The sequence below is a fragment of the Bubalus kerabau genome, chromosome 3, assembly GCF_029407905.1.
Source record: "Bubalus kerabau isolate K-KA32 ecotype Philippines breed swamp buffalo chromosome 3, PCC_UOA_SB_1v2, whole genome shotgun sequence".
Classification (NCBI taxonomy): domain Eukaryota; kingdom Metazoa; phylum Chordata; class Mammalia; order Artiodactyla; family Bovidae; genus Bubalus; species Bubalus kerabau.
Genome location: NC_073626.1, coordinates 142,956,434 through 143,226,533, shown reverse-complemented (window position 1 = coordinate 143,226,533; position 270,100 = coordinate 142,956,434). Strand labels below are relative to the sequence as shown.

General features: G+C 42.0%; 4 protein-coding genes and 1 pseudogene across 8 annotated transcripts; 2 read left to right on the top strand and 3 right to left on the bottom strand.

The window, feature by feature from the left end:
• Nucleotides 1–13,561: 13,561 nt before the first annotated feature.
• On the top strand, nucleotides 13,562–14,255 carry LOC129647801 (60S ribosomal protein L9-like; annotated as a pseudogene).
• An 81,780-nt stretch (nucleotides 14,256–96,035) lies between these two features.
• LOC129646617 (aldehyde oxidase 1-like) lies at nucleotides 96,036–165,984 on the bottom strand. 3 transcript variants are annotated; one of them, XM_055573055.1, is made up of 34 exons: nucleotides 165,530–165,984; nucleotides 160,538–160,595; nucleotides 158,261–158,357; nucleotides 156,401–156,509; nucleotides 154,663–154,789; nucleotides 152,438–152,499; nucleotides 151,194–151,283; nucleotides 150,511–150,591; nucleotides 149,808–149,952; nucleotides 149,013–149,105; nucleotides 147,784–147,935; nucleotides 147,488–147,581; nucleotides 145,723–145,832; nucleotides 143,374–143,558; nucleotides 141,875–142,037; nucleotides 139,603–139,695; nucleotides 135,415–135,584; nucleotides 134,939–135,068; nucleotides 132,356–132,478; nucleotides 128,877–128,973; nucleotides 125,374–125,495; nucleotides 123,001–123,137; nucleotides 120,996–121,083; nucleotides 116,196–116,387; nucleotides 114,225–114,452; nucleotides 109,261–109,356; nucleotides 107,262–107,390; nucleotides 106,494–106,568; nucleotides 104,549–104,601; nucleotides 101,319–101,433; nucleotides 100,487–100,552; nucleotides 98,150–98,338; nucleotides 97,476–97,643; nucleotides 96,036–96,588 (listed from the first exon to the last, which is right to left on the bottom strand). In XM_055573055.1, the coding sequence occupies exons 2-34, from the start codon at nucleotides 160,563–160,565 to the stop codon at nucleotides 96,538–96,540; spliced, it is 3,858 nt and encodes a 1,285-aa protein (XP_055429030.1). In that variant the 5' UTR covers nucleotides 160,566–160,595; nucleotides 165,530–165,984; the 3' UTR covers nucleotides 96,036–96,537. The 3 variants fall into 3 exon arrangements, with proteins under 3 accessions (XP_055429030.1, XP_055429031.1, XP_055429032.1); XM_055573056.1 differs by lacking the exons at nucleotides 152,438–152,499; nucleotides 158,261–158,357; nucleotides 160,538–160,595; nucleotides 165,530–165,984; XM_055573057.1 differs by lacking the exons at nucleotides 152,438–152,499; nucleotides 154,663–154,789; nucleotides 156,401–156,509; ... (1 more) ...; nucleotides 160,538–160,595; nucleotides 165,530–165,984 and having other exon boundaries at nucleotides 150,412–150,591; nucleotides 151,194–151,212.
• A 681-nt stretch (nucleotides 165,985–166,665) lies between these two features.
• On the bottom strand, nucleotides 166,666–236,573 carry AOX1 (aldehyde oxidase 1). Of its 2 annotated transcripts, XM_055573053.1 has the most exons (35): nucleotides 236,336–236,573; nucleotides 229,032–229,089; nucleotides 226,759–226,855; nucleotides 224,911–225,019; nucleotides 223,173–223,299; nucleotides 220,930–220,991; nucleotides 219,686–219,775; nucleotides 218,994–219,074; nucleotides 218,291–218,435; nucleotides 217,496–217,588; nucleotides 216,267–216,418; nucleotides 215,970–216,063; nucleotides 214,205–214,314; nucleotides 211,854–212,038; nucleotides 210,367–210,529; nucleotides 208,095–208,187; nucleotides 203,890–204,059; nucleotides 203,414–203,543; nucleotides 200,904–201,026; nucleotides 197,427–197,523; nucleotides 193,920–194,044; nucleotides 191,508–191,641; nucleotides 189,503–189,590; nucleotides 185,705–185,791; nucleotides 184,704–184,895; nucleotides 182,733–182,960; nucleotides 177,764–177,859; nucleotides 175,765–175,893; nucleotides 174,997–175,071; nucleotides 173,054–173,106; nucleotides 171,956–172,070; nucleotides 171,123–171,188; nucleotides 168,785–168,973; nucleotides 168,106–168,273; nucleotides 166,666–167,218 (listed from the first exon to the last, which is right to left on the bottom strand). In XM_055573053.1, the coding sequence occupies exons 1-35, from the start codon at nucleotides 236,378–236,380 to the stop codon at nucleotides 167,168–167,170; spliced, it is 4,020 nt and encodes a 1,339-aa protein (XP_055429028.1). In that variant the 5' UTR covers nucleotides 236,381–236,573; the 3' UTR covers nucleotides 166,666–167,167. The 2 variants fall into 2 exon arrangements, with proteins under 2 accessions (XP_055429028.1, XP_055429029.1); XM_055573054.1 differs by lacking the exon at nucleotides 185,705–185,791.
• On the top strand, nucleotides 233,580–233,990 carry LOC129646618 (cytochrome c oxidase subunit 7B, mitochondrial-like). The gene has a single exon (XM_055573058.1). It carries the CDS (start codon nucleotides 233,650–233,652, stop codon nucleotides 233,905–233,907), a length of 258 nt encoding a protein of 85 aa, XP_055429033.1. The 5' UTR covers nucleotides 233,580–233,649; the 3' UTR covers nucleotides 233,908–233,990.
• Nucleotides 236,574–240,914: 4,341 nt separating the features above from the next.
• SGO2 (shugoshin 2) lies at nucleotides 240,915–269,545 on the bottom strand. Of its 2 annotated transcripts, none has more exons than XM_055573052.1 (9): nucleotides 269,388–269,545; nucleotides 259,752–259,886; nucleotides 257,348–257,523; nucleotides 256,256–256,333; nucleotides 255,171–255,256; nucleotides 251,533–251,759; nucleotides 247,144–250,281; nucleotides 244,802–244,952; nucleotides 240,915–241,256 (listed from the first exon to the last, which is right to left on the bottom strand). In XM_055573052.1, the coding sequence occupies exons 2-9, from the start codon at nucleotides 259,882–259,884 to the stop codon at nucleotides 241,241–241,243; spliced, it is 4,005 nt and encodes a 1,334-aa protein (XP_055429027.1). In that variant the 5' UTR covers nucleotides 259,885–259,886; nucleotides 269,388–269,545; the 3' UTR covers nucleotides 240,915–241,240. The 2 variants fall into 2 exon arrangements, with proteins under 2 accessions (XP_055429027.1, XP_055429026.1); XM_055573051.1 differs by lacking the exon at nucleotides 240,915–241,256 and adding an exon at nucleotides 243,477–243,642.
• Between the last annotated feature and the right edge of the window lie 555 nt (nucleotides 269,546–270,100).

Here is a 270,100-nt window from a genome sequence, read left to right as displayed (position 1 = left end):
ATCCTACTGTGATTTATGTCGGAGAGTGTTTTGCCTATGTTCTCCTCTAGGAGTTTTATAGTTTCTGGTCTTATGTTTAAACCTTTAATCTATTTTGAGTTTATTTTTGTGTATGGTGTTAGAAAGTGTTCTAGTTTCATTCTTTTACAAGTGGTTGACCAGTTTTCCCAGCACCACTTGTTAAAGAGATTGTCTTTTCTCCATTGTATATTCTTGCCTCTGTTGTCAAAGATAAGTTGTCCATAGGTGCGTGGATTTATCTCTGGGCTTTCTATTTTGTTCCATTGGTCTATATTTCTGTCTTTGTGCCAGTACCATACTGTCTTGATGACTGTGGCTTTGTAGTAGAGCCTGAAGTCAGGCAGGTTGATTCCTCCAGTTCCATTCTTCTTTCTCAAGATTGCTTTGGCTATTCAAGGTTTTTTTGTATTTCCATACAAATTGTGAAATTATTTATTCTAACTCTGTGAAAAATACCGTTGGTAGCTTGATAGGGATTGCATTGAATCTATAGATTGCTTTGGGTAGTATACTTATTTTCACTATATTGATTCTTCCGATCCATGAACATGGTATATTTCTCCATCTATTAGTGTCCTCTTTGATTTCTTTCACCAGTGTTTTATAGTTTTGTATATATAGGTCTTTAGTCTCTTTAGGTAGATATATTTCTAAGTATTTTATTCTTTTCGTTGCAATGGTGAATGGGATTGTTTCCTTAATTTCTCTTTCTGTTTTCTCATTATTATTGTATAGGAATGCAAGGGATTTCTGTGTGTTGATTTTATATCCTGCAACTTTACTATATTCATTGATTAGCTCTAGTAATTTTCTGGTGGAGTCTTCAGGGTTTTCTATGTAGAGGATCATGTCATCTGCAAACAGTGAGAGTTTACTTCTTCTTTTCCAATTTGGATTCCTTTTATTTCTTTTTCTGCTCTGATTTCTGTGGCCAAAACTGCCAAAACTATGCTGAATAGTAGCGGTGAAAGTGGGCACCCTTGTCTTGTTCCTGACTTTAGGGGAAACGCTTTCAATTTTTCACCATTGAGGATAATGTTTGCTGTGGGTTTGTCATATATAGCTTTGATTATGTTGAGGTATGTTCCTTCTATTCCTGCTTTCTGGAGAGTTTTTATCATAAATGGATGTTGGATTTTGTCAAAGGCTTTCTCTGCATCTATTGAGATAATCATATGGCTTTTATTTTTCAATTTGTTAATGTGGTATATTACATTGATTGATTTGTGGATATTGAAGAATCCTTGCATCCCTGGGATAAAGCCCACTTGGTCATGGTGTATGATCTTTTTAATGTGTTGTTGGATTCTGATTGCTAGAATTTTGTTAAGGATATTTGCATCTATGTTCATCAGTGATATTGGCCTGTAGTTTTCTTTTTTTGTGGCATCTTTTTCAGGTTTTGGTATTAGGGTGATGGTGGCCTCATAGGATAAGTTTGGAGGTTTACCTTCCTCTGCAATTTTCTGGAAGAGTTTGAGTAGGATAGGTGTTAGCTCTTCTCTAAATTTTTGGTAGAATTCAGTTGTGAAGCCATCTGGACCTGGGCTTTTGTTTGCTGGAAGATTTTTGATTACAGTTTCAATTTCTGTGCTTGTGATGGGTCTGTTAAGATTTTATCTTCTTCCTGGTTCAGTTTTGGAAAGTTGTACTTTTCTAAGAATTTGTCCATTTCTTCCACGTTGTCCATTTTATTGGCATGTAATTGCTGATAGTAGTCTCTTATGATCCTTTGTATTTCTGTGTTGTCTGTTGTGATCTCTCCATTTTCATTTCTAATTTTATTGATTTGATTTTTCTCCCTTTGTTTTTTGATGAGTCTAGCTAATGGTTTGTCAATTTTATTTATCCTTTCAAAGAACCAGCTTTTGGTTTTGTTGATTTTTGCTATGGTCTCCTTTGTTTCTTTTGCATTCATTTCTGCCTTAATTTTAAAGATGTCTTTCCTTCTACTAACCCTGGGGTTCTTCATTTCTTCCTTCTCTAGTTGCTTTAGGTGTAGAGTTAGGTTATTTATTTGACTTTTTACTTGTTTCTTGAGGTATGCCTGTATTGCTATGAACTTTCCCCTTAGCACTGCTTTTATAGTGTTCCATAGGTTTTGGGTTGTTGTGTTTTCATTTTCATTCGTTTCTATGCATAGTTTGATTTCTTCTGTGGTTTGTTGGTTATTCAGCAGCATGTTGTTCAGCCTCCATATGTTGGAATTTTTAATAGTTTTTCTCCTGTAATTGAGATCTAATCTTACTGCATTATGGTCAGAAAAGGTTCTTGGAATGATTTCAATTTTTTTTGAATTTTCAAAGGCTAGATTTATGGCCCAGGATGTGATCTATCCTGGAGAAGGTTCTGTGTGCACTTGAGAAAAAGGTGAAATTCATTGTTTTGGGGTGAAATGTCCTATAGATATCAATTAGGTCTAACTGGTCTATTGTATCATTTAAAGTTTGTGTTTCTTTGTTAATTTTCTGTTTAGTTGATCTATCCATAGGTGTGAGTGGGGTATTAAAGTCTCCCACTATTATTGTGTTATTGTTAATTTCCCCTTTCATACGTGTTAGCATTTGTCTTACATATTGCGGTGCTCCCATGTTGGGTGCAAATATATTTATAATTGTTATATCTTCTTCTTGGATTGATCCTTTGATCATTATGTAGTGTCCTTCTTTGTCTTGTTTCACAGCCTTTGTTTTAAAGTCTATTTTATCTGATATGAGTATTGCTACTCCTGCTTTCTTTTGATCTCTATTTGTATGGAATATCTTTTTCCAGCCCTTCACTTTCAGTCTGTATGTGTCCCCTGTTTTGAGGTGGGTCTCTTGTAGACAGCGTATATAGGGGTCTTGTTTTTGTATCCATTCAGCCAGTCTTTGTCTTTTGGTTGGGGCACTCAAACCATTTACGTTTAAGGTAATTATTGATAAGTATGATCCCTTTGCCATTTGCTTTATTGTTTTGGGTTCGAGTTTATACACTGTTTTTGTGTCTCCTGTCTAGAGAATATCCTTTAGCATTTGTTGGAGAGCTACTTTAGTGGTGCTGAATTCTCTCAGCTTTTGCTTGTCTGTAAAGCTTTTGATTTCTGTTTCATATTTGAATGAGATCCTTGCTGGGTACAGTAATCTGGGCTGTAGGTTATTTTCTTTCATCACTTTAAGTATGTCTTGCCATTCCCTCCTGGCCTGAAGAGTTTCTATTGAAAGATCAGCTGTTATCCTTATGGGAATCCCCTTGTGTGTTATTTGTTGTTTTTTCCTTGCTGCTTTTAATATTTGTTCTTTGTGTTTGAACTTTGTTAATTTGATTAATATGTGTCTTGGGGTGTTTTGCCTTTGGGACTCTCTGGGTTTCTTGGACTTGGGTGATTATTTCCTTCCTCATTTTAGAGAAGTTTTCAACTATTATCTCTTTAAGTATTTTCTCATGGTCTTTCTTTTTGTCTTCTTTTTCTGGGACTCCTATGATTCGAATGTTAGAGCATTTAATATTGTCCTGGAGGTTTCTGAGATTGCCCTCATTTCTTTTAATTTATTTTTATTTTTTCCTCTCTGATTCATTTATTTCTACCGTTCTATCTTCTACTTTACTAATCCTATCTTCTGCCCCCACTATTCTACTATTTGTTGCCTCCGGAGTGTTTTTGATCTCATTTATTGCATTATTCATTATATATTGACTCTTTTTTTATTTATTCTAGGTCCTTGTTAAACCTTTCTTGCATTTTCTCAGTCTTTGTCTCCAGGCTATTTATTTGTGATTCTATTTTTATTTCAAGATTTTGGATCATTTTCACTATCATTATATGGAATTCTTTATCAGGTGGATTCCCTATCTCTTCCTCTTTTGTTTAGTTTGGTGGGCATTTATCCTGTTCCTTTACCTGCTGGGTATTCCTCTGTCTCTTCATATTGTTTATATTGCTGAATTTGGGGTGGCCTTTCTGTATTCTGGCAGTTGGTGCAGTTCTCTTTATTATGGAGTTTCCTCACTGTGGGTGTGGTTGTATCAGTGGCTTGTCAAGGTTTCTTGGTTAAGGAAGCTTGTGTTGATGTTCTGGTGGATGGAGCTGGATTTCTTCTCTCTGGAGTGCAATGAAGTGTCTAGTAATGAGTTATGAGATGTCAATGGTTTTGGAGTAACTTTGGGCAGCCTGTATATTGAAGCTCAGGGCTGTGTTCCTGTGTTGCTGGAGAATTTGCGTGTTATGTCTTGCTCTGGAACTTGTTGGCCCTTGGGTGGTGCTTGGTTTCAGTGTAGATATGAGCTCCTATCAATTAATGTTCCCTGGAATCAGGAGTTCTCTGATGTTCTCAGGACTTGGACTTAAGCCTCCTGCTTCTGGTTTTCAGTTTTATTTTTGCAGTAGTCTCAAGACTTCTCCTTCTATACAGCACCTTTGATAAAACATCTAGGTTAAAGATGAAAAGTTCCTCCACAGTGAGGGATACCCAGAGAGGTTCACAGAGTTACAGGGAGAAGAGAAGAGGGAGGGGGCAGTTAGAGGTGACCCAAATGAGATGAGGTGGAATCAAAAGAGGAGAGAGCAAGCTAGCCAGTAATCACTTCCTTATGTGCGCTCCACAGTCTGGACTGCTCAGAGATGTTCATGGAGTTATACAGAGAAGAGAAGAGGGAGGATGGAGACAGAGGTGGCCAGGAGGATAAAAGGGGGGAATCAAAAGGAGAGAGACAGATCCAGCCAGTAATCAGTTCCCTAAGTGTTCTCCACTGTCTGGAACACACAGAGATTCAGAGAGTTGGGTAGAGAAGAGAATGGGGAGGGAGGAGACAGAGGCGACCTGGTGGAGAAAAAGGAGAGTCCAAAGGGGGAGAGAGCAGTCAAGCCAGTAATCTCGCTCCCAAGTAAAAATGGGCACTGAAGATTGGGTTCTTAAAGGTACAAAATTGATAACAAATACCAAAAAGCAAAGATTGAAATTCTAGAGTAGAGGTTGGAGTTTCAAAAATACAATATTAAAGAAAAAAACAAAGTCACAAAAATTATTTAAAAATATATATATATGAAGTTTGCTTTTAAAAAATCTTCTTTTTTTGGAAAAGTAGTAGTAGGTTATAAAAATGAAAATTAAAGGAGTAATAGAGAACTTAAAAATTAAAAAAGTTAAAGAAAAAAAAAGAATGATTGTAAAAATAGTAAAAATATATCTAGGACTTTCTCTGGTGTTGTTGTGGGCAGTGTGGGGTCAGTTCATTTTCAGATAGTTCCTTGGTCCAGCTTATATTTCTCAAGATCTATATGCCCCCTTCCTATGTAGTTGGTACTAACTACAGGGTTTTAATCTATTGCACCTGTCACTTCCAAGGCGGTTCCCTCAGTTTTAGCTTCTTATGTTTGCTGGTCTCTTCAGTGTCTGATTTCCACCCTGACACAAGGGGGGCGGTGGTGAACACTATTTTTGGGGGGTGGTGCTCACTTGTTCAGTCACACTGTGGGGAGGGAGGGACGCTGCAAACAAATAACACTGGCATGTGCTTGCAGTGTCTCAGCCACACTGGGCCTGCCCCCACTCACGGCGCGTACACCCTCCCTGCCCACATAGCTCAGGCTCTAGGTTGCTCCGCCGGGAACCATCCAAGGCTGGCCCTTGGCTGCATGCACCTCCCAGGTCTAAGCAGCTCAGGTTCAGGCACTCGGGCAGTCTTTAGAGGCACAGACTCTGTTGGGCCTGCGTTTTGTGCCCATCCCAGCTCTGAGCAGCTTGGGTGATGAGGTGTTTGGTGAGCACAGTCACTGAGACTTATTGCCTCTCCTGTCCCTGCCACTTGGTTTTCCGGGTGTACAACCAGCGCACCTTCTCAGGCGGATGATGACTGTCCAGAACCCCAAGAAGTCTTAGTTAGCAAAGAAGCCTGCTTGCAGTTAGGTAGATAATGTCTCTCTGGGGCTGCGATTGCCCCCTTCCAGCTCTGGCTGCCTGTCACTGGAGAGGGATGGTCTGAAGCCGGCTAGTTCTGTTCAGCCCTTTGTTCTGTGTGAGGGCCTGGCGGTGTCTTAGGGCTTTTCGCGTGGTAGCTATCCCACAGTCTGGTTTGCTAGGCCAAATTAGTTTGCTCTGATTACCCTCGGGGCATTCAGGCCCGATCCTTACTCTAAGCAATTGCAGCCCACGCCTCCCTGCCCAGCCTCCACTTACTAGTGGCGGGTGCAGGTGTCTGCGTTGCTTCTCCGCTGGGGGAGTTATGGTTGGGCTCATATTCTGTGGGTTTTAGTTATTTACTTATTTTTCTCCCTATTATGTTGCTCTCTGTGCTTCCAAGGCTTGCCACAGCCTCGGCAGTGAGAGTGTTTCCTGGTGTTTGGAAACTTCTCTCTTTTTAAGACTCCTTTCCCGGGATGGAGCTCTGTCCCTACCTCTTTTGTCTCTTTTTTTGTCTTTTATATTTTTCCTACCTCCTTTCGAAGACAATGGGCTGCTTTTCTGGGTGCCTGATGTCCTCTGCCAGCATTCAGAAGTTGTTTTGTGGAATTTACTCAGCGTTTAAATGTTCTTTTGATGAATTTGTGGGGGAGAAAGTGGTCTCCCTGTCCTAGTCCTCTGCCATCTTAGGACCACCTACCAGGGTCTAGGTTTTAAAAAGGTTGCTAGGCTGTTTGCAGAGAATGAAGGGTCGGGACAAGGGGAGAGAGAAGAGAGATAATTATAAGTTATGATAGTGGCTCCGCCAAGGGATGATGATGCTTGGTCTAGGGTGCCAGTGGGGGGCTGGGGGGGCAGCGCTAAGAAGGGCCCAGATGTGCTGACAAATTGGATGTGAGGTGTATGTGTGTGTGTGTGTGTGTGTGTGTGTTGTATGTGTGGGGGGTGGAGTCAAAAATTTCTCTGCAGCTTTTAGGCTGAGCAGGTGACTGGGGCTATCTTACATGTCAAGTTCTATTTGGATAGTAAAAGTTTGGGAACCTAAAAAAACACACAAATGGAGATGGTGAGTAGGCTGTTGAATATTCAAAGTCCCCCACCCCCTTGCTTCCTGTCTTGAGAAAAGGGAAGGCTCCAGGTTTGGGGCAGAATTTCCCTACAGAGACTCCAGTCTTCCTTCAAGCCCCAAGTTCTTACCTCACCAACTGGCAGCAGGCTACTTACTTCCCTGCCTCATCACCTCCATGGTTCCTATTCGCATCCCTCTGCATGCTGCTTATCAAACAGGGATTTGAAGGATGAATAGAAGAACAAATAAAGGACATTTCAGCAGAGGGAACCACTGTGTAAAGTCAAGGAAGTTTGAAATTATTATGTTTCAGAGATTTACAAGTAGTTTATTTTATTCTTGTGTATGAATTGCATGAGATTGAGTGAGAAGAACATGAGTATCAAATAAGATGATTCATTTATTAAAAAATATTTGTGTGCCTGACAAGATCATTGTTCTCCTGGGTCTCAAATGTGTGTGTGAACTGTAAAGTACTGGATAAAATGCCATGTATTTCTAATATGATGGGATAACAAACAACTAGAGAAATAAGTTAACTTCAAGAAATGAATGGTAAGCAATATGATAAAGACGGGAGGGGTGGCGATACAAACATACTTAAAAGACTAACTTAGTTTTGGGTAGTTAGCACTAGGGTGCCTTCTTGAATTGAGTCCAAAAAGCCAACCCACTGAGAGAAGGCACAAGAAAAAGAGTCCCATGTGACCTCAAGGAAGAAATGAACTTGTCATGTTGAAAAGCAGAAAGAAGGCCAGCATGGGTGTGTGCAGAGAGCAGGAGGAAGATGGCATAAGAGAAGGTCAGAAAGATGACATGGCCAGGGGGAGAAGTTTGTACATTTCTATGTGGGAAGGGATACCATTGAGAGTTTTGAGCTGGGATATAATACAGTTTATATTAGATCATTCCACTGTATAGAGAAATGAGTTATTACTGCTAAGAGGGCAGCATGGAGACCAGGTCTAAAGCTATTGATGGGGCTGATGGAGGATCAGACTAGGGTGTAGGGTGGTGGCATCAGAGATGGACAGACAAGGACAGAATTGGTATGAATTCTGGAGGCAGAATCTACTGGATAGATGAGATATGGGTGGGGGTAAAGGAAAGAGAGGTCTCAAAGATCAGTCCTAGGTTTCTGGCTTGAGCAGCTGGGTGAACCATGGGGCCATTTGCTGAGATAGCAAGACTGGGTTTGTAACACTGGGGAGGAGGGCAAGGGAGCCAAGAGTCTTTTCTTGGGTCTGTTCAATGTGAGCTGCTTATTTGACTTGCAAGTGCACATGTCCATTGGGTACAGAAATCTAGAAGTCAGAGGACTCATCCAGACTGGAGACTATCAGCTCATAGATGATAAACACAAGCTACATGGGAACTGTAGAGTATTTCTATTGCAGCAGGAAATATTAGCTGACATGCTTCCCCCTTGCCACTCCTTTTCCCGCTTTCAGGTGTTGGGGAGGCCATGCCACACTCCCAGGCTTCCGAGTGGGGTTCTCACATCAGGAAGCAAAGACAAATGCAGAAATGCCAGGAACAAAGACAGGGATGTCAAGGAAAGTGTCCTTTCCTAATGCCACTGGCCCAAATCTTCTACAGGGACTTTGTACTGCTGGGTTTCCTCTCTGTGGGACCGAGTTTTTGCTGCCAGCTGGAACAGTGCTTGAGATAGAATTTAAATATATATACATATGTATTTTTTGAGTAAGTGAGTATATAAAATATATTACAGTTGTGTAATAGCTAACCTTTGTTCAGTATTCGAGTATATGCTGAATGAAAAGCTTCCCTGTATTAGTTCATTTAATCTTTGTGATAAACTTTAAGGCAGGAATAGAGTCTCCATTTTACAAATGAGGATCTGAGGCACCCAAAGAAAGATAGTTAACATGCTTTGTACAAGTGAGTCTGTGCCCTATAAAATTCCTACTTATAATTTCACATGCTTGTTTTCTCAGCTTTCTGTGAGACACAGAATAAGTTTTGGTTTCCCTGGGAGGCTGGTACCACTTTACCCTAACAAAGTAATAAAGTTTTCACTGCCTGTGAAATAGAAACCACTGGAGTTTTTAAATGCCAGGGCAATTTACCCCCTAGCTTTTATTCATCAAAATTTTAAGAACTGTAGGGGCTTCTGACTGCAGGTGCATTCCAGCCCCTGGCTGGGTTGGCTTAGTTTCACCACTGATGGAGCATGGTAGGAAGACCCAGACTCAGCCTCCTGAGATGTATTGGGAAGTCTAGGTCCAGGCTATTCTGCCATCTTTTTCAAGCAAACGGAGCTGCAGTGTCTGCCTGGTGAGTAGAAATTTGCATATATAGAATACCAACTATTCTTAAAGATTTAATAGCACAGAATCACTCCCAGAGCCTACTTAAGCTTGTAATAATACAGAGATGTGGTTTCTCCCATCATGTGAAAACAGGCAGTTACACCTTGGAGTAAATTATTTCTTAAGCTCTTGCCTTATCAGTAGGCGTGGATCTTGTTTAGTCAAAGATGTAAGACTAATGGCCTACTTATCCTCCCTGGAAATGCAGGTCATGTTGGGAGCTGGGCTGCATCACAGGCCTGGAAACTTCATCATGGAACCCCTCTCTGGAGTTTGAAAGCACCAGCTGTTGAAACACATGTGCCACTTGTCCAAGTGTAACAACTCAAACACCCAGACAGAAACCGATAAGCCAGACTAGGGTCAGATAGGTGGGTTTGCTGTAAGGGCAGTCAGTTGCAGGGCTTGACAGAATTAGGAAGGAACGGTCTTTCTGGATGTGTTGTGATGAGTTACAGATTTTAATTAACATTCTCCAAGAGACACAAAGACTGGAAAACACATTATTTTTGGCTACTAGACTATTTTTATTTCTTGGCCACACAGCACATGACATGTAGAATCTTAGCTCCTCTTCAGTTCAGTTCAGTCGCTCAGTTGTGTCCGACTCTTTGCAACCCCATGAACTGCAGCATGCCAAGCCTCCCTGTCCATCACCAACACCCAGAGTCTATCCAAACCCATGTCCATCGAGTCAGTGATGCCATCCAGCCATCTCATCCTCTGTCGTCCCCTTCTCCTCCTGCCCTCAATCCTTCCCAGCATCAGGGTCTTTTCAAATGAGTCAAATCTTCGCATGAGGTGACCAAAGTATTGGAGTTTCAGCTTCAGCATCAGTCCTTCCAGTGAACACCCAGAACTGATCTCCTTTAGGATGGACTGGTTGGATCTTCTTGCAGTCCAAGGGACTCTCAAGAGTCTTCTCCAACACCACAGTTCAAAAGCATCAATTCTTCGGCACTCAGCTTTCTTCACCATCCAACTCTCACATCCATACATGACCACTGGAAAAACCATAGCCTTGACTAGATGGACCTTTGTTGGCAAAGTAATGTCTCTGCTCTACCAGGGATCAAACTCATGCCCCCTGCATTGGAAGTGTGGTCTTAACGACTGGACTGCTAGGGAAGTCCCAAGACTGTATTTAATGCCACTTGGTACGTGGAACTGAGGGAACCAGAATCTGCTGGTACACAAATTTGGTCATCCAGGACCAGAACATGTCTTTGGATCCTAGTGTAGTTTATTGGCGGGACAACCAGTCGTGTTCCATGGGCAGATCCCATGAAGGTTAGCACTGTCCATCATGGGCACTTTCAGCTTAAGTCCCCTTTCCTGCATCTCAGGACCAATGTACCTGCAACACCAGGATTCTGCCCTGTGCTGGGCTGATGCATCCCGGTTTAGAGGGCCACAAAAAAAGTTTTTTTCTTTTAAAATCAGAAGAGAAAGTGAATATAAATCACCCTGGCTTATAGTTCTGTACCAATGCAGCTGTAAAATATAATTTCTAATGTTTGCTTATGGAAGGAGCCCACAAAAGGCAAAAGTTCCCCAAACAGGCTCTATCCTGCACCTCCTTCCTCAGTTACAGGGCACACTCTGAGAGGCAGAGTGTGAATTTAAAAGTGAAATTTTTGCAACATGGCTTGCCCATAGACCTAAGCCAAATTCTTCAACTCTGCTTTTAATAAAACTGGTGGAGTAATTTGATCTGTCTAATTTCATCTGTCTAATTTCTCTTGTTTTTCAGCTGGGCCTGTTCAAAACCCCAGTATGTTGGCTAATCATTTCAGTCTCACATTCCCAGCTACTTATTTTGCTGGGTCAAGCCCATTATTTTCATGAACTTCTATATGGCTAAGTGTTATTCTTGACACTTTCTGATTCATCTAAATTTACCCAAATAACAGTTTCACTGTGGTCACCTGGACTCTTACAGTTTGGGTGTCTCTCCAGCACATGGAGCATCCATTCAGGTATGAGCCTTTTGGGATCTGATTCAGTAAAGGGGTCTTTGTGTTTGGTTGTGCTCACCATAATCTTGGTTCTAATGCCAGGTTGAAAGTCTCCCAAAATGGACTTCTCTTTTCCATTTTAGTCCCTCAAACTCCTTTCCACACTGCAGTTGGAAGGATCCATTGAAAACACAAATCTAAATATGTCACCATCAACTGTGTGTGCCTAAACCCTTCAATGACCTGCCCTGTATTTGGAAGAAAGCAAAGATGCTAACCTGGCCCTGCCTGGCAGGCTCTCTATCCTGCTGACATGCTCCCTGCACAAGCCTTCTTCCAGTTGCTGGCCCACAGCCAGAGCCCCACCCCAGAGCCTTCAAGCACACTGTCTATTCCCTGGCACCATCTGCTACAGTTCTTGCCCAGACAGTGCCCCCTTATCCTGAGGGTGTGGCAATGCTGTTGCTGTCTCAGAAAACTGTCGGACCCCCAAGTCTCAAAGTCCCAGATATTACCTTCATTGACTACTTTATATTTCTTCTGGGCACTTATCAAGGCCTGCAATGACATTTGTGTGATTACTTGGTCAATGTCAGTCTCTCCTATTGAATCATAAACTCATGTGGGTCTGTCTTGTTCACCATGTGTTTCCAATGTCTAGCACAAAGCCCAGCTCATCTATGACTTTATAAAGACAAAGGATACTTTTGTAAAAAGAAGGACTAAATCCATACTGTGGTGAGCTTTATGATAAAGATTTTAGAGTGGACTACTATCCTGTTCTTTCTTACTAAAGAACTGATAATAAGCCTATGCAGTGTGGCTCAAAGAATAATCTAAGTTCTTTCTGGACCTTTTTCTGGATGATCTAAGGTGTTCTTGTCCTGCTAGAAGTCTTTTTTCAGGGCTCTCAGTGCTCATCACAGACAGGTCCTAAGTTGCCCAAAGAAAAGTCTTTAAGTATAAAATCCCTTTCAGTGATGTCTGCTGAAGTCTTGGCTTCTCTCCAGTTTGCTTCACAACTTTCTGGACGGCTGTTTAATTCTTTACTGAAAAGGCCTGCATGGTGCTGTGGCTTTGTTTAACTTCAGCATCCTTTTATCTGTGTTCTCTTTGGTAGCTTCATTCTCTCTGCAGGACTGGCAATGCCTTCATGACTGTGCACTGGTGAGGGTACCTGCATTCTGGGATAACAATAAGAGTTCATTTTATTGAGTGCTCACTATGTGCCAGACACTGTTCTAAAGCATTAGCTCATTTAATTCTCAAAACAATTAGGTAAGGATTATTACAATCCCCACTTACGGGTCTGAAAAATTGAGGCAGGAGTATTCACCACCAATTCCTCCCTAACGACTTGTGGATACCATGACATTTCTGGGCAGCTTCATTATTTCTTCACTGAAAGAAATAATTAGGGAGTGGCTTGGGGAATCTGTCTCCTCTCCCGCTCCCCCAGTGACTGGGTCTTGCAGGTAGATAGTGGGTATATGGAATTTTCTTTTGGCTGTGAAATAACTGCAACCTTGGCCAATCACTCTTTCTCAAGTAGGAGCAGCTTCTCTTTGCTTGGCAAAAAGAGAACCGGAATGCATACATGGGCTGTAAATGTTAGATGTTTAGAAGTGGATAACCCTTTACAGTACTGGTCATAATAGGAACTGAAAAATGACTATTGGATGAAGAAAATAGTATGAGTGGGATGGGTTCCTCAGTTTTCTATATTGAAATCCTCCAATTTAGTGGAAGATAAAGAAATAGTAAGTCTACCCAAGAAGCTAATATGTCAAGGGATGATGGCAGAAAAAGATTATCATCAGAGCAGATCAAGTAAGGCATTTCTTGCTAGTCTTCAAAGAACCTTCACAACCAAAGAGTAGCTGGGTTTCTGGCAGGACTGTGTTGCCTGTGCATTTACTCTCCCTCTCTATGTCATTCTGTTCTCCAAACACTGACTTGAATCATGTACCCTGTTCAACAATCCAAACCTCCTGCCAAGGTAGTAACTGACAGACTCAGTCCTCTAATCTGTCCAGTCATTTGGGCCCTTTTACTTCTCTTCCTATTTGTGCTTTGTTCTCATTATTTTTCTTTACTCTTTAATGCTATGTCTCATGCATATGCTCCTCATCCCCCCATTTCAGTTTGTTTCTTATTTCCTTTTCTATTTATTTTCCCTGTCAACAGTCATTAGTGATCACAATGAATCAAATTGGAAATTAATGATAAAAAGACAAAAGCCATCTAACCACAGATAAATTTTAAAATTAAATTCTTAATACTTAGGTTCAAAGAAGGACTAAAGCTCTTTGCCGCATCTACTGCGAGAATGAAGACCATTCTCAGCAACCAGACTGTCGACATCCCAGAAAATGTCGACATTAACTTGAAGGGACGGACAGTTATTGTGAAGGGCCCCAGAGGCACCCTGCGGAGGGACTTCAATCACATCAATGTAGAACTCAGTCTCCTTGGAAAGAAAAAGAAGAGGCTCCGTGTTGACAAATGGTGGGGAAACAGAAAGGAACTGGCCACTGTTCGCACAATCTGTAGTCACGTACAGAACATGATCAAGGGTGTTACACTGGGTTTCCGTTACAAGATGAGGTCGGTGTATGCCCACTTCCCCATCAACGTTGTTATTCAGGAGAATGGTTCTCTTGTGGAAATCCGAAATTTTTTGGGTGAAAAATATATATGCAGGGTTTGAATGAGGCCAGGGGTTGCCTGTTCAGTATCTCAAGCCCAGCAAGATGAGTTGATTCTTGAAGGAAATGACATTGAACTTGTGTCAAATTCAGCTGCTTTGATTCAGCAAGCCACCACAGTTAAAAACAAGGATATCAGAAAATTTTTGGATGGTATCTATGTTTCTGAAAAAGGAACAGTTCAGCAGGCTGATGAATAAGATCTCAGTGATCCTGCTGCAGAAACAACAAGATAGCAGATGGTTCTATGGACTCAGTTGTGATGTTTTAAAGAGACAATAAAAACTCTTGATTTGAAAAAACAACAACAAAAAAAAAAACAAAAAAACAAAGGACTAAAAACAGAAAATAAAGACATAACAATAAATGACAATGAAAAAGTTATATGTCAAAACCAATGAGATGTGACTAAAACTGTATTGGAGGGAAATTCTATAACTTGAAATGTTTTATTTTTAACCTAGAATGATTGAAAATAAAAGCACTAATCTTTCAACTCAAGAAGGTAGAAAAATAAACATAAATCCAAAAAAAGAGAGATATAACAAAGATAAATGCAGAACAAATATTTAGAAAATGTGAAAAGTGTTGAAATGATAAATGAAAAACTTTTTGTGAAAACCTAGTAATTAAATAGTTAACAAGTCTGCTCAAGGGAAAAAATGAGATGATTGAAATAAACAGAATTAGGAATAAGAACTAGGATATAACCATTATATTCAGTTTCATGCCTAAAAATCTGCATTGTTTATGTTATAAAAAATTTAGTACACATGTTCCTCAGTGTAGTAGGACAAATGCACTTCAATGGAAAAAATAGTTGATTATGAAGTATAGATATTATGGAAAACAATTTAGCCATTAAAAATAATGAAGGACTTTGGTCCAGGATTAATCTTTCCAAGGAGAATTCCTGGAGTCTTCTCTCCTGTTCCTGGCCTCCCTGTGTCCAATCTCCTTGCTTTGGCCCACTCACCACAGATTTTCCTATAGTTAGTTCTCTCTGATGATGTCACTCGTGTCCTTAACACCCTTTCATCACAAAATCCAGCAAATCTTCCACATGAAGCTCTTAAGCACTTGCTTAGAGTGTTTAAGAGCTTAAGGTGTTCTTAAGCACCTTAAGAACATATATTTTCAGAGGGTGTGTGTGTATTTTCATGAAATATAAGACATAGTCATTTCCCACAAAGTGACAGCTGGATATAATGAATGATTCAGTAAAAATTACAAAGTGAGTCTTATTAAGTACCCAGAGGCAAACTATAAGGCTTAACGTGGGTGAGACATGTGAAAACACTCTCTAAATTTGACAGTAACATGCAAATATTGGCTATAATTATTGTAGTTATTATTTTCTTTGCTACAGTTTCAACAAAACTCCTGACTACCTGCACTGTATATAAATTGCCTCCCTAATTTCAAACTCATGCTTAGCCTGCCACCCTCTTCACTCTTCACATGACCCTCAGATGGCAGCTCTAATTTTTGAAAATGGATGCAAAACAGTGAATCTCAAAAGAAAAAAGTGAAAGGAAATGAGTGAGAATTCAAAGAGGATTTATTGAGCTGAATGGATTTATGGTGATGCCATGAGGAAAATCAGCTTGTTTGTGTAAATTACAAAAATTTTACAGAATAATGTTTGATACTAGGCATTATTCAGTATTTGAACATTTAGGTTAGAATACTACAGGCTGCAGAATTTTTAAATATGCTTTGTTTATTAAAAATATTGAGTGTTTATGCCTTTTGAACAGAACCTATAAGAATACTGGCTGGAAGTATTTTGGTCACTCTCATATTAACACAGTAGATCTGTTTTAGTAGTGAATACAATCAATATTCATTTTTGAGCACACACACAGGGGAAAAAGAGTCAATGAATAGAATTACTTTGTTGAAGTTATGGTGGCAAATATTTCCACAGATTTTATGGAATTATTTCTATAGTTCTCTTAAATTCCTGTTAGGTAGGTAGAATAGGGAAAAGGAGTCCAAAATGGCAGTGGCTAAAAGACAAGAAAGGGAAAAGCCCGCGAAAATAGAACAAAGGAAGGTCCGAGGACCTGAGTGAAGACTTCAGGTAAAACAAACAACACTCCTGGATGGCCCAATTTACATAGGACAGGCCCAGGGAAAAATAAACATATAAATAGAGGAGCCAAAGCTAGCTCTCTCTCTCCCGCGTGCTCTCTCCCGCGTGCTGGGGTGCTCCTCTTGTGTCTTTGGATCGATGTGCCCTCATGCCTCGAAGATGGATTTTCCTGTTATCGTCTAAATAAAATAGAGCTGTAACACTGAGCTTTAACACTGATTTGTCTAAGAGCTATAACATGGTCCATTCAAGACCTGAGAGCTATAACACGGTCTATCCAAGACCTGAGAGCTGTGACACGCTGAGGCTTTAATGTCTGTCACTCCGAATCTTTGTTGTGAAGAGACAAAGAGCCAAGGAACATACACTCGCGTGTATGTTCATTTTAGAAGGTGACTCTGCTTTACCTCACATTTTATTGAGTGAATTATTAATTCTTTGATAACTGAGAGCCTTAGAAAGTCAAGCAAGCTGCCAACAAACTTGTGCATTAAAATAAATGAGTATTTGCTTTCACAATCATTATGGACTATCATTTATCATACTGTCATGTTTAATATAGACTGACAAAAGCTCAATAAAAATAACTTTTAGGCATAGCATCTTGTACATGAACCAAGAACTTCCAGATGTTCAAGCTGGATTTAGAAAAGGCAGAGGAACCAGAGATCAAATTGCCAACATCTGTTGGGTCACTGAAAAAGCAAGAGAGTTCCGGAAAAACATCCACTTCTGCTTTTGTGAATATGCCAAAGCCTTTGACTGTGTGGAACACAACAAACTGGAGAATTCTTCAAGAGATGGGAATACCAGATCACCTGACCTGCCTGCTGAGAAATCTGTATGCAGGTCAAGAAGCAACAGTTAGAACCAGACATGTAGCAACAGACTGGTTCCAAATTGGGAAGGGAGTATGTCAAGGTTGTATACTGTCACCCTGCTTATTTAACTTATATGCAGAGTATCATGTGAAATGCCAGACTATGAAGCACAAGCTGGAATCAAGATTGCTGGGAGAAATATCAATAACCTCAGATATGCAGATGACACCACCCTTAGGGCAGAAAGTGAAGAGGAACTAAAAAGCCTCTTGATGAAAGTGAAAGAGGAAAGGGAAAAAACTAAGATCACGGCATTCAGTTCCATCACTTTATGGCAAATAGATGGAGAAACACTGGGAACAGTGGCTGACTTTATTTTTCTGGGTTCCAAAATCACTGCAGATGGTGACTACAGACATGAAATTAAAAGATGCTTGCTCCTTGGAAGAAAGGCTATGACCACCCTAAACAGCATATTAAAAAGCAGAGACATTACTTTGCCGACAAAGGTCTGTCTAGTCAAAGCTATGGTTTTTCCAGTAGTCATGTATGGATGTGAGAGTTGGACTATAAAGAAAGCTGAGCACTGAAGAATTGATGCTTTTGAACTGTGGTGTTGGAGAAGACTCTTGAGAGTCCCTTGGACTGCAAGGAGATCAAACCATTCAATTCTAAAAGAAATCAGTTTTGAATATTCATTGAAAGGGCTGATGCTAAAGCTGAAACTCCAATACTCTGGCCACTTGATGCAAAGAACTGACCCATTGGAAAAGATCCTGATGCTGGGAAAGACTAAAGGCAGGAGGAAAAGGGGACGACAGAGGATGAGATGGTTGGATGGCATCACCGACTCGATGGACATGAGTTTAAGTGAACTCTGGGAGTTGGTGATGGACAGGGAGGCCTGGCGTGCTGCAGTCCATGGGGTTGCAAAGAGTTGGATATGACTGGGCGATTGAACTGAACTGACAGCATCTTATGTATTTTAGATGAAGAGGTGTATGCTAATGACCTGCCAAGTCTTTAAATCATTCAGAAAATCAACTTGCGTTCTCAAGCCCCACACTTTAGGTAACAGCATTTAGAATCAGTAAATGGAATCTAAAAGGAGAATTCAGCAGACAAGGAATATGATTTAAAAACAGTAAGAAAATTTAAAACTACTAACTATAATTTGCTGCAAAATAGTTTCTTTTTTGAACATTTAATTTATTAAGAATTTTTTAACTTGTATAAACTTGTTTTCTCTCTTTCATTATTTTTGTGGATAAACTGAAAGGATCCCTAATTCTTTCACATACCAGAGCAGAGACTAAACGTACACAATTTTTACTCTAGCTAAAAATAAAAAAAACTTTTTCGATAGAGCAGTAACATAGGGAATCAACATATCAAATAATGACAAATGTTCTTATTTAAAATATTCTTCTAGAACATATATAGATGGATAACAGGCACATGAAAAGATGCTCAACATCGCTAATTATTAGAGAAATGAGAATCAAAACCACAATGAGGTATCACATCTGTCAGATGGTTATCATCAAAAAAATCTACCAAGAACAAATGTTGGAGAATGTGGAGAAAAGGAAACCTTCATACACTGTTGGTGGGAATGTAAAATAGTGTAGCCACTATGGAAAACAGTATGGAGGTTCCTTAAAAAACTACAAATAAGAACTACCATATGATTTAGCAATTTTACTCCTGGACATATATCCAGGAAAAATGAAAGCACTAATTTGAAAAGATATACGTACCCCAGTGAGAGTCCCTTGGACTGCAAGGAGATCCAACCAGTCCATTCTAAAGATCAGCCCTGGGTGTTCTTTGGAAGGAATGATGGTAAAGCTGAAACTCCAGTACTTTGGCCACCTCATGCGAAGAGTTGACTCATTGGAAAAGACTCTGATGCTGGCAGGGATTGGGGGCAGGAGGAGAAGGGGACGACAGAGGATGAGGTGGCTGGATGGCATCACCGACTTAACGGACATGAGTTTGGGTAAACTCCAGGAGTTGGTGATGGACAGGGAGGCCTGGCGTGCTGCGATTCATGGGGTCGCAAAGAGTCGGACATGACTGAGCGACTGAACTAACTAATGTTCACAACAGAACTATTTACAATAGTCAAGATACAGAAGCAACCCAAATGCCCACCAACAGATGACTGGATTGAGGAGATGTGGTGTATATACATACAATAAAACATTACTCGGTCATAAAAAGAATGAAATGCCATCTAAAGCTAAAATAAAAAGTCAAACAAGCATAAAACTATCTTAAATTGATAAAAAAGTTAAAATGTTTACAAAAACCCAAGTAATTATGTAATTTTTAAAAACAAGAACCTACTGGAGGGATATGGAAAACTGAGGAGATTCAGTATGTAGTAAGAACAAAAGGCTAAACTCACCAAGTAAAACAGACTTTATATTTAGACTATAAAATTCTTTCTTTAACAATGTTTTATCTAAATAAGAGAACATTTACATAAAGATAACTAGAATTCACTAATATTTGGTAGGGTCAAAATTTATCTAAAATGAAAATTTGTATAGTATTTATTGCACAGTATAGTATTTCCCAAATTCTTCAGTACCTGTTTGTTAATGATAAACCAAAAGCACAAGATACCATCTTTATAACACAATTACTTTAAAAGACATTTTCTTGGATTTAAATCTTTTCTCTTTACATATGCAAAGGAGCATGATAAAGAGAAGACATTCAAAGATAACTTTTTCACTATTAGTAACTTCAGCTTAATTAGTTCAGTGAGGTCCTTAAAATATAAAGGAGGCAAAACAAATTTGTAAATTTCCAGCTGATGAGACTCCGCTTTCTGTATTTTGTAGCTGACAATCATATGCAGTTTTCTCTTCTGGTGACTTATACATACAGGAAGTTATAGTGGACACACAAAGATCAGAATTTTGCTAAGTTCAATACCCGCTGCTATGGAAAAAGAGTCAATATAATCTGAATGTTGCTTCTTCAGGGCGGTAAGCACACAGATCTATCAAATGGCTCATCAGTGTCTCCAGCTAGAACAATAATGCTAACAATTTAGGTAACAAATTGGGTCAATCAGTGTACACCAGTTATACTCACCATCCTGGGCCTCCCACATCTCAGGCTATTCCCTCCATGTTCTTTACCGATTTCCCAGGTCCAGCCCACTACGGTGGTTCTTTCCAGAGCATAGTAAGCCCACTCTGAAAAAGAGGACAACTCTCCTGCAATAGTGAAATACTTTGCCTAGTATTCTCAGGGAGGCCATTATACTGGTGATAAAATCCTCAAATAAATGCTGGCACGTTTTTGTCCTTGCTGTTTTAAGGAAGGAAATTTATCTTCCCTACACTCGGGAAACTAGGTGTCTGCTTCAATTAAACTCTTTTCCCTGCATGCAGAAGGCACTAGGTGAACAAAAATCCACTTGAAAAAAGAATATACATCCATTTGTACTTGGGTTGATACAACAGAGATGAATCGTCTGGTGAGATTTACTCCTAGTTTTTGCAAAGCTTGACAAGTGGGTTTCAGAAGCATCAAGGTATCTGCAGCTATTAATATTTGAAGCACTTCTCTTTCCAAAACGGTTTTCCTTCGGCTCTTGTCAAGTATGGTTTTCAGTCTGTTTCCTACCAAAGTATTTCCCAAGAACCACTGAATCTACTGCAGAAAACAGCCAAACTGTTCTGCCTAAAATTCTCTTTGCTCCAGAGCACGACGATAAAAGCCACCACTGTCGCCTTGTGGTCATGGGTCCTCAAGACACCGGGTGTGCTTTTTACAAGGATGTCCTGGATGTACAATTGAGGATGGCTGGAGCCTGGTGGGCGGCCGTCTGTGGGGTTGCACAGAGTTGGACACGGCTGAAGCGACTTAGCAGCAGCAGCAGCTGCTGGATTAGTCACTGTTTCTAGGTCCCTGCGAGTGGGGTTCTGGTGGTGCTCACTGGCTTGTCTGGGTCCTGGTCCTTCCCGCACCTGGGGGTCAATGGCTCAACCGCTGCACTGGCCCCATGTCCCCCAGGACAGACGTTGAAGACGCCCGGCCTCCGTGCATGTGGGTCGAGACCCCACCCAGCTCCGCCCCCGCAGGGGTCTCCGCATCCCAGAAGCTCGGCAGCACGGGGCCTGATGGGAGGGTAGGATCATGCTCTCCATTGACATTTATCTGGAAAAGCAAAGCATTCGTGATGGTGGGAAGCGGGAAAGTGTCGGTTGAATTGATAACTTTCATTCAGCACTCCCTCATCACCAGGCGCTTCGCATTTTGGCGGGGCCCTTGCCACGCCTGTAGGCTTCCCTAGTGGCTCAGACAGTAAATAATCTGCCTGTAATGAGAGAGGCCTGGGTTGGATTCCTGGGTTGGGAAGATCCCCTGGAGAAGGGAACGGCTACCCACTCCAGTATTCTTGCCTGGAGAATTCCATGGACAGAGGAGCCTGGAGGGCTACAGTCTATGGGTTCTCAAAGAGTTGGACACAACTGAACAACTTTCAAGGTAAGGTACCCGGGCCTTTGAGGGCTCAGATTCATGGAAACATGGGTATTTGGGCACTGGGAGAGGCTAGTCAGAATGGCCAGTGAATTCAGACCCAGGCTGGGTTAGCTGCACATCACCAAATGCCTCCTAGGCCGTAAATGGTCTGAGTCTGTGCACATTTTCCCTGCAAATCACCAGACGTTCCCATGGGTCATTTCCTGTGACCTCCCCTTCCTCCTGTCCCATAAAGACCTTGCCCTGCAGTCTCTGTCACACTTTGGCACGAGGTCCCACGTGGGTGGCCTCATCCATGCCACTGCCAGATGTTATTTTCCCAGAAGCCTGCAGACCAGACTCCATGGCTCTTTACCCGAGTCTTGAGAACTTCACAGCCCACCCCCTGGATTTAGGGACACATTAATCGAGGCTTTCTGGGGTTTAGGCTGCCTTCATCCATGTCAGGGTTATGAGCTTGTGCTTTTCAGACCAGTGGAGAATACTCTGTTTTAAGTAGGTGTGTTCAGTTCAGTTCAGTTGCTCAGTCATGTCCAACTCTTTGCGACCCCATGAACTACAGCACGCCAGGCCTCCCTGTCCATCACCAACTCCTTGAGTCCACCAAAATCCATGTCCATCGAGTCGGTGATGCCATCCAGCCATCTCATCCTCTGTCATCCTCTTCTGCTCCTGCCCTCAATCCTTCCCAGCATCAGGGTCTTTTCAAATGAGTCAGCTCTTCGCATCAGGTGCCCAAAGTATTGGAGTTTCAGCTTCAACATCAGTCCTTCCAATGAACACCCAGGACTGATCTCCTTTAGCATGGAGTGGTTGGATGTCTTTGCAGTCCAAGGGACTCTCAAGAGTCTTCTCCAACACCACAGTTCAAAAGCATCAATTCTTCGGTGCTCAGCTTTCTTCACAGTCCAACTCTCACATCCATACGTGACCACTGGAAAAACCATAGCCTTGACTGGACGGACCTTTGTGGACAAAGTAATGTCTCTGCTTTTTAATATGCTGTCTAGGTTGGTCATAACTTTCCTTCCAAGGAGTAACTGTCTTTTAATTTCATGGCTGTGATCACCATCTGCAGTGATTTTGGAGCCCCAAAAAAGAAAGTCAGCCACTGTTTCCCCATCTATTTGCCATGAAGTGATGGGACTGGATGCTATGATCCTAGTTTTCTGAATGTTGAGCTTGAAGCAAACTTTTTCACTCTCCACTTTCACTTTCATCAAGAGGCTCTTTAGTTCTACTTCACTTTCTGCCAAAAGGGTGGTGTCATCTGCATATCTGAGGTTATTGATCTTTCTCCCGGCAATCTTGATTCCAGCTTGTGCTTCCTCCAGCCCAGCATTTCTCATGATGTACTCTGCATATAAGTTAAATAAGCAGGGTGACAATATACAGCCTTGACGTACTCCTTTTCCTGTTTGGAACCAGTCTGTTGTTCCATGTCCAGTTCTAACTGTTGTTTCCTGACCTGAATACAGGTTTCTCAAGAGGCAGGTCAGGTGGTCTGGTATTCCCATCTCTTTCAGAATTTTTCACAGTTTATTGTGATGTGTAGGTGTGTAGGGGGCATAAAATGGGGGACTTTCAGGGCCTCTAAAATCTTGCTGTCTGGTGGTCACCTCCTCCCCTGGGCAGGTGGCAGGCACTGGCTCTATCCAAGGGTATGCTCCTGCTTCTATAACAGAGCAGGATGAGCACAGCCTTTAGCAGGTGGCCAACTGGTCTTGCTCAGCCATTGCTCAGGTGCCTCAGTGGGCCCTGCCCACAAGCATTTAACTGTCAATGAGCCACCTTTCATTGTCCTGCTTAGCTATTGGTCAGCACCACAGTGTGCCCTGCCCACAAGTAACTGTCAATGAGGGACCATTAGGGAAGTGTCAGTGATGTGATGGTCATCAGGTGGAAAGTGAGGTAAGAGGCAGATTCAAGCCTTCTCCTGGAGACCCTCCAGCTCACCCAGCCTTGGGCCAGCAGGTAAGATAGAGGGCCCTGGGAACAGACTGGGGACTATGTCCTACAGGATTCCTGAGCCCTCACTAAGGCCCTACATTAGCCTTGGCCCTGTCCTTGAAGCAGTGGTGAACCTCTCCCTCCTCCCTATCTCTGAATCCTATTAGCAGTGGCCATCTGCCTGGGTCGCAGCCTGTGAGATCTGGTCTACCCCATTTTTATGGCCTGAGAACACAGTTGGGTTGAAGTGCCTGGCTCTTTCAGAGATGACAGCTGGGCAGGGTGTTGGAACCTGGGCCTGAAACAGCTGCCAACCAAAATCTGCCTCCACTGGGCCAAGACTGGGACCTTGAAGGGTAAAAATTGTGCCTTGGGACCTTGTCCTTTCTTGTCAAGACAGAATAACATTTGTATGGTAGAGATTTATAGAAACATTGCTACCTGATCATGACCTGACCTTAAGAACAGAGGATCTGACACTAAGAAGTTTGTAACAACTAACCACGCCCCTCCCTCACCTTTTGCTTTAAAGAGGCTTTGCTGAAAGCTTTCAGTAATTTTAGGGTTCTTAGGGCATGAGCCACCCTTCTCCTTTTATGAATCTGTAATAAACCTTTCTCTGTTCCAAACTCTGATGTTTTAGTATTGATTGGCCTCATTGTGTGTCAGGCACACAGAGTTGTGATTTGCTAACACTCCCAGTGTGTGCCCAGACTCCAGCATGCCCCACTTCTTTCAAGAGGTTCAGCACTTCCTGCCCTCTACTTCTGCCTCTTAGATCTACCTTTCCCATGTGAGCCATCCTTGGTTTATCCTTTCTTCTCTTTCTCCTTCAGTTTTACTTCTTTTTCCCTCTCTCTCCTCCTCTTCTACATTTTCTTCTTTCTTCCGCATCTGCAGTTTCACCTTCCAGTGAGTTTTGTGCTGTTTCCTGGATCTGTTTACGGAAAGCACACTGATTGAAACCACCCACCCTGGCCAGGCACCATAGTAACCATTTGCATGAGTTGTTTTACGACAGGAGGTACTGCTAAGGAGCATGGAACTAAGAAGCCACCACCAACCCGAAGAGTTTGGGAAAGGTCAAAAGGAGACACCACATATCCGACCACCTCCCAGAATCCTCTCTGGCATCCATCTTGGCTGAACAAGGCCTGCTCCACCAGGAAAGACTCTAAGTCAGAATGATTGGTCAAAGACCACCCAGAAACTAATCCCATCACCATAAAACCCGAGACTGCAAGCCACGTGGCAGAGCAGTTCTCCTGGGTTCCCTTACCCTACTGCTCTCCACCCGGGTGCCCTTTCCCAATAAAATCTCTTGCTTTGTCAGCACATGTGTCTCCTCGGACAATTCATTTCCAAGTGTTAGACAAGAGCCCAGTTTCGGGCCCTGGAAGGGGTTCGCCTTCCTGCAACAGTTTCAGGCCCTGGAATGGGTCCCCTTTCCTGCAACAGATCCAGGTTCTAATTGCACTGACTCATAAATCTGTCTGCAGCCCAGCCCAGACCTCTTGCCAATCCTGAATTAACTGCCTGTTAGATAAATCCCTTGGCTAACTTGTTCAGTCGCTAAGTCATGTCCAACTCTCTGCAACTCCATGAACTGCAATACCCCAGGCTTCCCTGTCCTTCACTATCTCTCTAAGTTGGCTCAAACTTATGTGCATTGAGTCAGTGATGACTCAATGCGATCAAACAATCTCATCTTCTGTCACCCCCTTCTCCTCTTGCCTTCAATCTTTCCCAGCATCAGCGTCTTTGTCGTAGCATTCTAGCTATTGTCTTCCAGGCTAATTAATATTACACAATCTGTCAGAGCAAACCTGCCTTATACCATTCTTTCATAAAACCTTCAAAGGTCTGCACTATTGACATAATAAAATCTGAACATTTAGCCTATATTTAGAATCTCTGTGATTTGTTCTAGACTGGTTTTCTAAGTTTATCTCCAGATTTCCCTCCAGTCAAACCAATTTTTATGTATCCTGATATGTACCTGATACTTTTCTGACCCTCATGTTTTTGCTTTTGCATTTTTCTCCAGCTAGAATTCCTTTTCTTTTAAGGCCACTTGTCTAGATCTTACCAACAATAGCTTCATATCATTCCTCTTCCCTTTCCATGCAACTTCATTTGGGTCATATTTGGCATAATATTTTCTACTCTTTTGTTAATTTCATCATAGACTCACATGTAGTTAAGTTATAAACTCCAAGAGGTCAGATCTCTGATTTATTTTCTCCATTCTGGACATGCTTGGCTATGAGTTTTTAGGGCCTTCATAAAAATTTGTTGAAAAGTAAAAAGAATGGTAATGTATCTCAGCCTGCTCTCTGCTCCCTCTTTTGCTTTAGCTCCTGAAGAGGAGTGAGCCTAACAATTTCAACCACAAATACTGCAATACAATTATTGACTGGTTGCTGGATGCCTTTTTCATGCAGAAATTGAAAGGTTGTTACTGAACCATGAAAGGATGCCAGGATTCTTGGCCTCCGGAAGAGAAGAATTGAATCCTGGTCTAGCGATGAGGCTTGATTGCTCAGAGCTTTTGTGTAGTAAAGTTTTATTAAAGTATAATGGAGATAGAGAAAGCTTCTGACATAGACATCAGAAGGGGGCAGAAAGAATACCCTCTGCTAGTGAGAGAGTCAGTTCCTAGGCAGGTTGATAGGGAGTATAGGGGTCCCCAAGGAGAGAGGGGTCTGGAATTCTCAAGGAGGAAGAAAGGACAAACTTTTTTTCTTTCTCCACATTCCTTAGGATTATATAACAATAATGTATCCTGCCTAAGGACAGTCTTTGGATTCAACCTTCTGTTATCTTAAAATGTTAATTATGGGAGTAGACCTGGTCTTTACAAGGGTGTATCTTGCCTGAGGACAGTGTTACCTTAAAATGTAAATTATGGGAGTAGGTCTGATGAGGTCTTTACAACCTCCAGATATTCTTTGGATTATATAACTTCATTGTTAACCCTAGCAAGCGGGTACTCTTTTTGCCCCCTTCTGATGCCTATGTCAGAAGCTTTCTCTATCTCCTTTATACTTTAATAAAACTTTATTACACAAAAGCTCTGAGCCATCAAGCCTTGTCTCTGGCCCCAGATTGAATTCTTCTCCTCCAGGGGCCAAGAATCCTGGTGTATTCGCGTGATTCAACAACAACCTTTCACTAGTTTTTAGCTGGATGTTATAATAGTCACTCAGTCAGTCAGTTCAGTTGCTCAGTCATGTCCAACTCTTTGCGACTCCGTGAATCGCAGCACGCCAGGCCTCCCTGTCCATCACCAACTCCCGAAGTTCACTCAGACTCATGTCCATCGAGTCAGTGATGCCATCCAACCTTCTCATCCTCTGTCGTCCCCTTCTCCTCCTGCCCCCAATCCCTCCCAGCATCAGAGTCTTTTCCAATGAGTCAACTCTTCGCATGAGGTGGCCAAAGTACTGGAGTTTCAGCTTTAGCGTCGTTCCTTCCAAAGAAATCCCAGGGCTGATCTCCTTCAGAATGGACTGGTTGGATCTCCTTGCAGTCCAAGGGACTCTCAAGAGTCTTCTCCAACACCACAGTTCAAAAGCATCAATTTTTCGGTGCTCAGCTTTCTTCACAGTCCAACTCTCTCATCCATACATGACCACAGGAAAAATCATAGCCTTGACTAGACAAACCTTTGTTGGCAAAGTAATGTCTCTGCTTTTGAATATGCTCTCTAGGTTGGTCATAACTTTCCTTCCAAGGAGTAAGCATCTTTTAATTTCATGGCTGTGATCACCATCTGCAGTGATTTTGGGGCCCCCCAAAATAAAGTCTGACTCTGTTTCCACTGTTTCCTCATCTATTTCCCATGAAGTGATGGGACCAGATGCCATGATCTTAGTTTTCTGAATGTTGAGTTTTAAGCCAACTTTTTCACCCTCCACTTTCACTTTCACCAAGAGGCTTTTTAGTTCCTCTTCACTTTCTGCCATAAGGGTGGTGTCATCTGCATATCTGAGGTTATTGATCTTTCTCCCGGCAATCTTGATTCCAGCTTGTGCTTCTTCTAGCCCAGCGTTTCTCATGATGTACTCTGCATATAAGTTTAATAAGCAGGGTGACAATATACAGCCTTGACGTACTCCTTTTCCTGTTTGGAACCAGTCTGTTGTTCCATGTCCAGTTCTAACTGTTGCTTCCTGACCTGCATACAGGTTTCTCAAGAGGCAGGGCAGGCCAGGTATTACTACTACTACTACTAAGTCGCTTCAGTCGTGTCCGACTCTGTGCGACCCCACAGACGGCAGCCCACCAGGCTCCACTGTCCCTGGGATTCTCCAGGCAAGAACACTGGAGTGGGTTGCTATTTTCTTCTCCAATGCATGAAAGTGAAAAATGAAAGTGAAGTCGCTCAGTCGTGTCCGACTCTTCGCGACCCCATGGACTGCAGCCTACCAGGCTCCTCTGTTCATGGAATTTTCCAGGCAAGAGTACTTGAGTGGGTTGCCATTGCCTTCTCCAATATAGTCACTAGCAGTCTGTTAATGAAAGAAAGGAATGTCTTAAAACTCAGAGAATGGCACCAGGCCCCTCAACCATAAGATGTATTTTGGGATAATCTTGGCACCAGACAAGTCATCCTGGGCCATAAAATGATTGACTCAAATCTTGTAGAAGGGCACATTACCATACAAATAGTTTCATTTACATAGATTAGGGGAACAATGTCTGAGTATAACATACTGGTTTGTTAAGTCCGTTCTGAGCCATTAGGCAGAACCGACTTGAAGACAGAGTCTGGGGTAAATGCATAGTACATTAACATAGCTTAAGACAAACATTTCCATAAGAAAAATGCATTGGTTAACTCAAGGTTTGAGAATAGTTAACTTCAGGTGAAACCAGGTGTCATTACGCAACACAGTATTTTAAGAGAAACCTCCTTTTAAGTTTGTATAGAGAAGGGGAAACAATATATATCACTAGTTTGTTTCCTCCTGCCTCTTAGAGAGATTAAAAAATGTCTGACACTTGCAGCCTATTTCCTCTGTTTGGAGACCCCTGGCCTTCCTGCCTGTTACCCTCTCAAAATATACTACATTTTTTTTCACAGGCATTTAAAAAATGTATTGTTGTTTAATCAGGTCAGGTTTGGATATGCCCTGGTGCCTAAAGGAAATTTCAGCTGACACTAAGTTGGAATAATGGGTTAGTGTTTATAGCACTCCTGCCAAACCTCAGATATCAATATTCTTCCCCTTCTGTGACCTAGTCAAAAAAACCTTTCTTTGCTCACATCTCCATTGTGATGTTTTGGGCTAGAGAAATCAGAAAACATAAGGCTGGAAACAAAGGACTGGTTGGGTAGGAGTTATAATCATCATGATAATATCCATCGCTAGCACTTACTAAGCTGTTAATAGGTGTCAGACTCTGTTAAACACTTTTACAGCTCAGCTCATTTCATGCAGGGCCTCTCCTGGGTAGCCACCATTTTTTCTCTATATAACAAATTTGGAAGCAGAGGCATCGATAAGTCAAAAGCCCGCCCAAGGCTAACAAACACTTACAGTTAGTTTAAGTGGCAGAGCTGGAATTTGATCCCAGTTGTCTGATTTTAATGGAGAAGGAAGTGGCAACCCACTCCAGTATTCTTGCCTGGAAAACCCCATGGACAGAGGAGCCTGGCAGTCTACAGCCCATGGGGTCACAAAGAATTGGACATGACTTAAGCGACTGAACAACAAAAATCTGATTTTAAAGCCACTATATCATGCAACCTTTTCTAGTAAGTCAGCATGGCTTTCAGTGACACTCCCACTAAGGCCCATGTAAAGATTTATGCTTTGTATTTTGAATTCAGAAAATAAGAAGTTTTTAAAAGCTTTCCTCAAAGAATAAACTTGGAATACTATGATAACGAGTCAGTGTTTTTATGAAGTAAGTATGCCCCTTCTTGGGGATTCTAGTGTGTCCTCTTGTTGGACAGTGCCTGCCATTGAGGGTTTCTGGGATTAGGTATCCCCGGGCATTTATTCTAATTTTGATGGTGTATGTTTCTGTGTCCTTTCCAATTGCCAGTTGCCACTGACACCCCCACTCTGTCCTTCCTTCCTCCTACTAGTGGTCCTCCTCTTTGATGTATTTCTCTCATCCTTTAGTCTACCCCCACTAAGCCCCTCCTGCTGCCTGAATCCCAACTCCCTTCCCACACACAACCCTAAATCCTGCTCCCTCACCTCCAAGTTCCTCATCTCTTTTTCTCAAGTTGTAACTAAGCATCCCAGAACATGCACCCTGTTCAACTGTGTCAGGGACACTCATTCATCCTATCTTCTCATGCAGGCACTGTCTTCCATTCTGCCTGGCTGCATGGTTTGAATCCTGCATAGGGGCTTTCAGGCAATGGAAGCCCAGTTTGCTCCCCAGGCCCTGACCAGTGAGGGGCACAGCCACCTGAAGGAAGGGAGACTTTTTGAAGGTACCTGACAAAGCTGTATGGGCTAGAGCAGCCTTCAGTGGCGACCAGAACCTACGTAGCCTTACCCTAATGGAGCTAGGATCAGGTGGGGAGATACAGTGAGGAAATAAGCAGACTCAAAGGTATACTTAGAACTGGATCAGGGCAACAGAGGACTAAAGTGGAAAGTGTTAAGAGACAGAACAACTGTGACATATGGTGATGGGAAGAATTGGTTTCCTGAAGAAGTGATACTTACATTGACACCAGGAGGCAAGAAGGTGCCCGTCAGGTGAGGGAGGGAGGTGAAATCCCATACAGAGGGGCAGTGTGATGGGTGCGTGTGTGTATCAGCTCGGCGAGGTGATGGCGCCCATTGCTCAGTCCAACACCAGCCTAGGTGTTGCTGTGAAGATATTTTGTACATATGGTTAACATCAGCTGAATTCAAGGAAAGGAGAGAGCCTTTGACACTGTGTGAGCCTCAAAATCAGCTGAAGGCTTTAAGAGCAGAAACTGAGGTTTCCTAAAGAGGAAGAAATTATTCTGTCTCAAAACTGTAACAGAAATCCTGTTTTCTAGGTTGCTCCCCTACAGAGTTTGGACTTTTCACAGCCTGCGCAACTGAATGAGCCAGTCTCTTAAAATAATTTTTTTGTGCACATATGTGTGTATGTTTGTATGTATGAATATGTGTATATAGGTATTTGTGTATATGTATATGCTGCTGCTGCTAAGTCACTTCAGTCATGTCCAACTCTGTGTGAACCCATGGACAGCAGCCCACCAGGCTCCTCTGTCCATGGAATTCTCTAGGCAAGAGTACTGGAGTGGGTTGCCATTTCCTTCTCCAATATATGTATATAATCATATCTATATAGGTATGTGGAGAAGGCAATGGCACCCCACTCCGGTACTCTTGCCTGGAAAATCCCATGGATGGAGGAGCCTGGTGGGCTGCAGTCCATGGGGTCGCTAGGTGTCGGACACGACTGAGTGACTTCACTTTCACTTTTCACTTTCATGCATTGGAGAGGGAAATGGCAACCCACTCCAGTGTTCTTGCCAGGAGAATCCCAGAGACGGGAGAGCCTGGTGGGCTGCCGTCTATGGGGTCGCAGAGTCAGACATGACTGAAGCAACTTAGCAGTAGCAGTAGTAGCAGTATATAGGTATATGTATGCATGTTTATGTATGTATGTGTATGCATACCTACACATACACATGTAGGCTCCCCATGTGGTGCAGTGGTAAAGAATCCACCTACAATGCAGGAGACCTGGCTTCAATCTGTGGGTTGGGAAGATCCCCTGGAGAAGGAAATGGCAACCCACTCCAGTATTCTTGTCTGGAGAATCCCATGGACGGAGAAGCCTGGCGGGCTACAGTCCATAGGGTCGCAAAGAGTCGGACATGACTGAAGTGACTTAGCACAGCACGCACATGTGTAAGCACCCTGAATGACGCTGGTGGCATGTGCAAAGGCTTTGAGGGAGGAAAAACTGGGTCCATTCAACGAGTTGAAGGCCATGTGGTCCTAGTGCAGTAATTGTGGCACAAAGATCCTTGAGAAAGGTTGGCAGGACAGACCATGCAAGGCTTTGGAAATCACATTAAGAATTGTGTAATTGATTATCAATAGAAACCATCAAAGGATTTCCACTGTGAATTACACGGCTTTCTCTCTATTCATGTATTCTATAGCTAATCTGTGGCCTAACAGATCAGTTATATCTTAATTCATATAATACACCTAAGATATCCCTCAAGTAGTGAGTGACTAACCCTGGGAATTAACAGGCAGGTGAGGGAGTTCTTTTGGCTCAAGAAAGCTTCATGGGCCTTCATATGACATCAACAGGTGGCTCACTACTCCACCTGTACTGCTTCATTCGGGTCCTGCAGCAATGACCATGGAGCAGCTCTGTCCTCACCAGTGGTCAGCTCTTCCCTGGAGCTGGAGGGACTCAGGTCTCCCCTCCCTCAGCCTGGGTAAGCCAGAGTGCTCCAGGGAGGTGGCAGGGATCCCATGGTTGTGATTCTTCCACTTGCCTTCTGTATGACGCCACCAGTGCCTTTTCACATACATTCTACTATCGAATCCTGTCAACTGCCCTGCGGAATGAGGTCCCTGCATCTGAGTGCCCTGCCCAGAGTCAGGCAGCTAGGTGTGGTGGAGTTGGGGCTCAGTTGGAGTTCCTCAGGGCTTCCCTGGTGGCTCAGATGGTAAAGAATCTGCCTGCAATGCAAGAGACCCCAGTTCAGTTCCTGGGTCAGGAAGATCCCCTGAAGAAGAGATAGGCTACCCACTTCAGTATTCTTGGGCTTCCCTGTTGGCTCAGATGGTAAAGAATCTGCCTGCAATGAGGGAGACCGTGGTTCAATTCCTGGGTTGGGAAAATCCCCTGGAGAAGGGAAAAGCTACCCACTCCAGTATTCTTGCCTGGAGAATTCCATGGAGAGAGAGGAGCCTGGCAGACTACAGTCCATGGGGTTGCAAAGAGATGGACATGACTGAGTGACTTTCAGAGTCCAAGCTTAGGGCTTTAGTGGCCCCATGTCTCAGCTGTCTGCACATGAAAACAGGCAGATGCCAGCTCACTGGGCAGAATGTCCAGGGCTGGGAGGTTTCATCCAGTGAAAAGGCATGGGGGGAAACAGGACCCTGGAGGGTGGCATTCAGTATAATCGACCAGACACCTAACTGAATCAGAGCTCCAGACTGTTGGTTGACCCCTAGAAGTAAGCTCAGACTCCCCAGGGATTGCTTTAGAATGCAGATTCATTACACTAATTTACAAGGAGAAACCATTCTGTACAGACAGTGTTGGACCAGTGTACTCTTCCTGCAGGCAAATGTACAGGGGAAGTCAAACTTGGATCAAAACAGCTTTGAGTGGACTTAACATGGGGAAGAAATATTTGAGTGGTATTTCACTCTAGCTATTGAGAAGCTTGATGAACAATGCACCATCTCAGTCAAAAACAGGGACCATGCAGGTCATGTTTGTGACCTGAACTCCCATATAACAGGTGCTTGATATAAATATTTATTGAATGAATAAATATGATTAAACACCTGTGTAGGACAAGTGGATTATTAGCATTAACAATAACATAAGTAACTTGCAGCTAACTCTTATTGTCAGTTGACCTTTTGCAGTCACCTGCCCAGCACTTTGCATGGGTTGCAGCCCTTCATGCTCACAACAGTTCTGTGGGGGCAGGCACTGCCATCGTTCCCATTTTAGATGAGGAAACTGGGACTCAGAGCAGTTAGGTAACTAACTGCCCAAGGCTCCAGAGCTAGGAAGTGAGGGAGCCAGGACTGGATTCAATTCAGTCGCACTTCAGAACCTTTGCTATATAGTGCTGTGATCTAGCCTCACTCTCCCCTCAACAAGGCTGTGTCTACAGTCTTTCCTTCGAGAGACTCTTTTGCCCTAGTTGATCATGACTCGCCTCTTCTATGGACACATTCTTCTTTGATATGGGAATACTGTTTCATCTGCAGTGTGGTCATGTTTGCTGATAGGCCTGAGTTTTCCAGGTTACGTGGGGATTTCCTCTATCTCGTTTTCTGGCACTCTGCATCAAATGATATTACAGATGCCCACTGCCCTTATTGCACAGAGCTTTCCTTATTTCCTTAGAGGGCTTTCCCATTCCTCCTGATTGTCATGTGGCAGCTATATAATGTAGTTGTTTATCCCTGTGGGTGCTGGACTAGGGGAGAAACTCAACACCTAACACAGGTAATGAAGCCTAGTCTACCTGCACCTCTGAATGAAAAGTTGCAAGGGGTCAAGCTCTCTCAGGGAAGAGATGCACATGCTCCCCAGGGCAGGAGGCAAGGTCTTCACAACAGGTTGATAGTCCCAGCTCTCCAGTGCCTTTCCCTACTGTCTGACATATGGCCTAGATGGGTATGATGTTGAGCGGAGGGGGAAACTGGGAGACAACAGTGTTTGTTGTGTTGGGTCAAGAGGCTTCTCATAACCTTTATGTCATGGTTGAAAAAGCACACTGAAAGAGAACTGTGATGCATCATTATGGCCTTTTCCATTTGTGGTTCTGAAACTGCGCAAGGTGACATGGTCCCAATGTACCAGATATATCTATTCCAGGACTTCAGATGATCATCACCATTGGAAAGGAGATTCTTCTCCACTTTTATTTTTAAGACCTGGAATATATTCTTAGTTTTTTCTCTCATAAACCCTCTGGAGGAGGTAGAAGTTGAGAATCATGGGTCATATTCACAGGCCTGAAGAGTGACTGAGGATATAGATGAGTGACATAGATCTTGGCCTTAAGATGCCTAGCTACTGACTAGTGGATAAGGCAGTCTAGGGAACACCCATAGAGTGAAACTGAAGAGGCCCAGGATGGAGTCCTGAGGAACATCAACATTGACAGGATGGGCAGAGAAATGGGAATGTGCAAAAACAGACAAAAAGTGAACAGAGAAGGAAGAGCCTGAGAAGGAACAGGAACACCAGGAGGGTGAAGCATCATAGGAACCAAGGCAGGAGAGTGTTTTAAGAAGGAGGGAGTGGGAGGGGCCAACCATGATGAATCTGCTAAGAGGTCAAGATTAAGGGCTAAAGTAGCATAGAGGATATTGGGGAATTTGGGGAAAGCTATTTTAGTAGTGTGGTGAGAGTGGAGGCCAAATTATAGGGTTGAAAAGTGGGTCTCTCAGTCGTGTCCAACTCTTTGTGAACCCATACAGTCCATGGAATTCTCCAGGCCAGAATACTGGTGTGGGTAGCCTTTCCCTTCTCCAGGGAATCTTCCCAACCCAGAGATCAAACCCAGGTCTCGCACACTACAGGTGGATTCTTTACCAGTTGAGCCACAAGGGAAGCCCATAAATCAGTTTTAGTGAAATGCTACTCAGAGGTGATGACTGTTGAAATGATAAGCTCTGAGAAACATCACCTTGGCTCTATCAAATTTTCTATTTCAACACCCCATGTATGCGCTGATGTCACATCACAAACAATGATCAATTCTTTGATTGAAAGGTGTTGTTATTAAAAGGGTGATAAACCTAGCTTCTTTGGGCTAATTACATCCAGGGCCATAACTGAGATCAGGATAAGGATGTTGATCTTGCCATGTCAGTCTTTAAAACTTAGAAAAAAATGAAAAATCAAGTGGAAGACTACATTCTCCAAGGGCTGGAAGCCCCTAAGCTCCATGCATATTAAAAAGGGGCCCCAGGTCTTAATCCCCTCCTTTCCTGGGAAGGTGTGCTCTCTTTTCCTCTCTGGTTCTTCTTTGCACCCATGACTTTTCCTCTCATTAGGTAAAGGAATGAGAACTGGGGGCATTGCCCTTGAGGGAGCTCTCCAAATGCCAGAAGGCCTGGGGTGGGGATTAAACTCTAGATTTTATGGAGAAACTTTTACCTCCAGTTAGTGCAAAGGAATTTCCTTGTGTATGCCAACGTAGCTCCCAGCATTCTACATCAGGGCTTGGGAATAAAGATTGAAAGGAAAATGAACTTATGTGTACATCAGTGTCTTGGACTTTAAAGGCAGGGGTCAGGGAGTTTAGGATTCCGTGTCATCACTATTTACAAATATTTGTCAGCCACCCCACTGTGGAACATCAGCATTGACAGGATGGGTAGGGAATGATTAGTCTGTCTCTCCACTGTTTCTTTGTCCTCCTGTTTCTGTTTACCTTTGAAGTTGGTGGTTTTCTATGATGATTTGCTCAGTCTCCTTTTTAGAAAATATTTCATGTCTCTACTCTAGATTTTTGTTTTGTAGTTATCATGAGGTTTACAGAAAACATCTCATAGTAGTCCTTTTCTTCTGATAGAATTTTGCTTTCATGCTCCTATTAAAGTTTCATCCTTTAACTTTTCCCTTTTTATATCTTGATATCACAAATTGTCTCTTTTTAGGCTGTATTTTCACTACCAAAATGTAGTAGCTATAAGTTGTCTTTAGTGATTTTTAACTTTTGTGCTATAGGTAACAGTCTAATATAGTATTCTAAAAACAAGTTACAGTGCTCTAATTCTATTTATCACCTTAATCAGAGTTCTGTGTACTTCTTGTTTCAGCTTGAATAGCTCCTTTCAACATTTCTTGGCAGGTTCAGTGGTGTGACCTCTCTTAGCTTTTGTTTGTGTGGGAAAGATTTTACTTTTCCTTCATATCTGGAGGATATCTGCCAAAAAGTATTCTTGGCTGATCATTTTTGTCTTTCACTAGGCTTTTTTTTGGCTGGGCTGGGTCTTTGTTGCGGCACTTGGGTTCCTTGTTGCGGCAGGCAGGCATCTAGTTGCAGCACACAGGGGCTTCTCCACTTGTGGCACACAGGCTTCTCTTGTGGAGCACGGACACTAGGGTGCTCGGGCTCAATTATTGTGACCCTGGGCCTTAGTTGCCCTGCAGCACATATGATCTTAGTTCCCTGACCAGGGATTGAACTCACATCCCCTGCATTGGAAGGCAGATTCTTAACCACTGGACCACCAGAGATGTCCCTATATTTCATTGTTTAAAATATTTAATTCCTTTCTCTCTGGCCTATAGAATTTCTACTGAGAAATCTGCTGATAGCTTAATCAAGATACATTTATAGGTTAATGCATTTTTCCCCTGTCTGCCTTTGAAAGTCATTGAGTTTTGACAATTTTAATATAATGTCTCTTGGGGAAAGTCTTTTGGGTTGCAATAATAAGGTGTTCTGTTAGCTTTGTAGATTTGTATTCGATTCCTTCCCCTGGTTTGAGAAGCTGTCAGCTATTATTACTTTAAATAGGTTTTTTGCTCCTTTGTCTCTTTCTTCTCCTTCTTGGAGGCCAATTATTCTTATGTTGGTTTTTCTAATGTCGTCAGATTGTTCTCATAAGGTTTCTCCACTTTTAAAAAATCTTAGTTCTCTCTCCTCTTCCACTTGAGTCATTTCTATATTCCTGTCTTGAGATCACTAATCTTTTCTTCCATATGATCTGCTCTATCTCCAGCATATTATAATGCATTCTTCAACTTATTTATTGGGTTCCCAAATTTTTGTTTGGTTCTTTTTCAGATTTACAACTTCTTTGGTAAAGTAGTTCTTCTGTTCACTAATCTTATTCCCGAGATCATCATATTATCTTCCTGAATTTTCTTGTAGCTCATTGAATTTCTTCATAATAGCTACTTAAAATTATCAGTTAGATCACAGTATTCCATGTCTTTGGTTCACTTGCTAGAAAATTGCCTTTTTCTTTTTGTGATACCATATTACCCTGATTTTTCATGCTGTTTGATGAAAGGTGCCTCTGTCGCTGCATTTGAAGTAGTAAATTTCTCATTTAGGCAAGGATTTGATTATTTTGACTTTAACCATCTGATAGACAGATAGTTAAGAGCCTTCCTTCTGTTTTCCAGAAGTGGTGGTATAGCACAAGTTTTTGGTTTCTTTTACCAGAACTAATTAACTGCTGAGATTGAGAAGTATATTTAAAAAAAAAAAAAAAGCAAAGGTGATAGCAGAGCCTAGCATGTGGGGCTTTGGGTATCTCCATGCCCAATAGGCAGGTCCTCCAGTAGACAAGTCCCAGGGGTCCTTGGACAGAATCCTCTTGCCTCCTGGGGCAGCGAACAGAAGACATTTTTCTTTGGTTCTCTTTGCCCACTTCCCTTTCCTCTTCTTTTCCGCAGTCACTGTGGTGTCTCCCGAGAGAGAACATCTGGTCCCTCCAGCTCAGTGTATGGCCCAGCTCACTACCTTTACCTTCCACTCCCTCTGCTAGAAAAGTCATGCTGGCTCACAGCCTTTTCCTTCTTATTGGGAATATCATTTTGCTGAGTGAACAGAAAATAGAACAAGGAGACACTGAGTCAGTGAGTGAGGAGACAGAGTCACTGTTTCAGTGAACTGACTGAAAAACAATTGTTAAAGTGCTGAAGGTCAAAGTCTCCAGTGGATGTTTAAATGCAGGAACCCCAAGCAAAATTGTCCTGTCCTCATTTTTGGGCCTAGGGTGGAGCTATAATTCTGGGCTATAGTTAGAAATATACATAGTGTAATTCTAAATTCAAAGGATCAAAGTGATAAAAAGGGGTAACTTCGGAAGATCACTTGTGTCGTTGCCAGTGTGTCTGTCCATCCCTGCTCCCTGAGGGCCTCACATGAAGCATCAGAGTCACTTTGAAACAGCGCTAATTAAGCACTCATGTGGCTTTGCAGAACCTCGGCCTCCCTCAAATTTCAAATCTGGGTCATTTTGGAATTTGAAAATTTTATTCCTGAAAGAAGAGCAAGAACTACCACCCAGGGAATACCTATCCAGTTTTCCCATGAAAGTGTAAAACGTGCGTGTGGAAAGTAACTTAATTAGTCAAAGATGTTTTTCAAAACATGATCCAACTTAGTAGCTTCTCTATGCAAGAATTTTCTGTATCCTCCAATTAAAGAATAAATTAAAAAAAAAAAAGAATCTACAGGGAAAAGTATTGCTTTTCCTGATAGGGGAATACATGGGGCTACATGGGGCCCCATGAGCAGGGATGGACGGACACACTGGCAACGACACAAGTGATCTTCTGAAGTTACCCCTTTTTATCACTTTGATCCTTTGAATTTAGAATTACACTATGTATATTTCTAACTATAGCCCAGAATTATAGCTCCACCCTAGGCCCAAAAATGAGGACAGGACAATTTTGCTTGGGGTTCCTGCATTTAAACATCCACTGGAGACTTTGACCTTCAGCACTTTAACAATTGTTTTTCAGTCAGTTCACTGAAACAGTGACTCTGTCTCCTCACTCACTGACTCAGTGTCTCCTTGTTCTATTTTCTGTTCACTCAGCAAAATGATATTCCCAATAAGAAGGAAAAGGCTGTGAGCCAGCATGACTTTTCTAGCAGAGGGAGTGGAAGGTAAAGGTAGTGAGCTGGGCCATACACTGAGCTGGAGGGACCAGATGTTCTCTCTCGGGAGACACCACAGTGACTGCGGAAAAGAAGAGGAAAGGGAAGTGGGCAAAGAGCATACTAATAGGGGCTACATGGGGGCTTATGGCTGAAATGGCTCATTATGTGGACCTCGCAAACAAAGAATAAAATCACAGTAACCCTTGAGACTGACCAAATTGCCCAAACAACATTCTCTTTTCTCACTGGTGCCTACCTTCTCAAAGCTATGAGACCACCAGATTCCAGACCTCTGGCTACGTACCACAGGACTCAACTACAGGCTAAAAATTAACCATCCCTTCAGAGAATTTTTCATTGTCAGGGTATAAGAAAGATCCCATCAGAAAGGAAGGACACTGGTTCTCCTTAAGGGCCAGTTACCTCTCATTTCCCTCTATTAAACTTCCCTTTTGCCTGACTGCCCAGCTTGCTCTCTTTTTCTCTGCACTCGCCTTACACCCACTAAGGTACATTTCAATGAGAACAGCATTTAACACCTCTGAACTGCTTCTCCAGGTGTGAAAAGGTATCAGATGAATCAGATATTTCTGTTCTGTAAAAGCTGGCCGCGAGGTGTGTTGCTGATCTGTATCTGATATGGTTATAGGTATGCTGCTTCCGCTCTTGCTACTTAGAATGCAGTCCAGTGCCATAGGCATTCAGTTCAGTTCAGTCGTTCAGTCCTGTCCAACTCTTTGTGACCCCATGGACTGCAGCACGCCAGACCTCCCTGTCCATCACCAACTCCCTGAGCTTGCTCAAACTCATGTCCATTGAGTCAGTGAAGCCATCCAACCATCTCATCCTCTCTTTGTACATGCTGTATTTAGTTGTAACACATTTAAAAAAATGTTTTTCCTTTTTTGTTTTGCTATATTTGGGGAGGGGAGAATGTTGCCTCCTCCAGCACCACTCCCTCAAGGTAACCAATGCTAATAGTCTTGTGTCCATCTTTCCATTTCTTTCTCCATGTTCATATAATAAGTAAACATTTATACACACATATGGAGTTGGAGAAGACTCTTGAGAGTACCTTGGACTGCAAGGAGATACAACCAGTCCATTCTGAAGAAGATCAGCCCTGGGATTTCTTTGGAAGGAATGATGCTAAAGCTGAAACTCCAGTACTTTGGCCACCTCATGCAAAGAGTTGGCTTATTGGAAAAGACTCTGATGCTGGGAGGGATTGGGGGCAGGAGGAGAAGGGGACGACAGAGGATGAGATGGCTGCATGGCATCACCGACTCGATGGACATGAGTTTGAGTGAACTCCGGGAGTTGGTAATGGACAGGGAGGTCTGGCGTGCTGCAATTCATGGGGTTGCAAAGAGTCAGACACGACTGAGCGACTGAACTGAACTGAACTGATGGAGTTTGAGGTGTAGCTACAAGGGAACTACAATGAGGTGAGGGGTGGGGTTGGCGTGCTAAAGACTCTCTGCCTCCCTTGGATTCTATTTAGTACATTGCCTCTCTAGTCATCTCAATCTTTTCTGAATCAAGAAAGTTCCCTTGTGGCTACTACTTTTTCATTCAGGTGAACACTAAATTTCAACTTATTCTCTAGGGGAGGAGAAATGATAGTAAATGGGAGATGAGAGGAACATTTTCATGTAAAGACATTAAGATGTTGCACCCCAAACTCCATATGTGTGTATAAATGTTTACTTATTATATGAACATGGAGAAAGAAATGGAAGGATGGACACAAGACTATATTAGCATTGGTTACTAACAAAGGTTCATCTAGTCAAGGCTATGGTTTTTCCTGTGGTCACGTATAAATATGAGAGTTGGACTGTGAAGAAGGCTGAGTGCTGAAGAATTGATGCTTTTGAACTGTGGTGTTGGAGAAGACTCTTAAGAGCCCCTTAGATTGCAAGGAGATCCAACCAGTCCATTCTGAAGGAGATCAGCCCTGGGATTTCTTTGGAAGGAATGATGCTAAAGCTGAAACTCCAGTACTTTGGCTACCTCATGCAAAGAGTTGACTCATTGGAAAAGACTCTGATGCTGGGAGGGATTGGGGGCAGGAGGAGAAGGGGATGACAGAGGATGAGATGGCTGGATGGCATCACTGACTCAATGGACGTGAGTCTGAGTGAACTCCTGGAGTTGGTGATGGACAGGGAGGCCTGGCGTGCTGCGATTCATGGGGTCAAAAAGAGTCGGACACGACTGAGCGACTGAACTGAACTGAACTGAATCTGGGGGAAGTGGTGCTGGAGGAGGCAACATTCCCACCCCCCAACCAAATATAGCAAAACAAAAAAGGAAAAACATTTTTAAAATGTGTTACAACTAAATACAGCATGTACAAAGTGATCCCAAGGGTATATAGACATGTAAATATGCATAAAGAAATGTAGGAGAGGACATTACTGTTTATTAAAATGTTTTATAATAATAATAATAAGCACATATTATATAATTACAAATAAATGCAATAAAAGTTATTTTCATTAGGAAAAAATTTTGGCCACTAAAATGTATGTGTGTGTGTGTGCTAAGTTGCTTCAGTCGTGTCCGACTCTGTGTGACCCTATGGACTGTAGACCTCCAGGCTGTTCTGTCATGGGGATTCTCTAGGTAGGAATGCTGGAGTGGGTTGCCATGTCCACCTCCAGGGAATCTTCCGAACCCAGGGATTGAACCCGCGTCTCTTCTGTCACCTGCATTGGCAGGCAGGTTCTTCTTTACCACTCGTGGTACTTAGGAATCCCCACAAAATATATATATGTTAACAATTTTCCTTTGAAGAAGGGATGCTCAGCACCCATTTGTGTGGTTGGGTGTGAAAGATACTTGACATCCTCTCTTCAAGCATTTTTCAATGGGGTCACAGGCCCCTAAACTGAGGGAAACATGGAGATTTAGGTAGGCACTACTCTAGAAACCCCTCATTAAAATACAGATTTTAGCAGGTGAGTGTAATATTTAAATCTATAATCTTAGGTTATTTTCTCTCAAGCAAGCAGAATCCTGGTCAGGTGGATTGTGTGAGGGGTAAATAAAGTTCTGGGAGACCAGGTGTGATTAGAAAGCAGATCAGACTTAGGCAGCATCTGGGCATGTTAATAAATATACATATACATTAATTGAGAAAAAAGCCAATTAACCTAGTCATTGTCTTCCCTGGTGACCTACAACCACAAGATTTCTGGAAGAAGTCTCTGTTTACAAAGTAGAGATTATGTTTCCAAATCATCCAGTGCAAAATAGAATTGCTGAAATAAACACATGACCCAGTTTGGGGTGATACAACTTATCAGAGTTGCTCCCTTTCCCAGGGTCAGCTGTGGGAAAGCCGTTGCTGGAAGCATGGTAAGCGTCTCATAGAGTCTTACCTATTAAACTGGGAGCCCATAGGCATTCCCTGTAGAAATGTTTATATATCCTTATCTTTTCCCCAATAATTTAGTGCAATACTATAAATCTGAAAATGGTTCTAAAATCCCACTGGTAACATTGCCTTTCAGGGATCTGTCTTACCTAGATTTCAATGGCACTGATTTTAAAAGGTTTATTATTAGCTTCAACTTCCACACTGACAAGATGGGATATATTCTTTGGGAAATCTACAGACAACAGGAACAAATTTTTGACCGAAATGCTGGTATCTTCTCTGTAGTTTTCTAATTATTCCACTGTGTCTTTGTAAGATGGACTGTACAATCAATCTTATTTTTCTAGAACTAGTAGAGTAATTTCAAAAAAATTACAAAAGAAGACCTAATACCCACAGTGTTTCATCTTATTTATGTAACAATGCATTTAACCATCCATCATCCATTCATCCAACCATCTATATAGTTCTATTCAGACAATAATAATGCCTTGTGCTAAGCAAAGGGATAAAGAGATGACTAAGATAAGGGCTGAGCTTATAAGCCTGGAGAGAGAAACCCTAAAGGGAACATAATAATTTTGACATTGTGCGACTGTAATCAGGTAAGAATCAAAAGTGTGTGGTGCAGGACAGGTACTACAGGTTAGAGAAGACTTTGAGAAGTAATGGTTAGTTCAGTTCAGTCGCTCAGTCGTGTCTGACCTTTGCGATCCCATGAACTGGAGCACGCCAGGCCTCCCTGTCCATCACCAACTCCTGGAGTTTACCCAAACTCATGTCCATTGAGTCGGTGATGCCATGTAACCATTTCATCCTCTGTCGTCCCCTTCTCCTTCTGTCTTCAATCTTTCCCAACATCAGGGTCTTTTCAAATGAGTCAGCTCTTCTCATCAGGTGCCCAAAGTATTGGAGCTTCAGCTTCAACATCAGTCCTTCCAATGAACACCCAGGACTGATCTCCTTTAGGATAGACTGGTTGGATCTCCTTGCAGTCCAAGGTACTCTCAACAAGGGACTCTTCTCCAACACCACAGTTCAAAAGCATCAATTCTTCAGCACTCGGCTTTCTTTATAGTCCAACTCTCACATCCATACATGACCACTGGAAAAACCATAGCCTTGACTAGACGGACTGTTGTTGACAAAGTAATGTCTCTGCTTTTGAATATGCTATCTAGGTTGGTCATAACTTTCCTTCCAAGGAGTAAGCGTCTTTTAATTTCATGGCTGTGATCACCATCTGCAGTGATTTTGGAGCCCCCCAAAATAAAGTCAGCCACTGTTTCCCCATCTATTTGCCATGAAGTGATGGGACTGGATGCCATGATCTTAGTTTTCTGAATGTTGAGTTTTAAGCCAACTTTTCCACTCTCCTCTTTCATTTTCATCAAGAGGCTCTTTAGTTCTTCTTCACTTTCTGCCAAAAGGGTGGTGTCATTTGCATATCTGAGGTTATTGATATTTCTCCCAGCCATCTTGATTCCATCTTGTGCTTCATCCAGTCCAGCGTTTCTCATGATGTGCTCTGCATATAAGTTAAATAAGCAGGGTGACAATATACAGCCTTGATGTACTCCTTTTCCTATTTGGAACAAGTCTGTTGTTCCATGACCAGTTCTAACTGTTGCTTCCTGACCTGCATACAGGTTTCTCAAGAGGCAGGTCAGGTGGTCTGGTATTCCTATCTCTTCCAGAATTTTCCATAGTTTATTGTGATCCACACAGTCAAAGGCTCTGGTATAGTCAATAAAGCAGAAATAGATGTTTTTCTGGAACTCTCTTGCTTTTTCAATGATCCAGCGGATGTTGGCCATTTGATCTCTGGTTCCTCTGCCTTTTCTAAAACCAGCTTGAACATCTGGAAGTTCACAGTTCACATATTGCTGAAGCCTGGCTTGGAGAATTTTGAGCATTACTTTACTAGCGTGTGAGATGAGTTCAATTGTGCGGTAGTTTGAGCATTCTTTGGCATTGCCTTTCTTTGGGATTGGCATGAAAACTGACCTTTTCCAGTCCTGCGGCCACTGCCGAGTTTTCCAAATTTGCTGACATATGGAGTGCAGCACTTTCACAGCATCATCTTTCAGGATTTGAAATAGCTCAACTGGAATTCCATCACCTCCACTAGCTTTGTTTGTAATGATGTTTCCTAAGGCCCACTTGACTTCACGTTCCAGGATGTCTGGCTCTAGGTGAAGTTAAGTCCAAATACCTTGTGTTTTGCCAAAAGTTTTACTTTTGTTTCAGATTCGAAAGATTCATTTACAAAACAAATCACTAGTTACACAGTTTCAATATTTAATAGAGAATTAACTTAGTTCAATATTCAATCATTAAAAGAAAAGAAATAAAAACAATAAAGGAGTCACAACACATACATCACCAAATTGGACCAACCGAGATCCAGACTTAAACAACATTCTGTAAAGTCCCTTTTTAACAGCAATCTGAATTTCCAGTTGGGAAAAAGTCCTGAAAGGTGTGTCCAAATATGGGTGAGACCTCAGATTGCAGTTTCAGGGTTTCCCACTTGTAATCCTAGTCCACAAACTGATATCATCATCAGTTGCATGCAGAAATTCAGCTCTCGTTTTCCTTTAACCTTTTTACAATGCTGTTTGTTTTATCTTGTGAATCATAGGATTTCATTATACCCCGAATGGTTGACCAGACCTCCAGGGACTCAAGAATTCTGAGACTCACTTCCTTTCTTATCTAAAGTGCCACCTGACCCACTGAACTAGCAGGCAGGCATGGAATCTCTACAGTATCCAGGCAGATCAGAGGCAAGGTCAGAAGCCTGCTCTCCTGTTTCTGAAATCTGAACAAGACTTCCTCCATTTTAATTTCCCTAACACCTTGTTAGTGAAATATCAACAACTGAAGCACTATATACAGCCATTAATATTCATGAGGATGTTTCATATAATAAAAATTACATAAATGGAGATGGGGAAAATTCTCTAAAATTGAATATATAAGCCGAAGCAAATACTTTAACTGTATGTAGACCTGATACTATTACCACAAAACATTAATCCAAGTAGATTTTGAACTTGATTTTCAGGCTATACATTCTCACCGGGGTCAATTGTTAGGATAAAAAGAAAGCTTCAACTTAGTGAGTTTGTGGTTTGTAGTGTTGAGTGTAGTGGTTTTGAATCTATTTGGTGTGGGTGTTTGCAGGACTGAGCAAATGAATACATACATGTATATTTTTGGGAACCAGAGTTCTCACTGTGGATGAGGGGTACAAAAATATGGAATGGGAGAAAGTCAGGAGGAATTCTGCAGTGCCGGATTGAAAATTTATTTTCAAATACATATTTTCTTCATAAAGTGTGTTTTTCCTAGCTGAAAAATTTGTGTTTTCCACTCAAAGAGTCCAAGAATAAAGACATCCCAGTAGCAACAAACATACCTAACAGCAGATCTGGTTTCTAAATACCATTTCCCACTAAAGGTGACCAGGGTTCCTTGGAGAAAGGTCAATTCCAGATTTGGGGCTAAGAAAGCATTCAATCTTGTTGAGTTAGAAAGTAAGAATGTACTAAACAACGGATGGATTTATGTCAAAAGTCTACCAAAAGCAGCTTGTACTTGCCAAATCTGGGACAGTTTGAGTATCAGAAAACATATGATTGAAATGAATTTTCACATATTAATTTTTTTAAGTCCATATTGATATAAAAAATACATTTCTCTAATATGTAATAAAGGTAAATGACCAGGCAAGAGACGTCAGTGATATTAGACGAATGGGTGAAAGATTTGAGGGGAATGAAATATTCACTCAGTCTTGAACTGTCACTCCACAAATAGCTTATTCATTACAAAGTGGAAACATTACTTTTCCTAGGTCAATCTGGAAGTACCACTTTAATGAAATGATAAAATTTAACATCACTGGTAATGGACCACATTATGGTCTTATGACTCCAGATAAGTTGTGCTCAAAAGACATACTTGATGTTCCTCCCAAAAATGTTTACCCTGAATCCAGTCAGGAGGGAACAACCATCAAATCCAAACAAAGGGATCTTCTGCTGAAAAACCCTCCTGGCTCTTCACAAATATCCATGCCATTAAAAAAAAAAAAAGTGAGATTGTCTTAGAATAAAAGATATAAAAAAGACATGCAATGTATGATGCTGGATTCAATCCTAGACTGGAAAAAACAAACAAACAAAATCCCAGGACATTATTGAGTCAACTGGAGAAATTTGATCATGAATTATATATGAGAGAAATGGGCTTCTCTTGTGGCTCAGCTGATAAGAATCTGCCTGCAATGCAGGAGACCTAGGTTCAATCCCTGGGTTAGGAAGATCATTTGGAGAAGGGAAAGGCTACCCACTCCAGCATTCTGGCCTGGAGAATTCCATGGACTGTATAGTCCATGGGGTCGAAAAGAGTCGGACATGAATGAGTGACTTTCATTTTCATGAGAGAAATAGTATTTATATAATGTTAAATTTCCCACAAATGATTGTGTTGTAATTATGAAGGAAAATACCATAGGAATATATGTGTGTATTTAACATTTTATTTTCTTCTAATGTTTTACTATTAATTTTTTAGTTTGAAAATCCTCAACCATTCAGAAGAATAAACACTGATAGAATAGGGTGGAGGGAGGGGAGGGGAGCGAGAGAGAGAGCAAATCCCAATACAGCTAAATAATAATAATAAATCATTGGTGAATCTAGGAAAGAACATACAGGTGTTCATTTTCCCAAATGATTGAAATTTTTAAAAAAAATTTAGTCAAACTTAATAGAAGCATGTTGCTGCTGCTAAGTCACTTCAGTTGTGTCCGACTCTGTGCGACCCCATAGACAGCAGACCACCAGGCTTCCCCGTCCCTGGGATTCTCCAGGCAAGAACACTGGAGTGGGTTGCCATTTCCTTCTCCAATGCATGAAAGTGAAAAGTGAAAGTGAAGTTGCTCAGTCATGTCTGACCCTGAGCGACCCATGGACTGCAGCCTACCAGGCTCCTCTGTCCATGGGATTTTCCAGGCAACCAGTACTGGAGTGGGGTGCCATTGCCTTCTCCAAGAAGCATGTTAAATAGTCTTAAAAGAACATGTAAGAGGTTATTGGGAGGATTTTCTGCAGGAAGTGAAGGTGAGAGTTTGAGAATGCCATTTAGCTTCCTGCCTTAGGTGAGTAGGTAAATGATAAGGTCATTCTTTAAGGTCAAAACAGAATAAGAGATTGGTTTAAACAGGAAGATGATTAGTTGACTTTTGATCTTGTTGATTTTAAAGTGTCCATGACCCAACCAAATGAAATATGTTGGAGACAGAAGTCAGATCTTCATGTGAAGGCTCAGCTGAAGTGGTTAATTACTAGCATGGAGAGGGTAGAGAAATGATGAGAGATAATGAGCGCATCAGTGAGACCTTAAAGAATGAGAAGAGCAATGAGCTGTGGGATCCAGAGGAATCCTAACATTTAAAGCAGTTCTGTAGTGTTTGCCAGTATCCAGTCTGCATCATTTCTATGTGTATGCATGCATGCTAAGTTGCTTCAGTCGTGTCTGACTCTATGCGACCCTATGAACTGTAGACTGCTAGGCTCCTCTGTCCATGGGATTCTCCAGGCAAGAGTACTGGAGTGGGTTGCTATGTCCTCCTCCAGGGGATCTTCCAGACTCGGGGATCGAACCTGCATCTCTTGCATCTGTTGCATCGGCAGGCAGATTCTTTAGCACTAGCACCATTATGGAGGCCCCTTCTATATGTATAGCTAGCTACTTTTCTCAGGTTCTCCTGGAATGGAGGCAGGCAGCTTCCCCTGCCTAGAAGCACCTAGCTTCTAGGTGACATCATGTGACCCAGCTCTGATCAATGGAATGGGGGCAGAATCATATGCATCTTTCACTTGTCCTGACTTCCCATCTGTGCAACTAGAAGCTGAAGACTCCAAGATGGCTGAGCCACATAAAGTTGGAGGGTGGATCCTTGAATCACACTTGGAGGAGAGCTGCCTAGGAGAACATTCATATTGATTTGCCCAAATCAAGAAATCAACCTTGGTTGTGCTAATCCATGAAGATTTGGGGTTTTTCGAAATTGGTTCAGTTCAGTTCAGTTCAGTCGCTCAGTCATGTCTGAATCTGTGACCCCATGGACTGCAGCACACCAGGCCTCCCTGTTTATTACCAACTCCTGGAGTTTACTCAAACTCATGTCCATTTAGTTGGCGATGGCATCCAACCATCTCATCCTCTGTCATCCCCTTCTCCTCCCATCTTCAAACTTATATAGGACATAGTTTGTCTGGGAGAAAGGTCTATACCTTTATACTCTAAGGGGTCTGGGTTTCCAGAAGGATAGTAGGATTAGGCAGAAGTGTAAGAGCCTGAGAAGGAGCAATGAGGCATAAGGAGAAACTTGAGAGATTAATGTCAGAGAAGCCAGGAGAGTAGATTTTCAAGGACCAAATGGTCCACAGTGTAGAAGGCAGCAGGAATGCCCAGAAAGAGCTGAAGAGTCTCAGATTGGAGAACTAGTAAGCCACTCGTGGCCTTGGCAGAGCAGTGAGGTAAGGAAGTAGAGAATGTAGGAAACTGCTGTAAAAACTGGTTTTTGAAGGGAAGGAGAAAGAAGCAATAGCTAGAGGAGGAAGCAGAATCAAGAGAGGGTTGCTTTTAAGGATGGGACAGACCTGAGATTATCAGAATGAGATAGTAAAGAGAAGAGAAGTTAAAGATATGGAACGTTGAAGGGATAATTGTGGAGAGTGAGTGGGACAAGGAGCCAGTGTCAACACCGACCCTGGAAAGGAGGGAGGACCCCTCACCATCTAAGACCATGTGCGTGGTGGGGCTTGGGGTGGGGAGACGGGGTTGGGGCAGTTCTTACCTGATGACCTCAATTATTATTATTATCACTTTTTTTTTTTTTTAAAGAAGTAAGAGGCAGCTAGGGAAGAAGGGGAGGAGGACTTTTCGAGGAGACTAGAAGAGATGAGTACAAATTGAGACTGGGCTTTGCCTTTATTTTGATGTTTAACATTTGACTAACCACTAGCTCTTATACCTGGGTTCCACAGCTATAAATCAAGAAAATGACAATACCTCATTTAGAAATGCATTGTGACCTCAAAGTCATGACTAGCAAGGTACTCACCTGTGTAAATGCTGCATGCTGGCTTGACAGATGTATGTCCACTTCTTTATCCTCTGCTTCAGCACCATGTAAAAATGTTTCCATCTTCCAAAGTGTGTTTCCCTTGCTAAACACAGCAAGCAGATAAGAGTCTTACTTTTAAATTAAAAACAGTCTTTTAATTTTGGCCATGCCATGGGGCGTGAGGGATCTTAGTTTCCCAAACAAAGGATCCAACTCTGGCCCTTGGCAGTGAGAGCGCAGAGTCCTAACCACTGGATGGCCAGGCAATTCCCAGAGGGTCTTATTTTTAGAAACAGTTAATTTAAATATATTCAAAACTGAATATAGTGCATTTTTCATGCTAAGTCGCATCAGCCGTGTCCAACTCTGTGACCCTATGGACTGTTGCCCACCAGGCTCCGCTTGTCCAAGGGATTCTCCAGGCAAGAACACTGGAGTGGGTTGCTGTGCCCTTCTCCAGGGGATCTTCCTGACCCAGGGATCGAACCCGTGTCTCTTACATCTCCTGTATTGGCAGGTGGATTCTTTACCACTAGCACCACCTGGGAAGCCCTAAGTGTTAATATTGTTTTCTTCTAGGTCATGGGAGAAACATTTGGTTTCCTGTTTTGATCACAAAGAGTCATTTTAATTTGATGAAGTTCTCACAGGTGGCTATTGTTATACACGTGACAACTGAGCAATTATGTGCAGTTGAAAAAACACCCACACATTTGGCTCCATTTCCCTACCTGGTTTCATTGGTGTGTTCTCAAGAACTAGATAACTAGTCATTAGATAAGAATAATTCTCACCTAATAATAATTCTTGCCTAAGCATGAATCCACTTCTACAATGAAACCACCAGGGAGGCACATGTGGCTTTACCCAGCCCATAAAAACTTGCACTTCAGCAGTCACACCTACCGGTTGTTCATCTTCCATCCATTTACTAGAAAGATTAAACCCACCCCAAACCACAACCAGCTCCCATTGAAAGGGTGTGGCCTTTTAGGTGTGGAGGAAAGGGAACCCTCCTACACTGTTGGTGAGAGTGTAAGTTGATATAGCCACTGTGGAAAACAGTATGGAGGTTCCTTAGAAAACTAAAACTAGAATTACCACATGATCCAGCAATTCTACCCCCAGGCCTATATCCCAGACAAAACTATAATTCAAAAAGATACATGTAACCCTGTGTTCATCAGATCAGATCAGATCAGATCAGTCGCTCAGTCGTGTCCAACTCCTTGCGACCCCATGAATCGCAGCACGCCAGGCCTCCCTGTCCATCACCAACGCAACTCTGTTCACAATAGCCAAGATATGGAAGCAACCTGAATGTCCATTGACAGATGAGTGAATAAAGAAGATGTGGTGCATATACACAATGGAACACTACTCAGCTTTAGAAAATAATGAAATAATATCATGTGCAACAACACAGATGGACCTAGAGATTATCATACTAAGTGTAGTCAGAGAAAGACAAATACCATACGATATCACTTATATATGGAATCTAAAATATGACACAAATGGACCTATTTATGAAACAGAAATAGAAGCAGGGACACAGAAAATAGACTAGTGGCTGCCAAGTGGGGGTGGTGGGAAAGGGTTAGATTGGGAATTTGGTGTCAGCAGATGCAAACTGGTATATACAGAATGGATAAACAACAAGGTCCTACTTTATACCACAGGGAATTATATTCAATACCCTGTGATAAACCATAGTGGAAAGAATATGAAAAAGAATGTGTATGTATACCTGAGTCACTTTTCTGTACAGCAGTAATTAATGCAACATTGTAATTCAACTATACTTCAATGAAAATTAAAAAAAATTAATAAAGAAAAACTATTTTAAAATAAGAAAGAGGCCTCTTTAAAATGCACAGGGGCCTCAGCTCTGAGAATAGATGTGGTATGTGAAGGGAGGGGAGAGGGAAGGAGTGGAGGATAAAATCTTTTTTTTCTAAATTTCACTGAAGTGGAAAGTAAAAACTTCAGGAATCTATAATTAATCACAGGTATTAGAAATTAAAAATTTTTTGGCTTCAAGAAGGTGGAGATGGTGCAGAGAAGTATCAGGGCAATAGGAGAATCATTTAGTGATCAATCCATCAACATGATCTTTAAACTGACCTGGTATCAGAAATATTTATAAATGGGCAGCTTTTGAATTTGTACCCCAGAATGTCTATGATGGGTATCCTGGGATTATCATTATTGTTGTTTTAGTCGTTCAGTGGTGTCCAACTCTTCTGTGACCCTATGGACTGTAGCCCACCAGGCTCTTCTGTCCATGGGGTTTCCCAGGTAAGAATACCGGAGTAAGGCGCCATTTCCTTCTCCAGGGTATCTTCCAGACCCAGGGACTGAATTTGTGTCTCCTGCATTAGGAAGCAGATTCTTTACCACTGATCCACCAGGGAAGCCCTAAAATTATTAGGTTCTCCAATTTTAGTTCTTTCTGTGATAGAAGACTGTGACTTTAACAGTAACTCCAATGAAAAGTGGTGCCAAAGATTCTGTCTTCAGGCCTCTCATTCTCTCTCTTTCTCCATCTCATCTCCATGAGTTTGATGGCTATAATTTTCATTAATCATCACAGAATCAATTCCCTTTCTCTCCACACCTCTACTTCAGATTCTGGTCTTGAAGTATTTGTCTTTTTACTTGAAAGTTTCTGAGGGAGGTGAGATATATTTATTTTTTTATTTTTTAAACTTTACATAATTGTATTAGTTTTGCCAAATATCAAAATGAATCCGCCACAGGTATACATGTGTTCCCCATCCTGAACCCTCCTCCCTCCTCCCTCCCCATTCCATCCCTCTGGGTCGTCCCAGTGCACCAGCCCCAAGCATCCAGTATCGTGCATCGAACCTGGACTGGCAACTCGTTTCATACATGATATTTTACATGTTTCAATGCCATTCTCCCAAATCTTCCCACCCTCTCCCTCTCTCTCAGAGTCCATAAGACTGTTCTATACATCAGTGTCTCTTTTGCTGTCTCGTACACAGGGTTATTGTTACCATCTTTCTAAATTCCATATATATGCGTTAGTATACTGTATTGGTGTTTTTCTTTCTGGCTTACTTCACTCTGTATAATAGGCTCCAGTTTCATCCACCTCATTAGAACTGATTCAAATGTATTCTTTTTAATGGCTGAGTAATACTCCATTGTGTATATGTACCACAGCTTTCTTATCCATTCATCTGCTGATGGACATCTAGGTTGCTTCCATGTCCTGGCTATTATAAACAGTGCTGCGATGAACATTGGGGTACATGTGTCTCTTTCCCTTCTGGTTTACCTCAGTGTGTATGCCCAGCAGTGGGATTGCTGGATCATAAGGCAGTTCTATTTCCAGTTTTTTAAGGAATCTCCACACTGTTCTCCATAGTGGCTGTACTAGTTTGCATTCCCACCAACAGTGTAAGAGGGTTCCCTTTTCTCCACACCCTCTCCAGCATTTATTACTTGTAGACTTTTGGATCGCAGCCATTCTGACTGTTGTGAAATGGTACCTCATAGTGGTTTTGATTTGCATTTCTCTGATAATGAGTGATGTTGAGCATCTTTTCATGTGTTTGTTAGCCATCTGTATGTCTTCTTTGGAGAAATGTCTATTTAGTTCTTTGGCCCATTTTTTGATTGGGTCATTTATTTTTCTGGAGTTGAGCTGTAGGAGTTGCTTGTATATTCTCGAGATTAGTTGTTTGTCAGTTGCTTCATTTGCTATTATCTTCTCCCATTCTGAAGGCTGTCTTTTCACCTTGCTAATAGTTTCCTTTGATGTGCAGAAGCTTTTAAGGTTAATTAGGTCCCATTTGTTTATTTTTGCTTTTATTTTCAATATTCTGGGAGGTGGGTCATAGAGGATCCTGCTGTGATGTATGTCAGAGAGTGTTTTGCCTATGTTCTCCTCTAGGAGTTTTATAGTTTCTGGTCTTACGTTTAGATCTCTAATCCATTTTGAGTTTATTTTTGTGTATGGTGTTAGAAAGTGTTCTAGTTTCATTCTTTTACAAGTGGTTGACCAGTTTTCCCAGCACCACTTGTTAAAGAGATTGTCTTTAATCCATTGTATATTCTTGCCTCCTTTGTCAAAGATAAGGTGTCCATATGTGCGTGGATTAATCTCTGGGCTTTCTATTTTTTTCCATTGATCTATATTTCTGTCTTTGTGCCAGTACCATACTGTCTTGATAACTGTGGTTTTGTAGTAGAGCCTGAAGTCAGGTAGGTTGATTCCTCCAGTTCCATTCTTCTTTCTCAAGATCGCTTTGGCTATTCGAGGTTTTTTGTATTTCCATACAAATTGTGAAATTATTTGTTCTAGCTCTGTGAAGAATACTGTTGGTAGCTTGATATATGTTTTAAAAATTGATTTTCAGATATTAGTCTCTCCTTTGGTGACATCATTCACTCAACATGGCTTCTCCAAAAACCACATCTCCACCCTTAGCATTTCTCAGAGTGAAACAGAGCAGGACTCTATGGTCCTTGACCCCACTCCCCCCACGTCCTTTGCCTGCTTTTTGTCTATGGAAAACTTTAGTTGAAAAATAAGTTTAATCAGAGAAATGAGAAATGCATAAAAAAGGAAAATAGTCCAAATAAAGAAGACCAAATAATATCAATGCACTCATTAAGCATAGTCAAGGACGTTTATTTCTCAAGAGCTACAGATAATGTTCTGAGCCATATGCTGTGAGCTCTCTTATAGATACTAAAACATCAGGTGGAGAAGTTAACTATGTGATGATCAGACTGTATCCATGACATAAGCTGCTACAATTCCAAGAACTGGCCTCAAAGAAATGGAAACAAACGGGTCCTGGAACTGAAGATTAACTGTACCTAAAACAACCAAGATGACGCTGGTCAGACCACTGATGACCACTTTGAAGATGACTTTCAGAGATGACTGTGCTGTTTCTGCATATAGTCCCCACCCCACCAGTTGCCAACATTTGAAATAAAGCAAGCTTTCCTTTCCATGAACTTGGCATATTTATTGGCTTTTGAGCATGGAGCGCCCAGACCCCACACCTTTCGGTAACAAAAGCACCAGAATTTCCTTCTAACTGACTTCTAATTTTGGGGGACAGTACCCCAAATACCTTACTGGCCCCTTGAACCCTCATCTCTTGCCAACCTCTAATTTCAAGGTTTTCTTTGATTCTTGTTTACTCTTTGTTAGTGACTTGTACCTGTATTCTCCTCTCTACTCCAAGGTACCAGCCACCATCTCTCACTTGGCATATTATAAGGACTTTTGACCTTGTTTCTAGTGGACACTTAATCCAAACTGCGCTGCCTGGTTCACTAAAGGGAAATTTTGATCCTATCACCTTCCTATTCAGACTCTCAAATGTCTACCATGGCCTATGGAACCAGTAGTATTTTTGACCAAGGACTCAAGGTCCTTCATAAAACTCCACACTCCTCTCTGAGTCTGATGTTCTGGGTAGTCCATCTCTTTACTAACTTGCATGAGAAGAATTAAGATGTTGATTGTACCCAAGCTCTATAGAAGTGGCATCATCAATTAAAATAGCATCAGTATCTTCAAAACTTTCATGATGAAGAGGGACTTAAGAACTGATCTTCAATGACTTGATCAATGACTGAAGTGCCTCCTGCATGCTTCCTTGTTCTCTTGGTTTTTTTTTTTTTCAGTCCTGATGAATGACCTGTGTTGTATTATATCCTGTGGAAGGGATATATGTATCCCCAGTGTTGGTAAGGGGTGATGAAATAAATGTAATCATACTCAGTTGCTGAAAGTGTAAGTGGAAATAATCTTTCTAAAGACAATAAGTATTAAGGACCTAAAAGGTGGACAGAAACTTCACTTCTAGGAACTAATTGGAATTGGACATAAGTGGGAATGAATGCAAGGATTTGTGTACTAGAATATTCATTAAAATACTACTTGTTCTCAACAGTAAGGGATTGGTTATATAAATTGCAGCACATCTGAATAAAAAAACATAGCCATTAAAATTGTTTTTGAAAAATATTTAGTGACATGGAAAAATGTTCATGATACACTGTAAAGTGAGAATAAGAAACAGGTATGATTATATACACAACATCATTACTTGGAAAAAATGTGTTTTATTTATTCACATATTTATATACACTCTAAAAACTCTTTTAAAACTAGAGGAAATCTGTTAAAATCATAATTATGTATTAAGAAAAACTATGCAAAACTTGGAAAAAAGCAGGACTGTATGTCCTTTCCATGTTATCAGAACAGTCTAGCAGATTTGCCCAATGATTATCTGATTCTCTAGGGAAATATTCCTATGTTTAAGTTAATATAGTTGTTCTCTCTCATCTGAAGGGAATATGTTCCAAGATACCCCAGCGGTTGCCTGAAACTGTGGATAGTACTGAATAATAGCATATTGTCTTCTTCCAATACTTACGTACTTATGAAAAAGCTAGTAAGTAACTAACAGGAAGGAAATGCTGAGCTGAGGGCTAACTCCTGTCCCTGCCAGGATGGAGTGGGACTCCAAGATATTTCATCATGCTCCTCAAATTGGTGCACTTTAAAACTTAAAAATTGCTTATTTCTGGAAACTTCCATGTAATATTTCCCTAGTGCGGGTGAGCAGGGGTAACTGGAAAAGTGAAACTGCAGATAAGCAGAACAACTGTATTTACTACTGATTAGAGCCTGAACCCTGAAGTTACATGACAACATGTGGATTTTTTCCCCCAGTAGCTAATCGAGTTATATCTGCTCTTAAAGATTACGATTTTATTCTCTGCAAGATATGAACCATCTTTGTATCTAGCAGTCTTCCCTCCTTGTTACCTCAGTGCCTGTATACATGGTCTCTCAAATTCACTTTCATTCAGTTTTATCATTTTGCTGGTTCCCTCAGTAACAAGTTAAATACATTTTTCCTGTGTGCTCAGTTTAGATTTGTAAGACAATTAAGAGTTTAATATTTTCAAAATACTTTGACTGTGGCTGTATATAGGTGGTAGGTTTACAGGAGATTTCAGTATTCTTCCTTATGTCCTTTCATATTTGTCAAATGTGAAAGGGCATGTCTTACTTTTATAAAAAGAAAGCACACAAAATGCATGTGCATATGCAGACACATACATTCTAAGTTGATTTTTCAGTCCATAGTTTTCCTGGTCCTATACCCAGGGAAGGGCCTACCTCCCTGAGGATTTTTAAAGTGGTTTTGCATCTAAAAGTGAAGGTGTTAGTTGCTCAGTCGTGTCCGACTCTTTGCGACCCCATGGACTGTAGCCCACCAGGCTTCTCTGTCCACGGAATTCTCCAGGCAAGAATACTGGAGTGGGTTGCCATTCCCTTCTCCAGGGGATCTTCCTGACCCAGGGATCGAACCTGGGTCTCCTGCACTGCAGGCAGTTTCTTTACAGTTTGAGCCACTGACACAGCAGCTTCTGACTCCAGGGGATGGATAAGAAAAGGTATTATTATGCCCCTAAAGGGGCTTCCTGCGTGGCTGAGTGGTAAAAGACTCTGCCTGCAATGCAGGAGATGTGGGTTCGATCCCTGGGTCAGGAAGCTCCCCTGGAGAAGGAAATGGCAACCCACTCCAGTATTCTTGCCATGGGAAATTCCACGGACAGAGGAGCCTGGTGGGCTACAGTTCATGGGGTCTCAAAAGAGTTGGACTTGACTTGAAATGCCATGTGTACAGGCACTGAGATAAACAACAATGCTCCCAGAAAACTAATCTGTGTTGCTGAGGAAGCACAGGTAGGTTAATAAAATCTGTCTCCACTGTCAGCTGAGTTGGTTGTAGGACTAACTTCTTTAGTGGGAGCTGAGGACAAGTGTCTGAAATGGCACATGTACAGTCCCCCCACCTTCCAGTCCCCTCACCCCGCTACTTCACTGATGGAAGCTGGAGTCTGAGTCCTGAGTGAGGGACTGGGAAGCACATGAAGGTCTGAAATGGAGACCCAGGGGAGGGCAGAGAGGACACGAGGAGGAAAGGCAGCCAGTATGGGAAAGAACTGGAGGCAGCTGACTGGAGGGGGAGCTGGTGGAGACCCTGGAAGCTGGGAAGGGAGCTGATTCAGCCTAGTCCTTTACATCTACCCTCTGAATTTATCTTTTATCTTCCCCTCCAAGTCTCACCTCATTCCAACCCCATAAATCATGCAGCTGATGTAGCTCTAATTGCTGGTATTTGCTTGAAAGTGTTAGTCGCTCAGTGATATCCGACTCTTTGTGACCCCATGGACTATAGCCCGCCAGGCTCCTCTGTCCATGGAATTCTCCAGGCAAGAATAGTGGAATGGGTTGCCATTTCCTACTCTAGGGGATCTTCCTGACCAAGGGATCAAACCCAGGTCTCCTGCATTGCTGGCAGATTCTTTACGGTGAGAGCCACCAGGGAGGCCCCGGTATTTGCTTAGAAAATGCAAATAAGAATTTCGGGCAGTTTCTTAGTTTCATTGCTCTCCTTTGCTCTAATTTATTGACTATTGAAAAGAATTCTTAGTGAGAAACTCCAGATTCAAGCACCAGTGCTTTAAATGCTGTCTTCCTGCTTAGACGGCTGCCCGCCTCAACAACAACCTAGGAGCTAAGGTGCTGTCATCCGCTGATGGGTAGAACACATTCTGACTTGGAGACAGCATCTGGCCAGCCACCATCTGATTCCTCATTGTCACTAAGGCAGGGACTGACAACATATCTGCCACTTTGGTTCTGTCACCACAGAAGTCACATTGGAGAAAAAGCCACTTTTCTCAAACTAGAGCATAAAATTCACAGAGGTGGGAGAGAGGGTCTCTGCTGCCCTCTGTTGGTGGGCTTCTGCTAACCCCAAACATTTTATTTCAAACATTTAAGAATATGCTACTCGGTTTCAATATTTTTATTATTTGAGAATTTTGGTCTTGGCTCTGCCACCCATTCACTATGAGAACTTGTTGAAATAATTACATTTCTTTGGACCTTAACTCTCTTCACCTATATCATAGGCTTATTAGTCTCTTTCAATAATGTGATTTGTGATGCTAAGACTTCTACGTTTTTGGAACTTTGAAAGAAGACGTATAAGAAAATAGTGCAATGATCTGGAACTCTCGAATGATGTAGATCTAATCTGTTATTGTTTTCACCTAAGTATGTATAAAATATCTACTGCAAACACTATTTTTATTACGTTGAATCCAGTTCAAGATAAAGCAACCAAGACAGATGAAAATGGATAAACCTAATAATCTCACACCTTGTAAAAGACAGGAATGAAAACAGAACTAGATTCGACCTGGCTTAAGGCTTGCATGTATTGCTCTAGCAAGAAAATGATTATTTAAAGGAATTTGCTGTGTTCCTTCCATGGTGGGGTTGAGGGAGAAGCATTCATTTAAAGGCACCGTATACTATTGAAAGGCCTTCCCTGGTGGCTCAGACGGTAAAGAATCTGCCTGCAATCCAAGAGACCCAGGTTCCATCCCTGGGTTGGGAAGATCCCCTGGAGAAGGAAATGGCAACCCACTTCAGTATTTTTGCCTGGAGAATCCCATGGACAGAGGAGTCTACTACTGAAACAGCTTTACACCTTACTAATCAGTGGTAATCTTAGGATAAAAAGGCATTCTGAAGTGAAAATGGAATTGAAAATGACCACACCTAGCATGCTGGCTCTCCACTGATGCAGTTGCCACCAGAGGTATCCTGGGACCCTGCCTTGGAGAAGCAGCCTTCCACCTGTGCTAACAGAGCAGGACTTAGCCAGCTTCTGGGAAGCACTCTGCTGAGGCACAGGGGCTGAGTTAGCAGGCAGAACAGTCTGAGTCACAAAGGCAATGTGACCCTTGCAGACAGATGGTACGTTGAGGGCAAGAGCATGTGGGTGAGCTGGAAGAATTGAAATATCTCAAAAGGGTCGGTGGTAAACACAGGTATGTTACTTATGAGAGCAGTGATGAGAACAAAGGAAATACAATAATGATGATAAATAGCATCAATCAGAGAAAGACAGTTATGAAGGCAAGTGATTATTTTCAGCCCAAATCCTGAACCACAGACGGGCTACTAAATGTTAGGTTCCCTGAAGTAGTCTCCACGCAGAGACCACCCATTTATCTCAACAGTGCTATCCTCCTCAAGACATTTGGGGAGACCTTGGTGGGGATGTTCTTTCAAAACCTGTGGCTTTTGTGGCAGTAAATTTTTATCCTTCAAAGGGGGTTTGATCTATGGTAAGAGGTAAAAGACATTCAAAAGCCAGCTTGATGGATAAGATTGGCGAAAACATTTTTTGGTTAAAAGTCAAGTAAAAAGAGACCAATTTTGCTGCTGTAGTTTATAACAAGATGTGCTATGTTTTGCCTTCAGTTTCATCACAGGCTGGTTCTGTGGGAACTTTCTTTTCCAATTAATTTACCTGACAAGGTTGGTATAAAACTAGGTATTTTATATTCAATAGGCTCTTAACTCCTGCAAATCTGGAAAATTCAGCAGTGGCCACAGGAGTGGAAGAGCTCATTTTTCATTCCAATCTTAAGGAAGGGCAATGCCAAAGAATGTTCAGACTACCATACAATAGTGCTCATTTCTCAGCTAGCAAAGTAATGCTCAAAATCCTTTAAGCTAGACTTCAGCAGTAAGTGACCCGAGAACTTCCAGATGTGCAAGCTGGGTTTCAAAGAGGCAGAGGAACCAGAGACCAAATTGCCAGCATTTGTTGGATCATCGAGAAAGCTGGGGAGTTTCAGAAAAACATCTGCTTTGATGACCACACTAAAGCCTTTGACTGTGTGGATCACAACAAACTGTGGAAAATTCTTCAAGAGATGGGAGTACCAGACCACCTCACCTGTCTCCTGAGAAACCTGATGTGGGCCAAGAAGCAACAGTTAGAACCGGACATGGAACAACTGACTGGTTCAAGATTGGGAAAGGAGTACTTCAAGCCTATATATTGTCACCCTGCTTACTTAACTTACATGCAGAGTACCTCATGTGAAATGCCAGGCTGGATGAATCACAAGGTGGAATAAAGATTGCCAGGAAAAGTATTAACAACCTCAGATATGCAGATGATACCACTTTAATGGCAGAAAGTGAAGAGGAATGGAAGAGCCTCTTGATGAGGGTGAAAGAGGAGAGTGACAAAGCTGGCTTGAAACTTAACATTAAACGAACTAAGCTCGTGGCATCTAGTCCCATCACTTCATGGCAAACAGATGGGGAAAAAGTTAAAGCAATGACAGATTCTATTTTCTTGGGCTCCAAAATAACTGCACACAGTTACTGCAGTCATGAAATTAAAAGATAGCTGCTCCTTGTAAGGAAAGCTATGACAAACCTAGACAGTGTATTAAAAAGCAGAGACATCACTTTGTTGACAAAGGTCCATATTGCCAAAGCTATGGTTTTTCCGGTAGTCAAGTACAGATGTGAAAGTTGGACTGTAAAGAAGGCTGAGCGCTGAAGAATGCTTTCGAATTATGGTGCTGGAGAAGACTCTTGAGAATCCCTTGGACTGCAAGATCAAAATGGCTAATCCTAAAAAAAAAAAGAAAAACAAATAAAACCCCTGAATTTTCACTGGAAGGACTGATGCTGAATCTGAAGCTCTTAATACTTTGGCCACCTGTTGTGAAGAGATGACTCATTGGAAAAGACGCTGGTGACGGGAAAGAGTGAAGACAAAAGGAGAAAGAAGGCAGAGAATGAGATGGTTAGAGAGCATCACTGACTCCGTGGACATAGATCTGAGCACACTGAGGGAGACAGTGGAGGACAGAGGAGCCTGGTATGCTGCAGTCCATGGATTTGCAGAGTCGGACACAACTTAGCGAATGAACAACAACAACAAGGCTCTTGACACCAGGTAAGATGTCTTGTGATCCTCATGAATCCTTTTCTGGGGATTCCATAGTAAAACTTTTCCCAGCAAGGCACTGTGAACCCTCCCTGCGGCTGCAGTGCAGATGCAGGCAGCACAGAGCTGATAACAACTAAGGGTTTCCACTAAGGGGGTGGAAAAACATGGCCTGTGAGCAACACACAGTCACAACTTTCCTTCTGGGGAAGCTGTCCCCTAGGGGAGGCCAGGGGTGAGGATTCCATCTTTGAGGAATTCACTTTAAACAGTGGATTGCAGATAGACTGAGATTACTATCAGCGGTTAAAGGCCCTCACAGAGACAGACGGTCTAACTCAGGCAGGTAGAATGTGAACAGAACAGGCTCCAGAGGGAGCCTACAGGAATGTGAAGCCCCGGTATTCAAAGAGGAAGGTTTAGAATGGGCTGCAGACATAACCCAACAATTCTTTCATACAGAGGCATGGAGGGGTAACAAGGGTAATTCTGCAGTACATTATTCACAGGTAGCTTATATTTCATAGTTAATATTTTATAGCTATATATGATATACTGTAGTTACTAAAGTCTAGAATTACCCTAAAAGTTTGAATGAATTATGTCATTCTCATTGATATTCATTACCAGATCTCAATAATCCGTCTAGTTGTCCTTTTAAGGCAACAAGTTAAAAGATCCTCTTTGTGTGCTCAGTCACTCACTCACGTCTGACTCTTTGCTACCCCATGGACTGCAGCCCACCAGGCTCCTCTGTCCCTGGGGATTCTCCAGGCAAGAATACTGGAGTGGGTTGCCATGCCCTCCTCCAGGGGATCTTCCCAATCCCCTTTGGGGGCTGTTGATATTGACTTTCAGAACAGGATAGACGTCCCCCCCAGCCAGACAATGGCAGATGAAGATTTGGAGCCTGCATGGGGGGACCATGAAGGTCGTGCCCCCCTCCCCCTTTAAAACCTGGTCATTTAAGTGACTTATGCCACAAAGTTCAGAAATTAAGAAGCCTGGCCACATGGAAAGTGCAGATGGATGTAGTGGGAAAAGCAGCAATACTGAATGAAACAACCTTTCCTCACTAAGGTACCCACACTTGGAAGGGAGGCCAAGAGAGCACAGAGCCATTATCTTCTGTGCAGTCCAGGTTCTTAAGTGGATCGCACCTGCATCTCCACCCTCCCCACCTCCCACGCCGGGAACTGTGTGGTGGCCCCTGGCAGGCTCTCCTGCCTGACAGCGAGATCTCTTCATCAGCTGCTGTGGGCCTGGAGAGGAAGAAGGCAAATTGCAAAAGAAGGCTCCAATGATATTTTCTCTTTCATAAATGTCCCTTTTTTAAAAAATTAAAGTAACACATACTTGTTGTGATGTGTGTGTGTATGTGCTCAGTTGTGTACAATTCTTTGCAGTTCCACGGACTGTAACCTGCCAGACTCCTCTATCCATGGGATTTTCCAGGCAAGAATACAGGAGTAGGTTGCCATTTCCTTCAACAGGGGATCTTCCAGACCCAGGGATGGAACCCACATTTCTTCTGTCTCCCGCATTGGCATCGGATTCTTTACCACTGAGTCACCTGGGAAGCCCACTTGTTGTGTAAATAAAGTAAGAAAAAGAAAGTCATAATAGCTTAGAATCCCTGAAAAACTATGGAAGCCATTAGAGCCCTTCCTTCTCTCTGGACAAAGAGGGCCCTTCCTCCTCGGTGCTGTGTCCCTCTCTAGCTTCTCCCCTCGTGGTCCTTCAGTGGCACTGTTTTCCATCTCCACCCCTTGAAATGTATTGGCACTAGGTGGTGCCAGTGGTAAGGAACCGCCTGCCAATGCAGGAGATGCAGTTTAGATCCCTGAATCAGAAAGATCCTCTGGAGAAGGAAATGACAACCCACTCCAGTATTCTTGCCTGGAGAATTCCATGGACAGAATAGCCTGGTGGGCTACTGTCCATGGGGTCGCAAAGAGTAGGACATGACTGAAGCAACTTAGCAAACACAGCACATCTTCATTTCCTGATTATCCCCACTTAGCCTTTGATTGGGCTTTCCAGGTGGTGCTAGTGGTAAAGAACCCATCTGCCAATATAGGAGAGAAGCAGGTTCAATCCCTGGGTTGGAAAGATCCCCTGGAGGAGGGCATGGCAACCCACTCCAGTATCCTTGCTTGGAGACTCCCACGGACAGAGGATCCTGGTGGGCTACGGTCCATGGGGTCACAGAGTTGGACACAGCTGAAGCAATTTGGCATGCATGCACACAGCCTTCGATTCAGCTGGGAAAAGCCTTCCCGAACTCCCCTATAAAACTGACCATCCTCTAGCTGCTGTGCACCTCTGCTTTGGAGCACTTGTCCAGTTGAAATTTTAGTTTGTGTGATTATTTGTTTTACATCTGTCTTCACTTTTAGACTGTAGACTTCCTTAGGGTGGGGCCTATGTGTTTTTGTAAAGACTATCGCATCCCAGTGCTTTGCACAGTGCTTGTTTCCTTGTCTAACTTGACCAAACCCTCCCCATCTTTAAGGTGGAGCTTGAGATCTACCCCACTTCGCTATGCCTTCAGTGATTCTCTCTTTCTCTCATTTCCTACTAATTTGTGTCCAGTCCTGCATGACTGGCACTGAATTGTCCGCTAATGGAATCATATTCCTAGGGGACACTTTCAGCAAATGCTGACCTGACTCCCTGCCTCTCTTACTTCCTCCACCCAGTAAACAAATATTCCTACTGTGGGCACTTACTGTGTGTCTGGCACTGTTCTAGGGGCTGAGCACAGACAAGGTCTTCTCTAATAGGAAGCCAACATTTTAGCAGGGACAGACAGTCATCACCAGATCAATGAATAAATAAGTACAATAAAATCAGATATGATCAGTGCTATGAAAGATCAAAGCCAGGTAATAGGGTAGGTGTATATACACTTCCTGGTGCCCCCATCAGTGGTGGTTACAAAGTGTCATGCAGAAGTCAGGCATAGGAGTAAAATCTCAACTAATGAAAAATCTAACTAATCTTGTAAATGAGTCTCCTCTACCTTTCCATTCTACCCCGTATTATAGTCATGGATTTTAAAAAGTAAAATATTTTTTACATTTCATAATTGCTTATGTTTCTAAGAAGTTACTGGCATCACAGGCATGGCACAAAAGTTTTAGATTCTGTCTCATACATTCATTCACTCAGCAGAGGGAGCTCGTGCTTTAATTTTAGGAAACTGGCAAGTTTCTTTAAAAAGAAGTAAACGCTGCAACTCTCATTTAAAATAACGTTTTCTTTGAGTACTTCTTGGAGCTAAGACCATCTGATTACATATGTAAATAGATGTGACTGATGAATTTATTTCTTTAATAAGGTTCTATCTTACAGGTCAAATAGGCTAACTTGGAACAGGTCTCCCAGGTCAGCAGACCAAGGATTCATCTAGAAAGAAGACAGTGTTCCACTAGTCCACCTTTGTGCTAAACTACACTCTGAAGAGCATGGGCTTATTTGACTTGCTCTAACATGACTGTGGGGTAGCTCCTCTCGGCTGCCGCCCCTGACCTCAGACGTGGGATAGTTTCTCTCGGCTGCTCCTGCGCCGTTGCAGCCTGGCACTCTCGGTGGGCCTTAGAAAGCATCACTATGAACAAAGCTAGTGGAGGTGATGGAATTCCAGCTGAGCTATTTCAAATCCTGGAAGATGATGCTGTGAAAGTGCTGCACTCAATATGCCAGCAAATTTGGAAAACTCAGCAGTGGCCACAGGACTGGAAAAGGTCAGTTTTCATTCCAATCCCAAACAAAGGCAAAGACAAAGAATGCTCAAACTATCACACAATTGCACTCATCTCACACGCCAGTAAAGTAATGTTCAAAATTCTCCAAGCCAGGCTTCAGCAATACATGAACCGTGAACTTCCAGATGTTCGAGCTGGTTTTAGAAAAGGTAGAGGAACCAGAGATCAAATTGTCAACATCCGCTGAATCATTGAAAAAGCAAGAGAGTTCCAGAAAAACATCTATTTCTGCTTTATTGACTATGCCAAAGCCTTTGACTGTGTGGATCACAAGAAACTGTGGAAAATTCTGGAAGAGATGGAATACCAGACCACCTGATCTACCTCTTGAGAAACCTACATACAGGTCAGGAAGCAACAGTTAGAACTGGACATGGAACAACAGACTGGTTCCAAATAGGAAAAGGAATACGTCAAGGCTGTATATGGTCACCCTGCTTATTTAACTTATATGCAGAGTACATCATGAGAAACGCTGGGCTGGAAGAAGCACAAGCTGGAATCAAGATTGCCAGGAGAAATATCAATAACCTCAGATATACAGATGATACCACCCTTATGGCAGAAAGTGAAGAGGAACTAAAAAGCCTCTTGATGAAAGTGAAAGAGGAGAGTGAAAAAGTTGGCTTAAAGCTCAACATTCAGAAAACTAAGATCATGGCATCAAGTCCCATCATTTCATGGCAAATAGATGGGGAAACAGTGGAAACATGTCAGACTTTATTTTTCTGGGCTCCAAAATCACTGCAGATGGTGATCACAGCCATGAAATTAAAAGATGCTTTTCCTTGGAAGGAGAGTTATGACCAACCTAGATAGCATATTGAAAAGCAGAGACATTACTTTGCCAACAAAGGTCCGTCTAGTCAAGGCTATGGTTTTTCCAGTGGTCATGTATGGATGTGAGAGTTGGACTGTGAAGACAGCAGAGCACTGAAGAATTGATGCTTTTGAACTGTGATGTTAGAGAAGACTCTTGAGAGTCCCTTGGACAGCAAGGAGATCCAACCAGTCTATCCTAAAGGAGATCAGTCCTGGGTGTTCATTGAAAGGACTGATGCTGAATACTTTGGCCACCTCATGCGAAGAGTTGACTCATTGGAAAAGACCCTGATGCTGGGAGGGATTGGGGGCAGGAGGAGAAGGGGACAACAGAGGATGAGATGGCTGGATGGCATTACCGACTTGGTGGACCTAAGTTTGGGTAAACTTCGGGTGTTGGTGATAGACAGGGAGGCCTGGCGTGCTGTGATTCATGGGGTTGCAAAGAGTCAGACATGACTGAGCAACTGAACTGAACTGGACTGAACATGACTGTGATTTGGCTCTGAATGCATGCTTGTTGAGGTCTCTGCCCTTTGAAATTATGAAACAGATATTTATTTAGACTTCAAAGAATGTTTACTACCACATGAGCCAAGGTCAAAAGCAGAATAAAAAAAGGTTGAGAGAATGAACTAATCTCTTAGATGAAGAACCAGAACCATGAAGGTGACTCAGCAGTTCTGAAGCCATAGGTGAAACCAGCAACACTAACAGATGGGGTTTTGTGCATGTGATCTACAATTTTCTGTTTTCCAGAAGACTATAATAATGACTGAAAAGGCATATGAGGCAGAAATTTCCTTATCATACATGTCTGATTAGTAATTCTGCATTCTAATCTCATTTCTACAAGATTGAAAACAACACTTAAAAACATTCTATTTTTTCATTAGCAAAGTCAAACAGATTTGTTAATAGGAAATTGAGAGAAAAATGTTTAGAACATAAAAAACACAAGCTGTTTATTTTAAACTAGTGCTTGCAACTCTGTATCTAGCTTTAAAATTAATGTATATGATGCTTTTTTTTTCCTGTTTTTTAAAGATTGACATGTAGTTGATTTACAGTGTTGTGTTAATTTCTTCTGTACAGCAATGATTGATTCAGTTATACATATACATGGGCTTCCCTGGTGGTTCAGATGGTAAAGAATCTGCCTGGAATGCGGGAGACCCAGGTTCCATCTCTGGGGAGGGAAGATCCCCTGGAGAAGGGAATGGCAACCCACTCCAGTATTCTCACTTGGAGAATTCCAGGGACAGAGGAGCCTGGTGGGCTACAGCCCATGGGGTCACAAAGAGTCAGACACGACCGAGCAACTTTCACTCATACATACACATACAATGAATATATATATATTCTTTTCCATTGTGGTTTATCACAGGATACTTTATATAGCTCTCTGTGCTGTACAGTAGGACCTTGTTGTTTATCCATTCCAAACATAATAGCTTACATTTGCTAACCTTGACTTCCCACTCCATCCCATCTCCACCCCACTCCCCCTTGGCAACTACAGTCTGTTCTCTATGTCCTTGGGTCTGTTTCTGTTTCATATGCATGCAGTGTTTTAAATGATATTTATTCTTCTCTTTTTCTTACTTAAAAATCCCCAAATTCTCCTTGACTAAAATTTAAAAATCATCGTAACTGGGCTAATCCAGAAACATAACAATTTTCAAAGCACTTCTTAGATTGTAGAGGAAGATTCCACTGATGAAAAAGAAAATATTGGGAGTTCCCTGGTAGTTCAGTGATTAGGATTCTGCACTTTCACTGCCTAGAGCTCAAGTTCAATCCCTGGTTGAGGATCTAAGATCCCACAAGTTATGTGGTGCAGCCAAAGGGTATCATACTTACTACATCACTGTGTAATTACTTTTTTCTCTGTCTATCTTTCCCACCGTATGATGAATCCTAGAGAAGAAATCGTGTCTTTTTCAGTAGACTTGATTTACCAGCATATAGCCCAATGCCTGACAGACGCTAAGTGCTTAATAACTATAAAATTGATAGACTAATGAATGTTTTAAATGATTTTATTTACCTGTACTTTTTACAGAGTAATATCAGTCTAAAGAATTGAGTCCTAAAAAAAAAAAAAAGAATTGAGTTCTGTTTTGTGCTCAGGTGTGTCCAACTCTTTGCGACCCCATGGACTGTAGCCCACCAGGCTCCTCTGTCCATGGGATTCTCCAGGCAAGAATACTGGAGTGGGTTGCCATTTCCTTCTCCAGGGATCTTCCTGACCTAGGGATCGAACCTGCATCTCTTGTGTCTCCTGCATTGGCTGGCAGATTCTTTTTTTTTTTTTTTAACTTATTTTTTAATTGAAAGATACTTGCTTTACAGAATTGTGTTAGTTTCTGCCACACGTCATGGCTGGGAGATTCTTTATTGCTCTGTCACTTAAAAAAAGAACTGAGTTCTAAATAGTAATAATAGTAATAAAATGCCTCTCCTTGTTGGATACCTTTGGGACAGGCTGCTTGGAGAAAGGAAAACTGAGGACTCGCCTGGTGACTATTGTGGTCTGTGAAAACGCCATGGGCTGTTTAGCAGAGAATGTCATGGCTGCTCTCATCTGCTGCTGGAGGGAAGAAACCACCGACAGAGCACTCCTTGAATAATGAAAGTAGTTAGGACAGCCGGATGAATTTCTGGGTGAATCAACAGATGTCTATTGAGCCACGGCTCTGTGCAGAAAGTTGAGTCTCTAGAGATGAGGTACAGTCTTTAGCAGGATTTTCTGAATTTTTGAAAGATCAGATGTGGTTGAGCATTACACTACAAAATATAATTTCTCCCGTCTTCATGATCCTGTGATTTGGTTAGTGGCAAGTAGCCTCAGCTTTCTTTAGCAGAACCATCTGTAACATAAGGACCTTGTTATAATAAAAAGAGAGCACATCTTTTGTGTTAGTCTCTATAAATAATTCCAAAATCCTTTCAAGAGAGATAATAATTGGGTGGAAAACTTTTTTAAGCTTTGTATCAGGCCCTAACAGGTAGGAGAATTATCATTAGTGGGAAAGAAGCCAGCAAGATGTCGTGTCACAAATAACACCGTGACCTAGAAGCAATTATTATAGACCTAACAAGTGAAATGAAATAACACTGAAAAATGAGACTTGCTTTCAACCACATTCTAGAGGCAAAATTGCACTTTTTAGAGATTTTAATTATGTAACAAGCTATCAGATGGGCAAAAGAGTGAGTTTGAATCACCAAATATTTTGATTTGTGGATAGATGCCAGGACACATCTTCTTTCACCAGGATGGAACGTGAAGTCACTCAGTCGTGTCCAACTCTTTGAGACCCCATAAACTGTAGCCTCAGAGAAGGCAATGGCACCCCACTCCAGTACTCTTGCCTGGAAAATCCCATGGACGGAGGAGCCTGGTAGGCTGCAGTCCATGGGGTCGCGAAGAGTCGAACACAACTGAGCGACTTCCCTTTCACTTTTCACTTTCATGCATTAGAGAAGGAAATGGCAACCCACTCCAGTGTTCTTGCCTGGAGAACCCCAGGGACGGGGGAGCCTGGTGGGGGTCACACAGAGTCGGACATGACTGAAGTGACTTAGCAAAACTGTAGCCTGCCAGGTTCCTCCATCCATGGGATTTTCCAGGCAAGAATAGTGGAGTGGGTTGCCATTTCCTTCTCTGGGGGATCTTCCCGGCCCAGGTGTGGAACCCAGGTCTCCCACGCTGCAGGCAGACTCTTTACCATCTGAGCCACCAGGGAAGCCCTCTTCCTACCAGGGAAACATCTTCTTTCATTAATTTGTACTTATTTATTTTTGGGAATCCCCTGGTGATCCAGTGGCTAGGACTCTATGCTTTCCACTCTTGAGGGTGCAGGTTCAACCCCTGGTCAGGGAGCTAAGAGCCCACAAACTGATAATTATGTGACAACCTGGCTATTAGTTGAACAAAAGAGTGAATTTGAATCACCAGGTATGTATTTTGATTTGTGAGTAGATGCCAATGGCAACCCACTCCAGTACTCTTGCCTGGAAAATCCCATGGACAAAGGAGCCTGGTAGGCTGCAGTCCATGGGGTCATGAAGAGTCGGACATAACTGAGCGACTTCACTTTCGCTTTTCACTTTCACACATTGGAGAAGGCAGTGGCACCCCACTCCAGTACTCTTGCCTGGAAAATCCCATGGATGGGGGAACCTGGTGGGCTGCAGTCCATGGGGTCGCGAAGAGTCGGACATGGCTGAGCAACTTCCCTTTCACTTTTCACTTTCATGCATTGGAGAAGGAAATGGCAACCCACTCCAGTGTTCTTGCCTGGAGAATCCCAGGGACGGGGGAGCCTGGTGGGCTGCCGTCTATGGGGTTGCACAGAGTCGGACATGACTGAAGCAACTTAGCAGCAGCAGCCATGACAGATCTTCTTTCATTAATTTTAATTTATTTTCTAATTTTTGGCTGCACTGTGTCTTCGTTGCTCTGCGCGGGCTTTCTCTCGTTGAGGAGAGTGAGGGGCCACTCTCTGGGTGCACTGCACTGGCTTCTCACTTTGGTGGCTTTCTTGTTGCAGAGCACAGGCTCTGGGTGTGTGGGCTTCAGCAGTTGCAGCACACAGGCTCAGTAGTTGTGACTTGCAGGCTCCAGAGCTTGAGGGCTTTAGAAGTTGTGCACGGGCTTAGTTGCTCTGTGGCATGTGGGATCTTCCCAGACCAGGGATTGAACCCATGTCCCCTGCATTGACAGGCAGATTCCCGTCCACTGTGCCACCAGGGAAGTCCCTAATTTTGCTTTTCAATCAAAGTGGTAACTAGGGCGTCATTGCTGTCACCATCACAAGTGTCCCCATCACAAGGGGACCTTTGGGTTCTTTATTTTCAGTCCCAGAAGGTCATTTACGGTTCTGTGAGTCCAGGGAAAGTCAGACATTTCCTTCTGGGCTGTTTCACCATTCTCTGCAACAGCCTAATGCAGCCTAATGCAGATTTGAAAGCTGGTGTCAGCGACAAACACACGGACTTCATTAGAGCTTATAAACTGAGGAAGATTGAATGGAACCCATCGTGGATAACAAAACAAAGATACTCACAAAACAGTGGCCTCATCAATTTACAATTAAATTCACTGCTTTGCATATTTATTTTTCCATTTCTTCTGGTTTATAAAAAAACGAATTGGATTTTAATTAGATCTTAACTTATAAACAAGCAAGAATCTTATGTGCCAAGGATGAGTTCTCTAACATCAAGTTCTCAATGGAAGAAATAATTGTTGGCTAAGTTATATGTGGTGATGGAACATCAACAGAGGATTAACTGTATGTGCACTGGGAGTGTGTGTGCTATTTATTATCAGGCAAGCTTGCAAAGTGCAAAAACACCAAGTCCCCCTGGAAACAGGAGACCCAGGTTCTAAGCCCTGGCCACTAGCAAGCCAGGTGAATTTAGGAAAAACCTCAGGAGCTGAAGCTCCAATACCTTGGGCACCTGATGCAAAGAACTGACTCGTTGGAAAGGCCCCTGATGCTGGGAAAGATTGTAGGCAAGAGGAGAAGGGGTGACAGAGGACAAGATGGTTAGATGGCATCACTGACTCAATGGACATGAGTTTGTGCAAACTCTGGGAGGTGGCAAAGGACAGGGAAGCCTAGTGTGCTGCAGGTCATGGGGCTCACAAAGAGTCAGACACAACAACAACAACAACAGCACCTCTCTAGGCCTGACTTTATCTGCAAGTTAGGGATGGGACTAGAAGCTCTTTTGGGTCTCATAGGCCATACTTCTGTGACGTAAGGCTGGCTGTTGGTTGAAATATGATAAAAAACATAGAATGTTAGATTTTTTAAAGCCAATAGGAACCTTCCTTTCACTGACCATCATTGTTTCCCAAGCAAGATTGGGGGGAGTTTATAGCTACGGTTGAAAGTTGTACTTTTCTCAATTAGCAGAAGTAGTTAATGGTCAGAATTTTGTTCAAGTTTTCCTCCCATTTTGTTCTTGAAAACCTACAGCTCTGCACGTAATAGGTGACAATAAGATGGAATGAACAAGTGAATATTTATGAGGGTGGTTTGCAAATAGACTGTGCTTAATTGGGTGACATTTTCTTTTTTTTCCTCTTCTTTTTAATGGGCTTCTGTGTTCCCCATTTTGTCTTGGTGCAGGGACCACCAGGTGGTCCCTGGTGGTTCAGCTGGTAAAGACTCTGTCTGCAATGTGGGAGACCTGGGTTCGATCCCTGGGTTGGGAAGATCCCCTGGAGAAGGGAATGGCTGCCCACTTCAGTATTATGGCCTGGAGAATTCCGTGGATTGTAGTCCTTGGGGTCGCAAAGAGTCGGACACGACTGAGTGACTTTCACTTTCAGGGACCATATAATACAGTCATATTTTCTAAGTCTAAAATTGTTCCTGTTCTACTCAGCCTAACTAAATTTGCCACTATTTTATGATGTTCAGTAAAGAATATGATATTCAAGGAAAAGCCCTTGACTTCTGATTGCTCCTTCACAGAAGTAAATCTGAGATCCATTGGCCTAGATTTATAGAAGGAAATAACAATGAGGCTGAAAGAGGGGACGTGACTTGGTTGAGGCGACACAGATGGTTGATGTGAACTGGACCATGAACCCAAGGGCGGGAACCAGGCTCCCTGCCCAGAGTCTTCTAAGCTGAAATGGTTCCACACATCTGGAAAAACAGGTTTAAACAGCTTCCTCTAGTTAAAAAAATAAGGAAACCATTTCTCCAGGGAATTGAATTAATTTGTTTGAAATTAAATTTGATGATAACCTTATTAAAAATATTTTATGAAAACTTATTTTGCTCTTTGTGGGAGCCACCAAAGGGCAGATCTTCAGGTGGAGTTTCTGTGCTTCCATAAATCATTTCAACACGGAACAAAAATTATGGTGCAAGTTGCTTACTTGATAAAAGTGATGGGGATTGAACAATAAAGGCAGATTGGCTAAATGAGAATTTCTTTTTCAGAAGAATTCTGTAAATCTTGCCTTAAGTTAAGTGTTTTGTTGGAAATAATGACAGAGAGTTGGAAGTTTCTGGGAACTGAATGAAAGTTTCAGTTAATGAAACTATCTGAATGTTTGTCTCATCAGGTTGGCTAGCAATTCTTAGAGTATAGTCCATGGATTCCTTTCAGGGTTCTGAGGTCAAACCTGTCATATTTTCCCTCTTCCTTCTCATTCTCTCAAAAGTTGCACTGGAGCTTTCCAAAGGTTGCATCATGCCTGGTACCGTGACAGGCTGAATATGCAAATCTGTGTTCTTTCAAGCCAGTACTAAAGAGGTTTGCAAAAATGGTAAAACAGCACCACTCTTCTCATTGATTTTCTCTTTGTAAAAACAGAGTTATTCTTCACCAACCACGTGTTATTCATGTTCATGTGTAATGAGTTCACCCATGGTATTTTCAAATAAATAAATAAATATGTAAAATATTTCCCGGTTTTCATTTCAAATACTATGAAAGTTAATAGCTCTACCTCACATGAACTAATTCCCTTGTAGCTAAGTCGGTAAAGAATCTGCCTGCAACGCAGGAGACCCAGGTTCAATTCCTGGGTTGGAAAGATCCCCTGGAGAAGAAAATGGCAACCCAATCCAGTATTCTTGCCTGGAGAATCCCATGGACAGAGGAACCTGGAGGGCTACAGTCCATGGGGTTGCAAGAGTCGGACACGACTGAGGGACTAAACCAACCACCACCACATGAACTAAAGCTTTTTAGGGTCCTTAATCATTTTTTTAAGGGCATAATCAGTCTGGAGACCAAAAAATTGAGACTCATCCTGCAGGGCGATGGTGACACAGGGGTGAACACCACGGGGGTGAACACTGCGGGCGTGAGCACCACACTCCTCTTACAGATGGCTGGTGCTCACAACCTAGCGAGTATGGAGGGGATCCCAGCCCCACAGAAAACACTCTAGAGGGGAAGGACAGAGCTCTAGGAAGCGCAGGGGGAATTCCTCCTCAGACTTGAGAAGACTGTTTTAGTGAAAGATTTCAGAAAGAAATAGAGAAGGTGTCCCTCAGTCGGTGCTTTAGAGCTACCCCTTCTGTCTGTGAAGTTTTCAACTTCTCCCTTCCACTTGTATTCTTCCCATCAACGTTCAAGCTTCTTCCACTAATAAATAAAACAGGGCTTCCCCGGTGGCTCAGTGGTAAAGAATCTGCCTCCCAACACAGGAGACACAGGTTCGATCCCTGGTCTAGAAGGATCCCACATGTTGGGGAGCACCTAAGCCTGTGCGTCACAACTACTAAGCCAGTGCTCTAGAGCCCAGGAGCCACAACTTCTGAAGCCCAAGTGCCCTAGAGCCCGACCTCTGCAACGAGAGGCCACTGCACTGAGAAGCCCGTGCCCTGCAACTAGAGTAGCCCCCACTCTCTGCAACTAGAGAGAAAGACCACACAGCAATGCAGACCCAGCACAGCCAAAAATACATGAATAAAAATAAAGAAGACAAAAATCAAACTTTTCAATCCCAGTCCTCCACCACATCCTATTGATTTTGCCTCTTAGGCATCTCTCCCATCTGCCCTCTCGCTCTGTCTCCACCACCAGCACCCTAATCCTCAATCCCATTGTCCCTTTCCTGGGCTGTGTGATACACACCTGTCACCCTGCATTCACCTGTGACCCTTCCAATCTCTACTTTGTACACAAGGCGGGGTAATATTTTAAAATGGTAAACGTTCTTATCAGAATACCTTTCATAACACTCCATTACCTGCGCAAACAGTTTATATGCTTTAGATATGCACTGAAGTCCTGTTGGGACCTGCCCTCCTCTGCCCTTTCCAGTCCCACACTTTGGGTAGGAGCAGGGGTTACAGTGAACCCTCCAACATGCCATGCCCTCCTCATCTAAAACTGCTTTTTCTGAAAATTCTTCATTCTGCAAGGCCACAAGCCAATGCATGTGATTTTTACTTAAGCTAGAATTCCCTTGCCTTGTTCCATGCATTTCCCCTGCCTACTTCTTGATAACTTCTATTTATAATTCATGTTTTAGTTCAATCTTGGCTCTTTGGCAAAGTCTCTCTGGATGTCCACCCTCTCCACCTCTTGCTCTCTGCTCCACTCCCAGACACTGGTTCCCAGGTTTCCTGTACAACCCTCACCTTCTTTTGTTAATTGTGATGGGCCCATCTATCCCACCCCTCCATCTGACTGTGAGCTCCTGAGATAGCTCCTGGATCATTTCTGTATCCAAGGGCCTTGCTCTGCTCCAGCATTTGAAGTCTCCCCACACAAGTCTGTGAAACAATTCCAGCAGACACTTGACGAGACAGGTTTTTAAAAAGAAAAGGAAAGGAGGCAGTTAAATGCTTTAAACCTATGCCAAGCTGTCAGGTAAGTGACATAGGGAGCTCTCCTGCTTATAATTTGTACCCTTGGTTTTCTTTGGATTTTAATAAAGATCCTACATGCCAAAACAGACTCTGACGGTCCTGCTTTGGACATAAGGAAATGAGTTGTACTAGATAAAAAAGGTCATGGACAAGATATGTTCACCCAAGTGTAGGGCAGGAGGGCGGGAGCCTTGCATAGGTTCCTGCAAAGGTACCCATGGGGCAAATGGATATTAAGTCAATATTTTGAATAAGTAAAATTTGCTTTGATACTAGATTCTTTTTCACTCTGGCTCTATTTTTAGTGAGAGGAAAACTAAAGAATGAGTTATAAGGAAGAGAGTGCTTTGCTTTGAAGATGTTTTACTCCCTTTTGATATTCAGGTTAAGACATCAAGTTAAAGATACTAGAAAGTATCACCTGAGGATGAGCTGATGGACTGTTTATTCCCTTATAGTTGACATAAAAAGCGAAAGAAATCAGGAAAAAAGAACATAGCATTAGTTTAGGTGGAAATATAGGTTCCTGGGTTGGGTCCAGGGGCTGCAATCCTTCTTCTGAATACAATTTGGTGCAAACTTTAAGAAAAAAAATTGTGTTTTAGTCTTTTGGTTAAAAAAAAAAATGTTGGAGTTTGATAAGCACTATGATCATTAACAGGCTTCCCAGTGGCTCAGTGGTAAAGAATTCATCTGCAATGCAGAAGCTGCAGGAGAAGTATGTTCCATCCCTGGGTCAGAAAGATCCCCTGGAGAAGGAAATGGCAACCCACTCCAGTATTCTTGCCTGGGAAATCCCATAGACAGAGGAGCCTGGTGGGCTATAGTCCATGGGGTCACAAAGAGTTAGACACAACTGAAGCAACAGCACGTGGTCATTAACAGCCCAGGATTGAGTGTCTCATGTTTGAAAGGCCCTGGGCTGGGCTCTGGGGACATAAGGTGGTGAGGACAGACCAGCCCCTTAGTTTTCCTCTGGCAGGAAGGCAGCGGGAACAGCTGTCAAGCAGTTGTTCCGTGCCACACATGGGGCCCCAGCTGGAGCAAGATGAACTGCAATTAGGGCCAGCAGAAGCCACAATTCAGAAGTGGGGTCCAGATGGCAAGGCTTCCCAGGAGGTTAGGGAGCAAGTGGTTGCAGAGGCTTCCTGGAAGAGGAGGCGATAGAGCCAATACAGATTCAGATAGGAGGCTGTTCACGACATCCTCGGAAAAAAACAAATGGATGGCCTTGACCACAGAGGAGCGATTAGAAGAAGGTGGTGTTAAGAGTCAGCTCAGAGGGACTTCCCTGGCAGTCCAGTGGTTAAGAATCTGCACTTTCACCGTAGGGGTTGTGGGTTTGGTACCTGGTTGGGGAATTAGAATCCCAAATGCCATGCCGTGTGGCCAAATAAATAAGTAAACAAATAAATAAAAGATTTTTTTAAATAAAAAAGCATGCATCTTTAAAAAAAAAAAAAAGAGAGAGAGAGAGAGTCAGGTCAGAGCAGGCAAACTGCAGAAAGTCTTCAAAGGCAGGCTTCAGTTTCAAGATGGCATCAGGGGCCAGTGAAAGACATTTGGCATCTCTGAGCAGATATTTCTGGAAGACTTCTTTGACTTACAGTTTGCAGTGGTTCCTGATTCCAGACCTGCAGATGGGTTGCATTTGTCCCCTGGTGAGTTTTGTAAAAAATTCATTTAAAGTGATAGCAAAATTGTAAAAAAAAAAAAAAAAAAATTCAGAGCTATTCCTAAGCCCCACAGCCTGAGGTGCCAGTCTAGTAAAACTGAGGAAAATAGCCCATCACATTTTAAAAAGCTTCCTAAGGAATTCTGGAAAATTTGGGGACCCTGCCATGAGTAGGGTCGTACTGGGGAGATGTTGGAAGGAAGGTGACCAGGTGCAGAACTTGTAATGATCTTGGTGTAAATGAAGAAGGGCTAGATCAGCGTAACATGAGTGCAAAGGAAAAGCAGGAGGTGAGCTTAAAGGCTAATGTGTATTAAAATCATCAGGCCTTGGTTCTGTGTGAGAAAAAGCAAAATATTGTGGTACCATTTTCCATAAGTATGGAAGGCAGGAGAAAGACCAGTTTAGCAGAAGGAGAGTGGTGGTCACAATGAACTCAAGGTTACGTATGTGAGGGAGCAGAAGTAGGAAGGGATTTAGGAATCATTTATGGAGGTGTTACCTGGAATCCTGGAATGAATGAGACATTAAGTGAGGAAATGCAAGAAAATAACTCAGCTAGAAAGGAGATGAGGAGGTAACAGGATGGGGGATGGAGAAAAAAAGAAGAAAAAAAAAGAACGGGGGCAAGGAGGGTGAGTGCAAAAGGAGAGTGAAGATGAGAGCTGACTGCCCCTATGGGAGAGGCTATCTCATAAATGAGGCACAGACTTGCCCACATGGTCCCATATGTGGACATTGTAGGAAATCGGGTCTCGGACGAAATTGGAAATGGCTGTCTAAATCAGAGCTGGCCTAGGGAACCACTGAATCCAGTTCTATCTGTTGGCTATTATAGTTCCAGGGATGTTTACAACAGAGAAGTTTACCAATTCTAACAGGGATTAAACATGGTTCAGTTCAGTTCAGTTCAGTCGCTCAGTCATGTCCGACTCTTTGCAACCCCATGAACTGCAGCACGCCAGGCCTCCCTGTCCATCACCAACTCCCAGAGTTCACTCAGACTCACGTGCATTGAGTCGGTGATGCCATCCAGCCATCTCATCCTCTGTCGTCCCCTTCTCCTCCTGCCCCCAATCCCTCCCAGCATCAAGGTCTTTTCCAATGAGTCAACTCTTCACATGAGTTAGTTGACACTTTGCAGGGAGGTGATATACGGAAAATTATAGCTGAAGAAAGAGGGGTGGTTAGATTCAGTACTATTATTAGATTTTTCTGTAACATTATTTTTTATGAATATGAATTATCATCCCCAAGCCCCTTCTTCTTTATATTTCTGTTAAGGCTGGAAGCATCAAATGTGGCTTAAGGAGTCCATTCCCAACCTCATCCTTAGGCTCAGATCGCTGGGAGTCCATTCTGGGTCTCAATTCTGGCTTCTGTTTGCCACACCCTTCCCCAAGGGGCAGGCATCCTTGGGATCAAAGGGACATTTCACTCCCAGCCAGTACCCTGCCTTCTAGCTGCAAGCCGTGGGCATGCACAACCTCAGAATTCCCTGCTGCAAAGCTCCATGTGGGTCCCTGCTCTAGTCCCTCCTTTCACAGACTGCAAGGGTACAGCCAGGAGCTCACCCCTGGGCTTGGGCGGTAGCTAACAGCTGCTCTTTGGGGGTTGGGAGGAGCTTGGACACATGAGTTCCCAGTCTATGATGACATCAGTGAAGGACTTGAATCCACTCTTTAATCTTTCCTTTAGATGTATTTCCTCACATGTCCCCTTTTTTGGCATCATAGTAACTCTCTCACTTTTCCACATTCCTCTGGAAATCCGAACATCCCCGAATATATAAACTTCTGAAGTTTATATCTTTGTAGGAAAAAGATTATGTTTTTAAAATTAATAATACTATATAGTCTTTCTTAGTTACTTGTCGTAGGTTTTTTAGGGGAAGTGATGTGGAAGAAGTGGGCAGAGGAGGGTCTGAAATGGAAGCTCTATGGATGTTATATATGCTTAGTGGCTATTGATTCCCTGCAGCATGAGAAATGGAAACAGCTTTTCCTCTCTTCCCCGTAAACCATTAGTACTCATCAGAGATGGACTTATATTCAGAGAGAACTAAGGCATTTATTTCGGAAAAATGTTTCACTATGGCTATGACTCCACAAAATGTGCTGCTGAAATGACAGTGTGAGGAATAGATTCTCCTCTATATCTCCCTTGCACAGACCTAGATGTGTGGAAGATGGCCTAATCTGTTTTCACTTAGAATATGCTATTTTATAACCTCCACCTTCAAAAAAGCTACTAAGGTGCTACCTGTCTGTATTTCTGAGAAAAAATATCCAGCTACCCTCACTGAGCAGGGCCAAATGGTGAACCTCTGAGTCTCTAATATACAATAGTGTACTTTTCTTGAAAGCCAGTTCCACATGATGGGTGTAATGCTTTGCCATTTAATCTAGAAATGCTGGCTCTGCAGCTCTCGGTGGTTTCATCCTCACCCGACTGAAACTTTTCTGACTCTCCATGATGGGTCTGTAGCCAGTAGAACGGCATAAATTACCTGGGTTGGAGGAAATGCACAAAGTTTCTACCCAAAGGTTACTCTTCTGCCCTTGGCCTGTCTCCCTCATTCATAACGAGGACTCTTCTCCCCCCCAAAAGGATCATATACACAATCCCAATAGTTTTTCTAAATTGAACTAGTGTCCTCAGAAGACATTTAGGACACATTTCCAGACTGCACTCTGTGGAAGAGAGCAGAGCAGGGAATCCATGAAGAGAAAGGGCAGAAGGACTGAGCAAACCTCAAGCACACAAGTCACATGCTGGACATGTGCCCATCTCACCAGCGGAGGCTCTGCCTGCTTTTGTTCCAGTCTCGCTTTCTTCGTTATTATTCTTTTTTCTTTTGCTCTTATTTTTTTAATGATGATATTTAGTTTTTATTTATATACAGTAAAATTCACTCTTTTTTGTGTCCAGTTCTGCAAGTTTTGACAAACTCATACAACTGTGTATCCATTACTGCAAACAAGCGGTGAGCCAGTTCCATCTCCCCCACAAATTCCCCATTCCTATTTTGTAATCAACACTCCAGCAACTCCCTATCCCTAGAGATCACTGATCTGTTTTCTGGTTTCAGAGCTCCTTTTCAAGGATGGTAGTAGAATGGACAGTATTGGAAGATAGAGACAGTGTCTCCCTGTGGAGGAATTACCAGAAATGCTCCCTGTCCAGTGTAATAAATATGTCACCTTCTGGGAGGTTTACAACCCATTATAAAAGATTGGAGTTTCATAATGTCAGAGTTCCTCTTGTGTAATGCAACCCTTGTACATCAACATGTCAACTGGCCCTCCTCACATTGCCTTAGGAGTTGGGGGTAGGATGTGGGCAGAAATTCTAATAATCTAGCTTTGCTATTTATGTGAAGGATAAAGTCCCTTGTCTCTGATCCAGGGGTCTTGTGTCTTCTGCTAGCATCTATCAAACTCTGTCAGGCTAACTTATTAATTTGTATTCAATAAGTAGGGTAAAATCTCAGACCTTTACAGTTCTTTGATGTCGCTAGGTGGTATAAAAACATCTCTTAACATTGGAAGGACTGTCCCAGACAGAGGAAGAGCATTTCTTGCAAAGTTTGGAAAAGCATGTTTGGGGGATGGCTCTTAGATCTGATCAAGATGTCTCTGTATTATAATTATTTCTGTGTCTCTCTTGACCAGTGGAAAGGGGTCATAGACTCTTTGAGAATCTGATGCTAGTTCTGTGAATATATTTGCAAAATCATGTGTGAATATACAAACATTTTGCACATTCATGGACCCCCTAAAGACATTAACTGGCCCCAAATCAGAACCTCTGATCTGGACTGATTCTCACTCAGTTTAAGAGCCATAGAGATACAGCTCAGAACACAGTACATGCTGAAGCTTGGAGAAAGGAGCTTGGATAAATGTGAGAAAGAATTAAGTAAATTATAAGACTAAAAATCGTATCTAGATGATACCTAAAAATATGAAACCAAAGAGGATACTAGATATAGAAGGAGGAAAAAGTAATAATAATAAAGGAGATCCTGGTAATTCTCCAGAAAAAATAATGGTCTCAGGAAAATTAACAGATTTAGATGAGATGGTTAAGAAGATGGATTCTACAATAGATTACCTGGGTTCCAACCCTGACTCTTTCACTTGCTAGCGAAGTGACCTCAGGTAGTGACTTAAGCACTCTGTACCTCACTTTCATCATCTACACAATTGGCATATAGTACCTACCTTAGAGGACTTCCCATTACGACTTGGCACTAGTGGTAAAGAACCACCTGCCACTGAAGGAGACATAAAAGATGCAGGTTTGATCCCTGGTTTGGGAAGATCCCCTGGTGGAGGGCATGGCAACCCACTCCAGTATTCTTGCTTGGAGAATCCCATGGCGAGAGGAGCCTGGCGGGCTACAGGCCAGAGGTTCACAAAGAGTCAGACATGACTGAAGAGACTTAGCACACACGCATGCTCCTACCTTAGAATAGTGCCCAGTACATAGAAAGTTCTCAGTAAAGGTTAGCTGTTATGGTGGTGTTTAAATATTAAAGCAAAGACTAGGGGTGATAAAGAAAGAAGACTTGCAATCTTGGTGCAATGATGCTGCTGTTGTCTAAATAGACACCACCAAAACCTAGAGGGATTAGACCCACAGGTGATATCTGGCAATGTTAAAAACCAGAAAACTAACAAAGGAGGTAGGACTGTATGATCATAAGATGTAAGCTTGAGTGAAAATCCAGGAACCTCACAGGAGGGAAGGGAGTAGAGACCACCTGGGTAAGAGTGCAAATAGAAACACAGAAATGTGCCCATGACTCTCATGCATCACGGTATGGGTCATGGCACTTGCTGAGGGTAACTGTCCAGAGTCACTGCTTCTTCTTGCCCAACTTACTGTTCTACACCTGACCATCTGTTCCTTGGCTTTTATATTGGCCTCTGGCCCCTCAGTCCGGGGCTGAGACTCCTATTCTGGCTTACTGGATCGAGCTGTCTTTATCTGAACATGTAGTTTCAGGATCCTCTGCAGCCCCAACGTAAGACGGCTGTGCACCTCCAACACCCTTGTACTCGCTGAACCAAAGCTTGCTCCCAGAGGGGTCTGACAACACAAGTTGCTTGGTCCAGCAAAAAGTATGGATGGGGCCTCCCCAAAGCCAATCACAAAACTGGAACAGAGGCAGAATATAGCTGAGAAGAGATCCTTTGATTATCCGAGTTTGAAAAACTCAACCTCTTTTAAAGAAGAAAGTCTAAAAAATTTCTTCCATGGCTCAAAAATGAGAAGAATAAATGAGGGAAACAGCTGTTAAGCTAACCACAAGTCTCTGATAGGAAAGTGACAGAATTTTTAGGGAGAACGTCTTTGGGTTCACAGCATGAGAAAGATAAGAGTGCCAGGTGTTGTTATTCAGGGCCGTGGGCTTTTCATAAGTCCATTTCAGAAAGTACCGAGCAGTGATGGCTCTTCTCCCATTTACCAAAGACTGAAAAGGAGATACAGCATAAAATGCCCAGGAAGCACTCAGAAATGAAATTTGGAGGAGGTAGGTAATTGTAAATGTAAATGGGGCTTCCCTTGTGCCTCGGTTGGTAAAGAATCTGCCTGCAATGCAAGAGACCTGAGTTCTACCTCTGGGTTGAGAAGACCCCCTGGAGAAGGGAATGGCTACCCACTCCAGTATTCTTGCCTGGAGAATTCCAGGGACAGAGGTGCCTGGCAGACTATAGTTCTTGGGGTTGCAAAGTGTGGGAGGTGACTGAGTGATTCACACTTTCATTTTTTCAATTGGAAACGAGAAAGAAGAAGTGGAGGGGGGGGGTGCTATAACCAGATTGCTCTCTGCTCAGCAAAGACAAAGAAAAGGTGTGAACAAATTATGGAATAATGGGGCAAACTGATGCCAAAGGCAGAAATGTGAATTTGGAGTGCCAAATGCCAGACAGAACTTCTGGAAAATACTCTCAACCATGAGACGTACGGATCAAAGAGCAAACATACTACCCAGTGAAGATCAAGTGATATTAACACATGCTAGGGAGAAGGCACACTGTTTAATTTCTAGTTTTGCTTCCCTATTTCTCCCTAAAGGAACACGTGATAAACCAACAACATCGGATAAGTATTCTTGAGAGATGTGATTTGCCCCACACGTAGAGGTTTTAAGAGAGCATTTATTTTCTTTAAATTTGTTCAAATGGTCAGATCCAACAAGGTGATTTTTGTCCCATGACCTTGAGTTTGTAGATGGGCTTGTGAAACCAAGATCAGTAATCTTTGGAGACATCACAGGAAACCAGAGCAGAACTCATGACAGGCAATCATTGATCCTCGTTCTTGAAAAAAATGTATTTTTTCAAGACAAGGTTGACTTTGCTCTCTGGCATCTTCCTGCATCTGTTCTGGAATAGGTTATTGATGAGAGGGCCTTGAGCAGTGGTCCCTAAGAGGAGAGGAAATACTCAAGAAAACTACCCTCTTTGCCTTTTGAGAGAAGACTTCTAGACTGAGAAACTGGTCCGTGCCATAGACACAGTGCATGAGGGTTTCATGAGGTATTTGACATGATTGTGCTCCCTCAGTGGAACGGATGGAGAGACGTAAGTGCATGACACCCCAGAAGGGTTTGTACTTGACTGAACAACGGTCCAGTGTCAACAGTGTTGATTAATTTTCTCATAGTTCTCTGCTTGGCTTATTCAGTTCAATATTTTAATCAGTGACGTACACACAGACAGAAGGCAATGTTGATCTGATTTGCAAATAATAGAATAAAATTTAAAAAATAACATGACAGGATAGAAGGCATATGGGCTGCATAATAAGAATTTAAAATTTTCCAAAATGACAGAAAGGGGAAATACCAGTTTAAAAAATCTTAAGGCTTTTTTTCAATTGAGTATAAGTTTAAGAGTCATAAGTGATTTTTTCTAATGTCTAAGAGGCTATGATTTCATAAGCACTAACAATACTTAAATAACAACTGTAGCAGCAACAGCCACAGCAAAACAGAAAAACAAACCAAAAGGTCATTGCTGCTTTTGGCTGGCTCTAAATACACAATCAAAAAATTTTTAAAGTCCTAATATTTCCAAACACCATTCCAGGAACATTGCAACGGCATCAAAAATCACCCATGCAAAGACTATTTCTATAAGCACATGCTAGTTGCAAACATACATTACGTGAAAGTGAGCAGAAGTAATTGATATGATGCCAAGAATGTAACAATCATGTGGAAAATACACTTTACTTCTTGGCTGGATGATTCAGTTTCTCCTCCTGCTAAATAGGGATGAAGAATACTGGCCAACACAGCTTGAGTGGCATGGGTCAATGAGATCAATGAGTCAATTTTTGATGTGTCCTTTGGTCTAATTTGTTCCAGCATCCTGCTCACCTTGTCAAGGACAGTACTCCTTCTACTGTGTAAGAGGTTCGGGACTCACCACTGACAAGTTTCCCATTGACTGCTCTGTAGCAGGGCTCCTAAGGCTTCCCCTTTAGGAGGGTGAAGATGCTCATCACCATTCCTGAGCAGGCTCCCAGGTGGTGCTAGTGGTAAAGAATCCACCTGCCAATGAAGGGGTGCAAGAGATGAGGGTTCTATCCCTGGGTCAGGAAGATCCAGAGAAGGAAATGGCAGCCGACTCCAGTATTCTTGCCTGGGAAATCCCATGGACAAAGGAGCCTGGCCAGCTACAATCCATGAGGTCACAAAGAGTCAGACATGAATGAAGTGACTTAGAGCACGCAGGCAAAACCTGCAGTGCAGAACTCACGCTGGGTGCCGTGGCCTTTAGCAATCCTCTTCTAAAGCAGAGAACGCAGAGGATACAGCCTGAAAGCTGAGGGATCGGAAGCTCTCAGAAATGAGGCAGAGGCTCTGACTGGTACAGCTAAAGGCCAGCACAGGCCCAGCAGGTATGGGCTGGAAGTGTTGTGGTTATTCACAGGTAAGATGCCAGAAGATGCTTTCTGAGGAGAGAGCCCACTGAGGTCACTGGGGAGGAAGTCTTCAAAGTTAACCCAGGGCGTGACTTCAGAGCACAGTTTGGATTCAACCAAGACCAAAGACCTCGAGACTATTTATTAAAAATCACTGCAGATGGTGACTGCAGCCATGAAATTAAAAGACGCTTACTCCTTGGAAGGAAAGTTTTGACCAACCTAGATAGCATACTCAAAAGCAGAGACATTACTTTGGCAACAAAGGTTCGTCTAGTCAAAGCTATGATTTTTCCTGTGGTCATGTATGGATGTGAGAGTTGGACTGTGAAGACAGCTGAGCACCAAAGAATTGATGCTTTTGAACTGTGGTGTTGGAGAAGACTCTTGAGAGTCCCTTGGACTGCAAGGAGATCCAACCAGTCCATTCTGAAGGAGATCAGCCCTGGGATTTCTTTGGAAGGAATGATGCTAAAGCTGAAACTCCAGTACTTTGGCCCCCTCATGCAAAGAGTTGACTCATTGGAAAAGACCCTGATGCTGGGAGGGATTGGGGGCAGGAGGAGAAGGGGACGACAGAGGATGAGATGGCTGGATGGCATCACTGACTTGATGGACGTGAGTCTGGGTGAACTCCGGGAGTTGGTGATGGACAGGGAGGCCTGGCATGCTGCGATTCATGGGGTCGAAAAGAGTTGGACATGACTGAGCGACTGATCTGATCTGATTTTGTTCTCCTTCTTATTCTGCTCCCACTTGGGGGAAAAAAAACTGAATTGGAGAGATTTGTTGTAAAGTCTTCTGTCCATATAGACAGCTCCAGCTTTTCTATACCTCATTTCCTGTTCTGACATTGGAGGGTCATCTGGTGTTTCATTCACTTTTGGACATTTTTATAATGCAGCTCAGTATTTGAGTTTAAAACTCCCATACAAACTCGACTTTGAGACTGACATGCCGAACTGTGTGCCTCTGATGGTGTGGGGGGCTTTGGAGGAAGAAGGACAAGTAGGTGACGTTCCTGCCCCCAGCCTCTGGCTCAGCGGTCTGCCAGTGAACTTTACAGCACATGAGTTTCTTATGGTGTGGGAAGGTATTTCTAGCATGAGACATATCTTTGCCCCCAAAGGGTTTATTATTAATACTGACTCAACATAGTCTCGACTAATGACTATTACATAGCATGCCAAATTCAAATATCTAAATCAAAAAAGCATTTTTTTTTTCCTGGCTAGAATTAGCAGGTTGGCTGTTTACACAGAACAAGTACAGAATAGGTAACCTTGTCTTTTTCATTACACTATAGGAAACGAGATCAATGTGCATTTCCATGTCTTGGTACACAGGACTCAGATCTTTCCTGGAGGAAGGATTCCTCTGTGAGGCAATTAGATGGTCTGAAGTGACTCAGACAGGGCATCACTGCTCTGGACCATCTTCCCTCACATTTTTATGGAAGTGTAATAAGTTCCAAATAGTAATGAAGAAAGCCACAGAAGAAAAAAGAAATTAACAAAATACTAACATTTCTTTCTATGAAAGGTATTTTGACCTGCCATATTTGTCCTCTAAAACTCTAAGCCATGGCCCAGACAGCTAAGGGAGGCACCTAAGTCCATATTTATTCCATTTATTCATTAACATTCGCTCTTACCTGAACTAGATCAATCCTGGCTTTGGTGCTTCCTGCGACTTTTAAGGTGGTGGCCACAGCCCCATCAAGAGAGCAGATGGATACCATGTGGGTGGTGGTGGAGAAGGGACTTGAGAGTTTGCACGGTGAGGCTGTGAAGAATTGACACAGTGAAAGCAGTAGTTTCCAAAAGAGAAGAGGGAAAATGTGTTTGGCTGATTATAATAGTCATTACTTTAATATATTCATATAATTAGTTCAGTATGTATGAAAGTTGGGACATCATATAAGTCATTCTGAACTTGACTATAATGACCTAAATATTCTATTACTTGGAACTAAAAAAGCCATTTCCCCCTCCAAACTATCTTGCTGAAAAATATTTCTGGAGTTGAAATGACCTCTATTTATTCCCAAGTTCTTTTCAGTTTGTCAGCTGCTACAACTGGTCAAATAAACTCATTACCCTTCAAATAATCTCTGGTTATCTGTGATCTTATAAAGACCCAGAGGATATGAAGATGTTAAAAAGAGACCACCTTGGAGCCAAGTTATTCAATAACTTCAGCAGGCTATAAACTCTATGAGTGCAGTGCCTAGGATGGGGGAAGCTTGATAGATATTGGTTGGATGAATAATGAGGATAACTGCGCATTCCTCTAAATGTTCAATCTGCTGAATTCACATGAACTTCATTGTCCCTATCAAGAGGAGAAGGAGAGAACTTGAGTTTGACCCTGACCATGGTCACCTGTCTGCCAGAGGGTTATTAAGAAGAAGGAAGAGAAGCTTTACGACCTCTCCTGGTGTCTCTCTTTTACTTTAATTCACACAAAGTCAGGAAAGGGTGAAGTATCTAAAAGACACACAAATCACAGAAAATGGAGATTTTCAAATACAACTGGAGCCTCCCAAGACCACTTCTTTTAAACAAGGAAACATATGATGACTGGAAAAGAATAAGACAACTTTGGGTGCCTGACTGACAAAAAAAAAAAAAAGAAAAAAGAAAGAAAGAAATCTATAGCTATTCCTTACCAAATGCCTGAACTTCCACTTCATTCATAAACTGATGATGGAATAAGCAGAAAGGATGTAGTGAGCTGGTTTTTCTGGGTAGATGTGGGACACACCCCAATGCTGTCATGACACTTTTATCCAGTTATATGAATGCAAAAATGTCAAAGTGGCAAGAATGCACACAAACAAGGTACTACTGCCCATTAAGTTTCCAAAGGCACTTTTCACATTTTTAATTTTTTTTGTATTAAAACAGAGCCCTATGTCTTCCAGGTCCTTCTCTGGATGCTGTCTTTCATTTCTTGCCTGGTTGCAGGCATAGATGTGTTTTTTTTGGTCTCCAAATCTGCCCCAGAACCAGTCTACAGGGGGCGCCTGTCTGTACATTGTGATTGAAGTGTAGGAATCAGAACCTCCAGGAGGCTGACTGTCAGCCACAATTTGGGGCTCTACTTTGGTGAATTGAGGCTATCTCTGGCTCTCCAGAGCTCCCTTCGGTCAACTCTCAGTTTCAAAGAGGGCCTGTGTAGGCAGTGATCATGTGCTCACAGTTGGCCAGGAGGCTGGCCATGGAGACCCAGGTATGACCCTCAGCTACATGTGATACTGACCAAGAGGCTGAGGGTCCCTATAAACATAAGTTTCTCAGAGTGAATCAGGTGTCCTGGAGTGGAGTTCAAAAATTCCATGTTTTAAACAGTATCTCCAGGTCATTATCCTTGCTCAAATTTAGGAACCATTGTCTTATACCATTCCATTTGTTAGACAAGCCACTTACCTTTATACTATCTATGATGTAAATGTTTTGTAACGAGACCTGATAGGAAGAAACATAAATGTTAATGCAAGTTTGTACACCCAACACACAGTGAAGTTAAACAGAACCATCAGAATCTGCCTGCAATGCTGGAGACTGCCTGAAAGGCAGGAGATCCAGGTTCGATCCCTGGATTAGGAAAATCCCTTGGACAAGGAAATGGCCACCCATTTCAGACAGAGGATGAGATGGTTGGATGGCATCACTGACTCAACCGACATGAGTTTGAGCAAGCTCCTGGAGATGGTGAAGGACAGGGAAACCTGGCGTGCTGCAGTCCATGGGGTCGCAAACAGTTGGACGTGACTGAGCAACTAAACCACCATCATCATGTAAGGAAATGCCCTGAAAAGACTTGAGCCTCCTCAAAGGGCTTCAGCAAAGCATTTTTAAAGGCAGGTGAGGGGGCAGTCACAAGGTCTCTGATCAGTGTGGGCACAGTTCTCTGATTGGCCGACAGTGGGGCAGCAGGGTGGTGTCACTGGGGTTAACATGATCAGTTCTTAGGCACCAGGAAGCCTGGGGCTATGAGCTCATGGCTATCAAGTAGTTCTTTCATTTGTTGGGGGGGGGGGTGGTGGTAGTTTCACATCTGCAAAATAACTCAGAAAATTTGCATTAAATACTATTATCTATCTTCAGAGAGGAGCTAAAGCAGAGACTATGGGGGAAGGCCTGTCCCCGGAAGGCCCCATAGGATCTTGTTCCGTTACATAAATGCAAGAGAGACTGCAGAGTTTTCACTTTCTTATTTGCTTTGATTTCTCAAAAAAACAAAATGATTTGTTTTTTTCCCCCCTCAGGTAGAATAATGTATTTGCTTCAGGGTCTGAAGTACTTTGAGTGACCACGGCAGAGGAAATGATTCTAAAGATTGAGGCAGTTTCCCTGTAGCTGATTGTTTCTGAATAATAAGAATATGTTTGTGAATCTTGTTTGCCTGAGTTGATCAAACATCACTGTTGGCAATTATGAAATTACGTAACACTGTATTGCATTTGGCTTTATTTTGGCAAGACACTTATTTGCTTTTGTTTCAGAGGCTAACCAAGAAGGATTTGCATTTGAAAACAACCCTGGTTTCAGGAAAATAATAAAAGATTATGAAATATGGAATATACACTTTTAAAATTCTTGAGTTCACAGAGTCGAATAAAAGGGTTTTAAGGTCATATATGAGTGCAAGAGTTGGACTGAAGAAAGCTGAGCGCTGAAGAATTGATGCTTTTGAACTGTGGTGTTGGAGAAGACTCTTGAGAGTCCCTTGGACTGCAAGGAGATCCAACCAGTCCATTCTGAAGGAGATCAGCCCTGGGATTTCTTTGGAAGGAATGATGCTAAAGCTGAAACTCCAGTACTTTGGCCACCTCATGCGAAGAGTTGACTCATTGGAAAAGACTCTGATGCTGGGAGGGATTGGGGGCAGGAGGAGAAGGGGACGACAGAGGATGAGATGGCTGGATGGCATCACTGACTCGATGGATGTGAGTTTGAGTGAACTCCAGGAGTTGGTGATGGACAGGGAGGCCTGGCGTGTTGCAATTCATGGGGTTGCAAAAAGTCGGACACGACTGAGTGACTGAACTGAACTGAACTCTCATCACTACCTACAAACCATATTCTTTCTTTGTTCTTCACTCATATTTGAAAAGTTCAAGAAAATAAGACCTTGGCAGCAGGGGACATACAGGATTATTTCAGCACCTACAGGAAAACCTTTGCACAACTCCTACCACTTCCCATTGGTCAAGAGATTCTAGAAGGCTTGCCACCACCTTAGGAGAAGGAACATGGCTGTAGATGTAAAAAATATTCACAGCCTAAAAGTTAAGTTATTGTTGTGTAGTCGCTAAGTTGTGTCTGATCCTTTTGCAATCCAGTGGACTATAGTCCTCTGAGAATTATGCTTTATTTGGAGCAAATTTTTAGGACTTCAAGCCCGGGAGAGAGTATCTCAAATAACCTGAGGGAACTACTCCAAAGAGGTGAGGGGAGGAGCCAGGTTATGTAGAAGTTTTGCAACAGAGGACAGGTAGTCTGAACATCAAGAGATTATTAATGAAAGAAAACCAGATATTCCAGAGGCTACTGGTGGCTCAACATAAAGAACAGATATCCCAAGATAAGGGGATATTGCCAACATCTGTTGGATCATCGAAAAAGTAAGAGAGTTCCAGAAAAAGATCTACTTCTGCTTTATTGACTACACCAAAGCCTTTGACTGTGTGGATCACAGCAAACTGTGGAAAATTCTTAAAGAGATGGGACTATCAGACCACCTGACCTGCCTCCTGAGAAATCTGTATGCAGGTCAAGAAGCAACAGTTAAAACTGGACATGGAACAACAGATTGATTCCAAATTGGGAAAGGAGAACGCCAAGGTTGTATATGGTCACCCTGCTTGTTTAACTTATATGCAGAGTACATAGTGCAAAATGCTGGACTATGAAACACGAGCTGGAATCAAGATGGCTGGGAGAAATATCAATAACCTCAGATATGCAGATGACACCACCCTTACAGCAGAAAGCAAAGAGGAACTAAAGAGCCTCTTGATGAAAGTGAAAGAGGAGAATGAAAGATCTGGCTTAAAACTCAACATTCAGAAAACTAAGATCATGCCATCTGGTCCAATCATTTCATGGCAAATAGATGGAGAAACAGTGGAAACAGTGTAAGACTTTATTTTTTGGGGGGCTCTAAAATCTCTGCAGATGTTGACTGCAGCCATGAAATTAAAAGACACTTGCTCCTTGGAAGAAAACCTATGACCAACCTAGGCAGCATATTAAAAAGCAGAGACGTTACTTTGCCAACAAAGGTCCGTCTAGTCAAAGCTATGGTTTTTCCAGTAGTCATGTATGGATGTGAGAGCTGGACCATAAAGAAAGCTGAGGGCTGAAGAATCAATGCTTTTGAACTGTGGTGTTGGAGAAGACTCTTGAGAGTCCCTTGGACTGCAAGGAGATCCAGCCAGTCCATCCTAACAGAGATCAGTCCTGAATATTCATTGGAGGGACTGATGCTGAAGCTGAAACTCCAATACTTTGGCCACCTCATGCGAAGAGCTGACTCATTGGAAAAGACCCTGATTCTGGGAGGGATTGGGGGCAGGAGGAGAAGGGGACGATAGAGGATGAGATGGCTGGATGGCATCACTGACTCGATGGATGTGAGTTTGAGTGAACTCCAGGAGTTGGTGAGGGACAGGGAAGCCTGGCGTGCTGAGATTCATGGGGTTGCAAAGAATTGGACACGACTGAGCGACTGAACTGAACTGATGAAATATATGTACATACATGAATCTAGAAAGTGAAATAAAATTATTCATATTATTTCAACATTTGCTTTTTTCCAAGTTATGTAGGTGTTCTATGCCTCAGCTGCCTCACCTATAAAATGGGCAAAATAGTAGCAGTATCTCTCTGGGGATTTCGACAAAGATTTGAGCAGCTAATACATGTAAAGTACTTAGGATAGCACCTGGCACCTAGTAAGTTCTCAATAAATGTTAACTTGTAAAGCTTATTGCCATGATTTATTAAAATGTCCTATTAGTTTGCATTATTTTCCTCTTTTGACTATTACAAATAATGCTGCAATAAAAAACCTTGTGATCTGTCTTTGCACATTTGAGTAAGTATTTTTGTTGCATTAAGTCTAAGAACTGGAATTTTTGGGTTAAAGGAGATGCATGCTTCTAGGTCCAACTTACTTGGCTTCCAAAAAGTGCAGTAATAAAATGAATCATATGTGAGAGGGTGTCAGTTTCCCCATATCCTTCCTCAGCAGTGAGTATTATCCACACTCACCATTTTTCAAATATCTGGGGGAAATTTCAGTCCATAAGAGGCATTTCTTCTGTTATGAGATTTTTTTGTCTTGCTATACATTTAGTATTGTATTTATTCTTCTGTCCTTTGACTATTTTCTCCTATTAGGTTTTTGATTCTATCAATTTGAAGAGCATTATTATATATAATGGCCTCCCAGGTGGCTCTAGAGGTAAAGAACCCACCTGCCAATGCAGGAAATGCTGGAGATGAGGGTTCGATCCCTAGGTTGGGAAGATCCCTTGGAGGAGGAGGAAATGGCTACCCACTCCAATATTCTCGCCTGGAAAATTCCATGGACAGAGAAGCCTGGCAGGCTACAGTCCATGGGGTCACAAAAAGTTGGACATGACTGTGCACGCATGCATGCAAGATTATAAACGATGGGCATATAATATGCTATAAATGTCCAGGTATTTTATGTCAGTTTGTTAATTGTTCACTGGGGACATCATATATAGCCCTTTAATTTCAAGTATGCTGCATCCACGAGGATGCTGCTCTAACCTCACAAGCCTCCCAGTTGGCGTTTCACTTGGACCTTCTCTAGGAAGTTCTATTGTCCTGTTAGACCAGCCACTTCTGAGTGGTTCGGATGCGATACAAACAGTGGATCCCGTGTTACATGCTTTGATGAGAGGAACACACAGAGAGCAGACCGGAATCACCCCTCAGGGCTGCTCTCTGTCTGCTGGTCATCCTCCATGGGATCAGTTTGGCTGCTCTTTCACGCAGACACAGTAAAGGTATGCTTTGTGTACAACTCCACAACATTCAGCCAATTATTTCTGGTGTAATGTCTCATCCTAAGGAGTCAGATGAACTTGTTTTGTTTGTGAATGGAAGAAAGGTTACGTTCTCTACACTGTTATTTTTAGATTTCTTTAGAAGACAGTTCGTGTTTTGAACATGTGATATGAAAACCTCCACACGCTGCACCCATTCCCTTCTACCCCTTCATAAGCCTCTCATCCCTAGTCCTCCAATCTTTCTCCTTTCATGTTCTACCCAGCTGGCCAAACAATTCCCTACTACCCACGAGCCCCTGTAGCCCCGCTGCTCTCCCCACCAAGTGGATGCTCAAGTGCACCACCGAGCTCTTCCCCCACCGTGTCTGATGCAGGCTGTAGTGAAAACAGCACCATACCTACTTCGGAGGCACAGCCCGAGCCCACCCACTCATGAACCAAGCTCAGACTCTCCCTTTTCTGTCCGTTTGTCATAAGGAGTCTCTCACTTCACCACGTAGCCACAGGGATTTCTGGGAGACATGCTGACGCAACAGTAGTGGGTTAGGTGGTCTGGGTTCCCTGCAGCTGGCTTGTTCCTGCCATTCCTGCTTGTGCTTGATTCTGGATGTACTACTCTCAGCTTACCTGATTGCTTCTGGGCTTGCTGGATTGCATTTGAACAAGATCCTTAAGTTATTGGTGTGCATTTTAAAATTAGAGAAGCACTGCTTAGTAGCAGACAGACCAAAGGATGGGTGATAGCACCTTCCAGGCAGAGGTCACGGACAGTCTCCCAAGCGCGAAAGAGAACAGGAAATGCTCGTAGCAAAAGAGAGGAGTCATGAGATACTGCTGGAGAGATAGGCAGGGAACAACAGGTCACCAAGGGCAGGCTTGCCACCTTAGGGATCTGGAGCCGTGGTGGCAGCCATGGCAGAGTTTCAGGCAAGGATGTAACATGATCATAGTGTGCGTATGTGTCTGTGTATCCAAACTCTTACATATAACTTTTGACTTTGGCTTTACTCTGCAGAATGGTTTGGAAGGGAAGCAAAACGAATGCAGGGCAAAGCTAAGGACACTACTGCAATAGTCAGCTTGAAAGTGACGGTGACTTGGAACAACATAGTTGCCATGGGAGTGAAGAGAGTGAGGGGAAGTTGTAAGGTATTTCTCCCAGGTGGGCTTGACGGACTCTTGCACGGAGGGAACAGAGAGTCTTGCATCACCCCCACCCCCTACCCCGACCCCATCCCTGCCTCTGGCTTAGCATCTTGTGGATGGCTGCGATGAAGAGATCTGTTTGGGAACCATTAAGTTGGAGGTGATTGTGTGACTTGCAAATGGCAGGGACAGGCAAGTTGGGTTTTCAGAGCTGGACCCTGAGTGAGAGAAACCACAGGAGCGAAGGCGCCAGCAAGGGAGAGGGCGTGAGAGACGAGGCTCCCTGGGGAACCCCAGTGTCTACAGATGGACTGGAGGAGGGGTTGGTGGAGGTACAACAGGAGAAGAGGAGAAAGAAGAAAGAGAAAACTCGGGGAAGACTGAGAAGCTGTGAGTCATAAGAATGCGCCCTCATATGATCTGTGTCATGATATTATCCAGGACGAGCCTTTAAATGTGTCAGTTTAGGTTACTTCTCTTCATTCAGATGAAAAGCCCATGTCCTCACAATGGTCTCAAGGCTCTGCATGTCTGCCCCTCCCCAGGTCTGTTCCAGGCTCGCAGGAGCCATGGTGGTCCACAGGTAGGCAGGCACCCTCCCCCCGCCACTTCCCATGCGGGTGGAACTTTGCCCACAAATGTTGATATTCGCTTCCTCCAGGTACCTGCTTGGCTCAGCCCCTCGCCAGTCTCACCTCCGGATGCATCCAGCTCAGCCTGCTCCAGGCCACCCTCACCATCCGTCAGCCTTAACCTGCTCTACTTTCAGTACGCCCTCCGCACTTGTCTCCATCACTCACACACCATAATTTAATGATATGCGCTGTTTTCTGTTCGTCTCCCTTCACTAGATTATCATCTTCACAAGGGCAAGGATCTCTGTTGACTACACTTACTGCTGTGTTCTAAGTGACTAGAACAGTGCCTGGCACATAATTGGTGCTCCATAATCATTTGTGGTACAAATGAGAAAATCTGCTCTTTAAAGGGATATAATGTAACCAAGTGCCACCATAGCAAGAATGACCTTAGTCTTTAGTCTGAGGCCACTGAAGAAGCTGTGCCATCTTACCTGCCCTGAGACAAGAGTCAAGAGTTGAGAGTGTGACAGGGAGAAGGTATTCCACTCCAGCCTCTAGTCCACACGTCACTGCAGATGCTTCTGTCTGCCGTTAATGGAAACGGGGTTTTTCAATGATAATGTCTTGCTGCTGCTCAGCCCCCTTTGAGGTTTCCTGTCACTAAAGGCCATTGGGATACGTTTCTTGTGATTCTCACAACTTCTCCATCCTTTCCACATTTTTCTCTTTCCCTTCATATGTGCTTTTTTTTGAGATGCAATTCACATACCATAAAATTCACTCTTCACTGCCCCATCCCCCATGTCCCCTTAGGGCCTGGCAACTATTTCTTGTCTCTATGAATTTGCCTGTTCTGGACATTTCATATAGGTGGAATCATACAATATGTGGCCTTTCGTGTCTGGCTACTTTCGCTTAGACAATGTTTTCAAGGTTCATCCATATTGTAGCATGTATCAGAATTTCATTCTTTTGTATGGCTCAGTAACATTCCCTGTGTGGCTATTTTGTTTATCACATTTTGTTATCAGTTAATAGAGTTAGATTGTTTCCACGTTGATTATTATGAATAATGCTCTGAATATTTGTGCACAAGATTTTTTCTGAACATATGTTTTCAATGCTCCTGGGTATATATATAAGAGTGGTCATATGACAACTACATGTTTAACTTTTTGAGGAAATGCCAAACTATTTTCCAGAGGATCTCTACATTTTCATTCTTCCTGCCAATGGGTAAGAGTTCCAGTTGCTTCACATCCTTGCCAACACGTACTATTATCTATCATGTTGGTTATAGCCATCCTAGTGGGTGTAAAATGATACCTCATTGTGATTTTTACTTCCTTTTTCTTCATGACTGATGAGTTTGAGCATCTTTTCATGTGCTTATTGGCCATTTAGATATCTTTAGAGAAATGTCTATTTAATTCCTTTGCTCGTTTAAAATTTGAGTTATTTATCTTTTTATTGTTGTGTTGCAAGTGTTTTAAAATATATTCTGATATTCCACACACTAGATCTTTATCAGACATATTATTTGCAAATATTTCCCCATATTCTGTGGTTCGTCTTTTCGGTTTCTCAAAGTGTCTTCCGAAGCACCAAAGCTTTTAGTTTTGATGAAGTTCAATTTATCTGTTTTTATTTTTGGTTCCGTATAGTACCTGCTATCCATTCTGACAACAGATGGGGAAAGCAAATGGGGACAAGAAAATGACAACTTTACATTTCACACTAATAAAATCATTTAGAAAATTGCCTTTTACTAGACAGTATAATTTCTGTGGGTGGATGCAAGGCAACTATGAATCACATACAAATCATCATCTTCCATTCTATTTAGCTGGATGGGTCTAAGTAAGGGACAGAATAATAAAGAATATCATTGTAGAGGAAATCAGTTAGCATTTATGCCGTTTAAAATATGGTTTCTAAATTGCTTAAGCATATCTATCAGATTCTAACTAGAACATTTAAAATCAGCATCCTATAAAAGCAATACTCTGTGAAATGATATCTGAACTGTGAAAATTTGTCTTTCAGACCTATCACCCTAGAGCACTGAGACTGGATAGACTGCTTTGTTGGAAGAATCACCGCATCTTCACCAGAGGTTTGTATTTGATTCATATGGGTACACTCCAAGGAACATACGATCCAGGTTCATCTCTTGGAATCTGGAATAAAAAGACAAATTTGGATGTTGGCAACTTGGAAGATGTTTATGACATGTGAAAAAGAGCAGATTATAAAACAGGATAAAAACCACCCAGAGGGTGACCAGGACAATGAGAGAGCCAACCATGACAGCATGAGAAACATGGAGGAGTCAAGGAGAGGACCAAGGGTCAGACTGGGCAGGGCAGCCAGGAGAGTCATCTCAGGCTTGAAGCGGAAAAGAGGACAGGAGGAGTCAGCGTCTGTGCTTCTCCACAGTGAAGAGGTGATTCCCGGGGCTTTGGAAGAGCTTTAAGGGGTACCGTGAAGAGCCACCACGAGAGGTTGTATAGAACAGGGCTCTCCCCTCAATTTAAGGAATAACGTGTTTATAGTCAGAGGGGTCACTCTGAATGGCATGACCTTCTCCCACAGTTAAAAATCCCATCACTGAAAATGCCCACGGAGAGTGGAGATGTTTGCTTGACCCAGGTGTTGCAGGAGGCATTCTTGCTACTGGTGGGAGGGAAAGGATCCCTCCCTCTCTGGGGTTCTCATCAGGAACTGCACAGACTCCCATGGCTTGGGTAGAGGAAGTTACGAATGTTGGGGTGGCCCATATTCTTGGCCTGGGTTTCTTGGGATCAGAGCATAGTTCCTGAACTTCTGACTAATGTGTCCTGGGAAGGGAACAAAACTAAGGAGGAGCATACAATTGCTGAATGAAGACTGAACTTTTCTTTTTAAATGGTGTAGAGATGACCCCACTGCAGGCAGGCTGCTGTCTCACTCAATTGTCTTCAGATTCCTGTCAACTTTTCTTCCATGGAAAACCACCATGGTGGGCTAACGAAACTTAGTTACAAGGACAGGGGAAACAAATCAGACTTGTTGGAGCAGAACGTACCATTTTTGTGAACTTGTCTTCACAGGCCATTCTAATCTTCTCTGGAGTCAGTGGACTGTTGAGCCTCAGTGGTCCAGGCAGGCCTCTCTCCTGTCGTGCTGCCCTTATTGCATCGTGGATGGCGAAAAACACTGAGCACCCCAGGAATATCCCAGACTCTCCCAGACCCTGGTAGGGAAACAAGTCAACTAGATTATGACTCTCTCTCTTTCTCTGTATGTGTGTATATATATATATGAATGGATGTATCTCATGTATGTGCCCATCTATGAGTACACATGTGCATGTATGCATACATTAAATATTATATATGCAACTTTTTCCTTTAAAAAACTAATCCATTCTCTTAGCTCAGTATTTCTATTCTGAGGATTCCAGTGGAAGGAAATGACCCCAAAGGGAGAGAGCAGATAGAGGCATGATGCTGATTACTGGCACGAAGATGAAAAATCAGATGCAACCTGATGATAATAGTAGCTTGTGTCCACAATTTGAAGTATTTTTAAAGAAATTTATAATGTTTAATTACTTTAAAGTTAAAATGTTTAATCGGGCTTTTCCCCCTATACTCCCAGAAAAAAAAAAAGAAACAATCAACCAAGAGATTAATGTAGCCCCTCCCTCCCGGCACAGATATCACATAAACACTCATTTATTCATGGAGCACAGCTTACCTTAGACGAATATAGGGTATTCGAGTTTTCAGAGGGAGGCAAAAAAGAAATGTGCAGCTCCATGGGGATGTCACAGATGGCAGGGATTTTATACTGGTTCGGGCCCCGGGTGTACAGGACACCCTGAGGAGAATAATTCAGTTCCTCTATTGTATAAAGTCCCATGCCTTGAATAAATGCACCTTCAATCTGAGGCAAAAAAGAAAAATTCCATACATGAGAAAATACAGCCAATAGCAGCATCTCAACTTCATGCTGTTTGCCTGAATTTTAAAAATGTAGTTTAAGAGGGTTCTTTGCATATTTTGGAGCCTGTCTCTGAAAGTTTCCTTACAAGTTCACTTTAGAGCATGTCTGAACATCTCTCTGAGTGCTAAGTTCAGTCAAAGAATGTGAGTTTGAATCTCAGCCTGGCATTAAAGCTGCAGCTCCAGAAGAGCCCTCAGAGAACCCGTAGCCCAAACATCTTGATTTTTTTCTGCCTATGAGGCAGGTGAAACCCTCTCTGACAGTTTGCCCATAGACCTCAGCACCCCAGGAGAGATTCTCAAAGCTCTGGAACCCTGGCGGCTCACCCCCTACCCCTCGCTCATCAGCTGGCTGGCCTCACGTCTCTGGACTGTCTCCTCCATCGTAACATGAAGGGTTTGAACTGTGTGCTCCCTGAGCTTCCTTTACAGCTTTAAAAGGCTCCAGTTCTTAGATGTCAGCACATGCATGAAATTACCATTCCATGTAGGTTTCTGATTTCTGGGTCTTCTCTTCCCTTCCTTCCTTCCTGCAGCCACATTTTCTCCATCCTCACTTCTGTCTACTAACAGAGATGTTCTTCTCTACCACAACGTTAGAACAGTCTTCCTAACACTCCAGACTGCTCCCCGGGCCAAGTCCCTTCCACCTGCTAAGTGAAATGCCTGTCTCGGGAGGTTTCTACCAACACAATCCTCTTTCACTCCCTGCCTCCAGCCTCGCATCCAGTCCCTGTGACACAGGAGACTGCTGCCATCAGCTTATCCTCACTGCCAGCCCTGAACAGAAGGTGTGCAGAATCTCAGCTCTTTCTTTAGGTTAATTCCCTCCATTTTCCTCCTACCCAGAACACCTCTTCCTGCTCATTCTTTGCCTGCTTTGACTCCTCCAATCCATAAGTTCTTCCCACTTTCCTGTCAAGGTCCTAACCAGAGGGTCCCTCAGACTACATTCTCTATTGGAAATAGGAAGCTGAACAGCACCCTGGTGCCAAGGCAGGTAGATAAAGTGAGAGAAGCTTCCAGAGAGCATGTGACTCTCTAAAGAGGCAGCCAATAGACTTTTCCTCATGGAAAGATAGCTCCCTGATGGCAAATTTTCTGTGTATCCAAGAGATGCTAGACATGTGAAAATTCATGTAAAACAGCTTGTAATTTTTCAATCTTGTTAATTATTTAAAATTTAAATTATAAAATATCTGTGGGCAAAATAGGCTACCCATCAGCAGCTGTGCTGTAACTCTCTGATGTTTGCTATCTCAACCCTGAAGCCAGAGCCCATCACCTTCCCCGGACTCAGCACTAAGTCCTGGATCCTACTTCTAGCCCACAGGCGTGGGGTTCATGCTGCTGCCTCTAGGCTCAGTCCTGCTCTTTCAAGGTCCCCAGTCATAAAGTGCACAGTTTTTCAAAAACTACCTACAACACCTTTGTTCCCTTCCTTTTTTTAAACAATAAGAGGTTTGAGTGCTATGGCTGTCCTGAACAGAAAGATTCTGACTAAACGGAGAGAAGAAGAAAATGATGGGCGGGCTTTCCTAGTGGCTCAGTTGATAAAGAATCCATGTGCAATGCAGGAGACCACCTGTAGTCCAGGAGACCCGGGTTTGCTCCCTGGGTCAGAAAGATCCCCTGGAGAGGGAAATGCACCCCACTCCACTATTCTTGCCTGGGAAATCCCATGGACAGAGGAGCCTGGTGGACTACAGTCCATGGGGTTGCAAAGAGCAGACATTACTGAGTGATTCACACACACACACACCAAACACAAGAAGATGATGAATCGGGGACTTCTAGGTTGGGCCAGTAGCTGAGACTCCACCCTCCCAATGCAGGGGACCCAGGTTTGTTCCCTGGCCAGGGAACTAGACCCTGCATGCTGCAACTAAAGATCCCACATGCTACAACTAAGGCCTGGAACAGCCAAATAAGAAATATTAAAAAATAAACACACACAAAAATATTGAAAACAAATAAATATATATTTTTTAAAAAGAAGATGAGTAAGCCAGTGGAATGTTTTCCTGGCAGACCCCCCAGCAGTGTTGACTTTTACAAACAAGGAGAGAGGAACATTAGTTCCACATACCTGGCCTGCATCAAGGGCTGGATTTATACTGTAGCCAATATCCATGACAATGTCTGTTCTGATGTTCTAGTAATTAAAAACAAGTCAAAATGTTTAGTTTCATGAATACAACTTGGGAAGACAAAGTTGAGACACATTATATTTCAGGAAAAAGAAGCAACAAAGTTTATTATGTATAACTTCAAAGTTATATAAAGACTCATGCAGCTTAAGTAGTTTTTTTTTTTTTTTTTTTTTCCTTGCAAACAACAGGAGAGGAAAATATTTACTTGGCTTTGATTCCAGCTGAGGGATGTAATGTATTCGGTTGAATCCACTACAACAAATAGAACACACGCCACAGAAAACAGGAAATGTTTATGGCCCTCCTGATCCTTGTTGCAAAACTTCCTGGCCACCACCACACTCTGCCCTCAAGAGTCCAGCTGGCCGGGTGATAGTTTCTGAATCAAGAACTCAGGGTTCATCAGCAAAAATTGCCATTTTAGATTATGAATTTTTAGAGCAGAGGAGAGACTAAATCTAACATTACAGCTTGGTAACCAAAAGTTCTCTGATAACCTACAGAGGAGGAAGAGGATAGCAGGCCCAGCCAGGCTGGCGGGGACACCTGTGCCCATTTAGGAGGCCAGGGACAGAAAGAAGAGAGGCTGCCAGTTGCTTTCTAACCATTGCACCAAGGTGATTGCTGAGCTCCTATTTCCTTTGGTAATATAGAGAAACTATCCTTCGCCAATTACGTGGTGCCTCTCTAGTGCTCAGACAGATGGAATATGTGGAAAATAAATGGATCTAGAGTTCAGCTCAAAGACCTTCCCAAATTGGTACTGACCTTATGAGCACCTGTCAGGCAGTCTACCTCAACCTCGGAACAGGCTGCTCCATAAACAAAGTATTCGAAAGGGTGGCCTTCGCCTGTCTCCCAGTTCATGTTCGCCTCATAACCCCTGGAGGAAACAGAATTTTTGAGGAGTGTTGTTAAACGATCAAGCCCCTTCATTGCAGACCACAATAAGTAAACAGACCCATAAGGAGCTGTGCCCAATTTGCACGCCCAGCAAAAACGAGAGGAGCACACTTGTGATTCAAAGATGTGCAGCACATAATATAAGGAGTAAAGCTGTGGAATGAATAAATATTTCTTTCTTTCTTATTAAACTTGTTTTGTCTGATAAAAACAGGAAACCACTCCCTGCCACTAACGCCCTAGGTTTGGAGGTTAACTGCTGATCGTTTGGATATTCATTCTATTGTTTTTGGTTTATATGGGGTCATGTAATCCTGTTGTAATCAGGCTTGGGGAATTCCAACTGGATTTAGCACCAAATACTACATCAAAGGTGCACCCTTGTCGGTTTCTCTTTCTGGCCCCAGGATTCAGCTTTCTGTAGGTGGGGTCAGGCCCCCTGGCTCTCATTCTTTGCCAGCACTCTGCATCAGGCTCCAAGGACTGCTCTGTTCCCAAATCTTCTTAAGGACACCAAATGAATATCATGGTAGAAGAGAAGCATAGGCCAGCAGCTGACCAATACTTTCTATCCTTCTTTCCTCCTCTCCTCTTAGCCTGGAGGGGCTTACCCGGCCAGTGCCCTCAGACTCCCACAAGAACTGGCAAAGAGAGACAATCAGGTGCGACTCTCTATATCTCTCTGCCTCCTGATGGCTTTCACTCTCCATTAAGTAATTTGATAGATTGCTTTCAAAGTTTCTGAGCTCTAGTTGTTCCGCATCTTGACAACAAACACATAGATGCTGTTAAATTTCTTATTTTTTTGTCAATCTAGACAACGGTATTTATCTTACTATAGATTGCATTTGCATCTCTTTTCCTTCATTTCTTAAGGGACAAAGTGAGTTTTCAACACAATGTCAACCACTCCTTCCTTGGTAACCCCCAGGGAACTCTTCATACTTCCCACTATGAAGAAAAGAAATGCAAAAAAGTAAAATGGCTGTCTGAGGAGGCATAAGGCCTATTTGTAAGAAAGAGCTGTGAAAAGAAGAGAGGCGAAAGGCAAAAAAGAAAAGGAAAGATATACCCTTTTGAATGCAGAGTTCCAAAGAATAGCAAGGAGAGATAAGAAAGCCTTCCTCAGTGTTCAGTGCAAAGAATTATAGGAAAACAACAGAATGGGAAAGACTAGAGATCTCTTCAAGAAAATCAGAGATACCAAGGGAACATTTCGTGCAAAGATGGGCTCAATAAAGGACAGAAATGGTATGGACCTAACAGAAGCAGAAGATATTAAGAAGAGGGGGCAAGAATACACAGAAGAACTGTACAAAAAAGATCTTCACGACCCAGATAATCATGAAGGTGTAATCACTCGCACTCACCTAGAGCTGGACATCTTGGAATGTGAAGTCAGATGGGCCTTAGGAAGCATCACTATGAACAACGCTAGTGGAAGTGATGAAATTCCAGTTGAGCTATTTCAAATCCTAAAAGATGATGCTGTGAAAGTGCTGCACTCCATATGTCAGCAAATTTGGAAAACTCAGCAGTGGCCACAGGACTGGAAAAGGTCAATTTTCATTCCAATCCCAAAGAAAGGCAATGCCAAAGAACGCTCAAACTACCACACAATTGCACTCATCTCACACGCTAGATAAGTAATGCTCAAAATTCTCCAAGCTAGGGTTCAGCAATACATGAACTATGAACTTCCAGATATTCAAGCTGGTTTTAGAAAAGGCAGAGGAACCAGAGATCAAATTGCCAACATCTGCTGAATCATTGAAAAAGCAGGAAAGTTCCAAAAAACATCTATTTCTGCTTTATTGACTATGCCAAAGCCTTTGGCTGTGTGGATTACAATAAACTGTGGAAAATTCTTCAAGAGATGGGAATTCCTGACCACCTGACCTGCCTCTTGAGAAACCTATATGCAGGTAAGGAAGCAACAGTTAGAACTGGACATGGAACAACAGACTGGTTCCAAGTAGGAAAAGGAGTACATCAAGGCTGTATATCGTCACCCTGCTTATTTAACTTCTATGCAGAGTACATCATGAGAAACGCTGGGCTGGAAGAAACACAAGCTGGAATCAAGATTGCTGGGAGAAGTATCAATAACCTCAGATATGCAGATGACACCACCCTTATGGCAGAAAGTGAAGAAGAACTATAAAGCCTCTTGATGAAAGTGAATGAGGAGAGTAAAAAAGTTGGCTTTCCCAACATTCAGAAAACTAAGATCATGGCATCTGGTCCCATCACTTCATGGCAAATAGATGGGGAAACAGTGGCTGACTTTATTTCCCTGGGCTCCAAAATCACTGTGGATGGTGACTGCAGCCATGAAATTAAAAGATGCTTGCTCCTTGAAGGAAAGTTATGACCAACCTAGACAACATCTTAAAAAGCAGAGACATCACTTTGCCAACAAAGGTCCATCTAGTCAAGGCTATGGTTTTTCCAGTGGTCATGTATGGATGTAAGAGTTGGACCATAAAGAAAGCTAAGCACCAAAGAATTGATGCTTCTGAACTGTGGTGTTGGAGAAGACTCTTGAGAGTCCCTTGGACTTCAAGGAGATCTAGCCAGTCCATCCTAAAGGAGATCAGTCCTGGGTGTTCATTGGAGGGACTGATGTTGAAGCTGAAACTCCAAAACTTTGGCCACCTGATGCGGAGAGCTGACTCATTCGAAAAGACCCTGGGAGAGATTGAGGGCAGGAGCAGAAGGGGACGACAGAGGATGAGATGGTTGGATGGCATCACTGACACAATGGACATGGGTTTGGGTGGACTCTGGGAGTTAGTGATGGACAGGGAGGCCTGGCATGGTGCGGTTCACGGGGTTGCAAAGAGTCGGACACGACTGAACGACTGAACTGAACTGAATGATTTGAATAATCGATTCAACTGTATTTTATTTGTATGTCTATTTTCCCCCAGGCTTTCTGACATCTGGATTAAGTAGCAGCTAAAAGTTCTTTATGACAGTGGGTTAACAGAAAGTACAAAATCATTTTTTGCCGGAAGTACAAACAGAAATGAAACTCTACTTTCAAATACTACTGCTGTTTTCCATAGCATATGATCAAAAGGACTATTTACCTGAAGTATCCAGTAGCTGAGAGACTAATGCTTTCATTAAAGGCAGCCTGTGCCTGGGAAAAAAAAAGAGTACAATGTGATGCAATAAAGAGTAAAGTAAGAGTCTTACTTGTTTAAAGTAAGAGTCACTCAAGACTCACATTTTAATTTTACTTTGTGTTAAATAAAGCGATCAGGAGTAAAAACACAGAAGGACCAACATTAATTTATTCCTTTCAGCATTTTCCACCTTCTGTGGGTAATTTGTGGTTCAGTGCTTACAGGAATGGCATTTGTTCAATGCATATCACCATAATAAATGACTCGCACAGTATTTTACACTTATAGACTGGACGACTGCTGCCCACACATGTTCTGGTTGTGAAGGATTTCATCCAGTCACCTGGAAAGACTTAGCTTATTAACACGGAATATTTCAGGAAACCAAAGGTGGTCAGATGTTTAATTTTAATATCAAGTATCCATTTGGGCTTCTCTGGTGGCTCAGCTGGTAAAGAATCTGCCTGCAATGCAGGAGACCTGGGTTCAACCCCTCGGTTGGGACGATCCCCTGGAGAAGGAACACTTACGCCCTCCAGTATTCTGGCCTGCAGAATTCCATGGATGGTATAGTCAATGGGGTCTCAAAGAGTCAGAAGCAATGGAGTGACTGTCACTTTCACTGTCCGTAGTAGGCTTAGAGATGGGTACAATCTTGCTAAATTGTACCATTTACACTAAAAGTTCTCCTGACTCTGCAGTGTACACAGCTGACTAAGATAAAAAATGATGCAATTTAGGTCTGAGAAAGAAAAAGGTGAGAAGTGTAACCATCACAGAAGAAAATGGGATGGAGGGCAGCATTCCATTATGGTGGAAGAGCGACTTGCTTGCACTCCATCTTTCTCCAGTCAGACTCTCTCAGGCAGCACTGGGCAGAGGGCAGAAATAAAGATGCCCAGAAAGGATTGAGAGCGCTCATTAATATGAATTACAGAATGAGTCCTAACTCGATGGAATAGCAGGACCATTTCTAAGTAGGATTTCCCAATGTTATTTCCTCCAGACCAGTGCTTTAATGTGACTTAACATCCTAGAACTGTAGGTATGACAAATACACCCAGTCTTCAGTGGGTATCCATTCCACACCATCTGGTACTTTAAAACCCATGATTCTGAATAGTTTCCTAGTTGATCTTAGGATGTGTCTTCCTGTCCAACTAGATTGTAAGTAGATCAAAGGGAGCAGTTGAATATATACCCAAATGGCTTGGCTTTCTCTTTCTAAATGAGTGCTTATGTGACTTTTACTTTTACAGAGTGACCGTGGTATTATCTTCCAATTTTAGGAACAATAGAACCCCCCCCAAAGAAAACGGCGGAGAAGGTGATGGCACCCCACTCCAGTACTCTTGCCTGGAAAATTCCATGGACGGAGGAGCCTGGTAGGCTGCAGTCCATGGGGTCACAAAGAGTCGGACACGACTGAGCGACTTGACTTTCACTTTTCACTTTCATGCATTGGAGAAGGAAATGGCAACCCACTCCAGTGTTCTTGCCTGGAGAATCCCAGGGATGGGGGAGCCTGGTGGGCTGCCGGCTATGGGGTCGCACAGAGTCAGACACAACTGAAGCGACTTAGCAGCAGAAGCAGCAAAAGAGAACAGATAGATTGATAGCTATTATCAAGAAAATACCTAGATTCCTTAGGAAGAAATATTAATTCTCGCTTAAAACAAAAGGAACTTTCTGTTCTCTAACAGAGAATTGTCTCAGAAGCAGGAGTTCTGCCATCATCCTATGATAAGATTTCCACATGCTGTGAGCCAAAAGCCAAAGGCCTCGATCATAATATAAGTGTAATACCTTTTAATGTGCCCTTTCCACTGATATTTGACTCACATATTTCTCTCTCACTCTCTCTACTTTTTTTTCTAACATTACACACAGAAACAATAATTCTTACCCAATCCTTCCAAGTGCCTCTGGGATTCTTGCTGATGATGGGTTCAAGGCGTTTCAGAAGAGTCTGACAAGCATCCTAGAGATATTTTTCAGTTAAAATTATGATCATAAACACCAACTTCAAAACCACATGATAAGTGACCTTACATAGGCTTATTTAAGAGGCCCATGGAACATGGAGAAGGAAGAGACCAACCTGTAAGAGGTGATGAGAAAAGTCTCATGGGGGTAGGGGTGAAGCACGAGCTAGTCTTAAAGACAGACCACCTAGGATGGGAGCCTTGTACAGCCCTGTTGAGAGCTCAGAACTTAATAGAAAAACTGTTGGCAAACTACTGGCCACCATTTGTAAGCACAGCGTGGACAGATTTATTTTGTGGGGAAGCTTTCTCTGGCTGCGGGAAGAGAGAGTGAAAGGCAATGAAACTGAGGTAGACAGGCAGAGCCTTGCTATGGCCCTGGCAAGAGGCATGAGTTTGAACCAAAGCAGCCATGATACTGTTACCTGGAACCAGAAAGGGAGATTTCTAAGCAGAATGGATTAGGACGTGGGGATCAGTGAGTTGTCAGGAGTGAGGGGGAAAGGGGATGGCATCTTCCACTCGGGAGAGTGGCCAGTGCTGAACACTGATTGAGCCCCCAACCTGGGGGAAGGCTGTTTTCCCCAAGAGCGGGTGGGAAGGAGACAAGAACTGGATGGATTCTCAACATCTCCTGAGCTCCAGCCTTGACGGAGTTCATGATCTAGGCCCCACTGAATGATTTTTACCTTTAGTGCCAACCCGTTGAAATCAGCCACTAGGGAAGCTCCAGAGGGATTTGTATTAGGGATGGTTTCTGTGCTTGTTCCCCGGAGGTGGATACTGGACAGTGGCATCCTTAACTCACGACTCACCACCTGGATTTTGGAAGAGATCTTTCACTTTTCTTTGGTTAGGCATAGACCTGTGCATATACCCCATGGTAGCATGTATGTGGAGCCCTCCACACCCAGCAGAGACCAGTGACAGGACTATGAGTCCCTCCAGCCACAAGAAGTCCCTCTTGTCTAAAACCCTGCAGCTGGTCTGGCCCCTGCAGCCCTGAACACACTTTATTCTTCGTTGACTTTCTTTAGCACAAAAGCACCCTAGAGAGGAGGTGAGCCCTCCAAAGTTAAGGCAGGAGGAAATGCTTTATAACTCCATCATCATGAAATCAACACCTTTGAGGCCTCTCTTACACCTCTGCACGCTGCGCAGTTCTAGCAAAGCTGACTTCATCAGAGAGGAGATGCTTTATCCAGATTTCTGGAGATGCTCCAGAAAGAGAAAGGACAACGGCCTTGTTAAAGCAACAGTGCCCCCTCGAGATCCCAGAAGTAAATGGTGCCAGTGCCATTGGCCAACATAAGGACTTTGCTGGCTGTTCCATTCTTCCTTTGTGCTCAGTGATGGAGCGAAAATCATACTACTAGTCTCAGCTGCTCCCAGATTCTCTTTCCCACTAGCAGTATGGCTTAGTAGAGTTGGCAACGGCATAAGTATACAGAGGCCTCCCCGCCACTGGCTCTCAGAAGGCTGTCTGCACAAAGTGTATAGGCTTAGGACAGACAGGTTTCTGGTGGCTCAATACGGAAAACACTTAAGTCTCACCTCAGAGAGGGAAAAAGCAATGACCAGAAAATTCTCAAGCAAGTGATAACATGAAAGAAAATATATAATCAGCACCCCTATAATCAGAAAAGTGCAAATTAGCAATAATGAGGTAATTTCATCTATCACATTACCTAGGATTTTTTTTTTTTTAACAGTCCATAACATAGAATGTTGGCTAGTGGTGTAATATGATGGATACTTACTGGAAAACGATTTGGTAATAAGTGCCAAATGATTTAAGGCTTATTCTGTGACCCAGTAATTCCACTCCTGAGAACTTATTTTAAAAAAACCGCCATTGATTTGATCACAGGCTTATGGACAGAAGTGTCCACTAGAGTGTTTAACAGTTGGGGATGGTTAAGGGAATTATACATACATCCACATGCAACAAATAAATTCTTAATGACAGGAAGAAATGCTCGTTCTGTATCAAGATAGGTGGAAAAAACCAAGATACAAAATTATGCAAACAGAGTGCTTGTGGTTTTTTGACAAAGAAACGTCAAAGTCATTGAAAAAGAAAAAAAGTCTTGAAAAACCACAAAACAGTGATTACTGCTAAGTGGTAAAAGTGTGCAGGGTTTAAAAAAAAAGTTTGCTTTTCAAATGTTTTATAATCTGTAATATTATAAGGATTATCAAAATAGAAACAGCTAAAACTTATTCTAAAATAATTGAGCCAAAAGAAAAGTGATAGTTTGGTTAGAATTATCAACTGTGCTTTATATCACCAGTTGTTCAGAGTCCTACTATAAAAATGGCGAAAAATAATGCAATGCATCAGAATTTACACATCTTTTTATTTCTCAGCAAAGTCTCAAAAAGAAAAGAAAAGAAAAGAAACCCCAGCACATTTGTTAATACATTCAAAGGAAAGCAGCAAATGATCTACAACCTTCTTTAGCAATAAGACAACCACTGCCTATTCTGCCACATTCTTTTAGGAGGGTCAGTTACAGAACTGGCTTGCTTACCCAGTTTCTGTGAAGAGCTTAGTCGTTGAAGCAGTCAAAGTTAAAGACTCCTATCCTTTTTATTTTGGAACAGAAAATGTACAACCCTCGTTTCTCCCTTATACACATATCCACAAGCACACATCTAGCTTCATCCAATGACTTGCTTTCTTACCTGAATCATTTTAGTGTGGACCCCCTGCCCCATTTCAATTCCACTATGAGTCACCAGCACAGACCCATCCAGATAAATGTGAACCAGGGCAGCAGCCTAAGCAAAAAAAAAAAAAGAAAACAATTGCCAAGATCTTTTTGATTGATATTATCATATATCTTATCAAACAGAAGATATTTCCCCTGGGAAGTAACCCCTCCTTTCCATCTCTGCCGCAATACACACAGGCACCTCCCCCATCGCGCTGAGCAGAGCCAGGGCAAGCCTTGCAGGGCAGGGCCAGCCCGTCACTGGATGGCTGCGACTCGGGCAGGTTTATGCTGCTTACGATACTATTTCCTCTGGAGGGCAATTGAGGCCCTGGTACCTTCAAAGATCCCTCTGAGCCAAGGTGGAACAATAATCTAAGTTTGGGGGTTTTGAGGGAGAGGCCATCTGTTTTAAACGCAAAATCATGTATAGATTGTTTGGGGGAGAAGGGAAAGACTTGTTTACGTGAACACATATCCCTACAGTTGTAGGTGTGTAATAGAGAAGCAAAAATAAAAATCCAAATAAGATGAGGCAGATAGATATTACTTTTTTTGCTACAAAATGTGCTGAGCCTGCCTGCAATCATCTTGGCTCAGAATTACAGGGCTTTAGAGTTGGAAAAGAACTTGGAAGCTGCCCACAGGGAGACAGAAGGAAACCAACAGCTTACCACAGAATCAGAACACCCAGGCTCTAAGCTAAACATATTTTACAATCAATAGGAATGTGCCTTCTTGCCAAGTCTGCTTGTGCTACACTAGGGGCTATGGAGATGGCTTGGGAGACTGAGAAATCCCAAGAGACTGCAAAAAAATGTGAAAGGCTTCTTTTCTCTGAGTCTCCAGTGTAACAGCAATACTAACAGCCGCCGGTCCTAGAGAAAATGCTTCTTGTGGTTCCATTGTGGTTCAGGAGGCCTACAAGGCACGCCTTTGCAGCTGCTTCCAGGGTCAGCTGGGGAGGCGGGGGACGGCGGGGGGTGGGGGGCTGGAGGTGTCACTAAAAGCTACCAGCTAGATTTCTTAATATCTAAGCTTCTAAGCAGAGTGGTATAACGATCTGGGATTTGTAAAGGCAAGTCTTCAGAAAATTCTGGTAACAAGCTAATTTCCATTTAATGAAGCTAAAATTTTAGTAAACCTTGCATTACTCATGGGTGTGTGCTAATTCGCTTCAGTCATGTCCAACTCTTTGCGACCCCATGGACTGTAGCCCACCAGGCTCCTCTGTTCATGGGGATTCTCCAGGCAAGAATACTGGAGTGGGTTGCCATGCCCTCTTCCAGGGAATCTTCCTGACCCAGGGATTGAACCCGCATCTCTTATGTCTCCTGCATTGGCAGGTGGGTCCTCTACCACTCTAAACAACCCTGGTCAAAAGTGAAAGTTGACAAATTGCATGTCAATCACCAGATATGCCCAAGGAAAGGACTGTATTCCTAGATGGATTCTTTGCCCACCAGAAGGACTTTTATAGCCAACTGTGGGCCATGGGCCACCTGGAGAACTGCCTCTTTGTTGGCATCTGAAGGTTCACACTACTCCAGTGAACAACGCTCAGAAGCCACCATCATTCCAAGTCAGGCACTTTGACGGTGAACGTGTGCTCTGTCCACCTGGTCAGCCCCCGAGGGATGTACACAGGAAATGGGGACACAGGAGCACTTTCTCTGAGGACAAAGGCACATACACTCACTGCCCAAGGGAGAAACTTAGAACCTTAGGAAAGGCATCGTTGTCATAATAATCATGGGGAGACCCAACAGAGCAGGTTTTACTGTCTGTTGACGGGTCAGTCCTGGAAACACTGTCTTGGGCTCCTGGCCATTTTTTCTCAAAACAATAAAGATAAGGAATGATATCCTCTATAGAGTGGCCAGCGCAGGCTTCCCTGGGGGGTTGAGCACTAGACAGGGTTCCAGCTGCAGTGGCTGCTCCTGGACTCCACTCGGGGACACTTCTCTGTACTCGGACGGAATGTAAAAACCCCTGGAAGGAAAGCCCCGTGTCCTAAGGCACCCGTGCAGAGTAACATAGAACCTCCATTAAAGTCTGATGAATGAATTGGCAACGGTATGGCCATTCAAGCTGTTCCTCAAGCTTGTAAATTCTCTATTTGGCCTCCTTGGCTCTGCAAGCGATTCAGAAGTTGCTTGTGGGTGACATTTGTAGCTGGTACGCGGGACTGAGCAACACTTACAGAGGACTCTGCATCTCTTCCCTGTGTGACCCCGTGGGCAGGGCAGCCTTTCTAGCTGAGATGCTGAGTAATTTGCCCCAGGTGCTGCTGCAGTCTTCCTGGGCCACTTAAAATATCAAATTTGGTTCAGCTGAGCAGCACCACCAGCTGGTTCATTGTGAGTGCCACAGAGATAATTCCACCAAGCCACGTCTATGAAATCAGCACAACTGGCGTGTGGGAACAGATGGCTCTTCCATATCAGCCAGGAACCTAGTCTGTGAAATTTAAGCCATCTACCAAGGACGGCTCGTGCTGGTAAAACGTGTACTCTGGTAATCCCACAGGTTCCCAAAGTGTCTCAGCCTTTCAAATGTTTGAGTTCTGCCTCTGTGCCAGGTGGGCTTCCCTGGTGGCTCAGTGGGAAAGAATCTGCCAGGAGATGCAGGAGACCTGGGCTTGATCCCTGGCTTGGGAAGATCTCCTGGAGGAGGGAATGGCAACCCACTCCAGTATTCTTGCCTGGAGAATGCCATGGGCAGAGAAGCCTGGCGGGCTACAGTCCATGGGGTCGCAAAGAGTCAGACACGACTGAGCGAACAAAAAGTTCCCGTTTCTGTGCCAGGTGCCATATATAGGCATTGGGAATACAGAGGTCCATTAGATACTGTGTGTGCTTCAGCGCCCCCATCTAGGAAATAAATAAATGTAGGTGAGGGGTGTTGGATGCCCTCAGCTGTCGGGAGCACAGTCCTGAGGTCAAGTCCTGGTTCTACCAGGACAACATCGCTAGTTGGATGTCCTTGGGCAAGATGGTGAACCTCGTGGGCTTCAGCTCTGCCTTCTATGAAACAGAACCACACCAGCCAACAGAAAGGAGACAGCGGTTAAATCGAGTGGGAAATTGCAAATCGCTCCACCAAGGGCCGCAAATACAGAAGGGGCTCTAGTTCCCTCCTCTCTTCGGTTTTCTTCGGAACAGAGGCTTTCAGTGTACGGCTTCCGGGAAGCAGCCTGTCTGATCCCAAACTCCTCAGTTCACCTCCATGATTCAGCTGATTTAATGTTTTAAGCACATTAGCCGGTTTTCATGGAAGGATGGGAGGGGATGGGGGAGGCCAGCGGAGCTTCTCAGCAGCCTTTGAGGTCGCAACTGTGCTGCTGGCAGTTGTCTGATTTTTTCCCAACTGAGCTGAATCCCACTTCAGTTCCCATCAGAAGGTGCTATGGGAATGTGGATGGGAGAGGGTGGATGCCTGACGGTGGAGAGCTTGATGTAGCTGACAAAGCACAGCTTATGGGGCCTCTGAGACCTGAGTTCTAGCCCAGATTCCACCTTTCTCATCAGCTGTGGGACTTTGGGTAAGTTATTGAAGCTCTCGGAGCCTCAGCTTCTCATCAGTAAAGTAAAACTACAAATCTTATAGGTTGCTCTTAAGGCTGAATGAAATAAAAATCTAAAAACTTACAACATAGTAGGTGCTCAGTAATTACTGTTATTTTTTAAATCTTTTTTTTTTTTTTTTAGAAATTTCTGATAAGGGAAATGAGACAGACCTAACCTCCTATGGGGGCAGATATTAAGTAATGGCAGCCAAAATCACTGCTGATTGTGACTACAGTCACGAAATTAAAAGACACTTGCGCCTTGGAAGGAAAGCTATGACAAATGTAGGCAGTGTGTTAAAAAGCAGAGACATCACTTTGCCGACAAGGGTCCATCTATCAAAGCTATGGTTTTTCCAGTAGTCATGTACAGATGTGAGAGTTGGAAGGCTGAGTGCCAAAGAATTGGTGCTTTCGAACCGTGGTGATGGAGAAGACTGAGAGTCCCTTGGAAAACAAGGAGATCAAACCAGTCAATCCTAAAGGAAATCAACCCTGAATATTCATTGGAAGGACTGATGCTGAAGCTGAAACTCCAACATTTTGGCCACCTGATGGGAAGAGTTGACTCACTGGAAAAGACCCTGATGCTGGGAAAGATTAAGGGCAAGAGGAGAAGGTGGCGACAGAGGATGAGATGGTTGGATGGCATCACCATCATCAATGGACATGAATTTGAACAAACTCCAGGAGATAGGGAGTTTGCTCAAACAGGGAAGCCTGGTGTGCTGCAGTCCATGGGGTTGCAAAGAGTCAGTCATGACTTAGCGACTGAGCACCACCAAAAAGGGGAGGGGCACTGAGTGCCCTGCAGTTTCCTGTTTTTACTTCACTTCCCGTTTCTACCTCACAGAATCAGAGTAGCTGAAGGGGAGTCTGAGGGGTTACTGGTGTCCAACTCTTGGTGACCCTATGGACTCCAGCCCATCAGGCTCCCCTGTCCGTGGGATTCTTCAGGCAAGACTACCAGAGTGTGTTGCTGTGCCCTTCTCCAGGGGATCTTCCTGACCCAGGGGTCAAACCGGAGTCTCCTGCAGCTCCTCCACTGGCAGGTGGATTCTTTACCACTAGTGCCACCTAGGAAGTGGGTGCTCCCTATGCTTGTTTTATATTAAGTGATCTGGAGTGAGCTGATTCAGCTGTTTAAAGCCAGGGCCTAGAGTAGATGCCAGGTCTTCCAATTTCCTAGCAAGAATGCTTGTCACCATCCTGGTGCAGTAGGCAAAGCAGCTCTTGTCTCCTCTAGAGAAAAACCTATTGGACAGAGTACCACTCTGGAGAAGTTTAACAACTAGAGAGTACAACCATATCCACCTTCATGGAAAGCTTCCTCAATGCTTTTGGATTTGTCTGTTTGAAGAACTGACCTGACCAAAAGCAACTGCTCCAAGGCCAACAGGATACTTCAGGGGGATCATTACCAGCCCCTTCTTCTTCCAGTAATTCTCCGAGTTGAATTTCTCCACCGCTGCTTTCCTTAGGGTGTAGGAAGACGTGGCCATGCATTCTTTCCAACACTGGATCAGGTTCTTGGTATTGATCTCCTGTTTGTAGGGTGTTTGATCAATTTCCTTGTACATGTTTATCATTCGGACCTACAAAAGAGAAGGGAATTAAAAGGGTTGAGGAGGCACTCAGCCGACATAGTCTCTTCCACCCATTGTCCTTCTAATCAAATTCTGCTCATTCTAGAAAACCCAAACTGAGCTCAAAATTCCCTTCTTCCTCTATTCAGACCTTCTACCTAATGCGTAGGCACTTCAATGCTTTGGAAGCTGCTTTTGTGTAAATTCAAAGGAAGGACTCCTTTCTTTATGCTTCTTATATAGCTCAATACAGTCTAGATATGCTGTAGACTCTTTAATTCTAGGTGTACGTGTGAGTATCTGTTGAAAGGCAATGCTGAGTTTAATTTACAGCCTACATGATCTACATGATTTATATCTTCCAGATGCTTTGGCAAGAGAAGACCATACACTTTCAAACATGAACATATTAAAGTTTGTTTAACTAAAACTTATAATTAGGATGAAAATCCAATAAAAAAAAAAATTCTATCTCAGGACGTCTGAAGCACCGAGTAGAATTCTTTCTGAATTCCCAGATCTGAAGTGGCAACGAAGGCTGTTCGTCACCAGTTTTTGAGAACAAAAGGTCAAGTGCCTCACATTCCCCGCTGACAACATTCTCAGCAATTAGGGCTGGCCACTCTCCAAGCTGACAGGAGCCATTACAGACCTACCTTCTTCCCATCTTCCCCTCCCCAAATTCCCAGATCATTATAAAAGGAGAACTGGATGTTAGTGAGCTGTTGAGAGAAGGTGATGTTTTCAAGGATGGCTCCTCTCCCCTCTATATTCCCTGGGGATGAAGGGAGGGCATTTGCTGATCCTCCTCCGAGGGCTACCAATGTGCCAGAATATCTGGCAAAGAGGCTGTGGTGAGATGGCCAGGAAGGGAGGGTCAAGGGCCCCCCACAAGTTCAAAACAGAAAGATGGCTCCTGCCTATGGACCCAGACTCTAGTGCTGGGCCGGGGGAGGGTAGGAGGAGATGGATGCACTGGGGACCTGGGCTTTCCATGCAGCAGCGGGCAAGGAGGCAGGGGCTTCAGGGATGAGGTGAGGTGCCAGCTGAGGATCAGTTGGAAATTTAATCCTCACAGGGAACTGTCCATTTCTAAGAGAGCTGGCAGAAAGGGAGCCCAGAGATGGGCTCAAAGATATACTCAAAGAGTGGCTTCAACTAACCAAGAAGAGGACCGAGAGCTTACTAGGAGAAGCCAGTGGCAGAAATGCTGTCTGTTTGCCCTGGTTCTCCTCCTCCTCCCTGCCCAACACCTGAGCAGAAGGCACAGGGGAGGTGAAGGGGGCAGAGAGCGCACCATCTTCCCACCCTAACACCACGCCAGGATCCTGGGAACGGAACTGAGCTTGCGCATGAATGAATATTGGCCCAAGACTTACAGAACCTAAAGAAGACCATTGAAGTCATTGAAATGACGCAAATGACAGCTGCCTGGGATGTTAAGGAAGTGAGGAAAGAAGGCTTTGACAGAACTTGTCGGTAGCAATTATACCCCCAACCAATAGAGACTTCTCACTCCCAATGAATCCAGTGCTCATGCCTCAGTACCTTCTCCCATGACTTCTGAGGAGGAATCTGAGTAAGACAAGGACCCCTGAACTCTAGAGTCCTGCTCTGTATTAACCAGTCAGCTGGGTTAACTCCAGCAAATCATGTAGCCCCCGTGGACCTCAAATTCCTCAACATGAAGACCTCCAATGGCCCTCCCTCCTCTAAAATTCACTATCCTTTGTGAGACAAATTCAGCATTACCTTCTCAGGGGGCAACCCACATTTGGCTGCCACTTCTGTGATACAGGCTTCGGTGATCAGCCCTGCCTGGGGAAAGCCAAACCCTCGCAAAGCCGTGTTGGATGGAAGGTTGGTTCTGCACACCCACCCCCGGCAGCGCAGGTTGGGAAACTTGTAGGTATTTTCCAGTTTCTGAAGTCCCGTCTCTATTACCTGTGGAAATCCAGAGTTGACATGATGGGCCTGTTTTACCATCCTGAGACCTCAGACCAAAACCAAGCCAGAAATGAACGACCTTCTCTCTATCATATCAAACACGCTAACCTTGACCCATGTCTCAAGTGCATTTTTGCTGTAAAATGATTTTTAAGGATTTGAATAATTTTTCTTTTAAAGATATTTTAAAATTTTCATATTAGAGCTAATGCATCTCCCTCACCGGCCAGGTTTTAAAACTTTCCAAAGCCTTTGAAGCATTCATTGACTCAGTCTACAGAATGTAGTGAATAAGATACCTTGAAAAACAGAAAAAAAAATGATATTTGATCTAACGCATTGGTTCTCAACCGGGGGCAATTTCTCCGTCTTCCTCCCTGGGACATTCGCCAATGTTCGGAATATTTCTGGTTGTTAAGTCTGGAGGGTAGCTGAGCCACTGACAAGTACTGGGTGGAGGTCAATGATATTGCTAGATATCTTCTAATGCACAGGGCAGCCCCTACTACAAAGAATTATCCAGTTTATCAATATCAATAGGGTCAAGGTTAAGGTCTAACACTTGCAGTTGGGAAAAGAGCTCTAAAATTTGGGAAACACAGACATAACACACAGATACAGATTTAGCTAATATCTCTGGGGTCACAGTGGGGGCACCAGTAAGTAACATGTGGCTACTTGCTCCCGGCAATGAGAATACTTAGGCTTTTATAATTAAACATCATTTAACCATTGAACATTTTTCTTATTTAAATCATTTTACGTAAAACTTTCCAGAATGTGCATTTGCTCATTAAAACACTTATATATAATGACTCATCCAGGAAGGCACCTCCATTGCTATAATGCTCCACATCCAGGGCCAAGATTCTGCCATCATTCATGAATCCAGCCCGGGGAAAGAGAATGGACCTTTGATCCTGGTGCTGGGTGCAAAGTCTCTCTCAAGTGTACTTTGTCACTGGTGAACCCTCTGCATATCGACGAACATTTTTTATGACATTGGATTTGACATTTTCTTGGATAAGACACCAAAAGTGTATAGGCAACAAAAGAAAAAGAGATACATTGGACTACATCAAAATTCAACACTTCCACATATCAAAGGACACAGTCAACAGAGTGAAAAGGCAATCCAGAGAATGGAAGAAAATATTTGCAAGCCATGTATATGATAAGGGGTTAATATCTGGGCTGTATAAAGAACTCTTAAAACTCAACAACAAGAAACCCCAAACAACCTGTTTAAAAAGTAGACAAAGAACTTGAATAGACATTTCTCCAAAGAATATATACAAACTGTGTAATAAGCACATGGAAACATGTTCAGCATCACAAATAACTAGGGAAATGCAAATAAAAACCACATAAAAATGGTTAAGACAGCAAAAAGTAAAAATAATAATAATAATAAATAATAATAAAAAGAAAGGGTAGAGAAAGATATAAAAGCAAAAGAAAAACCCCTCGTTTAACCCATCACTACCGTTCAGTCTTCTCCAAATCAACTGCATATTTCTTGACCTCTCATTTTTGCCATTAGTTCTTGGAATTCTAGCTTCCATCCTCATATTTCCACCAAAACCTTCTCCCCCAAAGTCAGTGATCTTGTAATCTCCAAATGTGGTGTCCTGCACATAATGTTTTAATACTCCACACATTTTTCTCATACAGGGCCCAATTTCATCACAACTCTCAGCAGCATTTGGTGCTGCTAGAGGTCTTTTAAACAAATATCTTCCTTGCTTTTAAAATGTATGCAATGTTTCTGAACTTAGTAAAGTTCATTTTAATGATTTTTGTTGAATGGGACCAAATTCAAACCAAAGTCAAGGGCATGAACTATGAATTTAGCAGTTTAAGCTTGAGTCCTGGTTCTGCCACAACACCCACTCTATGATCTCAAGCAAGTTATATAACCTCTCTGACTATCTGTGACATGGCAGTAAATAAGGTAATGCAGAAACCCACAGGTAAGTGACTGAAATCTAGCAAGTTTCCTGAATATGCTGCTGCTGCTAAGTCACTTCAGTCGTGTCCGACTCTGTGCGACCCCAGAGACGGCAGCCCATTAGGCCCCTCTGTCCCTGGGATTCTCCAAGCAAGAATACTGGAGTGGGTTGCCATTGCCTTCTCCAATGCCTGAAAGCGAAAAGTGAAAGTGAAGTCGCTCAGTCGTGCCCGACTCCTAGCGACCCCATGGACTGCAGCCTACCAGGCTCCTCCATCCATGGGATTTTCCAGGCAAGAGTACTGGAGTGGGGTGCCATGGCCTTCTCCGTTCCTAAATACAAATGACTACTAATATTATTATAAATACTATTAATATCATCTCCTATCCTCACACCACCCTCCATTAGACCATTTTCTCATGGTCTTAATCACCACTATGCTGACAGTTTCTGTAATTATAATCCAGTCTTTTCAATAGAGTCCCATATCGATGAAGGACATTCCCACAACAATATCCCATGGTCATTTCTTTCTGAAATACACAAATAAACTCATCACTGTCCCTCTAGACTGTTTCCTCCTCCAACTTGGCTCTTTCTCCTAGAAACCTCTGAGTCATGCTTGTGGTGGTTTTTCTCCATTATATTTTGCTAAGTCTGTCACCAAATTCTATTGTATTTTACACCATAATAGCTCTGGGACCCATCTCTTTCCACATCTTACTGTCACAGCTCAGACCCCAACTGCTTCATGTCTGAACACATCAGTTGCCTCCTGGTGGTCTGCCTGCCTTCATCCTCTTGCCTCCCTAAGCCATCCTGCCCAGTGCCATCATATTTCCCCCCCAAAACGCTCATGTTTGGCTATGACACTTGACTGGTCAAGGATCTACTCAGTCTCAGTCTTTATGAGATCAAGTTTAAACCTGCATCCTGGTATTCTCAGGTCACTCTGAAACTGTTATCACCTAACCCAACTCATCTTACTTTCTACTACTTTTCAGTAAGCACTCTGGGGTTCTGATTCCCCTTCTCCCCTTACTCCTGTTCCTAATCATCATGCCACATGTAATTCACCTCTGCCTTTATGCTGCTACTGTCCCACCACCTGGTATGATTTCTTTCTGCCCACCCATTCTTCAAGGTCATTTACATTTCACCTTCTCTAAGAAGTATCCTGTATACACTCCAGCCCATACTCATCTCTCCCCATAGTTTTAACATGAGATTATTACGCTTTCATAATGATTTCATATGTCGAAGTCTTATTTCTCCCTCAACTACTAAAATGATATCTCCTTTAGGACACAGTTTTCCTCAATTAATTTCAATTGAACTACACCAAATTCAAAATATAGCTTAGGGTGAATATAAGTTGAAAAGATTCATTCACTACCTTCTAACAGGTACTAGTTGTGATAGAAATGATGCCATGTGTTTAACAAATCCTGCTGTCTTTCATCCTGGGCACATTGGAAGACTACATTTCCCATCCTCCCTTGCAGGTAGGTGGCAAAGTTCTGGCCATTAATGTGTTGATTAAGGAAAGGACCAACTCTTCCAGGCCTGGTGCTTAAAACATCTCCCATATGACACTTCTGTTCCCCCTCTCTGCCTTTCCCTTGTCTTCCGTCCTTTGCCAAAGAGCCAGGGGAAGACAAAGAGTACTTAGAGCAGTGCTATCTGATGGAACTTCCTGTGACGATGGCAGTGTTCTCTATCTACGTGTCCAATATGGCGGCCACTAGCCACAGGTGGTTTCTGAGCACTTGAAATACAGTTAATGCAACTGTGGAACTGAATTTTAAATTTTATTTAATTTAGTAGATTTAAATCTGAGGGGATGATGGTGGTGGTGTTAGATAAAAAATAGTTGAGTCTGTGAATGAGCAGCAGAGTTCTCTCTTCTCCCCTCACTCCCACCCTCCAGGGATTGCCCTGGGCTGTTACTTGAGCAATAATTAACACAAAAAAGGTCTAAGTCCCTAGGAGTTTTCAGTTAGCCCACTCTGACAAGTAAACTTATTTTTATGAAGCAAAAGAATACTTATTTTCTGCTATGGAAATTTTTCTAAGAATTAGGAATTTCTGGGACAGAGTTTAACCAAAATGAAAAGTGTGTTAGTCGCTCAGTTGGGTTCGACTCATTAAGAACCCATGGACTGTAGCCTGCCAGGCTCCTCTGTCCATGGAATTCTCCAGACAAGAATACGGGAGTGCGTAGCCATTCCCTTCTCCAAGCGATTGAACCCGGGTCTCCTGCATTGCAGGCAGAATCTTTACCATTCTTTACCATAACATTACTGTTATGGAAATTACTCTATATTTACCTCCCACATATAAAAATGTGGGAATAGTGTGATTATCAGATCTACTTTCATGGAAGTATGTACATACTCCTATGTTTCCAGTTTTGCACTCTGTAGCAATCAATTACCAGCTAGTAATTTTTTTACAAACGGACATCTTTGGGCAAAGCAGAAAAGCTTCACTGAACCAGCCAGTAATAGTGAGCACCAGGAAGAGAAAGTTGAAGCACAGTTTGTTTATTTGCTCCTTGTTAATCCCCAGTAGAGAGTAGCCAGATGCTGCCCTCTGCCTTTCTGCAATGCTATATTTCAACAGAAAGCCCCCCACCCCCACCTCAACTCACTTTATACTTTCCAAGGTAAGGGTGGCGGCCTCCAGTTATTAACATGTCTTCTCCTCGTTCTAGAATGCAGCGGACTGGACGACCATGCCTAACACAGAAGAAAAAGAATCAGGAGAAGCAAACTCTTTTACCAAATTGGAATTATCCAGTGTTTATGGAACTCCTAACGGGAGCCTGAGTGCAAGCCACACACATCACAGAACAACAGAGTGACCCCCCTGAGCCCGGCTGTGCGATTCTCAGGCAGACACCGTGGCTTCCCCTCCTCTGGGTCAGGGAACAGTGCCTGGCAATCACTACTCATGGGAGGAGCTCTAGGGTATTGCTTTGGAGTGGTTTCCCACCGGGACGACAACCTCCGTGATGGGCAAACAGTCCCAGGGCCACATTAGAGATGGTTACAAATGGAGGCATGGCATCTGGGTCCCATCACTTCTTGGCAAATAGATGGGGAAACAATGGAAACAGTGACAGACTATTTTTGGGGGCTCCAAAATCACAGCAGATGGTGACTGCAGCCATGAAATTGAAAGATGCTTGCTCCTTGGAAGAAAAACTATGACCAACCTAGACAGCATATTAAAATGCAGAAATATTACTTTGCCAACAAAGTCCGTCTAGTCAAAGCTATGGTTTTTCCAGTAATCATGTATGGTTGTGAGAATTGGACTATAAAGAAAGCTGAGCACCAAAGACTTGATGCTTCTGAACCATGGTGTTGGCGAAGACTCTTGAGAGTTCCTTGGACTGCAAGGAGATCCAACCAGTCCATCCTAAAGGAGATCAGTCCTGAATATTTACTGGAAGGACTGATGCTGAAGCTGAAACTTCAGTACTTTGGTCACCTGATGCAAAGAACTGACTCAGTGGAAAAGACCCTGATGCTGGGAAGGATTGAAGGCAGGAGGGGAAGGGGACGACAGAGGATAAGATGGTTGGATGGCATCACCGACACAATGGACATGAGTTTGAGTAGGCTCCGGGATTTGGTGATGGACAGGGAAGCCTCGTGTGGTGCAGTCCATAGAGTCGCAGAGTCGGACACAACTGAGTGACTGAACTGAACTGAACAAATGGAGGAATTCAGGGGGTGTGACTGCAAAGTACTCCCTGACAGGGCAGGTCTGGAATCAAGGTCTTCGTGTGTCATGGGACAGAAGACTTGACCTATATGACTTAGCAAAGAAATTCAGCCTTCTACACGTGCCTGCTCCAAAGACAATTTTCTCTGGTTACGTGTTGACACCCTTAAGGGAAAACAGTACTATAAATAAATGTAAGCATAACAAAGGGGCTTCCTTGGTGGCTCAGCAGTCAAGAATCTGCCTGCAATGCAGGAGCCAAGGGAGATGAGGCTTCCATCCCTGGGTGGGGAAGATCCCACTCCAGTATTCTTGCCTGGAGAATGCCATGGACAGAGGAGCCTGGAGAGCTACAGTCCATGGGGTCGCAAAGAGCTGGACACGACTGAAGTGACTGAGCAAACATGAAAGCATAAAAAAAGCAAAACACCCATTTAAATTAGGGGAATATATATACACACATTTTGAGATGCATTTTATATCTAATTATATGTGTATATGAACCTTTTGAGATATATCTATATATCAATACATATAGATACACAGATCAATACAAATATCTATTGCAAAAGGTTGAACTGACCTGCATAAGTATATATACATTTATATATATATACAGGTGCTAGGAGAAGTCATCTCATTTTTTCAGGATCTGCTTCTGTCTACTCTCCAGGTACATTTTTTAACTGTGGTTTTTATTCTTTTCAGTAACTCATCCTCATTTTTGTTTTTATACTATGTATCTTGAGAATATAAAATCAAGAAGTCCTAATAAGCCAGCGATTTGTGCATTCGTATATTATATGGTATTTTAAATAACCTGGACTCAGATTCTTCCTCAGTGTTGAGATTCCACAATGTTGAGAATATTCAACGTGACCTCATTTGATTTTTAGTCTATCGAACAGATTCTCTCCACTTACTTGTTTGCAGCAAATGCGGTGATGGCTGCAAGGACGCCAGTTTTTGTCACCTTTCCCCCAAAGGCTCCACCAATACGCTTTACATGACACATGACTTTGTTAGCTGAGACCTTCAAGACTAAAGCAGTTATGTCCTGTGAATGATAACAGTTTTCATTAATCTAACCCCTATGCAGCAAGGGAGTGGGTCCGGCTTACACGTTTTGATTGCTTAATGTATGTGATACACAAACTCTGTGGCTACACTAAATAATGGGATGATTTCCAAAAACCTAAGCAGGCATCCAGGCTGATCTCAGTAGTATTTGGCTGTAATGACAGTGCCAAAACTATCATTTATATTACATGGTCCTTTCAACGGAATTCTCAGAGGGCACAGCAGTAAAGAGACTGCCTGCCAAATGTAGGAATTGCAAAAGATGCTGGTTCGACCCCTGGGCCCTGTAGATCCCCTGGAGTAGGAAATGGCAACCCACTCCGGTATTCTTGCCTGGAAAATCCCTCGGACAGAGGAGCCTAGGGGACTAGAGTCCAAGGGGTCACAGGTCACAGAGTCAGACACAACTGAGCATGCACTCAGCAAAGAAAAAAAAAGTGCTTTCAATATCAATGAGATATTTTTGTGATGATAAAAGTAAAAAAAAAATTTTTTTTCCTTCATGAACTACACGTAAGGTATCCTTTTCAGACTGACTCCTAGAGATATGTTTCCTGCAGCAGTGAGATTTTATGGTCTTCCAAGCCTTTCTCAGACTGGGTCTTTTCCTTGCACATCAGTGTGTCTACTGGAGAATGAGCATCCCTCACTTCCCATTTGGATGAAGTTGGCTAGCAGGTCTTCCCTGGATCGAGGTCTTGTTCTTCCTTGCCATGCTAATGTCTGAGGTCATTAAGTCTTTTTCATTTTACTTTTTTTTTAAATGGGAGGATAATCGCTTTACAATATTGTGTAGGTTTTTGCCATACAGTGCAAGTTGGTCATACATATAAATATATATAAAATATAAATATATATCCCCTCCCTCCTGAGCCTCCTTCCCACCACCTCCCCATCCCAGCCCTCTTGGTAGTCACAGAGGGCCAGGCCGGTTAGGTGGGGAGCCCAAGAAGAGTGAGGTGATAAGCCCAAGGTCACTCAAGGAGTGAGGAGCAGAACGGGACTGAAATGGAATTCACCCAGCCCTTCTCAGAGGCCTCATTCTCCACAGTCCCACTTGCTCTGGTAATGACACTGGCTCCTTGTGACCTACTGAATCAAGACCCAGTGTCAATTCCCCTTACTTTCACCCTGATGCTTAAACTAGCCACCCTAGGTGCATCTTCCATTCCAGCATAGGCAGTCTCTACTATTCCTCCCTCTTTGCCAAAGGGATGAATGAATGGATGAATGAACGAATGAGTGGCATTTGATCTTGGTGTGGAACTGTCTGGAAATGGCCTCTTTCCTCACCATCTATAGACAAACTTCATTTTCACTGTAAATCCAGACTTAAGACTTCATCTTCATGGAATTTCCCAGATGATTCTAAGGCCTCACAAACCTCCATTCTCTTAATTCTCCCTCCTCTGTAAATTCTGACTTAGGTGATTTAGTACTTGGCTGTATTCTGCTCAATACTCTTTCCTCATTGCTTCATGTGAATTAGGTGACTACAGGTTTTGGAGGGCAGACTTTTCTTTGTCAAATTTTTTTTTTTTAGTTTTATTAAGCAAGATTGAGGGCAGGAGGAGAAGGGGACGACAGAGGATGAGATGGCTGGATGGCATCACTGACTTAATGGACATGAGTTTGGGTAAACTCCGGGAGTTGGTGATGGACAGGGAGGCCTGGCGTGCTGTGGTTCATGGGGTCACAAAGAGTTGGACACAACTGAGCGACTGAACTGAACTGAATTGATATACATCACTGTATAAGTTTAAGGTGTACAGCATGATGGCTCGATTTACATACATTGATCACCATGGGAGGTTTAGATAAAATCCATCATCTCATATAGATACAGTTCAAAGAAAAAAACTTCTCATTGTGACAAGAGCTGTTAGGATCTATTGCTTAACAACTTTCACGTATATAATACAGCAGGGCTGACTAGTGCCATCATTTCTTTTGTAGTCTTAACAGTGCCACCAAGAGTACAGCAAAAGAGACCTGCTGGTTGTAAGGTTACAGGTCCACAAAGAGAAGACCACTGCTTTCAGAGTACCTTAAAAGTTGTAAAGGTGTATGGATCTTAACACCAAAAGGATACGGCTATTAGTACGCCAAACTCCTTTAGTTTCTAAAATGACATTTTAACCTCTAATTGATCTTGTTGTATCTTGTTGGCAGAAACCACTTAGCCACATCCCCTCCATGTGGCCCCACCTTATCTGGATGTATTTAGGAAACTGAGTAGACACGTAGACATCGATTTCTTTATCTTCTCCTTTGGGAACAACCAGCATGCTTTGGGTTTCCATATAAAAGTGTTCTTGACCTCCCATGTGTATTTCACCTGTTAGAGGAAAATACACCAGAATCAGCCAATACAGTAAGTCACAAAGTCCTAGGGATGAATGTGTGACTTTCCAGAGTAAAATACTATGGCAAGGAGAAATCCAAGACAAGATGGAGTGGATGTACTTCTCTCTGTTCTTTCTTGTAAGTGCAGCTAACTATCCTGGACATTATACATAGGAAAAGAAACAGCAGACGACTCTGGAAGGCACAAGTCAGACACAATTGAAGTGACTTAGCATGTATGCATATTATAAATATGGGAGAGTAAAGGGATAAAGGGAGGTAGGGTTTTTACAATTTAATCAAACTTATGAAATGTCACTATCAAATATACTATAAATTTAACATCTAGAACTACCACTAAAAAAAATTCACAAAGAGATACACTCAAACCACTATACATAAATAAAAATAGAATTCTAAAAAGTGTAATCCATTGGAAAAGAGGGCAAAAAATAAAAAACAGAAGTAAAAAAAAAGAACAAAACAATACAACTGTGTCAGTCATCATGTTAGGCGGAAAGCAGAACTTTTACAAATTAAAAATGTATGGAATAAGAGTGATTTGTAAATTATTTGAGAGGGATTCCCAAGAAAATCTTTTATATGAGAATCTGGACTTCCTATCTTATCCGAAATCTGAGTAAAGAGAGTACAGAAGAATAAGTAGATTCTACTTCTTTAACAACATATAAAGATGACAAGGTCGAGAACCCGGATCTCAGTTTCAACTGAAGTTTTTATCAAAAGTGTACATCAAAAACCCATTTGTCAGTAGGATCAAATCCATGATACACAATGTTAGTGATTCCACCTATCCACACAGAATGAATGTGGTTAAGTTTAAAAAGTACAGAGCTAAAAAATATTAAACAGAGTTGTTTCTGCTTAAACCCATCAGGTGGGCAATATTCTAAGACCCTGTTAGTGCTGCCCACCCCACAGCCCTGGACCCACGGTGCCCTCTCCTCACTCTACAGTGTGGCTCACAACTCTCTAGGCTGAAAACCAGTTTGTTCAACTAATCCCTGAGATAAAATGTTATCCCAGGATGGCCTTAGGAGTGATTCCTTCAGGCGTATTTACATTTTAATGAGTTCCTTAAAGACGAAAAGCCTAGATACCAGGGAGTCTCTCCGTACTCTGCCCAATAGGACAGGGTATGGGGAAGATCATTTTAGCTTCAGAGTTCTCCTGCAAATCCTGCTATGGAGATTGCTATCCACTCTCTCAGTGTAAAGCCCAACCCAGCTAATGGGGTTTCACAGAGATGAGTGAGAAGCAGCATAACATAGAGGGGAGAACGCTAACTTCAGAGGTGAGAAACTTAGATAGATTTGATTCCTGGTCAACATCATGTCTCTCCAGCCTTAGTGGGCTCATTGGTAAACCAAATTCTTTAAAGTCCCTCTAAGATGTGGGTTTGATTCCTGGGTTGTGAAGATCCTCTGGAGAAGGAAATGGCAACCCACTTCAGCATTCTTGCCTGGGAAATCCCACGGACAGAGGAGCCTGGAGGGCTACAGTCCATGGGGTCACCAAGAGTCGGACACGACTGAGCCACTGAACAACAACAACGGCTATGACACAGCCAGTATGTAAGGCTGAGGTATCTATCTTCACAGTTGGTACAAGTCAGCAAGGGTATCATTCCCTTCAAGAACACAGTTCAAGACTTGATGTGATGCTCAACATATTTAATCTTTTAAATATTCTTTTTTCTGGGGGCATCTGTTTTCCTAAGGGGCAGATTAAGTACCATCATGATTAGTATCTCTAGTTATCTCTCATTGAAACAAGTAGTCACAAATTCTTCATCAAAACGACAAGTGGAGAGGAAGAATAAAATCCCTTTGAGTCAAGAGAATGAACTCTTAAGTCCATTTTACAGCTTCCTGTTCACTTTTATACTCATCAATAGGGTATTGTGCTGTTGTTCAGTCGCTAAGTCATGTCCGACTCTTTGTGACCCTATAGTCTGTGGCCTGCCAGGCTCCTCTGTCCATGGGATTTCCCAGGCAACAACACTGGAGTGGGTTGCCATTTCCTCCTCTAGGGGATCTTTTCGACCCAAGGGTCAAACCCACGTCTCCTGCATTAAGGTGGATTCTTTACTGCTGGGCTCTATAGGGTATGGGCAACTTAAAATTCAAGAGAGAGATAGATTGAACAACTTACCTAACTAAATGAAATAATTAAATAATATGTCAAGGACAAACACAATAATCGAATTCTCACACAGAAACATATAATGGAACAAAGAGTGCATGGACATATTATGGAGCAAGTGGAGGAACTGCTGTCCATATCGGTATTTCTAAGATACTCTCACCATGGCCTCTCTGTGCAGAAATGCTCCTTCCTTCTCTCCCACAAAATAAACTCACCATTGAGTGTTTGCCAGATTTTACTAATCCTAAGAATCACCTAGAGCCCTGTTAACATTGGTGAAAAACAGATTCCTAGGCTGCCCTGGATCTTCCAACTCCAGAATTCCAAGGGGCACAGGAATATACATACATACAGAGACAGACAGGCAGAGACAGAGGCAGAGAGATATACACACACATACAGAACAATAAAGCAGGTGTAGTGAAATGTTTATTGGGGAATCTGAGTAAAGGATAATTAGGAGTTTCTCTAATGTTTCTGCACCTTTCCTGAAATTTAAAACGATTTCAAAACAAAAAGTTACAAGAATTTTGTTGGAAAGCTCAAGTCAACTATTTTCCAAGAGGGAATGGCACCCCACTTCAGTACTCTTGCCTGGAAAATCCCATGGACAGAGGAGCCTGGTAGGCTGCAGTCTATGAGGTTGCTAAGAGTTGGACACGACTGAGCGACTTCACTTTCACTTTTCACTTTCATGCATTGGAGAAGGAAATGGCAACCCACTCCAGTGTTCTTGCCTGGAGAATCCCAGGGACGGCAGAGCCTGGTGGGAGGCCGTCTATGGGGTCGCACAGAGTCGGACACGACTGAAGCGACTTAGCAGCAGCGTATGTAATGAAAGGAAGTTTGCAAGGAAGTAGGGGAAGGGGACAAGGAGGGAGAGAGGAAAGGAAGGAGAAAGCAGAGATGGAGAGGGGTGAAGGAGAAATCCGAAAGGATGACAGAGAAAGAAACATGGACTTTGGAAATCCTTGCGAAAGCTATCAATCCACAGCGCTTCATGGTGCCTGCTGTCTAACGTGCCTAGTAGCAGCAGCAGTGGCTGCTGTCTAACACGACTGTGGTCCTGCTCCTTAACCACTCTGAGCCTCAGTTTCCTGACCTGTGGGAAAACAGACACCATCTGTATAACTAACTCCTGGAGCCGTGGCAAGGGAGACCCACGACTGCTTCCTCTCTCATCATTTGTTAAAGATAGTTTTACCTTCAAGAATTTGGTCCACCATTTTAAATGCTTCATCCACATTTCCAGTCTCCAGTTTCCTCTCTCGCTCAAAGAAGGACTTGTTTTGTATAGCTTCCTAGAAGGAGAACAGAAAAGTGAGCCCCCCATCAGCCCCACAGCAGCAGCCACATGTGGTGCTGGATCATCTGAGTCTGGGCAGTGCTTCTCTTGCTCTGGCATCACAGGCACCCTCATCATGCACCCGCATCAGGACCCCATGGGCTGGGTTAAGAACCATGCTGCAGAGAGACTCTCCATGGAGCAAATGCAAATGTCCTCATTGAGTCAAAAACAAACAAACAAACAAACAAAAAACAAAAAATACTGCTTAGAAAACACCTAGCACCAAGTGGTGGAACTGTTTCCAGGCCAATTATTCTCTTCATTCCACAGCCCATGTTATGCAGCCAGGGTAACAAGGCACAGGGACTCAGATCTTGGGCTCTGGACCCAGTTGGAGTTGTGTCCATCTTCTGATGTACTAGCTATTTGACTGTGGGTCTATCACTTCACCTCTTTGAGCCTCATTGGTAAAATGAAGGTAGAGCTGTACACACAGTTCCAATAGGGTTGTGAAAAGAATAAAATGAAATGAGGCATGAATGAGCTTACATGGTATATAACGAATGTTCTGTTAATGCTACCTGAAGACACTCTAGTGATAAGGACATGATGGCCTTGACTGCCGGTCCCAAGCTTCTCCTTTGGGGGAATGAGTCCAGCATTTGCACTTTGGACTTCCAGCCCTGGAAGTAAGATTCCAAGTCTAGAGTGGGTACCACAAATCCACTTATATACTGGTTCCTAATGGCTTCCCTTGAGTACCTAGTGAAGGACTGTAAGAGTAAGTACACATTATCAGGGATGCAGCTAAAAAATCTAGGTTGGTTTTCCTACCTATCCTTGGGAATTCATCTTGCTGTAATCCCTTGGTCCTTGGCAAATGTGACATGTCAGCTCCTGGGAGTATTTCTACAATAGATGATTGTCCATCTATGAAATGCCAGCCTGGTGGCAGCTAGGGATTCTCCCAACTTTGGTTCCCTTGGGCCAACAGTACGTGTCTAGACCTATTGATACCTTATGGATATGCTGTTGTAATCCTGCCATTTCCTCCATTCAAAAAGTGGGTTGGTTTGTTTCTACTACCACGAGGCCCAGGGTCTTTGATCGAGTGTTTGTTGATTGCTTCTATTGTTGATTAACTGTGTGACTTTGGGTAACTCAGCCTTTCAGTTTCTGCATCAGAATGGGGAGAATACCAGCTTTTACCTCATAGGATTGTTGTGAGTGTTTAGTGACTTAGGTAGGAAACCTGTTTGGAACCAGGTAGTCACACAGAGAGCTCTGGGTGTTAGCTATGGTCACGTTGTTGACTGTGACGACTGATAAGAGATTCTGGTTGGCAGCACAGCTTTCTCACCATGGTTATCAGCCTGACTCTTGGGGCCAAGAGTTTTGATAGCATTTCCCCATCAAGCTATTAAAAATTTAAAAAAGCATAAGCTAGGTTAAACATGAGTGATAGTGATGGAGATCCATTTATTTTTATCCTATTTTAATTGATAACATATTTCCTACTGGAATCAATTCATATGATTTTCTTTTTTTTCATTGGAGTATAATTGCTTTACAACGTTGTATTAGTGTCTGCTGTATAACAAAGCCTATGATCTTTTATTAATCTAAGACTCAGATATTCCAGGTTCAAAACAGAAGTTAAGTTTCATACATCCAGTTTTCTTTTTTTATTTTTTTCCTTGGAGTTTAGCCTTTTGCTGCTCGCTCTTTGAGTAACTCAGAGACAATTTCCTGAATATTTCTTGGTCAGGAAAGTGATCAAAAGAACTTTAATATGCAAGGAACAAGGCATATTTCCTTGCTATACACTTGGATTAACTCTTCTTGATCTAGTTGATTGATCTTGGAGAGCTTAACCTTTGATAGAAACATGAGGTATTTCTTCTCCGCGATGTCAAAGCTTGGTATTTGATATTGGGATTCTTTGGCAGACAATTCAAGCTATGCTGGGCCAAGTTAGGGGTGGAGGTGGAGGTGGGGGTGGGAAGAGAGTGGTGTCTGTTTGCTTTTGGAATTTTATTTGGCTGGAAAGCAGAGTGTGGGGCAGGGAAAATACTTAGTCACTGGAATTTGGCAAAGAATTACAAACAAAATTTTTGATAAAATATTACGCAAATAAATTCTTACGAAGAATTCAAACTCTAAAACAAAATGTTGGGGAAGGAATGTATAAAGTCAGCAAGTATATGAGGCAATGTATGAATGAAAATTGCTTAAGATGGAAACAGAATGAATTTGAAACTAGCCAGGAAAATTTGGAAAGCCTAATCACTCTTTGACTCCAACTAAACTTTTTTATTTTTGTTTCCTTGACATGATTCTTTTTAAATTTCAAAACACTGAGGACACTGTCCAGAAACAAACTCTATGTTCCTTGGCATAAAGCAGCAGGAAATATACCCAAGGCCAAGTTCTCCTGGAGACACTAATCTTGCCCAACTCATTTCCTTATTTTCTGCCTCAGAGCATGCTAGTCACCTAGAGAACAATTTATTCATTATGTCCTGGAGATAATATTGTATTCCCAGATGACATCCGGTCTCTGTGTGCTGAATCTAATCTACTCATGCTGTTTTCCCAACTTTCATGCTTTTATTACTTTGTAAATGACAAGAACCAATGAAATACATGCAGAAGAATACTCATATTATTTCATGGAGATGAGTCTGAAAACCTTTATATAGTTCAAAATTTTTTTTAAGAAACAGGATAGGAAATGCAGTTCCCCAATTTGTTCAAGTTGCCAAAATAGCTGTAGGCATCACAGGGTCTGTTTCTCATACTTACTTTAGATATGCATTAAAAGATCTAAAGCTAGGGTCACAGTATATGCTTCATGGAGCTTCTTGTTGGTTTTCACTATGTACCTAAAAGAGTCCCGGTGAAGGTGGATATGGAGCCCTGGGTGTGCCCCCTCTCCTGGACATTGCTGGGTGCCCATGTGGCATTCTTTCCACCTGCCCCTTCCAAACAGTGCTCAGATTTCTGTTGAGGTCTCCATCACTCCCCATACAGCTCATGAACCTCAAAGAAATCTGACCCTCCAGCAGTAACCAACAGCTCTTGCCTGTCATGAATCCAGAGAGGGACATGTGACCTAAATGCCTGATGACGCTGGGTCCCAGGACTCGTGGGGTGCTGAGTCGGTGGTGTTCTCTCTGCCATCCTATGACCACAGGAGATAAAGCCTGGACCATGGGGAGCAAGGAGGAGATTCAGAAGACCAGCTTCCTTGCTAATAGTGATAGAGTTGGAGGAAAAACAAAGCCCCTGTGTTTTGGAAGCCACTTTGAGTCAGATTTTTTTTCCTGTTTCTGGCATTTTAAGTGATACACCACTTGAATATGCTCTTCTGGCCCCACCCTTGAACTCATTACCTCAATGGTTAGGATCAGCGGCTCCAAATCTTGGTAGACAATCTTCACTCGCTGAGGAGCTCGCTTTGCCTGGACCTCAGAATCAGCTATCACGGCGCAGACAAGCTGACCCACACAAAACACCTGCAATACAGAAGAGACTTCTAGTTCCAAGGAGGGCAGGCAGCAGGTCCTTTCCTTCTGTTCATCTTCCTCCTCCTGCCAGCACAGAGCTAGACACACAGTGGACTTCACCGCAGTGCCGTGGTTAAGGAAGGCTTCTGCAGAGAAGTCAATTTGTCCGAGTTGGCCTGCTGACCTCTGGGAAGTCTCTGCACTGGGAGAGTGAGGACTTCTTGCTCCATCATTGGCAGCGGCGGCTGAAGAGGGACTGGTGTGATGCTGCCTCACGTAGAGCAGACTCAGGCTTTGAGGATCTGAGGATCTGGCCTAGGAGAGTCAGGCCCACGGCTTGACCTGGGGCTGCCACACTGCGAACGGGGCCATTCTGAGAGGAGACTTCTGCCTTCATGACAGGAAGGACCAGAAGGTCAAGACCATCTCAGCCAGAGAGGAAGGAGGAAGGGGACAGTGGTCTCTGCCCTGAACTGAGGAGCACGGGCTTTTTCAGGGAGAGACATGATTGTAGGAGCCACGAGTGAGTTGGGAGCAGTCACCACTTCACCTACAGGTGGGGTACACAGATGGCCTACGGAGTTCACCCAGGGACCAGGGCAGAAAGTGGATGGGGAAACACAAAACCAAGGCTCTAGAAAAGCGAAATAGTCAGGACTGGAAGAAGTCATGGGACCACTGGACTCTCTTTCCCACCTTTTATTGTGATCCAAATCAAAACATAATCACTCATTTTTCAGATTGACATTAGATTATTAGGGCTTTTCTACAGTAAGCATATAGTAGTTTTATCACCAGATAAAAATGGTAGTAAAAAAGAGTTAAATCCAGGCACAGGCGCGCACGCGCGCGCGCGCACACACACACACACACACACATGTATTTGTTGGGTGTAGGTGGGTGGGGTCAGTGGGTAGATGAATGAAACAAGAATTGCAGATGTTAATCATTGTTGAAGCTGGATGATGGTTTTATGGGGATTCATTGTAGTCTATTTTTGTGTGTGTTTAACATTTCTGCCATGAAATGATTTTTTAAAGATATAGCATGATAAGGACAAATGTTAAAATCGGGATGAAACCAACAGAGACAATCATTCACAATGGCTCTGCTCTCTGCTCTCCACACACATGGGGTTTGCCACATGACCTGGTACACAAGCACGGCCCTGAGATGCTCAAAGTCAATGTCCCCACACCTCAGGGAGTTGTGCTATCGTGTGGCCCAAGATGGCTTTGCTTGTCTAGTTAACATTTATGCAAAGCCAGAGTTCTCATCGTCTTCCAGGACCATACAGCCCTGCCTTGGGAGAGTGCAACCTTGACTTCAGACACTCAGTCACCAAACTCATTTTTATCAACTAAGCCTCCTAGCGAGAGCCAGCGGCAGAGACTCTTCCAAATGATGAAGCTCTTTTGGGTGAACACTGAATGGAAGTTAAGCAGAAAACCTTCTGGACACTGCCCTGGCTGCATTTCCTCATGACTTCAGATACAGTAGTCAACGTTTTTTATCATTTGACACTTTCAGGTGGCAATAGTGCTATCGCTGTTCTTCTGCTTATTCACCCTGCTTTGCAGGAAGCAGCGTGAAATCTACAGATGAATCAGACATGGGCTCTCACTCCAGACATTTTACCAGGTAGGGGAAATAGATAAGACATTGAAATAAATAAGCTCAGTACAGGGTAGAAAGTGTAAATATAGGTTCACTTTGCCTTCTCCTTAAGTTCTGCGAGGACAAGGACCACACGGGTCTTGCTCACCTCCATCAGGTGCTCACTTAAAAGATGCCTGTTGAATACACAGTGTATGAATGAATTAGTCAGGGTGAGTTCAGACAGGGAGAGAACTCCTGGGTTAAAGGATAGGAAAGGCTTCATAGTGGGGATATCACTTGAACTTGGACGTTGGACACACCGAGACTGGAACCATAGCAAGGATTCTCAGGGAAAGGATCAGCAAATAAAAGTTCTCATTATTCTCCTCTCATTTATCCTTTCCTAAGTATGAAAGCAGCACATGATCTTACCACCATTAGGAAAAAAGATGAAACACTCAAGTGTCTTTTATATAACTAGCCAACTTCCTTACTTATGTGGAATATGAACGTTTTTGAACTAATTCACTATTAAAGTATATTTGGCAAAACTAATACAGTTATGTAAAGTTTAAAAATAAAATAAAATTAAAAAAAAAAGTATAGTGATTTATAATAAGCATTCAAAGAATATTGGAATCCTTTACGATGTGCCAAATTCAATGCTATCTTTAAGAAAATATGAAGTGCCGATAACTGAGGAAGTTACTTTTTTTTTTTGGCCACACCGAGAGGCAAGTGGAATCTTAGGTTCCAGGTAAGGGGCTGAACTCACACGCCCTACAATGGAGACTTGGAGTTTTAATCACCGGACCACTAGGGAAGTCCCTGAGGAAGTTACCTTTAAAACAGAAAGCAAAAATGCAGTACCTCATCTGTTGACAGAAGTTGATCAGCGTCAGTTAAAAAGCCACAGGTGGTGGTGATGCGTGGAAGATGTTCCCCAGTCAGGATGTCTACCACCCCAGGCAGGCTGAGAGCTGCAGAGACATCCATAGACCTAGACAAGAACACACAGAACAGAGCTACTCAGAGGAGCCCCACAGCCTGCAGGCCATGGGAGAATGTGCCATCAGAGAATAAGATACAAGAGAGGGAAGATATGCCCCCAAACCTTAACATAGTTCTATGCCACACAATCGAGAAAGAATTTCTGGGACAATGACGTTTTTCTATGGAGAGACAAATTGTAGTAAATCCTACACTTCAACCCCATTTCACTTCAAATCTACATTGGACATTGCCAACAAATAGCTTATCCTCTTCAGACAATTACTTTTCACTAACATGACTTATCCCCCAAAAGCAATCTTTATTGTTTGTTGGATAAAAACTTGATCACTTACACAATCTTAGCGTGAGCTCTTGAACTTGTTACAAAAGTCAAGAACAGTTCCCGGTCCACCACAGGCATGTCATCACAGTAGATGGCTTCGCCTGTGGCATGCTTAATACCAGACAGGTGCATGATGGGATGGCCAACTGGGTCTTGAGAAAGCTGCTTTAGGTCTGCCTTCTGTTTAATCGATAACCAATATATCATTTTTATAATCATATTATGCACAACTCTACATAATTTACATTCAAGCCAGAACACTTATGAAAATAAAAACATCACTATTAATAACACCAGGACAGTAAACTTATTTCAGTCATTCAGTAGGCAAACTGGGATGTGTAGCCATGGTGTTATTTTTCCCCCCACTTATTTTTTTCCCCCACTATTTTGAATATAGACCACAAATATCTTTAACACAGGATCTATTTGTGTAAGTAAATGAATATAAATCTTTCTTCTTGGTTATATAAAATTACATCTTTTTACAAACGCTCATGTATATCCTTAACTTTCGTTATCAAAATTATCCGACTCTTGTAGCTAGGCATGTCACGTGTACTATTTGCAGAAAAGCCTAATTATCATGGTTGCAGAAAATATCAAGCGCATTCAATCACAAGAGTTTTTCTTATTTTCTATTTTGAGTGAGGAAGTCTTACCAATGGTAAGACTCATCACTTAGACAATCCTGATAAAGAATGAAGACACAGAAAGCTGCATTTTGAGTAATGATTCATTCATGTTACTATTTCTTAGAGACCCATGGAGTAAAATGTCTTGCCACTGTCTTTATAAATACCTTGTGCTACCATAAATACCTTACATGTGTTTCATTAACCAAAATGAAATTAAGAAATACAACATCTCCTCCAGTATTCCAAATATGAGAGAATTGTTAGCTTTCTTGGTTGCTTATTGGAAGAAGAAGATGGGAGGTATGAAGAAAGAAGAATTAAGAGACATTCCCTAGTGGCTCAGTGGTAAAGAATCCACCTGCATTGCAGGAGACCTAGGTTCGATCCCTGGGTAGGGAAGATGCCCTGGAAAAGAAAAGGGCAATTCACTCCAGGATTCTTGCCTGGGAAATCCCATGGACAGAAGAAGCCTGGAGTGCTACAGTTCATGGGATCAGAAAAGAGTCAGACACAACTGAGCAACTAAACAACAGCTACAAGAGAACAAGTTCAGATACTAGGGGCAAGGCTAAAGTTGCCACAGGTGCTGCTGATGGAACGGTGGGAGGTGGAAATTCCAGGAAAATGGCCAGTCAAGCAGCCACCATCTAAAGGCTACTCTCTGAAAGGAGAAGGCAGCTCTGAGGCCTGGAGTTCTGCCCTGTGATGCAGTGCTGAGCCATCCCATCCACACTTCACTGGATCAGTCTTTCATCCGGCACCAGGGCTGAGGCCAGATGCCCAGAGCCTTTGCTCGAGAAGACTTGGGCCCAAGGTTGGTCAGCCAAGGTGAGGCCCAGAGAGAGCTAAAGGAGCTAAAGGCCTCTCTTGCCCATCCCACCTGCTGCCCTACACTGCTGTTCACGGGGTCAGCCCAAGCCTGGTTGGGGCAGGGACTCTCTCTGAGATGAGGCTCACAGTGATTGCAGCACATGGCAGGAGGGAAGACAGAACAGTCACCAACAGAACACCTACTGGTCAAGACCTTTCCTGGGGGGAAAAGAAGCCATGGAAGCTGTTTCTAAATCAGTATCATTTAAGGCAGATGGCACTAGTGGTAGACAGCCTGCCTGCCAATGCAGGAGACGGAAGGGATGAGGGTTCAGTCCCTGGGTTGGGAAGATCCCCTGGAGAAGGGCATGGCAACCCATTCCAGTATGCTTGCCTGGAGAATCCCATGGACAGAGGAGTCTGGCGGGCTATAGTCTGTAGGGTCCAAAGAGGCAGACACGACAGAAGCAACTCGCATGCACGCATGGGAAATTTTCTACAAGTACATACTTTCGTATTTGAGTCCCAGAATGTGCAGTTGAGAAAGCTTACACGTTGCATATTGACAATAAATGAGATGTTCGCTACCACCTAGAGTGGTGTGTGTGTGCTCAGTCTTGTCTGACTCTTGGCGACCCCAGGGATGGTAGCCCTCCAAGCTCTTCTGTCCATGGGATTTTCCAGGCAAGAATCCTGGAGTAGGTTGCTATTCCCTTCTCCAGGGGATCTTCCCCACCCAGGGATTGAAACTCACATTTCCTGAGTCTCCTTCAGTGGCAGGTGGATTCTTTACCACTAGTGCCACCTGGGAAGCCCTGGATGCTCTGAACTCGTTCCTATTTCATATAAAATGTACTGTTTTGCAGCAAAATATACGTTTACTGATTAACATTTATTGTTTTAAAGTCCATATTTGTTTCACTTAAATGTAAACTTCAATTTCGTAGTTACTACAATACAAGGCACAAAAAATTAGTATTAGCTGAGCTTTTGTGTGTGTGTGTGTTCATTCTGACTTTATATAAACTAGAAAGCAGAAGATTATGAATAAAAATAATTTAGAACTTGGCCTAAGTACCATTAACTAAAGGTGGCTGCTAAGTCACTTCAGTCGTGTCCGACTCGTGTGCAACCCCATAGACGGCAGCCCACGAGGCTCCCCCATCCCTGGGATTCTCCAGGCAAGAACACTGGAGTGGGTTGCCATTTCCTTCTCCAATGCATGAAAGTGAAAAGTGAAAGTGAAGACGCTCAGTCGTATCCGACTCTAGTAGGTCACAAATGTAGAGGAAGGGGGAAAATGAGAGAACATTTTACATATTCAGTCAATATGAACATATTATATAAATATGAAATTGATTAAGATGTAACACTTCTTTAAAAGCCAGTTGTAATGACTCTACTAATGAAAGAGTGTGTATTTGATTCCTTGCTTGTGCTTGTTATACAGCTAAAGACACCACGGAGGAAAGAACGCTGTCACCTCTAACAGGTGATCTCTGATTTGGAGAAAAAAAAAATGCTGGTCATCAGTGCTGAAGTTCCTCTAGAAAAGTGGGTATTTGTGTGTGTGAAAACCCAGAAAAAAAACAAAAACAAAATCAAAACATCTGTGTGAGAAATACACTACTTCCAAAACTTGGTCTTGCAATCTATAATAACAAGCTATGTGATGATTATCACTTTTCTCCGAATGATTTTAAAAGCCCATTCATTTGTTGTTTTTCCTGTGGTTGTTGAAGTTTATTCCATGGTCAAGGCAATGTTAAGGTGTTTATAAGCCAAACATTGCAGTAACTGTATTTTACACTGGGGAAAAGGGAAGCTATTTTTGACTTTCAAAATGATCACTTTCAACACTTTCAATGGAGTTTGGTGTATTTGACTTTTGAACATATTGAACCTAAAAACTGAAGAGGTATACATCAACTTCATTGTTCATTACAACATACTGCAAGGTTTTATAACTAAGTCCAACGATAGATCCAATGAACTGAATCTATTGAAAAAGAATCTTTTAAAAGCCTTTTCATGTTCTTCACTTAATAAAACCTTCAAGGTAAAGTTTCTTGCTAATTATTTCAAGGAAAAGCACAGTGATCTTATCCAGTTGACCAATAGGATGACTTCAGGTGATACTCTTACGACATTGTAGCTGAAAATTCCATTTGAAGGTTATGAGAAATTCTGTTCTAAAAGCGTTCATTAGGAGAGCCTGAAATTAACTCTTAGAACTCATGCTTGATTCAGCTCTAAAACTCTAATTCACAGAGAAAACACTTAGAGAAGGGAGACTGGGAGAACAAAGGATCACCACATTCAAACAAAATAACCCAGCAGCTCGTTCAAAAAGCATTACTGCATTTTCATCAGCCTCCAAGGGCTCTGTGAATAAAATCAAAGCAGCCCACAGCCCTGATACAGGGCCAAGGGCAAGGGCAAGGGCATGTGGAAGACTAGGCAGCTTGTTCATATCAGTGGTACAAAGCCACAGAACAAAAACACATTTGAACTCTTCAAGTTCAAAACAGACATTTAAAAAAATAACCATTGCTAGCTTAATTATTAATCACAATCCTTCACTGATTTTGAAGTTCTAATCAACACTAAGTAGGCTGTAGTTTCACCAGAAGGGGAGTTCAGGCTAAAAAGTCATGAGAATCACTGAGAGGTAAGTGGGATGTCCACGTAAAGAAGCTTTAGCCTGGGTCTTTTGAATTTAAAAAAAAAAGAAAAAGAAAATCACTAACCTGGTACTTTAATGTACTCCAGTAATGTCTGGAATGAAGATCTTCTAAAGCACTCTCATACTTGCTTGCAAGGCTAGGATAGTGAACAGGGTCCTGAAAAGTAGAACCATTGTAGATATTTAAAATATGCCAGAATGGTGTTGGGAGAGAGGCTAGCATGGTTCTTAGCTCTGCTGTGAAGTTTAACCTTTCTTAAGCACTTGCTTAATTCAGAATCCTGGAAGTACAAGCAGGGTTCTCCCTGACCTCCAGGACACACCTCTGGAAGATCCATTCATAGGACAATGTTTTATGAAGAGCTAAGTGAGTACAGTAGATTACTGACTCCCAATATCTTTATGTTTCTTAGGATTCTTTCACATGCCTTCCTAAACGATTTGAGGACTTACGAACCAATAAAACAGGAAGGTAGAAGCTAAGTAAATAGTTGGAAAGGAAGAGAGGATTTAAACCAGGAAAAGGTCAGAGCAAAGGTGCACCATTGCTAACAAGTATCAAACTCTGTTCTGTATCCCCTGGGCAACCAGGAAGGAGGGAAGATGCTGGGGCTGCCTCTCTGCCACAGTCTCCCACAGGAAGCATTCTAGGGCCCTAGGAGGAACACTTCCTAGAGTTGAGTAAACCTGGGTCATTTGATCCTTACACAAGATTTTAAACAGTGCACCTAATGGTTCTTTTTTCTTTTATTTTTTAAATTAATTTTTTGGGAGTATACTTCTTTATAATGTTGTGTTAGTTTCTATTGTACAGCAAAGTGAATCATCCATACATATTCAGAAATCTCGTCTTTTTTGGTTTTCCTTCCCTTACAGGTCATCACAGAGCACTGAGTAGAGTTTTCTATGCTATACAGTAGGTTCTCATTAGTTATCCATTTTATACATAGTATTGTGTATATGTCAATCCCAATCTCCCAGTTCATCCCATTTTCCCTTCCCCTCTTTGTACCCATAAGTTTGTGTATCTCCATTTCTGTTTTGCAAGTAAGTTCATCTGTACCACCTAATGGCTATTTTTTACAATATAAAATTTTTAAGAGAAAATTAAAGCCAACAAAGCCTATTCTTTTGAATAGTAGAGCAATATTAATAGAGGAAATTGAATTGAAGGTAAAAGACTATAAGATGGAAGTTGTAATTTATATCATTGGATTCATTCAATAAATTATATTGCTTTACTATTAATTGAAGGAGTTGGCTTTATTTTCTCTCTTTGGATAACCTGGTGACAATAAGTCACTTATATATGATTTCAAGCTTCTATTCTGAAAACTTTGATACGACTGTTCTGGGTTTTTGTTCTACTCATGTATAATGAGAAGATACCTACAGAAGCAATGCTAAGAGAGAACTCCATGTCTCTAATTTAAAGTGATCATACTCTTTTATGATCACACATACTTATTTTTTTATCATACATACTAATTTCTATACCACATGAGGATTGTTCATGGCTTCTGATCTAGTTTGGTCTTGCCACCAGACCAAACTAGATCAGAAGCCATGAACAATGCTAATAATTTCAAGGAAAATAAAAAGTGATCTTATCTTTCATTAAACTGTCACTCTTTGTCTTACCTGTTAGCTGGGCTTGTTTAGGATTAATGTGATCAACATGGTTCAAGTTCCCTTTGGGTACAGTAAATTTATTCTGAGATAAATATTTTTTTGTTGTGTCCTTCCTAGTCAACAGTCTTGTAAACTTTAATTGTTTGTCATAAGGGAGACCAGGTGCAAGAATGCCCGGATGATTACGACTATGATTATTAGGCAGTCTTCACCATGGTTCTCTGAAGTATTAGGGACCATAGGAAGCCTTTTCCTATGATAATCCATTTCTCAGTAACCTTATGGAGAGGCTTCCATCACCATCTTACAAGTGAGAGAAACAAAGTTGAACCCAGAGAAGAAAGCCAAACATACAAAGGTAAACCTCAGCAAGTGGAAGAAACGCTTTTCTGAGGGAAAATATGTTCAAACCAGTAACAAGTTCTCTGAACACCATCGAGACACACAACAGGTCAGAAAAATAAGTGAGTGGTGCTAAATCAGATCCCACACAACTCTGTGCTTGACTTGCAATTTTTCCCCAAGCACACACCCCATCAACAGATGGCCTGCCATATGCCCTGCAAGCCCGTGAGTTTCTGATGTGGGTTGTCTTTTCTACTCTATTCGATAGCTTTTTGGCAGGAGTTGTTGCCTTTCCTGCTTTGGGCATTCTCAGAGGCCCCCAGGCCTGGGAAAGTGAACATGTGGTCAGTTCCACTTACCATCCCCTTCAAAATCTGTGACACTTCCAGGTAGAACTTGAACAGGAAGCTGACGATGAGGGTCCTCTTGAACTCCACCCTCCCACCTGGGGCTGAGCCTGGGAGGGAGACTTCGTCCAGAATCAGCCTGCAAGCTGCATCCAGCATCTCTTCATCCCAGGGCCTGTGAGGTTCAAAAGAGGATTCCTAGCCCAACAGGACTCACTACCCCACAAGCTCAGCTAACAGGTAAGACAAAGAGTGACAATTTAATGGAAAAAAAAAAAACAGTACAAGCTCCAGAGTCAGGCAATCCAAGTTCAAATCACAGTCCACCATTCTCAGGGTGTCTGACCTGGGCACACCACTTCATCACCTGTAAAAGGGCAATCATGGTAGAATTTACCTCCTGGAATGGTCATGAGAAAGAAATGACAACTTGTGTTAAGTCCTCAACCCAGGAGTAACTGCCCTTTATATCACTAGAATGTTGACTGCATGCTAGGTTGTTTTAATTCTGTTTTCTGGGGCTTACTGCTGGCTCAGTCTGTAGAAAGTCTGCCTGCAATGCAGAAGACTTGGGTTCGATGCCTCGGTTGGGAAGATCCCCTAGAGACAGGAATGGCAACTTACTCCAGTATCCTTGCCTGGAGAATTCAATCAACATAGAAGCCTATACACTCCGTGGAGTCACAAAGAGTCAGACATGACTGAGTGACTAACACTTACTTACTTAGGCACCTTACATGTATTGATTCTGGGAGACATGTATTCATATATATGTATTCATATCTGGAGAGAGTGAAGGACTGGACAGGGAAGCCTGGCGTGCTGCAGTCCATGGGGTCCTAGAGTCAGAGGTACTGAACAACAACAACGTATTCACCCACTTAATCCTCTCAAATGCCCTATGAGGCATGAGATATGATTATTCCCTTTTGATAGATAAGGAAACTGTGGTACTGTAAGATTAAGTAAGCTGACTGAGATCACATAATTTATAGGAGTTGAAATGAGATTCTAACCCAGGCAGTGTGGCTTGACCAAGATCATGGTTTTAATCATTAGTTTATTACTTCTGAAATGGTAATCAATACCTAGTGAAGGCTTAAGAAATAATGGCTATATCTATAGTCAAGTTATTACCTGTAGAAATAAACAGCCAGGTATGCAATACACTTAGCAAGTTATTGAAAAACAAACTCCCATAATGAATCTTTCATAATGATAAATTATTCTCTCACAATAAAGAATGCAGATTTACTCATTTTGTTTACTGTGTCTCTATATCAATACTATTGGGAGATGGGTACACACACACACACACACACACACACACACACACACACTATATGGTGCCCACTTCAGGATTCACTAAGACACATGGAAATAATCATGAAATCTTGTTAGAATTCCAAGTCATTAAACAGAAAGGTGGTAAATATTTTTCTTCTTGTAATTACATGTCACCATAGAAAGAGCCACTTGGTTCCCTGGAATCTCAGGACGTGATTCCATACCTTCCAATGAGTTTCTGGCAGGAATTCTTTGCGAGGATGGTGGTTGGACCAACGCCTCCGTATGCAATGGATAACTCTCTGATGATGCCATCTCCTTTTCCAAAACACACTCTCATTCCCGCATTAACTATTGCGAGCGCATTCTGCTGCCGCTGGGCTTGTCGGAAGGCTGACACGAACTCCCACTAAAAGCAAAAGTGATGGAGAACATAGGCAAAACACTCTCCGACATACATCACAGCAGGATCCTCTATGACCCACCTCCCAGAATATTGGAAATAAAGGCAAAAATAAACAAATGGGACCTAATTAAACTTAAAAGCTTCTGCACAACAAAGGAAACTATAAGCAAGGTGAAAAGACAGCCTTCAGAATGGGAGAAAATAGTAGCAAATGAAGCAACTGACAAACAACTAATCTCAAAACTATACAAGCAACTCCTACACCTCAATTCCAGAAAAATAAATGACCCAATCAAAAAATGGGCCAAAGAACTAAATAGACATTTCTCCAAAAAAAGACATACAGATGGCTAACAAACACATGAAAAGATGCTCAACATCACTCATTATCAGAGAAATGCAAATCAAAACCGCTATGAGGTACCATTTCACACCAGTCAGAATGGCTGCGATCCAAAAGTCTATAAGCAATAAATGCTGGAGAGGGTGTGGAGAAAAGGGAACCCTCTTACACTGTTGGTGGGAATGAAAACTAGTACAGCCACTACGGAGAACAGTGTGGAGATTCCTTAAAAAACTGGAAATAGAACAGCCTTATGATCCAGCAATCCCACTGCTGGGCATACACACTGAGGAAACCAGAAGGGAAAGAGACACGTGTACCCCAATGTTCATCGCAGCACTGTTTATAATAGCCAGGACATGGAAGCAACCTAGATGTCCATCAGCACATGAATGGATAAGAAAGCTGTAGTTCATATACACAATGGAGTATTACTCAGCCATTAAAAAGAATACATTTGAATCAGTTCTAATGAGGTGGATGAAACTGGAGCCTATTATACAGAGTGAAGTAAGCAGTATACTAACACATATATATGGAATTTAGAAAGATGGTAACAATAACCCTGTATACGACAGCAAAAGAGACACTGATGTATAGAACAGTCTTTTGGACTCTGTGGGAGAGGGAGAGGGTGGGCTGATTTGGGAGAATAGCATTGAAATATGTATAATATCTTATATGAAACGAGTTGCCGGTCCAGGTTCGATGCATGATACTGAATGCTTGGGGCTGGTGCACTGGGACGATCCAGAGGGATGGTATGGGGAGGGAGGAGGGAGGAGGGTTCAGGATGGGGAACACATGTACACCTGTGGCGGATTCATTTTGATATATGGCAAAACCAATACAATATTGTAAAGTTAAATAAAATAAAATTAAAAAAAAAGCAAAAGTGAAGTGGCACTGGTAGAAACACACTGAGCGACAACTATGCACTAGGCAGCTTGAATGCATTGCCTCACCGGATGCTCGCCACACTCTCTTGAGCTGAACCGTGTCCCCTCAAAAGTGACATCTTGAAGTCTTAGTTCCCAGTAGTTCCTCAGGATGTGACTGTATTAGGAGTTAGGGTCTTTAAAGAGGCAATTAAGTTAAAAATGAGATAAATGAGGTGTCGTCATAAGAAGAGGAAATTTGGACATAGACACAGAGGGAAAGCCATGTGGAGACACAGAGAGAAGATAGTTATCTACTTGCCAAGGAGAGAAGCTTCAGAGAAAATCAACACTGCCAACACCTTGATATCAGACTTCTGGCCTCCAGAAGGAAGAGTGTAGTTATGCCACTGAGGCTGTGGTTCTTTGCAGCCTTAGCCAGCAAAATCATACACTTTCCAAGGCAGGCTCAATCATTCCCATTTACAGATGAGAATCCAAGGCTCAGACTGATTCAGTAGGTCTGAACTAGGATTCACTCTTGAGTCTGACTCCAAAGCCCTTCTTCCTACCACTAAGTTCTATTGTAAATTTATAGCTTCTTCAAAACCTCAAGGTATAAGTAGAGGTATAGTTTCCAGTCTTACTTGTGACAAAGCCTCACAGTACAAAGAATTTTTAAAAATCTGTAGGAAGGTAACTTTAGAGCTTGGTTTCAGCGAGGGGAGGCAGGGAGGGAGAGAGAGAAGGATGGAGAGAGAAGCAGAGTCGAAGGTCTCCTGATTCTAGGAATGATGGAGAGTACTTAATACAAGTGAAAAATATTCGCAGATCCTCATATTCTCCACTACCCCACTCAACACCTTTTTTAAAACTCTCTTATATGTTGGAATTAACAAGCTGTATGCTCAAAGGTAAAATGAAGAAATTGAAAGGACAGTCTCACCTTCCTTGAATAGGGGATGTTTACCGAGATCAAGATTTCTTCAGGCTTAAGATCGGCACTTGGGCACTTTCTGAGAAACTGCTCATTTAAAGGAATCTGTCGTTTTCCTTCTGTGGAAAGAAAGAACACTTTCCCTGGCATCTGTTCTTTATTAAACAAATCCCCAGAATTTGGGAAATAATTCTACCAAATACAGGAAACTGATCGGGAAAAGAAGTGCTCTTCCTGTTTAAAAAAATCTTTCACCATGTAATAGCGTCTTGCAGTGCTTCATCCCATCTAGGGTCCATCTTTTTTATTTTTATTTTGCCTTTTTTCTTGATTACAAATAAAAATATCTAGGTGAGTAGCCCAGAGGTCAGGCAGAGAAGGACCTTAGGAAGCACTTGCTGAACAATACGATTCATTCTGAGATTTGTGAGAAGAAAGAAGATATTAATATCTTTTGATATTCTAAGCAAGTCATTCAACAAACATTTATTGTGTATACTCAAGAACTCAGTACAATAGTGAATAAATTGCCTTTAATGACTTTTTATACTAGGGAGATGTCGTCTTAATTGTTTCTATCTTTTCTCAGCACCTAAAGAGTTTCTGTTCTTTAATCAATATATCAGAGGGAGGAACTATTTAAAGCAATAATGAAATAGGACTTTGGGATAAAAACTAAGACTCTTTTAATCTTTATATTTAGATCAAAAAACCTAATTCTCCATGAATGATTTTTTAAAGGATGTTACTTAAATTGATAACTGAACATACATCTTTTTTAGAACTTTATTTTTTAATGGGTGGAAAATTTTGTTTTGGTTTCTGCCGTACAACAACATGGATCAGTCATAATTATATACATATCCCTTTCCTCCTGAGCCTCCCTCCCCTCCCCCAATCCTACCCCTCTAGGTCATCGCAGAGCACCAGGCTGGTCTCCCTGTGTTATTTAGCAACTTCCCACTAACTGTTTTACACATGATAGTGTATATATGTCCCCTGACAGATGAATGGATAAAGAAGTTGTGGTACATCTATATAACGGAATATTACTCAGCCATAAAAAGGAACAAACTTGAGTCAACTGTAGTGAGGTAAAAAGTAAGTCAGAAAGAGAAAAACAAGTTTCATATATTAATACATTTATGTGGAATTGAGAAATATGGACTGATGAACCTAGTACAGAATATACAGCTTCTTCATTAAGACAATTTTGTGGTTTAGATGCTCTGAAGAGTTGGCATTGAACGATGCAGGTAAGAGAAAGTTAGTATATATTTTTAAATAAAAAAATACAGATTTATGGAGGACCAATTGAATCTTTCTAATAATTTTTGACTAAATTGAAATAAAAGAAATAAATGAAAAAATCTTAGGCTTGGTTTTCAAAAACAAAACTCAAAAAAGTATAGGCTGAAGCTCAACCACTGTTCAATAGAAAAAGACTTGCAGGCTTCCATCAATGACAGCTCAAGTATGAGCCTAGAGGTCTCTTCACTCTTCAGATTACAGCAGGACAATCACCAACACTGGTCAGGCAGCCAGCATAGGAAAATATCTACCAGAAGTCTTCCAAAGGAAGGAGATGAAGACGCTAGGTGCATGCACAATTAGGACCAGACTGACTAACTTTCCAAGCATCTGAAAAGGAAGGTGGAATTATTAATATTAGAAAGAATGCTAATTGTCAAATCTGGACTTCCTATAACCCTGGAGAGGCAAAAGGAGAGGAGGAACAGGGTTTAATAAGCCCCAGGAAGGAGGTGTCACTTACCTTTTGACAGCAGGTTGAGGGTACAGTTGCCCACAGCCAGGAGAGGGTTCAGATCTGAATCTGGATGCCTGCTCACTATGTGGCCCCCTAAAGACTTTTAAAAGAATGGGTTATTTTCACTCCAGTTGTGAAATTATAAAGACACAAGTGGTAAAATAAGAATCAAGCTTATTACAAGAATCAAAGCTTTGGAAAACTATTCTTTTTGTCTGTTCTCAAAGAATAAATATGTCACGATTTGATGGGAATGGCCATTCAAGGGGCACACACTAGCATTACTGTCATCAAATACATACAGCCATATTCCTGATCTGGGGCCCAGCCAGAGTTTCCAAATGTTTCAGGAGAGCGTGGTACATCTGTGTCTTCTCCTCAGGGAGTTTCCGGGTCACATTAGCCAGGAAGTCTTTCACCTCAGCCAGGCTGACAGCGGCACCTAAGGTCAGCCCTGAAATGAAATCATTTGCAGAGAACACAGTGTGATCACTGCTGACCTGGAAATGCCCATTAGATGTTAGACTGCAGATATGGGATCTTTATGCTGGATACATGTTGCCCTGCTATTGGTGGTCATGGTGGTGATGGCAGGAATAGTGCTTGGGAATGGAGGTGGGCTTCCCAAGCGGTGCAGTGGTAAAGAATCCATCTGCCAATGCAGGAGATGCTAGTTTGATCCCTGGGTTGGGAAGATTCCTTGGAGGAGGAAATGGCAACCTATTCCAGTATTCTTGCCCAGAAAATCCCATGGATAGAGGAGCCTGGTGGGCTACAGTCTGACAGGTCGCAAACAGTGGGATACCACTGATCCACTGAACACACACAGAGGAGGAGTTAACAGTGGTTGTAATGGTGGTGGTGAAGGAGGTGATGGTGTTGGCGACAGTGGGGGTGATAGTGCTGCGGGTGATAGAGGCTCAATTTTCTGAATACTCACTGTGTCAAGCACTATGCTGAATACTTTCCAGAATCTTCTTGAATTCTAACACAGCTTTGAAATAGTAATAGCCCCATACAAACTGAGGTTCAGTTAAGTATCTTGACTAAGGTCTTTCAGTTAAATTATGACATAGTCAGGACCTGGACTCCAGAGGCAGACTTCAAACTCACATTTCATTGCCTCTCATCATTGTCATTACATCAGTTTCCTTTATTGAAATGGAAAAGCCAGTTTGGAAGCTGCATAATACATAAACTTGCTTTGGTTCTCTACTGTGCCTTTGGAGAGCAAAGACTCTCATCTTTATTGTTTATCCAGCACTTGGCATGGTACCCTTCACTGAATAATTGTTACAGTTCCCTGAATGGCAGACATAAAAGTTCTTCAGTGAAAATCTAACTATTCAGACAGGATCTCCTCTAATCATAGAGGATTCTTCCCTGAGCCTCCTCCAGGATGTGATCACCTTACAAGGGAATCTCTCTGTATATTATAATTATGAATGATTTCTTCTGCGTGTCTACTAAGCAAAGCAAATAAACTGATTAATGCAGTTTAACTAAGAAAGTAGGGACCCTGAGGACTCACCGTTATCTGTGTAGTTTACAACACTCAGTTCTTCAATTCTATCGGGAGAAATTATAACTGGGTGAAAGATGCCTTTAAATTTCATGTCAGGGCCTGAGGATTAGAAAAAAAAATAAGCAAACTAGGATGAAGGGGGGCCTAACTGCCTTTTAGTTTTTGAAATTGTGATTAAAACTGATGTCCTTAGAACATACAAAAATGACATATCTTTCTATAGCTCTGTTCATTGCTAAATCACACACACAGAAAAAGGACAGACAGAATTTCACTAAACTTGTGGAGCCGTCTGGACTTGTCAGCGTGAAAACTTGGCGGACACATCCAAGTCCTCTTGGGGCATATTCAGAATTCTCCTTGGGAAGAGTTCTGGGAGACTCCTCCAAGAAGCAGGTAGTCAAACTGAGTTTACAATGGACACAACAGAAAGAGTCTGTCACTGCAATTTAAGAAAACCTACTATATCCATTGAGACACCACTAAGAGAGGAAACAGAGTAATTGCAAACCCCAGCCCCAGATCAGACTGCACATGGAAAGACAGGACAGCTGTGCTGACTTCTTACAGAGCAGGACTCTGGGGTTCAGCTCCGTGTACTGCTCCAGTTAGAGCGACAGGAACTCACTTATGTAATGCAAGCTGTCAAAGTCTCTTGAGCAATCCTCAAGGGAAGTCAAGCACAGATGATTTAAAATGTTATTTCAGACTGCTTTTCCCGAGAACATGCATATATGAGGTTTTACTCCCTGAAGCCCTTTTCCTCAGTTTTCTTCTAGGAAGTCCCTGGTTTCTACGTACCCACAGAGGTGTTCCCCACGACAACAGGGGCCTGGGGATACTTGACTTTGGCTTCTAGAAGTTCCTTCAGGGTCACTGGGGAAATCCACGTCATTCTATCACTACCAAAAATCCTGGTCTTTTGTGTTTTTTTCTCAGCCATTGTCTATTGAAAAAGCAAGAAAGATTCAAGATCATCTCATGATAACATTTCCACCTGCTTCTGCTGTCTTTATAGGAACAAGGAAAGGAAAGAGAGATCTCTTTAAAAAATAAAATAACAGTGACCTAAAAGTAGTGTTTACTAGAAATCAGAGTATGGGACAAAAATGTGACAATATTGTACTCCTTCTGGAGACTATATCTCCTGTTGGTTCTTTTATATCTTAAAAGAATCTATTTCAAAGTTTAAAAATACTTTGCATGTTTCATTTCATCAAAACACTTGATGGAAGAACAAAACTCAGCAAAACTGGAAGAAGAAAACATGTCTAAACCTCCAGATGCTGTGATGTCATTTTAGGGCATTTTGTAATAGATACTATCTGCTGATTATTACAATCAAGTGTTCCTCCCTCGATCCCACACTCTTTAGACTGGACTGAGAATGGCAGAGGGATATTACCTGTTTGCCAATCAACTTTCAAGAGGATCCATAGCAAATATCCTTCTTCACATTTCACCATGAAGTCCTCTGGCATGAGTTCAACTTTGCCTTACTTACCATTAGCTCAGGAGGAAATATCAGCTCTTGAGTTGGATCCAATGGCAGAAACTCCTCTTCTGAGAAGAGTTTCAGGCTTGTCTTAAAAAGAGAAAGTACCAGAAGTTATTGTCATCAGGCAGCTCTCCCTATTTTAAATCCTTTGTGGAATGAGGTCAGATGAAGATAGACACAGAACAGACAGACAGAAAAGCCCACTGACCAACCATGGTACCCGGGCTCTAAGCCAAGGGCTCTCACACAGACCAGGTTGCTAGCGACTGAGTGCAGCTGCCGGTGGGCCCCCAGCCCTGCACCTGCTCCTTGGGGTCTGGGGGAAGCAGAGGAGGCCAGACACAACTGAGAACCAGAACCTTCCCCTGAACGTCCCGCCACCTCTCTTAGCACTCCCTGCCCTTCCCTTTTCCCTAACATCTCCACTGGAGAAAAGACTTGAAGCACACTTTTTTAAACTGAGAGACACTAAGAGATCAATGTGTTTTCCCTCCTACAGATAGTGGTAAGTGACTGAGAGTAACGTCTGGAGTGAGGGATGAAGTTGTTAAGATGGATGATGGAGTGTGAATTGGGGGAGAGGACGTGCTGACACACCCCAAAAGCTTGCACAGCCATTTTTCTTCCTAAAAGTAAGCTGGTCTCTACTGATGTCCTGGGAAAATCTTAAAAATGTACGTTTCACTGACCTCATTTCCTTCCTCACATTCTGGTAATCCATTTATTCCTTGATCCAAACAGCAAACCCCATTTTCTTTACTTTGACAGCAGCCAGAAGTCTAGTGGGTGAGAAAAACAAATAACCAAGAATTTATTGTTGATTCTACTAAATATTTTTTCAGCTTTATTGAGCTATAATTAACAAATAAAATTATATCTATTTAAAGTGTACAATGTGACTATTTGACATTACATTATAAGTATACTTTGTTAAATGAGAATCACAACCAGGTTAATTAACACATCCATCACCTCACATAGCTAAAATTTGTGTGTGTGTGTATCTGTCTATTTTCTTCACAACTTTCAGGTACACAACACAGTATTTTTACTATAGCCACCATGCTGTAAAGATCTTATAACAAAACCTGGCACGTAACAACCATGGTTGATTTAATATTTTATTAACAACAAATAATTTATTATTAACAACTTATCAATAACTTGGTATTCATAATCTATTTGTTGGTAAAATATTTTATCAATAATAACAAGTATTATTACTATCATTCTGTTCTTATGATGCACTATTTCATCATTTAAATTCCAAAAGCTAATCTTATGTGCCTCATCTCAATGTTGTTTATTCATCTGTTCATTCAACAAGCGTTGAAGTGCCTACTCAACTGACACATTGGGGAAGCACCAAGCAGACCACCTCCTGGTGAAAAGACGAAAGAGTAAATGGGCAATTACACCACCATATGACAAGGCTGCTGTAGGGTGTGCTCAGAGGGCTACAGGAGCACCAGGATGGGGCACCTGACCCAGACAAACAGGTCAGGAGAGACCCCTCAGAACAAGGAACAGTGACCAATGACCAGTGACCAATGGCCAATGTCTAAGTGCTCAGGTGCTTATCGTGTGGTTACCAGGGCAAGTTCAATGAACCAGGGTAGGCGCCCTGCCCAACATCAAGTAACAAACAGCAGTTACAGACCTTGAGATAAGAAGTCCTCCTGCATTAGTAACAATGGGCTATTCTTCCAATCACATCTGCTGCTGCTGCTGCTGCTACTAAGTCATTTCTGTCGTGTCCGACTCTGTGCGACCCCATAGACGGCAGCCCACCAGGCTCCCCCGTCCCTGGGATTCTCCAGGCAAGAACACTGGAGTGGGTTGCCATTTCCTTCTCCAATCACATCTGCTACCCCCTACCATTTTTTTTAACCAGGGAAAAAATATACTCAATAATGAGTTCCTTTCTACTCACTTTACAGAAAGTCTTGCATGCATTGATTATGGGCCTGTATCCAGTGCAACGACACAGGTTACCTGAAGGGGAAAAACCCAGCAATGTTAATCAAGGAATCTGGAGACAGGCACAGTTGGCCAAGAGATTGATGGAAATAAGGACCCCACCCAAGAAAGAAGTGCTGTTTGACATTTTGGTCCACCAAATTCACAAAGTCAAATTTTTTATTTTTGTCAACAACTTGGGATATTTGGCTGATAGTCCTGTGGCAGGGTCTAACAATTCAAATATTTGTATTTTCTCTCTGCAGTTATTATATGCTCTGGTTGTGATAGCTGTTCAAAGAACACAATGATTTCAAGCCAAAAACTCTTGGTCTACAGCAATATTTGGGAGTTAATTTTCACATCCCAAATGGTCATCAACAGATAATTAGATTAAGAAGATGTGGTGTTAAAAAGAAGATGTGGTGTGTGTGTGTGTGTGTGTTGGAATATTACTGAGTCATAAAAAGAATGAAACACTGCCATTTGTAGCAATGTGGATGGACCCAGAGAATAATATGCTTAGTGAAATAAATCAAAGACAAATACTATACAATATAACTTATATGTGGAATAATAGAAAATAATACAAAGGAATGTATCTACAAAGCAGAGACAGACTCATGGACATAGAAAACAAACGTGATTACAATAGGGAGAGGGAAGTGGGAGGGATAAATGACAAGTATGGGATTAACAAAGACAAACAATAATATATAAAATACAGAAGCAATAAAGACTTACAGTATAACATAAGGAATTTTATCCATTTTCTTATAATAACCTATGAGAGAATATAGTCTGCAAAAATACTCAATCACTATGCTGTACACCCGAAACTAACACAATATTGTAAATCGACTGTATTTCAATATCAGTAAAAGACAATGTAAAAAAACTAAATTTTGATATTAAAAAAGAGAGAGAGAGCTAAGCTTCAGTTGCTAGACAGGTCAAAGGTATTGTATAGAAGCAAAGGCAATTTTTAAGCTTTAGAAGCAACGGGTACACAATTTATTTACAATAAAACATTAGGCCAGCATTTCTCTACTGTGGTCCATTTCCCATGTTCTCCTCCAACCCCTAAATCTGGCATCCATTCAAAAAACAAAGCCACTGAAGCAACCTCTCTGGGACTGGATGCCAGGAATCTTCATTCTTAACAAATTTCCGTGTAAGTCTCAAGCATCCTAAAACTTGAGAACCTCTTGTCACTTGTTTACACCATAAATGGCCATGAGATCAAATGCATAATAAGACCTAATAAGGCCAAAGACCAAAGGACAAATAAGTCCAGTTTGTGTCTTATGCACCATCTCCCCCTTTTACTTCTGTTTAGTCCTGTCTTCCTGGAACACTTCGGCAGAGGAATTGAGCACATGAGCTTTAGGCCCCTGTAATACAGCAAAGAAATAAAGTCCCTGGGAGACGGGAGACAAAGAGCCATGGAGGATATCACCTGAAATAGCATTTGGAAGGCTCTTCGTCTTTATAATTGTTCAGTCAGTTCAGTTGTTCAGTCGGGTCTGACTCTTTAAGACCCCATGGACTGCAGTACACCAGGCTTCCCTGAATTGTTCAGAAGCTTGATAAAGAAGACTCCTCCAAGACCCAGCACCAGCTCCACACACACACACTGAGTTCCTGAATTTGATAAACTAGCTCCAGATAAAGGCAGTTCTTTGAAATAAGTATCACCAGAAGATGACAGTCTCTTTGATTTCATGTTGCATTCATTAGAAGCCCTCTGATAATACTGTCCTGAGAGTACCCACCCCAGTAGGAGAGAACTGGAGATAACTGAATTCCTTGGAGGGTAAATGAATAAACTGGTGTTGTAATTATTATAAAATAAGCAAACAATAAACAAGGAGGAGATCCTTAGAGATTAAGAGACTTGAGAAATGTGTCAGCCAAGTGCAGTATGTGGGTCTTGTCTGAAACCTGATTGGAACAAACAAACTCCTCCACTTATAGGTGGTATAATTTTTAGTAAATTATTCTCTAAACCTCAGTTTCTCCATCTATGAAATGGGAGATAATAATAGTGCCTACCTTATAAAGTTATGATAAAGAGTAAATGAAGTTCTGTTTATACAGCATTTAATGCAGTGTGTGGCACTTGGTAAGTGTTTAATAGCTATTATCAGCATCATCATTTAGAAACTAGAAATTAAAGCACACACACATATAACCTACCACCAAGAGCATCATTTAGCTGACTCAGGGTGGGCTCCGGATGGTTCCTCAGCAGCGTGTACATGGACATCACCATCCCGGGGGTGCAGAAGCCACACTGTGTGCCATGACACTTGGCAATCCTCTCCTGCAAGCACAGAAACATTAAAATGTAGAATCCTGGGCCCGACCCCGGACCTACTGAATCAGAACCTGCATTCAAACAAGATCCCTGGGTGGTTCACAGGCACATTAAAGTTGGAGAAGAGGCCCCAGAAAACCCTCGTCAGCCTTGGTATGTCTCCCTTTCTTGGACTGGGGTAGCCATGATGACTGATCCTCACCAGCTTTTGAAGCTTCATTTAAAAGTTCTCAGCCTTCAGAATTGCAGAGGAAAGCTTTAAAATCTCCAAGGTCCAAGCAGCACCCCAAACTATCTGACAGAATCTCTGGGGGTGGGTCAATGACACATATTTTTAAAAGATTCCTGAGTATTTCAACCTGTAGTCCAGAAGGGGAATTTCTGAGACCAAGGAAGTCCTTCAGATAAATGAACTCAATTATCTTCAAGTTGAAAAAACTTCAAGCATTTCCTGAGTGCCTTTATCTGCCCAGTAAAGCCCTAACTGGAGAAGGAATGGCAACCCACTCCAGTACTCTTGCCGGGATAATCCCATGGAGAGAGAAGCCTGGCAGGCTACAGTCCATGGGGTTGCAAAGAGTCAGACACGACCGAGCGACTGAGCATACAGCCCTAATTATTTAGCATGCAGGAATTTGTTTACAAAGTGCCATCATTAATCCAAACAACAATCAAGAAGGAAAGAATGCCTTGATTTTTCTTCCAAATCTCCCTGCCTCCCACCCCAGCCTGTTCTCTTTCGAGTCTAACTTCAATGGTTCAAGCCCGTTTTGGAAGCCTTTGTTTGGCAGGTACTAAGTGACAGAGTGTTTTCATGCCTCCGAACAGCCAAGTCTCACAAGCATATTCAGGCAGAATCTGCCTGGTAACAGAATCCCTCTAGGTAACAAGGTTTCATGGAAAAGAAACCGAAGCCAAGTAAACTGAAGCCAAGATTGCCTGAAGAATATGAAGCTTGTCCATCTTCTGCGCTGTGACTATCTTTCCCCTCTCCTCTCCTCTTAAGTGGTACTCATATAGACAAAGAGAAGTAGCAACAGCATCTTTCTCGGCAGCATATAAATAATGGAAAGAGTCAGGCATCTGAGGTGTCCTTTCACTTCAGGCAAAGTTCTAACAAGGAGCCTTCTTAGGAGAAAAGCCTTACAATTCATCGACAGCTACCATTACATAGCTTCCAAATAAACTAAATTCAACAAATCTTTTTGGTAGCTGAGATTTTCATTCAATTTTAAAATCATGTTACACTTCCCTTTATAGAAAAAAAATAACAAGATTTTATCCCCCAATGCATAGATGGCTCTCTTTTCTATATAAGTTTGGAAGATATAAAATGGATAGGTCTCATTTAATTAGAATATAGAAAACAATCCAGTGATGTCAAGTGTTTTTTTTTTTTTTGGTCTTTTTAGGAAAGAGTTCTCTAGTCTTAAAAAGTATTTTTCTAACAAGTCAGTCACATGTCCCAAGTTCCACTCCTGCCCCCACTTTGTGTCATCTGTGGACTATGCCCAGGCAGCAGGGCCCACTGCTCTACTGTGTTAATTTCAGGAACTCATCGTGTGACTAATGATTTTCGAAGCCCAGAAACCCTACGAAGAAGAGCCCTTCTCTCACCTGAACAGGATGAATCCTGGTCTTGGTGCTTCCTATGCCTTCTACTGTGGTGACAGCAGCCCCATACAGAGAACAGACGGGCGTCAGACAGGCGTTGGCTGCATAATGTCTTCACATGAAAAAGAGAAGCACAAACTGCATTGTATCTAGTGGGAAAGCAGCACCTCCAATATGGCAGGTTTTATAAGATATTCCAAGTTTTGCATAGACATTTTGCCCTTAGCTCATGGCCATTTTGTAGAAGAAGACTCTGAGGGTCAGAGTAAGTTGCTCAGGATCACAGCTGGAGTGTCACATGGGATTCAAATTAGGCCTCCAATTCTAACTCCAGAATAGTTTCCACTAACGGGTTTTTTTTTTTGTTTGTTTGTTTGTTTATTTGTTTCTGTTGACAGAGGGGCTGACATTCGTTTCTCTAGTCACATGTGACAATCACCTGGAGCATATTCTGTCTTCCAAGCAGATGCCAGGCCAGGGGTTGCTTGGGCAATAAAGTTAATCTGATATTTTGCCTCAGAAGAAGAAACAGAGAGTGGAACCAGAACTCCTCGGTCCCACAAATGTACTGCTAGAAAATATCTAAGTCAAAAGGACTCCTAAAATGTTCTAATTTTACCAAACAAAATTACAGATGGCCAACAAATATGTGAAACAAAGGTTCAACCTCAATAACAATCAAGAGAGTTTCAAATTAAGCAATGAGAAACCATTTTTATCAAAGAAAATGACCAAGATTTCTAAAAATTGTAATGCGCTAAGAATGCTAAGCTTTGGGAAAATGGAATTCATAGACTGCTGAAAAGGATGTAAATTGATAGAACTGTTCTGAGAAGAATCTTGCTGGAAGCCATAAAAATTTAAAGATGCACTCATCCTTTTACCCTTCGATTCCACCTCTATGGATCTATCATCAAGAAATCATCACAAACATAAATATAAATATATATAGGCATATGAGTGCTCACTGATCCACTCCTTTATAATAGTGAAAACCAGACAATAATCTAAGTCAGCACCTTTTGGTGTTGGTGATATATATGAGAGCACATATACAGCCATTAAAATTATATTTATTATTTTGAAAAGATATTCATAAGAAGTGTAGCAACGGAAGTTTCTAAACTGTACATGCAGTATGCTTCCATAAATATATACACAAAAGAAAGACTGGAAGGATATTAGTAGTGGCAGTGTTAGTCACTCAGTCATGTCCGACTCTGTGCGACCCCGCGGACTGTAGCCCACCAGGCTCCTCTGTCCACGGGATTCTCCAGGCAAGAATACTGGAGTGTATTCCCATTCCCTTCTCCAGAGGATCTTCCTGACCCAGGGATCAAAACTAGGTCTCCTGCACTGCAGGCAGATTCTTTACCGAAGTTTGAGCTACAGGGAAGACTTTAGAAGGCTATTATTCACTTATAAATAAATGCAAACATTGAGTGCCTACTGTATGCTAGGCAGAGTGACCAGGCAGTGGGATTGATTCATGGACAAGACAGATTAAAATCCCTGCCAAATAGAGTATATCTTCTCACTGAGGGACGATGGACAATACATATGTACTTGGACAATACATACCCACAGCACACACATGATGAGAAGTACCATGAATACATTAAGAAGGGAGCAGGGAGCTGCAGAGGTGAGATGGGGCATGGGTATGGGGGAGGTGATCAGGGAGGGCTGAGAAAGCAACATTTTTGCTGGAACCTGAATGGTTTGATGCCCATCATTGCATTCCCAGTGTTTACCACAGTTCCTGTCACGGCAGGTGCTCAACGCATATTTACCAAAGGAAGGAAAACAACAAAGCTGAAAGCTACAAAAATTCAACCATATGTGGACTATGCAGCAAGGTACCTTATCTTCTTGGTAGTGGGGTTATATCGTGATATCATCACTGTGCAGGCACCACAGCCTCCCCCTCCACAGCCATATTTAGTTCCTGTGAGTCGGACTGGAAAAGCATAGTTAAAGATAACGTGTCTTCCATAATTTTCTTCGTAAAATAGCTCTGACCTTAAGAGACAACATCAAACACTCTTAAATGTACACTTAAGTTCGATACTTAGTAATCAAATGATGTAAGTATATCTTAGCTGCTATTATTTATAATCTTATAAATTCTTGATTTTCATTTGTGTGTATGTGATTTTTTTTTTTTTGTTTGTTTGTTTTCTGCTGACTACAGGGCACATGGATCTCAGTTCCCCAACCAGGGACTGAACCTGTGCCCTCGGCAGTGGAAGTGTGGAGTCGTAACCACTGGACTGGCAGGAGAGTCCCCCACTTGTGTGTTATGTCTAGTCTCCTCCTCTTTAAAACACCTGGACCTCAGGTTGCTAAAAAGAGGGCCAAACTTAAAAGAAGGAAGAGTCTAGACGTAGCAATGGCCTTGAGGATTTGTAGGTATGAGTACCTCGCATATCTGTTCTTTCCTTATGTGTGTCTTTGATGACATACAAAGTAAAATGTCAGAGTGTAATTAATTCTTAGAATATTTGTGTCATGTCATCCACATTTGCTATATTTCTCTTTTCTCAGTGGCAGAAACTGCTAGTTGTTTCCCCATATCTTTTCTCTTATTCTTTCTTGGTAATAGAAATGCTAAATTTTGAGCTATACATGTGGTTGCTTGGAATAAAAAAGGTACATTTTCCCATCCTCTTCTGATGCTTGGTGGGGTCATTAACAATGTTGACCACAAAGATAGAGGCATAAATGCTCTGTATAACTTCCAGGAAGGAAACGCCCTCAAAGGGAGAGGGTTGCCCCTCCCTCATCCCTTACTTCTTCCTTTGTGCTGGAATTCAGATATGACGGCTGGACCTCAGTTAGTCATCTATGACTATGAGGAGAAAGCTTCACGCTGAGGAGGGTGAAGTAGCAAGACAGAAAGACCTTAGCCCCAGATAATGCTGTGACATTGTTTTGTTAGCCTGGATTGACCTACCTTCAGGATTCCTTTGTGTAAGTATCCCAGCCCTGAGAATGTGCCTCATCATAGAGACTTCCTCCAACATAGAGGAAAACTGACCAAGAGACCCAGCTGCTGCACTTTGATATCTATCACCCCACTTTTCATCAAGGTCATGACTCCCATGGGCTGCTTCCCAAGAGTGGCTCTGAGCTATGGAGATGCGTGGGAGTCCTTGTCAACCACCCTCAGTGGCTTTGATGAATCGGCCTTGGATTGCATGCAGTCTGAGACTCCCCCACTCAGCCTTCTCTCTCTTTGTTCCAGGTCTAAATCTTCTCTAACTGCCCCTCTATTTCACTCAGGCATTTTCCCTAATAAAACTCTTGCATATATAATCTAATTTTTTGGTGTCTGCTTCCCAGAGAACCTGAAATAACATAATGAGAAAGAAATAAACTTCTACCTTATTTACTGCTATTGGGATTTTCTGTCACTCACAAATGAAACAAATCTTAAACATTACCCTGGTACCATGGATAACCGGGAAATTAGTATTCATTACTTTTATGCCCAAAAACCTTGAATGACTTCCAGGAAATTGTTACTATGTTTTTGTTTGAGTTTTGTGCTGTTTGGGGACTTTCACTTTCTCTGGGGAAAAATGTACAAATTCCCATTGTCTCACAAGTTTGCATACAATGTAGTAGGGGCCACAGACTGCTGGAAGCCCACTGGACTTCATGAACAGCAGAATAAAGAATCCATTCCTTAGATTATTTACTTAGGAAGTTTTTTCAAGGTAACATTTTCAGGTTTAATTTCTCCATTGTTCTTTCACTTCCATTTTAGGAGATTTCTGTGCTCTCTTTTTCTAATGGGCATGATGATTAGTCCTTGAAGTTAGAAGAGCAATATTGTGACTCTTAATTCTAATGGATGCTAAATTAAGCTATGTCAGCATCTGTTGCTTTAATTCCTATTGCTATTCTCCATTTCACCCAATACATTTAATGCCAAAACAGAGATCAGAAAGAACTTGATTCTCTGATAAGTGCAACCGTTCGGTGTCTACAAAACTCAGGTGTAGGACTTTCTCAAAGTAGGGGATATGACTCAGTGTGGCTCTAAAAAGATACTTAAAATATCACTTGATGAAGATATCGGTGTTATACACAGATACACATACACACACATACACAACTCAAAGCAAAGGATACGCTTCTTCCTCAGATATGGCAATAGCATTGTTTCAGGATCAACATTTTTTTCTGTCACCTGTACCCAAAGCAAATAAGAGATTAACACACAAAGTTAGGAGAGTTCGAATATTTACATGGGTGGCTCATGCTAATTTCATGAAGATTCATATTAACTAACTCTTATGTTCTCAACTTGACATAATGTTTGTGGAACACCTGTGATACACAAGTCATCTCTCTTAAGTGTATGGTATAAATCTTGAGCCCCACCACTACATTGCTACTGTCTGTGGTCCTGAACTATCACTGTTCTCTAAGGCAGTGGTTGTTTCTAGTAACAAACACTAGTGACTTCTCTCCAACTTCTACAAAGTCTGAAGCAAGTGAGGGAAAAGATAACAGCAGAACTGAAAATAGCAGACAGAGAGGTAGGGGAGGTCTTCTGGACCTCTGAGAAGTTGATACAGGTTTTTTCTTTTTTAAAGACTTGTTTGTTTATCATATTCAAAGAATTACAGTTTCCAGAAAGAGATCATAACCATCCATTCCTCCCAAATCTAAGAGACAAAAGAGAAGATAAAATGCATATGCCAATTGATACAAATATGTGCAAGCAAAGACACACTTGAGGAGCAAGTTTGTGTGGGCAGTCTAGCGGCATGGCAGTTAAAACAGCAGCATCTAATGGATGGCATGATTGAAATGTCATGAGTGGTTACGTTTTCCAAAGTGATCGTGTTTTCCCTTTCTTAATTGTAAGCTTGGATTTCTTTTAAATTCATAAACAGAAGCATGGTTTTCTTCACAATTTCAGAACTAGAGTTCATCCTTTACCCATGTTATACCAATTTTCCCTACTGGAAAGTAGGTGAAGAGGGTACATATGCTTATTCTATAGATGCATCCTAACCCTCAATTCTAAGTGGCCATAGGCTGGGCAAAGTGAAGTGAAGTGAAGTGAAGCTCGCTCAGTCGTGTCTGACTCTTTGCGACCCCATGGACAGTAGCCTACCATGCTCCTCCATCCGTGGGATTCTCCAGGCATAAATACTGGAGTGGGTTGCCATTTCCTTCTCCAGGAGATCTTCCCAACCCAGGGATCACACCCGGGTCTCCCGCATTGCAGGCAGGCGCTTTACCATCTGAGCCACCGGAGAAGCTCACTGGGCAAGGTAAGGCAGGTGCCAATTACCAAGGTTGGATCTGTACCCTAGAAGAAACTGCAATATAATATGGATGAAATGATTTGTGTGTGTGTGTGTGTGTGTGTGTGTGTGTACACATACTGCAATACAAGAAAACTGTGAAGTGCCCTCAGGTATCCCCAACTTAATTGGCCCTCAGATGGAATTCTATATTTTATATCCCAAACTTACTTCTTCCCTACCTTTCCTGAACTTGTTTAATAGACTCACCATCTCCTAGGTCAGCCAAGCTTAAAAAGCCTGTGCTGTTTTCTATGTTTCCCTTCCTTCAATCCACCACAATCAGCATCACCAAGTCCTGGCCATTTACACTTCCAGAACAATTCTCTAAATACCCTTCACTTCTCCTGTCACTCCCTGAAATCCACTCTTATTACCTCCAGCCTGAACAATGATAACAGCTGCCTAACAGGTCTCCTGTCCGCATTCTTGGCACCCAAGATGCCACCCTCTATACCACTACCAGAGTGACTTCTCTAAAATCCAAATCTGTTCATCTCCTGTGTCTGCCTAAATCCAATATTGACTCCTGGCCACCACGCTGCTGTGCTGGGAATTCCTGAATCATTCAGGGTGCTTGCTAAATTGAAACCTTTATCAGATCAGGATTTCTAGGAGAGAGAACCAGAAGACGTGCATATTTAAGAAATACATTGAGTAGGTGAATTTCTACCAGCTTCTGGAATAGGAGACGAAATTCAAACTCTTTCCCATAGCTATAAGACTTCTTTGATAAACTTTCCATCATCTGCCACTCAACCCATGAACTCTGGTCACATGAACTGTAACCAGAAGTGGCTGGTCCTAGTAGCACAGGGACTTTTATCTTTTGCTTATCGGATTCCCACTGCCCTGAAAGTCCTTCCTCTCTTCTCTACTTGTAAGAATCTTGGATGCCGTTTGAAGCCCTGCTCAGATGTTCTCTCAGATGGCTGTGCAACCATCTAATATTTGCCTTCCACTCTCTGCTCCAAGCAACCATCCTCCTCTGTGCTCCCATGGTCAGTGTCCACACATCTTTCACAGAACCTGTTACCCTACATCACAATTATTTGTGTATGCATCAGCCTCTCTTGATCCTGAGAGAAATCACCATCCACTATTCTTCATGTCTAACGCTGAACTAGGTGCTGGGGGCATATGATAAGGATGTAACACATGTTAATTAATTTAAATGAATAACTTGATATGTATAATTTGCTATGAGGACATTAAGGAGGGAGGGATGATATCTCGCAGGCTGGGACATAATAACATGGAGAAGAGCCAATAATGGTGGCAGAAACTTTTAGTTGTCTCTCCTAGCAGGCTTTCTTTCTTCCTCATGCCTGGAATAAAGATGAAATGGATAGAATGCCAGCAGCTACTTTAGACCCTAAGGCAACATATTAATGGCAACAGGGAAAAAAGAAGAAACTTGGATCTCAGATGGCACTGTGAAGCTTCTGAACCAGCCCAGAATGCAATGTCTCTCTCCAGATATCCTTTATGTAAAAGTAAAAATGATTGGTACTTTATCTGAACTACTTAGTTTTGAGTTTGAGTTATTTTCAGCTGAAACTAATCTTAATTCACACATATGATGGTGAATCCACAGAGGCCCAATTTTAAGGGAGAGATAGGATCTGTGTAACAAGGAAGAGCATTTTAGGCTTGAGAGATATTTGTGTTTTCATGAGGAATTAACGGAAAAGCAGCTTCTGCTTGTTTGGGTTATTTGTTCCAAGAGATGTCTCAAGAGATTGGAGTCTGGCTCAAAGGACTACGGATTTGAAATGTGTTTATTTTTCTTGATTTGGTGATTGGTACATTTGGAGGAGGCAAGTGGGGCAGGGATCTGGCATGCACCCTGTCTTGGAAGGTCTTGGAGTGAAACAGGGAGGTCAGGATTCTGATGGTGGCTGGGGAGTGGGAGGCAATGAGGAAAGGAGTTTTCCTTACTGACTCTGGTTGGGAGAGCTGATACCAGCTCTCAAGTCAGGGTCATTGCAGGTTCTCGTCTCAGCAAAACCTTGCATGTTACGAGGTGAGCATGTGTCCCTGTGTATCTCCACTGGCCCTTTGGGAGATGTCAAGTTCACATTACACAAAGTTGAGAAATGGCCTTCCTCTGTGCAGGGCTCATGACTTGTGAAGGGGGCGCCTTGCCAGACACAAGACAGAGGCAGAAAGAGGAAGGAAAAAGGAGATCAGGAGGACAGAGAAAAGGGGGAAAAGAACAGAACATAAAAGCCAAGAGGAGGAAAATGGGCAGAAACGGTGTATGTTGTGGGCTAGCTTAGCCTTGGAATTGGGGAAGAGGTGGGAGGGGACGACCAGTGAGGACATTTGCTCGAGGCCACAAAACTGCTGAGTGTCAGAGCAGAGAGTACAGGATTCAAATCCATGCTCGTAGCAAAAGAGAGGAGTCATGAGATACTGCTGGAGAGATAGGCAGGGAACAACAGGTCACCAAGGGCAGGCTTGCCACCCTAGGGATCTGGAGCCGTGGTGGCAGCCATGGCAGAGTTTCAGGCAAGGATGTAACATGATCATAGTGTGCGTATGTGTCTGTGTATCCAAACTCTTACATATAACTTTTGACTTTGGCTTTAGTCTGCAGAATGGTTTGGAAGGGAAGCAAAACGAATGCAGGGCAAAGCTAAGGAGACTACTGCAATAGTCAGCTTGAAAATGACGGTGACTTGGAACAACATAGTTGCCATGGGAGTGAAGAGAGTGAGGGGAAGATGTAAGGTATTTCTCCCAGGTGGGCTTGACGGACTCTTGCACGGAGGGAACAGAGAGTCTTGCGTCACCCCCACCCCCTACCCCGACCCCATCCCTGCCTCTGGCTTAGCATCTTGTGGATGGCTGCGATGAAGAGATCTGTTTGGGAACCATTAAGTTGGAGGTGATTGTGTGACTTGCAAATGGCAGGGACAGGCAAGTTGGGTTTTCAGAGCTGGACCCTGAGTGAGAGAAACCACAGGAGCGAAGGCGCCAGCAAGGGAGAGGGCGTGAGAGACGAGACTCCCTGGGGAACCCCAGTGTCTACAGATGGGCTGGAGGAGGGGTTGGTGGAGGTACAACAGGAGAAGAGGAGAAAGAAGAAAGAGAAAACTCGGGGAAGACTGAGAAGCTGTGAGTCATAAGAATGCGCCCTCATATGATCTGTGTCATGATATTATCCAGGACGAGCCTTTAAATGTGTCAGTTTAGGTTACTTCTCTTCATTCAGATGAAAAGCCCATGTCCTCACAATGGTCTCAAGGCTCTGCATGTCTGCCCCTCCCCAGGCCTGTTCCAGGCTCACAGGAGCCATGGTGGTCCACAGGTAGGCAGGTACCCTCCCCCCGCCACTTCCCAAGCGGGTGGAACTTTGCCCACAAATGCTGATATTCGCTTCCTCCAGGTACCTGCTTGGCTCAGCCCCTCGCCAGTCTCACCTCCGGATGCATCCAGCTCAGCCTGCTCCAGGCCACCCTCACCATCCGTCAGCCTTAACCTGCTCTACTTTCAGTACGCCCTCCGCACTTGTCTCCATCACTCACACACCATAATTTAATGATATGCGCTGTTTTCTGTTCGTCTCCCTTCACTAGATTATCATCTTCACAAGGGCAAGGATCTCTGTTGACTACACTTACTGCTGTGTTCTAAGTGACTAGAACAGTGCCTGGCACATAATTGGTGCTCCATAATCATTTGTGGTACAAATGAGAAAATCCGCTCTTTAAAGGGATATAATGTAACCAAGTGCCACCATAGCAAGAATGACCTTAGTCTTTAGTCTGAGGCCACTGAAGAAGCTGTGCCATCTTACCTGCCCTGAGACAAGAGTCAAGAGTTGAGAGTGTGACAGGGAGAAGGTATTCCACTCCAGCCTCTAGTCCATACGTCACTGCAGATGCTTCTGTCTGCCGTTAACGGAAACAGGGTTTTTCAATGATCATGTCTTGCTGCTGCTCAGCCCCCTTTGAGGTTTCCTGTCACTAAAGGCCATTGGGATAAGTTTCTTGTGATTCTCACAACTTCTCCATCCTTTCCACATTTTTCTCTTTCCCTTCATATGTGCTTTTTTTTGAGATGCAATTCACATACCATAAAATTCACTCTTCACTGCCCCATCCCCCATGTCCCCTTAGGGCCTGGCAACTATTTCTTGTCTCTTTGAATTTGCCTGTTCTGGACATTTCATATAGGTGGAATCATACAATATGTGGCCTTTCGTGTCTGGCTACTTTCGCTTAGACAATGTTTTCAAGGTTCATCCATATTGTAGCATGTATCAGAATTTCATTCTTTTGTATGGCTCAGTAACATTCCCTGTGTGGCTATTTTGTTTATCACATTTTGTTATCAGTTAATAGAGTTAGATTGTTTGCACGTTGATTATTATGAATAATGCTCTGAATATTTGTGCACAAGATTTTTTCTGAACATATGTTTTCAATGCTCCTGGGTATATATATAAGAGTGGTCATATGACAACTACATGTTTAACTTTTTGAGGAAATGCCAAACTATTTTCCAGAGGATCTCTACATTTTCATTCTTCCTGCCAATGGGTAAGAGTTCCAGTTGCTTCACATCCTTGCCAACACGTACTATTATCCATCATGTTGGTTATAGCCATCCTAGTGGGTGTAAAATGATACCTCATTGTGATTTTTACTTCCTTTTTCTTCATGACTGATGAGTTTGAGCATCTTTTCATGTGCTTATTGGCCATTTAGATATCTTTAGAGAAATGTCTATTTAATTCCTTTGCTCGTTTAAAATTTGAGTTATTTATCTTTTTATTGTTGTGTTGCAAGTGTTTTAAAATATATTCTGATATTCCACACACTAGATCTTTATCAGACATATTATTTGCAAATATTTCCCCATATTCTGTGGTTCGTCTTTTCGGTTTCTCAAAGTGTCTTCCGAAGCACCAAAGCTTTTAGTTTTGATGAAGTTCAATTTATCTGTTTTTATTTTTGGTTCCGTATAGTACCTGCTATCCATTCTGACAACAGATGGGGAAAGCAAATGGGGACAAGAAAATGACAACTTTACATTTCACACTAATAAAATCATTTAGAAAATTGCCTTTTACTAGACAGTATAATTTCTGTGGGTGGATGCAAGGCAACTATGAATCACATACAAATCATCATCTTCCATTCTATTTAGCTGGATGGGTCTAAGTAAGGGACAGAATAATAAAGAATATCATTGTAGAGGAAATCAGTTAGCATTTATGCCGTTTAAAATATGGTTTCTAAATTGCTTAAGCATATCTATCAGATTCTAACTAGAACATTTAAAATCAGCATCCTATAAAAGCAATACTCTGTGAAATGATATCTGAACTGTGAAAATTTGTCTTTCAGACCTATCACCCTAGAGCACTGAGACTGGATAGACTGCTTTGTTGGAAGAATCACCGCATCTTCACCAGAGGTTTGTATTTGATTCATATGGGTACACTCCAAGGAACATACGATCCAGGTTCATCTCTTGGAATCTGGAATAAAAAGACAAATTTGGATGTTGGCAACTTGGAAGATGTTTATGACATGTGAAAAAGAGCAGATTATAAAACAGGATAAAAACCACCCAGAGGGTGACCAGGACAATGAGAGAGCCAACCATGACAGCATGAGAAACATGGAGGAGTCAAGGAGAGGACCAAGGGTCAGACTGGGCAGGGCAGCCAGGAGAGTCATCTCAGGCTTGAAGCGGAAAAGAGGACAGGAGGAGTCAGCGTCTGTGCTTCTCCACAGTGAAGAGGTGATTCCCGGGGCTTTGGAAGAGCTTTAAGGGGTACCGTGAAGAGCCACCACGAGAGGTTGTATAGAACAGGGCTCTCCCCTCAATTTAAGGAATAACGTGTTTATAGTCAGAGGGGTCACTCTGAATGGCATGACCTTCTCCCACAGTTAAAAATCCCATCACTGAAAATGCCCACGGAGAGTGGAGATGTTTGCTTGACCCAGGTGTTGCAGGAGGCATTCTTGCTACTGGTGGGAGGGAAAGGATCCCTCCCTCTCTGGGGTTCTCATCAGGAACCGCACAGACTCCCATGGCTTGGGTAGAGGAAGTTACGAATGTTGGGGTGGCCCATATTCTTGGCCTGGGTTTCTTGGGATCAGAGCATAGTTCCTGAACTTCTGACTAATGTGTCCTGGGAAGGGAACAAAACTAAGGAGGAGCATACAATTGCTGAATGAAGACTGAACTTTTCTTTTTAAATGGTGTAGAGATGACCCCACTGCAGGCAGGCTGCTGTCTCACTCAATTGTCTTCAGATTCCTGTCAACTTTTCTTCCATGGAAAACCACCATGGTGGGCTAACGAAACTTAGTTACAAGGACAGGGGAAACAAATCAGACTTGTTGGAGCAGAACGTACCATTTTTGTGAACTTGTCTTCACAGGCCATTCTAATCTTCTCTGGAGTCAGTGGACTGTTGAGCCTCAGTGGTCCAGGCAGGCCTCTCTCCTGTCGTGCTGCCCTTATTGCATCGTGGATGGCGAAAAACACTGAGCACCCCAGGAATACCCCAGACTCTCCCAGACCCTGGTAGGGAAACAAGTCAACTAGATTATGACTCTCTCTCTTTCTCTGTATGTGTGTATATATATATATATGAATGGATGTATCTCATGTATGTGCCCATCTATGAGTACACATGTGCATGTATGCATACATTAAATATTATATATGCAACTTTTTCCTTTAATAAACTAATCCATTCTTTTAGCTCAGTATTTCTATTCTGAGGATTCCAGTGGAAGGAAATGACCCCAAAGGGAGAGAGCAGATAGAGGCATGATGCTGATTACTGGCACGAAGATGAAAAATCAGATGCAACCTGATGATAATAGTAGCTTGTGTCCACAATTTGAAGTATTTTTAAAGAAATTTATAATGTTTAATTACTTTAAAGTTAAAATGTTTAATCGGGCTTTTCCCCCTATACTCCCAGAAAAAAAAAACAAAAAACCAATCAACCAAGAGATTAATGTAGCCCCTCCCTCCCGGCACAGATATCACATAAACACTCATTTATTCATGGAGCACAGCTTACCTTAGACGAATATAGGGTATTCGAGTTTTCAGAGGGAGGCAAAAAAGAAATGTGCAGCTCCATGGGGATGTCACAGATGGCAGGGATTTTATACTGGTTCGGGCCCCGGGTGTACAGGACACCCTGAGGAGAATAATTCAGTTCCTCTATTGTATAAAGTCCCATGCCTTGAATAAATGCACCTTCAATCTGAGGCAAAAAAGAAAAATTCCATACATGAGAAAATACAGCCAATAGGAGCATCTCAACTTCATGCTGTTTGCCTGAATTTTAAAAATGTAGTTTAAGAGGGTTCTTTGCATATTTTGGAGCCTGTCTCTGAAAGTTTCCTTACAAGTTCACTTTAGAGCATGTCTGAACATCTCTCTGAGTGCTAAGTTCAGTCAAAGAATGTGAGTTTGAATCTCAGCCTGGCATTAAAGCTGCAGCTCCAGAAGAGCCCTCAGAGAACCCGTAGCCCAAACATCTTGATTTTTTTCTGCCTATGAGGCAGGTGAAACCCTCTCTGACAGTTTGCCCATAGACCTCAGCACCCCAGGAGAGATTCTCAAAGCTCTGGAACCCTGGCGGCTCACCCCCTACCCCTCGCTCATCAGCTGGCTGGCCTCACGTCTCTGGACTGTCTCCTCCATCGTAACATGAAGGGTTTGAACTGTGTGCTCCCTGAGCTTCCTTTACAGCTTTAAAAGGCTCCAGTTCTTAGATGTCAGCACATGCATGAAATTACCATTCCATGTAGGTTTCTGATTTCTGGGTCTTCTCTTCCCTTCCTTCCTTCCTGCAGCCACATTTTCTCCATCCTCACTTCTGTCTACTAACAGAGATGTTCTTCTCTACCACAACGTTAGAACAGTCTTCCTAACACTCCAGACTGCTCCCCGGGCCAAGTCCCTTCCACCTGCTAAGTGAAATGCCTGTCTCGGGAGGTTTCTACCAACACAATCCTCTTTCACTCCCTGCCTCCAGCCTCGCATCCAGTCCCTGTGACACAGGAGACTGCTGCCATCAGCTTATCCTCACTGCCAGCCCTGAACAGAAGGTGTGCGGAATCTCAGCTCTTTCTTTAGGTTAATTCCCTCCATTTTCCTCCTACCCAGAACACCTCTTCCTGCTCATTCTTTGCCTGCTTTGACTCCTCCAATCCATAAGTTCTTCCCACTTTCCTGTCAAGGTCCTAACCAGAGGGTCCCTCAGACTACATTCTCTATTGGAAATAGGAAGCTGAACAGCACCCTGGTGCCAAGGCAGGTAGATAAAGTGAGAGAAGCTTCCAGAGAGCATGTGACTCTCTAAAGAGGCAGCCAATAGACTTTTCCTCATGGAAAGATAGCTCCCTGATGGCAAATTTTCTGTGTATCCAAGAGATGCTAGACATGTGAAAATTCATGTAAAACAGCTTGTAATTTTTCAATCTTGTTAATTATTTAAAATTTAAATTATAAAATATCTGTGGGCAAAATAGGCTACCCATCAGCAGCTGTGCTGTAACTCTCTGATGTTTGCTATCTCAACCCTGAAGCCAGAGCCCATCACCTTCCCCGGACTCAGCACTAAGTCCTGGATCCTACTTCTAGCCCACAGGCGTGGGGTTCATGCTGCTGCCTCTAGGCTCAGTCCTGCTCTTTCAAGGTCCCCAGTCATAAAGTGCACAGTTTTTCAAAAACTACCTACAACACCTTTGTTCCCTTCCTTTTTTTAAACAATAAGAGGTTTGAGTGCTATGGCTGTCCTGAACAGAAAGATTCTGACTAAACGGAGAGAAGAAGAAAATGATGGGCGGGCTTTCCTAGTGGCTCAGTTGATAAAGAATCCATGTGCAATGCAGGAGACCACCTGTAGTCCAGGAGACCCGGGTTTGCTCCCTGGGTCAGAAAGATCCCCTGGAGAGGGAAATGCACCCCACTCCACTATTCTTGCCTGGGAAATCCCATGGACAGAGGAGCCTGGTGGACTACAGTCCATGGGGTTGCAAAGAGTCAGACATTACTGAGTGATTCACACACACACACACCAAACACAAGAAGATGATGAATCGGGGACTTCTAGGTTGGGCCAGTAGCTGAGACTCCACCCTCCCAATGCAGGGGACCCAGGTTTGTTCCCTGGCCAGGGAACTAGACCCTGCATGCTGCAACTAAAGATCCCACATGCTACAACTAAGGCCTGGAACAGCCAAATAAGAAATATTAAAAAATAAACACACACAAAAATATTGAAAACAAATAAATATATATTTTTTAAAAAGAAGATGAGTAAGCCAGTGGAATGTTTTCCTGGCAGACCCCCCAGCAGTGTTGACTTTTACAAACAAGGAGAGAGGAACATTAGTTCCACATACCTGGCCTGCATCAAGGGCTGGATTTATACTGTAGCCAATATCCATGACAATGTCTGTTCTGATGTTCTAGTAATTAAAAACAAGTCAAAATGTTTAGTTTCATGAATACAACTTGGGAAGACAAAGTTGAGACACATTATATTTCAGGAAAAAGAAGCAACAAAGTTTATTATGTATAACTTCAAAGTTATATAAAGACTCATGCAGTTTAAGTAGTTTTTTTTTTTTTTTTTTTTTTCTTGCAAACAACAGGAGAGGAAAATATTTACTTGGCTTTGATTCCAGCTGAGGGATGTAATGTATTCGGTTGAATCCACTACAACAAATAGAACACACGCCACAGAAAACAGGAAATGTTTATGGCCCTCCTGATCCTTGTTGCAAAACTTCCTGGCCACCACCACACTCTGCCCTCAAGAGTCCAGCTGGCCGGGTGATAGTTTCTGAATCAAGAACTCAGGGTTCATCAGCAAAAAATTGCCATTTTAGATTATGAATTTTTAGAGCAGAGGAGAGACTAAATCTAACATTACAGCTTGGTAACCAAAAGTTCTCTGATAACCTACAGAGGAGGAAGAGGATAGCAGGCCCAGCCAGGCTGGCGGGGACACCTGTGCCCATTTAGGAGGCCAGGGACAGAAAGAAGAGAGGCTGCCAGTTGCTTTCTAACCATTGCACCAAGGTGATTGCTGAGCTCCTATTTCCTTTGGTAATATAGAGAAACTATCCTTCGCCAATTACGTGGTGCCTCTCTAGTGCTCAGACAGATGGAATATGTGGAAAATAAATGGATCTAGAGTTCAGCTCAAAGACCTTCCCAAATTGGTACTGACCTTATGAGCACCTGTCAGGCAGTCTACCTCAACCTCGGAACAGGCTGCTCCATAAACAAAGTATTCGAAAGGGTGGCCTTCGCCTGTCTCCCAGTTCATGTTCGCCTCATAACCCCTGGAGGAAACAGAATTTTTGAGGAGTGTTGTTAAACGATCAAGCCCCTTCATTGCAGACCACAATAAGTAAACAGACCCATAAGGAGCTGTGCCCAATTTGCACGCCCAGCAAAAACGAGAGGAGCACACTTGTGATTCAAAGATGTGCAGCACATAATATAAGGAGTAAAGCTGTGGAATGAATAAATATTTCTTTCTTTCTTATTAAACTTGTTTTGTCTGATAAAAACAGGAAACCACTCCCTGCCACTAACGCCCTAGGCTTGGAGGTTAACTGCTGATCGTTTGGATATTCATCCTATTGTTTTTGGTTTATATGGGGTCATGTAATCCTGTTGTAATCAGGCTTGGGGAATTCCAACTGGATTTAGCACCAAATACTACATCAAAGGTGCACCCTTGTCGGTTTCTCTTTCTGGCCCCAGGATTCAGCTTTCTGTAGGTGGGGTCAGGCCCCCTGGCTCTCATTCTTTGCCAGCACTCTGCATCAGGCTCCAAGGACTGCTCTGTTCCCAGCTCTTCTTAAGGACACCAAATGAATATCATGGTAGAAGAGAAGCATAGGCCAGCAGCTGACCAATACTTTCTATCCTTCTTTCCTCCTCTCCTCCTAGCCTGGAGGGGCTTACCCTGCCAGTGCCCTCAGACTCCCACAAGAACTGGCAAAGAGAGACAATCAGGTGCGACTCTCTATATCTCTCTGCCTCCTGATGGCTTTCACTCTCCATTAAATAATTTGATAGATTGCTTTCCAAAGTTTCTGAGCTCTAGTTGTTCCGCATCTTGACAACAAACACATAGATACTGTTAAATTTCTTATTTTTTTGTCAATCTAGACAATGGTATTTATCTTACTATAGATTGCACGGGGTTAACAGAAAGTACAAAATCATTTTTTGCCGGAAGTACAAACAGAAATGAAACTCTACTTTCAAATACTACTGCTGTTTTCCATAGCATATGATCAAAAGGACTATTTACCTGAAGTATCCAGTAGCTGAGAGACTAATGCTTTCATTAAAGGCAGCCTGTGCCTGGGAAAAAAAAAGAGTACAATGTGATGCAATAAAGAGTAAAGTAAGAGTCTTACTTGTTTAAAGTAAGAGTCACTCAAGACTCACATTTTAATTTTACTTTGTGTTAAATAAAGCGATCAGGAGTAAAAACACGGAAGGATCAACATTAATTTATTCCTTTCAGCATTTTCCACCTTCTGTGGGTAATTTGTGGTTCAGTGCTTACAGGAATGGCATTTGTTCAATGCATATCACCATAATAAATGACTCGCACAGTATTTTACACTTATAGACTGGACGACTGCTGCCCACACATGTTCTGGTTGTGAAGGATTTCATCCAGTCACCTGGAAAGACTTAGCTTATTAACACGGAATATTTCAGGAAACCAAAGGTGGTCAGATGTTTAATTTTAATATCAAGTATCCATTTGGGCTTCTCTGGTGGCTCAGCTGGTAAAGAATCTGCCTGCAATGCAGGAGACCTGGGTTCAACCCCTCGGTTGGGACGATCCCCTGGAGAAGGAACACTTACGCCCTCCAGTATTCTGGCCTGCAGAATTCCATGGATGGTATAGTCAATGGGGTCTCAAAGAGTCAGAAGCAACGGAGTGACTGTCACTTTCACTGTCCGTAGTAGGCTTAGAGATGGGTACAATCTTGCTAAATTGTACCATTTACACTAAAAGTTCTCCTGACTGCAGTGTACACAGCTGACTAGGATAAAAAATGATGCAATTTAGGTCTGAGAAAGAAAAAGGTGAGAAGTGTAACCATCACAGAAGAAAATGGGATGGAGGGCAGCATTCCATTATGGTGGAAGAGCGACTTGCTTGCACTCCATCTTTCTCCAGTCAGACTCTCTCAGGCAGCACTGGGCAGAGGGCAGAAATAAAGATGCCCAGAAAGGATTGAGAGCGCTCATTAATATGAATTACAGAATGAGTCCTAACTCGATGGAATAGCAGGACCATTTCTAAGTAGGATTTCCCAATGTTATTTCCTCCAGACCAGTGCTTTAATGTGACTTAACATCCTAGAACTGTAGGTATGACAAATACACCCAGTCTTCAGTGGGTATCCATTCCACACCATCTGGTACTTTAAAACCCATGATTCTGAATAGTTTCCTAGTTGATCTTAGGATGTGTCTTCCTGTCCAACTAGATTGTAAGTAGATCAAAGGGAGCAGTTGAATATATACCCAAATGGCTTGGCTTTCTCTTTCTAAATGAGTGCTTATGTGACTTTTACTTTTACAGAGTGACCGTGGTATTATCTTCCAATTTTAGGAACAATAGAACCCCCCGCAAAGAAAACGGCGGAGAAGGTGATGGCACCCCACTCCAGTACTCTTGCCTGGAAAATTCCATGGACGGAGGAGCCTGGTAGGCTGCAGTCCATGGGGTCACAAAGAGTCGGACACGACTGAGCGACTTGACTTTCACTTTTCACTTTCATGCATTGGAGAAGGAAATGGCAACCCACTCCAGTGTTCTTGCCTGGAGAATCCCAGGGACGGGGGAGCCTGGTGGGCTGCCGGCTATGGGGTCGCACAGAGTCAGACACGACTGAAGCGACTTAGCAGCAGAAGCAGCAAAAGAGAACAGATAGATTGATAGCTATTATCAAGAAAATACCTAGATTCCTTAGGAAGAAATATTAATTCTCGCTTAAAACAAAAGGAACTTTCTGTTCTCTAACAGAGAATTGTCTCAGAAGCAGGAGTTCTGCCATCATCCTATGATAAGATTTCCACATGCTGTGAGCCAAAAGCCAAAGGCCTCGATCATAATATAAGTGTAATACCTTTTAATGTGCCCTTTCCACTGATATTTGACTCACATATTTCTCTCTCACTCTCTCTACTTTTTTTTCTAACATTACACACAGAAACAGTAATTCTTACCCAATCCTTCCAAGTGCCTCTGGGATTCTTGCTGATGATGGGTTCAAGGCGTTTCAGAAGAGTCTGACAAGCATCCTAGAGATATTTTTCAGTTAACATTATGATCATAAACACCAACTTCAAAACCACATGATAAGTGACCTTACATAGGCTTATTTAAGAGGCCCATGGAACATGGAGAAGGAAGAGACCAACCTGTAAGAGGTGATGAGAAAAGTCTCATGGGGGTAGGGGTGAAGCACGAGCTAGTCTTAAAGACAGACCACCTAGGATGGGAGCCTTGTACAGCCCTGTTGAGAGCTCAGAACTTAATAGAAAAACTGTTGGCAAACTACTGGCCACCATTTGTAAGCACAGCGTGGACAGATTTATTTTGTGGGGAAGCTTTCTCTGGCTGCGGGAAGAGAGAGTGAAAGGCAATGAAACTGAGGTAGACAGGCAGAGCCTTGCTATGGCCCTGGCAAGAGGCATGAGTTTGAACCAAAGCAGCCATGATACTGTTACCTGGAACCAGAAAGGGAGATTTCTAAGCAGAATGGATTAGGACGTGGGGATCAGTGAGTTGTCAGGAGTGAGGGGGAAAGGGGATGGCATCTTCCACTCAGGAGAGTGGCCAGTGCTGAACACTGATTGAGCCCCCAACCTGGGGGAAGGCTGTTTTCCCCAAGAGCGGGTGGGAAGTAGACAAGAACTGGATGGATTCTCAACATCTCCTGAGCTCCAGCCTTGATGGAGTTCATGATCTAGGCCCCACTGAATGATTTTTACCTTTAGTGCCAACCCGTTGAAATCAGCCACTAGGGAAGCTCCAGAGGGATTTGTATTAGGGATGGTTTCTGTGCTTGTTCCCCGGAGGTGGATACTGGACAGTGGCATCCTTAACTCACGACTCACCACCTGGATTTTGGAAGAGATCTTTCACTTTTCTTTGGTTAGGCATAGACCTGTGCATATACCCCATGGTAGCATGTATGTGGAGCCCTCCACACCCAGCAGAGACCAGTGACAGGACCATGAGTCCCTCCAGCCACAAGAAGTCCCTCTTGTCTAAAACCCTGCAGCTGGTCTGGCCCCTGCAGCCCTGAACACACTTTATTCTTCGTTGACTTTCTTTAGCACAAAAGCACCCTAGAGAGGAGGTGAGCCCTCCAAAGTTAAGGCAGGAGGAAATGCTTTATAACTCCATCATCATGAAATCAACACCTTTGAGGCCTCTCTTACACCTCTGCACGCTGCACAGTTCTAGCAAAGCTGACTTCATCAGAGAGGAGATGCTTTATCCAGATTTCTGGAGATGCTCCAGAAAGAGAAAGGACAACGGCCTTGTTAAAGCAACAGAGCCTGCTCGAGATCCCAGAAGTAAATGGTGCCAGTGCCATTGGCCAACATAAGGACTTTGCTGGCTGTTCCATTCTTCCTTTGTGCTCAGTGATGGAGCGAAAATCATACTACTAGTCTCAGCTGGTCCCAGATTCTCTTTCCCACTAGCAGTATGGCTTAGTAGAGTTGGCAACGGCATAAGTATACAGAGGCCTCCCCGCCACTGGCTCTCAGAAGGCTGTCTGCACAAAGTGTATAGGCTTAGGACAGACAGGTTTCTGGTGGCTCAATACGGAAAACACTTAAGTCTCACCTCAGAGAGGGAAAAAGCAATGACCAGAAAATTCTCAAGCAAGTGATAATATGAAAGAAAATATATAATCAGCACCCCTATAATCAGAAAAGTGCAAATTAAAGCAATAATGAGGTAATTTCATCTATCACATTACCTAGGATTTTTTTTTTTTAACAGTCCATAACATAGAATGTTGGCTAGTGGTGTAATATGATGGATACTTACTGGAAAACGATTTGGTAATAAGTGCCAAATGATTTAAGGCTTATTCTGTGACCCAGTAATTCCACTCCTGAGAACTTATTTTCAAAAACCGCCATTGATTTGATCACAGGCTTATGGACAGAAGTGTCCACTAGAGTGTTTAACAGTTGGGGATGGTTAAGGGAATTATACATACATCCACATGCAACAAATAAATTCTTAATGACAGGAAGAAATGCTCGTTCTGTATCAAGATAGGTGGAAAAAACCAAGACACAAAATTATGCAAACAGAGTGCTTGTGGTTTTTTGACAAAGAAACGTCAAAGTCATTGAAAAAGAAAAAAAGTCTTGAAAAACCACAAAACAGTGATTACTGTTAAGTGGTAAAAGTGTGCAGGGTTTAAAAAAAAAGTTTGCTTTTCAAATGTTTTATAATCTGTAATATTATAAGGATTATCAAAATAGAAACAGCTAAAACTTATTCTAAAATAATTGAGCCAAAAGAAAAGTGATAGTTTGGTTAGAATGATCAAATGTGCTTTATATCACCAGTTGTTCAGAGTCCTACTATAAAAATGGCGAAAAATAATGCAATGCATCAGAATTTACACATCTTTTTATTTCTCAGCAAAGTCTCAAAAAAAAAAGAAAAGAAAAGAAACCCCAGCACATTTGTTAATACATTCAAAGGAAAGCAGCAAATGATCTACAACCTTCTTTAGCAATAAGACAACCACTGCCTATTCTGCCACATTCTTTTAGGAGGGTCAGGTACAGAACTGGCTTGCTTACCCAGTTTCTGTGAAGAGCTTAGTCGTTGAGGCAGTCAAAGTTAAAGACTCCTATCCTTTTTATTTTGGAACAGAAAATGTACAACCCTCGTTTCTCCCTTATACACATATCCACAAGCACACATCTAGCTTCATCCAATGACTTGCTTTCTTACCTGAATCATTTTAGTGTGGACCCCCTGCCCCATTTCAATTCCACTATGAGTCACCAGCACAGACCCATCCAGATAAATGTGAACCAGGGCAGCAGCCTAAGCAAAAAAAAAAAAAAAGAAAACAATTGCCAAGATCTTTTTGATTGATATTATCATATATCTTATCAAACAGAAGATATTTCCCCTGGGAAGTAACCCCTCCTTTCCATCTCTGCCGCAATACACACAGGCACCTCCCCCATCGCGCTGAGCAGAGCCAGGGCAAGCCCTGCAGGGCAGGGCCAGCCCATCGCTGGATGGCTGCGACTCTGGGGCAGGTTTATGCTGCTTACGATACTATTTCCTCTGGAGGGCAATTGAGGCCCTGGTACCTTCAAAGATCCCTCTGAGCCAAGGTGGAACAATAATCTAAGTTTGGGGGTTTTGAGGGAGAGGCCATCTGTTTTAAACGCAAAATCATGCATAGATTGTTTGGGGGAGAAGGGAAAGACTTGTTTACGTGAACACATATCCCTACAGTTGTAGGTGTGTAATAGAGAAGCAAAAATAAAAATCCAAATAAGACGAGGCAGATAGATATTACTTTTTTTGCTACAAAATGTGCTGAGCCTGCCTGCAATCATCTTGGCTCAGAATTACAGGGCTTTAGAGTTGGAAAAGAACTTAGAAGCTGCCCACAGGGAGACAGAAGGAAACCAACAGCTTACCACAGAATCAGAACACCCAGGCTCTAAGCTAAACATATTTTACAATCAATAGGAATGTGCCTTCTTGCCAAGTCTGCTTGTGCTACACTAGGGGCTATGGAGATGGCTTGGGAGACTGAGAAATCCCAAGAGACTGCAAAAAAATGTGAAAGGCTTCTTTTCTCTGAGTCTCCAGTGTAAAAGCAATACTAACAGCCGCCGGTCCTAGAGAAAATGCTTCTTGTGGTTCCATTGTGGTTCAGGAGGCCTACAAGGCACGCCTTTGCAGCTGCTTCCAGGGTCAGCTGGGGAGGCGGGGGGGGGGGGGGGGGGTGGCGGGGGGTGGGGGGGGTGGGGGAGGTGTCACTAAAAGCTACCAGCTAGATTTCTTAATATCTAAGCTTCTAAGCAGAGTGGTATAACGATCTGGGATTTGTAAAGGCAAGTCTTCAGAAAATTCTGGTAACAAGCTAATTTCCATTTAATGAAGCTAAAATTTTAGTAAACCTTGCATTACTCATGGGTGTGTGCTAATTTGCTTCAGTCATGTCCAACTCTTTGCGACCCCATGGACTGTAGCCCACCAGGCTCCTCTGTTCATGGGGATTCTCCAGGCAAGAATACTGGAGTGGGTTGCCATGCCCTCTTCCAGGGAATCTTCCTGACCCAGGGATTGAACCTGCATCTCTTATGTCTCCTGCATTGGCAGGTGGGTCCTCTACCACTCTAAACAACCGTGGTCAAGAGTGAAAGTTGACAAATTGCATGTCAATCACCGGATATGCCCAAGGAAAGGACTGTATTCCTAGATGGATTCTTTGCCCACCAGAAGGACTTTTATAGCCAACTGTGGGCCATGGGCCACCTGGAGAACTGCCTCTTTGCTGGCATCTGAAGGTTCACACTACTCCAGTGAACAACGCTCAGAAGCCACCATCATTCCAAGTCAGGCACTTTGACGGTGAACGTGTGCTCTGTCCACCTGGTCAGCCCCCGAGGGATGTACACAGGAAATGGGGACACAGGAGCACTTTCTCTGAGGACAAAGGCACATACACTCACTGCCCAAGGGAGAAACTTAGAACCTTAGGAAAGGCATCGTTGTCATAATAATCATGGGGAGACCCAACAGGGCAGGTTTTACTGTCTGTTGACGGGTCAGTCCTGGAAACACTGTCTTGGGCTCCTGGCCATTTTTTCTCAAAACAATAAAGATAAGGAATGATATCCTCTATAGAGTGGCCAGCGCAGGCTTCCCTGGGGGGTTGAGCACTAGACAGGGTTCCAGCTGCAGTGGCTGCTCCTGGACTCCACTCGGGGACACTTCTCTGTACCGGACGGAATGTAAAAACCCCTGGAAGGAAAGCCCCGTGTCCTAAGGCACCCGTGCAGAGTAACATAGAACCTCCATTAAAGTTTGATGAATGAATTGGCAACGGTATGGCCATTCAAGCTGTTCCTCAAGCTTGTAAATTCTCTATTTGGCCTCCTTGGCTCTGCAAGCGATTCAGAAGTTGCTTGTGGGTGACATTTGTAGCTGGTACGCGGGACTGAGCAACACTTACAGAGGACTCTGCATCTCTTCCCTGTGTGGCCCCGTGGGCAGGGCAGCCTTTCTAGCTGAGATGCTGAGTAATTTGCCCCAGGTGCTGCTGCAGTCTTCCTGGGCCACTTAAAATATCAAATTTGGTTCAGCTGAGCAGCACCACCAGCTGGTTCATTGTGAGTGCCACAGAGATAATTCCACCAAGCCACGTCTATGAAATCAGCACAACTGGCGTGCGGGAACAGATGGCTCTTCCATATCAGCTGGGAACCTAGTCTGTGAAATTTAAGCCATCTACCAAGGACGGCTCGTGCTGGTAAAACGTGTACTCTGGTAATCCCACAGGTTCCCAAAGTGTCTCAGCCTTTCAAACGTTTGAGTTCTGCCTCTGTGCCCGGTGGGCTTCCCTGGTGGCTCAGTGGGAAAGAATCTGCCAGGAGATGCAGGAGACCTGGGCTTGATCCCTGGCTTGGGAAGATCTCCTGGAGGAGGGAATGGCAACCCACTCCAGTATTCTTGCCTGGAGAATGCCATGGGCAGAGAAGCCTGGCAGGCTACAGTCCATGGGGTCCCAAAGAGTCAGACACGACTGAGCGAACAAAAAGTTCCTGTGCCAGGTGCCATATATAGGCACTGGGAATACAGAGGTCCATTAGATACTGTGTGCGCTTCAGCGCCCCCATCTAGGAAATAAATAAACGTAGGTGAGGGGTGTTGGATGCCCTCAGCTGTCGGGAGCACAGTCCTGAGGTCAAGTCCTGGTTCTACCACTCGCTAGTTGGATGTCCTTGGGCAAGATGGTGAACCTCGTGGGCTTCAGCTCTGCCTTCTATGAAACAGAACCACACCAGCCAACAGAAAGGAGACAGCGGTTAAATCGAGTGGGAAATTGCAAATCGCTCCACCAAGGGCCGCAAATACAGAAGGGGCTCTAGTTCCCTCCTCTCTTCGGTTTTCTTCGGAACAGAGGCTTTCAGTGTACGGCTTCCGGGAAGCAGCCTGTCTGATCCCAAACTCCTCAGTTCACCTCCATGATTCAGCTGATTTAATGTTTTAAGCACATTAGCCGGTTTTCAGGGAAGGATGGGAGGGGATGGGGGAGGCCAGCGGAGCTTCTCAGCAGCCTTTGAGGATGCAACTGTGCTGCTGGCAGTTGTCTGACTTTTTCCCAACTGAGCTGAATCCCACTTCAGTTCCCATCAGAAGGTGCTATGGGAATGTGGATGGGAGAGGGTGGATGCCTGACGGTGGAGAGCTTGATGTAGCTGACAAAGCACAGCTTATGGGGCCTCTGAGACCTGAGTTCTAGCCCAGATTCCACCTTTCTCATCAGCTGTGGGACTTTGGGTAAGTTATTGAAGCTCTCGGAGCCTCAGCTTCTCATCAGTAAAGTAAAACTACAAATCTTATAGGTTGCTCTTAAGGCTGAATGAAATAAAAATCTAAAAACTTACAACATAGTAGGTACTCAGTAATTACTGTTATTCTTTAAATCTTTTTTTTTTTTTTAGAAATTTCTGATAAGGGAAATGAGACAGACCTAACCTCCTATGGAGGGCAGATATGAAGTAATGGCAGCCAAAATCACTGCTGATTGTGACTACAGTCACGAAATTAAAAGACACTTGTGCCTTGGAAGGAAAGCTATGACAAATGTAGGCAGTGTATTAAAAAGCAGAGACATCACTTTGCCGACAAGGGTCCATCTATCAAAGCTATGGTTTTTCCAGTAGTCATGTACAGATGTGAGAGTTGGAAGGCTGAGTGCCAAAGAATTGGTGCTTTCGAACCGTGGTGATGGAGAAGACTGAGAGTCCCTTGGAAAACAAGGAGATCAAACCAGTCAATCCTAAAGGAAATCAACCCTGAATATTCATTGGAAGGACTGATGCTGAAGCTGAAACTCCAACATTTTGGCCACCTGATGGGAAGAGTTGACTCACTGGAAAAGACCCTGATGCTGGGAAAGATTAAGGGCAAGAGGAGAAGGTGGCGACAGAGGATGAGATGGTTGGATGGCATCACCATCATCAATGGACATGAATTTGAACAAACTCCAGGAGATAGGGAGTTTGCTCAAACAGGGAAGCCTGGTGTGCTGCAGTCCATGGGGTTGCAGAGAGTCAGACGTGACTTAGCGACTGAGCACCACCAAAAAGGGGAGGGGCACTGAGTGCCCTGCAGTTTCCTGTTTTTACTTCACTTCCCGTTTCTACCTCACAGAATCAGAGTAGCTGAAGAGGAGTCTGAGGGGTTACTGGTGTCCAACTCTTGGTGACCCTATGGACTCCAGCCCATCAGGCTCCCCTGTCTGTGGGATTCTTCAGGCAAGACTACCAGAGTGTGTTGCTGTGCCCTTCTCCAGGGGATCTTCCTGACCCAGGGGTCAAACCGGAGTCTCCTGCAGCTCCTCCACTGGCAGGTGGATTCTTTACCACTAGTGCCACCTAGGAAGTGGGTGGTCCCTATGCTTGTTTTATATTAAGTGATCTGGAGTGAGCTGATTCAGCTGTTTAAAGCCAGGGCCTAGAGTAGATGCCAGGTCTTCCAATTTCCTAGCAAGAATGCTTGTCACCATCCTGGTGCAGTAGGCAAAGCAGCTCTTGTCTCCTCTAGAGAAAAACCTATTGGACAGAGTACCACTCTGGAGAAGTTTAACAACTAGAGAGTACAACCATATCCACCTTCATGGAAAGCTTCCTCAATGCTTTTGGATTTGTCTGTTTGAAGAACTGACCTGACCAAAAGCAACTGCTCCAAGGCCAACAGGATACTTCAGGGGGATCATTACCAGCCCCTTCTTCTTCCAGTAATTCTCCGAGTTGAATTTCTCCACCGCTGCTTTCCTTAGGGTGTAGGAAGACGTGGCCATGCATTCTTTCCAACACTGGATCAGGTTCTTGGTATTGATCTCCTGTTTGTAGGGTGTTTGATCAATTTCCTTGTACATGTTTATCATTCGGACCTACAAAAGAGAAGGGAATTAAAAGGGTTGAGGAGGCACTCAGCCGACATAGTCTCTTCCACCCATTGTCCTTCTAATCAAATTCTGCTCATTCTAGAAAACCCAAACTGAGCTCAAAATTCCCTTCTTCCTCTATTCAGACCTTCTACCTAATGTGTAGGCACTTCAATGCTTTGGAAGCTGCTTTTGTGTAAATTCAAAGGAAGGACTCCTTTCTTTATGCTTCTTATATAGCTCAATACAGTCTAGATATGCTGTAGACTCTTTAATTCTAGGTGTACGTGTGAGTATCTGTTGAAAGGCAATGCTGAGTTTAATTTACAGCCTACATGATCTACATGATTTATATCTTCCAGATGCTTTGGCAAGAGAAGACCATACACTTTCAAACATGAACATATTAAAGTTTGTTTAACTAAAACTTATAATTAGGATGAAAATCCAATTAAAAAAAAAATTCTATCTCAGGACGTCTGAAGCACCGAGTAGAATTCTTTCTGAATTCCCAGATCTGAAGTGGCAACGAAGGCTGTTCGTCACCAGTTTTTGAGAACAAAAGGTCAAGTGCCTCACATTCCCCGCTGACAACATTCTCAGCAATTAGGGCTGGCCACTCTCCAAGCTGACAGGAGCCATTACAGACCTACCTTCTTCCCATCTTCCCCTCCCCAAATTCCCAGATCATTATAAAAGGAGAACTGGATGTTAGTGAGCTGTTGAGAGAAGGTGATGTTTTCAAGGATGGCTCCTCTCCCCTCTATATTCCCTGGGGATGAAGGGAGGGCATTTGCTGATCCTCCTCCGAGGGCTACCAATGTGCCAGAATATCTGGCAAAGAGGCTGTGGTGAGATGGCCAGGAAGGGAGGGTCAAGGGCCCCCCACAAGTTCAAAACAGAAAGATGGCTCCTGCCTATGGACCCAGACTCTAGTGCTGGGCCGGGGGAGGGTAGGAGGAGATGGATGCACTGGGGACCTGGGCTTTCCATGCAGCAGCGGGCAAGGAGGCAGGGGCTTCAGGGATGAGGTGAGGTGCCAGCTGAGGATCAGTTGGAAATTTAATCCTCACAGGGAACTGTCCATTTCTAAGAGAGCTGGCAGAAAGGGAGCCCAGAGATGGGCTCAAAGATATACTCAAAGAGTGGCTTCAACTAACCAAGAAGAGGACCGAGAGCTTACTAGGAGAAGCCAGTGGCAGAAATGCTGTCTGTTTGCCCTGGTTCTCCTCCTCCTCCCTGCCCAACACCTGAGCAGAAGGCACAGGGGAGGTGAAGGGGGCAGAGAGCGCACCATCTTCCCACCCTAACACCACGCCAGGATCCTGGGAACGGAACTGAGCTTGCGCATGAATGAATATTGGCCCAAGACTTACAGAACCTAAAGAAGACCATTGAAGTCATTGAAATGACGCAAATGACAGCTGCCTGGGATGTTAAGGAAGTGAGGAAAGAAGGCTTTGACAGAACTTGTCGGTAGCAATTATACCCCCAACCAATAGAGACTTCTCACTCCCAATGAATCCAGTGCTCATGCCTCAGTACCTTCTCCCATGACTTCTGAGGAGGAATCTGAGTAAGACAAGGACCCCTGAACTCTAGAGTCCTGCTCTGTATTAACCAGTCAGCTGGGTTAACTCCAGCAAATCATGTAGCCCCCGTGGACCTCAAATTCCTCAACATGAAGACCTCCAATGGCCCTCCCTCCTCTAAAATTCACTATCCTTTGTGAGACAAATTCAGCATTACCTTCTCAGGGGGCAACCCACATTTGGCTGCCACTTCTGTGATACAGGCTTCGGTGATCAGCCCTGCCTGGGGAAAGCCAAACCCTCGCAAAGCCGTGTTGGATGGAAGGTTGGTTCTGCACACCCACCCCCGGCAGCGCAGGTTGGGAAACTTGTAGGTATTTTCCAGTTTCTGAAGTCCCGTCTCTATTACCTGTGGAAATCCAGAGTTGACATGATGGGCCTGTTTTACCATCCTGAGACCTCAGACCAAAACCAAGCCAGAAATGAACGACCTTCTCTCTATCATATCAAACACGCTAACCTTGACCCATGTCTCAAGTGCATTTTTGCTGTAAAATGATTTTTAAGGATTTGAATAATTTTTCTTTTAAAGATATTTTAAAATTTTCATATTAGAGCTAATGCATCTCCCTCACCGGCCAGGTTTTAAAACTTTCCAAAGCCTTTGAAGCATTCATTGACTCAGTCTACAGAATGTAGTGAATAAGATACCTTGAAAAACAGAAAAAAAAATGATATTTGATCTAACGCATTGGTTCTCAACCGGGGGCAATTTCTCCGTCTTCCTCCCTGGGACATTCGCCAATGTTCGGAATATTTCTGGTTGTTAAGTCTGGAGGGTAGCTGAGCCACTGACAAGTACTGGGTGGAGGTCAATGATATTGCTAGATATCTTCTAATGCACAGGGCAGCCCCTACTACAAAGAATTATCCAGTTTATCAATATCAATAGGGTCAAGGTTAAGGTCTAACACTTGCAGTTGGGAAAAGAGCTCTAAAATTTGGGAAACACAGACATAACACACAGATACAGATTTAGCTAATATCTCTGGGGTCACAGTGGGGGCACCAGTAAGTAACATGTGGCTACTTGCTCCCGGCAATGAGAATACTTAGGCTTTTATAATTAAACATCATTTAACCATTGAACATTTTTCTTATTTAAATCATTTTACGTAAAACTTTCCAGAATGTGCATTTGCTCATTAAAACGCTTACATATAATGACTCATCCAGGAAGGCACCTCCATTGCTATAATGCTCCACATCCAGGGCCAAGATTCTGCCATCATTCATGAATCCAGCCTGGGGAAAGAGAATGGACCTTTGATCCTGGTGCTGGGTGCAAAGTCTCTCTCAAGTGTACTTTGTCACTGGTGAACCCTCTGCATATCGACGAACATTTTTTATGACATTGGATTTGACATTTTCTTGGATAAGACACCAAAAGTGTATAGGCAACAAAAGAAAAAGAGATACATTGGACTACATCAAAATTCAACACTTCCACATATCAAAGGACACAGTCAACAGAGTGAAAAGGCAATCCAGAGAATGGAAGAAAATATTTGCAAGCCATGTATATGATAAGGGGTTAATATCTGGGCTGTATAAAGAACTCTTAAAACTCAACAACAAGAAACCCCAAACAACCTGTTTAAAAAGTAGACAAAGAACTTGAATAGACATTTCTCCAAAGAATACATACAAAATGTGTAATAAGCACATGGAAACATGTTCAGCATCACAAATAACTAGGGAAATGCAAATAAAAACCACATAAAAATGGTTAAGACAGCAAAAAGTAAAAATAATAATAATAATAAATAATAATAAAAAGAAAGGGTAGAGAAAGATATAAAAGCAAAAGAAAAACCCCTCGTTTAACCCATCACTACCGTTCAGTCTTCTCCAAATCAACTGCATATTTCTTGACCTCTCATTTTTGCCATTAGTTCTTGGAATTCTAGCTTCCATCCTCATATTTCCACCAAAACCTTCTCCCCCAAAGTCAGTGATCTTGTAATCTCCAAATGTGGTGTCCTGCACATAATGTTTTAATACTCCACACATTTTTCTCATACAGGGCCCAATTTCATCACAACTCTCAGCAGCATTTGGTGCTGCTAGAGGTCTTTTAAACAAATATCTTCCTTGCTTTTAAAATGTATGCAATGTTTCTGAACTTAGTAAAGTTCATTTTAATGATTTTTGTTGAATGGGACCAAATTCAAACCAAAGTCAAGGGCATGAACTATGAATTTAGCAGTTTAAGCTTGAGTCCTGGTTCTGCCACAACACCCACTCTATGATCTCAAGCAAGTTATATAACCTCTCTGACTATCTGTGACATGGCAGTAAATAAGGTAATGCAGAAACCCACAGGTAAGTGACTGAAATCTAGCAAGTTTCCTGAATATGCTGCTGCTGCTAAGTCACTTCAGTCGTGTCCGACTCTGTGCGACCCCAGAGACGGCAGCCCATTAGGCCCCTCTGTCCCTGGGACTCTCCAAGCAAGAATACTGGAGTGGGTTGCCATTTCCTTCTCCAATGCCTGAAAGCGAAAAGTGAAAGTGAAGTCGCTCAGTCGTGCCCGACTCCTAGCGACCCCATGGACTGCAGCCTACCAGGCTCCTCCATCCATGGGATTTTCCAGGCAAGAGTACTGGAGTGGGGTGCCATGGCCTTCTCCGTTCCTAAATACAAATGACTACTAATATTATTATAAATACTATTAATATCATCTCCTATCCTCACACCACCCTCCATTAGACCATTTTCTCATGGTCTTAATCACCACTATGCTGACAGTTTCTGTAATTATAATCCAGTCTTTTCAATAGAGTCCCATATCGATGAAGGACATTCCCACAACAATATCCCATGGTCACTTCTTTCTGAAATACACAAATAAACTCATCACTGTCCCTCTAGACTGTTTCCTCCTCCAACTTGGCTCTTTCTCCTAGAAACCTCTGAGTCATGCTTGTGGTGGTTTTTCTCCATTATATTTTGCTAAGTCTGTCACCAAATTCTATTGTGTTTTATACCATAATAGCTCTGGGACCCATCTCTTTCCACATCTTACTGTCACAGCTCAGACCCCAACTGCTTCATGTCTGAACACATCAGTTGCCTCCTGGTGGTCTGCCTGCCTTCATCCTCTTGCCTCCCTAAGCCATCCTGCCCAGTGCCATCATATTTCCCCCCCAAAACGCTCATGTTTGGCTATGACACTTGACTGGTCAAGGATCTACTCAGTCTCAGTCTTTATGAGATCAAGTTTAAACCTGCATCCTGGTATTCTCAGGTCACTCTGAAACTGTTATCACCTAACCCAACTCATCTTACTTTCTACTACTTTTCAGTAAGCACTCTGGGGTTCTGATTCCCCTTCTCCCCTTACTCCTGTTCCTAATCATCATGCCACATGTAACTCACCTCTGCCTTTATGCTGCTACTGTCCCACCACCTGGTATGATTTCTTTCTGCTCACCCATTCTTCAAGGTCATTTACATTTCACCTTCTCTAAGAAGTATCCTGTATACACTCCAGCCCATACTCATCTCTCCCCATAGTTTTAACATGAGATTATTACGCTTTCATAATGATTTCATATGTCAAAGTCTTATTTCTCCCTCAACTACTAAAATGATCTCTTTTAGGACACAGTTTTCCTCAATTAATTTCAATTGAACTACACCAAATTCAAAATATAGCTTAGGGTGAATATAAGTTGAAAAAGATCCATTCACTACCTTCTAACAGGTACTAGTTGTGATAGAAATGATGCCATGTGTTTAACAAATCCTGCTGTCTTTCATCCTGGGCACATTGGAAGACTACATTTCCCATCCTCCCTTGCAGGTAGGTGGCAAAGTTCTGGCCATTAATGTGTTGATTAAGGAAAGGACCAACTCTTCCAGGCCTGGTGCTTAAAACATCTCCCATATGACACTTCTGTTCCCCCTCTCTGCCTTTCCCTTGTCTTCCGTCCTTTGCCAAAGAGCCAGGGGAAGACCAAGAGTATTTAGAGCAGTGCTATCTGATGGAACTTCCTGTGACGATGGCAGTGTTCTCTATCTACGTGTCCAATATGGCGGCCACTAGCCATAGGTGGTTTCTGAGCACTTGAAATACAGTTAATGCAACTGTGGAACTGAATTTTAAATTTTATTTAATTTAGTAGATTTAAATCTGAGGGGATGATGGTGGTGGTGTTAGATAAAAAATAGTTGAGTCTGTGAATGAGCAGCAGAGTTCTCTCTTCTCCCCTCACTCCCACCCTCCAGGGATTGCCCTGGGCTGTTACTTGAGCAATAATTAACACAAAAAAGGTCTAAGTCCCTAGGAGTTTTCAGTTAGCCCACTCTGACAAGTAAACTTATTTTTATGAAGCAAAAGAATACTTATTTTCTGCTATGGAAATTTTTCTAAGAATTAGGAATTTCTGGGACAGAGTTTAACCAAAATGAAAAGTGTGTTAGTCGCTCAGTTGGGTTCGACTCATTAAGAACCCATGGACTGTAGCCTGCCAGGCTCCTCTGTCCATGGAATTCTCCAGACAAGAATACGGGAGTGCGTAGCCATTCCCTTCTCCAAGGGATTGAACCCGGGTCTCCTGCATTGCAGGCAGAATCTTTACCATTCTTTACCATAACATTACTGTTATGGAAATTACTCTATATTTACCTCCCACATATAAAAATGTGGGAATAGTGTGATTATCAGATCTACTTTCATGGAAGTATGTACATACTCCTATGTTTCCAGTTTTGCACTCTGTAGCAGTCAATTACCAGCTAGTAATTTTTTTACAAACGGACATCTTTGGGCAAAGCAGAAAAGCTTCACTGAACCAGCCAGTAATAGTGAGCACCAGGAAGAGAAAGTTGAAGCACAGTTTGTTGATTTGCTCCTTGTTAATCCCCAGTAGAGAGTAGCCAGATGCTGCCCTCTGCCTTTCTGCAATGCTATATTTCAACAGAAAGCCCCCCACCCCCACCTCAACTCACTTTATACTTTCCAAGGTAAGGGTGGCGGCCTCCAGTTATTAACATGTCTTCTCCTCGTTCTAGAATGCAGCGGACTGGACGACCATGCCTAACACAGAAGAAAAAGAATCAGGAGAAGCAAACTCTTTTACCAAATTGGAATTATCCAGTGTTTATGGAACTCCTAACGGGAGCCTGAGTGCAAGCCACACACATCACAGAACAACAGAGTGACCCCCCTGAGCCCGGCTGTGCGATTCTCAGGCAGACACCGTGGCTTCCCCTCCTCTGGGTCAGGGAACAGTGCCTGGCAATCACTACTCATGGGAGGAGCGCTAGGGTATTGCTTTGGAGTGGTTTCCCACCGGGACGACAACCTCCGTGATGGGCAAACAGTCCCAGGGCCACATTAGAGACGGTTACAAATGGAGGCATGGCATCTGGGTCCCATCACTTCTTGGCAAATAGATGGGGAAACAATGGAAACAGTGACAGACTATTTTTGGGGGCTCCAAAATCACAGCAGATGGTGACTGCAGCCATGAAATTGAAAGATGCTTGCTCCTTGGAAGAAAAACTATGACCAACCTAGACAGCATATTAAAATGCAGAAATATTACTTTGCCAACAAAGTCCGTCTAGTCAAAGCTATGGTTTTTCCAGTAATCATGTATGGTTGTGAGAATTGGACTATAAAGAAAGCTGAGCACCAAAGACTTGATGCTTCTGAATCGTGGTGTTGGCGAAGACTCTTGAGAGTTCCTTGGACTGCAAGGAGATCCAACCAGTCCATCCTAAAGGAGATCAGTCCTGAATATTTACTGGAAGGACTGATGCTGAAGCTGAAACTTCAATACTTTGGTCACCTGATGCAAAGAACTGACTCAGTGGAAAAGACCCTGATGCTGGGAAGGATTGAAGGCAGGAGGGGAAGGGGACGACAGAGGATAAGATGGTTGGATGGCATCACCGACACAATGGACATGAGTTTGAGTAGGCTCCGGGATTTGGTGATGGACAGGGAAGCCTCGTGTGGTGCAGTCCATAGAGTCGCAGAGTCGGACACAACTGAGTGACTGAACTGAACTGAACAAATGGAGGAATTCAGGGGGTGTGACTGCAAAGTACTCCCTGACAGGGCAGGTCTGGAATCAAGGTCTTCGTGTGTCATGGGACAGAAGACTTGACCTATATGACTTAGCAAAGAAATTCAGCCTTCTACACGTGCCTGCTCCAAAGACAATTTTCTCTGGTTACGTGTTGACACCCTTAAGGGAAAACAGTACTATAAATAAATGTAAGCATAACAAAGGGGCTTCCTTGGTGGCTCAGCAGTCAAGAATCTGCCTGCAATGCAGGAGCCAAGGGAGATGAGGCTTCCATCCCTGGGTGGGGAAGATCCCACTCCAGTATTCTTGCCTGGAGAATGCCATGGACAGAGGAGCCTGGAGAGCTACAGTCCATGGGGTCGCAAAGAGCTGGACACGACTGAAGTGACTGAGCAAACATGAAAGCATAAAAAAAGCAAAACACCGATTTAAATTAGGGGAATATATATACACACATTTTGAGATGCATTTTATATCTAATTATATGTGTATATGAACCTTTTGAGATATATCTATATATCAATACATATAGATACACAGATCAATACAAATATCTATTGCAAAAGGTTGAACTGACCTGCATAAGTATATATACATTTATATATATATACAGGTGCTAGGAGAAGTCATCTCATTTTTTCAGGATCTGCTTCTGTCTACTCTCCAGGCACATTTTTTAACTGTGGTTTTTATTCTTTTCAGTAACTTATCCTCATTTTTGTTTTTATACTATGTATCTTGAGAATATAAAATCAAGAAGTCCTAATAAGCCAGCGATTTGTGCATTCGTATATTATGTGTTATTTTAAATAACCTGGACTCAGATTCTTCCTCAGTGTTGAGATTCCACAATGTTGAGAATATTCAACATGACCTCATTTGATTTTTAGTCTATAGAACAGATTCTCTCCACTTACTTGTTTGCAGCAAATGCGGCGATGGCTGCCAGGATGCCAGTTTTTGTCACCTTTCCCCCAAAGGCTCCACCAATACGCTTTACATGACACATGACTTTGTTAGCTGAGACATTCAAGACTAAAGCAGTTATGTCCTGTGAATGATAACAGTTTTCATTAATCTAACCCCTATGCAGCAAGGGAGTGGGTCCGTCTTACGCGTTTTGATTGCTTAATGTATGTGATACACAAACTCTGTGGCTACACTAAATAATGGGATGATTTCCAAAAACCTAAGCAGGCATCCAGGCTGACCTCAGTAGTATTTGGCTGTCATGACAGTGCCAAAACTATCATTTATATTACATGGTCCTTTCAACGGAATTCTCAGAGGGCACAGCAGTAAAGAGACTGCCTGCCAAATGTAGGAATTGCAAAAGATGCTGGTTCGACCCCTGGGCCCGGTAGATCCCCTGGAGTAGGAAATGGCAACCCACTCCGGTATTCTTGCCTGGAAAATCCCTCGGACAGAGGAGCCTAGGGGACTAGAGTCCAAGGGGTCACAGGTCACAGAGTCAGACACAACTGAGCATGCACTCAGCAAAGAAAAAAAAAGTGCTTTCAATATCAATGAGATATTTTTGTGATGATAAAAGTAAAAAAAAAATTTTTTTTTCCTTCATGAACTACACGTAAGGCATCCTTTTCAGACTGACTCCTAGAGATATGTTTCCTGCAGCAGTGAGATTTTATGGTCTTCCAAGCCTTTCTCAGACTGGGTCTTTTCCTTGCACATCAGTGTCTCTACTGGAGAATGAGCATCCCTCACTTCCCATTTGGATGAAGTTGGCTAGCAGGTCTTCCCTGGATCTAGGTCTTGTTCTTCCTTGCCATGCTAATGTCTGAGGTCATTAAGTCTTTTTCATTTTACTTTTTTTTTAAATGGGAGGATAATCGCTTTACAATATTGTGTAGGTTTTTGCCGTACAGTGCAAGTTGGTCATACATATAAATATATATAAAATATAAATATATATCCCCTCCCTCCTGAGCCTCCTTCGCACCACCTCCCCATCCCAGCCCTCTTGGTAGTCACAGAGTGCCAGGCCGGTTAGGTGGGGAGCCCAAGAAGAGTGAGGTGATAAGCCCAAGGTCACTCAAGGAGTGAGGAGCAGAACAGGACTGAAATGGAATTCACCCAGCCCTTCTCAGAGGCCTCATTCTCCACAGTCCCACTTGCTCTGGTAATGACACTGGCTCCTTGTGACCTACTGAATCAAGACCCAGTGTCAATTCCCCTTACTTTCACCCTGATGCTTAAACTAGCCACCCTAGGCGCATCTTCCATTCCAGCATAGGCAGTCTCTACTATTCCTCCCTCTTTACACACACACTGCCTGGTCTATAGAACACAGGCAAAAAGGGTTTGCCAAAGGGATGAATGAATGGATGAATGAACGAATGAGTGGCATTTGATCTTGGTGTGGAACTGCCTGGAATGGCCTCTTTCCTCACCATCTATAGACAAACTTCATTTTCACTGTAAATCCAGACTTAAGACTTCATCTTCATGGAATTTCCCAGATGATTCTAAGGCCTCACAAACCTCCATTCTCTTAATTCTCCCTCCTCTGTAAATTCTGACTTAGGTGATTTAGTACTTGGCTGTATTCTGCTCAATACTCTTTCCTCATTGCTTCATGTGAATTAGGTGACTACAGGTTTTGGAGGGCAGACTTTTCTTTGTCAAATTTTTTTTTTAGTTTTATTAAGCAAGATTGAGGGCAGGAGGAAAAGGGGACGACAGAGGATGAGATGGCTGGATGGCATCACTGACTTAATGGACATGAGTTTGGGTAAACTCCGGGAGTTGGTGAAGGACAGGGAGGCCTGGCGTGCTGTGGTTCATGGGGTCACAAAGAGTTGGACACAACTGAGCGACTGAACTGAACTGAATTGATATACATCACTGTATAAGTTTAAGGTGTACAGCATGATGGCTCGATTTACATACATTGATCACCATGGGAGGTTTAGATAAAATCCATCATCTCATATAGATACAGTTCAAAGAAAAAAACTTCTCATTGTGACAAGAGCTGTTAGGATCTATTGCTTAACAACTTTCACGTATATAATACAGCAGGGCTGACTAGTGCCATCATTTCTTTTGTAGTCTTAACAGTGCCACCAAGAGTACAGCAAAAGAGACCTGCTGGTTGTAAGGTTACAGGTCCACAAAGAGAAGACCACTGCTTTCAGAGTACCTTAAAAGTTGTAAAGGTGTATGGATCTTAACACCAAAAGGATACGGCTATTAGTACGCCAAACTCCTTTAGTTTCTAAAATGACATTTTAACCTCTAATTGATCTTGTTGTATCTTGTTGGCAGAAACCACTTAGCCACATCCCCTCCATGTGGCCCCACCTTACCTGGATGTATTTAGGAAACTGAGTAGACACGTAGACATCGATTTCTTTATCTTCTCCTTTGGGAACAACCAGCATGCTTTGGGTTTCCATATAAAAGTGTTCTTGACCTCCGATGTGTATTTCACCTGTTAGAGGAAAATACACCAGAATCAGCCAATACAGTAAGTCACAAAGTCCTAGGGATGAATGTGTGACTTTCCAGAGTAAAATACTATGGCAAGGAGAAGTCCAAGACAAGATGGAGTGGATGTACTTCTCTCTGTTCTTTCTTGTAAGTGCAGCTAACTATCCTGGACATTATACATAGGAAAAGAAACAGCAGACGACTCTGGAAGGCACAAGTCAGACACAATTGAAGTGACTTAGCATGCATGCATATTATAAATATGGGAGAGTAAAGGGATAAAGGGAGGTAGGGTTTTTACAATTTAATCAAACTTATGAAATGTCACTACCAAATATACTATACATTTAACATCTAGAACTACCACTAAAAAAAAATCCACAAAGAGATACACTCAAACCACTATACATAAATAAAAATAGAATTCTAAAAAGTGTAATCCATTGGAAAAGAGGGCAAAAAATAAAAAACAGAAGTAAAAAAAAAGAACAAAACAATACAACTGTGTCAGTCATCATGTTAGGCGGAAAGCAGAACTTTTACAAATTAAAAATGTATGGAATAAGAGTGATTTGTAAATTATTTGAGAGGGATTCCCAAGAAAACCTTTTATATGAGAATCTGGACTTCCTATCTTATCCGAAATCTGAGTAAAGAGAGTACAGAAGAATAAGTAGATTCTACTTCTTTAACAACATATAAAGATGACAAGGTCGAGAACCCGGATCTCAGTTTCAACTGAAGTTTTTATCAAAAGTGTTCATCAAAAACCCATTTGTCAGTAGGATCAAATCCATGATACACAATATTAGTGATTCCACCTATCCACACAGAATGAATGTGGTTAAGTTTAAAAAGTACAGAGCTAAAAAATATTAAACAGAGTTGTTTCTGCTTAAACCCATCAGGTGGGCAATATTCTAAGACCCTGTTAGTGCTGCCCACCCCACAGCCCTGGACCCACGGTGCCCTCTCCTCACTCTACAGTGTGGCTCACAACTCTCTAGGCTGAAAACCAGTTTGTTCAACTAATCCCTGAGATAAAATGTTATCCCAGGATGGCCTTAGGAGTGATTCCTTCAGGCGTATTTACCTTTTAATGAGTTCCTTAAAGACGAAAAGCCTAGATACGAAGGAGTCTCTCCGTACTCTGCCCAATAGGACAGGGTATGGGGAAGATCATTTGAGCTTCAGAGTTCTCCTGCAAATCCTGCTATGGAGATTGCTATCCACTCTCTCAGTGTAAAGCCCAACCCAGCTAATGGGGTTTCACAGAGATGAGTGAGAAGCAGCATAACATAGAGGGGAGAACGCTAACTTCAGAGGTGAGAAACTTAGATAGATTTGATTCCTGGTCAACATCATGTCTCTCCAGCCTTAGTGGGCTCATTGGTAAACCAAATTCTTTAAAGTCCCTCTAAGATGTGGGTTTGATTCCTGGGTTGTGAAGATCCTCTGGAGAAGGAAATGGCAACCCACTTCAGCATTCTTGCCTGGGAAATCCCACGGACAGAGGAGCCTGGAGGGCTACAGTCCATGGGGTCACCAAGAGTCGGACACGACTGAGCCACTGAACAACAACAACGGCTATGACACAGCCAGTATGTAAGGCTGAGGTATCTATCTTCACAGTTGGTACAAGTCAGCAAGGGTATCATTCCCTTCAAGAACACAGTTCAAGACTTGATGTGATGCTCAACATATTTAATCTTTTAAATATTCTTTTTTCTGGGGGCATCTGTTTTCCTAAGGGGCAGATTAAGTACCATCATGATTAGTATCTCTAGTTATCTCTCATTGAAACAAGTAGTCACAAATTCTTCATCAAAACGACAAGTGGAGAGGAAGAATAAAATCCCTTTGAGTCAAGAGAATGAACTCTTAAGTCCATTTTACAGCTTCCTGTTCACTTTTATACTCATCAATAGGGTATTGTGCTGTTGTTCAGTCGCTAAGTCATGTCCGACTCTTTGTGACCCTATAGTCTGTGGCCTGCCAGGCTCCTCTGTCCATGGGATTTCCCAGGCAACAACACTGGAGTGGGTTGCCATTTCCTCCTCTAGGGGATCTTTTCGACCCAAGGGTCAAACCCACGTCTCCTGCATTAAGGTGGATTCTTTACTGCTGGGCTCTATAGGGTATGGGCAACTTAAAATTCAAGAGAGAGATAGATTGAACAACTTACCTAACTAAATGAAATAATTAAATAATATGTCAAGGACAAACACAATAATCGAATTCTCACACAGAAACATATAATGGAACAAAGAGTGCATGGACATATTATGGAGCAAGTGGAGGAACTGCTGTCCATATCGGTATTTCTAAGATACTCTCACCATGGCCTCTCTGTGCAGAAATGCTCCTTCCTTCTCTCCCACAAAATAAACTCACCATTGAGTGTTTGCCAGATTTTACTAATCCTAAGAATCACCTAGAGCCCTGTTAACATTGGTGAAAAACAGATTCCTAGGCTGCCCTGGATCTTCCAACTCCAGAATTCCAAGGGGCACAGGAATATACATACATACAGAGACAGACAGGCAGAGACAGAGGCAGAGAGATATACACACACATACAGAACAATAAAGCAGGTGTAGTGAAATGTTTATTGGGGAATCTGAGTAAAGGATAATTAGGAGTTTCTCTAATGTTTCTGCACCTTTCCTGAAATTTAAAACGATTTCAAAACAAAAAGTTACAAGAATTTTGTTGGAAAGCTCAAGTCAACTATTTTCCAAGAGGGAATGGCACCCCACTTCAGTACTCTTGCCTGGAAAATCCCATGGACAGAGGAGCCTGGTAGGCTGCAGTCTATGAGGTTGCTAAGAGTTGGACACGACTGAGCGACTTCACTTTCACTTTTCACTTTCATGCATTGGAGAAGGAAATGGCAACCCACTCCAGTGTTCTTGCCTGGAGAATCCCAGGGACGGCAGAGCCTGGTGGGAGGCCGTCTATGGGGTCGCACAGAGTCGGACACGACTGAAGCGACTTAGCAGCAGCGTATGTAATGAAAGGAAGTTTGCAAGGAAGTAGGGGAAGGGGACAAGGAGGGAGAGAGGAAAGGAAGGAGAAAGCAGAGATGGAGAGGGGTGAAGGAGAAATCCGAAAGGATGACAGAGAAAGAAACATGGACTTTGGAAATCCTTGCGAAAGCTATCAATCCACAGCGCTTCATGGTGCCTGCTGTCTAACGTGCCTAGTAGCAGCAGCAGTGGCTGCTGTCTAACACGACTGTGGTCCTGCTCCTTAACCACTCTGAGCCTCAGTTTCCTGACCTGTGGGAAAACAGACACCATCTGTATAACTAACTCCTGGAGCCATGGCAAGGGAGACCCACGACTGCTTCCTCTCTCATCATTTGTTAAAGATAGTTTTACCTTCAAGAATTTGGTCCACCATTTTAAATGCTTCATCCACATTTCCAGTCTCCAGTTTCCTCTCTCGCTCAAAGAAGGACTTGTTTTGTATAGCTTCCTAGAAGGAGAACAGAAAAGTGAGCCCCCCATCAGCCCCACAGCACCAGCCACATGTGGTGCTGGATCATCTGAGTCTGGGCAGTGCTTCTCTTGCTCTGGCATCACAGGCACCCTCATCATGCACCCTCATCAGGACCCCATGGGCTGGGTTAAGAACCATGCTGCAGAGAGACTCTCCATGGAGCAAATGCAAATGTCCTCATTGAGTCAAAAACAAACAAACAAAAAACAAAAAATACTGCTTAGAAAACACCTAGCACCAAGTGGTGGAACTGTTTCCAGGCCAATTATTCTCTTCATTCCACAGCCCATGTTATGCAGCCAGGGTAACAAGGCACAGGGACTCAGATCTTGGGCTCTGGACCCAGTTGGAGTTGTGTCCATCTTCTGATGTACTAGCTATTTGACTGTGGGTCTATCACTTCACCTCTTTGAGCCTCATTGGTAAAATGAAGGTAGAGCTGTACACACAGTTCCAATAGGGTTGTGAAAAGAATAAAATGAAATGAGGCATGAATGAGCTTACATGGTATATAACGAATGTTCTGTTAATGCTACCTGAAGACACTCTAGTGATAAGGACATGATGGCCTTGACTGCCGGTCCCAAGCTTCTCCTTTGGGGGAATGAGTCCAGCATTTGCACTTTGGACTTCCAGCCCTGGAAGTAAGATTCCAAGTCTAGAGTGGGTACCACAAATCCACTTATATACTGGTTCCTAATGGCTTCCCTTGAGTACCTAGTGAAGGACTGTAAGAGTAAGTACACATTATCAGGGATGCAGCTAAAAAATCTAGGTTGGTTTTCCTACCTATCCTTGGGAATTCATCTTGCTGTAATCCCTTGGTCCTTGGCAAATGTGACATGTCAGCTCCTGGGAGTATTTCTACAATAGATGATTGTCCATCTATGAAATGCCAGCCTGGTGGCAGCTAGGGATTCTCCCAACTTTGGTTCCCTTGGGCCAACAGTACGTGTCTAGACCTATTGATACCTTATGGATATGCTGTTGTAATCCTGCCATTTCCTCCATTCAAAAAGTGGGTTGGTTTGTTTCTACTACCACGAGGCCCAGGGTCTTTGATCGAGTGTTTGTTGATTGCTTCTATTGTTGATTAACTGTGTGACTTTGGGTAACTCAGCCTTTCAGTTTCTGCATCAGAATGGGGAGAAGAACAGCTTTTACCTCATAGGATTGTTGTGAGTGTTTAGTGACTTAGGTAGGAAACCTGTTTGGAACCAGGTAGTCACACAGAGAGCTCTGGGTGTTAGCTATGGTCACGTTGTTGACTGTGACGACTGATAAGAGATTCTGGTTGGCAGCACAGCTTTCTCACCATGGTTATCAGCCTGACTCTTGGGGCCAAGAGTTTTGATAGCATTTCCCCACTCAAGCTATTAAAAATTTAAAAAAGCATAAGCTAGGTTAAACATGAGTGATAGTGATGGAGATCCATTTATTTTTATCCTATTTTAATTGATAACATATTTCCTACTGGAATCAATTCATATGATTTTCTTTTTTTTCATTGGAGTATAATTGCTTTACAACATTGTATTAGTGTCTGCTGTATAACAAAGCCTATGATCTTTTATTAATCTAAGACTCAGATATTCCAGGTTCAAAACAGAAGTTAAGTTTCATACATCCAGTTTTCTTTTTTTATTTTTTTCCTTGGAGTTTAGCCTTTTGCTGCTCGCTCTTTGAGTAACTCAGAGACAATTTCCTGAATATTTCTTGGTCAGGAAAGTGATCAAAAGAACTTTAATATGCAAGGAACAAGGCATATTTCCTTGCTATACACTTGGATTAACTCTTCTTGATCTAGTTGATTGATCTTGGAGAGCTTAACTTTTGATAGAAACATGAGGTATTTCTTCTCCGCGATGTCAAAGCTTGGTATTTGATATTGGGATTCTTTGGCAGACAATTCAAGCTATGCTGGGCCAAGTTAGGGGTGGAGGTGGAGGTGGGGGTGGGAAGAGAGTGGTGTCTGTTTGCTTTTGGAATTTTATTTGGCTGGAAAGCAGAGTGTGGGGCAGGGAAAATACTTAGTCACTGGAATTTGGCAAAGAATTACAAACAAAATTTTTGATAAAATATTACGCAAATAAATTCTTACGAAGAATTCAAACTCTAAAACAAAATGTTGGGGAAGGAATGTATAAAGTCAGCAAGTATATGAGGCAATGTATGAATGAAAATTGCTTAAGATGGAAACAGAATGAATTTGAAACTAGCCAGGAAAATTTGGAAAGCCTAATCACTTTTTGACTCCAACTAAACTTTTTTATTTTTGTTTCCTTGACATGATTCTTTTTAAATTTCAAAACACTGAGGACACTGTCCAGAAACAAACTCTATGTTCCTTGGCATAAAGCAGCATGATAGGAAATATACCCAAGGCCAAGTTCTCCTGGAGACACTAATCTTGGCCAACTCATTTCCTTATTTTCTGCCTCAGAGCATGCTAGTCACCTAGAGAACAATTTATTCATTATGTCCTGGAGATAATATTGTATTCCCAGATGACATCCGGTCTCTGTGTGCTGAATCTAATCTACTCATGCTGTTTTCCCAACTTTCATGCTTTTATTACTTTGTAAATGACAAGAACCAATGAAATACATGCAGAAGAATACTCATATTATTTCATGGAGATGAGTCTGAAAACCTTTATATAGTTCAAAATTTTTTTTAAGAAACAGGATAGGAAATGAAGTTCCCCAATTTGTTCAAGTTGCCAAAATAGCTGTAGGCATCACAGGGTCTGTTTCTCATACTTACTTTAGATATGCATTAAAAGATCTAAAGCTAGGGTCACAGTATATGCTTCATGGAGCTTCTTGTTGGTTTTCACTATGTACCTAAAAGAGTCCCGGTGAAGGTGGATATGGAGCCCTGGGTGTGCCCCCTCTCCTGGACATTGCTGGGTGCCCATGTGGCATTCTTTCCACCTGCCCCTTCCAAACAGTGCTCAGATTTCTGTTGAGGTCTCCATCACTCCCCATACAGCCCATGAACCTCAAAGAAATCTGACCCTCCAGCAGTAACCAACAGCTCTTGCCTGTCATGAATCCAGAGAGGGACATGTGACCTAAATGCCTGATGACGCTGGGTCCCAGGACTCGTGGGGTGCTGAGTCGGTGGTGTTCTCTCTGCCATCCTATGACCACAGGAGATAAAGCCTGGACCATGGGGAGCAAGGAGGAGATTCAGAAGACCAGCTTCCTTGCTAATAGTGATAGAGTTGGAGGAAAAACAAAGCCCCTGTGTTTTGGAAGCCACTTTGAGTCAGATTTTTTTTCCTGTTTCTGGCATTTTAAGTGATACACCACTTGAATATGCTCTTCTGGCCCCACCCTTGAACTCATTACCTCAATGGTTAGGATCAGCGGCTCCAAATCTTGGTAGACAATCTTCACTCGCTGAGCAGCTCGCTTTGCCTGGACCTCAGAATCAGCTATCACGGCGCAGACAAGCTGACCCACACAAAACACCTGCAATACAGAAGAGACTTCTAGTTCCAAGGAGGGCAGGCAGCAGGTCCTTTCCTTCTGTTCGTCTTCCTCCTCCTGCCAGCACAGAGCTAGACACACAGTGGACTTCACCGCAGTGCCGTGGTTAAGGAAGGCTTCTGCAGAGAAGTCAATTTGTCCGAGTTGGCCTGCTGACCTCTGGGAAGTCTCTGCACTGGGAGAGTGAGGACTTCTTGCTCCATCATTGGCAGCGGCGGCTGAAGAGGGACTGGTGTGATGCTGCCTCACGTAGAGCAGACTCAGGCTTTGAGGATCTGAGGATCTGGCCTAGGAGAGTCAGTCCCACGGCTTGACCTGGGGCTGCCACACTGCGAACGGGGCCATTCTGAGAGGAGACTTCTGCCTTCATGACAGGAAGGACCAGAAGGTCAAGACCATCTCAGCCAGAGAGGAAGGAGGAAGGGGACAGTGGTCTCTGCCCTGAACTGAGGAGCACGGGCTTTTTCAGGGAGAGACATGATTGTAGGAGCCACGAGTGAGTTGGGAGCAGTCACCACTTCACCTACAGGTGGGGTACACAGATGGCCTACGGAGTTCACCCAGGGACCAGGGCAGAAAGTGGATGGGGAAACACAAAACCAAGGCTCTAGAAAAGCGAAATAGTCAGGACTGGAAGAAGTCATGGGACCACTGGACTCTCTTTCCCACCTTTTATTGTGATCCAAATCAAAACATAATCACTCATTTTTCAGATTGACATTAGATTATTAGGGCTTTTCTACAGTAAGCATATAGTACTTTTATCACCAGATAAAAATGGTAGTAAAAAAGAGTTAAATCCAGGCACAGGCGCGCACGCGCGCACACACACACACACACATGTATTTGTTGGGTGTAGGTGGGTGGGGTCAGTGGGTAGATGAATGAAACAAGAATTGCAGATGTTAATCATTGTTGAAGCTGGATGATGGGTTTATGGGGATTCATTGTAGTCTATTTTTGTGTGTGTTTAACATTTCTGCCATGAAATGATTTTTTAAAGATATAGCATGATAAGGACAAATGTTAAAATCGGGATGAAACCAACAGAGACAATCATTCACAATGGCTCTGCTCTCTGCTCTCCACACACATGGGGTTTGCCACATGACCTGGTACACAAGCACGGCCCTGAGATGCTCAAAGTCAATGTCCCCACACCTCAGGGAGTTGTGCTATCGTGTGGCCCAAGATGGCTTTGCTTGTCTAGTTAACATTTATGCAAAGCCAGAGTTCTCATCGTCTTCCAGGACCATACAGCCCTGCCTTGGGAGAGTGCAACCTTGACTTCAGACACTCAGTCACCAAACTCATTTTTATCAACTAAGCCTCCTAGCGAGAGCCAGCGGCAGAGACTCTTCCAAATGATGAAGCTCTTTTGGGTGAACACTGAATGGAAGTTAAGCAGAAAACCTTCTGGACACTGCCCTGGCTACATTTCCTCATGACTTCAGATACAGTAGTCAACGTTTTTTATCATTTGACACTTTCAGGTGGCAATAGTGCTATCGCTGTTCTTCTGCTTATTCACCCTGCTTTGCAGGAAGCAGCGTGAAATCTACAGATGAATCAGACATGGGCTCTCACTCCAGACATTTTACCAGGTAGGGGAAATAGATAAGACATTGAAATAAATAAGCTCAGTACAGGGTAGAAAGTGTAAATATAGGTTCACTTTGCCTTCTCCTTAAGTTCTGCGAGGACAAGGACCACACGGGTCTTGCTCACCTCCATCAGGTGCTCACTTAAAAGATGCCTGTTGAATACACAGTGTATGAATGAATTAGTCAGGGTGAGTTCAGACAGGGAGAGAACTCCTGGGTTAAAGGATAGGAAAGGCTTCATAGTGGGGATATCACTTGAACTTGGACGTTGGACACACCGAGACTGGAACCATAGCAAGGATTCTCAGGGAAAGGATCAGCAAATAAAAGTTCTCATTATTCTCCTCTCATTTATCCTTTCCTAAGTATGAAAGCAGCACATGATCTTACCACCATTAGGAAAAAAGATGAAACACTCAAGTGTCTTTTATATAACTAGCCAACTTCCTTACTTATGTGGAATATGAACGTTTTTGAACTAATTCACTATTAAAGTATAGTGATTTATAATAAGCATTCAAAGAATATTGGAATCCTTTACGATGTGCCAAATTCAATGCTATCTTTAAGAAAATATGAAGTGCCGATAACTGAGGAAGTTACTTTTTTTTTTTTGGCCACACCGAGAGGCAAGTGGAATCTTAGGTTCCAGGTAAGGGGCTGAACTCACACGCCCTACAATGGAGACTTGGAGTTTTAATCACCGGACCACTAGGGAAGTCCCTGAGGAAGTTACCTTTAAAACAGAAAGCAAAAATGCAGTACCTCATCTGTTGACAGAAGTTGATCAGCGTCAGTTAAAAAGCCACAGGTGGTGGTGATGCGTGGAAGATGTTCCCCAGTCAGGATGTCTACCACCCCAGGCAGGCTGAGAGCTGCAGAGACATCCATAGACCTAGACAAAAACACACAGAACAGAGCTACTCAGAGGAGCCCCACAGCCTGCAGGCCATGGGAGAATGTGCCATCAGAGAATAAGATACAAGAGAGGGAAGATATGCCCCAAAACCTTAACATAGTTCTATGCCACACAATCGAGAAAGAATTTCTGGGACAATGAAGTTTTTCTATGGAGAGACAAATTGTAGTAAATCCTACACTTCAACCCCATTTCACTTCAAATCTACATTGGACATTGCCAACAAATAGCTTATCCTCTTCAGACAATTACTTTTCACTAACATGACTTATCCCCCAAAAGCAATCTTTATTGTTTGTTGGATAAAAACTTGATCACTTACACAATCTTAGCGTGAGCTCTTGAACTTGTTACAAAAGTCAAGAACAGTTCCCGGTCCACCACAGGCATGTCATCACAGTAGATGGCTTCGCCCGTGGCATGCTTAATACCAGACAGGTGCATGATGGGATGGCCAACTGGGTCTTGAGAAAGCTGCTTTAGGTCTGCCTTCTGTTTAATCGATAACCAATATATCATTTTTATAATCATATTATGCACAACTCTACATAATTTACATTCAAGCCAGAACACTTATGAAAATAAAAACATCACTATTAATAACACCAGGACAGTAAACTTATTTCAGTCATTCAGTAGGCAAACTGGGATGTGTAGCCATGGTGTTATTTTTCCCCCCACTTATTTTTTTCCCCCACTATTTTGAATATAGACCACAAATATCTTTAACACAGGATCTATTTGTGTAAGTAAATGAATATAAATCTTTCTTCTTGGTTATATAAAATTACATCTTTTTACAAACGCTCATGTATATCCTTAACTTTCGTTATCAAAATTATCTGACTCTTGTAGCTAGGCATGTCACGTGTACTATTTGCAGAAAAGCCTAATTATCATGGTTGTAGAAAATATCAAGTGCATTCAATCACAAGAGCTTTTCTTATTTTCTATTTTGAGTGAGGAAGTCTTACCAATGGTAAGACTCATCACTTAGACAATCCTGATAAAGAATGAAGACACAGAAAGCTGCATTTTGAGTAATGATTCATTCATGTTACTATTTCTTAGAGACCCATGGAGTAAAATGTCTTGCCACTGTCTTTATAAATACCTTGTACTTTATAAATACCTTGTGCTACCATAAATACCTTACATGTGTTTCATTAACCAAAATGAAATTAAGAAATACAACATCTCCTCCAGTATTCCAAATATGAGAGAATTGTTAGCTTTCTTGGTTGCTTATTGGAAGAAGAAGATGGGAGGTATGAAGAAAGAAGAATTAAGAGACATTCCCTAGTGGCTCAGTGGTAAAGAATCCACCTGCATTGCAGGAGACCTAGGTTCGATCCCTGGGTAGGGAAGATGCCCTGGAAAAGAAAAGGGCAATTCACTCCAGTATTCTTGCCTGGGAAATCCCATGGACAGAAGAAGCCTGGAGTGCTACAGTTCATGGGATCAGAAAGGAGTCGGACACAACTGAGCAACTAAACAACAGCTACAAGAGAACAAGTTCAGATACTAGGGGCAAGGCTAAAGTTGCCACAGGTGCTGCTGATGGAACGGTGGGAGGTGGAAATTCCAGGAAAATGGCCAGTCAAGCAGCCACCATCTAAAGGCTACTCTCTGAAAGGAGAAGGCGGCTCTGAGGCCTGGAGTTCTGCCCTGTGATGCAGTGCTGAGCCATCCCATCCACACTTCACTGGATCAGTCTTTCATCCGGCACCAGGGCTGAGGCCAGATGCCCAGAGCCTTTGCTCGAGAAGACTTGGGCCCAAGGTTGGTCAGCCAAGGTGAGGCCCAGAGAGAGCTAAAGGAGCTAAAGGCCTCTCTTGCCCATCCCACCTGCTGCCTTACACTGCTGTTCACGGGGTCAGCTCAAGCCTGGTTGGGGCAGGGACTCTCTCTGAGATGAGGCTCACAGTGATTGCAGCACATGGCAGGAGGGAAGACAGAACAGTCACCAACAGAACACCTACTGGTCAAGACCTTTCCTGGGGGGAAAGAAGCCATAGAAGCTGTTTCTAAATCAGTATCATTTAAGGCAAGTGGCACTAGTGGTAGACAACCTGCCTGCCAATGCAGGAGACGGAAGGGATGAGGGTTCAGTCCCTGGGTTGGGAAGATCCCCTGGAGAAGGGCATGGCAACCCATTCCAGTATGCTTGCCTGGAGAATCCCATGGACAGAGGAGTCTGGCGGGCTATAGTCTGTAGGGTCCAAAGAGGCAGACACGACAGAAGCAACTCGCATGCACGCATGGGAAATTTTCTACAAGTACATACTTTCGTATTTGAGTCCCAGAATGTGCAGTTGAGAAAGCTTACACGTTGCATATTGACAATAAATGAGATGTTCGCTACCACCTAGAGTGGTGTGTGTGTGTTCAGTCTTGTCTGACTCTTTGTGACCCCAGGGATGGTAGCCCTCCAAGCTCTTCTGTCCATGGGATTTTCCAGGCAAGAATCCTGGAGTAGGTTGCTATTCCCTTCTCCAGGGGATCTTCCCCACCCAGGGATTGAAACTCACATTTCCTGAGTCTCCTTCAGTGGCAGGTGGATTCTTTACCACTAGTGCCACCTGGGAAGCCCTTGATGCTCTGAACTCGTTCCTATTTCATATAAAATGTACTGTTTTGCAGCAAAATATACGTTTACTGATTAACATTTATTGTTTTAAAGTCCATATTTGTTTCACTTAAATGTAAACTTCAATTTCGTAGTTACTACAATACAAGGCACAAAAAATTAGTATTAGCTGAGCTTTTGTGTGTGTGTGTGTTCATTCTGACTTTATATAAACTAGAAAGCAGAAGATTATGAATAAAAATAATTTAGAACTTGGCCTAAGTACCATTAACTAAAGGTGGCTGCTAAGCCACTTCAGTCGTGTCCGACTCGTGTGCAACCCCATAGACGGCAGCCCACGAGGCTCCCCCATCCCTGGGATTCTCCAGGCAAGAACACTGGAGTGGGTTGCCATTTCCTTCTCCAATGCATGCAAGTGAAAAGTGAAAGTGAAGACGCTCAGTCGTATCCGACTCTAGTAGGTCACAAATGTAGAGGAAGGGGGAAAATGAGAGAACATTTTACATATTCAGTCAATATGAACATATTATATAAATATGAAATTGATTAAGATGTAACACTTCTTTAAAAGCCAGTTGTAATGACTCTACTAATGAAAGAGTGTGTATTTGATTCCTTGCTTGTGCTTGTTATACAGCTAAAGACACCACGGAGGAAAGAACGCTGTCACCTCTAACAGGTGATCTCTGATTTGGAGAAAAAAAAAATGCTGGTCATCAGTGCTGAAGTTCCTCTAGAAAAGTGGGTATTTGTGTGTGTGAAAACCCAGAAAAAAAACAAAAACAAAATCAAAACATCTGTGTGAGAAATACACTACTTCCAAAACTTGGTCTTGCAATCTATAATAACAAGCTATGTGATGATTATCACTTTTCTCCGAATGATTTTAAAAGCCCATTCATTTGTTGTTTTTCCTGTGGTTGTTGAAGTTTATTCCATGGTCAAGGCAATGTTAAGGTGTTTATAAGCCAAACATTGCAGTAACTGTATTTTACACTGGGGAAAAGGGAAGCTATTTTTGACTTTCAAAATGATCACTTTCAACACTTTCAATGGAGTTTGGTGTATTTGACTTTTGAACATATTGAACCTAAAAACTGAAGAGGTATACATCAACTTCATTGTTCATTACAACATACTGCAAAGTTTTATAACTAAGTCCAACGATAGATCCAATGAACTGAATCTATTGAAAAAGAATCTTTTAAAAGCCTTTTCATGTTCTTCACTTAATAAAACCTTCAAGGTAAAGTTTCTTGCTAATTATTTCAAGGAAAAGCACAGTGATCTTATCCAGTTGACCAAAAGGATGACTTCAGGTGATACTCTTACGACATTGTAGCTGAAAATTCCATTTGAAGGTTATGAGAAATTCTGTTCTAAAAGCGTTCATTAGGAGAGCCTGAAATTAACTCTTAGAACTCATGCTTGATTCAGCTCTAAAACTCTAATTCACAGAGAAAACACTTAGAGAAGGGAGACTGGGAGAACAAAGGATCACCACATTCAAACAAAATAACCCAGCAGCTCGTTCAAAAAGCATTACTGCATTTTCATCAGCCTCCAAGGGCTCTGTGAATAAAATCAAAGCAGCCCACAGCCCTGATACAGGGCCAAGGGCAAGGGCAAGGGCATGTGGAAGACTAGGCAGCTTGTTCATATCAGTGGTACAAAGCCACAGAACAAAAACACATTTGAACTCTTCAAGTTCAAAACAGACATTTAAAAAAATAACCATTGCTAGCTTAATTATTAATCACAATCCTTCACTGATTTTGAAGTTCTAATCAACACTAAGTAGGCTGTAGTTTCACCAGAAGGGGAGTTCAGGCTAAAAAGTCATGAGAATCACTGAGAGGTAAGTGGGATGTCCACGTAAAGAAGCTTTAGCCTGGGTCTTTTGAATTTAAAAAAAAAAGAAAAAGAAAATCACTAACCTGGTACTTTAATGTACTCCAGTAATGTCTGGAATGAAGATCTTCTAAAGCACTCTCATACTTGCTTGCAAGGCTAGGATAGTGAACAGGGTCCTGAAAAGTAGAACCATTGTAGATATTTAAAATATGCCAGAATGGTGTTGGGAGAGAGGCTAGCATGGTTCTTAGCTCTGCTGTGAAGTTTAACCTTTCTTAAGCACTTGCTTAATTCAGAATCCTGGAAGTACAAGCAGGGTTCTCCCTGACCTCCAGGACACACCTCTGGAAGATCCATTCATAGGACAATGTTTTATGAAGAGCTAAGTGAGTACAGTAGATTACTGACTCCCAATATCTTTATGTTTCTTAGGATTCTTTCACATGCCTTCCTAAACGATTTGAGGACTTACAAACCAATAAAACAGGAAGGTAGAAGCTAAGTAAATAGTTGGAAAGGAAGAGAGGATTTAAACCAGGAAAAGGTCAGAGCAAAGGTGCACCATTGCTAACAAGTATCAAACTCTGTTCTGTATCCCCTGGGCAACCAGGAAGGAGGGAAGATGCTGGGGCTGCCTCTCTGCCACAGTCTCCCACTGGAAGCATTCTAGGGCCCTAGGAGGAACACTTCCTAGAGTTGAGTAAACCTGGGTCATTTCATCCTTTCACAAGATTTTAAACAGTGCACCTAATGGTTCTTTTTTCTTTTATTTTTTAAATTAATTTTTTGGGAGTATACTTCTTTATAATGTTGTGTTAGTTTCTATTGTACAGCAAAGTGAATCATCCATACATATTCAGAAATCTCGTCTTTTTTGGTTTTCCTTCCCTTACAGGTCATCACAGAGCACTGAGTAGAGTTTTCTATGCTATACAGTAGGTTCTCATTAGTTATCCATTTTATACATAGTATTGTGTATATGTCAATCCCAATCTCCCAATTCATCCCATTTTCCCTTCCCCTCTTTGTACCCATAAGTTTGTGTATCTCCATTTCTGTTTTGCAAGTAAGTTCATCTGTACCACCTAATGGCTATTTTTTACAATATAAATTTTTTAAGAGAAAATTAAAGCCAACAAAGCCTATTCTTTTGAATAGTAGAGCAATATTAACAGAGGAAATTGAATTGAAGGTAAAAGACTATAAGATGGAAGTTGTAATTTATATCATTGGATTCATTCAATAAATTATATTGCTTTACTATTAATTGAAGGAGTTGGCTTTATTTTCTCTCTTTGGATAACCTGGTGACAATAAGTCACTTATATATGATTTCAAGCTTCTATTCTGAAAACTTTGATACGACTGTTCTGGTTTTTTGTTCTACTCATGTATAATGAGAAGATACCTACAGAAGCAATGCTAAGAGAGAACTCCATGTCTCTAATTTAAAGTGATCATACTCTTTTATGATCACACATACTTATTTTTTTATCATACATACTAATTTCTATACCACATGAGGATTGTTCATGGCTTCTGATCTAGTTTGGTCTTGCCACCAGACCAAACTAGATCAGAAGCCATGAACAATGCTAATAATTTCAAGGAAAATAAAAAGTGATCTTATCTTTCATTAAACTGTCACTCTTTGTCTTACCTGTTAGCTGGGCTTGTTTAGGATTAATGTGATCAACATGGTTCAAGTTCCCTTTGGGTACAGTAAATTTATTCTGAGATAAATATTTTTTTGTTGTGTCCTTCCTAGTCAACAGTCTTGTAAACTTTAATTGTTTGTCATAAGGGAGACCAGGTGCAAGAATGCCCGGATGATTACGACTATGATTATTAGGCAGTCTTCACCATGGTTCTCTGAAGTATTAGGGACCATAGGAAGCCTTTTCCTATGATAATCCATTTCTCAGTAACCTTATGGAGAGGCTTCCATCACCATCTTACAAGTGAGAGAAACAAAGTTGAACCCAGAGAAGAAAGCCAAACATACAAAGGTAAACCTCAGCAAGTGGAAGAAACGCTTTTCTGAGGGAAAATATGTTCAAACCAGTAACAAGTTCTCTGAACACCATCGAGACACACAACAGGTCAGAAAAATAAGTGAGTGGTGCTAAATCAGATCCCACACAACTCTGTGCTTGACTTGCAATTTTTCCCCAAGCACACACCCCATCAACAGATGGCCTGCCATATGCCCTGCAAGCCCGTGAGTTTCTGATGTGGGTTGTCTTTTCTACTCTATTCGATAGCTTTTTGGCAGGAGTTGTTGCCTTTCCTGCTTTGGGCATTCTCAGAGGCCCCCAGGCCTGGGAAAGTGAACATGTGGTCAGTTCCACTTACCATCCCCTTCAAAATCTGTGACACTTCCAGGTAGAACTTGAACAGGAAGCTGACGATGAGGGTCCTCTTGAACTCCACCCTCCCACCTGGGGCTGAGCCTGGGAGGGAGACTTCGTCCAGAATCAGCCTGCAAGCTGCATCCAGCATCTCTTCATCCCAGGGCCTGTGAGGTTCAAAAGAGGATTCCTAGCCCAACAGGACTCACTACCCCACAAGCTCAGCTAACAGGTAAGACAAAGAGTGACAATTTAATGGAAAAAAAAAAAACAGTACAAGCTCCAGAGTCAGGCAATCCAAGTTCAAATCACAGTCCACCATTCTCAGGGTGTCTGACCTGGGCACACCACTTCATCACCTGTAAAAGGGCAATCATGGTAGAATTTACCTCCTGGAATGGTCATGAGAAAGAAATGACAACTTGTGTTAAGTCCTCAACCCAGGAGTAACTGCCCTTTATATCACTAGAATGTTGACTGCATGCTAGGTTGTTTTAATTCTGTTTTCTGGGGCTTACTGCTGGCTCAGTCTGTAGAAAGTCTGCCTGCAATGCAGAAGACTTGGGTTCGATGCCTCGGTTGGGAAGATCCCCTAGAGACAGGAATGGCAACTTACTCCAGTATCCTTGCCTGGAGAATTCAATCAACATAGAAGCCTATACACTCCGTGGAGTCACAAAGAGTCAGACATGACTGAGTGACTAACACTTACTTACTTAGGCACCTTACATGTATTGATTCTGGGAGACATGTATTCATATATATGTATTCATATCTGGAGAGAGTGAAGGACTGGACAGGGAAGCCTGGCGTGCTGCAGTCCATGGGGTCCTAGAGTCAGAGGTACTGAACAACAACAACGTATTCACCCACTTAATCCTCTCAAATGCCCTATGAGGCATGAGATATGATTATTCCCCTTTGATAGATAAGGAAACTGTGGTACGGTAAGATTAAGTAAGCTGACTGAGATCACATAATTCATAGGAGTTGAAATGAGATTCTAACCCAGGCAGTGTGGCTTGACCAAGATCATGGTTTTAATCATTAGTTTATTACTTCTGAAATGGTAATCAATACCTAGTGAAGGCTTAAGAAATAATGGCTATATCTATAGTCAAGTTATTACCTGTAGAAATAAACAGCCAGGTATACAATACACTTAGCAAGTTATTGAAAAACAAACTCCCATAATGAATCTTTCATAATGATAAATTATTCTCTCACAATAAAGAATGCAGATTTACTCATTTTGTTTACTGTGTCTCTATATCAATACTATTGGGAGATGGGTACACACACACACACACACACACACACTATATGGTGCCCACTTCAGGATTCACTAAGACACATGGAAATAATCATGAAATCTTGTTAGAATTCCAAGTCATTAAACAGAAAGGTGGTAAATATTTTTCTTCTTGTAATTACATGTCACCATAGAAAGAGCCACTTGGTTCCCTGGAATCTCAGGACGTGATTCCATACCTTCCAATGAGTTTCTGGCAGGAATTCTTTGCGAGGATGGTGGTTGGACCAACGCCTCCGTATGCAATGGATAACTCTCTGATGATGCCATCTCCTTTTCCAAAACACACTCTCATTCCCGCATTAACTATTGCGAGCGCATTCTGCTGCCGCTGGGCTTGTCGGAAGGCTGACACGAACTCCCACTAAAAGCAAAAGTGATGGAGAACATAGGCAAAACACTCTCCGACATACATCACAGCAGGATCCTCTATGACCCACCTCCCAGAATATTGGAAATAAAGGCAAAAATAAACAAATGGGACCTAATTAAACTTAAAAGCTTCTGCACAACAAAGGAAACTATAAGCAAGGTGAAAAGACAGCCTTCAGAATGGGAGAAAATAGTAGCAAATGAAGCAGCTGACAAACAACTAATCTCAAAAATATACAAGCAACTCCTACACCTCAATTCCAGAAAAATAAATGACCCAATCAAAAAATGGGCCAAAGAACTAAATAGACATTTCTCCAAAAAAAGACATACAGATGGCTAACAAACACATGAAAAGATGCTCAACATCACTCATTATCAGAGCAATGCAAATCAAAACCGCTATGAGGTACCATTTCACACCAGTCAGAATGGCTGCGATCCAAAAGTCTATAAGCAATAAATGCTGGAGAGGGTGTGGAGAAAAGGGAACCCTCTTACACTGTTGGTGGGAATGCAAACTAGCACAGCCACTACGGAGAACAGTGTGGAGATTCCTTAAAAAACTGGAAATAGAACAGCCTTATGATCCAGCAATCCCACTGCTGGGTATACACACTGAGGAAACCAGAAGGGAAAGAGACACGTGTACCCCAATGTTCATCGCAGCACTGTTTATAATAGCCAGGACATGGAAGCAACCTAGATGTCCATCAGCACATGAATGGATAAGAAAGCTGTAGTTCATATACACAATGGAGTATTACTCAGCCATTAAAAAGAATACATTTGAATCAGTTCTAATGAGGTGGATGAAACTGGAGCCTATTATACAGAGTGAAGTAAGCAGTATACTAACACATATATATGGAATTTAGAAAGATGGTAACAATAACCCTGTATATGAGACAGCAAAAGAGACACTGATGTATAGAACAGTCTTTTGGACTCTGTGGGAGAGGGAGAGGGTGGGCTGATTTGGGAGAATAGCATTGAAATATGTATAATATCTTATATGAAACGAGTTGCCGGTCCAGGTTCGATGCATGATACTGGATGCCTGGGGCTGGTGCACTGGGACGATCCAGAGGGATGGTATGGGGAGGGAGGAGGGAGGAGGGTTCAGGATGGGGAACACATGTACACCTGTGGCGGATTCATTTTGATATATGGCAAAACCAATACAATATTGTAAAGTTAAATAAAATAAAATTAAAAAAAAAGCAAAAGTGAAGTGGCACTGGTAGAAACACACTGAGCGACAACTATGCACTAGGCAGCTTGAATGCATTGCCTCACCGGATGCTCGCCACACTCTCTTGAGCTGAACCGTGTCCCCTCAAAAGTGACATCTTGAAGTCTTAGTTCCCAGTAGTTCCTCAGGATGTGACTGTATTAGGAGTTAGGGTCTTTAAAGAGGCAATTAAGTTAAAAATGAGATAAATGAGGTGTCGTCATAAGAAGAGGAAATTTGGACATAGACACAGAGGGAAAGCCATGTGGAGACACAGAGAGAAGATAGTTATCTGCTTGCCAAGGAGAGAAGCTTCAGAGAAAATCAACACTGCCAACACCTTGATATCAGACTTCTGGCCTCCAGAAGGAAGAGTGTAGTTATGCCACTGAGGCTGTGGTTCTTTGCAGCCTTAGCCAGCAAAATCATACACTTTCCAAGGCAGGCTCAATCATTCCCATTTACAGATGAGAATCCAAGGCTCAGACTGATTCAGTAGGTCTGAACTAGGATTCACTCTTGAGTCTGACTCCAAAGCCCTTCTTCCTACCACTAAGTTCTATTGTAAATTTATAGCTTCTTCAAAACCTCAAGGTATAAGTAGAGGTATAGTTTCCAGTCTTACTTGTGACAAAGCCTCACAGTACAAAGAATTTTTAAAAATCTGTAGGAAGGTAACTTTAGAGCTTGGTTTCAGCGAGGGGAGGCAGGGAGGGAGAGAGAGAAGGATGGAGAGAGAAGCAGAGTCGAAGGTCTCCTGATTCTAGGAATGATGGAGAGTACTTAATACAAGTGAAAAATATTCGCAGATCCTCATATTCTCCACTACCCCACTCAACACCTTTTTTAAAACTCTCTTATATGTTGGAATTAACAAGCTGTATGCTCAAAGGTAAAATGAAGAAATTGAAAGGACAGTCTCACCTTCCTTGAATAGGGGATGTTTACCGAGATCAAGATTTCTTCAGGCTTAAGATCGGCACTTGGGCACTTTCTGAGAAACTGCTCATTTAAAGGAATCTGTCGTTTTCCTTCTGTGGAAAGAAAGAACACTTTCCTTGGCATCTGTTCTTTATTAAACAAATCCCCAGAATTTGGGAAATAATTCTACCAAATACAGGAAACTGATCGGGAAAAGAAGTGCTCTTCCTGTTTAAAAAAATCTTTCACCACGTAATAGCGTCTTGCAGTGCTTCATCCCATCTAGGGTCCATCTTTTTTATTTTTATTTTGCCTTTTTTCTTGATTACAAATAAAAATATCTAGGTGAGTAGCCCAGAGGTCAGGCAGAGAAGGACCTTAGGAAGCACTTGCTGAACAATACGATTCATTCTGAGATTTGTGAGAAGAAAGAAGATATTAATATCTTTTGATATTCTAAGCAAGTCATTCAACAAACATTTATTGTGTATACTCAAGAACTCAGTACAATAGTGAATAAATTGCCTTTAATGACTTTTTATACTAGGGAGATGTCGTCTTACTTGTTTCTATCTTTTCTCAGCACCTAAAGAGTTTCTGTTCTTTAATCAATATATCAGAGGGAGGAACTATTTAAAGCGATAATGAAATAGGACTTTGGGATAAAAACTAAGACTCTTTTAATGTTTATATTTATATCAAAAAACCTAATTCTCCATGAATGATTTTTTAAAGGATGTTACTTAAATTGATAACTGAACATACATCTTTTTTAGAACTTTATTTTTTAATGGGTGGAAAATTTTGTTTTGGTTTCTGCCGTACAACAACATGGATCAGTCATAATTATATACATATCCCTTTCCTCCTGAGCCTCCCTCCCCTCCCCCAATCCTACCCCTCTAGGTCATCGCAGAGCACCAGGCTGGTCTCCCTGTGTTATTTAGCAACTTCCCACTAACTGTTTTACACATGATAGTGTATATATGTCCCCTGACAGATGAATGGATAAAGAAGTTGTGGTACATCTATATAACGGAATATTACTCAGCCATTAAAAGGAACAAACTTGCGTCAACTGTAGTGAGGTAAAAAGTAAGTCAGAAAGAGAAAAACAAGTTTCATATATTAATGCATTTATGTGGAATTGAGAAATATGGACTGATGAACCTAGTACAGAATATACAGCTTCTTCATTAAGACAATTTTGTGGTTTAGATGCTCTGAAGAGTTGGCATTGAACGATGCAGGTAAGAGAAAGTTAGTATATATTTTTAAATAAAAAAATACAGATTTATGGAGGACCGATTGAATCTTTCTAATAATTTTTGACTAAATTGAAATAAAAGAAATAAATGAAAAAATCTTAGGCTTGGTTTTCAAAAACAAAACTCAAAAAAGTATAGGATGAAGCTCAACCACTGTTCAATAGAAAAAGACTTGCAGGCTTCCATCAATGACAGCTCAAGTATGAGCCTAGAGGTCTCTTCACTCTTCAGATTACAGCAGGACAATCACCAACACTGGTCAGGCAGCCAGCATAGGAAAATATCTACCAGAAGTCTTCCAAAGGAAGGAGATGAAGATGCTAGGTGCATGCACAATTAGGACCAGACTGACTAACTTTCCAAGCATCTGAAAAGGGAGGTGGAATTATTAATATTAGAAAGAATGCTAATTGTCAAATCTGGACTTCCTATAACCCTGGAGAGGCAAAAGGAGAGGAGGAACAGGGTTTAATAAGCCCCAGGAAGGAGGTGTCACTTACCTTTTGACAGCAGGTTGAGGGTACAGTTGCCCACAGCCAGGAGAGGGTTCAGATCTGAATCTGGATGCCTGCTCACTATGTGGCCCCCTAAAGACTTTTAAAAGAATGGGTTATTTTCACTCCAGTTGTGAAATTATAAAGACACAAGTGGTAAAATAAGAATCAAGCTTATTACAAGAATCAAAGCTTTGGAAAACTATTCTTTTTGTCTGTTCTCAAAGAATAAATATGTCACGATTTGATGGGAATGGTCATTCAAGGGGCACACACTAGCTATTACTGTCATCAAATACATACAGCTGTATTCCTGATCTGGGGCCCAGCCAGAGTTTCCAAATGTTTCAGGAGAGCGTGGTACATCTGTGTCTTCTCCTCAGGGAGTTTCCGGGTCACATTAGCCAGGAAGTCTTTCACCTCAGCCAGGCTGACAGCGGCACCTAAGGTCAGCCCTGAAATGAAATCATTTGCAGAGAACACAGTGTGATCACTGCTGACCTGGAAATGCCCATTAGATGTTAGACTGCAGATATGGGATCTTTATGCTGGATACATGTTGCCCTGCTATTGGTGGTCATGGTGGTGATGGCAGGAATAGTGCTTGGGAATGGAGGTGGGCTTCCCAAGCGGTGCAGTGGTAAAGAATCCATCTGCCAATGCAGGAGATGCTAGTTTGATCCCTGGGTTGGGAAGATTCCTTGGAGGAGGAAATGGCAACCTATTCCAGTATTCTTGCCCAGAAAATCCCATGGATAGAGGAGCCTGGTGGGCTATAGTCTGACAGGTCGCAAACAGTGGGATACCACTGATCCACTGAACACACACAGAGGAGGAGTTAACAGTGGTTGTAATGGTGGTGGTGAAGGAGGTGATGGTGTTGGCGACAGTGGGGGTGATAGTGCTGCGGGTGATAGAGGCTCAATTTTCTGAATACTCACTGTGTCAAGCACTATGCTGAATACTTTCCAGAATCTTCTTGAATTCTAACACAGCTTTGAAATAGTAATAGCCCCATACAAACTGAGGTTCAGTTAAGTATCTTGACTAAGGTCTTTCAGTTAAATTATGACATAGTCAGGACCTGGACTCCAGAGGCAGACTTCAAACTCACATTTCATTGCCTCTCATCATTGTCATTACATCAGTTTCCTTTATTGAAATGGAAAAGCCAGTTTGGAAGCTGCATAATACATAAACTTGCTTTGGTTCTCTACTGTGCCTTTGGAGAGCAAAGACTCTCATCTTTATTGTTTATCCAGCACTTGGCATGGTACCCTTCACTGAATAATTGTTACAGTTCCCTGAATGGCAGACATAAAAGTTCTTCAGTGAAAATCTAACTATTCAGACAGGATCTCCTCTAATCATAGAGGATTCTTCCCTGAGCCTCCTCCAGGATGTGATCACCTTACAAGGGAATCTCTCTGTATATTATAATTATGAATGATTTCTTCTGCGTGTCTACTAAGCAAAGCAAATAAACTGATTAATGCAGTTTAACTAAGAAAGTAGGGACCCTGAGGACTCACCGTTATCTGTGTAGTTTACAACACTCAGTTCTTCAATTCTATCGGGAGAAATTATAACTGGGTGAAAGATGCCTTTAAATTTCATGTCAGGGCCTGAGGATTAGAAAAAAAAATAAGCAAACTAGGATGAAGGGGGGCCTAACTGCCTTTTAGTTTTTGAAATTGTGATTAAAACTGATGTCCTTAGAACATACAAAAATGACATATCTTTCTATAGCTCTGTTCATTGCTAAATCACACACACAGAAAAAGGACAGACAGAATTTCACTAAACTTGTGGAGCCGTCTGGACTTGTCAGCGTGAAAACTTGGCGGACACATCCAAGTCCTCTTGGGGCATATTCAGAATTCTCCTTGGGCAGAGTTCTGGGAGACTCCTCCAAGAAGCAGGTAGTCAAACTGAGTTTACAATGGACACAACAGAAAGAGTCTGTCACTGCAATTTAAGAAAACCTACTATATCCATTGAGACACCACTAAGAGAGGAAACAGAGTAATTGCAAACCCCAGCCCCAGATCAGACTGCACATGGAAAGACAGGACAGCTGTGCTGACTTCTTACAGAGCAGGACTCTGGGGTTCAGCTCCGTGTACTGCTCCAGTTAGAGCGACAGGAACTCACTTATGTAATGCAAGCTGTCAAAGTCTCTTGAGCAATCCTCAAGGGAAGTCAAGCACAGATGATTTAAAATGTTATTTCAGACTGCTTTTCCCGAGAACATGCATATATGAGGTTTTACTCCCTGAAGCCCTTTTCCTCAGTTTTCTTCTAGGAAGTCCCTGGTTTCTACGTACCCACAGAGGTGTTCCCCACGACAACAGGGGCCTGGGGATACTTGACTTTGGCTTCTAGAAGTTCCTTCAGGGTCACTGGGGAAATCCACGTCATTCTATCACTACCAAAAATCCTGGTCTTTTGTGTTTTTTTCTCAGCCATTGTCTATTGAAAAAGCAAGAAAGATTCAAGATCATCTCATGATAACATTTCCACCTGCTTCTGCTGTCTTTATAGGAACAAGGAAAGGAAAGAGAGATCTCTTTAAAAAATAAAATAACAGTGACCTAAAAGTAGTGTTTACTAGAAATCAGAGTATGGGACAAAAATGTGACAATATTGTACTCCTTCTGGAGACTATATCTCCTGTTGGTTCTTTTATATCTTAAAAGAATCTATTTCAAAGTTTAAAAATACTTTGCATGTTTCATTTCATCAAAACACTTGATGGAAGAACAAAACTCAGCAAAACTGGAAGAAGAAAACATGTCTAAACCTCCAGATGCTGTGATGTCATTTTAGGGCATTTTGTAATAGATACTATCTGCTGATTATTACAATCAAGTGTTCCTCCCTCGATCCCACACTCTTTAGACTGGACTGAGAATGGCAGAGGGATATTACCTGTTTGCCAATCAACTTTCAAGAGGATCCATAGCAAATATCCTTCTTCACATTTCACCATGAAGTCCTCTGGCATGAGTTCAACTTTGCCTTACTTACCATTAGCTCAGGAGGAAATATCAGCTCTTGAGTTGGATCCAATGGCAGAAACTCCTCTTCTGAGAAGAGTTTCAGGCTTGTCTTAAAAAGAGAAAGTACCAGAAGTTATTGTCATCAGGCAGCTCTCCCTATTTTAAATCCTTTGTGGAATGAGGTCAGATGAAGATAGACACAGAACAGACAGACAGAAAAGCCCACTGACCAACCATGGTACCCGGGCTCTAAGCCAAGGGCTCTCACACAGACCAGGTTGCTAGCGACTGAGTGCAGCTGCCGGTGGGCCCCCAGCCCTGCACCTGCTCCTTGGGGTCTGGGGGAAGCAGAGGAGGCAGCAGGCCAGACACAACTGAGAACCAGAACCTTCCCCTGAACGTCCCGCCACCTCTCTTAGCGCTCCCTGCCCTTCCCTTTTCCCTAACATCTCCACTAGAGAAAAGACTTGAAGCACATTTTTTTTTAAACTGAGAGACACTAAGAGATCAATGTGTTTTCCCTCCTACAGATAGTGGTAAGTGACTGAGAGTAACGTCTGGAGTGAGGGATGAAGTTGTTAAGATGGATGATGGAGTGTGAATTGGGGGAGAGGACGTGCTGACACACCCCAAAAGCTTGCACAGCCATTTTTCTTCCTAAAAGTAAGCTGGTCTCTACTGATGTCCTGGGAAAATCTTAAAAATGTACGTTTCACTGACCTCGTTTCCTTCCTCACATTCTGGTAATCCATTTATTCCTTGATCCAAACAGCAAACCCCATTTTCTTTACTTTGACAGCAGCCAGAAGTCTAGTGGGTGAGAAAAACAAATAACCAAGAATTTATTGTTGATTCTACTAAATATTTTTTCAGCTTTATTGAGCTATAATTAACAAATAAAATTATATCTATTTAAAGTGTACAATGTGACTATTTGACATTACATTATAAGTATACTTTGTTAAATGAGAATCACAACCAGGTTAATTAACACATCCATCACCTCACATAGCTAAAATTTGTGTGTGTGTGTATCTGTCTATTTTCTTCACAACTTTCAGGTACACAACACAGTATTTTTACTATAGCCACCATGCTGTAAAGATCTTATAACAAAACCTGGCACGTAACAACCATGGTTGATTTAATATTTTATTAACAACAAATAATTTATTATTAACAACTTATCAATAACTTGGTATTCATAGTTTATTTGTTGGTAAAATATTTTATCAATAATAACAAGTATTATTACTATCATTCTGTTCTTATGATGCACTATTTCATCATTTAAATTCCAAAAGCTAATCTTATGTGCCTCATCTCAATGTTGTTTATTCATCTGTTCATTCAACAAGCGTTGAAGTGCCTACTCAACTGACACATTGGGGAAGCACCAAGCAGACCACCTCCTGGTGAAAAGACGAAAGAGTAAATGGGCAATTACACCACCATATGACAAGGCTGCTGTAGGGTGTGCTCAGAGGGCTACAGGAGCACCAGGATGGGGCACCTGACCCAGACAAACAGGTCAGGAGAGACCCCTCAGAACAAGGAACAGTGACCAATGACCAGTGACCAATGGCCAATGTCTAAGTGCTCAGGTGCTTATCGTGTGGTTACCAGGGCAAGTTCAATGAACCAGGGTAGGCGCCCTGCCCAACATCAAGTAACAAACAGCAGTTACAGACCTTGAGATAAGAAGTCCTCCTGCATTAGTAACAATGGGCTATTCTTCCAATCACATCTGCTGCTGCTGCTGCTGCTACTAAGTCATTTCTGTCATGTCCGACTCTGTGCGACCCCATAGACGGCAGCCCACCAGGCTCCCCCGTCCCTGGGATTCTCCAGGCAAGAACACTGGAGTGGGTTGCCATTTCCTTCTCCAATCACATCTGCTACCCCCTACCATTTTTTTTAACCAGGGAAAAAATATACTCAATAATGAGTTCCTTTCTACTCACTTTACAGAAAGTCTTGCACGCATTGATTATGGGCCTGTATCCAGTGCAACGACACAGGTTACCTGAAGGGGAAAAACCCAGCAATGTTAATCAAGGAATCTGGAGACAGGCACAGTTGGCCAAGAGATTGATGGAAATAAGGACCCCACCCAAGAAAGAAGTGCTGTTTGACATTTTGGTCCACCAAATTCACAAAGTCAAATTTTTTATTTTTGTCAACAACTTGGGATATTTGGCTGATAGTCCTGTGGCAGGGTCTAACAATTCAAATATTTGTATTTTCTCTCTGCAGTTATTATATGCTCTGGTTGTGATAGCTGTTCAAAGAACACAATGATTTCAAGCCAAAAACTCTTGGTCTACAGCAATATTTGGGAGTTAATTTTCACATCCCAAATGGTCATCAACAGATAATTAGATTAAGAACATGTGGTGTTAAAAAGAAGATGTGGGGTGTGTGTGTGTGTGTTGGAATATTACTGAGTCATAAACAGAATGAAACACTGCCATTTGTAGCAATGTGGATGGACCCAGAGAATAATATGCTTAGTGAAATAAATCAAAGACAAATACTATACAATATAACTTATATGTGGAATAATAGAAAATAATACAAAGGAATGTATCTACAAAGCAGAGACAGACTCATGGACATAGAAAACAAACGTGATTACAATAGGGAGAGGGAAGTGGGAGGGATAAATGACAAGTATGGGATTAACAAAGACAAACAATAATATATAAAATACAGAAGCAATAAAGACTTACAGTATAACATAAGGAATTTTATCCATTTTCTTATAATAACCTATGAGAGAATATAGTCTGCAAAAATACTCAATCACTATGCTGTACACCCGAAACTAACACAATATTGTAAATCGACTGTATTTCAATTAAAAATTTTGGTTTTCAATATCAGTAAAAGACAATGTAAAAAAACTAAATTTTGATATTAAAAAAGAGAGAGAGAGCTAAGCTTCAGTTGCTAGATAGGTCAAAGGTATTGTATAGAAGCAAAGGCAATTTTTAAGCTTTAGAAGCAACGGGTACACAATTTATTTACAATAAAACATTAGGCCAGCATTTCTCTACTGTGGTCCATTTCCCATGTTCTCCTCCAACCCCTAAATCTGGCATCCATTCAAAAAACAAAGCCACTGAAGCAACCTCTCTGGGGCTGGATGCCAGGAATCTTCATTCTTAACAAATTCCCGTGTAAGTCTCAAGCATCCTAAAACTTGAGAACCTCTTGTCACTTGTTTACACCATAAATGGCCATGAGATCAAATGCATAATAAGACCTAATAAGGCCAAAGACCAAAGGACAAATAAGTCCAGTTTGTGTCTTATGCACCATCTCCCCCTTTTACTTCTGTTTAGTCCTGTCTTCCTGGAACACTTAAGCAGAGGAATTGAGCACATGAGCTTTAGGCCCCTGTAATACAGCAATGAAATAAAGTCCCTGGGAGATGGGAGACAAAGAGCCATGGAGGATATCACCTGAAATAGCATTTGGAAGGCTCTTCGTCTTTATAATTGTTCAGTCAGTTCAGTTGTTCAGTCGTGTCTGACTCTTTAAGACCCCATGGACTGCAGTATACCAGGTTTCCCTGAATTGTTCAGAAGCTTGATAAAGAAGACTCCTCCAAGACCCAGCACCAGCTCCACACACACACACTGAGTTCCTGAATTTGATAAACTAGCTCCAGATAAAGGCAGTTCTTTGAAATAAGTATCACCAGAAGATGACAGTCTCTTTGATTTCATGTTGCATTCATTAGGAGCCCTCTGATAATACTGTCCTGAGAGTACCCACCCCAGTAGGAGAGAACTGGAGATAACTGAATTCCTTGGAGGGTAAATGAATAAACTGGTGTTGTAATTATTATAAAATAAGCAAACAATAAACAAGGAGGAGACCCTTATAGATTAAGAGACTTGAGAAATGTGTCAGCCAAGTGCAGTATGTGGGTCTTGTCTGAAACCTGATTGGAACAAACAAACTCCTCCACTTATAGGTGGTATAATTTTTAGTAAATTATTCTCTAAACCTCAGTTTCTCCATCTATGAAATGGGAGATAATAATAGTGCCTACCTTATAAAGTTATGATAAAGAGTAAATGAAGTTCTGTTTATACAGCATTTAATGCAGTGTGTGGCACTTGGTAAGTGTTTAATAGCTATTATCAGCATCATCATTTAGAAACTAGAAATTAAAGCACACACACATATAACCTACCACCAAGAGCATCATTTAGCTGACTCAGGGTGGGCTCCGGATGGTTCCTCAGCAGCGTGTACATGGACATCACCATCCCGGGGGTGCAGAAGCCACACTGTGTGCCATGACACTTGGCAATCCTCTCCTGCAAGCACAGAAACATTAAAATGTAGAATCCTGGGCCCGACCCCGGACCTACTGAATCAGAACCTGCATTCAAACAAGATCCCTGGGTGGTTCACAGGCACATTAAAGTTGGAGAAGAGGCCCCAGAAAATCCTTCTCAGCCTTGGTATGTCTCCCTTTCTTGGACTGGGGTAGCCATGATGACTGATCCTCACCAGCTTTTGAAGCTTCATTTAAAAGTTCTCAGCCTTCAGAACTGCAGAGGAAAGCTTTAAAATCTCCAAGGTCCTAGCAGCACCCCAAACTATCTGACAGAATCTCTGGGGGTGGGTCAATGACACATATTTTTAAAAGATTCCTGAGTATTTCAACCTGTAGTCCAGAAGGGGAATTTCTGAGACCAAGGAAGTCCTTCAGATAAATGAACTCAATTATCTTCAAGTTGAAAAAACTTCAAGCATTTCCTGAGTGCCTTTATCTGCCCAGTAAAGCCCTAACTGGAGAAGGAATGGCAACCCACTCCAGTACTCTTGCCGGGATAATCCCATGGAGAGAGAAGCCTGGCAGGCTACAGTCCATGGGGTTGCAAAGAGTCAGACACGACCGAGCAACTGAGCATACAGCCCTAATTATTTAGCATGCAGGAATTTGTTTACAAAGTGCCATCATTAATCCAAACAACAATCAAGAAGGAAAGAATGCCTTGATTTTTCTTCCAAATCTCCCTGCCTCCCACCCCAGCCTGTTCTCTTTCGAGTCTAACTTCAATGGTTCAAGCCCGTTTTGGAAGCCTTTGTTTGGCAGGTACTAAGTGACAGAGTGTTTTCATGCCTCCGAACAGCCAAGTCTCACAAGCATATTCAGGCAGAATCTGCCTGGTAACAGAATCCCTCTAGGTAACAAGGTTTCATGGAAAATAAACCGAAGCCAAGTAAACTGAAGCCAAGATTGCCTGAAGAATATGAAGCTTGTCCATCTTCTGCGCTGTGACTATCTTTCCCCTCTCCTCTCCTCTTAAGTGGTACTCATATAGACAAAGAGAAGTAGCAACAGCATCTTTCTCGGCAGCATATAAATAATGGAAAGAGTCAGGCATCTGAGGTGTCCCTTCACTTCAGGCAAAGTTCTAACAAGGAGCCTTCTTAGGAGAAAAGCCTTACAATTCATCGACAGCTACCATTACATAGCGTCCAAATAAACTAAATTCAACAAATCTTTTTGGTAGCTGAGATTTTCATTCAATTTTAAAATCATGTTACACTTCCCTTTATAGCAAAAAAATAACAAGATTTTATCCCCCAATGCATAGATGGCTCTCTTTTCTATATAAGTTTGGAAGATATAAAATGGATAGGTCTCATTTAATTAGAATATAGAAAACAATCCAGTGATGTCAAGTTTTTTTTTTTTTTTTTTTCTTTTTAGGAAAGAGTTCTCTAGTCTTAAAAAGTATTTTTCTAACAAGTCAGTCACATGTCCCAAGTTCCACTCCTGCCCCCACTTTGTGTCATCTGTGGACTATGCCCAGGCAGCAGGGCCCACTGCTCTACTGTGTTAATTTCAGGAACTCATCGTGTGACTAATGATTTTCGAAGCCCAGAAACCCTACGAAGAAGAGCCCCTCTCTCACCTGAACAGGATGAATCCTGGTCTTGGTGCTTCCTATGCCTTCTACTGTGGTGACAGCAGCCCCATACAGAGAACAGACGGGCGTCAGACAGGCGTTGGCTGCATAATGTCTTCACATGAAAAAGAGAAGCACAAACTGCATTGTATCTAGTGGGAAAGCAGCACCTCCAATATGGCAGGTTTTATAAGATATTCCAAGTTTTGCATAGACATTTTGCCCTTAGCTCATGGCCATTTTGTAGAAGAAGACTCTGAGGGTCAGAGTGAGTTGCTCAGGATCACAGCTGGAGTGTCACATGGGATTCAAATTAGGCCTCCAATTCTAACTCCAGAATAGTTTCCACTAACGGGTTTTTTTTTTTTTTTTTTTTTCCTGTTGACAGAGGGGCTGACATTTGTTTCTCTAGTCACATGTGACAATCACCTGGAGCATAGTCTGTCTTCCAAGCAGCTGCCAGGCCAGGGGTTGCTTGGGCAATAAAGTTAATCTGATATTTTGCCTCAGAAGAAGAAACAGAGAGTGGAACACAGAACTCCTCGGTCCCACAAATGTACTGCTAGAAAATATCTAAGTCAAAAGGACTCCTAAAATGTTCTAATTTTACCAAACAAAATTACAGATGGCCAACAAATATGTGAAACAAAGGTTCAACCTCAATAACAATCAAGAGAGTTTCAAATTAAGCAATGAGAAACCATTTTTATCAAAGAAAATGACCAAGAGTTTTAAAAATTGTAATGCGCTAAGAATGCTAAGCTTTGGGAAAATGGAATTCATAGACTGCTGAAAAGGATGTAAATTGATAGAACTGTTCTGAGAAGAATCTTGCTGGAAGCCATAAAAATTTAAAGATGCACTCATCCTTTTACCCTCTGATTCCACCTCTATGGATCTATCATCAAGAAATCATCACAAACATAAATATAAATATATATAGACATATGAGTGCTCACTGATCCACTCCTTTATAATAGTGAAAACCAGACAATAATCTAAGTCAGCACCTTTTGGTGATGGTGATATATATGAGAGCACATATACAGCCATTAAAATTATATTTATTATTTTGAAAAGATATTCATAAGAAGTGTAGCAACGGAAGTTTCTAAACTGTACATGCAGTATGCTTCCATAAATATATACACAAAAGAAAGACTGGAAGGATATTAGTAGTGGCAGTGTTAGTCACTCAGTCATGTCCGACTCTGTGCGACCCCGCGGACTGTAGCCCACCAGGCTCCTCTGTCCACGGGATTCTCCAGGCAAGAATACTGGAGTGTATTCCCATTCCCTTCTCCAGAGGATCTTCCTGACCCAGGGATCAAAACTAGGTCTCCTGCACTGCAGGCAGATTCTTTACCGAAGTTTGAGCTACAGGGAAGACTTTAGAAGGCTATTATTCACTTATAAATAAATGCAAACATTGAGTGCCTACTGTATGCTAGGCAGAGTGACCAGGCAGTGGGATTGATTCATGGACAAGACAGATTAAAATCCCTGCCAAATAGAGTATATCTTCTCACTGAGGGACGATGGACAATACATATGTACTTGGACAATACATACCCACAGCACACACATGATGAGAAGTACCATGAATACATTAAGAAGGGAGCAGGGAGCTGCAGAGGTGAGATGGGGCATGGGTATGGGGGAGGTGATCAGGGAGGGCTGAGAAAGCAACATTTTTGCTGGAACCTGAATGGTTTGATGCCCATCATTGCATTCCCAGTGTTTACCACAGTTCCTGTCACGGCAGGTGCTCAACGCATATTTACCAAAGGAAGGAAAACAACAAAGCTGAAAGCTACAAAAATTCAACCATATGTGGACTATGCAGCAAGGTACCTTATCTTCTTGGTAGTGGGGTTATATCGTGATATCATCACTGTGCAGGCACCACAGCCTCCCCCTCCACAGCCATATTTAGTTCCTGTGAGTCGGACTGGAAAAGCATAGTTAAAGACAACGTGTCTTCCATAATTTTCTTCGTAAAATAGCTCTGACCTTAAGAGACAACATCAAACACTCTTAAATGTACACTTAAGTTCGATACTTAGTAATCAAATGATGTAAGTATATCTTAGCTGCTATTATTTATAATCTTATAAATTCTTGATTTTCATTTGTGTGTATGTGATTTTTTTGTTTGTTTGTTTGTTTTCTGACTACAGGGCACATGGATCTCAGTTCCCCAACCAGGGACTGAACCTGTGCCCTCGGCAGTGGAAGCGTGGAGTCGTAACCACTGGACTGGCAGGAAAGTCCCCCACTTGTGTGTTCTGTCTAGTCTCCTCCTTTTTAAAACACCTGGACCTCAGGTTGCTAAAAAGAGGGCCAAACTTAAAAGAAGGAAGAGTCTAGACATAGCAATGGCCTTGAGGATTTGTAGGTATGAGTACCTCGCATATCTGTTCTTTCCTTATGTGTGTCTTTGATGACATACAAAGTAAAATGTCAGAGTGTAATTAATTCTTAGAATATTTGTGTCATGTCATCCACATTTGCTATATTTCTCTGTTTCTCAGTGGCAGAAACTGCTAGTTGTTTCCCCATATCTTTTCTCTTATTCTTTCTTGGTAATAGAAATGCTAAATTTTGAACTATACATGTGGTTGCTTGGAATAAAAAAGGTACATTTTCCCATCCTCTTCTGATGCTTGGTGGGGTCATTAACAATGTTGACCACAAAGATAGAGGCATAAATGCTCTGTATAACTTCCAGGAAGGAAACGCCCTCAAAGGGAGAGGGTTGCCCCTCCCTCATCCCTTACTTCTTCCTTTGTGCTGGAATTCAGATATGACGGCTGGACCTCAGTTAGTCATCTATGACTATGAGGAGAAAGCTTCACGCTGAGGAGGGTGAAGTAGCAAGACAGAAAGACCTTAGCCCCGGATAATGCTGTGACATTGTTTTGTTAGCCTGGATTGACCTACCTTCAGGATTCCTTTGTGTAAGTATCCCAGCCCTGAGAATGTGCCTCATCATAGAGACTTCCTCCAACATAGAGGAAAACTGACCAAGAGACCCAGCTGCTGCACTTTGATATCTATCACCCCACTTTTCATCAAGGTCATGACTCCCATGGGCTGCTTCCCAAGAGTGGCTCTGAGCTATGGAGATGCGTGGGAGTCCTTGTCAACCACCCTCAGTGGCTTTGATGAATCGGCCTTGGATTACATGCAGTCTGAGACTCCCCCACTCAGCCTTCTCTCTCTTTGTTCCAGGTCTAAATCTTCTCTAACTGCCCCTCTATTTCACTCAGGCATTTTCCCTAATAAAACTCTTGCATATATAATCTAATTTTTTGGTGTCTGCTTCCCAGAGAACCTGAAATAACATAATGAGAAAGAAATAAACTTCTACCTTATTTACTGCTATTGGGATTTTCTGTCACTCACAAATGAAACAAATCTTAAACATTACCCTGGTACCATGGATAACCGGGAAATTAGTATTCATTACTTTTATGCCCAAAAACCTTGAATGACTTCCAGGAAATTGTTACTATGTTTTTGTTTGAGTTTTGTGCTGTTTGGGGACTTTCACTTTCTCTGGGGAAAAATGTACAAATTCCCATTGTCTCACAAGTTTGCATACAATGTAGTAGGGGCCACAGACTGCTGGAAGCCCACTGGACTTCATGAACAGCAGAATAAAGAATCCATTCCTTAGATTATTTACTTAGGAAGTTTTTTCAAGGTAACATTTTCAGGTTTAATTTCTCCATTGTTCTTTCACTTCCATTTTAGGAGATTTCTGTGCTCTCTTTTTCTAATGGGCATGATGATTAGTCCTTGAAGTTAGAAGAGCAATATTGTGACTCTTAATTCTAATGGATGCTAAATTAAGCTATGTCAGCATCTGTTGCTTTAATTCCTATTGCTATTCTCCATTTCACCCAATACATTTAATGCCAAAACAGAGATCAGAAAGAACTTGATTCTCTGATAAGTGCAACCGTTCGGTGTCTACAAAACTCAGGTGTAGGACTTTCTCAAAGTAGGGGATATGACTCAGTGTGGCTCTAAAAAGATACTTAAAATATCACTTGATGAAGATATCGGTGTTATACACAGATACACATACACACACATACACAACTCAAAGCAAAGGATACGCTTCTTCCTCAGATATGGCAATAGCATTGTTTCAGGATCAACATTTTTTTCTGTCACCTGTACCCAAAGCAAATAAGAGATTAACACACAAAGTTAGGAGAGTTCGAATATTTACATGGGTGGCTCATGCTAATTTCATGAAGATTCATATTAACTAACTCTTATGTTCTCAACTTGACATAATGTTTGTGGAACACCTGTGATACACAAGTCATCTCTCTTAAGTGTATGGTATAAATCTTGAGCCCCACCACTACATTGCTACTGTCTGTGGTCCTGAACTATCACTGTTCTCTAAGGCAGTGGTTGTTTCTAGTAACAAACACTAGTGACTTCTCTCCAACTTCTACAAAGTCTGAAGCAAGTGAGGGAAAAGATAACAGCAGAACTGAAAATAGCAGACAGAGAGGTAGGGGAGGTCTTCTGGACCTCTGAGAAGTTGATACAGGTTTTTTCTTTTTTAAAGACTTGTTTGTTTATCATATTCAAAGAATTACAGTTTCCAGAAAGAGATCATAACCATCCATTCCTCCCAAATCTAAGAGACAAAAGAGAAGATAAAATGCATATGCCAATTGATACAAATATGTGCAAGCAAAGACACACTTGAGGAGCAAGTTTGTGTGGGCAGTCTAGCGGCATGGCAGTTAAAACAGCAGCATCTAATGGATGGCATGATTGAAATGTCATGAGTGGTTACGTTTTCCAAAGTGATCGTGTTTTCCCTTTCTTAATTGTAAACTTGGATTTCTTTTAAATTCATAAACAGAAGCATGGTTTTCTTCACAATTTCAGAACTAGAGTTCATCCTTTACCCATGTTATACCAATTTTCCCTACTGGAAAGTAGGTGAAGAGGGTACATATGCTTATTCTATAGATGCATCCTAACCCTCAATTCTAAGTGGCCATAGGCTGGGCAAAGTGAAGTGAAGTGAAGTGAAGCTCGCTCAGTCGTGTCTGACTCTTTGCGACCCCATGGACTGTAGCCTACCATGCTCCTCCATCCGTGGGATTCTCCAGGCAAAAATACTGGAGTGGGTTGCCATTTCCTTCTCCAGGAGATCTTCCCAACCCAGGGATCAAACCCGGGTCTCCCGCATTGCAGGCAGGCGCTTTACCATCTGAGCCACCGGAGAAGCTCACTGGGCAAGGTGAGGCAGGTGCCAATTACCAAGGTTGGATCTGTACCCTAGAAGAAACTGCAATATAATATGGATGAAATGATTTGTGTGTGTGTGTGTGTGTGTGTGTGTGTGTGTACACATACTGCAATACAAGAAAAGTGTGAAGTGCCCTCAGGTATCCCCAACTTAATTGGCCCTCAGATGGAATTCTATATTTTATATCCCAAACTTACTTCTTCCCTACTTTTCCTGAACTTGTTTAATAGGCTCACCATCTCCTAGGTCAGCCAAGCTTAAAAAGCCTGTGCTGTTTTCTATGTTTCCCTTCCTTCAATCCACCACAATCAGCATCACCAAGTCCTGGCCATTTACACTTCCAGAACAATTCTCTAAATACCCTTCACTTCTCCTGTCACTCCCTGAAATCCACTCTTATTACCTCCAGCCTGAACAATGATAACAGCTGCCTAACAGGTCTCCTGTCCGCATTCTTGGCACCCAAGATGCCACCCTCTATACCACTACCAGAGTGACTTCTCTAAAATCCAAATCTGTTCATCTCCTGTGTCTGCCTAAATCCAATATTGACTCCTGGCCACCATGCTGCTGTGCTGGGAATTCCTGAATCATTCAGGGTGCTTGCTAAATTGAAACCTTTATCAGATCAGGATTTCCAGGAGAGAGAACCAGAAGACGTGCATATTTAAGAAATACATTGAGTAGGTGAATTTCTACCAGCTTCTGGAATAGGAGACGAAATTCAAACTCTTTCCCATAGCTATAAGACTTCTTTGATAAACTTTCCATCATCTGCCACTCAACCCATGAACTCTGGTCACATGAACTGTAACCAGAAGTGGCTGGTCCTAGTAGCACAGGGACTTTTATCTTTTGCTTATGGCATTCCCACTGCCCTGAAAGTCCTTCCTCTCTTCTCTACTTGTAAGAATCTTGGATGCCATTTGAAGCCCTGCTCAGATGTTCTCTCAGATGGCTGTGCAACCATCTAATATTTGCCTTCCACTCTCTGCTCCAAGCAACCATCCTCCTCTGTGCGCCCATGGTCAGTGTCCACACATCTTTCACAGAACCTGTTACCCTACATCACAATTATTTGTGTATGCATCAGCCTCTCTTGATCCTGAGAGAAATCACCATCCACTATTCTTCATGTCTAACGCTGAACTAGGTGCTGGGGGCATATGATAAGGATGTAACACATGTTAATTAATTTAAATGAATAACTTGATATGTATAATTTGCTATGAGGACATTAAGGAGGGAGGGATGATATCTCGCAGGCTGGGACATAATAACATGGAGAAGAGCCAATAATGGTGGCAGAAACTTTTAGTTGTCTCTCCTAGCAGGCTTTCTTTCTTCCTCATGCCTGGAATAAAGATGAAATGGATAGAATGCCAGCAGCTACTTTAGACCCTAAGGCAACATATTAATGGCAACAGGGAAAAAAGAAGAAACTTGGATCTCAGATGGCACTGTGAAGCTTCTGAACCAGCCCAGAATGCAATGTCTCTCTCCAGATATCCTTTACGTAAAAGTAAAAATGATTGGTACTTTATCTGAACTACTTAGTTTTGAGTTTGAGTTATTTTCAGCTGAAACTAATCTTAATTCACACATATGATGGTGAATCCACAGAGGCCCAATTTTAAGGGAGAGATAGGATCTGTGTAACAAGGAAGAGCATTTTAGGCTTGAGAGATATTTGTGTTTTCATGAGGAATTAACGGAAAAGCAGCTTCTGCTTGTTTGGGTTATTTGTTCCAAGAGATGTCTCAAGAGATTGGAGTCTGGCTCAAAGGACTACGGATTTGAAATGTGTTTATTTTTCTTGATTTGGTGATTGGTACATTTGGAGGAGGCAAGTGGGGCAGGGATCTGGCATGCACCCTGTCTTGGAAGGTCTTGGAGTGAAACAGGGAGGTCAGGATTCTGATGGTGGCTGGGGAGTGGGAGGCAATGAGGAAAGGAGTTTTCCTTACTGACTCTGGTTGGGAGAGCTGATACCAGCTCTCAAGTCAGGGTCATTGCAGGTTCTCGTCTCAGCAAAACCTTGCATGTTACGAGGTGAGCATGTGTCCCTGTGTATCTCCACTGGCCCTTTGGGAGATGTCAAGTTCACATTACACAAAGTTGAGAAATGGCCTTCCTCTGTGCAGGGCTCATGACTTGTGAAGGGGGCGCCTTGCCAGACACAAGACAGAGGCAGAAAGAGGAAGGAAAAAGGAGATCAGGAGGACAGAGAAAAGGGGGAAAAGAACAGAACATAAAAGCCAAGAGGAGGAAAATGGGCAGAAACGGTGTATGTTGTGGGCTAGCTTAGCCTTGGAATTGGGGAAGAGGTGGGAGGGGACGACCAGTGAGGACATTTGCTTGAGGCTACAAAACTGCTGAGTGTCAGAGCAGAGAGTACAGGATTCAAATCCATGCCTAACTAGTTCCGAAGCCCACACCTTCTATCTCTACACCTCACTGCCTCATAGAACAACTTGTTCCAGTTCCTGAGATACGTTGTGATGTGCCATCTAGGGCATAATTTATTCATGGGCTCTTCCTCCTTCAACTCCAGGTGAGGAAGTGGGTCATCTACTCTGGAGGCTACAGGTGAAGATTTCAGAAATCTCTCTGCAACTAGGTCTCTGATCAATGTATTCAGCCTAAGCCCCTGCCCAATGACACATTTTGGTAACTTGGGAATGAAAAGTGAAAGTGTTAGGCACTCAGTAGTGTCTGACTCTTTGGGACCCCACAGATTATAGCCCACCAGGCTCCTCTGTCCATGGAATTCTCCAAGAAAGAATACTGGAGTGGGTTGCCATTCCTTTCTCCAGAAGATCTTTCCGACCCAGGGAACAAACCTGGTTCTCCCACGTTGCAGGCAGATTCTTTACCTTCTGAGCCACCAGGGAAACCCAGTGACTTGGGGGGATACTACAAAAAGCACAGAGCAGAGGGCAGTCACATCAGTCTCCTAACTGGCTTCAAAGCTTCTTTTCAAGGGCACGACTCTAATCCCAGAGGTTATGTTTGACTTCATGACCCCTGTTCCTGGTGGCTTTTTCCTCTTTTATCAACAGCCCCCCACTCTCTGATTCAGGGACTTTATTCTAATTCTATCCATGAGGCAATCAGGTTTGCTTGCCAGGATTGAAGAACATACCTAACAGAATTTGGAAGGGAGGGACAGGAAAGAGAAAGGGTGACATAATTTCTTTTAACAGGGCAACTGCAAAAACAAAATCAGTATTTCTAATATGCACATTCCAAACGATCATAGAATGTTTGGCCATAGATGAAACAAGCCCACAGATAAGAACCGGCTTATTTATTTTTAAAAATCAATAGAGTACAAACTATTATTAGCTGTTGTGTTAAAAATTCCACTACACATTTTTTTTGTTTTTCAGGACTCTGCAAGGGTACTAGACGCCGAATTGCTAGAGGCCAGCAGCTGTAGTTGCAGCCATTTTATGTTCAACCTCAGGATGTTTCCCTTGGCCAAAAACGCACTAAGTCGTCTGAGAGTTCAAAGCATTCAGCAAGCAGTGGCAAGGCAGATCCATCAAAAGCGGGCACCTGATTGCCATGACAAATATGGTAATGCTGTATTAGCTAGTGGAGCCACTTTCTGTGTTGCTGTATGGGTATATATGGCAACACAAATTGGAATAGAGTGGAACCCATCGCCTGTTGGCAGAGTCACCCCAAAGGAATGGAGAGAACAGTAATCATCCCAGCTGATTTAATACTGAATTGTTTCAAAATCAACTCATAATTAATTCCAAGTAAAAGTACTATGTACCCATTAAAATATAGCATGTTTGAAGAAATAAAGTATACTTGAAACCTTAAAAAAAAAAAAAAAAATCCACTACAGTTTGTTTGGGAGCAGGGGAGGGAGGAGGGGGAGAAGAAGCTAGACTCAAACACCTATTTCCTCCTTTAACCAAAACCCTTACCATCACCTAAAAAGCCCTAGTCATCTGGCCCCCGGCCACATCTCCAGGCCCTCTAGTCTCCTTGCTGTCCCCTGAAAATGAAGAAAGCCTTGTCTCTGAGGATTTTTGCACCTTTTTCTTTGGACAAACAAGGATTCAATTCCAGCTCTAACTCCTAGGGAGACAATATAACCTATTTCCTTGGTGTAGAGTGCTTTTCCCTCAGACGCCTACTCCTTACTTCATACTGGTGACCACCCAAATGTCAGCCTCTCATCCGGTCTTAAACACCCATCCTGCCTGAAGCACTAGCTCGCATCCATTTTCTGTCCCCTCACTCTGCTTTGTTTTGCATCCTGGCATTTATCACTGCCTGACATGATACATTTCCATTTATTTATATGCTTGTTGTCTGCCTCCCCAAAGGGACGTGGTCATTTCTGGGCTCGGTTGAGTCCCCTGAGGACACTGAGCACTAGCACATGCATGTACATGCTCAGTCGCTCGGTCATGTCTGACTCTTTGCGACCCTAGGGACTGGAGCCTGCGAGGCTCCCCGGTCCATGGGATTTCCCAGGCAAGAATACTGGAGTGGGTTGCCATCTCCTCCTCCAGGGGATCTCCAGCTACACAGGAACTGAATCCCCATCACCTGCATTAGCAGGCGGAGTCTTTACCACTGAGCCACCTGGGAAGGCCATACTGGCGTAGAGCAGGCCCTTAAATCAGTGGATTAAAAACTTACTACCATTCTTTGTGAAGTAAGTAGTACTATCTCCTTTTATCAGAGGAACTGAGGGTAGGTTATATTGTCTCCCTAAGAGTTAGAGCTGGAATTGAATCCTTGTTTGTCCAAATAAAAAGGCCATAGTTGTGTCTACTGCACCATTTGGTTATGCAAAAGAAGAAAAAATGATACCATAAGACCACTTCAAACTCACCCTCCACCCCAATCCTTATCATGGTTCACTCTCATAGCAGTCCTGTGAGGGGATCCTAATAGCCCGCCTTCAGCAAAGTTCAGGAAAAACAAACTCATCTTATCCAGTGTGAAACTCAGGCAACAGGTACAGAGGAAAGTTTTATACAGGACCTAGAATTTACATGATTTGGGGAAATCCTTTTTTTTGGGGGGGGCGGAATCCTCTTTAAGAAAAATGATACAAAATCCAAATTCGAAATTAAGCTCAGGGCTTTAGAAGAGGCCTCACAAGTGAGAGGCAGTGATATTTGACTTTCCTTAGCTTCCTGGTGAGTCTCAGGGCCAGTCAGGGAAAGTCAGGCTCTCCCTGACTCAGACACAGGGATCACTAGGGCTCTGAAGGCCAGTATCACAGCCCTTGCTCTATTGTTCGCTTTTAAGGAAGCCTTTTCACCTTCTTGGGCTTCCCTGAGAGCTCTGTTGGTAAAGAATCCACCTGCAGGAGACCCCGGTTCAGTTCCTGGGTTGGGAAGATCCCCTGGAGAAGGGAAAGGCTACCACTCCAGTATTCTGGCCTGGAGAATTCCATGGACTGTATAGTCCATGGGGTCGCAAAGAATCGGACACGACTGAGCCTCTTTCACTTCACTTCACTTTCACCTTCTTGCTTAGGTATCCCCCTTGCAAAGTGCTGGGACAACATGAAGAGTAAGCGGTCTGTGGCTTCCTGCGTGGGCGTGTTTTAAAGGATTCTCTGGGGGCTTTGCTGCCTCCAAACCTCAGGCAACGGCTGGAACTGCCCCAGGGGATCTACGGAGCGAGCTTGGCTTCCGAGAGGACCCTGGAGTCCCCAGAGCCGGACATGGGCTCAGCGCTGCCAGGTGCTGTAACTTTGGAGACGATGGGATTAAGTCTTGGTGAATCCGTCTCTGCGGCCCTGTCCTGACTCCAGACTGCTCTCCGCTCACCCAAACGCACCCAAGAGTAACGTTCCCGTCTGCTGATGGGTTTGACAAGGGGAAGATTCGGGAGTACTGACTCTGCTGAATAAGAACAATCATTTCTCTTCCTGTTGATGGGGTGTGGTGGGCTTCGGAATCAGCCCTCCGTCTAGGAAGGAGAGGGGAAAGGAACATCAGGAAGGCGGGGGCCCAAAGATCCAGGCAGACCTAGTAAACGCTTCTCTTCCCTGCTCCTACGGTGCAGGTAGGACGCTCAGGCAAATCCGCGTTCAGCCCAGGGCCCGGCGCCCCAGCACCTGGAGACCCGGCGGGACAGGACGGGCAGCGCGCTCACCTTGCGGCCGTTCACGTAGAAGAGCAGCTCGGCGCCCCCTTCCATGGTGGTGGGGTCCGAGGGTCCGAAGGTCCCCAGGAGGAGTCGCCGGCACCGGGGCCCCGACACGCAGAAGGGGTCGAAGGAGCCTAAAGTGCAACCACTCTCGAGGGCTCAAGTCCCACTTTAGATGCGAAGTTCCGGGAGCGCCCTGCGGGCAAAACTCTTCCGGATCCCAGAACGTCATCGCCCGGCTCCCTCCGCGCTGAGACCATTGGCTAGGCTTTTTTGGACGCGATCCTGAATTCCTCGCCCAAGGCGCCAGGCTTCTGTGCTGCCTCCCCCCGCCTCTTAGCAGGTACTGCAGGTCCTGTGACGTCGCTTCGGTCGTCGTCGTATATTAGTACATTTTAATGGCTTTCCAGCTAGATTTGAAGTCCGGGAACAGTAGGAGTTTTTTTGTATCTCCGCTCCCACCATGCCTGCCGCAGTCTGTACTTTTAATAGTTGATACCAACCTAGATAGCATATTGAAAAGCAGAGACATTACTTTGCCAACAAAGGTCCGTCTAGTCAAGGCTAGGTTTTTCCAGTGGTCATGTATGGATGTGAGAGTTGGACTGTGAAGAAAGCTGAGCACCAAAGAACTGATGCTTTTGAACTGTGGTGTTGGAGAAGACTCTTAAGAGTCCCTTGGACTGCAAGGAGATCCAACCAGTCCATTCTAAAGGAGATCAGTCCTGGGTGTTCTTTGGAAGGAATGATGCTAAAGCTGAAACTCCAGTACTTTGGCCACCTCATGCGAAGAGTTGACTCATTGGAAAAGACTCTGATGCTGGGAGAAATTGGGGGCAGGAGGAGAAGGGGACAACAGAGGATGAGGTGGCTGGATGGCATCACTGACTCGATGGACGTGAGTCTGAGTGAACTCCGGGAGTTGGTGATGGACAGGGAGGCCTGGAATGCTGCGATTCATGGGGTCGCAAAGAGTCGGACGTGACTGAGCGACTAAACTGAACTGAAACTATCACAGTCGATACGGCTTTGCAAGAGAGAAACTTAAGGACAACAGAGGGTTTTATAACTTTCTCTCACACTTTAAGATATAATTATTGCGGGTTTTTTTTTAATATCAAGAGCTACCTTGATATAAACTATTTTTAAAGTTTTATCATTATTCTTAATTTCCCCAGTAAATAACCATAACGTTTATCTGGTGTCAATAGTGATGTAAACCATCTCGAAAGACTTTTTTAAAAGTAAAACTTGGAAAATACTTAAACGCATAAAAATAAAAGTCACCCGTGTCCACAACAGAATTTAACTTTCTGGTCTATTTTTACATTTTTGAAATCTGCACTATAACACCTTTTAAAAATTCAAATGGATTCAAACTCTTTCCCAGACTTCTCTTTAACATACCTAGAACATTTTGCTATCTCATTTATGTAAACATATACATTTTATTGTGAAAATTTCTAAAATTTTGTACATAAAAGAATATAACTAGCATCCCCATACACCTGACTCACTGAGCTTTGAAAACATTCGTTTTGCCACACTCCCACATTTTTTCTGAAATATTTTAAAGCCCAATTTCAAACACATTATTTTACCTCTAAATACTTCAATATGCATTAAAATGTTTTTTCTTAAAAGCCCAAATGCCAACATATAACAAATGAATATTTTAACATCTTTAAATTTACCAGGGTCTTAAAAACAATGCCTTTTCCCATTTGATGTCCTTGTTGTCTCTTTAACATTTTTAAATCTAAAATAGTCTCCTCACCCACTTCTCCTTTTTAATGCTATTAACGTGTTATTTTCTTGGGCTCCAAAATCCCTGCAGATGGTGACTGCAGCCACGAAATTAAAAGATGGGTTGCTCCTTGGAAGAAACACTATGACCAACCTAGACAGCATATTAAAAAGCAGAGACGTTACTTTGCCTACAAACGTCCCTCTAGTTAAAGCCATGGTTTTTTTCCAGTAGTCTTATGTATGGATATGAGAGTTGGACTATAAAGAAAGCGGAGCACCAAAGAATCGATGCTTTTGAACTGCAGTGTTGAAGACTCTTGAGAGTCCCTTGGACTGCAAGGAGATCCAACCAGTCCATCCTAAATGAAATTAGTCTTAAATATTTATTGGAATGAATGATGTTGAAGCTGAAGCTCCAATACTTTGGCCCCCTGATGGGAAGAACTGACTCACTGGAAAAGACCCTGATGCTGGGAAAGATTGAAGGCAGGAGGAGAAGGAACGACGGAGGATGAGATGGTTGGATGGCATCACCTATTGAATGGACATGAGTTTGAGCAAGCTCCAGGAGTGGGTGATGGACAGTGAAGCCTGGTGTGCTGCAGTCCATGGGGTCGCAAAAAATCGGATACAACTAAGCGACTGAACTGAACATGCTGAAGAAGAAACCAGGTCAGTTGTCCCATGGAACGAATATGCTGTATTTAACATGGCTGGTTGCTTCTCCCTGGTGTTCTTTGTTCTTCCATCCTGACTTCCAGTATCTTGTCTATGGGTCTAAAGCCTTTGATTAAATTCAGATTCAATTTTTTTCACTTCTTGGGTTTTATAATTGTATCTCTTTTTTGCTTATGCCAAAAATCATGATTCTAAAACCTTGACATAATTGCTTTACCTTGTCCTTAGATCTATTTCAAAACAACCACATCAATATTATGACAGCAATAAGATTAGTGAATAAAAGTTTAAGATGTCTTTACAATTTTTAGAGTATACCCTAAAAAAGGTACACATTTAATTTTTTCTAAGGTAGGTTATCTGTTGAATACCTTCCCCCTAGAGTCCTGGAACTCTTCCTCTAAGTCTTTAAGTTTCAATAATTCCATTCTTTTCTTTATATTCCCTCAGCCCCGGAGATGGTGGGTGCTTCCCATAGTTACTTCCTATATTATACACCACTAGTCTAATACCGTCTCCATCCACACCAAAAGTCATCTGACACTCATTCATAATTTATTTAAAAAGCACCAAATAAAATAATAATTGATGGGTAATACTTTAATGTGATTATAAGCATACACAAACAGCTCATTCCACAGCATCTTACTTAATGCGGTAAAGCCAGAGGCATTCCTACGAAAATCAGGAACAAGACAATGATATCCACCATTCTCACTGCTATTTAACACCAAATATAAGCTGGCAGCCATGCAGTTACATAAGAGAAAGCAGTGAGAGGCCTAAGAATTGGACAGAAAGGAGGAAAAATAGCCTGGTTTTCAAATATATATATAAATATATATATGGAAAATAGTATAAACAATAAGAGTTTAGTAATTAACATACAGAAATCAGTAATCTTCATATATACAAGTGATAATCGATTAGAAAAGAGACTCAAAGATTCCATTTATATGTATTACCAGGAAAAAAGAATGCCAAGGCATCAAGAAATGTGGAAAACCTCCATGAGGGAAGTTTTGAAACTCCCCTAAAGTCCCTATAAGACAAAGATAGAGGGGCATAAAAAGACAGAAACTAGTAGAGGGAACAGAAAATTGAGAAATAAGTTTAAGTGTATATGGAAATACAACATTGAAAAATGTGGGACTTCAAATCAGTAGTGGAAAATATGGACTTTTTAATTAACGGGCAATCCTTTGGGAAAAGGTCAAAAATTGTGTTCATATCTCACCATAAAACAAAATCCACATGAATCAGAAATTTAAATGTCAAAACAAAATGAAACCATGGGTAAATGTCTTTCCTAATCTGGGAACAGGAAAACTTTCTTAATGTGACTGAGTTCCAACAATAAAAGATTATAAGTCTGATACATACAATGAAAAATAATTTGCATGGGAACAACAACAAAAAAAAGACAAACCTCATGGAAAGGAGGAAAAAAATAGAAACACTAGGAAACCAAATACCAGATAATGACAGAGATTCAAAGCCTTAAAGTAATAATAATACAGGAAAGGAAAAACTGTCAGGGTGCCACGCTCTAAACCAGTGTAAATTGTTCCTTTAATAAGGCATGTAGCCTCCATTCAACAGACGCTGTTGATAAATGAGTAAGATCTATGGGACTCTGTGGTCTTACAACTGTTTCTCAAAGTTTGGTCCTAGGACAGTCTGCCCCAGCATTATCTGAGGTGTTTGTTAAACAAAATGTAGATTTCTTGGGCTCATTCTTTTAGTTGCTGGATATTTAGTTGCTGGATATAAGAAAGCTTTTCCATCTAGGCAAAATAGATTTTTATTAATCACTTCAATACAGTAAGCTATGTTTGTTAATCTCAGATACGAATAGGATTTACTACGTTTTAATACTGGAATAATAAGTGATCTTTAAAGTTACAAAAACCAAATTCAAAAGCACCTGAGAGATAAACCCACTCAAGTCATCAGATTACATATAATGGAAGTAATGCAGCAGCTGACAGTAAACAAGTAATTTTGAAAGTTGAAGAATGAAGAGTGAGAGAAAACTGGCCAGGGCAGAAGGTGACTTTTAAAATCTTATAGGTGTTCGCATTTACTGAATGGTTTTAAAAACAAAATAAAACAAAACAAGGTAGTTTGGTGTATAACAAGATAATCAGTGCAAAAGTATTTATAATACATTTTATTCGGTTAAAAGGTGAATAGCTATTGTTTAGTTAAAGGTTGTTTGGTTGAAAGGAGATTAAATGAGCAGGAAGATAAGTTATAAGATGACCAAAATAACTTAAAGTCCTTAATATTACAAAATAGCTATTTAATGCATATTATCTATACATAAAAATAAACAGTCCACAGAAAAGCAGGAGATGAAAAAAAAAAAAAAAAACCCCCGAACTTTTCATCATGCTTTTCATCTTCTTGATCCTAGTTAGATCCCTGTTTTGAACTGCTATGGTTTGAGAATTCAGGAAAACCAGAATGTATAAATTCACCTCATCTTCTCATCTTCCTGCAACGTAGAAAAAAAGGAAGATTAACAACCACCTAAAGCTAATGTTTTTGCTGCAAAGTATGGAAAGAAAAATTGCTGCATCATAAAAATAAAATGCAGATTCCTCAAACCACAAGCTGTGTCACATATTTAAAATATTCTATGATACGGGGAATTACAGATGAGGTTTAAGAGAAATTAATTAATCCAGGTTTTAAACATTACATGTTTTACCATATATTTCTTTTTAATTATGAACTTTAGCATACATATAATATATGAAAATGTACAATTTAAAACTACAAATGCTGATACACCAACATCCAGGTTAAGAAATAAACTCTTACCACATCTCACAAGCCTCTGGTGTGCTCCTTCCCACTGTTCTCCTCTTTGGGAGACAAAATCACAGCTCTCTCATCTCCCAAGAACTGACCACTATTTTGAATTGAGTTCATCAATCCCTTGTTGAATTACTAGCAGGAATAGTGGACATTCTTGACTTGTTCTTAAGTGTAAATACCTCTATTGTCTTCCCATTAAACAAGATACTGGCTGATTAGGGTATGCAAGTACAATTCATCATTTTATGAAAGTATCCTTCAATGTCTATTGCGTATTTTAATCATGAGTGACTACTGAATTTTGTCAAAGCCTTTTTCAGTATCTATGAAAAAAATCATATGCTTTATTTTCTTAGACTTATTAACATGGTATACGATGATAAGTTTTCTAATATTAAACCAACTTTGCATTCCTGGAATACACCTTACTTGGTGGGTTTATGTTTTTCATAGCATGGTATTGGATATGCTTTTGTAATTGGGCCATGAACACTTAAGAGGAGTATGTATTCTCTCTTCTCAGAGTGTGGACTTTGATATGTAAACCGTAAGATTTACCCTACTAATTATGTTGTTTAGATCTCCATCTCCTTACTAATTTTCTGCCCACCTTATTTGCTTTATATTGAATAGTATATAAAAATTTATTCATGTATTCCTATCTGTCTTTATGTATCTCCTATAGTTTTTGCTTCATGAAAGTATTTGTTATGCTATTTGGTATATAATATCATAACTATTTATATATTCTTTGTGGATTAGGGCTTTTACTATTAAAAATATCCCCTTTGTTATGTTCAGTTCTTTGGGACTTAAGAGATAAAAACTTTAAAAGATATTTGTATTACTTTCCTGATAACTGCTCCCATTCTCAATGCTTATAATGACCATTCCATAACATGTTGTAAGCAGTCTTCATCAGGATTTATTCTCACTGGGGGCCTATCAAAAGCTATGATATACCTGCTGCATGCCATTCTCAGTCCAAAGAGAAAAAGCGGCAACTGGATTGTTATTATTCTTAGTATTTATCCTGATGTACATTGTGTTATTTGCTTTTTAAAAATTTACCAACAAAACTGATTGCCAGATAATCTGCATGCCCAGTAGATCTAAATTAAAATAGAACACTAATTCATAAGAGCATTTTATTATATATAGTTTAGAATAGGTAGCTCTTTTAAAAGAACTTATTAACTATTACCTAGCTGTAAAAAGGAATGAGAAAAATCTCTCCAAATTGATATGGAGTGATTTCTAGAATGAATTGATAAGAAGCAAAGCTCTCCAAAGCAGCTAGGTATACTTACTACCTTTATGCAAGAAAAAGGAGGATATATGCATATTTGCTTATTTGTGCACAAGAAATACATAACCTAGAAACAAAAGGAACTGGCTATCCACAGGAGGTAATAAAAATAGGGTAGAAAGTAGGAGTAATGGGAATAGGGTAGTAGGGATGAAAGAAGTAATACTTCTCTGCACCTTTGGAAAACCATCTAGCAATTCCTCAAACAAACATGATGGCTCAGTGAGTAAAAGAATCTGCCTCCAATGCAGGAGACACAGGAGATGCAGGTTCGATCCCTGGGTTGGGAAGATCCCCTGGAGAAAGAAAATGGTAACCCACTCCAGTGCTCTTGCCTGAAGAATCCATGGACAGAGGAGCCTGGTGGACTACAGTCCAAAGAGTCACAAAGAGCTGGACATGACAATGTAAGTGTGCACACACACGGCATATGACTTAGCAATTCCACAACTAGGCATATACCCAAGAGAAATGAAAACACACACACAAAAGCTCACAAATGTTTGCAGCAGAATTATTTATAATAGCCAAAAAGTGGAAACAAGTAAATTACCATCAACAGACAAATGGATAAGTAAAATGTGGTGTATTTTCAATAGAATAGTTTATTCAGTCACAGAAAGGAATGAAATACTACTCATACATGTTCATCAGGAATGAATCTTGAAAACATTATGCTCAGTGAAAGAGACCAGTCACAAAGACCACATATTATATGATTTCATTCATATGAAATGGCTGAAGAGGACATCTATAGAAACAGGAATTAGGTGATCAGTTGGTTGTCTAGGGCTGAGGGATACAGCAATGACAGCTAAAGGGCATGGGGTTTCTTTCTGAAATGAAGAAGTGTTCTGAAATTGACTGTGGTGATGGTGTGCGTGTCTGTGAATCTACTGAAAAACCACTGAACTGTACACTTTAAATGGATGAAATACATGGTATGTGAACTGTAGCTCAAAAAAGCTGTTTTTTAGAAAAGCCCTTGGTCCTTCACTTTTGACTGGCTTCTCTTGCACACTCTCTTACACTACTGACATCTGCTGGTTATTTTTTAAAAATACATGTTAAAACAATCAATGTCTTTAATTTTATTTATAAAGAAGCAAATACTGAGACAATGCAAAGAGAAAATTTGAGGATATTTCTATCCTTTTAAAAATACCATCCCAAATATGATCAGGTTCTCTGAAATAGCTATTTATCCCTGGAAAAAATAGGATTTTTGAATTAAACGTTTGTAAAAGGCATTTGGACATTTTTGAGATAATCAAGGAAATGGGACTAGGGATTTGCTATTAGATGACAATGAAGAATTATTGATAATTTTTCTAGTTGTGATTACTGTTGTCCAGTTTTATTAAGTTCTTGTTTATATATACACACACACACACACACACACACACACACACACACAGAAGTGTTTTAGGAATTAAATGCCTCAATATTAGGGATATGCTTTAAAGACACTACAACAGAAAACAGATGGTAAAAGTAAATATGGCAAAATATTGGTAATTCTCAAAGCTGAGGGATGGATAAATGGCGGGGGAAGACTTTTCCCTCTCTTTGAGGATATATTTGAGGTTTAAAAAAAAGAGAGGGCTGTTACACTTTGAGACTAAAGGACATATAAACCACTCTGAATTCTTCTAAAGACAAGGTAGAAAATAAAGAGAGGTAACAATTAACGAGGAGTTTGCAAATTGTAGGCAACAAAAAATGTTTAAGCCTGTTAAAAGAAGGCATTTCTTCAAATCTTACCCACATCATACCACATCATATTACATGTCAGCAATAATATATGACATTCATACTCAAAACTGTTCAAATACAGGCAGGAATCCTTTTAAAAGCATGTATTTTATAGCACCACACTGAAATCACTTTTATGTCATTGAAATACTCACCCTTTGAGACTTGGCTCCTTTAAAGAGAGAGGAGTACACCTTCTTCTTCGGCTTGGCAGCTCTGAAGATAGGTCTTCTACCTTTTTTTCAAATTTAGCAGCGGTATTTGAAACAAAACTGGTATTTGTCAAGTCTTGTAGCATTCTAACACCTGAAAAGAGTATTGTTTTCAAAAATATTTTTAATAGTATAGAGATATTGAAATATATATAGGATATTTACTGGTTTGTAAATGATTGGTATCAAATATTTCAATTTAATCAAGTTATAACTTTGAATTTTATTAAAGTAGCATTGAAATTATCTGTAAATCAGTTTTTTTTCCTAACAATAATGAGAGGCAGAGACTTACCATCTAAAACAAACTATCAATGTAGTAGCCTGTAATATTTTTATACTAAAATCATTTAGGCTGATAGAAATTCTTTATGATTCCATTCGATGGCAATGACTGCTCACACTATGAAAGGCAACATGAGAAACAGGTGAAAGACAGCTTACCAATCTCTACAATGTCCTGCAACTCGAGACCTTTGCACTTCTTTTGCATCAGTATTCCTTTTATCTCGAACAGTCTTATCCATAAAAGTCCTAGTGTTCTACATACATCTATTGAAATGTTACACTTCTGGTAGAAAAATTTAATTGATATGGGAATTGTCCAATATAGCAACATTTCCAGTAACAAAAGTGAAAGTGAAAGTTGCTCAGTCATGTCCAACTCTTTGTGACCCCATGGAATTCTCCAGGCCAGAATACTGGAGTGAGTAGCCTTTCCCTTCTCCAGGGGATCTTCCCAACCCAGGGATGGAATCCTGGTCTCCCGCATTGCAGGCAGATTATTTACCAGCTGAGCCACGAGGGAAGACCAAGAATACTGGAGTGGGTAGCCTATCCCTTCTCCAGAATTTCGGAACCCAGAAATCAAACTAGGGTCTCCTGATTTGCAGGCAGATTCTTTACAAAATGAGCTATCAAGGAAGTCCTTAATAACAAAAAAAAATGTTAATGTTAAGAGGAAAAAGTGAGGTAAGTAATGTTATATATAGTATGATTTCAAATATATATTTTAAAATGCATAGATTCAAGTCTGCATGCATATGGCAAAATGTTGACTGCAGTTCTTCTGGGTGATGGTTTTTCCTCCTATTTTCTGATTCTCTACTTTCAATTTTCTGCAATGAGCATTATTTTAATAACTGGAGAAAATAAGAAACACTAAACCTAAAAATCCTATCTATCCTTTTAGGTCCTCAAGTGCTATGTATTTGATGACGCCTCTGCAGGTTTCTCTAGCCAAAACTATTCCCCATCATTACATCCCTTCATATGTGTGCTTTTATTAAAGCATTTGCCATGTTTAAACACTGTACTTTTCCATACATGAATGAGGAAAGGGAGCTGGTATTCTTAATTTTTAATCCTCTAAAACACCTAAAATTTTTTTTTTTTTCTGGCTTTACCCAGTGCCATGCAAGATAGGTCCCTGACTGGAGATAAAACCTGTGCACCCTGCAGTGCATCTGTGGAATCTTAACCACCAGACCACCAGTAAAGTCCCTAGAATAATGTTTTGATCATACTAAATGTATGCTGTTGGAGACAGTCCCGTCCTTAAGAAATTTGCAACTGTCATTGGTAAAATCAAACTAGGGCAGTTCATTATTGTTGTTGTTCAGTTGCTAAGTCGTGTCCAATTCTTTATGACCCCATGGACTGCAGCACACCAGGCTCCTCAGTCCTCCATTATCTCCTGGAGTTTGCTCAACTGGCTAAGATGGTAAAGAATCTGCCTGCAATGCAGGAGACCGGGGTTTGATCTCTGGGTTGGGAAGATTCCCTGCAGAAGGAAATGGCAACCCACTCCAATATTCCTGCCTGGAGAATTCCATGGACAGAGGAGGTTGGTGCGCTATAGTCCATGGGGTTGGACACGACTGAGTGACTAACATATAGCAGGTGTGTGTATATGTGTATATATATATATATATATATATATCCATTGAGTTGATGATGGTGTCTAACCATCTTATCCTCTGCTGCCACATTTAAAACACTCAATTTCCTTCAAAAATATGAAAACGGAAATCATCTGCCCAATGTCATCATCAGACAACTTTGTGCTAAAGGCCAAATACATGAATGTCCAAGCCACTCTCATTGTTACCTTTTTAAAGTATTAAGCTTTCTTTAAATTCCTCCATATTGCTTCTATAGATCAGGCTCCATAGTTATACATTATTTTAAAATTCCGTAAAAATCAGTTATAATAGGAAATGCTTTACTGGCTAAATGAATATATATATAATTTTAAAATTTCATCACTTTGGGTATGGACCTACCTATTTCTGATCTTTGTGGTCTTTGGTCAACTTTAAATTTCATGTCTTTCATCTTCTCATGTACCTCATCACTTACTTGAAAGATGGGTGAGCTTTCTGGGGCAAAATTTTCTTTAAGATTTTTATTAGAAGAAATACTCAAAGGTACTGAACCCTCAAGAACACTGTTACGGGAGGAATCTTGTCTGCTAGGTGAATACATTTGAGATAAAGGTATCAACATTTTTGTGTACAAGTCTGGTTTAATTTTGACAGTTTCCACATTTTCCAACTTTTTTCCCTTAACAGTGTACTCAGGTTCAACTGACACTTTCTGAATGGTGTCGGACATCATCTCCACTAGTTCATGACTATCCAGAGAAGGATCTTCGAACGTCTTCTTTTTCTTTGATTTGGATGTCATCTTATTTACTTTTTTGACCTGGCACTCTCCTTCCTTCATCACCTCCACAAAGTGGCTCTTTCTCTTTCTATTCAGAGTTTTAGTGCTTAGCTTCGGACTCCTATGTGGTTCCACGTGGTTTCCAGTGTCAGAATCTGCCTCATCAGTAATATGTTTTAAACCTAGTTCTAAGACAGACATCTGTGAAGAACCTGTCAACTGCAAAACAGGCATGTTGTCACTTTTTGCCAAAATGTTCTTTGCCTTGTCTGATTCTTTCCCATGCTTTTTAATTGGTTTATAAGGATTTGAAATTTCACCACAATTTTCTTTCTCATCACTGTTGATTTCCATACAGTATCCACTAATAACAGCTTGGCCTTCAGGTCTTTGTTTATTTATTTTAAAATCAAGATTTTTTGTATAGCTTTCTTGGCCATGCACATCTTTATCATTATCCTCATATATCTGGCACATTTCAGAAATTATTTCTGTCTTCCGATTTACTTTCTGCTTCTGCTTAAGGTTCTTATTTATTTTTGATTCATTCTGCTGAGTAGGTTGCTTATCAGTGACATGCTTTGTCAAATCCAACATATTCTGGGTCTTATAATCATATAAATGTCCATCATCTTTGGTGGAAAGATAAATTGTCTGAAATTCATGTGTGACTTTTAGGTTTTCAGAAATGGTTTCTTCATTATTTGGGGTTAGGGAGAAGTCACCTTTTTCTGGGTCACATATACCTTTATTGTTAAACTCATTTTTTCTGTTCATTTCCAAAATTATTTCTGTCTTCCGACTTACTTTCTGCCTGGGTCTCTTATTTATTTTTGATTCCTTTTGCTTCCCAGTATCAGTAACACACTTTTTCACCCCTAAAAGGTTTTGAGTCTCATAATCACATAGGTTCCTATTAACTCCAGGGGAAGGGTCAACTATCTGAAACTCATTTGTGTCTTCCAGGTTTTCAGGGATGATTTCCTTATCTTTTTGGATTAGAGAAAGTAAGTTACCTTTTTCTGGGTCATGCCTGCCTTTGTCATCAAGCATATATATTTGGTTGACTTCCGAAATGATTTTTGTCTTCCGACATACCTTTTGCCTAAGCTTATCTATTTTTGATTCATTCTGACAAGCAGGTTGTATATCATGAACATTCATTTTCAGCCCCAAAACATTCTGAGTGTCATAATCATATAGGTCTCTACTGTCTTTGGAAGAAAGAGTGGGTGTTTGAAACTCATGTGTATCCAGTGGGTTTTCAGGGATGATTTCTTTACCCTTTTCTGGGCAATACTCACTTGTGTTATCTAAATGATTCACTGTGGAAATTATTTCTGTCTTCCGATTTACTTTCTGCCTAAGAGTCTTATTAATTCTTGATTCATTTTGCTGCACAGGGTATGCGTCGGTGATCTGCTTTTGCAAACCCAACACATTCTGGGTTTCACAATCACACAGGTTTCCATTATTGACAGTGGAAAGAACAGATTTCTGAAACTCATTTGAAACATCTAGGTTTCTAGAGATGGCTTCTTTATCCTCTTGGGTTTGGAAGGAAAAGTTACCTTTTTCTGGGCCTTGCACATCTTTAGTATTATCCCCAAGTATTTGGTTCATTTTAGAAATTATTTCTGTTTTCCGATTTATTTTCTGCCAAACTTTATTTATTTTTGATTCATTTTGCTGAGTGGGTTGTGTATCAGTGACATGCTTTTTCAAATCAAACATATTTTGGGTCTCATCATCACATAACTTTGGATTACCTTTGTTGGAAAGATAAGCTGTTTGAAATTCATTTGTGACACCTAGATTTTCAGAGGTGGTTTCTTGAACCTTTTGGCTTGGGAATAAGTTATCTTTTTCTAACGTATGAATCACAAATGTCTGTCTAGAAGCTTTACTCTTCTTACAAGTTAGAGAACTTGGACACAAATCAAATTTACTATCCTGTGGGAATTTATCTGAACTTTGGGAGAAAGAATATGTTTCCTCTTGCTCATCTGTTACATGAATTCTTTTCTTCTTTTGGTTACACTGCATACTTTGTTTGTCACCCTGATCAAAGCCATTAGGAAGGGTTATTTTCTTCAGCGTGTTCAACTGAGTACTGAAGACAAAATTTGGATCTCTTGAATCCCCTTCACCATCTAAGTCAACAGATCTTTCTGGTCCACTTTCAATTTTTTCCTCAATATTCGCACCTGAACAATTTTCAAATTGTCTCTTTGATCTTTCTCTCTTTTTTTCAGAGCTTGGATCTTTCACTTTTCTGAAAGTTTTCATTCCACAATCATCTGGATTTTTCTTTCTTTTCTTCTTAGTGCCTGTTGAAACTGTAATAATTTTGCTGACTTCACTAGCAGTTAAATCCATGTCATCATCATACACAGTTTTCTGCAACTGAAAGTCATTACCCTGAAGTGGATTCATGCTTTTTGTAGGAGGTTCACTTGCAGACTCAGATGAGGCAGGAAGGCACAATATGTTTCTCTGCATTGTATTTGTTTCATTAGTATAATCTTTTATCTCATTATTCCAATTTAATATTGGACTTGAAACCTGTTGTTGATCTGAATCTGTTACACAGGGAGTGTCTGCAGGATTATCTGACTCCCAAGATGAAACACGTTTTTTCCTTTTAGTCACATTACTAGGAGATGACTTCTCTTTTTTGTGGCTGATCGCCTGGGCATTTTTCTTCTCACTTGTTAGAGAGCTCCTAGAACTTTGGTCTGAGTGGGAATGGTTTTCTGTAAAATAAAGAAAAACAAAATTCAGAAATAAGTAGTAACAAGTAATTTATTACTTTCAGAGAAAGGATTTCTGACAATGCATTCTGTTTAGATAACTTACATTATGAAGAATCTATGCTGATAAAAAATAAAGTAGAACCGACTGGAGTAAGCATAAGTCAGATTTTACATTTCTATCTACAGAAAATATGTACTTGGAATTCACTCTGCCTTGGCCTCAAGTGTAGAGTGGAGAATAGCCAGCAGTAAAACCATGAACATTAAGGTAAGTTTCTAAGTGGGAGGAGGCCAGCAAATGAACCCAAATAATAGTGATAACTCTAACAAGGCTTATTGTCAAAATGTTATTAGCAAGCAGCTAAAATTTATAAAATTATATACACATACTCAGATACATTTTTAGAATGGAAAATAATTCAAACTCCAAATTCAATATAGTTATGGTTTCATATGCCAATCTGAAATTCTATGTCAAATATATAACCCAGACTACATCACAGGATTATTATTTTAAAAACCATAAAAATATGTGTCACCATTTTTTCTTGCTCAACCATTACCCAGGCTCAAGTTTTTGGTTTACCAGTACTGGTTATGATCTTGAAAAAGTCACTACACCTATCTAAAGTCTCAATTTTCATATCTATGAAAAGGAAAGGATGTAACTAAATAACATACTTTTAATTCATAAGCTAAGATACCACAAAAAGCTCTTTAGGGCAGCTCATTTCTAAATACTGTTTCCAAAGTAATAGTATTAGCCACTGTGGACCTCACATTTGTCAGCATTTACTTTTAAATTAAGTTTTTCACCAGAAATTTTAAATGGTGTAAGTTAGTAAATCTGTAACATAAGAAATCTAACTTATTAACTGTTTATACATGATAGCCCTCAAGAAAATTTGGTGAATGTTAACTATTTAATCGGAGAAGGCAATGGCAACCCATTCCAGTACTTTTGCCTGGAAAATCCCATGGATGGAGGAGCCTGGTAGGCTGCAGTCCATGGGGTCGCTAAGAGTCAGACATGACTGAGCTATTTCACTTTTTTTCACTTTCATGCATTGGAGAAGGAAATGGCAACCCACTCCAGTGTTCTTGCCTGGAGAATCCCAGGGACGGGGGGAGACTGGTGAGCTGCCGTCTATGGGGTTGCACAGAGTTGGACACGACTGAAGCGACTTAGCAGCAGCAGCAGCAGCAACTATTTAATACTGATACTCAAAATGAACTTTAAAAATATCTCACCTTTGGGAAGTGTATCAACAATAGAAGAAACATGTTCTGAATCATTTACACTACAAACATTCTGATCATTTTCTTTAACAAATAGCAATCTCAAATTATTCTGAGTTGATACTGGTCTTGCTGATACCAAAGAGGGACTATCAGGTGATGTCTTTGATATGGTGCTGTCATCACACTGTATTTTCTCTTTATCTTCATCATCATCATCATCTGAAGTTAATGGAACCCTAAGGGTAAGTAAGAATGAATGGGTAATTTTGTATTTTATAAGAATTATTTAGAAAATTACATGGATAGTTGTTTCTACACTCCACTTATTTAAGAGCCAACCACAAACCCACCCTGGTACCATTTTGCATTCAATGAAGGCAATTATAGGAAGGAAACAGGTAGTTTCTAATAGAACAGAACTTGGAATAAAACAGGAATGCTTCTTATCGTCTTTTCTCCAGTGGTTCCAAAAGGAGATAAATGATATAATCCTTGGTTGAGCTATTAGGATAATAATACTAATGAAATGAATAAAGTTCAAACATACTTACAAATATTCATGTATAATATTTATAATTTTCCTGTAATTAATTCTATGGAAAACCCCGAACTCTTACTATACAATCGTATGTAAAGTTTCGTGTGCTGTAAAATTTGCTGTTTCCAAAAGGTATCCATGTAAACTAAAGCCATATTCCTAGAGTAATTAAATCTATGGGGGGGAAAATACAGAAAGCTACAGAAATAATTAGACAAAATGTTTCAAATTCAAAGAATAAAGAGTGTGTGCGTGTATGCTTGCTACGTCCCTTCAGTTGTGTCTGACTCTTTGCAATTCTATGGACTGTAGCTTGCCAGGTTTCTCTGTCCACAGCATTCTCCAGGCAAAAATCCTGGGGTGGGTTGCCATGCCCTCCTCCAGATGCAGGGATCAAACCTGTGTCTCTTATGTCTCCAGCATTGACCAGCAGGTTCTTTACCACTAGCACCACCTGGGAAGCCCCAATTAGACAAAATGACTGTTTTGAATTCAAAGAATAAAGAGTAATAGACTCCAATGATAAAGATTTTGCCTTATATGCCAAATTATAGATATTTAAAAATTACTGATGATGATAAAATAAATAGAAAATATTTGTTAAATATTTAAAGGCAACTATTAATAGAATAACCATTGGGAGGAAATGTCTATATCACTTAAAGAAACAAGTTAGTAAAAATAAACAGAGGAGAGGTTCTGCTTCACGTAATAGCCAAATAGTTACTATTGAATCAACCTTATCAAACATAAAAGCTATAAATTCTAGAAGAAATTTAAAAAACTACCCGAAGTCACTGGAGAGTCTATAAAAAGCAACTAGATACAGAAGAGAGGTTGGCACTTGGAAAAAGAACAAGCTTCCCACTCTTTACAAACCTCAGTCAGTGCCACATTTTCTAAAAGTTAAAATCTAGTTTTGTTAGTATTAGTTCAAGGTCAGAATTCAGGACAACTACAACTGCTGTAAAGTGTGTGTGATGAGAAAAATAACAGGACAAGTGGAGAGGGGAGTCCCAAATTTTGTGCAAATAGATATACATATATAAATTGGATTCATCCAAAGATACCATTAAGAGAGTAAGGAGGCAAGCCACAGGGTAAAAAACATTTGAAATGCAGAAAGGATTTACATATGGTGTACAGAAAGATTACAAACCTATATATAAAAAAAAGATAACCTGATAGAAAGAAAATAAACATATAAACAGATGCTTAACTTCATTAACTATCAGGGAAATTAAAACTTCAGTGTAATACCTATAACACTCCCCACATGACTAAAATGAAAAAGATGGACAATAACAAGTGTTGTTGGAGATAGGTAACAATAAAAATTTTCATATATTGCTGCTAGAAATATAAATTGGTATAATACCTATAGAAAACTGTTTAACAGATCATTCCAAAGCCAAATATATAAAAACCCAGCAATTCTAAATACATACCTAAAAAATGTATACATATATTAATCAAAAGGCAGAAATACAGCAGAATTACTTATAAGAGACCAAAACTAACAACAATAAAAAGAACCCAAAGGATGAAAACATGGAAAAATCATGCAATGGCACACTACACAGCAATAAGAAAGGCTGATCTACAACTATATAGGACAATATGGATGAATCTCACAAACACAATGCTGAGATAAAGAAGTTGGAGACAAAAATCACACATCCTGTATGATTTCATTATATGAAATTCAAAGCTAGGCAAAATTAATTAATCTACAATGTAAAAAGTCAGTATAATATTTATCCTTGGGTGGGTGGTGAGTAGTGATTGGCAAGGGGCACAGGGATATCTGAGGTATTGGCAATATTCTGTTTCTTGGTCTGAGTATTGGTTATACCATAGTGTTCACTGTGAACATTCACCATTCTCTAAAGATTTTTGCACTTTTTAAAAATATATATTATACTTCAAACAAAAGCTTACTTAAAAAAAAATAAAAATTTTCTGGAGGGTAAGTTAACACTTAATTCATAAATTTATATGAAATAATGCAAGTATAATAACAGTCAAGATTTTCTTGAAAAAGAACTGCGTACCTACAAGACAATAAAAACCATTTAAAAACTAAATTAATTAAAATGTACAGGTGCAGAGTGGCACCAGTACAAAACAGAGAGAACAATGGCACAAACTGGAATGTATAGAAAATGATACAATAGATACAAGCATTTTTTTTTTTTACTATGGTACAGATACCACTTCAATACATAGGTGCATATACTTGTACACTTGAATAAATACATTAAACCTGTAATTTGGGTAACAGAAGAGCACTGTTTAAAAGAGACAAGGGCATTCTGATCAATGCTATTAACTCACTTAGTCATTTAAACTCTCTGGACCTCAATAACTGTCTTTAAAAGTGATAGGTTTGAAATAGGGTATTTACTAAGATAGTGAAAAGTGAAAGTGTTTGTCACTCAGTCGTGTCCAACTCTGTGATCCCATGGACTGTAGCCCTCCAGGCTCCTCTGTCCATGGAATTCTCCAGGCAAGGATACTAAGATTATAATCAAATTATTCAAGAAATGGGAATTTTGGTCAAGTGAATAGTAATGATGAAAGTTAAAGTCTGAGTAGTATGCAAGATAGTAAAGGTAGAAATAGCTATCAGATATATCCAACAAAAAATAAGAGGCCAGTGGTGACCTGGAGGAAAAGAAGGAACTGAAGAATAGCAGGGTTCCACAGATGACCCAATACAACCTACTGTAGCCAGATACCGCAGACCATCTCATTTCTGCCTTAATAGGCAACCTGAACACTGTATGACACATATAGACAATGACTGTTACGTGAAAATCTAAGTACTCTCAAACACTGAATTCAAACCCATGTAACTCAAGGTGTACCTGTGCCACTGTCTTCTCCAGAAACTATGGGAAAGCTGAACATTATTTCAAAGTTTAAAACTGAATTCCATTAGATGATATCTTTAATTTCTTTCACTGGTACAATATTGATGAGTATGTCATTATTTATTTTTAAATGTTTTTCTGTTTCAAGGAAGCAGACCAAATAAAAACTACTCAAAGTCCAATTCAGGCAGAAGTGTGCAAGTCAATATTTAAACAAGTTGTGAAGCAATTACCTTGCAAATGGAAGACGTGTCAATTTGCACTGTTTACTAACCCGTTTCTTCTTGCTACTTGGCAGTAGAAAGGGACTCTGATGGAACTATTTTTGAAAAGAACAAAGAAAATGAAAATGAATGAAATTTCTAATCTCATTAAACCATGTTTGTCATTAAAGTACCAAATTATACAAGGATATTAATAGTAATGGAACAATTCTTGTGTTTAGCCTTCAATAGTTTAATGAGAATAATAAGATGATAACATTAAACACTGCTGCTGCTGCTGCTGCTAAGTCGCTTCAGTCGTGTCCAACTCTGTGCGACCCCACAGACGGCAGCCCACCAGGCTCCCCAATCCCTGGGATTCTCCAGGAAAGAACACTGGAGTGAGTTGCCATTTCCTTCTCCAATGCATGAAAGTGAAAAATGAAAGTGAAGTCGCTCAGTCGTGTCCGACTCTTCACAACCCCATGGACTGCAGCCTACCAGGCTCCTCCGCCCATGGGATTTTCCAGGCAAGAGTACTGGAGTGGGGTGCCATTGCCTTCTCCGAACATTAAACACAGTTCATCCTTAATCATGCCATACAAAAATAATCACTACTAATATTTTGGTATATAACCTCCCAAATTTTATTCTATGCCTATGAATAAATACACACGTGTATACCCATGCATACACAATATTTCTACATAGTCAGTTAATCCTTGAACTACATGGGGCTTTAGGATCTACCTCTACTTTTTTCCCTAAGAGTTTTTCAATTGTTTCTATCTTCTAAAACAATACCAATTCTTCTCTAATTAGAAATACTACTTTTCTACTAATACCTTTTATGTTTTTGAGTCTGTTTAATCCTGTGTTCCACTGAGCTGTCTAGTCTTATGTTACTTTTAATCAATAGTTAATTTTTACACAAGAATTTTAATAACCAATTATATCAAATAACAGTCTGCTGTTAGCCAATTAAAATTAGCATTATCTCCATTCCTTTGTACAAAGTTTAAGATATGAACCTAACCTTGATGCTATGTAACTAATCTCAATTATCTTCAGTAATGTTAAAAAATATTACACTATTTAGCATAAATTCTACTTACCTCAGAAAGAGTGCTCATTTCAATTGCAGTTATCAAGTTATTGTTCATGAGTGCTTCTATTTCTATAAGCTTCTTATTCTGAAATAAGGAAAGACCTTTTTAATCACTTAAAATTTTGAGTTTACTATATTTTTATGAATACCATCAGTTGAAAAGACTTAAAAAATACTGAGATCACATTGAGCTAAAAAGGTGTTACACTGTATAGTTCAAATAGACACAGACACATACATACAGACATACACATATATTTTGAATGCTTTTGAGCTATCAACTATAAATTTTCCTTTTCTTTGGCCATACCACATGGAATGTGGGATCTTAATTTTCTGACCAGGGATCGAACTCACACCCCCTGCATTGGAAGCGTGGAGTCTTAACCATTGGACCACCAGGGAAGTCCCTTCTTATATTTTTCAATCTTCTCATAATAATATATCATGTGGCAAGTGACCATAGGCTGTCAGTCATAGGAATTTCACCTCCAATAAGCATAGTAAGTCATCTTTCCATTTTCCATTAATTTCTACTCACTATGGAGTTAAGAGTTACAGTTGTAACCTAGCTGAGCACTGGCTCTTACTGCCCTATCTGTGGACAGAGTTGGAATTCGGAAGGAAAAGCAATGACTACAATCTTCATTCTACTGATACTTGGCTTGTAGCCAGTGGAAAGTTGCCATTGAGGGAACACACTCAAGAGAACTTCCCTCCTTTCAATTCACTGGAGAAAACATGTCAATCTTTTTCTTTTTCCTTTTGTTAAAATTAAAAATTTATTTATTTTTAACTGAAGGATAATTGCTTTACATATTGCATTGATCCAATCTTCTTAAAATATATTAATGTATCAAGTTTTGCTTATGATAAGCAATCAAATGTTGATTAAGGTATTATACTAGTTTGCAGAGCAGCAAGTACACATTCAGAATGTAGATTCAAGACACCTATTTCATTACCCATTAACAATTTGTCCATTAACATAGCACAATCTTTCAATAATTTTTTTACACTAATTACAGATTAAAAAAACATTTTTGGAACTTCTATAATAATACAGTTTCAGAATTCAAACACAATATAGTTTCCATACCAAATTATTTAGCTTTAGACGAAGAAACGTGTTCTCAAAATTCAGTTTATCCACTTCTTTTTGCAACAGCATCTTTTCAGTTGTAATTCTGCGAGAATTCTCTCTCTCTCTACTAAGAGCCAGAGCTAATGCCCTGTTGTTATGCTTTAAAGAAATTTTGAAAATAGAAGAATTGTCTGTAAAAAAAAATTGTAAGAGTTAATACTGAACATCTTAATGCATTTTCATATTTCTTAATAAAACTATTTTGAACAAAACTGATTTCACTTTGTAAATTTTAGCTGAAGGTAGAGAGAATGACAACACAGATGTAGTTTTGGAAAAAAATGTACCCAGAGTTTGGAACTGAAGAAATAAAAGCTAGATACAAGATGAATAAAAGTTGAGAGAAATGCAGAATGTTTGTGAATAGAGAGTCAGGAATAAGAGGACTCTAGTACAGACACAGTGCTGTGTGTGCTGTGCTTAGTTGTGCAGTTTGTGTCCGACTCTTTTTGATCCCATGGACTGTAGCTCACCAGGCTCCTCTGTCCATGAGGATTCTCCAGGAAAGAATACTGGAGTAGGTGGCTATGCCCTTCTGTAGGGAATCTTCCCAACCCATATATCGAACCCAGGTCTCCCGCATTGCAGACAGATTCTTTACTGACTAAGCCACCAGGGAAGCCCAAGAATCCTGGAGTGGGTAGTCTATCCCATCTCCAGGGGAACTTCCAACCCAGGAATTGAACCAGGGTCTCCTGCATTGCAGGCGGATTCTTTACCAGCTGAGTTACCAGGGAAGCCCATAGACACAATATTCCAGCATTCCAGATAATTAGATCAGTCACAAAAACTAAATCTTGTTACTTGTTGCTCTACCTTCCTTCCTATCTTTGACGAGGAGGTAGGACAGAGAAGCTGTAACTAAAGATGTCCCAGAGAAATTAGGGGATCTGTGAAATTAGGCCTATCTGTGAAAATTTTAGAGTCAGTTTCTGTGGCTCCAGAATTGAACACACTAATGCTCCCAAAGTCCATTTTTCAAAACCTCTAGTGAAAGGGAACATACTTACTGTAATGTTGGACAGATTATCTAAATCCTGTGGGACCTTCTAGCTCTACCCCAAATACCCTCTTATTTCTATGTATCTATTGCAACCTGTACTTGATCCCTTCTCTTTACAAGCACTATGTAAATATAATTTAATTTAGAATGCTTTCCTGTTTTTAGCAAAGAAATTTAATTGTGAATTCCTTAGTAAAGCTCACCTTACACATAGTGTTCCCTTAGTACACCTAAAGCATAATTATATTTTCACAATTTTGATTTACATGCCACTATTCTCACACAGTAAAGCATCTGTCTGCAATGCAGGAGACCCGGGTTCGATCCCTGGGTTGGGAAGGTCCCCTGGAGAAGGAAATGGCACCCCACTCCAGTACTCTTGCCTGGAAAATCCCATGGACGGCAGAGCCTGGTAGGCTACCGTTTGTGGGGTCGCAAAGAGTAGGACATGACTGAGCAACTTTCATTCAATAACATATCTCACTAATGACAGCCACCTTTGACATATCAAAGGGCGGTAAGACTAGAACCAGTTCAGGACTTGTAGAAGCTAAGGATAATAACATTTTGCTGTTACATTCTTCAAACTCAGTGTATTCCTTCATAACAGTGGGTGTGCAGTGGTCCTGTCAAAGAGAACAGGAAACTGCCACTACAGAAAGTGGGTTGATATAAAGGATGGTCCTAGAGACCTTGGAAGGATCAAAACTATGAGTTAAAGATACTCAGGAGGCTTGGCTATTTCACAAGGCACAATTACCTCCTCCATGTGCTACAGCAGCAGGAATCCTCCCCCAATTAGGCTAAAATGAAGATGAATCATTGAGATAATTTTCTGAAGTAATGCAAATTTATTTGGGGGAACTTTCCTCACCTTCTTTTTTTGCCTTTCAACATCTTAGCTCCAGAATCCATGAAACCCCATCTCCAAAGTGCTCAGTGCCCTCATGATGAGCTTTGGTTATACAAAATCACCCACTATAGCACACTATATAGTCCAGCCACCCCTAGATTACCCAGCATCCAAATGCTACAACATATCAGAAGGACAATCCATCACTTTTTTCAAGTTCTTTTTCAGAAATATCACTTTGGTATTTTCTTTGCAGTGTAGGAGGTAACTGCCTTGGGCCACCCATCCCCCAGCCTCACTGCTGAAAATTCAGCTGTCATGACTGACAGTAATTCATCATAAGCACCCCCAAATAAAAGGAGTTGAAAGAGATGAAGGATTGAATAGAGAAGGTATCATTTAATACAACAGTCGTTTTCTATATTTGATAAAGTACCAAACACTATATCAATTCTCCAGAAAAAATTAAAAATATGAGCATACTTTAGACAAATGACACTTACTTATTATTTTTGTTTTTATTTTTGAAGCAAGAGAAACATTCAACTTAGTAGTCTTTGAAATTCTTCTGTCTTTCACATGTTTCTTAATTCCTGAGGTAAAAAGTGAACTGGTTTCCATTGCTGGGTACTCCATCACTGAAGTAAAAAAAGAAAGGAAGCAGAAAATCATAGTATTAATTAATAAAGGGAAAAAGAGCAACTGATAAATACACTCTAAGAAGTAAATTATGACTTAAATAATATGCTTTGTACATAAAGTGAAAGTGAAAGTGAAGTCGCTCAGTTGTGTCTGACTCTTTGTGACCCCATGGACTGTAGCCTACCACACTCCTCCATCCAGGCAAGTATTGGATTTTCCAGGCAAGAGTACTGGAGTGGGTTGCCATGCATAAGTATTTGCAGAACCCTTCATATAAAATCTGAAACTATGAATGTAATCAAAAATGGTTTAAAAGTAGAATCCTAAAAAGGTAAATGACTTTTTCACTCAAACCTATATCATTACGTCTGCCTGCCAGGAGCTCAGGTCGGCACTGGGTACAGAAAACAGGATCAGGCTGCATAGCAATGCAGAGTTATAGAACGTGGGCACAGACTATACTGTGATGCAAAATAAGAAGTGTAAACTTGGAGTTATGAACAGAAGAGATATACCTAAACCTATGGGGACTGTTCCCACTTCATCCTCAGATATTCATTCCATTTTCTGCAGCCTTTACAACAAAATTCATTAAAAAAAAAAAGGTATCTATAGTCAGTTTCCAATCTTCTTGTAACTCTACTTCATTCAGGCTTTTACTCTATTCCAACAAAATGACATTTGTCAAGGTTTCTCATGACCTTCATACTGTTAACCTAATGGTCAGTTCTCAATCCTCATCTAATTTAACATCAGCATTAAATGTGGTTAATTTATCCTTCCTCCTCAAAAATGGTATTTTCTTGGCTACAAGAACACCACAAACTCCTGTTATTTTTTTCCCTCTAGCTAACTAGCTGCTGCTTCTTAGTCTCTTGATGGAATTCCAGTTCAGCTATTTCAAACCCTGAAAGATGATGCTGTGAAAGTGCTGCACTCAATATGCCAGCAAATTTGGAAAACTCAGCACTGGCCACAGGACTGGAAAAGGTCAGTTTTCATTCCAATCCCAAAGAAAGGCAATGCCAAAGAATGCTCAAACTACCGCACAATTGCACTCATCTCACACGCTAGTAAAGTAATGCTCAAAATTCTCCAAGACAGGCTTCATGAACCGTGAACTTCCTGATGTTCAAGCTGGTTTTAGAAAAGGCAGAGGAACCAGAGACCAAATTGCCAACATCTGCTGGATCATAGAAAAAGCAAGAGAGTTCCAGAAAAACATCTATTTCTGCTTTATTGACTATGCCAAAGCAAACTTTGACTGTGTGGATCACAAGAAACTGTGGAAAATTCTTCAAGAGATGGGAATACCAGACTACCTGATCTGCCTCTTGAGAAATGTGTATGCAGGTCAGGAAGCAACAGTTAGAACTGGACATGGAACAACAGACTGGTTCCAAATAGGAAAAGGAGTTCGTCAAGGCTGTATATTGTCACCCTGTTTATTTAACTTCTATGCAGAGTACATCATGAGAAACGCTGGGCTGGAAGAAACACAAGCTGGAATCAAGATTGCCGGGAGAAATATCAATAACCTCAGATATGCAGATGACACCACCCTTATGGCAGAAAGTGAAGAGGAACTCAAAAGCCTCTTGATGAAAGTGAAAGTGGAGAGTGAAAAAGTTGGCTTAAAGCTCAACATTCAGAAAACGAAGATCGTGGCATCTGGTCCCACCACTTCATGGGAAATAGATGGGGAAACAGTGGAAACAGTGTCAGACTTTATTTTTCTGGGCTCCAAAATCACTACAGATGGTGACTGCACCCATGAAATTAAAAGACGCTTACTCCTTGGAAGGAAAGTTATGGCCAACCTAGATAGCATATGCAAAAGCAGAGACATTACTTTGCCAACAAAGGTCCATCTAGTCAAGGCTATGGTTTTTCCTGTGGTCATGTATGGATGTGAGTTGGACTGTGAAGAAAGCTGAGCACCAAAGAATTGATGCTTTTGAACTGTGGTGTTGGAGAAGACTCTTGAGAGTCCCCTGGACTGCAAGGAGATCCAACCAGTCCATTCTAAAGGAGATCAGCCCTGGGATTTCTTTGAAAGGAATGATGCTAAAGCTGAAACTCCAGTACTTTGGCCACCTCATGCGAAGAGTTGACTCATTGGAAAAGACTCTGATGCTGGGAGGGATTGGGGGCAGGAGGAGAAGGGAACAACAGAGGATGAGATGGCTGGATGGCATCACTGACTCGATGGACGTGAGTCTGAGTGAACTCCGGGAGTTGGTGATGGACAGGGAGGCCTGGCATGCTGCGATTCATGGGGTCGCAAAGAGTCGGACACCACTGAGCGACTGAACTGAACTGAACTGAAGCTATAATAGGTTCTCTTCTTGGATTTCTTTATCTACCCTCACTCTTCCAGTGAATTCATAGTCATGGTTTAAAATACCACCTAGATGTCAAGAACTTCAAAATTTATGTCCTCTGTCTGGAACTCTTTCCTAAACTTCCCTGGATTCATATCATTATCTACTCCACAACTCCACTTGAATAACTAAAACAGCATATCAAACTTGGCCTGCTCAAGCCTGCTCCACTCAGAGCCTTCCCCATTTCAACTCTCTCCTTCCAGTTGCTTTGGTCAAAAATCCCCCACATCCCAATCTACCTTCACAATTCATTTAGACTCTGACTACTTTTAAGTATCTCCACTGCTATCAACCTAGACTCAGGCACTAACATGTCTCACCTGAATTATTTCAATAGCTTCTTTCCAACCCTACTTCTACTCCTGCCCTCACTACAGTTTATTAATCTATAGAATGTAAAACTCTCCACCATCTACTCTTCTTCCCATTTCTATAATTTAAACTCCTCTTTTTCTCCCCCTCGTCCATTCTTCTCAAGTCACAGTGGCCACCAAGATCTAACTGCTACTATTATATGTCTGGTATTCTTCAGCTTCAGGTCTTCTGTATTGAAGTACCCATTCTAGGGAGACTTACCATACGGAGATTGAGGTACAGTCATTCCTTGGTACCTGCAGGGTACTTGTTCCAGGACCCCACAGATACCAAAATCCATAATGCTCAAGTTCCTTATATAAAATGGCATAATATTTACATATGACCTACATTAATCCTTCTGTATAGTTTATATTATCTTTATATTACTTATAATACCTAATACACTGTAAATAGTAGTAGATCAGATCAGATCAGTCACTCAGTCATGTCTGGCTCTTTGCGACCCCATGAATCGCAGCACGCCAGGCCTCCCTGTCCATCACCAACTCCCGGAGTTCACTCAGACTCACGTCCATTGAGTCAGTGATGCCATCCAGCCATCTCATCCTCTGTTGTTCCCTTCTCCTCCTGCCCCCAATCCCTCCCAGCATCAGAGTCTTTTCCAATGAGTCAACTCTTCGCATGAGGTGGCCAAAGTACTGGAGTTTCAGCTTTAGCATCATTCCTTTCAAAGAAATCCCAGGGCTGATCTCCTTCAGAATGGACTGGTTGGATCTCCTTGCAGTCCAAGGGACTCTCAAAAGTCTTCTCCAACACCACAGTTCAAAAGCATCAATTCTTTGGTGCTCAGCTTTCTTCACAGTCCAACTCACATCCATACATGACCACAGGAAAAACCATAGCCTTGACTAGACGAACCTTTGTTGGCAAAGTAATGTCTCTGCTTTTGAATATGCTATCTAGGTTGGCCATAACTTTCCTTCCAAGGAGTAAGCGTCTTTTAATTTCATGGGTGCAGTCACCATCTGTAGTGATTTTGGAGCCCAGAAAAATAAAGTCTGACACTGTTTCCACTGTTTCCCCATCTATTTCCCATGAAGTGGTGGGACCAGATGCCACGATCTTCGTTTTCTGAATGTTGAGCTTTAAGCCAACTTTTTCACTCTCCACTTTCACTTTCATCAAGAGGCTTTTGAGTTCCTCTTCACTTTCTGCCATAAGGGTGGTGTCATCTGCATATCTGAGGTTATTGATATTTCTCCCGGCAATCTTGATTCCAGCTTGTGTTTCTTCCAGCCCAGCGTTTCTCATGATGTACTCTGCATAGAAGTTAAATAAACAGGGTGACAATATACAGCCTTGACGAACTCCTTTTCCTATTTGGAACCAGTCTATTGTTCCATGTCCAGTTCTAACTGTTGCTTCCTGACCTGCATACACATTTCTCAAGAGGCAGATCAGGTAGTCTGGTATTCCCATCTCTTGAAGAATTTTCCACAGTTTCTTGTGATCCACACAGTCAAAGGCTTTGGCATAGTCAATAAAGCAGAAATAGATGTTTTTCTGGAACTCTCTTGCTTTTTCTATGATCCAGCAGATGTTGGCATTTGGTCTCTGGTTCCTCTGCCTTTTCTAAAACCAGCTTGAACATCAGGAAGTTCACGGTTCATGAAGCCTGTCTTGGAGAATTTTGAGCATTACTTTACTAGCGTGTGAGATGAGTGCAATTGTGCGGTAGTTTGAGCATTCTTTGGCATTGCCTTTCTTTGGGATTGGAATGAAAACTGACCTTTTTGCTATGTAAATAGTTGCTCCTTTGCCCTTGGATGTGGGGTATCTCCTCAAAGTCACTCCAGCACCAGTGAAGCTGCCGCTCCAGCGCCGCTCCACATCCAAGGGCAAAGGAGAAGCCCCAGCAAGATGGTAGGAGGGGTGAAATTGCATTTAGAATCAAACCCCATACCCGCCAGAGATGCTCAGAGGGCTCAAACCTTGTGTACACCAGGACCCTGAGACCCCACAGAGACTGAGACAGAACTGTGTTTGAGTGTCTCTTGCAGAGGTACGGATCAGCAGTGAACTGCTGCTGGGGCAGGGGCTCTGGGTGCAGCCAACCTGGGTATGGCATAAGCCCTTTTGGAGGAGGTCACCATTAACCCCACCATAGAGCCACGAGAACTTACACAGCACTGGGGAAACAGACTCTTGGAGGGCACAAATAACCCTGTGCACACCAGGACCCAGGAGAAAGGGGCAGTGACCCCACAGGAGACTGACCCAGACTTGCCCGTGAGTGTCCAGGAGTCTCCAGCAGAGGTGTAGGTCAATGGTGGCCTGCTGCAGGGTCGGGGGCACTGAGTGCAGCAGTGTGTGCATGGGACCTTTTGAAGGAGGTAGCCATTATCTTCATTACCTCCACCATAGTTTGGCCTCAGGTCAAATAAGAGGGAGGGAACACAGCCCAGTCCCTCAATTGAAAATTGGATTAAGGATTTACTGAGCATGGCCCCACAACATTAGAACAAGACCTAGTTTCCCCATCAGTCAGTCACTCCCATCAGAAAGCTGCCATAAGCCTTTCATCCTTCTTCATCAGAGGGCAGACAGAATGAAAACCATAATCACAGAAAACTAAACAATCTGATCACATGGACCACAGCCTTGTCTAACTCAATGAAACTGTGAGCCATGCCATGTAGGGCCACCCAAGATGGATGGGTCATGGTGGAGAGTTCTAATAAAACGTGGTCCACTGGAGAAAGCAATGGCAAACCACTTCAGTATTCTTGCCTTGAGAACCCCATGAACAGTATAAAAAGGCAAAAAAATAGGACACTGAAGGATGAATTCCCCAGGTCTGCAGGTGCCCAATATGCTACTGGAGATCAGTGGAGAAATAATACCAGAAAGAATGAAGAGAAAGAACCAAAGCAAAAACAACACCCAGTTGTGGATGTGACTGGAGATGGAAGTAAAGTCCAATGCTGTAAAGAGCAATATTGCATAGGAACCTGGAATGTTAGGTCCAAGAATCAAGGCAAATTGGAAGTGGTCAAACAGGAGATGGCAGGAGTGAATATTGACATTTTAGGAATCAGTGAACTAAAATGGACTGGAATGGGTGAATTTAACTCAGATGACCATTATATCTACCACTGTGGGCAAGAATCCCTTAGAAGAAATGGAGTAGCCCTCATACCCTCATAGTCAACAAAACAGTATGAAATGCAGTCCTTGGATGCAATCTCAAAAATGACAGAATGATCTCTGTTCATTTCCAAGGCAAACCATTCAAAATCACAGTAATCCAAGTCTATGCCCCAACCAGTAATGCTGAAGAAGCTGAAGTTGAACGATTCTGTGATGACCTACAAGATCTTCTAGAACTAACACCCAAAAAAGATGTCCTCTTCATTATAGGGGACTAGAATGCAAGTAGAAAGTCAAGAGATACCTGGAGTAATAGGCAAATTTGGCCTTGGAGTACAGAATGAAGCAGGGCAAAAGGTAATAAGAGTTTTACCAAGAGAACACACTGGTCATAGCAAACACCCTCTTCCAACAACACAAGAGAAGACTCAACACATGGACATCACCAGATGGTTAACACTGAAATCAGACTGATTATATTTGCAGCCAAAGATGAAGAAGCTCTATACAGTCAGCAAAAACAAGACTGGGAGCTGAATGTGGCTCAGTTCATGAACTCCTTATTGCCAAATTCAGAATTAAATTGAAGAAAGAAGGGAAAACCACTAGACCATTCAGGTATGACCTAAATCAAATCCCTTACAATTATACAGTGGAAGTGACAAATCAATTCAAGGGATTAGATCTGATAGACAGAGTGCATGAAGAACTATGGACAGAGGTTCGTGATATTGTACAGGAGGCAGTGATTGAGACCATCCCCAAGAAAAAGAAATGAAAAAGGCAAAATGGTTGTCTGAGGAGGTCTTACAAATAGCAGAGAAAGGAAGAGAAGTGAAAGGCAAAGGAGAAAAGGAAAGATATGCCCATCTGAATGCAGAGTTCCAAAGAAAAGCAAGGAGAGATAAGAAAGCCTTCCTCAGTGACCAAAGCAAATAAATAGAGGAAAACAATAGAATGGGAAAGCCTAGGGGTCTCTTCAAGAAAATTAGAAATACCAAGCGAACATTTCATGCAAAGTTGGGCACAATAAAGGACAAAAATGGTATGGGCCTAACAGAAGCAGAAGATACTAAGAAGACGTGACAAGAGTACACAGAAGAATTATACAAAAAAAGATCTTTATGACCCAGATAATCACGATGGTGTGATCACTCACCTAGAGCCAGACATCTTGGAGCACGAAGTCAAGTGGGCCTTAGGAAGCGTCACTATGAACAAAGCTAGTGTAAGTGATGGAATTCCAGCTGAGCTATTTCAAATCCTAAAAGATGATGCTGTGAAAGTGCTGCACTCAATATGCCAGCAAATTTGGAAAACTCAGCAGTAGCCACAGGACTGGAAAAGGTCAGTTTTCATTCCAATCCCAAAGAAAGGCAATGCCAAACAATGCCCAACCTACAGCACACTTGCATTCATCTCAAAGGCTAGCAAAGTAATGCTCACAATTTTCCAAGCCAGGCTTCAACAGTACTTCATCCGAGAACTTTCTGATGTTCAAGCTGGATTTAGAAAAGGCAGAGGAACCAGAGATCAAATCGCCAATACCTGTTGGATCATCAAAAAAGCAAGAGAGTTCCAGAAAAACATCTTATTTCTGCTTTATTGACCACACCAAAGCCTTTGACTGTGTGGATCACAACAGACTGGAAAATTCTTCAAGAGATGGGAATACCAGACCACCTTACCTGCCTCCTGAGAAACGTGTATGCAGGTCAAGAAGCAACAGTTAGAACCAGACATGGAACAATAGACTGGTTCCAGATTGGGAAAGGAGTATGTCAAGGCTGTATATTGTCACCCTGCTTATTTAACTTATATGCAGAGTACATTATGAGAAATGCTGGGCTGGATGAAACACAAGATGGAATCAAGACTGTCAGGAGAAATATCAATAACCTCAACTATGCAGATAACACCCTTCTTATGGCAGAAAGCGAATAACTAAAGAGCCTCTTGACAAAAGTGAAAGAGGAGAGTGAAAAAGTTAGTTTAAAACTCAACATTTAAAAAACTAAGATCCAGTCGCATCACTTCATGGCAAATAGATGGGGAAACAATGGAAACAGTGACAAACTATTTTTGGGCTCCAAAATGACTGTAGATGGTGACTGCAGCCATGAAATTAAAAGACGCTTGCTCCTTGGAAGAAAAGCTATGACCAACCTAGATAGCATATTAAAAAGCAGAGACATTACTTTGCTGACAAAGGACCGTCCAGTCAAAGCTATGGTTTTTCCAGTAGTCATGTATGGATGTGAGAGTTGGACTATTAAAGAAAGCTGAGCGCCAAAGAATTAATGCTTTGAACTGTGGTGCAGGAGAAGTCCCCTGGACTGCAAGGCGATCAAATCAGTCAATCCTAAAGGAAATCAGTCCTTAATATTCATTGGAAGGACTGATGCTGAAGCTGAAGATCCAATACTTCGGCCTCCTGATGCAAAGAACTGACTCCTTGGAAAAGACCCTGATGCTGGGAAAGATTGAGGGCAGGAGGAGAAGGGGACGACAGAGGATAAGATGGTTGGATGGCATTACCGACTAGACAGACATGAGTTTGAGCAAGCTCCGGGAGTTGGTGATGGATAGTAAAGCCTGGTGTGCTGCACTCCATGGGGTCACAAAGAATCGGACACCACTGAACGACTGAAATGAACTGAAATAGTTGATCAGCAATTGGCAAAATCAAACTTTGCTTTTAGGAACTTTCTGGAATTTTCCCCAATTTTTTCTTCACTGATTCAGTTGGTTGAATGAGCAGATTCAGAACCAAGATGGATCACCGACTGTATTATAAAATAGTGGTTAGACGGTTTCCAGTTCTGACATTTAGTGCCCCAGTTCTAATATTTCATAGCTATGCGATTCTAGCATCTCCAAGTCTCAATTTCCAGACTTAGACCATTATTTAAAAAATATAAATAAGGGCATCTCACTGTAAGCACTTAATGAGCCAATGCGTATACAGTGCCTAGTACTGGACATAGCACAAAGCTCTCACTAACATTACCTATGTACTATTACTCTGGCTAGCATCTCGGCTATCTTTAAAGCAGAGCTACTCGGTTCCACACCCGATTCTCATGACTTGAATTCCTTATGTAGAAAAATCACAGTCCATACTGCCTAGCGAAATCCTACCTGTACGTCAAGACCCTATCCAGTTCAAGTTCTAAGCTCTTCCTAGTGTTCTATCACCCCTTCGCCTTCAGTCAGCCTCCCTTCTAAACGAGCGCTCCAAAGGAGAGGGTCCTCCGAGATCCCGGGTAAGCAGTCTCTTAACAGTCATTCAGCCTATTTACTGAGAGCTCACAGTGAACCAGATATTGTTCTAAAAGTAGTCAAAAGGACAGAAATCCCTTCCTGCCAAGAGCTGGCCTGGCGGCTCGCCTCCTCACAGAACCGAGCGCTCAAACTCCCAGGACAAGAGGCAGCGACTCAGATACGACCCAGCGCCATTTCCAAGAAGCCCCTCGGAGACCAAGCTGAAGTCGCGGACCCGGAGACCGGAGTGGGCGGGGCCGTGGGCGGCTAGGCTGACCAGAGACCTCGGAAGGCAGCGCACAGTGGTTCGGCTCGGGAAAGGCATGGATACCGCCAGACGGGGGGACCCACACCAAATGTCATAGGTCACTGACTTACCACTTTTTCAGGGTCGGGGGAACCAGCACCCAGCTCCGGGAGCCCGGCGTTCGCGGCCAGGGCTTGGGTTTAAACTCTGCAACCGTTAGCGTTCCTCGCACCAGCCAATCAGGTCCTGAAAAGGAGGCGCAAAGCAACTTGGTTTCCAGGAAGTGGGACGTGAAAGGGGTGGGACCTCGACGTGAGCGACGGAAGGGGTCGTGGCCAGGCAAGCCAGGGCCCACCCAGCCAGAGTGCAAAGGGATTCCTTAGACTTTGAGCTGGTACTGTTCGTTGTCTCCTAATGCGTTTAAGAAAAAGGAAACTCCCCTTTGACAAAACTAGGTTTTTCAATCAGATGTTTAAAAGGCTTGGCAGCCACCTGAAGCCTGTTGGAAAGTTTTCGTTGTTCCTGACGCTACTGTAAAACTGCCTGCCCACATTTTACCAGTTCTACATCTTTGCAGTATGACGCCAGCAGGGTTATTTAGTTTCCACTTAAAAGCCCTCTCCATTTTTTCTTTTAACTTTTCGAGGAGAATGCGGCAAAGAAATTTGAAATGCTGGATCTCATTAATACTTAGTTCTTATACTAATGGTTTGTTTTAGCTAAATATACAAGAATGGCATTTTCCGTTATTCACAACGACACAGAAATATGTATTATAAACTTTATGTTCCAGGTTAATTAGCTTAGTTTCCTTTCACAAGTGACTTTCATAATCTGGAAAAAC

What these genes read in the sequence shown, in the direction of transcription:
- LOC129646617 (XM_055573055.1), bottom strand. Translation starts at nt 160,565, where the DNA reads ATGCTATTGCCATATCTGAGGAAGAAGC. An exon ending in GGAGTACATTAAAGTACCAG is followed by an intron (nt 135,585 to 139,602) that starts GTTAGTGATTTT and finishes TCGATTAAACAG; the next exon opens with AAGGCAGACCTAAAGCAGCT. An exon ending in GAGGCACTTGGAAGGATTGG is followed by an intron (nt 104,602 to 106,493) that starts GTAAGAATTATT and finishes TTTTTTTCCCAG; the next exon opens with GCACAGGCTGCCTTTAATGA.
- LOC129646618 (XM_055573058.1), top strand. Translation starts at nt 233,650, where the DNA reads ATGTTCAACCTCAGGATGTTTCCCTTGGCCAAAAACGCACTAAGTCGT.
- AOX1 (XM_055573053.1), bottom strand. Translation starts at nt 236,380, where the DNA reads ATGGAAGGGGGCGCCGAGCTGCTCTTCTACGTGAACGGCCGCAAG. An exon ending in GGTGGACCAAATTCTTGAAG is followed by an intron (nt 194,045 to 197,426) that starts GTAAAACTATCT and finishes TTCCTCTAACAG; the next exon opens with GTGAAATACACATCGGAGGT. An exon ending in TCAACGGGTTGGCACTAAAG is followed by an intron (nt 175,072 to 175,764) that starts GTAAAAATCATT and finishes AAATATCTCTAG; the next exon opens with GATGCTTGTCAGACTCTTCT.
- SGO2 (XM_055573051.1), bottom strand. Translation starts at nt 259,884, where the DNA reads ATGGAGTACCCAGCAATGGAAACCAGTTCACTTTTTACCTCAGGAATT. An exon ending in AAATGAGCACTCTTTCTGAG is followed by an intron (nt 255,257 to 256,255) that starts GTAAGTAGAATT and finishes TTTCAAAAATAG; the next exon opens with TTCCATCAGAGTCCCTTTCT. An exon ending in ACACGTCTTCCATTTGCAAG is followed by an intron (nt 251,760 to 255,170) that starts GTAATTGCTTCA and finishes ACTTACCCTTAG; the next exon opens with GGTTCCATTAACTTCAGATG.